This window comes from Lampetra planeri, chromosome 48 (genome assembly GCF_965212315.1).
Source record: "Lampetra planeri chromosome 48, kcLamPlan1.2.h2, whole genome shotgun sequence".
Taxonomy (NCBI): Eukaryota; Metazoa; Chordata; class Hyperoartia; order Petromyzontiformes; family Petromyzontidae; genus Lampetra; species Lampetra planeri.
The window spans coordinates 4,948,509-5,186,943 of record NC_136154.1 but is presented as its reverse complement, the minus strand read 5'-3'; the positions used below and the strand labels follow the sequence as shown (position 1 = coordinate 5,186,943).

At 47.3% G+C, this 238,435-nt stretch overlaps 3 protein-coding genes and 1 long non-coding RNA gene across 5 annotated transcripts; all 4 read right to left on the bottom strand.

The window, feature by feature from the left end:
- Positions 1–3,388: 3,388 nt before the first annotated feature.
- Positions 3,389–24,930, bottom strand: LOC144733879 (uncharacterized). The gene is made up of 6 exons (XM_078615885.1): positions 24,734–24,930; positions 23,838–23,959; positions 14,573–14,669; positions 13,313–13,351; positions 11,896–12,024; positions 3,389–6,920 (listed from the first exon to the last, which is right to left on the bottom strand). The coding sequence occupies exons 1-6, from the start codon at positions 24,898–24,900 to the stop codon at positions 6,797–6,799; spliced, it is 678 nt and encodes a 225-aa protein (XP_078472011.1). The 5' UTR covers positions 24,901–24,930; the 3' UTR covers positions 3,389–6,796.
- A 2,009-nt stretch (positions 24,931–26,939) lies between these two features.
- LOC144733724 (receptor-type tyrosine-protein phosphatase beta-like) lies at positions 26,940–143,882 on the bottom strand. Its single transcript, XM_078615748.1, has 7 exons — positions 143,837–143,882; positions 138,934–139,182; positions 62,074–62,334; positions 48,475–48,735; positions 28,836–29,096; positions 28,135–28,248; positions 26,940–27,151 (listed from the first exon to the last, which is right to left on the bottom strand). The coding sequence occupies exons 2-7, from the start codon at positions 139,121–139,123 to the stop codon at positions 26,940–26,942; spliced, it is 1,299 nt and encodes a 432-aa protein (XP_078471874.1). The 5' UTR covers positions 139,124–139,182; positions 143,837–143,882.
- A 35,950-nt stretch (positions 143,883–179,832) lies between these two features.
- LOC144733876 (receptor-type tyrosine-protein phosphatase beta-like) lies at positions 179,833–207,786 on the bottom strand. Of its 2 annotated transcripts, XM_078615883.1 has the most exons (9): positions 207,522–207,785; positions 199,831–200,175; positions 198,293–198,442; positions 196,021–196,222; positions 195,124–195,245; positions 187,074–187,170; positions 185,831–185,869; positions 184,206–184,334; positions 179,833–180,361 (listed from the first exon to the last, which is right to left on the bottom strand). In XM_078615883.1, the coding sequence occupies exons 1-9, from the start codon at positions 207,733–207,735 to the stop codon at positions 180,238–180,240; spliced, it is 1,422 nt and encodes a 473-aa protein (XP_078472009.1). In that variant the 5' UTR covers positions 207,736–207,785; the 3' UTR covers positions 179,833–180,237. The 2 variants fall into 2 exon arrangements, with proteins under 2 accessions (XP_078472009.1, XP_078472010.1); XM_078615884.1 differs by lacking the exon at positions 198,293–198,442 and having other exon boundaries at positions 207,522–207,786.
- A 4,138-nt stretch (positions 207,787–211,924) lies between these two features.
- Positions 211,925–225,627, bottom strand: LOC144733878 (uncharacterized). Its single transcript, XR_013588448.1, has 4 exons — positions 225,341–225,627; positions 223,705–223,968; positions 214,086–214,358; positions 211,925–212,029 (listed from the first exon to the last, which is right to left on the bottom strand). It is a non-coding gene; the product is annotated as an uncharacterized LOC144733878 (long non-coding RNA).
- Between the last annotated feature and the right edge of the window lie 12,808 nt (positions 225,628–238,435).

Below are 238,435 nucleotides of genomic sequence, written 5' to 3'. Positions count from 1 at the left end.
TATTGACACCGTTTCTCATGAACAGCAGCACCGGCACTAATAGCAGTAGCAGCACCCCTAGCAGCAACACTACCAATAGCATCAACATTAACAGTAGCACTAGCAGTATCGTTAACAAGGGTACATTTTACAAACAGTCATAGCATCAGCTATTAACATTGGTGGTGAAACAAGGCAATAAAGAAGGCTGTCTCTGGTGTAGACGAATCGGTTTCAAATGCATACATAATTATAAGAGCACCTTTATTCGCATGTTTTGCCACGTGTAATGACCGAAATTAACAACAACTCACCCCAAGGCAATGTGCAGTATCGAGACTGTTAAAATACAAACACGGTCTCCGATTGGTAGAAAGAGGCCTCCACGGTGATTGGTCGGGAAGCAGATTTTTAAAGGGATTTGAGGATTAATATGTGAACGGGATTAAGCAAAAAACAGAAAGGATCCGCTAGAATGGTAAGGAGAGGGATTGGATAATTGAAAAACAGTGACAGAAGGTTCCAGAAAGGGGGCTCGAGGAATATTAAAGGGGAGAGCACGAGGAGTGGGGACGTTCAAGGGGGCCGTCCATAAATGACGTCACTCACCTAGGGGGGGGGAGGGGGTCAGACATATGTGACGATGTGTGACGGGGGGGGCGGGGGGTGTTTGAGAAATGTGACGTCACATCAAAATCGCAACTTTAAATTAATATTAATTAAATAGAATTGTTATCACAACACTAATTTAGATTATTTTTCATTATTAACTATTTGTTTTTTTTAAATTTACTAAGGTCACCTTTGATTTATTCCATGAAAGAGCATTTTGCTTCTGCATGGGAGAATGATTGTTATTAAACATTTTGATTCTAATGATTCTACCAGGGCTTTTCATTCTATGAAATCATATTTCACGAATTACTTTTAATATTTTATAATTATAAGAGAATTTCAATATAATATTCTGAACATCTGCAGTTTTAGTTAGACGTTCAATATTTCCAAGTGAATTTTATGTTAAATTTCAGCTTTCCAACGCCTCCTTTTTAATACATGTTTCTCCTACAACATCAGAGTGCAGCGCCACATTAAATATGCACTACAATGACAATAGTTTAAAGTGATTTGAAGTATGTTTTTTTTTCAAACTGGAAATGTTTTTTTGGGGGGGGCAGAGCTTTGTGACGTCATATTTGAGGGGGATTTGAGTTTTTGTGACGCCCTGTTACAAGGGGGGGAGAGGGGGTCAAAAATCGGCCAAAATCGCGTGACGTCATTTATGGACCGCCCCAAAAGAGATTACAAGCTGAACACAAGAACGAAGCCTAGGGTCCCGTATTGTGGCTGTGTCCCAATAAGGTGGCTCTTATTATACAGTCGTCAGTCGTTGCACATGTGTAGTGGGCTCAATTTGGCACTCACACTTCTTGGGAGGCAACACTGTTTATTTACTCAACACTGGTTGGTACATAGGGTGGTAACTACCGTCCTATTCTAACTCACACACGTCGTCTCTCTCTACATATACACGCCGTCTCTCTCTCTCTCTGACTCTCGGATATTCTAGCGTGACCCTGCCAGGTGGACTACTGGGTGGTCCGCTGACAGGAGGCTTGACTCTTCTTGGTGTCTTCGTGACGCCTCTTCATTCTTGACACGGGCAGCCCCGCACATAGAGATGGGGCCGCTTATATGGGCCTCGGCGTGTCCGGGCTCCACCCTGGTCACGCCTTCCTTCGAGAACCCTCTCTGAAACCCCCACAGGTGCCCCCCCCCGGGCCCCCGGCCCCCACCCGCCTCCAGCCGGGATGACGTCATGTGTGTTATGTCCGTGTGTGTGTGAGGACCCGCGGGGTAGTGACGCTCCCCCGCATATTGACGTCACACCTGTGCGTGTGTGTGTGTGCACACAGTAGTGACACTACCAGTCACTACACATGTATGTGTGGTTAATCCAGACTTGATGGCTTGCAATAGGTATCTTGCGTGTTGTTTTGAACATCTTAACACACCTGTTTTATTTCCATAAAGGATAAAGCCTATTGTTCACCATAGGTCTCAACCCACCATGTTTATATTGTACCGTTTGTACATGTGTAGGGTACTGCACATGGCAGGGGTTATAGTGGGGCAAGTGGAGATGGGTGGAAATAGAAGCAGGGTTCGAGAAGGGAAGTAGAAGACGGTAGAGTCTGATGAAAGAATTTCCCGGCAGAAGTGCTGGAAGTTACCAGGGCGTGGCAGAGCAGGTATTTAAGGGGGAGTGAGGCCCACGTCGGGGTGGAGGTTCGGGGACTGAAGGAAGCGCGCAGGACGACATCAGGGCCGACTGTTGGAAATCGACATCGTGGAAATCATCAAGGACTGTTTGAGATTAATCTAGTGGGAACCACCGGGGCTGCAGATAGTCATAGCCTTGTCAACGTGTTAGTCATACTCTTGCCTTGTAAATACGTTACTGTAAAACAAATCGTCTAGACTCTAGACAATGGAAACTGTGAAGTAGCTTCTTTACACATGTGTAGTGACATCCTGGATGTCACTGTGTGGTGCCGGCCCTAGAGGGGCACGGCGTGAGATGTACTCCCATCGCGGACATCACGTAAGTAGCGACATCGTGAATGTTGCTGTGTAATGCCGGCTCTAGCGAGGCACGGCGTGCAATGCATTTTTATCGCGGACACCCCGTAGAGAGGGCTCGGTGAGCACTGGGATAGCCCAGTGGCACCACGCGTGGCATGCAGTGCTGACTCTTACAGGAGGGAGTGTGAGAGTGTCAGCCACGGGATGAGGTTACCCTAGCCCTAGGCCATGGCACTCTGATTGACCCTGCAAGGCACGTGACCAGTAAGATCTACACAAGGGCCCCAGGTTGGGGCTTGGGGGTGGTCACGTGTCAGGGTGAGATCCAACGGGAAGTGTCGAGAAACGACAAGAGGTTTCTCGAAGGTGGTCGTGGCCAAGGTCGGGGCCAGCCACGACCCAGCAGCATATAAACCGGGTCTGCACAGGGACCGGGGTTGAGCGTTCATGTTGTCATCTGAAGATCTACGATCTACATTCTACGTCCAAGAAGAAGTAATCAGCACGTGGACGAGGACCCAAGCTAGGGTCCTGTCCATTGTAGCTACTCCCAGTAACTAGCGTAGTTAGCCTGGTGGTCCAGCACCATAGGTTATCTGGTAAAGGGGAAGTAACCCCTTTGTGTTACGTGTTGGTGTTAATAAATATGTGTTGCCTCCAAGAAGTACGTCTGCGACTCAGTTCAATCCACTACACATGCACATGTGTTTTGATGTATCAGTGTGTACGTAGCCAACTGCTAATCGGAGATGTGGGGGGGGGGGGCAACAAACTAAACGCAACGAAATTGAATAAATAAAAAAACACAACTTTCTTACCATAGTTTGTGGTAGGTTATACACTTTATTTAAAGGTGTTTATTCCATGGAGGTAATCTTAAAGAAAATGACAACGGATTGCTGCTAAGATTGCGATAGATGAGTTGTACCATGTGGAAACTCGTGCGTCGAATTACACCGCCTGATGAGAAAATCCGTCCGAGTACAGAAAATCCTTTGCCCATCGTGGCAGAAGGGGGCGGGGGTTACTTTCTTGAAAAGAACGGCAATCGGAAAATCCACGATCTGCTAACTCCAAAGGCTTATGGGAAAACGAGGGTTTGGTTCGCAGTTCTGTTTATTGTGTTTGTTGTTGTAACGTTCTGAACCCTTGCCCCCTACTGGGACATCTGTGAAAAGGAGCCTTATAGGTCATCAGATTCCTCTGGAGTGTAAATATTCTGATTTTGTAATACGACACCCACCGTTAATCTTATGTTACCCTACATTCATCGAAGCATTACACAGGAAGTATTTTTAACGTAAAATATTAATATTGTCGAGTGTTTAAATATACCTTGCACGGTTACTGTATAGAATGAAAAAAAATGGTGCTTTACAATACTCTACACGTATCAACGCGCAGTACTGAGCACGTATCGGCGTACGGTACTGCACACTACAGGGCAAAATATTGCGGGTGGCTGAATCCTTGCTTTCTCCTCACTGGAAACTGGCTGGGAACACCGCCACGTGGCCTGGGAGATGAGACGGAGACGAGATGGCCGCTGTGCTACAGCAGAAACATCATTACGAGCAGTGTAGTGCCGAAGCTGTACAGCAGCAATCTCGCGGGGTAAACCGCAAATGGTCAAGCTGTCAGAGGAGGGCGTAATTGGCGAACTCTACACCTCGATACATTTGCCGAAAAACCGAGATGGCTAAAACCGCGAGAGGGAAGGATTTGCTGTATGGCATCAAACTGCGTGTCATGTTCTCTTGATAGCGACCTCTTGTAGTCAACTTTCTGATGAACACTTTTATAGCAGCTGAAACTTACAGAAAATTAGCTCGACAATTCGTCCTTTCATGTCTCATGTTGAAGTGTTTGTGAAAAATATGAGTAAATTGATGCGGGTGTCGGTAAAGTTTGAGGATTATGAAAGCAGATGCTCCTGATAAAGCTAAGTACCTGTCATAACGAATGATAAAGTTTCGTCATTAAGTCACATTTTAATGGAACAAATGGGTATGAAAATGTAAGATGTTTAATTTATTTCCCTTTACTTTCATATATGATAACTAAACCTGCAGGTTAACTTTAAACTAGTTGTATTATGTAGTGGATATATATATATATCGATTACATTGTATTATAAAGTGGATACATATACATTACATAGTAAATAGAAATCAAGAATAATTATAAATGCAGATATGGTGGCGCACCATCCATGTTACAAGAGTAACTTTACCCATCCAATTGGTAAAATGAATATATTTTAACGCGAAATTTGCAGAGGTTCAGGTTTGGCATTTACCCTGCTTGTGAAAATATTATTTCATGCACGTTTGATTAATATCTCAGTCTTCCATCCTGCGTGTCTGTGACTCGGTCGTCACCATGTGACCACAAATGAGTCCCGACAGTCAACCGATTATCTTAAATAATAACAAATTAACACATTTGATTGATTCACCCTTATATAGTCTATATGTAGGTAAATAATACGTCTTTTTTATCACCCAATATTTAATATTTTGCATTATCCATGGCTTTGTTTTGTCCAGGCCAGCCATCTCTACCTTTCCCCAAAATGTGAATGTGGACTCGATGCAGACAATCCATGGCTTTGATCGATCTTCCACGGAAATTATGTGCACAACCCAAAATCTAATCCACACAAAATATGGCAGATGCTGTTACTTGAAGTGTAAATTAAAACAAACATAAAAATTATCTGGTAGTATTGTGTCTGTGGTTACCCAGTGTGGACCATATATGGTATGACGTCTCAATGCCCAATTCACAAATATGAAGGAGGGAGGCATCATCAGAGAAGTACAATCGACTACATATGACGCAGTCATATGGATCGACCACTTCATTGTAAAATTATAGTTTTGAAGTTTTCGTGACTGCAGGGATCCATACTCTTTGGTTCTTTCGGCAAAGTCACGTAGGTATAAAATAAAATAAATTAAATCACGACGTTTTGGGCGCAACACAAGCGTCCGTCATCAGGTGGGACAACCACAGCAAGAAACAATTGCTGAAATGGGCAAAACGGCTGCTGCAACAAGAGACCATATAGGCAAGATAAGGGGGGGGAGGAGCCAGGGAGGAGAGACAGGGAGGGTGGGGGTGTGGGGTAAGGGAGTGGAGGCTACAAGTTAAGACACAAGCATGGCAAAAATTAACCCGTAAAAACAAAGTTTTTCACTATAAATCCTTTATATGCGTGGCATCGGGGCGGCTAGAGTCCTCTCGTCCTCTGGCTTGAGATGGCTGGCACCTATGGGTCAGATGATTGTCTGGCAGCATTAAACAATTGGTAATTAAATATTTATTTATTTCCCCCTAAACAGTGTAAAATGTTGGAATAATTTTTTCACGAAAATGCATTGTCACGCACAACGAGTCTGTGTGCAAAATGTCAGCTCGATTGGATCACGGGAAGTGGGTTAAAAAACGACCGAAAGATTTGCACGGTCCTAAGCAAGCAAGCGAACTTAATATAAAGGATTTTTAAAAATGCTGTGGTGGGGAAGGGAGGTGGGCAGGGCTGGACTGTGATGGTCAGGTGCCAGGGAGGAGAGACAGGTTTGTTCATGAAGCCATCCAGATATATAGACATAGACGTAACTTCAACCGGGAAGATGGATACAGATTGAGAAATAATTGGAAGGATGTTATTAACCAGTTAAAACCATAACTGCTTTGGCCTGCCTTCAAATCCGCATCTCCAGTTTCCTAACCCTCCCACTCTCAGCCCCGCCCACGTCCCCTCCCCACTCCGCATTTTTTGCCGTGCTTGTGTCCTCCACTCCCCCTACCCCACACTCCCCGTCTCTCCTCCCTGGCTCTTGCCTATATGGCCTCTTGTTACAGCAGCCCTTTTGCCCACTTCAGCAATTGTTTCTTGCTGTGGTTGTCCCACATGATGACGGACGCTTGTGTTGCGCCCAAAATATCATGATTTTATTTGTTTAATTGTATACCTACGTGACTTTACCGAAAGAACCAAAGAGTAAAAAAATTATAGTTGTTACTCTTCACCTACATCAGCCAATCGAAGACTTATTTATAGATTTCCACTGAGACCATTACACTTGCATAGGTACCCTTAGACTCGTGCAGAGACCTATAATAATTAACATTTTATAAAGAGCCCTTAAACAGACGTTCTCAGGGCTCCCCAGTAGAGGAGCCGTTTTTTACATCGACCAGAAGGAAGTGGTGACTTGAATGGCTATTTCACAATGAGGTATGGATTGTCGGGGGCGAGATAGGTGGGATCGGAACTGCCCACAGTCTTGGCATCATCTTCTTCTGTCTTCGATGGTGTATCTGAGTGGTGGTCCACTTGGGGTGTACTTGAATAAGATAAAAAGAAAACGTTTGAGTACGATGATCCAACACACATGTAACATAATAATAATCTCTATTTTTACAAAGCGCCACTCACAAGTATAGATACAATCTAAGCGACATAGCTGATAATAATTCTAGATTTGAAGCTTTCGTGACTGCAATGATTCATTTTCTTAGGTTTTTTCGGTAAAGTCACGTAGGTAAAAACATTAAAAAGTAAAATAAAATAAAAATCACGACGTTTCGGAGGAAACACAAGCTTCCGTCTTCAGGTGGTACCGTCACAGCCACGACAGCTGTATCAAGTAAATGAGAGATTTCAGGAGTTACCACTGCGTTTATATAATGGTTGGAGAAGGTGGTGGGGCAAGGGCCGCATACTTATTATTAATATGGTAAGGTGAGGCTTGAGACTAAGAATAGACTGCATAACAAAGGCTGAGCCTCTCCATAACAAAGGCTGAGCCTTTGTTATGGAGAGGTGCGGTTTGTGACTCAACCTGTAACAGGGAGACCACCACTAAACATGGTAAAACAGTAATGGTTGTCTGTCAAATAAGATTGGCAAATAAGTGTAGTTAAATCTTTTTTGCATGGTTAATCACATCTTTCCAATGATTACTCAGTTTGTAACCGTCATCTCGGTTGAAATTATGTCTGTGTTTGTATATTTGTATGGCTTCGTGTACAAACCTTTGATGGTAGCCAGGAGGTTTGCAGAGAATCTGGTCTCGGAAAATACAATTTCATGAGATCCCACCGAGTTGTAGGAATGATCGGCAACGACTGAAGAATCAGTTCTGCCGTTATTCAGATCTGACTTGTGCTCGCGGACACGATCAGAAACATGACGTTTCGTTTCTCCAATGTAGCAATCACCACAAATGCAACTCAATTTGTAGACTCCAGGATACTGTAAGTCAGGAACGACATCCTTCACAGACGGAATCAAATCACGGATGTTATGCACTGTACTGATTCGGACTTGGATCTTATGTTTGTTTAGAATTTTGGAGATCTTTTTGGTCACGCCTGCTATGTACGGCAACGTGATAGTTTTGGTCGGAGTTTCATGTGGCTGTTTCTGTATGGTGGGAGAGACAGCTTGGCGGATAGTGTGGTCAGAGTATCCGTTCATCCTGAGGGCCCGATATACATGTCTTAATTCACCGGCCAGGTGGTGTTGGTCAGCAATGCCATGGAAAAGTTTGAATCAGACGCCATCCAGACATCCACCCTGCGTCCTTCCTTGTGGAAGAGGTATGTGGACGACACTTTCGTCATCTGGCCACATGGCCTCCCAGCATTGAACCACTTCTTGGACCACATCAATTCTAGACACCCATCCATCAGATTCACCATGGAAGTGGAGAAAGACGGTAAACTACCATTCTTGGATATTCTGTTTGAGAGGAGACCTGACGGATCCTTGGGACATTCTGTCTACAGGAAAGCCACCCACACAGATTCCTACTTGAAACCGGATTCCCACCACCAGCCATCTCAAAATAATTCTCTCATCAAAACGCTATACCACAGAGCCCATGGCATTGCTGACCAACACCACCTGGCCGGTGAATTAAGACATGTATATCGGGCCCTTAGGATTAACGGATACTCTGACCGCACTATCCGCCAAGCTGTCTCTCCCACCATACAGAAACAACCACATGAAACTCCAACCAAAACTATCACGTTGCCATACATAGCAGGCGTGACCAAAAATATCTCCAAAATTCTAAACAAACATAAGATCCAAGTCCGATTCAGTGCAGTGCATAAAATCCGTGATTTGATTCCATCTGTGAAGGATGTCGTTCCTGACTTACAGTATCCTGGAGTCTACAAATTGAGTTGCATTTGTGGTGATTGCTACATTGGAGAAACGAAACGTCATGTTTCTGATCGTGTCCGCGAGCACAAGTCAGATCTGAAAAACGGCAGAACTGATTCTTCGGCCGTTGCCGATCACTGCTACAACTCGGTGGGCTCTCATGAAATTGTATTTTCCGAGACCAAGGTTCTCTGCAAACCTCCTGGCTACCATCACAGGTTTGTACACGAAGCCATACAAATATACAAACACAGACATTATTTCAACCGTGATGACGGTTACAAACTGAGTAATCATTGGAAAGATGTGATTAACCATGCAAAAAAGATTTAACTACACTTATTTGCCAATCTTATTTGACAGACAACCATTACTGTTTTACCATGTTTAGTGGTGGTCTCCCTGTTACAGGTTGAGTCACAAACCGCACCTCTCCATAACAAAGGCTCAGCCTTTGTTATGCAGTCTATTCTTAGTCTCAAGCCTCACCTTACCATATTAATAATAAGTATGCGGCCCTTGCCCCACCACCTTCTCCAACCAATATATAAACGCAGTGGTAACTCCTGCAATCTCTCATTTACTTGATACAGCTGTCGTGGCTGTGACGGTAACCCCTGAAGACGGAAGCTTGTGTTGCTTCCGAAACGTCGTGATTTTTATTTTATTTTACTTTTTAATGTTTTTACCTACGTGACTTTACCGAAAAAACCTAAGAAGCTGATAATAACTTTCTACGCCCGAAACTCGAATAAAATGAAGAACTATGATGAAAGTTAATAATAATAACATGCATAAAAAAGTCTAAACCGTCGTAAACATTACATTTTTATGCGAGTTCTTTTAACAAGTGTCAGTGATTTTGACCAAGGCAGTGACCTGACGTAAATAATTGTGTTGTTTTTGATAAGGAATACAGAGATAATGAAACCCGATACAAATATAGTTGAACCAATGCCAGTAAATCACAATTCAGAAAATCATAATTGGGATTTTCTTTATCTCGGCCTAAATTCTGATCGTGGGTCACAATAAATGACATGCTTAAATATATCTTTAGAGTTCAAATTCTAACTTAGCAATCTTTGAAATACGTAATCAACCAGGCTATGCGTTAATTGTGTGTTGACCGACCCTCTGTGTTGTATTACATTACATTTCGATATTTTACTAGGTTATTTAATTTTAGTGTTTCTTTCTCCTGATTTTCAGGCTTACTTGCCGTGTAATCGTTCTTGCAGCACCAATTGATATGCTAATTTTTTCTCTAACCCCCCTCCCTCTCTGCCTCTGCCCCCCTCTGTCTATTTAAGGCCACCACACAGAGACGATCACCCCTCTCTGTTACTTGTGTTGCTCTCGCTATGTATCTTGGTAATATCTGTCTGCTAATATGTCTGTCTATAGTTTTCTGGTTAAATTTGATGTCGCTATTTCATTATACCTGATGATGATTGCTTGTGTTGCAATCTAAACGTCGTATTCTATTATTTAATTTAATTTATTATTTTGTCTTTCGACGTGACTTAACCGAAAGAATCAAATAATAATTCCTGCAGTCACGAAAGTTCTAAAATTAAGATTGAACCACTTCTACGGGGAAGTTTTAAGCTTATCTTTTTTTTTCTCTCTCTCTGGCGACTTGTTTTCTCTGCCTGTGTCCTCTTTAGAATGTTCACACTCAAATTCTAACTTAGCAATCTTTGAAATACGTAATCAACCAGGCTATGCGTTAATTGTGTGTTGACCGACCCTCTGTGTTGTATTACATTACATTTCGATATTTTACTAGGTTATTTAATTTTAGTGTGTCTTTCTCCTGATTTTCAGGCTTGCTTGCCGTGTAATCGTTCTTGCAGCACCAATTGATATGCTAATTTTTTCTCTAACCCCCCTCCCTCTCTGCCTCCGCCCCCCCTCTATCTATTTAAGGCCACCACACAGAGACGATCACCCCTCTCTGTTACTTGTGTTGCTCTCGCTATGTATCTTGGTAATATCTGTCTGCTAATATGTCTGTCTATAGTTTTCTGGTTAAATTTTATGTCGCTATTTCATTATACCTGATGATGATTGCTTGTGTTGCAATCGAAACGTCGTATTCTATTATTTAATTTAATTTATTATTTTGTCTTTGGACGTGACTTAACCGAAAGAACCAAATAATATCTTTAGAGTATCCAATAGGAAACAAAACTTTCGATTATAGTTCAGTTTGTTGAGCCAACTTTACACAATTAGGCTAAACTTAACCCACTTTTCACCTAAGAAACTAGAGAGCAGCACAGACTGTTACTAACATAACGTTAAAACAATAAACACATTTAAGAATTACACTGATCTACATTTTTTTTGAAGTCTGCTTCAGAGATTAAATGTGCTGTTTGTTATGGATTTTGATATGCTGAATTCAAATATGACAATCAAAACAATTGATTGTCGACTGTTCCCAAGATATTTACGTTTTAACATTTTACGTCTATGTATATTGTGTAGATAGAGTTTTACTCATAAATTGTAAACCTAGGTCTTTGCATGTGTTTATGGTTGTTTTACATGATAACATGTCAATAAATCAGCAAAAGGGTTATATTAATAAAATGTGCTATGAAACAAAAGGCAAAAGCTATTAAGTATATATAAGTACATAGTTTAATCCTTATTCAGTGTCTGCTCTGCACTTCTTGGCTTGTATCTTGTATGCATTAAATGGATCTCTTGTCACTGTCCAGCAATAGTCTGCAAGAATTGATGGGCTCCATTTGCCCAGATAGCGTTTATCCATTGTTGCAATATCCTGCAATGTCCGGACGTTTTGAAGGTGTATTCACTTAAAAAGTAACGTCATATTTTAATTAGTGTTTTTTGTTTTCATTTTGGAAGAGTGAGATATAAAAGGACTGCTACTAAATCGAGTTGAATTCGATTTTTATTTTTAAATGGACGAAGCCTGGATCAGAATGTGATACATTTTAAATGTAAAGTGTAAATGTTTCTAACTTGTATAAAGTATTACCCATATAATTGTCCATTGCATGAACTAGGCGCTTACATTTAGTATGATTATAACTCGTGTAAAATTGGATTACCAATACTAATAGCAAATTGTGTCACTTTTATGTAATTGTGACTTGCCCACGTACCGATTATCCAGATCTTCATAAACGGAGTCGTCAGGAATCACGTATTCATTGCCGGCCTCATGACTTGCATCACAAACATCCTTTTTCATGTCACTTGGTATAGCTGGTAGATCGTCCCATTTTCTTGTGCTTTAAAAATAAAATAGCATTACATTATATTGCTGAGCATTTTTTTATTTCAACATGCTGGCAAATTGCAAAAAGTAGTACTGTTATCGGAAAGGTAGCTAAAACTTAAAGCTAAAACTGATGTTGTCGGCCTCAAACCGCAACAACACCATCCACTGCGCTGCCACTCCATGCCTGTTGAATTTTAATGTTTGTACTTTTTTTCCTTAGGAATATACTGACTTAATTATTCACATGATAAATAAATACTTGAATCGTGTTCTTCCTTGTCGAAACGTGTCTACAAATAGACAGTTTACATCAATGGAAGCTCCTCCCCTCCAACTTGTAACTTACGGAATCTACATTAGTAGTGTTTCCAATATTGCTATAAAAAATTTCCATTTAATGCAGAAGCCACGGGAGCCATGTACTTTTAAAAAAATAGATTTAAAACTCATATCTTGAGAACTGCGTTTTATGTTTCGTTTGTGCTTCCCGCCCCTCGCACCTCGATGAGCACTGTTGAATACATACGGTAACTGCCTAAGTGACATCAAACCATGCTGAGCATTATTGATATTCAGTGTACTGTGTATGCTCACGACTCAAACAGAATTAGTTGTGTACCGTATCGCACTGGTTGTTATTATTATAACATATGTCGATGATCTCAAATGCTGTACAAGACACAGAAGCAAGCACTCATTAAAATAACTCTTGAAAAAATGCTTAAAGCCATGTTATAAATCAACTAATAATAATTGAACAAATGGAAGCGTATACACTTTTTTATTTTAACTGAGCAATGTAGTTATTTTTCAGAAGTGACCTGGCCACGAATGATAACTCAACAAAGTGGCGTATCACAGGGGAATGTATAGCAGCTAAATATTCAAGTGCAAACGCTTGTTTCCAAATTTGGAGGGGAAAACCACTGGGCCTGGAGAAAATCCACGCCACCATAGGCAGAACATATCAACTTCAAATATACAGGTGTCAGGGCCTGGATCGAACTCATGACCTACCACATACCAGGCAAGGTGGTTCACATCTCGCCACCGTGGCGTCGTAAAACATAAATATGTTTTATGTCCATATTTATGTAAATCATTATATATGTTTTACGACATCTTTTAACAATGTTCACTGATCCTGATATTTTTTAGAAGAGAGTTCAATAGTCTGAGGGCTACAGGAGAAAATGCGTGGTCACTCGTCAACCAAAGCATCTCCAGATTGTCTGAAGGGGACTCGTAATGGGGAGCTAGATAAGTGGATGAGACAAGCGGATAAGAGGAATTCTTACCTAGTTTGATGTGTGGAATCGGGTCTCTTGAAACAGTTCCTGTAGAAAGAGGGACATGTTGGGAACATTTTACCAATAGCCAGACTACTAGGTGGACAGACACACAGATTAATGGACTGAAAGAAGCACTGATAGATCTAGGAACGGACTGAGTTCCTGGCGTTTAATCTGGGCAGATGCCTGTATTTAAAACTGGGCTCAACCCAGTTGGCAATGAATGCACAAAAACCTGACAACATAAATTTGCTTCCTCACTTTTTAGAAATTCCAGCTCTGACAATTACAAACTCAGTCATAAACTTTCCTGAAAGTAAATATATATTAGATGATATTTCAGGCAATGGCGTTTCTTTATAACACATAGATAAAGAAGGACCATTATCCAAAACGTCATCTATTGTATTTCCTTTTGGAGCAGTGGTATTAACAAATGCGTTTAGTTTTTGTTATCTATGCTCATGAACTATTGCCAATGCAGTATCACAAAAAAATATTTAAACAATAGGTTTGAAAGTCACGTGGTGAATATTGCTTATTCCGTAGCTGGGTGAGTAGGAATATGCTGCCCCCTACTGTATGACTATGTATACAGTAGGGGCAGCCACGCTAATCGGAGGTGCAGGGGAAGGACAAGCAACTAAACACAAAAATAATTTCAACAAATTGGTTTGCCCATCGAGATAATTTTCAAGTGCAAAGCTCCAGTGGCTTCCTAATATCGGATGGAAGAGCATTCTAGACGGGCACAGAAATGCATCCGAAAGCGCGCGATGCAGTGACCGTCTTTGTTTGATGGCCAGCCAAAAGCCGCTGCTGCTGCAAGGATGACTGACTCAGACGTAACATTAAGGAATATTGGACGTGGTTGCGTGATATCTGTTTCCCGCAGACCGTTGTCTAACACGGGATGATGCACTACTCTGCGAGATAACCGAACAGATAATTTGTCTCATGATGAACGTCGATAGCACTATCAAAATAGCACTGTAGGGAAAGATATAATTACCAAAACGTAATTAATCATTTAATTTAGGATAGCAGAGTTGGCTTTTTACAATGAGGCTGCGTGAGTTAAGAGAGACACTGATCAGGGTCTCGAAGCATTGGCAAATAACCCCACAACCCGTGGGATGTGGACAGGCCTTCATCCAACAGTGCATTGACGAAGGATGGTTCATGTAAACCTGTGACAAGAGTTGATATCGCAGTGAAAGTGAGGTTGGCAGCTGTGCTGTGTGTGTGTTTGCGCTCAGAACGTACAGCTGCTCCCGGCGTATGTAGAGTAAGACCCCTCCAACAATGATCACCAACGCTCCCAGCAAACCTCCCACCACAGGGCCAACGATGCTTCCCGAGCCTGAGAGGGAAGAGAAAGGGGAGACGGGCGGCATCAGTGATGTGTCGAGACCGAAAATACTTGAGATATTTCTCGAAAATAAACATGCCAATCAGTTTCTAGTTCAGAACTAACCGGTTATGTGTTGGAGAGTAAACCTACAACATTTGCAATCCGAGTACGATGTTTCACGAGTAATTACAACCAGCCTCATCAGGCGACGGCCAGATTCGACGAACCTTACTAATTGGCTGTGTCGGGTGGTGGTTGGTTTAACGACACATTCATATTTACGTGATCTAACAAACAAAAAAACCCTTTATTAATAATATTGGTCTGCAAAGTACTATTAATCCTGACTTCCCCCTCCCCCAGCGTGCGGTGCCACCACCTCGGGTCCCTATAAACCCGAACCCTGCTCCTGATTCACCTAACGACTTTCCTTGGTCCTGAATCACCCACCATCTCTACCTGCTCCTGACTCGTCCATATAATATACTCTTAGTTCTTTCGCTAAAGTCATGTAGGTAAAAAATGAAATAAAAATTAATAAAATAAAACAATAAAATCACGACGTTTCGGAGGCAACACAAGTCTCCGTCATCAGGTGGGACCGTCACAGCCAGATGTGCTGCATCAAGTGAGGGAGGGATTCAAGATGCAAGCTCTTAAGTACCAGTTAAGGGGGGGGGGAGGAGAGGGGTGGAGGGGCTTATCAGAATGTGGTAGCCAATGAATGGAACGTATCTGGAGGGGGGGGCAGGGCTAAAAGAGGGACGGGGTACTCGTGATCGTGGACGTGTTTGTGCGCAAGTCACTGTGGATGTACATAATAGAAAAGGAACGAAAATGCCCATGTTTATACCAGTGTTGGCTGACAATAAAGATAATTCTGTTAAACGCTAGGGATGTTAACACTTGGTCCTGACTCACTCACCTACTCTACCTGGTCATGACTCACCCACCTACTCTACCTGGTCGTGATTCTCCCACCTACCATCTTCTCTCCCGCCCAGCCCCTTCACTGGAACAAATGTACCCCTCCACATTAAGCAGTCATCTTTTCTCATTAATTTCCTCTCCTCCCTCTACCTCTGTCAGCACCCACTTGTATATGGCTTCACGTAACCATGTTCGTGGCCCACGCAGTAAGTGGCGCTCTGCTCTCTCAGACACTGGCCCTGCTGCTTACCCCTCATTGTCCGGCATCCCTGCCCGCTGCTCAGTTTTCTCAGTTTTTTCAAAATGCTTCGGAACACTGGCAACAGCCTTTCTGGAACCGGGATCGTGCCGGCCAACGCAATAAATAATAGTTTCGATGAAATAATTTCATATAACAATGCACATTGTAAATGGTCAATATTTGACATGAACTTTTATTGTGCGTACCGATGAGTGCAATGCTCAATGAACCTGGTTACTAGAGTTGAATTCCCGATTACAGTTCATGTCAGGGGTGACGACCAATGTCTAAACCGGTCCTGTCCTCTACCCCCGTTCCCCAATGCGCATTGACCAGTTTTATGAAACGTGATCACGCAACTCCCATGTGTTGTGAAACATGGTCATGCCAGCGTTGGCAGGCCTTCAGACATGAGCATAATAAGCTTGATCCAATGTCATTTGGTTAGCTGGAGACTTTACAATTGTGACTGGTTTGTAGTAGAGATGTAAGATGGTCTAAACTGAGTTAAAGTGTTTTTCTAGCAACATTGACTTCTCGTCTAAATTTCACACAAAGCTATTCTCATCAAGGAGCATAAACCATCACGTGAACTCCAGTCATCCTAACAGCAGCAGCAGCAGCAGCAGCTTTGGCCAACTGTCTAACAAAGATGGTTACCGCATCACACAGTGCTTTCAGATGCACTTCTGCAAGCGTCTGGAACGCTTTTCTGATATTAGGAAGCCACTGGGGCTTTGCACGTTAAAATCTAAATTGAAACTAATTTCTTCACAACTTTGTGTTCAGTTTACTGTCGTTCCCCTGGACCTCCAATCAGCATGGTTGGCTATGTTCCGTGCAAAAGACATTCAACATAATACATATGTAGTGGCAAAGCACTGGCTGCTGGCAGAAAAGGGGATCGGCGGCATATTGCAGTCGTAACATCAACAGGCAAGGATATACACGAGAGGGGGACCTAGGGGAAACGTCACAGAAGGGGCACAGCAGGAACACGCTAGTCAGTTCCAGAAAGGGGGCGTTGCATGGGGCGGAGCGAGGCCATGCTCAGAGTAATAAAGGGGCCCTGTAGGGGACCTCGGGGCTGTTGTTGGAGTGGGATCCCCGTTGTGCTACTGAAGTCCTTTGTTACCATTCGTCTCGTCATCTTCACCATTCTTCTCGTCATCTTCACCATTCGTCTTGTCATGGTCTCCGTCTTTACCATCTCGGGGTGCCGCTAGTCAGGCAGCGTACCAACTGTCCTGGCTGAGTAGCGTCGCCGAAAATAGATGGACTAATTATTAACCGTGTTAAGCCCGATGGTGTTTGATAATAAAAAAGTGCCTCCAGGACTTATCGTCTCCGAGTTAGTCACTACATTTGGTGTCAGAAGTGCGAAAGAAAAATAAATTCGTCATGTCAAAGCGACAAAGAGGAAGAACCCACCGATAGTGTCCTCTGGAGACAAGGACGACGGGGATGTGATCCCCTCAACAGCCCCGAAATCCAGGACTCCGGTGATGTATCCCGAGGTGGCGATACCAGTGGAACAGCAGGAGGACGTCAGCCCCTTGCAGCCGTCAGTCAGAGAAGGGTGGTGCGACCTCACCGGGCGCCTTGCAAACCTGCTCTTCTCCACAGCGCAGTTTGTCATCCAACTGGGGTCCGAGGCGCCTGCCAGAGATGCTGCAGCACGAGAGCAGCAGGTGGACGGCTCACCTTCTGCTGCCGCACCAGCATGGGAAACGCCAGTGTTCCCGCCTGCACAAGCGGCCGTCATTTTGCCCACCATGGGCACGGCGGAGCAAGTGACTGTCATTTTGTCGTCAGAGTGGGGAAGTTTTCCCGAATAAATCGAGTCGCCATCAGTGGCTTCTGCGGGGACACTGTTGCTATGAAAGTGCGTGCCTACCATCCGTGAGTTCGTGACCATGGGGGGCGACTGGACGGCATTTGAACACCACTTCAAAGTGGCTTGCACCCTTTTCGGGTGGTCCGACGGGGAGGCTCTGCGGGCACTGCCCACAGCACTGAATGACGACTCACTGGTGGCGTTTGAGGCCATCCCTGAGGCTAACCGGGCAACTCTACCTCGAGCATGCACTCAGAAGGCTGCCATTTTTGAACCACCGTCCAACACTCATCAAAGGTTCATGCTGCGGAGGCGAGGGGAGGCCAAGAAGCCTCTCGCCTTCCACAGCACGCTTCTGGCCTTGGGCCATGTGGCATACCCGCATATAGAGCAGACTGCGCTGGATTCCCTGGTGCTGGAGAGACTGCTGTCACTGGCCCAAAAGTTGGGCATCTTTCGTCCCGCCACGGAGGAGGATGACCTGTCGTCACTAAAGGTAGCCCGCTGCATCCAAGTGCACGTCAACTTGCAGCGGTGGCCCAGGGTGGCTGCCTGTGCTGGACTCCAGGAGGACGCAGAGGAGCCTGCGCCGTGGAAGCCGTAGCAGTCCTGCGCGTCGTTCGTCCAAGGTCCACGCGGGAGGAAAATCGAGGGGTGACGACTGGAGCAGGAACGGCGGGAGAGGGCCCCCATCCCAGCATGGAGGTCCACGATCACCTGCTTAAAATGTGGCCAGCCAGGCCACATCGCCAGGGGATGTCGCAACAGCACCAAATTGCCCTCCTCGCCTTCGACGTCCTCCGCCCCGCCAACATCCGCTTCCTCGGGCCCGCAGGCAAATCTCGATGCATCAGACACCCGGCCACAAATGTCACATCATGCATCCCCATTGTTGAGCGTATCGGGTTCGCACATCATCATCCCTCATCATGTCATGGCGCACGAGTGACGGAATTCGACGTCGAACGGGTGGCCACGGGGCGTGGGGCAGTGGAACGTGTTGGCGCACCGTGTTGTGATGGCGGCGGCTCGGTCATCCACGGTAATTGGGTTTGTCGAGTTGATAGAGGTGAGGGTGCTGTTCGACACAGGAGTGTCGGTTACCATAATTTCGGAGCTCATTTCTTTATTATTGCCGCCGATGTCCTGTTGTCTTAGCCCGGTCGCTAGTACTTGTGTTGCCACGAATGATGGGAGTCTGGGCATTATAGGCCAAATATTGGTGAAAGTCCATGTTGGGGACGTTGAGTTGACATGGCCGGTGTTGTTTTCTAGGACATTGGCTGTGCCCTGTCTTTTGAGCACCGATTTTCTCGGGAGGATGCCCGTTAAGATCCTTGTTGGTCAAGGTTGTATTGAATTGCTGTCGGGATGGGAGTTGGTCTTCCTGAGGTCTCCGACCCGGTTGGAAAGGGCCAACGCCATGGTTCAGGCCCTGGCAAAGGAAACTGTTATGGTTCCTCCAGGTGCTCAGATGTCGGTGCCCTCCCTTGCGATTGTGAAAGCAACTGGATTTGACGGATCCCATTGAAGTGTAACCCCTTCGAACAAGGCAATTTGGGGTCTCGTGTTGGTGGGTGCTCAAAGTAAGGGGGAGACCAGTAGCCCTTTTTGCAAGTGTTAAACGTCGGGCTTGGGGCTGCGGTGGTCCAAGCTGGTACAGTTTTGGCCCACGCAACAGCCGTGTGCTGTGAGGAGGCCTGTTCGGAGGCTGCAGAGGCCGTTGCTGTGGTGGAGCGGGGAGGTGAGTTGGATGGGGCTTGGATAGATGCGTTGTGTGGGCAAAATTCTAAATTGTCTGGGGAACAGCGGGGCAAGTTGCGTGCCTTTCTCTGAGAATGAGGATATATTTAGCCAAGGGAAATTTTATATTGGTCACACGTCACTATTGCAACATCGCATCGACATGGGTAACGCTGCTCCAATACGGCAGAATTCGTGCAGGCTCAGTCCCAAGGAGAAGTACCACATTCGTCAGACAGTTGACAAAATGTTGGCCGCGGACATCATCTCCCCTTCCACTAGTTTGTGGGGGGCTCCCATTGTTTTGGTAAAAAAACGGGATAGGAGTCTGCGCTTTTGCGTCAACTTCCATAAATTGAATAAAATATCTGTGGCAGACACGTATCCACTCCCCCAGATGGATGACTCCATAGACGCCTTGTCGGGTGCGTGATTTTTCTCGTCCCTCGACTTGTCAGGATTTTGGCAGCTGCCCTTGGATGAAGGATCCAGGCCTTAAACTGCGTTCTGGACACCACAAGGGTTGTTCCAATTTAACTGCCTCCCAATGGGTCTTTACTCTACTCTGGCCACGTTTCAGTGGCTTATGGAATTGGTCTTGGCAGGTCTTCATTGGGGCTCGTGCCTCATTTACTTGGATGACGTTATTGTATTCGGGCGCACGTTTCAGGAGCATCTGCAGCGGTTGCGGTCAGTGTTTAATCAGGGTGCATGGCGACCAATCTCAAATTGAACCCGCAAAAGTGCTATATTTTGCAAAAATCGGTATGGTATTTCGGTCACATTGTTAGTGAGTCCGGGATAGACATGGATCCCGACAAAACTGCATGCGTGTGTAGTGACTGGGAATGTCACTATGTGGTGCCGGGCCTGCGAGGCCACGGCAAGAGGTATACTGTTGTGTGGACACCCAGGACACGGGGTGTAGTACCAGCCCTAGCGGGGGCTTGTGTGAGCGCTGGTTAAGCATGGTGGCACCACGCACAACATGCGATGCGGGCTCCCGTTGAGAGAGCAAGAGAGTGTCAGCCAGCTAGGGTTACATTGGGGGCATGATACTCTGGCTGACCTGGTGATACGTGACCAGCTGATACTGGAGGGGGGCCACGGGTGGAGGGGGGCAATGGGTGGTCACATGGTCCAGGAAAAACTCTCGAGAGCCTTCGGGAAAGGGCGAGAGAGATCGAGAGGTGGAGCCAGCCCCAGCCCGACCCGATATAAGGGGGCCCTGAGAGGGGCTCAGGGTTCTTACTGTTAGAGAGGCAGGAGATCCACGTCAGATTAAAGAAGCCTCCAGCTCGTTGTCCGGACCAGGATCGTGAACCCATCGAGGGGATTCATGGTTAGTTGGGTGGTCACCACCCTAGAGTATGTTGTGTTAATAGTTAATAATATTGTTGCTCCCAAAGACAACGTCTGCGACTTCAGTTGGACTCACTACAAGTGCACACATGGCCAACCCACACGTCGGTGGGTGAAGTCCGCAGTTTTGTCGGGTTTGCATCGAATTATTGCCGGTTCATCCCCGAGTTTGCAATGATCGCCTAGCTGCTCCACGCGCTCACTGCCAAGGGCCAGAGATTTTGGTGTGGGGAGGAGGAGGCCGCGTTTGTCATGCTGCGCGATGACTTCACCAATGCACCTCCCCCTTGGATACCCTGGATACGGACGCCAGCGACACCGAAATCCAGGTCGTGAATGGTGCGGAGAGGGTAGTGGCCTATGGGAGCCGTGTGCTGTCCCCCGTAGAGCAGCGGCACTGCGTGATGCGCAGATAATATTTGGCCATTGTGCACTGTGCAGCAATATAGGCCGCACTTTTACGGACGGAACTTTGTCGTGCACACGGACCACGTAGCTCTTCAAAATGCCTTATGGGTTGACCAGCCAACTTTCTAGCTGGTTAGAAATTTTGCAGGACTATTCCTTTATAGTCACCTACAGGAAGGGTGTATGGCATGGCACTGCAATGCGGATGCGCTCTCCCGGTTACCACCAAGGGACCAGTGTGCAAGTCGAATGGGTGCTGGCCGATGTAATCAATTGCCTCCGGAATTGCCGTATGTTGGAGTGGCATCCGTCAATGCAACACCACCCGCGACAACTGCTCATTGTGACAGCACAATTGGTCTCATGCACGCTGAATAGGGACGCTTCCAGGAGGACGCCTCTTTGTTAAAGTTGCTGCTTCGCGTTGGGGTGAGAGGTAGTAAAAATGTGCCAGCGGGAATGTCCCTTATAGTCCTACATTAGGACTTTTGATGAGGTGGGATGACCGGCTGCAACGTTATTGCATGGTGGTGCTGACTGCACTGCAGGGTAAACTTACACGGGCTGTCCACGATAAATTAATGCACCTTGGGGTTTGTAAAACCTTGCTGACACTGAAGCGTTACTTATTTTGGCCCAGGATGACGGACGACGTGTACCACATAGTCAGAGGGTGTACTGACTGCGCTCGCCACAAGCCGCCACCAAGGCAGGTCCAGCCGCTGTTATAATTCATGATGGTGTCTCGTATTAATGAACTAGTTGCTCTGAATATCCTCAGGCCATTTCCTGCCGCTCAGAGGGAAAAAGATTCCTCCTTGTCAGGGTGGAATATCTGTCCCAGTGGCCGGTGGCGTGGCCTCTGCCAGACCAGTTGGCCGCATCCATTGCGGACGCATTCCTGCACGGGTATGTTTTGGACAAAGGGGCTCCGGAACAACTTCTTATGGATCAGGGGGGAAATTTTTCTTCTAAATTGTTAGGGGAGGTACATTGCCCTACCATCCCCAGACGGACGGGTTGGTGGAGCACTTGCACAGGATCCTTACATCCATGTTGGGCCAACAGGTTAATGAGGCACAATCGGACTGCGACTTATACATTCCCGGTGTCCTGGCTGTGTATAAGATGGCCCCTCACGCCTCAACAAGATTCTCCCCGTTTAACCTCATGTATGGGAGGGAAAGTGACCCCCCATGGAGGCTCAGTTTGGCATGAACATGGGCAAAAAAGCCGTTATGCCCATGCAGGTCACGATTAGGCGGCTGATGGAGGCATCTCGAGGGAATTCGACTAAACGACAGGCCGCGAATAAAAAACCTGTAGGACAACGGGAGTACGGGACCCCTTGGACCGCTGGGGACAAGACGTGGTTGCATTGTCCCCAGATGCCCCTGGGCACATCCTCTAAATTGCACTGGCCGTGGCAGGACCCTGTTGACGTGATTGAGGTCAAGAGGCCGCAGTGCATGCGTATACAAGTCGGTCGCTGTCGCTGGTTTGTGCACCCGTCACGGTTGAAACCATATATTCCACCCTATGTTGACAGTTCATCTCCACTTTCTGAGAACCGGGTGTCTGACGTGTTTGACGAGCCGGGGTGGGCGAGCCCGGAAGTTACGGCTCAGAAGGATTCCATTGTATCGCCCACAGGATTCCAGCGCCTGACGCCCGCAAACCATCCAGCAGCACCACCAAAGGACGGACCGGGTGTGAGGGACTGGTTGCCATCTTCTTCTTCCCAGGAGGGGCCATACCATTAGGCCGTTTGTGTAGTGTCCCGGGGGTCCCCAGCACGCCAATTCCCATCCCAGCTGCGGGTCTGGCGGTGGGGACATGTTCAAAGAGTGCTTCGATTCGATGAACCACTCCCTTTCTGTTGTTCAATTTAGTTCCGACGCCATCTGGTGGGTGGCCACAAACGCGATCCGGGGGCTGTGGCCACTGGTTGCGGTTCGGGTTCATAGATAAAAAATGTATCATCTAAAGTTCGTTATCCCTCCATGTTAGCTTAATTGCGTTAGCACATTCTTGTGAGTTCCCATCTTCATATGTGATTGGTGTCAGCCGAGACAACTGTGTTTTTTTACGGGGAGGGGTGGGGGAGGTGATGTCGTGGCATAGCACTGGCTGCTGGCCGAAAAGGGGATCTGTGGCACACAGCATTCCACACCGTCAGCAGGCCAGGATATACACGAGAGGGGGATCTAGGTGAAAGGTCACAGAAGGGGCACACCAGGAACGCGCTAGTAGGTTCCAGAAAGGGGGCGTGGACGGGGGCGGAGCGAGGCCACACTAACAGTATAAGAGGGGGCCCTGTAGGGGACCTCGGGGCTGTTGTTGGAGTGGGATCCCCGTCGTGCTGAAGTCCTTCGTCACCATTCTTCTCGTCGTCTTCACCATCCTTCTCGTCGTCTTCATCATTCGTCTAGTCGTTTTCTCCGTCTGTACCATCTCGGGGCACTGCTAGTCAGGCAACCTACCAACTGTCCTGGCTGAGTAGCGTCGCCGACAATAGACAGACTAATTATTAAGTGTTTTAACCCTTTGTTAATGAAGAAGTGCCTCCAAGTCTCATTGTCTGTCAGTTAGTCACTACACAAACACAAACTGATTGGATGTTTTCATGCGGAATGGCAGTAGTTGGGATACTTACTCTCGATGCCACCTGCTAAGGTCCTGAGCGGTGGAGAGAAGAGTGTGTCCGTGTAGATGGCTACCCCTCCAGCGCGGATGGAGCGTGCATTTGGGAGGTACGTGTAGACGCGGAAACTGAGCCTGAATAGTCATAATGGACAAGGTGGAAGAACACGAGAATGGGCGCAGGAATTTAGACACCTGATGAGTGGGGAATTAGGAAAAGACAATAATATAGAAGGTGTTAAGATGTTCAAACACAAAAGACACCTATTGCAAGGCAGCAAGTCTGCATTAACCACATGCATGAGGTCAAACATGAATCGAGTAATCACATTGGTTAGTTCAGCTTGCCGCGGAATGTGTATTTACGACAGACTGGTTAATCTGGTGAGTACATAAATTATTTATTTTTTATGTCACCATTAAGTTATTTTTATTTATATTATGCTTTAATATATTTATCAGATGTAAAAGTAGAATTATTAAGGCTATTAAATATTATACCGATACCCCAAAGAAACCCTCGTATATCGCTTTTTAATAAAAATATATAGTGCTACCGGTAACAAGTCTCCATTGGAACCATGTTATAATGACCTATAGCTCTATTTATATAGTATTTCGTTTACCACGAGTGCATCCTGATAACCAAGGATATTAGCAGCAGATCAGCATGGCAGATTCTCTCAGGCAACTGTCGGTCAAGGGAAACTGCACAAGTTTAATGTCTCAGAATCAGAAGTTTATTTTCTGAGTAAATTGCCCATTTAATTTATAAACGTGTTCTATATAGGTCTGGTCAAGGCACCTGCTCATGTGATTACGTGATGTCACACTGCTTATTGGAACATCACATCAACATTCTAGTGGGATATCATTTATCGAATAAGCTAATGCACGGCCAGGACATACCTGTACGAAGTGTTTTGCTTCAAGGGTGCATCATAGAAGTTTCCGTTCGATCTACCGGTGCCAATTTGGACGTTGGCGGTGGAGTTGGAGTTGGAGCACTCAGACGGGTAGACGCGATCCTCCACCTGGTACGCGTCCGTGCTGCCATTATCATAGTACCTGCTCATTGGCCACCTCTTCTCTGGACTTTCTACTTGGTTTCCTGTGTGATTGGATTTAGTGATCCATGAGTGGATTCCGCCGTATACATGGCACAAAATTGCACAGGAAAAGTTGCACTTTAGATTTAAAATGTGTATAAACAGTAATCCCTTGGCAACCGCAAATGTATCCACTGCGAGATTTAAGTATACGCGGATTTACTTCTATATACCTGTTTACCAACCATGAGATGTAAGTGTACATGGATTTACTTGTTTTCGTACCACGAGCATCTCAGTTTGAGTATACACAAATTGCGAGTCACGCTGAGTAGTGAAATCAAAATTGGCGCTACCGCATAGTATACGCCATATTGTCTCGCACACTTCTGTGAGACGCGAGGCAACCCTCTTGGCCAGTAGTTGCCCAATATTCTCCATGTTGCTACCTCCTCCGTCGGTCAGATTCACACACAGTATACCAATTTAGCAACCGCGGCCTAGAAATTTGAGTATCCACAGGTAAGCACGGTGTTCAGGAAATGACATGATGTACAGAATGACATTGTGTACCGTGACATCATTCTTACACTTTTCATGGGACCGTGGCACTGCTTAGCTGATCAGCTGACTATCTGTTTTATTGTACATATTGTATAGTACACATTAATATTATCCTTAATAATGGATCCGAAGCATGCAGCAAGTGGTGATAGTATTGTGTCTGTGGCCCAGACGAAGAGGGGGAGGGTGGGTTGAGCCACTCCTTCTAACCAGCCCTTCCCCCATCATTATTATCGTCATCATCTGTTCATATTGAAGGTATGTAAAGGTAATGTTTTATTATGTTATTGTGTAATGTATTGCATTTTATTCAGTGTTTAGTTAATGAACAGGAAACTTAGTTAAGCTGTGACGTGTCTGACTGCGGCGATGTTTCGCCAAACCCACTTTCTCATAGGCCCTGCACTTTACCAACCCCGAGGGATTTCAGGAACCTAACCCTTCGCGGTTGACAAGGGATTACTGTACTACGGTTATTAATAACCATAACAATTCCCCCCCACCCCCACTTCTCTCGATGTATACCCTCTCCACTCCTCGAGGTTCCCTACTGAATGGAACAGCAGGCCCCCTCTACCAATAAGTTACCCCCCCCAAATGCATTGGGAATATCCCGCGCAATCAGGCTACATTGAGTCATACGAGTCTCATCATGTGCTGTAACGGACCAGTGTTTTGCTTAAAGTAAAGAAAAAAAACTTAACAATTTCAACTCGTAATTCGCCACCCACCATTTGCTCGCTCACGCAGATGGAGAAGGACTCAGAAGTGCAAGAAGGAACCACCGACAAGATGGAAATGCAGCAGCCAGGAAGTGAGCTGGCAGCAAATTCAGACCCAGAAACCCCCCCACCCCAGGCTAGCTCTGCAGTTCTCTCGATTAAAGTGTTATCGGTCAATTATGGGTGTTTACATATAGGGGGTAACCGGTGTATTCAGAGAAAATGCACGGAGGGCAAGACCGTTCCATACAGATGCCTTCTCCTGGCGAGTGAGAGTACGTGACCAGGACCTTACTGGATAGGGCGTTTCACTATACTTGTGTAATCCGCCAACCCTGGCCTCCAATGTTGTGAATTACAGGTCTGCATAGCCACCACTACCTGGATAAACATGTTTTCATAACGAGAATTGGATATAAACGCGAATGTATTAGGAAACAAATTTTTTATTAACCGGATGCGAACTGGATATAACACAATTGAGCAGAACGACGCTACGTGAGTAGGAATTAACGGTTCTGCGGCTGACTCGACATAGCATCGCGTAAGGCAGGATGCTGCTGGATGCTACCCACGCACATGTTATCGAAGACTGTGTTTTACCCTACATATATTATTTCTTTAAACACGATTTTCCCTTAATGCAGTGTCCTTCAGGAACGAAACTACCACCGCGGTATAGAACAGATTGGAAGATGTGGACATTGATCCCACTACCTCTCGCATACTCAGCAAGTGCTCTAACGTATCATCTCATTCCCCCTGGTAGAAAGTTAAATCTCATTTTAGTCGTGCATGAATGAAGTGACCGAGCCATATTTCTGGCACGTCCATTGCATTACCCTCAGACTGCTTGACGATGACCGTGTAATACTTGAGGTCGCCGTTTGTGTTCTGGAACCAGCTGCAGCTGAAGTAGACGGTCAGGCTGCTCAGTGTCACCTGGTTCTGCACCGTTGTGATGGTCACCGTGTTCGGAACAGGTGGAGGAGCTGCCCACATGAGCACGGGAGGTTTGGACATAAGCAGTTACACAGATTGTAGTCACTGAGAGCAATTTGTTAATCCACTGCTGGATGAAGGAATGGAAATTGCTTGACCTTACTTCGACATGCTGCTCAGTGTGGGATAGTGAAGGGGGGGGGACCTCAGACCGGTGTCGGTTATCACTCGCCACTGTGTCAAATAATGAACACTGGTCACCAGGTTCGTAGTGCAGTGTCCTAAACAATCACTGCACCTCACAAAACAAAATCCCTGATATGCATTTTTAAAGCCTGTCCAGGGAAGGGCTCTTAACGAGCAGCTAACTGAAGTGAGAACGGGCGCACGAGAGAGTTTGATGAGGCCAGTTCCAAAAGGGTCACTAGTGCTGACGTTTAATACTTCACCAGATAGTCAAAAATGCTTAGTCGAGCACGGAGAGGCCCAGAACTGTACATTTGTTAGCTATTGACGGAAACTCAAGTTGTTGGGTTTATATCATGATGACAACTTACAAACTACAGGATCACACAAATGTGGTGAGGTGTAATTTTAGGCACAGGTTAGAAAGTAAAAATGTGGTGATATAGCTCAGAGGGGCTGGAAAGAGGTGCCTGGACAGTGGACCCTTGCCATTAGACCGCCTGGCCACCTGTAAAGTGCATTGCACCCATTTATTATGGTGTGACAGATGGATGCGTTCGTATATTGGCACAAGCCACACGGGCACTCAAATATCAATACAAATCAATGAACCCACCGCCTACGTAGGTATTTGCGTTTCCTTGTAGAGTTTCACTGTACAGATCTCCTGAGTAAGTGGTAATATTGACTTGATATTCAGTGTTCGGATTCAGACGTCCAAGCATGGCAAATGTTCTATTGGTAGTTCCATATCCTTGTTGCTCTACAATTGGATCGCCCACAGGATATGTGGTTATGAACAAGGGTTCTTCATTTGAAATGCTAACGTTCTGCAATATAGTTTTGCCATTAATCACTTCCAGGTACAGCAAGCTCCATACGCCAATGGGGAGAGACCAACTGCAGGAAATATTCTCCGTGGAATACTTGAAGCAATAAAAGCCTCTGACAGTTGCTGGATCTGGGGAAAGAACAATGTCCATGAAATCTTGACTATCACATTTTGCACAGTCATAAAACAATCATAAAAATTAACGTCAGGAAATATCTGGGTAGTTAATACCATGACAGAGCACTAAGTCATTACCGCATCCTGCTATGTTTATACAGTGCAACACCTGTGGGAAATGACACCACAGTTTGTTGCCCAGTGCATACCTGTCAACCCATATGATTTACCCGTATTCTTATACAGAGAAATTGAGTGAAGGTCCAAACGGCGTACAGCCGTTTCAATACGCGAAACATTTATGTTTATATTTTTGTCTGTTTATATTTCTCCCTTGTGATGGGACTTTGTAGCATGAACGTTGGTATTTATAAGGGCACAGGGTGAACAATAAGATCTGAATTGGTCTGCAATAAGGTAGGCATAGATAAGGCGTTGACATGTATGACAGTGGGGCTTTTAAGCATAGTATTTTCCCTCGTTGAAACAGTTTCTAATGGGGCATCTTACCACTCACAGTCAGGTAATGGCATCGATTATGTGTAACATATCAGAAATGTAATGGAATCAATAATGGATGAGCCAATTTAAGTACTTACATGTTCTGTCTGAGATTTTGTCTGATGGTGTGGCATTTCTCCCACTGTGAGATACTACAGATGCACTGTAATTGCTGCCAGGTACCAGATACGTAAATGTTGCAGGGCTAGATGATACATTGAGGGTGTGAGTTACGGAAGTATTAGTTGTTTCGTTTAAGATGACAATGAAGTAGTCCACATCCCAAGGATTGGTGGGCCATGAGATGGTCATGGTTGTCGTGGTCTTCACAAGCACTGAGGCATTCACTTTAGGTGGCACTGTAAAACAGCAACAGAGAATGAGGAAAACACAACACTTTTGGGCTTTGGTTCTGTAATGTTTTCCAATGTGAGTTTGTACTCAAAAGTAAACGTAAAAGTATTATGTCCCGAGGCCACAGTAAGAGCATGGCGCAAAGAGATTGTGGCTTTGCCAGGGAGGGCACGTGCAGTGAAAGACTTTAAATTCCATTTACAGATTCCTTTGCTATATGAAGTAGATGCATTCGAAAAACGGGACACAAAGCAAAACTGCAGAGCATAAGCCACAGTCACCCAACCTACAATGAACCACACAAGACAGATGCATGCCAAGTAGCGCAAAGAGTACACACACAATGTTGTATCACTTCCGACCGCATAGCTGCATATCATTGAATTTAAACCACGTGGCGAATTGTGGGTAGAAAAAGGTGAGGCAAATTTATGCAAAATCGCACAAACAACCAAAAAGCGAGGCAAACCCATTCTATGCACAAACGCAACTTCGATATAACCCTGAAGCTAGAGAGCACTAAGACATATCTGTGTACACTGAATGAATAGCTACTCTACTGCTAAATGTACATAATTACCATGTCATGCACAATTAAAAATAAACTCAATATATATAATAAGCAACAATTCTGGCAAAGGCCTTTCTTTAAAGCACATCAATAGAGAGGCCAGTTAGAGTTAATGAGGGCTAGAAACTTGGGAGAGAAGTGAGGAATAGACTCGGTTGGTACTGGGGGAGTATTCAAAGGAAATGCTATCTTACCTGCAGATGAGGCACTTCGTTGCAAATTTTTTAAATACAGCCCATATTTACTGTCATATCCCACAGACCAGCCTGCTTGTCTTGACCTATGCTGTCTAAATGGGCAAGTTCAATTGTGCCAAATGTGAAATAATAATTTGGGCTACGAATGGCAAAAAAAGGGTTCGTCATTATACAATGAGGGAAAAAAAGTATTGGATCCCCTGCTGATTTTGTACGTTTGCCCACTGACAAAGAAATGATCAGTCTATAATTTTAATGGTAGGTTTATTTGAACAGTGAGAGACAGAGTAACAACAACAAAATCCAGAAAAACGCATGTCACAAATGTTATAAATTGATTTGCATTTTAATGAGGGAAATAAGTATTTGACCCCCTCTCAATCAGAAAGATTTATGGCTCCCAAGTGTCTTTTATACAGGTAACGAGCTGAGATTAGGAGCACACTCTTAATTGGAGTGCTCCTAATCTCAGCTTGTTACCTGTATAAAAGACACCTCTTCACAGAAGCAATCAATCAATCAGATTCCAAACTCTCCACCATGGCCAAGATCAAAGAGCTCTCCAAGGATGTCAGGGACAAGATTGTAGACCTACACAAGGCTGGAATGGGCTACAAGACCATCGCCAAGCAGCTTGGTGAGAAGGTGACAACAGTTGGTGCGATTATTCGCAAATGGAAGAAACACAAAAGAACTGTCAATCTCTCTCGGCCTGGGGCTCCATGCAAGATCTCACCTCGTGGAGTTGCAATGATCATGAGAAAGGTGAGGAATCAGCCCAGAACTACACGGGAGGATCTTGTCAATGATCTCAAGGCAGCTGGGACCAAAGTTACCAAGGAAACAGTTGGTAACACACTACGCCGTGAAGGACTGAAATCCTGCAGCACCCGCAAGGTCTCCCTGCTCAAGAAAGCACATATACATGCCCGTCTGAAGTTTGCCAATGAACATCTGAATGATTCAGAGGACAACTGGGTGAAAGTGTTGTGGTCAGATGAGACCAAAATGGAGCTCTTTGGCATCAACTCAACTCGTGTTGTTTGGAGGAGGAATGATGCCTATGACCCCAAGAACACCATCCCCACCGTCAAACATGGAGGTGGAAACATTATGCTTTGGGGGTGTTTTTCTGCTAAGGGGACAGGACAACTTCACCGCATCAAAGGGACGATGGACGGAGCCATGTACCATCAAATCTTGGGTGAGAACCTCCTTCCTTCAGCCAGGGCATTGAAAATGGGTCGTGGATGGGTATTCCAGCATGACAATGACCCAAAACACACGGCCAAGGCAACAAAGGAGTGGCTCAAGAAGAAGCACATTAAGGTCCTGGAGTGGCCGAGCCAGTCTCCAGACCTTAATCCCATTGACAATCTGTGGAGGGAGCTGAAGGTTCGAGTTGCCAAAGTCAGCCTCGAAACCTTAATGACTTGGAGAAGATCTGCAAAGAGAAGTGGGACAAAATCCCTCCTGAGATGTGTGCAAACCTGGTGGCCAACTACAAGAAACGTCTGACCACTGTGATTGCCAACAAGGGGTTTGCCACCAAGTACAAAGTCATGTTTTGCAGAGGGGTCAAATACTTGTTTCCCTCATTAAAATGCAAATCAATTTATAACATTTTTGACATGCGTTTTTCTGGATTTTTTGTTCGTTATTCTGTCTCTCACTGTTCAAAAATACCTACCATTAAAATTATAGACTGATCATTTCTTTGTCAGTGGGAAAACGTACAAAATCATCAGGGGATGAAATACTTTTTTCCCTCACTGTACCTTGTCAATTAAAGATGCAGTACAATTATTGACAGTAGAGCATATAAATACGTACAGGTTCTGTCCATGACGACATCTGATCTTTGGGAGGAGGACGCGTTGTTAGCCGTCACAGACACGGAGTAGTTCCTTCCAGGAACCAGGTCCGTCAATGTGAGCATGTTTAAATATTGATTTTCTATGGGATTCTGTCTTCCACTTATAGTCTCTGCCACGTAGATCACGTAGTAGTACGCGTTAGGGAGAGAAGTCATCCAAGAGAATGTAATGGACGTCATGGACTTGTTGGTGATGGTTACAATGGTATAAAGTGGCACTGAAACGACATTTGGCATGGGCGATATTTAGTCAACAAAGTAAAGAAAATACAAAACTTACTGCACATTGAAAAAAAAATCCTGACAACATTCTGTTTTCTTTCATAATTCAATGACGTTGACAAATACATGAATACATTTGTTGTTGATGTAAGGGTTCATGGAAATTAATTATGAATATTGAACACCATATGCTTGGCTACTTTTATATGTAGTTTTCACTTCTCAGTAACCAAAATTATGTACACATTGGGTTGATTCTTTTTCTGATCATGGGTTGCAGATCAGTGATAATTTACAGGCCTTTGCAAATCCACTGGTCGACGAAAGTCTCCTCATGCCTTCTTACTCAGGGATTACTTGACCAAACTTCATCACCATTACTAGTGTGAGCGAGTGAAGTGGGCCTAAGACTGATTCAGATGTAACTTGCTATTGATGTTGCCATTGGCTGGATTCGCACAGATCACCGGGTTCATAACACAGTGCATAAACTATTTCAGCACTGCTCCAGCAAATTATTTACATCTGACATGAGAATTTATAAACATGGCTATTACATTCAGAAAGATATTGCAATATTGGAGGAATGTTTGGATGTTTTGTTGCTGGTCCTGTCCAACATAACTCCTTTTGACATGCGGCAACAATTCACCTTCCCGACTCGTAAGGTGCAAGACATGCCGCATGTAGCTTTGATTAAACATGTGTTCAATCAACAGTTACCGTTTTATCACAAGATACCCTGTTTGCAGAATGTAACAAATAAACCGAAATGTTACCTCCAGATTGCACAGATTGTGGTAACAAGCTGATAATACTTACCAGCCTGCTATGCTGGCTAATGGATACAGTTCAATTGTGCCAGATGTTAAATAATCAGCTGGGCTGCAAATGGCTAAAATAAGGTTTGTCATTATTAGTGGTCAATTGAAGATGCAGTAGAATTATTGATAGGAGATCGTATAAGTACTTACAGGTTGTGTCCATGACGACATCTGATATTTGGGAGGAGGACCCGTTGTAAGCCGTCACAAACACGGAGTAGTTCCTTCCAGCAACCAGGTTAGTGAATGTGTACGTGCTTAAATATGGATAGTCATAGTAATTCTCTCTTTCACTTATAGTGTCTGTCATGTGGATCCGGTAGTTGGATACGTTCACGAGAGAAGTTATCCAAGAGACTGTAATGGACGTCATAGTCTTGTTGCTGATTGTTACAATGGTGTAACTTAGCACTGAAACGGCATCTAGAATGGATGATATTGTAATAACAAGATGTCTCACTTTAACAAAACAATGCAAATGGAAATAAATTAATGAAAATTGTGAAACATTCTGTATTCTTTCATAATACAATAACATATGTAAATTACCATTTGGTGTCGATTTAAGAGTGAACAAGAATTACCATTGAATGTTGAACACCACATGCTTGGGCAAGTTTTGTCTTGATAATTTTCACTTCTCAGTAACCAAATTTTATTACACATTGGGCTGTGTAGCCAGTGTGAGGTCAGCTTTGATTAATCACACATATAATTGTGCACTGTGCTAATTGATATGGTTAGCCAGATTAGTTTTTTTTTCATAATTAAAGATAATGTAATGGTGGTCAGAGATTGGACCCAGAGCCCTATGCGTACTGCAGGGTACGAGGCACGCCCCCAATTTACATTTGAGCTGATCAATTGCTGGAAAGCAGCATATTACATTAGCTCCAATAATATATGATCCTTAAATCAGGTGGGTAGACAGACGCACTAACATCAGCGTCCTCTCGCAAACAAACACGAGCATTGAGGCCATTATCATTCAAAATCGGCTTCGTTGGGCCGGCCATATCAATTTGCCCAACTCCAGATTCTCGAAGGAAGTCTTCTGCTCTCAGCTTAAGTCAGGGTGTACGTTTAAGAGGAGGGCAGAGAAAGCGCTTCAAGGATATCCTCAAGGCCAACATGAAGCGCTCCCTCTTGATTGCAGGAATCCATACTTTTTTGTTATTTCGGTAAAGTCACGTAGGCATAAAATAAAATAAATCACGACGTTTCGATCGCAACACAAACAGTCGTCCAGCATTTTAACTGCTGAACTAGCTCAGCAGTTCCACTGCTGGATTATATTTTTCCGCCTGATGACGACCACTTGTGTTGCGATCGAAACGTCGTGAATTATTTTATTTTATACCTACGTGACTTTACCGAAATAACCAAAGAGTATGAAGTGCTCATTTGACACCAAATCAAGGGAGACTCTCCCAGGGTCACCTCAGATGGACACAGAGTCGATTTTAATGAAACTCAATGGCGGAAATAGAAAAAGTGGGACTGGCAGAGACAGCAACGCTGCAGCCCGACTTTCTAATGCAGTTCCACACCACCACCACTTTTTCTGGACATGGATCCCAGAGCTGCGGCAGAATCTATCGATCCCCAATTGGTATTTTCAGCCATATTCGGACCCACTGATAATTAAATCCAACTTTTCTGTGGAAAACAATCATCCTTAATTGCGAGGGATTGCCTATACTGATGATTTGAATGTCAATTGAATTGCAGGAACTCGGTAATGTTGATTGACTGTTGAGTTATTGGTGGTAATGAAGATATGCACAGTTAAGACTTCCACATTAACGTTGATTTCAATATAAAAATACTTATAATAATTAGGTCTAGAATATTAACAATGGTGCTTAATCCCATTAACAGACAATCAGCCGTGGCGTTATGACGTGGAGGGTGTTTTTGATCGCTATTGCAGGTGTGAAATGTTAACTTATTTAGTTGTATTTTGTTTGCCTGGTTTTGCACTTGCAATCTAATAAGATGGTTTCTGCATCGTAGCTCATTATTTACTTATTTTACAAATCTTATTAACTATTTTGATTAATCCAACTCGAATCAAATATATAACGGAGTAGAAATATGAGTATAGTGTGTGAAAATACAAGTTTTGTAATCATTGATAGCATTTGGTGTTATTGTGTTGTGCTGTTCGTGAGGAAGTCAAAAAATGGCTGAATTAGAGGTTCATTTTAAGATTGGGCGAATGGGGAAAGCAGAATAGGTGTTTTTGCAGATATCCCATGATATAAAAAATTATATTTGTTTATATGTTTATTGTCATTGAAATATGATTTCCCTAATTTACAAGTATGTTGTTTTTATAGCCAACCTGTCTTCACTCGGATTAACAGCAAGCAGAGAGGGACAGGGCGGACAGGCTATAATTACGGATCGGTAATGATTTACAACTCTTTGTAAATCCATATTGGTACTTACAGGTACGGTCTATGACGACATCTGATATTTGGTAGGAGGACCCATTGTAAGCCGTCACATACACGGAGTAGTTCCTTGCAGCAACCAGGTTAGTCAATGTGAAAGTGTTTGAATTTGACGATGAATTGTAAATCTGTCTTCCACTCATAGTCTCTGTCACGTAGATCAAGTAGTAGTACGCGTTAGGGAGAGAAGTTATCCAGGATACTGTAATGGACGTCATAGTCTTGTTGGTGATGGTTACAATGGTGTAACTTGGCACTGGAACGGCATCTGGCATTGGCGACATTTAAAAAACAAATTTTTTAACTTTTTTGACAAAACAAAGCAAATGAGGAAAAAATAATTAAAATCACAATAAAACGTTCAATAACATGCAAATGACCATTTCCTGTTTAGAGTTAATTAATTATGAATAAAACTAGATTCGAAGCTTTCGTGACTGCAGGAATTACTCTTTGGTTATTTCGGTAAAGTCACGTAGAAAATAAAATCCCATAATAATAGAATACGACGTTTCGATTGCAACACCATCAACCATCATCAGGTAAGAATGAATGATAAAACACATACATGGAAACAACATAGGCAGATACACATGCAGAGAGAGACACACAAAAACACACCGAGCGAGATACACACCAAGACAAGCAGAAGGACAACGAATCTGTGCCGAGGCCTTGTGAATATTTAATACCACATCCTTGGGCTAGTTTTATTTTAATAATATTAATTTCTTGGTAACGTACGTTTAATACACATTGGGTTGCAACTTATTCTGGTCATTGGTTGCTGATCAGTAATAATTTATATCCCTGCCAATCCACTCATGGGGGTTGCTTGAGCGAGTGAACTGTGACAGACTGCTTCAGATGTTGTCTATCACTGGAACTGGAACCACACTCATATCACCGGGCTCATAACACAGTGCATAAAACATTGCAACACTGCTCCAATGTTTAACATCTAACATGTAGATTTATAAACATGGTGAATACATTCTGGAAGATAGAGAATGTTTGAGGTCTGGTTGCCAATCCTGTCCAACATCACCCCTTCTGACATGAGGCGACAATTCCGAGCAAGAATTGTCCATCTTACCTCCCAGTTTTTTTTTTTGCATTGCTCGCAGGTGAAATGAGGTGCCTAGGGTGTGTCTTGATCCCCGACAGGCATACCGAAATATGCCTTGTAGGTCTCACACATCTTAGCAGATGCTTCCACAGAGTACTTTTTCACTCTTGTTTGATACTTTGGCCACAGACATAGCAAAATGAGTCTGCCAGATGCTTGCAGCCTCTTGATGCCAACTCAGAAAAATACGGATATTATCCACTTGGGCAGCTGGAACTAAACTGAACTGGTGGGCTTAAGGCCCCTGTATTTATACTACTATTTATATTACTGGACGGTTCTAGAAGGTTCTAGAAGTTACTCCAAGTTTACTCAGCACTGAACCTATCTGGAATGATCTGGAAAATAGGCAAATTTAAAAATATTACTGTCCTGGTCACAAAAGCAAAGTTTGTGGGGAATAATAGTTATTTTCTGTACATTTCAGACATAAGCAATTAGGAAATAAGACTACCCAGGGACAAAAAAAAGAATTGTTACAGTTATGTGACACTCCTCGTTCCCTCCCCTCACACCTTTCCCACATCTCCACGCCTCCACCGCAACCCATGTTCTCTTGACCATTGAGCACTTATTTCCTTGGTTTCCTAATTTCTTCCCCCTATCTTTGATTTCTCCTCACTGCACCCCAACACTGCTTATTCTGTCATAAATGTATTACTTTCTTCCCCTTTGGACGCGCTTGCACCTCTACTCCTCTTCCACCCTACGCAACGCCCCCCCCCCATGTCCTTAGTTATCACCAATGCTCAAGTCATAGCATCGGCTCATGCACAAAACGGAGCACATCTGAAGGACCTCACCAAGTCATGATTCATGTTCCTCATCTACTTCCCTACTATCAAATTATACTTTGGCTGTGGAGGCTTTTTGCCAATCATACTTTCCCTCATTTCCTCCCCATCTCCACACCCTGCTGTACGCTTCAATACTCTAAACTCTGCTCCGTCCGTCTTCTACCGCTCCTGTAATTTCCTCTTACGCCCCCACTTCTGTGGTTTTCTCCAACTACTTTATGACCAAGATCGACCATATACGCTCCTCCTTGGTGACTGTGCAACCACCTGACATCCCTGTACCTACTGACCTCTCCACACTACATCCTACTGTAGTGACTGACTTGGAGACGTAAATTCTTGGAGGCAATTCTTTAAACACGGAGCACACTTACACACAACACTCTGTCTCTCGCTTAACTGGTTGCTAGCCTACAACACAACGCTAGCCATGTGACACTGACGGCGCTGAACTAAGACAGCCAACTACTGCTTGCAGCTCAATTATCAAGTGGACAACGACAGCAACGAAGCCACGAGACGACATCGGCAAAGGCAACAGCAGGGGATCTCACTCCAAAGGACGTCCCCGAGCTCCCGCTTGGTGTCCCCTTTTATCCTGTTAGCGTGGCTTCGCTCCGCCCTCGCCACGCCCCTTCTAGAACCTACTAGTGGGCCCTCATTGTCCCTTCCATAACTTTTACCCTAGATCCCTTTCGGGTCTATTACGTGGACTGATGTCAATCAGGGCTGCTACAAGCTGCAGATCCCCTTCCCTGTCAGCAGCTAGTGCTATGCTACTTAGTGACCAATTCTATGTCACTACAGTACGTATATTCCCTTAATTGCTGTCTGCCATATTTCTATTCTGGAACTGTCTATCATAACCTCCAAAACCTGCATTACCTTTTCCTCCCTCGTTCCCCTTCTGCCTTTCCTTCCTCCATACATTCTCCCCACTATACATCCATTTCTCTTTGCTCTCTTTAACTCTTCCCTCTCTTCTGACATTTTCCCCAACCCTTACAAAATCATCATCATCATACCGCTTCTCAAAAAACCTTCTCTATATCCTTCTGTCCCTGCATACTATCACCCCTTTTCCTTGCTTTCTAATTTCTCCAAACTCCTTGAATGCTTAGTGCAATCCCACCTCTCATTCTACATCTTTTCCCACTGACTGTATATCCCCTCCATCGGTCTGGGTTTCGCCCTCTCCATTCCACTGAAACTGCCCTCTTTCACATCCACAACCACCTGGCTAACTCACTTCACTCCGGTCTATCCTCCGTCCTTATCTCTCTCAGCCTGTCTTCTGCCTTCGACATCTTTGACCACTCCATCCTCTTATCCACTCTCTCCAACGTCAGCATCTCTGACACCCCTCTTTCTTGGATCCATTCCTACACAACTTCCCATTCATCGACTGTCTCTTTCAACCACTGCTCTTCTTCAATCACCTCTGTCATGGTTGGTATCCCCCAGGGGGCTTGGTATCTGGTCCCCTTCTGTTCTCCGTATACACATCGGCCCTTGAGTCTATTCTTTGTTCCTTTGATATTTCCTATCACATGTTTGCAAATGACATTCAAATTTTCTTCTTCAAATCATTCATCCCCGATCGTTCCCTCTGCATATAATCCTGTCTAACAGCCATACAAACATGTATTTCCCAAAACCTCCTTTCAATTCCACTCTTTCCTTCAATTTCCACATTGCCAAGATCACTCAAATGCTGTTACGATTTGTACAACACCAGGGAAATCTGCCCCCTCATCACTACCACTGCTGCCAAACTCCTCGTACACTCCCTTGTCTTCACTTGTCTTGATTACTGCAACTCACTCCTGGTAGTTCTCCCTGCTTACGCCTTTAACCCTCTCTAACACTTCCATAATGCAGCGGCATGCACTGTACTCAACCTTCCCAACACATCTCACTGCTCTCCTCTCCAACAACTTCACTGGCTTCCTGTTTTATCACCGCTGTCTTTTTAAATTCCTCACCCTAGTATTTAAAGCTTTGCACGGTCTTGCCCTTCTCCCCCACCTCTCTTCTCTCGTTTCCCAATACGTCCCTTCACGCGCTCTTCGATCTCAATATTCCCTTTTTTTCACTGTTCCTTCACCTCCTCATGCCCAGTCTTGCTTTCTTTATTTCTCTCTTCTTGCCCAATTGCACTGGACCAAACTTCCTCTCTAAATTACTCTCCCCCTTGCTTTCCTTGTTTCACTCTGTCCATAGGTCTTTTCTTTTTTTATATTGTTTTTTCTCTTCTACTGCCTTCATCGGTTCCTTCTTCCACCTCTGACCGACTCCCCCGGTCCTCTTCCTACAAAAACCTTAATTATTGACCCGGCTCCAATGTCTCGCTTTCTCTATGTGCACCTAACCACATCTCTCCCCCATCCCTCCACTGTACACTTCAATCAGCTCAACTATGCGGCCACCAGAACTCTGCCCCTACCACCCTACACCTACCCTCAACCATGCCCAGCAAAAGCACATATCTTACCACTTCATGCTTGTGTCCCATACCCCGCTGCCTTTCATCCACATTGCACCTATCTGTCCCCTCATTCACTATCACTCTCCACCGAATTCCTCCTTCCCCATCCCGAAAACATCAGCTCCATTCCCAGCCTCTGTCCCTCCATCCCTTCCGTCATCTCCCTCACTGACAGCCGCTCCACCCCACCCATTGCTCCCCTTTAGCCCCTTGTGTACTGCCGTCAGCTTATGTTGTAAAGTGCCCTGAAAAGGGCACGATATAAATCCTAAATAAAATAGAATATCGTTTTACATCTTTATTGACCCGAGACCAGTAAAAATTTTAAGAGATTAATCCTATCAAGAGTAATTCGCACAACCATATGTCCCTCAAGCAAGGAATCATGTTCCAATCCCATCACTGTGTTCTCAACTCACTTTGTATCACCTGTGGTGAAAACATCTCCCCATTATCTATGTGAGCAGACGAAAACTCTTGATACAACAATCTTTGCCACTGCTTTTCTGCTGGAATTTATTTTACCAGTATACCCGATTTTGTTTTGCCTTGCTTGCCCACAATGTCTTTAGAGAAAACTCCTGCTCCTTGGCACTTTTCAAGTCCTCTATAGGCATTCCGTAATTACTTGATGGGTTTTTCGTCACATGCTCTGTCTGCTCTCTTAACGGCTTGAGATATTTCCTCTCCCTGCACGAACTCCTGTGATTCATCCCTTACTCCGTCATGCCTTTGTACCCTTTCTAGTTATGTCGCACCTGGGATATTACCCGCCACAAATGCAGAGGTTCATCCACGCACATAACATTAACCAACTCATGAAAGGTAAGGGAACGTCAATTAAATATTGGCCATTGGACATGTTCGTGCTATACCATCTATTAAGTATTTTCCTGTTAATTGAGAGTCGGCCACAACAACTCGTTTTACCCTGACTCCACTGCATCCAGTGTCCCTTCACACTCTTGCTTGTCTAGGTCTGTGGGCTATTCACTACTCCTGGTTGTACTTGGTTTTCAGAAAAATCCACCCACATACCCAACACCGGAATTTTTCCGCCATCTCTTAAGACTACCAATTTATTTTATCCCATCAACAGTTTTGCATGCATAGGTCATGTGAGCTTCTGTCCTGGTTGACACAGCCTCAGTTGACCAAGGACTGATTTTCCTCTCAGTCTGTCTCCCAGTTATGTTATGGTTTTGCCTACAATTTGTTTGCGATGTGGCCCAACCTGCCACGTAAATAGCACCCCAAAGTAACACACCAGCGGGTTGGTCGTTTTGACACACTTTTATCGATGATACTTTCATGCACTTTATAGGCAGAACCCCCATGAAAATTATCTGACTTGTGTGCTGTATGTGACTTAATAAAAAAGGAACCCATTTGTACACGCAACAAAACCGCCTAACTCCATCACCCTTATACACCCACCGGCACACCTGTTTACAGGACTCACGGTCCTGCATGTCCCAGACCTTAATAGTCAGCATGTGGCAATATGCAGCACTTAAGTGCTTTCTTTGGTGTGGTGTCTCTACAGTGTAACAGTAGGTAGAGCACTGGTGGCTCCATTGGTGTGGTGTCTCAATACTAGCGGTAAATAGAGGCATCCTGCTCCTGGCTGCTGTTTTCTGACACCATCCTCTTCTCCTCACGTGACATCCCCCTTCTTTGTTGACCATTTTATAGCAGTTAAATTTGCATAATAGGGCTTCTCCACAGCCATACTCCTATAACCGGTACACCAGCTATAATTGTTATAGAGGGAAGCCAGGGCTGTGACCCTCAATTTTCACCTCGTGATTAAAAATGTGTTCAATCCACAGAGCTTCCGTTTTATCACAGGACACCTCTTTTTCAGAATTCCTCAAAGGAACCGCAACATTGACTTCAGATGGCTCGGCTGGTGGCAACAAGCTGATACCATAGCCAAGGTTATCTTGGTAAAGCCCACCAGTCCCCCTGGTTTTGGCCTTCCATGTTATCTCATGCGTTCAGTTCATTTGGCTAAGATGTGAAATAATTAGCTGGGATATGAACAGCAGTAATAGGGGTTCTTCATTACTCTCCCTGTTGTGTAATTTGCAAGCCACATTTTCAAGCTGCACACATCGCCAAGTTTTGCGTAGTCTGCAATTTTATGTTATCAACTATTGAATCGCTGACTTACTTAAACATGTTTGATTTGACTGTTTGTAAAGGAAATCCCAATACATTTTTACAATTCCTGGAGAGTGTGCACACTGCACAAAATGAGACAAAAGAACTGCAGTAAGGTGAAGTGGTGGTGACTAAAGAATGAGAAAGAAAACTTCTGCTGGCAAGCTATGAAATGTGGGAACAACTGGTGAGTGGAATACTGAAAGCAGCAGGTAGTACAGTGGGAGTGAGCAAAGGCAGATGAAACAGAAGGAAACATGGTGGTGGAGTGATGAAGAGCAAAAGGCAACAAAGAGAAAAAGGTCAAGTTTAAGGACTGGCAGAATACGAGAGAGAAGGACTATCTGGATGAATACCTGGCAGTGAGAAGAGAGGCAAAGCGAGTGGTGGCAATGGCAAAGAAAACTACATTTGCACAACTCTACCAGAAGCTTGACAGCAAAAAAGGCGAGAAGATGGTATACTTTTTGGCAAGAGCCGGAGAAAGAGAAAGACCAGTGACATCGACCATCTGAATCTCGTTAAGAGCAGTGAAGAACGAACAATATTGGTTTGAGTGAGATGGAAAGAGTACTTTGAGAAGTTGCTGAATGTAAAAGCCCCATGACGCAAAATGGTTGAGGAGCATCAAAGAAATGAGGTAGTTGCAGATACAATAACGACAGAAGAGGTAGTGGAAGCTCTAGGCAGCATGAACCATCAAAGGTAGTGTGACCAAATCAGATTCCAATTGCTGTGTTTAAATTAATGGGAGAAAATGGTGTTGAAATACTGATGGGGCTGTTTGGGAAAATCTGGATGGATAAGAAAATGTCGGATGTGTGGAGAGTACATTGGTTCCCATCTTTAAAAGGAACGGTGATGTACAAGAGTTTGAGAACTACAGAGGAATAGCATTGATGAGTCACACCATGAAACTCTGGGAAAGGATTATAGAAAGGAGACTGAGGAAGCTGGTGGATAGTGGCGAGGGCCAGTTTGGATTCAGACAGAAAATGTCAACAATGTGTAATGCGAGCGTAAATGGGCAGGCCGGATGTGACGATCCGAGAGGGAGGAGTCAGGGTCACGTGGGAGAGGGAGGAGTCAGGGTCACGTGGGAGAGAGGTTATAGGAAGGAGACCAGAAGACATCTGGAGCAGTCGAGGGAGTGAAGAGGCGAGACCACGTTGGGTGGCCACCGTGCCCTCAGCCGCGAGGCTGATAGGGCTCGACAAACGGCGCCAGCTAGCGGGGTGCGGAGAGAGCAGAGTGCGCGGGGCGCACAGGGCGTGCGAGGTTGCACGGGGCTAGCAGAGTGGCTAGCAGGACCGTGCAGGTTGCACAGGGCTAGCGGAGGCTAGCAGAGGGTGCGAGGTTGCACAGGCAGCAGAGTAGCTGCAGAGTGTGCGGGAGCACACGGAGCAGCAGGGTAGCTGCAGAGTGCGCGGGCGCGAGGAGAGACGACGCTGGGCTGAGGAGGAGGCCAGCAGAGTGCGGAGGAGAAGAACATCAATAAAGGACCAACGGAGACCAACATCGTGTGAAGGAGTCCTTTATTACAAATGGATGAAATCTTTGCACTGAGAGTATTGATGGAGAAGTTCAGAGAGAAGAAACTGGACCTGCATATGGTGTTTGTTGATCTTGAGAAAGTGTACGACAGGGTGATTAGAGAGCTCCTCTGGTGGTGTATGAGATGTATTCCTGAGGTATATGCCCAGCTGATCCTGGATATGTATGAAGGAGAGAAAAGCAGGAGTAAAGCAAGGATCCACCCTGAGCCCTTTTCTATTCATCCTGGTGCTGGACACGCGAGATATTTTCAGAGGGAGCCCTCATGGTGTATGCTGTTTGCAGATAACATTGTGTTATGCGGTGAAATCAGAGGGGTAGTGGAAATTATTTGAAGATCTGGGTGCAATAGATTGAAGGGAATGGGTTGAGGATCAGTCGGACAAAGACCGATTATATGGTTGCAAATTTCAGTGGAAATAATGGATTGCAAATTGGAAGTGACCAGTTAATAAAGACGAATGAGTTTAAGTACCTGGGTGCAACGATGTGTGCTGATGGGTCACTAGAAGGAGAGATGAGAACAAGAGCAAGGGCTGGATGGCTGAAATGACAAAAGATGACTGGTGGGGTGTGCAATAAGAGGGTCCCAGTTTGGTTGAAGGGAAAAGTGTACACGACAGTGGTGAGGCAGGTGCTGTTGTATGAGGCTGAGTGCTGGGGCACAAGAAAGAGGGAGGACCAGGCCACAGAGATGAGGATGTTCTGGTGGATGGTGGGTTTAACAAGGAAGGACAGGGTGAGCAATGAAGAAGTGATATGAAGACTCAAGGTGGTGTGGTTCGGTCATGTTGAGAGACAGCAGGAAAATTATGTGGGTCAGAAGTTGCAAGTGATGCAAGTGGAAGGAAAGAGATCAAGAGGAAGGCAGAAAAAGAGGTGGGGGCGATGTGGTGCGATCGGACATGGTGGCCTGAGGGGCGGAAAGAGAGATGGCGCAGGACAGGGCAGTGTGGAGAAGGTTGATAAGGACAGCGGACCCCACATGAGTGGGACAAACACGTGGAAAAAGAAGCGGCAAGCCATCGTTGGCTTAGCACAACAATTGTGCCAGTACAAACAAGTTAAAGTTATAGGCTTTACTCGTTTAATGAGCGTTTTTTTAAACGAGAATCCCCTACAACGAGCAATTCGAATGTGGACCCATTTGTTATCAAAACAAGCAAAATGTTCGTTTATCAGAGACTGATGAATATGCATCCTGTGATGGCACGGGGCACACGGCGGCTCGCAGCTGTTTGTTTACCAGTTATGTTGTGCTGAGTGAACTTGCGTACTTAGTCATGGGGGGGCGGGCCTTTGCTGACACCATAAATGGGTGGCGACCCTAATTAATTGCAGACGTGGAGGAAAGGAAGTGGCGCTGTGAACAGGATAAAATTCAACCGCAAAATAATTAATTATACACTATTTTAATGAAGAAGGCCCATATATGAAATAATGGGGCATGGTTTTGCCCATATAAGGAATACTGGAATGGGAATCGATGTGTTTTTTTACGATTCGATGTTCGCTTTAATGGGAATCGACCTGGATCAAGCATTGATCAAGCATGGCGATTTCTGTTACGTGATTCATTTCATCCCGTTACAGCGCCCCATTTCGCAATGTGGCTATAAATCCAGCAATCCTGGTTCGATTCCAAGCCACGGCTAACATCAGCGGCAAGTGATATTTGAACCAGCTTCCTGCATGGCCCCTGCTGCTCCCTCCACACACGTAACTTCTACCATGGAAACTAAATAAATACCAAGCACTGTTGTTTTTAATGTATGTATGTTGAAATTATTTCGCACCATACTTCTTTCATGTGTGGTATTACATTTGATATGAATTGCATTATTTATTAATTTAAGTTAGTATTTTTTTTTTCAAAAGTTGTTAAAGAGTGGAAGATAGTGGAGCTAAAACGTAACTCATATTTGAACATGGAAAAGTTGTGGGGGGCGCTGGCCCCCAGGGCCTCTCCCTGCTGGGGGCCGGCCAGAGGGGGTCCGCCGTCTCCGGATCCCTCACTCGTGTGAGAGTTGCTGCGCTCCTCGTTTGCGGGGGAAGGGCTGCCGCCAGCCGGCTCTCCTCCCTGGGCCAAACCCCCGCGAGTCCGCGAGTCTTGCTTGTGGGGCATTGCTCGGGCTGCCTCACGGCCGCGGTTCGGCCGTTGGAGAGCCGGGGTGAAGGCGAGGATGCACGGAGCTCTCGCTGGGAGCGGGCCTGTCTGCGCTGATGATCGTCTCACGGATGGTCCAATAGCCGGCAAGCTTCCTGTCCTGAGGCGGACTTGAGCAGAAAGAGAGCTTCTTGCCCTTTCTGCGGCCCTTTTATTGTTACCTACATCAAAGATAACCCGGCTCCGACCCACTGGCCAATCAGCTCGCTTGGACTTCCCGCCGCGGGTCGTTGCTTTCCAGCTACGTACTTCTCCCTGTTTGTGCCGAGCGCCCGACCAATCAGAGAGACGACCCCGCTTTCCCGCCGTTCGTGGCTCCGCCCCCTACCTGCCTACCGACCCGTGTGTGTGGTGTGCATCTTAACCGTGGTGGCTGGGCAGCCCCGTCGTGACCATGTAATTTCAACCCAAGTCACGGCGCCACAATGTGAGTTAGCATCGTGGGAGATCGCCCAATTCCCTGGCCGCAGGAAACCGTCAAGATTATCCCCATGAAAGGGCTTCTGGGTGAAAACCTGTCGGCCAGGTGACCTCCCCTCGGGGCTCTATGGTGGGGGGGGGGTGGGTGTTTATGTGGGGGGTGGTGCGGGGAAAGCAGCGTCGGCCCTGACGCTTTGCGGTGGGGATATCGTAGGTGGGGTGCCCGCAGAGCGGCTTCGCGGCTGCGGCATCACAAAACGGAACTCAATGGGAAAACGACTAGCTTACCGAGCGATTTTCGCGGAAAAAACCTCGCTCGTTAAGCCAGACACGCCTGTATTCGTTTAATAGTGTGAAAAGTCAAGAGACCAGAATCGTCTCATTCGCAAGAGTGCAAAGATGTGTGCCTGTGTGAGAGGGATGGAGCCTAATTTGTCAGCTCAGCCCTGATTCACCTTGTCTCTCACCTTCAGTTGCTGATTCGATGTGAGATTGTTTGGGATAATTGGAGCTTCACTTATTTAACCCAGAAAAAGTGTAATAATAGTGGCACGATAATTGAACACAATCACGTTTGTGAAAAATACAACTACCAGGCAATAATAATTGCCAAAAATAAATAAATTAATTGCGAGTTTTACTTACGTTTATTCGGGACCCTAGGGTCCCGCCATTAGGGTCTTATTGCACAATAGCGTAAACACTCTACAGGAATCGTGTGCTTTGTTTAAATTTGCAATTATATACTTTATATGCCAGAAAAATAGGCAGCGCATTTTCAAAATGAGTATCAAACGATAGTCAATTGTGCTTACGATCACAAAGAACAATGGAAGTTATAAGTTTTTAAGACTTTCAGGAACGTACCGGTTTTTCCTGTGACCACATCTGACAATTGTGAATTGGCCCCACTATGAGCCTCTACATACACAGAGTAGTTTCTGTTCGCAACCAAATCCCAAAATGTTCTTGTAGTTGGAAAGCTATAGTTTTCGTTTCCGATCAGATTCCAAGTTGCAGTGTCTCTTAAGTAAGCTGAGTAGTAGTCTATGTCAGAAAATGGAGCCGTCCATGAGATAGTCATGGTTGTTTCAGTCTTGCCACTGATGATCACAATAACTTTGGGTGGCACTGTGAAACAGCATCAGCAGTAGATTAATCATATGAGCAACATGTTAACGTTTTCATAAACACCGTTATTCTAAACAATTAAATTTCGCAGTTTAAACATCATTTACATTGAAATTCCTTCATTTTGAACACGGTATTACTATTGTTTTGGAACATAAAATGTTTAAGGATGTCTAATAATCTTGGCATTTATGGTCTGTGCTATCCAGTGCAGTCAAGGCCACTCTACGGAGACAGCACTGTTACGAGTGCTAAGTGGCCTCCTCGGCGATGCCGATTGTGGGTTTCTTGCCCATCTGGTTCTCCTTGATCTCACAGATGTATATGACAACACAGACCACCTAATTTTTCAGCAGCGCTTTCAGAAATATGTATGCACTGTCGGCACTTACTGACTTGGTTCTGTTCTTATCTATCAAATCATGTTTTTACGAAACATCTTAGGATAAACATGTTCTAAATTGTTAAATTACGGGGTGCCACATGGCTCCTTTCTTAACAGACTGCTTTATTTAACTACTTTTACGTAGTAAAATCACATCCAGTTTCAAGGTGATACATCATCTATATGTTCTTTTTTGAGTACATCTGGTCAAATGTATGTCATAAAAGCTTGATTCCCAAACAGAATAAATTGTCACTCATGTAAGTATTTAACATAACAATTATAATTGTTTAACCTCACTGAGAAGTTGAGGAACAATTCTCACAACCAAGGTAAGCTTCGGCAAATCGCATGAGACTATGCAATACTTCACCAGTACTAGTTCCAAGATGTCCGAATTTAAATTCAGGAAGTCAACATTTTACATATGCCCCTGGTTTAACTCGGTGAGCAAAGATCTTAACCCAAGGCACCCCATTTTAGGAGAGTACTCTAAGGAAATGCTATGTTATCTGCAGATGATACACCTGGTGGAAAAACTTTGAATACAGCCCATGTTTACATTTTCATAGATCCCACAGTCCAGCCCGCTGGTCTTGACATTGCTTGCCGTCTCATGGATAAAGTTTAAGTGTGCCAGATGTGAAATAATGAGTTGGGCTGCAAATGGCTAAAATAGGGTTCGTCATTACTCGTGTGGACAATTGACATACCTGTCAAACCCATACGGTTTATCCGTGTTCTTGTGCAAGGAAATTGAGTTTTCCGGTCCATATATGGTGTACAACCGTTTCGATACGGGCAAAAAAATCGTCTGTTTGTTTGTGTTTCTCCCATGTGATGGAACTTCTTAGGATGAACGTTGAGATTGATAAAGGCACGGGGTGACCGATAAGGTGTGAATTGGTATGTAATAAGGTATGCAATAATAAGGGGTTGACAGGTATGAATTGAGGGTGTAGTACAATTATTGACAGTAGACCGTAGAGATACTTACAGGTTCTGTCCATGACGACATCTGATATTTGGGAGGAGGACCCGTGGTAAGCCGTCACAGACACGGAGTAGTTCCTTCCAGGAACCAGGTTAGTGAATGTGTATGTGTTTGAATATGAATATAAATAGTAATTCACGTATCCACTCATAGTCTCTGTCATGTAGTTCCAGTAGAAGTATGCGTTCGGGAGAGAAGTCATACAAGAGATTGTAATGGACGTCATCGTCTTGTTGGTGATGGTTACAAGGGTGTAACTTGACACTGAAACGGCATTTGGCATGGGCGACATTTTGTCAACGTTATTTTTTTTACGTAACGTATCTGAAAAAAACCCTAATTGAAATCATGACACATTCTGTATTTCATAATTCGATAACTTTGACAAATACTTAAATAAACATTTGTTGTTAATGTAAAGGGTTGACGGGAATTAATAATGAATATTGAACACCATATGCTTTTGGTTCTTTCGGTAAAGTCACGTAGTTAGAAATAAATTACCAAAAGAACCAAAGAGTATGGATTCCTGCAGTCACGGAAGATTCAAATCAAGATTGAACACCATATGCTTCGCTGGTTTTTTATGGTTTTCACTTCTCAGTCACCAAAAATCATTACACACTGGGTTGATTATTTTTTCTGACGATGGGTTGCTGATTAGTGATTATTAACAGGCCTTTACAAATCAATTGGTAGACGAAAGCCTCCTCATGCCTTATTACTCATAGGGGTTGCTCTGAGTAATAAGGTTGCATTGAATTAAACTTCCTAATTTTACTAAATTTGCTTTCTCCGTGCTTGTTTGTTTAGAAGTGCAGTGTCTCGCTCGTTCATCCGCTATGGGCAGGACGAATTTGTTTGTTTAGAAGTCCAGTGTTTGGCTCGTCTGTCTGCTATGGGCTTGGTTGTTTAGAAGTGCAGTGTCGAGCTCTCCCGTCCGCTATGGGAAAGTCGTGCTTGTTTGTTCAATGTTCTCTAACCCCCACCCTCTCTTCCCCAGCACCTCTCTCTATTTAAAGCCTCGACACATAGGCGTTGTGTTTCTGTGTGCCTATGTGTGTGTTTGTCTCTGTGTGAGTCTCTCTCTGCTTGTGTGTGTGTGTGTCTCCGTTTCTGTGTTTTGTCTTTCTCTCAAATTTAGCAATCTTTGGAAGAACGTAATCAACCAGATAGGGTGTTTACTGTTATGTTAGCCGACTCTCTGCGTTGTATTGCATTTTATTTCTAAGTTTACTAGGTTCGTTTTTTTCTTCTTGGTTCTTTCGGTAAAGTCACGTAGAAGGGAAGTATCTCAAAGTTATGTGGAATCCCTCCTCGTACCTGACGACGATTGCTTGCGCTGCAATCAAAACGTCGTATTCTATTATTATTTAATTACAATTTTTTCTACGTGGAACGCGAGGGGTCAGTAGGTGCCGGGATATCAGGAGGTTTCGCAGTGATCATTGAGCGGATACGGTCGATCTTGGTCATAAAGTAATTGAAGAAGACCACATGAGTGGGGGCGGCAGAAGAAGTTGCAGGTAGAGTAAAAGTTTAGGGTATTGAAGAGTAAAGCAGGGTGTGGAGATAGGGAGGAAATGAAAAAATAAGTATGAATGGTGAGAAGCCTCCAGTGACGAAGCGTCATTTGATAATATGGAATAGTAGGGAATAATATTAGGAACGTGAGTCATCGGTTGGTTAAGTCCTCCAGATGCGCTCTGCTCTGAGCACGAGCCGAAGTTGTGATTTGAGCGTTGATGATAACCAAATACATGGGCGGCGTTGTGGAGGGTGGAAGGGGAGCATTGGTGCAAGCACATCCAAATTTGAAGAAAGTACTAAATTTAGGACAAAATAAGTAGTACCAGGGTGCATGGAGGAGAAATCAAAGTTCGGTGGAAGCGATGAGGAAAGAACGAAGTTGGCAGTTGTCAAAGGAGCGTAGGTTGTGGCGGAGGTGTGGGGGTGCGGGGAAGTTGGGGGGGAGGGAACTACGAGTGGTTAATCCACAGAGATGCCGTTTATCACAAAGCTCCTCGTTTGCAGAATTACTCAAAGGAACTGAAACGTAATCTCCAGATTGCACAGCCGGTGGCAACAAGCTGATAACATAGCCGTTGTCTTTGTTTAGCCCAACAGTCCTGTCCCCAGTTGCTAACGCACCTGGTGATACAGAGCTTTAAATATATATCCCGTATTTACTTCGTGATACATTCCATAGTCCAGCCCGCTGGTCTTGACCATCTATGCTTTCTCAAGGGGAATGTTCAATTGTGCCAGATGTGAAATGATCATTTGGGCTGCAAATTGATAAACTATGGTTCGTTGTTACTTTTGTGGTCCAATGAATATGCAGGACAATTATTGATAGAAGACCGTATAAGTACTTACAAGTATCTTCTTGGTTCTTTCGGTAAAGTCACGTAGAAGGGAAATAATAAAATAATAAAAATAAAACATAATAAAACAATTCTCACGACGTTTCGGCCACAACGCAAGCAGCTGTCCTCAGGTGAAGACCAGGTCTGTCGGGGAGACAGCGTCTGAATGAAACACCACCACGCTTGGAGTGTATATTTAAGCTGGAGTTGGAAGGGGGAGAGCGCCTTGACAAAAGAATTTGCATATCAAGAGTAATTTAGCATATTTATGGGAAATGCAGATATGTGATTAGTACCACTTGTGAAATGCGTAGGAGGTGGGTGGGGGGTTTCAAAGTCATATTATGCCTGTGCATTATGCAGGATTAGCAGCATCAAAGGGAGGGGATAGGGGTAGCATTAATAAAGGGAAGGAATGATAATAGTATGTAGCTGCAGTAACTAAACAACCACGTAAAAAAAACTAAGGTATAAACTACATAGTATCATCAGTATACTAAATATACTCTCCAATAAGCTGATTATTCTATCCACCTTACTGTATATCACAGTGCTGTATATTCACTATACAATTACGATACTATATATTGCCTTATACATTGTATTAAACATTACAATTTTATACTATTTATTATTATACAATCTGCTAAACACTATACCATTGAATGTCGAGTGAAAGATACTAAGAGGAAGCAACGAAATATGTCAATGGGAGAGTGGTAGTAGGAGACTTGCAGCGGAGCAAAGAATACATTCACTGCGGAGAAAACAAGATATATACTTAATGCCAGTAAATGTGTAATAAAGGACTCGATCACTGGGTCTGTCTCCGTTGTCCTTTATTTGGGTTCTTACACTTGTCCCACACGGCCCTCGCTCAGAGCCCTCCGCTTGGCAACTCCACAGCTGCCTTCGCTCACGTAGCCTCCTCTCTCCTGCAGCTCCGCTGCAGACTCCCTTGTGCAGCCTCCCGGCTGCCCTCACAGCAGCTCCACCGCTGCTCCTCGTTCCTCCACGCTCGGTCACCGCTGGCCGACGGTGCCGAGTCTTACTCTGCGTGTGTGGCGATCTCGCCACTCTCCAACCTCCGCCATGCGTGGCCTCACTCTAACTCTATCTCCCACACTCTCTCGTCTCTTCCGGTATCTCTCCCTTAAGACCTCACCCCTCTCTCACACGTGACCTAACTCCTCCCCCCCATGACGTCATATCCGCGAAGCCGTTTACGCCCGCATTACACCACCCTCCCCCGTAGAGAAAATCCAGCCGACCTCGGCTGAACAATAACGAGACAAGTAATGCGAGCGAACACAACCATCACACATTCAAGGACAACGAAGCATACAATAAATATAACAACAACAACAAAACACAACAGTAAAATTCAACGAAATGTAAGGGACTTTGAGCGCGTTCGGGTCGCCGGTCCGTCCCGGACGGGCGGCGGCCCTCCTGCAGACCGGGAACGTGACGGGGTTTTAGGAGCGACAGGATGAAGTCCTCCTGTCGCTATTGGAGGCCTGTCAACGTCCCGGACCCGTGTCCCTGAAGGCCCAGCCTCGGGGGTGTGTCGTGATCGCATCTGCGATGGGGTCGGAATGGCGGCGGGGCTCGGAGTCTCCGCAGCCGTGGTAGGCACACCCCGAGCAGAGTCTCCTGTCTCCAGCAATGTCACGGCCGGCTTGTCTGTAAAAGGCACGACAGGCGCTCTTGCAAGGTCAACAGGCACAGGCAAGGATGAGTCGGTAGCAACAGACCCCGGCAAGGCAACATCAGGAGATGACGCATCATTTCGAGGGTCCACATATGGTTTCAAGCGCGACGTGTGAACGAACCAACGCTGATATCCAAACCGAACACGCGCGGACTGTGGGTTTGGAACCTCGATGAGGCGAACCGGCCCTTGCCATGGTTTGTGTAATTTAGGAGAGGTACCTGGCCGCACCTGCGGGCAATGGAGCCAGGCCATGTCCCCCACCTTCCAGGGGCACTCCCCCTTTGAGCGTCGAGCACACCGCTCGTTCCGGGCCTGGGCTTTGGCAGTAGCCATGCGGGCCCCTTCCCGCGCCTCAGTAACCCGGCGAACGGTATCCTGAATGTAATCAGGAAGAGGCTTAGCAGGTCCCTTCACTCCAGTTCCCAACTGCACATCCATTGGCGGCACGTTTTCGCGACCGTACATAAGGAAAAACGGCGAATATCCTGTAGCCGCATGCGGCGTCATCCGGTATGCCGAAAGTACCCCAGGGATATGCAAATCCCAATCCGATTGTTTTTCGCTCATGGTGTGACACAACATGGCAGACAGAGTCCGATTCAGCCGTTCGACCATACCCTCCGTTTGTGGGTGGTAGGGAGATGTCCGTATCTTTTTAGTTCCAAGAGCCGCACACACCTCCCCCAACAATTTAGAAGAAAAATTCCGGCCTTGGTCTGTAAGGAGCCTCTCCGACGCCCCCTTGTCCATAACATACCCAAATAGAAAGGCGTCTGTGATAGACGCAGCTGACTGGTCAGGCAAAGGCCAGGCCATCGGCCAGCGGGAGAGGTACTCCACCCCAACTAGCAAGGATTTATTACCCTTAGCGGATGGCGGGAAGGGTCCCAAAATGTCCAACGCCACCAATTCGTTAACTCTAGACACCTGAATAGACTGGATGGGCGGCACATATGGTCGTTTAGGTGGTTTTCGCCAGGCACAATCGGGACACGCGCGAACGTGACCGACGACATCCGTTGTCATGCCGTGCCAAAAGTAGTCTCGCTGCAACGTCAATAGGGTCTTCTGCACCCCCAGATGTAAAAGCGTGTCCCCATGCAGAGTCCTAATCAATTCGTACCGCAAGGATGCCGGTACAACCAGACGCCAGCGTTCCTGTAACCCTTCCCTCCACATCAGCAGACCATCGTGGAGAGCGGTTTCCGGCATACCCCCCGTACCCAGTCCCCCACTCTTCTTCGCAGTTCGATTTCGTAACGTGACCAATGAATCATCCAACATTTGTTCCCGAATCCACAAAGCCCTTGGAAGATTCAAAATCCCATCAGCCGGTCCCGGCTCCTTTGGAGCTTCAGGCACCTCGACCGCCAACGCAACAGGCTGAGGGGGTTGCTGAATCGGCGCACATCTATGCGTCCCAGACACGCACGCGCAAGGGGATCACTGCGGCAACCTAGAAAGCGCATCCGCATTCGCGTGACGCACCCCCTTCCGATGGTGAATTTGGAAGGAAAATTCTTGCAGCGTGTCCAACCACCGCGCCAACTGGCCGGATGGTTGGTCCATCTTAAGAGCATACTGCAAGGCCGCATGATCCGTGCGTACAATAAACGAACGACCGTAGAGATACGGTCGAAATTGGCGGAGAAAGAAAACAATTGCCAAAAGTTCCCTGCGTGTGATGCAGTAGCGGGTTTCTGCGGGAGACAAAACCCGGCTACCATAGGCCACCACGCGCTCCACACCACCTTTTGACTGAGACAACACGGCCCCAATGCCCGTGTCACTCGCGTCCGTATCCAGAATGAAGGGGTGATCGAAATCAGGATAATCCAACGTCGGTGCCGTAGCCAGTCGATCGCGCAGGCCCTGAAACGCCGCCTCTTCTGGCGGTCCCCAAGCAAATTTCCGTCCTTTACCCGTAAGGAGGTGCAAGGGCCTCGCAATCGTTGCAAAATCCGGAACAAACCTCCGATAATATGAGGCAAACCCCAAAAACCGACGTACATCCCCCACCGTGGCCGGGGTTGGCCAGTCACGGATGCATGCTGTCTTGTCCGGATCCGTGGCCACCCCGTCCACACTGACGATGTGCCCCAAATAGCGCACGGAGCGTTGCAGTAGGTGACATTTCTTAGGCTTAAATTTCAAATTTGCGGAACGCATCCTGGCGAACACCGCCTCCAACCGCAATAAATGCTCATCAAATGTGCGGCTGAAGACGATAATATCGTCTAAATATATCAGACATGTCTCCCACTGCAACCCCGTTAACACCAACTCCATCAACCTTTGAAATGTGGCAGGGGCAGCATTCAACCCCATTGGAAGACACTTAAATTGGAATAACCCCTGCGGCGTACGGAAAGCAGTCTTCTCCCACGAGGGCTCGTCAAGGGGAAGCTGCCAGAATCCCGTAGAGAGATCTAGCGTTGAAAAGAACTTCGCCCCCGACAAGGCATCAAGGGAGTCGTCCATACGCGGCAGGGGGTACGCATCTGCCACAGACACTTTATTCAATTTTCGAAAGTCGACACAAAATCTCAATTTGCCATCCTTCTTTTTAACCAAAACAACAGGCGCGCCCCATGGGCTGTTAGATGGAGAAATTATGTCCGCAGCCAACATGTCATCCACTGCCCCTCGAACCTGATCCCGCTCCGCCGGACTCATCCGATGCGAGTTTAGCCGAATAGGGGCAGCGTCCCCTGTGTCAATATGATGGTAAAGCAACGAGGTGCGTCCCAAGTCCAAATCGTCGGAGCTGAACACATCCGAATAATTCAATAATAATTTACGAAGCGCGCAACGTTGTTCACCTGAAAGGGAATAATTTTCAACACACAATTCGGCGATCCAGCGATCATCTGCGGCAACAGGACCTGAAACACCACCAACCATGACCTGGCTGCCCAGATGATCTTGTGCCATAAACGCCATAGTGGCATGTGCCACAACAGTACCAGCCGGCACACACACATTTTCGGTACTTGCATTAAGCACCTGCAGAAACGGATGCTGGTCTGGCCGGACAATAGTTTGCGCCCCAACGAGAGCCGCACCGCCCGTTATGGTGGCGGACGGTGACAACAAAACCCCAATTGCACCTTTACGACCAGGTACAGGCTTCCGATATCGCAAGGGGATAAGCATTTGTGAGCCAGGTGGAATATCAACAGATACCTCGGACAGCGCCTGCACCTGAGCGACCGGAGCAGGTCGCCCCCAGGGCGACGGTAGAAATGTAATTTTTCGCCCACCCGGTAATTCAATGCAGTTTTGATTAATTCGAATTAGAATGGGCATCTTGGCCAGGAAGTCAGTTCCCAACAAACAAGGGACCGCGAGGGACCTCGAAATTAACAGAATTCCCGAGGCCGACATTCCCCGATCGATATTTTAGCGTCCACCTGGCCCACAATGCCCATGCTACCCCCGATGGCAGCGAAGCAGGAATCGTAAACCGGACGCACGGCCTCAGGTGGGATGTCCAACAGATGGAAAATTACATCCGATATAATGGTCGCGGACGCCCCGGAATCCACTAAAATACGCACGTCCACCCCTTGTATAGAACCAGGTACAGTGGACGAACCAGTAGCGGCCGCGACGACCCGCCGTGCCAATTTACGCCACTGCGTTACCGAGCGACGTGGCCCAGTCGATGGCCTCCCCCCGTTATTAACAACACCCGGATCGTACGACAACGGTGATGAGTGAGGTGTCAAGCCTTGCCGAGTGTCTGGTGCGCACCGACTTGCCTGTCCTGGAGGATCCTTCCGTGGCACGTCCGCTGTCGAGGCCTCCTGCTGGGGCGGACCAGGGACCCGGGCCCAGCAGTCCCTGGCGTAATGGCCTTTACGGCCGCAGCGGAAGCAGTCGATGTCGTTGCGCCGCGCCGCAGGCCCCCCGTCCCGACGCTCCCGTGGCGGCGGCGCAGATCGGGGCCCCGGCCTACTGCGGGCCGACCACTGAGTAGAGGCGGCTGTCAGCTCCTGCGGGCCCCCCCCCGTCAGGAACGTACACCGCCTTCTTGGGATCCCAGCCCGCGGCACCTCCCTCGATGATGGGCCCCCCCGTCCACGCCGTGACTTGCTTCCAACGGCGCAGGTTGAACTGGGCATCAAGACATTTAGCAGCCGCCCGGGATGTGAGCTTTTCGTGGCCACACACCGGCATAGGAATCCCCAAATCCCGGGACAGCTCGAGCATCTTACCCAAGATGAGAGGTTCGAGTAGGTCAGGCTCCGTCTCCGGGTATGCAGCCATGGCCAACTCCAATACCGCACCCCTGTATGCCACCGGCAACTCCTCGGGTGCTTGCTGACGTTGAACAATCCGGCGATGAGCATCATCCGGTGGCTCATATGCATCTGCCATCTCGTCGAAAACTCTTCTCAATGTTTTCTTCTTCTCGGCCTTTATAGAACAGAAGAATCTCACTGACTCATCATCGAGAAGAGTCGGTAAAACCTCCAATGCCTCAGCGTCTGTCCACCTTGCTGAGCGTACCGCCGCCAAGAATCTGCAGGCGAAAGCACTCCAATCGCCCCCGATGGAGAATTCTTTAACGGTCGTGAGATGACGACTGCGACTCCTTGTTGCACCGTCCGCAGCCGATGACTCGCCAGGCGGCATATTCAAAATGGCGTCGCATCGCAACGTGTTCAAGATGGCTGCCTCTCGCCGCGGAGAGCGCAAGATGGCGGCTTCCCGCCGTTCTTCTCCTGCCACGCCCAAGATGGCGTCTTCTCGCCGCGTGGCCGATGGCGCCGACAGCGGAGGCAAGGCAGCAACCTGCGGACCTCCATCGGCTCTCCCCAACGCTGTCCTCGGCGTGACGAGCTCGCACAATTGCGCAAGCATGATTTTCAGCGTCTCCAGCTGCGCCGCCATCTGCCTCCATCGCCAATCCGCGTCCTCTGGTGCAGACGGGTCCACCGACGCGGCGACATCTTGGACTCCCTGTCCCGTACTCGTTCCAGCACAGATCTCCTCTTCCTTCGCAGGCAGGTCCACCGCCTGAGGAAGGTCGTCGTCGTCGGATGATGTAGCAGATGATGGCGCAGGAATATTCTTTCTTCCGAGCTGTTTTGACATGCCGTTTCACTTCTGACACCAGTGTAATAAAGGACTCAATCACAGGGTCTGTCTCCGTTGTCCTTTATTTGGGTTCTTACACTTGTCCCACAGGGCCCTCGCTCAGAGCCCTCCGCTTGGCAACTCCACAGCTGCCTTCGCTCACGTAGCCTCCTCTCTCCTGCAGCTCTGCTGCAGACTCCCTTGTGCAGCCTCCCGGCTGCCCTCACAGCAGCTCCACCGCTGCTCATTGTTCCTCCACGCTCGATCACCGCTGGCCGACGGTGCCGAGTCTTACTCTGCGTGTGTGGCGATCTCGCCACTCTCCAACCTCCGCCCTGCGTGGCCTCACTCTAACTCTATCTCCCACACTCTCTCGTCTCTTCCGGTATCTCTCCCTTAAGACCTCACCCCTCTCTCACACTTGACCTAACTCCTCCCCCCCATGACGTCATATCCGCGAAGCCGTTTACGCCCGCATTACAAATGGACTGCGGTCTGAAACTCACCGTAAACGTGAACACAATCAGTTAATATCCGAAATGGTTTATTACGTCCTTCCAATGATTGCTGAGCCAGAATCCATCTTCTCGGTTGAAATTGTCTCCGTGTTTGTATATGTGGATCGCCTCATGAACGAATCTATCATGGTAGCCAGATGGCTTGCAGAGAACCTCTGTTTTGGAGAAGTCAATGTCATGTTAGCCCACTGAATTGTAACAGTGATCTGCCACGGCTGAGGTGTTTGTCCTACCGTGTTTCAGGTCTGCTTTATGTTCATGGATGCGGTCTGAGACATGTCGTTTGGTTTCTCCAATGTAACTGCTACCACAGAGGCAACTTAGTTTGTAGACGACAGGGTACTGTATGTCTGGAACCACATTTTTTACAGACGGGACCAGATCACGGATTTTATGTACTGTGTTGAATCGGACCTGGATCTTGTGTTTAATCAGGATTTTAGAGATATTTTTTGTGACCCCAGCAAAGTACGGCAAGGTGATGGTTTTGAAAGGCTCCTCAACAGGATCCTTCTTGATGGTTGGAGTGATAGCTTTGCAGATTGTGTAGTCAGAGTAACCATTAGCCTTAAGAGCTTGGCATACAGGTTTTAGTTCACTGGCAATGAGTTCCTGGTCGGAGATGCATTGGGCTCTATGGTATAGAGTCTTGATGAGGGAATTCTTCTGGAATGGATGGTGGTGGGAATACGGTTTTAGGTAAGCATCCGTATGGGTAGCTTTCCTGTAGACAGAGTGACTCATTGAACCATCAGGTGTTCTTTTAATTAGGACATCCAAAAAGGGTAGCTGGCCATCTGTTTCGACTTCCATCGTTAATCTGATGGCTGGGTGTATGGAATTGACGTGGTCGAGGAATTGGTCTAGAGCAGGGCGGCCATGTGGCCAGATGACAAAAGTGTCATCTACGTACCTCTTAGAATACAACAACAAAATTCAAGAACTACTCAACGATGGCAGCTATACAAAAATAAAAAGAGACCCCACCAACAGCCTCGTCATTAAAACCAACAAATTCATGTCTGATTCAACCGCATTTCTTGATCAAACCAAACAGTTCTCGTTGAAACCTTCTGCAGCCAGACCACCAAGATTATATGGCTTGCCAAAGATACGTTAAGAAGATACACCTCTTCGTCCCATTGTCTCTACTATCAACTCCCCCACCTACAAACTGGCTCGTTTTTTGTCTGAAATCCTGCGACCTTTCACTAGAGAAACCAACTCTGCGGCACTAAACTCTACTGACCTGGTATCGACAATCAAGGGAATTTCCCTGTCCCCAGACGACCTGCTTGTCAGTTTTGATGTGGTTTCCTTATTCACCAAAGTTCCTGTACCTGACACCATCGCAATCATTGAAGACTTGGTTCATCAAGGACTGAATACTGGGGTACCCCCCTCCCCTGGTGAGACACTGCTTAACCAATACATACGTCACCTGGAATGGAACTTTCTACAAACAAACTGAGGGCACCACAATGGGCTCCCCCCTATCTCCTGTTGTAGCCAACGTGTTCATGGAGAAATTTGAGACTGACGCCATCCAGACTGCCACTCTACGCTTGACCTTATGGAAGAGGTATGTAGATGACACTTTTGTCATCTAGCCACATGGCCGGCCTGCTCTAGACCAATTCTTCGACCACATCAATTTAATACACCCAGCCATCAGATTCACCATGGAAGTCGAAAAAGATGGCAAGCTACCCTTTTTGGATGTCCCAATTAAAAGGAGACCTGATGGTTCAATGAGTCACTCGGTCAACAGGAAGGCCACCCATACGGATGCTTACCTAAAACCGGATTCCCACCACCATCCATCCCAGAAGAATTCCCTCATCATAGAGCCCAATGCATCTCCGACCAGAAACACATTGCCAGTGAACTCAAACACGTACGCCAAGCTCTTAAGGTTAATGGTTACTCCGACTACACAATCCGCAAAGCTATCACTCCAACCATCAAGAAGGATCATGTTGAGGAGCCTTTCAAAACCATCACCTTACCTTACATTGCTGGGGTCGCAAAAAAGATCTCCAAAATCCTGATTAAACACAGGATCTAGGTCAGATGCAACACAGTACATAAAATCCGTGATCTGGTCCCGTCTGTAAAAGATGTGGTTCGTTCATGAGGCGATCCACATATACAAACACAGAGACAATTTCAACAGAGAAGATGGATTCTGGCTCAGCAATCATTGGAAGGACGTAATAAACCATTTCGGATCTTAACTGATTGTGTTCACGTTCACGGTGACTTTCAGACCGCAGTCCATTCACTGGCATTGACTATATATCTTGTTTTCTCCTCAGGGAATGGATTATTTTCTCCGCTGCAAGTCTCCTACTACCACTCTCCCATTGATATATTTCGTTGCTTCCTCTTAGTATCTTTCACTCGACGTTCAATGGTATAGTGTAAAGCAGATTGTATAATAATAAATAGTATAAAATTGTAATGTTTAATACAATGTATAAGGCAATATATAGTATCGTAATTGTATAGTGAATATACACCACTGTGATATACAGTAGGGTGGATAGAATAATCAGCTTATTGGAGAGTATATTTAGTATACTGATGATCCTATGTAGTTTATACCTTCGTTTTTTTTTACGTGGTTGTTTAGTTACTGCAGCTACATACTATTAACATTCCTTCCCTTTATTAATGCTACCCCTATCCCCTCCCTTTGATGCTGCTAATCCTGCATAATGCACAGGCATAATATGACTTTGAAACCCCCCACCCACCTCCTACGCATTTCACAAGTGGTACTAATCACATATCTGCATTTCCCATAAATATGCTAAATTCCTCTTGATATGCAAATTCCTTTGTCAAGGCGCTCTCCCCCTTTCAACCCAGCTTAAATATACGCTCCAAGCGTGGTGGTGTTTCATTCAGACGCTGTCACCCCGACAGACCTGGTCTTCACCTGAGAACGGCTGCTTGCGTTGTGGCCGAAACGTCGTGAGAATGATTTTATTATGTTTTATTTTTATTATTTTATTATTTCCCTTCTACGTGACTTTACCGAAAGAACCAAGAAGATGAATCCCTGCAGTCACGAAAGCTTTAAATCGAAATTTATACTTACAAGTACTGTCCATGACGACAGCTGATATTTGGGAGGACCCGTTGTATGCCGTCACAGACACGGAGTAGTTCTTTCCAGGATTCAGGTTAGTAAATGTGTATATGACTGAATTTGAATATGAATACAAATAGTAAACCGTTCTTCCACTTGCAGTCTCTGTCATATAGATCGAGTGGTATACGTTCGGGAAAGAAGTCATCCAAGAGACTGTAATGGACGTCATTGTCTTGTTGGTGATGGTTACAATGATGTCACTTGGCACTGAAATCACATATGGAATGGGCGACATTTTACAAAGATGTTTCACGTTTTTAACAAAAAATAATGCAAGTGAAAAAAATAATTTAAATCATAACAAGACATTCCATATTCTTTCATAGTTCAATAACTTTGACACATACATAAATATGTTTTTGTTTATGTAAGGTTTTGCAGGAGTTATTAATGAATATTTAACTCCATATTCTTGGCTAATTTATATAGCTTTTACTTCTCACTAACCAAAATTCATTATACACTGGGTTGATAATTTTCCTGACCATGGGTAGCTGATCAGTGATAATTTACAGCCGTTTGCACATCCACTGGTAAACGAAAGCCGCGTCATGCCTTATTATTCATAATTATTTCTTGACCAAATGTAACCACCACTATCAGGGTGAGCGAGTGAAGTGTGACAGACTGCTTAAGATGTAACTTGACATTTATGTTGTCTAAATGGATAAAATAAGGTTATTTGTTACTCTTTTGGTTAATGGAATTAGCAGAACAAGTATTGATAGTAGACCGAATACTGTAAGTACTTACAGGTACTGTCCATGACGACATCTGATATTTGGGATGAGGTCCCATTGTAAGCCGTCACATACACGGAGTAATTCATTCCAGGAACCAGGTTAGTCAATGTGTATGTGTTTGAAAATGAAAACAAATAGTAAATCTGTCTTCCACTTATAGTCTCTGTCATGTAGATCCAGTAGTAATATGCGTTCGGGAGAGAAGTCATCCAAGATACTGTAATGGACGTCATCGTCTTGTTGATGATGGTTACAATGGTGTAACTTGTCACTGAAATGACATATGGAATGGGCGAAATTTTATGTTTCTGCGTTAACCACAATACTTGTGGTAAAAAGCAAACAAAAACACACTATATACTCTTAGTTATTTCGGTAAAGTCACGTAGGTAAAAAAAATGAAATTAAAATTAATAAAATAAAACAATAAAATCACGACGTTTCGGAGACAACACAAACCTCCGTCATCAGGAGCGATAAGCACTACGAACCAAGTTAATGATGTTGGGAGATTGCATGAAAGAGTCAAGGGTTACTCTAAAATATCTGGCCATGAGAATATGGTTAATGGACAGGAAAAGGCTATGGACGAACCAAGTCTGAAGGACAGGGCAAGAGCAGCATTGCCACCTAAAATTAAAAGTGGCAAACCAGATGATAATAACTTGGTAAAAAGATTGCAAGGAGGCAACAGGAGGAAAATAACGCAGAAATGCGTCCGAAACCGCTACCTAGCGTTTCCCAGGATTTAACAAAAAAAAAAAAATATCCGCCGTAGTTATGATGGATTAGTACCGATGTTTAACGTGTTGTTTTATTTTCTCCGCTTATATCAAATATAACCATGTTAAGATTGTGATACGCACGCGCGCGTTGTAAGGAAAAACCGCCGAGAGTGAGGGCGGCTTATGGATTCATAACAGAAAAAAAAGGCATTTACTTTGTTTGAAAATTCGCCAGTGGCCAAATCGACCCCAGATAATTTTCAAAAGGGCGGATTGTTGTGTCTATATCCTTTTTTTTTATTAAGAACAATTAAAAAAAAAAATTATGTATTTTTTTTTTATATGTTTCAATTAAATAATGAAAACAACCCACTTCTCCACCGGCTATACCAGGAATCTATGAAACATGGAGGGCCATTAAAACGATAAGAATTCGGTCAGAGAGGTCAGAGACATCCAGATGGACAAAGATCGATGGCCTGACCTCCCAAGACATCTTGAGATGCACGGATGGGGTGCAAAGCAGAGAAAAACAACTTTTGCAACTCGCGTTTTCCTTAAACGTTTTCCGTACCGAAAAGTAGAAACTTAACAAAAGGAATTAACCAACAAACAATAAGGGCTTTTTATTAGTAATTCCCTTGTATTCCTCGCATTCGCCGTATATATATATTATTTAGTATTGTACGTTTCTATCTACCTGACCAAAAAATAATAATAAATACGAATTCCAACAGTTAAGGAAGCGTAAGTGGAAACTTAGTTGCACTTAACCTCAGGACATTAAAATATAACTCAAGAATAAATGTAACACACAGGACCACATAAATGTATTGCATACATCTCCTCGACCACCTTTGTCTTCCAGCGGGGTCTGGCCTAGGGATGACCCATGCGGGGCAAGCAAGGAGGGAGCACAAAGGTCACAAGGGGGGGAGTCGGTGCCTGACATTCCAAAGACATCTGCTTTTTTTCTGTTTGTTTGCTCTCACAAGAGATGCACAGATAGGGGAGTCACGTTTTGAGTTAAGCACAAGCGCATATCACGAATGAGCAGTCTGTCCGAGTCGCGCTCACTCTCGCAACTCGGCTTGCGACGCGGCGTTGCGACGGGGCTCGCAAGGGAGCTGTGGCAGTCGTGCCTCGAGGAGAGATGGGACGACGAGACATCGTTAAGGTGACAACCTGAGTGCAGTCTGGTTCGAGTCGTGCTCAGTCTCGCAACTCGGCTTGCGACGCGGCGTTGCGACGGGGCTCGCAAGGGAGCTGTGGCAGTCGTGCCTCGAGGAGAGATGGGACGACGAGGGGTCGTTAAAGTGGCAGCCTGAGTGCAATCGGGTTCGAGTCGTGCTCAGTCTCGCAACTTGGCTTGCGACGCAGCGTTGCGACGGGGCTCGCAAGAGAGCTGGGGCAGATCGTGCCTCGAGGAGAGATGGAACGAGGAGGGGTCGTTCGAGTCGCAGAAGTCTGAGTTCAACCTGGTTCGAGGCTGGGTTTCAGCCGTGCTCCGGCTGGCGGAGCGTCGTGAGGGAGCAAACACCGATGCCGATAGCAGTTGTCACTTCTCGCAGAACGAAGTTAAGTGCGAGTGAAGCTGGCAGCTGCACGAACAAAGGAAGCACGGAAAAGAGAGAGTGATGAGTGACGACAGGCAATCAACCTGTAAAAGGGCGGAAATCGCCAAGCGTCGACCAAGCTAGCATCGAAAAGGACGAGCAGCAGCGGATGAGCAACAAAGCCATCGTTCATCACCAGAGCGCTCCAAGCCGGTGAGCGCGCACAACCGCGTCGTCCAGAGCCTGAGCCAACACAGCCTGAAGTAAGGGCGAGTGTCCGTGTGAAGTTGGCAGCGATCAAGAAGAGAGCGACAGCAGCAGCAGCACGACCCGGGCGTCACCGAGCGTCGTGCCGACCCAACAATCATCCAGCAGTGGAAAAGCCTGGAGCTGCCACCAAGAGAGAGAAAGTGCCATCGAATGCGCAGTGTGCTTGATACCCACACCGACCAACACCCAGTGAGAACAGACAAGACGTCACAGCGACGACGGAATCATCGCGCACCACGCCGGCGAGCATCGTGCCAACTCGTCATCTAGCAGTAGAGGGAGAGAGAGCGCAAGAGCAGCACGACTCGGACGTCACCGAGCGTTGTGCCGACTCGTGGAGGAGCTGCGCACTATCCGACGACGGAATCATCGCGCACCACGACGGCGAGCGTCGTGCAAACTCAATCGAGCAGTGGAGAGAGGAAGGCAGCACGGCTCGCTGCGGCCACGCCCAACCCAAAGAGGAACTTCGCTGGCGGCGGGTTGTATCCTCCCACACCACGCAAGCTAACGACACAACTCCCGGCTCTAAGAAAAATGTAATTAATATTACGAGGGGACAATGCACACACAGCACGCACACGAATAAGACTTTCAAAAAAAATTATCTTTGCGTTTCAAAAAGGATTGCCAATTCAAGGTGGTGCGTTCAATATCAACTGATCGTGCAAAGCAGTTGCTGCCGTCGAGTTACATGAATAAGAAATGTTTTAGTCATTCATTTTCGTTAGTTGCATAATCTTGCCCATGAATTTATTGACGTATACTTGCTTTTGCATACTAGAGTGTCATGTGTTTGTTTAGAATTAAAATTGCTTAACACCAAGTCTCGAGTGTTTCTTCCAAGTCCATGCAAAACTGTCTTATTCATAAGAACTGTATCCTGTGATGAGATATGAAAATGGAGACCTAAAATAACATAACACACACTAAGATAATCGGTAAATGTTTAATCAATGATAATCGTGTTATCCTGATTGATATAACTCTGGATAAACGAAAATGAGCTTAATTATCATAACTGCACACATTAACATAATCGCAAGCATCCGCATAAATTACTACGATTATCTCCGTGATTATCATAATTTACGCATATAATTACACACAGATTATCATAATTTATGCATATCAATACACATGTTAACATAATTTATGCGATTTGCGATTTTTTTGGAAAATTATAAATTTTTATTATTTTTATCAAAATTTCAAATACCAACACATATGAAGTATTGGAATGACGGCAGGAAACCACTTGACGGGTAGCACACTTTTTATTAAACCTTGACTTGTCACGATACAACGTGTGGTCTCTATTCCTCTGACTACACACACTTCACTTGACACGTGTAGTTACTATTCCTCTGACTACACACACTTAACTTGACACGTGTAGTTACTATTCCTCTGACTACACACACTTCACTTGACACGTGTAGTTACTATGGCTCACACTTCATGCTCACACTGCACTCCGCCCCGTAACGTCCGTGGAGCCTACAGGCCCACCCCAGCTTGGGCGTGGGCCACAACCTCTGAGTCCCGAGAGCCGGCCCTCTCACGGACGTTCGGCCCCGGGTCCCAGGGTTCCGCCTCTGGGTCACACAGAGCCCCGGCCCCCACAGGACAGCGGGACTAGGTACCGCAGGGCCCTATCTCTTCCTCCTCCGTCTTCAGTCTTCGCTGGTTACTCGCTCCCCGTGCGCCTGTGCGCACCACCTTATATAGCCCCCGCTCACGGGAGACGGAGCGTATGCGGACCTCGACGTGAGCATCCCCCTTAGTTGACCAATCCCCGCGCGCTTGCCCCAGGATCCCATCGCTGTCAGCGCGCGTCACTGATACCCAACCAATCACTGCCTCATAACCCCCCGACCCCGCGCTGACCCCTGATCCTTCACCGTCAGCGCGCGTCACCAACACACACAGCCAATCACTACGCGCTGGCACACGATCCCTACCCCAGCGCGTATCACCACTACACATACAACAGAGGATGATTGGTGAGGGTGAGTGGAGAGGGAGAGGGTGAGTGCTGAGGGTGAGTGGTGATGGTGAGTGGTGAGGGGTGAGTGGTGATGGTGAGTGTTGAGTGGTAAGGGTGAGTGGTGATGGTGAGGGTTGATGGTGAGGGTGAGTGGTGAGGAAGAGTGGTGAGGTTGAGTGGTGAGGTTGAGTGGTGAGTAGTAAGGGTGAGTGGTGAGGGTGAGGGTTAGTGGTGAGGGTGAGTGGTAAGGGTGAGTGGTTAGGGTTAGTGGCGAGGGTGAGTGGTTAGGGTTTGTGGTGATGCTGAGTGGTGAGGGTGAGTGGTCAGGGTGAGTGGTGAGGGTGAGTGGTGAATGGTGAGAGTAAGTGGTGATGGTGAGTAGTGAGGGTGAGTGGTTAGGGGTGGGTGGTGGGGATGAGTGGTGAGTGGTGAGGGTGAGTGGTGAGGGTCAGTGGTGAATGAGTTGTGAAGGTGAGTAGTGAGTAGTGAGGGTGAGTAGTGAGGGTGAGTGGTGAGGGTGATTAGTGAGTAGTGAGGGTGAGTGGTGAGGGTGAGTGGAGAGGGAGAGGGAGAGGGAGAGTGCTGAGGGTGAGTGGTGAGGGTGAGTGGTGAGGGTGAGTGGTGAGGGTGAGTGGTGAGGGTGAGTGGTAAGCGTGAGTGGTGACGGAGAGGGTGAGTGGTGAGGGTGAGTGGTGAGCGTGAATGGTGAGTATTGTCAAAGCCCACCGGGCTTTTACAATACCTTAGTATCTGTGTATATATGTAAGGTTATTAAGAAATATATTTTTCACCCGGGCAACGCCGGGTACTTCTGCTAGTACCTAATAAATGAATTTGAACTTGAACTAGTATTAGTATGCGTTCGGGAGAGAAGTCATCCAAGAGACTGTAATGGACGTCATAGTCTTGTTGGCGATTGTTACAATGGTGTAACTTGGCACTGAAATTACATATGGAATGGGCGACATTATTTGAAGATAAGAATAAGTTTTTCCCCTTTTTTCTGGCAACAAAACTTAAATATTTGTACGTGGAATTACGTCTGCATTAACCACAATATTTGTGGTTGGAATGCAAACAAAAAACACTGATAACACTGGTCAACAAAAAAATGATTTTGGCCTGGACTTTTGCAGCTGTTTTAGACTAATTCCAAATCTTATCTCAGATTTGCTCTATCACATCTCATTTTATGCTATCGGCATACCCAATTTTCATTGATTTTACCGGAAATTAACTCTGTCACTTATGGTTGCAAGTTGTTGCGAGTCAGTGACTGCTTTAGTGTTAAAAATGGTGCTGTATTTTTAGGATAGTGTGTTTATAATATAATTTTTATGTAGATATATACATTTACTTAATATTTTTCTTCTGCAGGGCGTGATCTAACAATGTCTAAAACATCAGAAAGAAGGAAATGCAGTAATGACCCAGATATATTCTGCTACATCTGTGACAGCTTCACTTTGCAGGATCAAAGGTCCAACATCAATACCTTTGTCAAGAAGGTTTATTTTGCCTACTTTAAAGTACGACTTGGAGACCAAGACAAAAATTGGGCTCCTCACAAAGTGTGTAATACCTGTGTTGAAACTTTGTGATCATGGTCTAAAGGAAAGAATGCTAAGCTGATGTTTGGTGTGCCAATGGTTTGGAGAGAAACTACAAACCATTTGGATAACTGCTACTTCTGCCTTATCAATGTAAAAAGTTTCAATAAGAAAAACAAACAACACTTACAATATATCCCATCTGCCAGACGACCAGTTAAGCACTGTGAGGAAATACCTGTGCCTGTATTACCTGAGCTACCAGAGATTGATGTTGAATCCCTCAGTTTACATGCTTCTACAGATGACGATGATGCTCAGATCGAATATACGCCATCTGATGCAGATTGTAACAAAACATAATCCCAATGTAAAAAATAATTGAAATCATGACAACACATTCCGTATTCTTTCATAATTCAATAACTTTAAAAATATGTAATTTTGTTTTGTTTATGTAAGGTTTGACGGGAATTAATTATGAATATTGAACACCATATTCTTGGCTAGTTTGTATCGCTTTTTTCTTCTCACTAACCAAAATTCATTATACAGTGGATTGATTATTTTCTGACCATGGGATGCTGATCAGTGATCATTTACAGCCGTTTGCAAATCCACTGGGAAACGAATCCTTCCTCATGCCTTATTACTCATAGGGATTTATTGACCAAATATAACCACCACTATCAGTGTGAGCAAGTGAAGTGTGACAGACTGCTTCAGATGTAGCTTGCCATTTATGTTGTCTATGGTTGGAATCACATTCAGATGACGGACCTCAACCCTCACGAGTCGCCGGGCAGGTGATGGTTGATCCCCCCGCCCGGGACAGACGAGTAAGTGGGACTGAGGGAGCATAGGTGGTGGAGTGTGAGAAGCTGCTGTGTGCTGAGGCGCTGTGTGCGAAGTCTCTGTATGGTGTTGTATCTATGCCCTGTTTTCCGTTATTAATATTAAGAATAATTAAGAGGAAAAAAACCATTTCTCTTTTTACTATATCTATATATACCTTTTAATTAAATAATGAAAACAACCCACTACAAACACACCAGGAATCTGTGAAATGGCCATTAAACTGGTAAGAAGTCGGTGACAGAGAGGTCATAGACATCCAGATGGACAAAGATGTATGGACTAACCTCCCAAAGACATCTGGAGATGTCCAGATAAGGTGCAGACCAAACAACGGTTGAAACTCGCGTTTTCTTAACGTTTTCCTTACCGAAAAGTAGAAACTTAACATAGATAATTAACCAACAAACAATAATTTTTATTATTAGTAATTCCCTTATATTCACCGCATACATATTATTTAGAAGTATATGTTTCCTATCTACACGACCTTCCGAAAAACTAAAAAGTACGAATTCCAGAAAGCTTAAGTGCATAGTGCACTTAACCTCCGGACATAAAAAAAAATTAACTCAGAATAAACACCAATCTCTGGAGAACTAAACTTGGCAAAACCCAAAATAATAATGTGACGAGGATCATGACGAATATTCATTAAACATAGACGAATGATAACCCCGATACCAAGACCAAAGAAACTCATAAAATATAATTCAAGAATAAATGTAATACACAGGACCACATAAATGTATTGCAAACATCTCCTCAGCCACCCTTGTCTCCCAGCGGGGTCTGGCCTCGGAATGACCCGCGCGGGGCGGGCAAGAAGGGAGCAGAGAGGTCGCAAAGGGGCGGGGGGGGGGGGTGTTTGTGCTGACATGGTTTGTTTTCTCTCGCAAGAGATGCGGAGAAAGGGAGGGTGCTCGCGTGTTTGAGTTAAGCACGGCCGCCTTTGTCTCCCCGCAGCACAAACAGATGGCCCATGAATGCTTGGAGGGTTAGGAAGGTCGCGAGGAGTGATTGCGAGGGTGTCGGCTTATTCTCGCTCTGTTTTAGTTTGTTTTCTCTCGCAAAAGAGAGAAGAGGGTGATCACGTTTTGAGCACAAACAGCAAGATTTGCACACGCAAGCAAATAATATTCCACACCCCTCCTCCCAGAAGGGTCACACAACTGTGTCTTCACTAATTAACACACGAAACACGGACGAGATGTGTTCAACCCACAGAAAGATATATGACGGCCTTCAAGCAACTCGGGAAGATTGAGTGGATATTCTCAATATAAGCCGGGGAAAAATCCATTCAACTCAGATCGTCAGGGCCTCTGGCCCCACCACAGATCTCCAGGGCTTCGGCTCCATCTCTTCTCGTCCGCCAACGAAGAAGCTTTTCGTCATCCAGAAGGACGAGGCATCGCCTGACCCAAACGAGTACACGAGCTCAGCTCCCTTGCCGTGTCACCACGCCGAGGTGCATCGCCTGACCCAAACGAGTACACGAGCTCAGCTCCCGTGCCGTGTCACCACGCCGAGGTGCATCGCCTGCCGCACACGAGGGTACGAGCCCAGCTCCCGTGCCGTGTCACCACGCCGAGGTGCATCGCCTGCCGCACACGAGGGTACGAGCCCAGCTCCCGTGCCGTGTCGCCACGCCGAGGTGCATCACCTGCCGCACACGAGGGTACGAGCCCAGCTCCCGTGCCGTGTCACCACGCCGAGGTGCATCGCCTGCCGCACACGAGGGTACGAGCCCAGCTCCCGTGCCGTGTCGCCACACCGAGGTGCATCGCCTGACCGCGCCGACAATCATCGTACGGGGTCAGCCGAGGGCGGAGTCTGCAGCAGCTGATCACCGCAACCGCGACAAGGAGGGCCCTTCTCCGAAAGTCGTTCGTACCCACAACTTCCCCCACCAATAGACCCACACACACGCACGCATCGACGCCCCACTCACCTGTGAGACTATCCTATCTAGTTCACCCTTACTGTCGTATCAACCCTACACAATTATTGGAAGACTGATTAAGAGTCCGTCGGTTATAAGAGTGAGGTTGGTTTCCGTGCCTTTCCCTTGTTCCGCTCATCACATAGGCGATCAATAGACTCGTCGAGGCAAACTCAACCTCCCGAAATTCTCATTACAAATCGACCGTGCACAGAGAGAGAAAATCTTGTCAAACCAGTTCCCCTTTGTCAGAGAATCTCGCCGAAGAATTAATTAAAAAAAAATCAGACTCGCTCTCCCCACACCCGCCCTCACATACACCTTCGCCTCTGGGATACAATAAGTGCTGTTTATTACCGCAAAATGAAGTGTGTCATGCTTGTTTTCAAACTCGGCCAGTCGCCGATGGTGATCGATACAAAAACGAACTAATGAGATGCCTGGTGGAGAGGTAGAGGTTACGATTGCATAGGAATTTTAATTATCCATATTAGTCGAATGCCCAATATCGAAAATGCATAAGAGTTTTGAGTTATTCAATTTAGTAAATGCATAAGTGTTTATTCATTCATATTAGTCAATGCTTAATCTCATAATTGCATAAGAATTTTAGTTATCCATATTAGTCGAATGCACAATATCGAAAATGCATAAGAGTTTTGAGTTATTCAATTTAGTAAATGCATAAGTGTTTATTCATTCATTTTTAGTCAATGCTTAATCTCGTAATTGCATAAGAATTTTAGTTATCCATATTAGTCGAATGCCCAATATCGAAAATGCATAAGAGTTTTGAGTTATTCAATTTAGTAAATGCATAAGTGTTTATTCATTCATTTTTAGTCAATGCTTAATCTCGTAATTGCATAAGAATTTTAGTTATCCATATTAGTCGAATGCACAATATCAAAAATGCATAAGAGTTTGGTTATTCATGAATTATTGACGCATGTTTGACCTGCATGATAGAATGTCACATGCTTGTTAGAATAAAATTGCTTAACACCAACTGTTCGAGTGCTTCTTTCCAAGTCCATGCAAAACTGTCTTATTCATAAGAGCTGTATCCTGATGAGATCTGAACTGGTGACCTTAAATATCATAACACACACTAGGATAATCGGTAAACGTTTAATCGATGATAATCGTGTTATCCTGATTGACAACTCTGGATAAACGAAGCTGAGCCTAATTATCACAACTGCACACATTAACATCGTCGCAAGCATCCGCATAAATTACTAAGATTATCTCAGCGATTATCATAATTTATGCATATAATTACACGCATCATCATAATTTATGCATATTAATACACACATTAACATAATTAATGCGATTTGCGCATTTTTTGGAAAATTATTAATTTTTATTAGTTTCATCAAAATTTCATAACTCCGACACATACAACATAATGGGTGGCTCGCCTGGGATCTCTCACAGACAGTGTTTTGCATGGATGATGGAATGAATCACTACTGTTAACCATAATATCGTGACCAAACATTGCATTGTGATTGTAAACGGGCGTAAAACAAAAAAAAAAACGCCCTCTAAGGTTAAAACCCAGAATAGCAGGTTGAAACAGAGACAGTGGAATTAAGATAATATCGTATCAAACCGATTGCATCCTGTGATAAATGGTGTTAGAGGTACACACTCTGAATCGGAAAATTACAGAATAGCTCGAGTCAAACTGACTACACTCTGTGAGATAATTGTTTATAAGTACTCTGAAAAGGAAGGTCAGGGCAGCTGACGCCACACGAGAAATGTTAAGGCTGAGATAAATTCTCGAGTCCACGAAGACGGAATCCGACTCACAAGGTCCTAAGACTGGCACCCAAATGAGTGACCCCAATAACGGGGATCAGCCCTCCCGAGGGACGATGGACTCACTAGAGGAAGATTATCGGGAAATTGTGCTGCAACGCACAGGCCGGACTGCCACAGAGCAGGATAGGCATAGAGACGTATGGGAAGGGAGCTGTATCGACGACATTAAGATACACCGGGCAATACTTCAGAAGGATTTGATAAAATGTGCCAAAAGTGAACATGATGTGAAAATTGCGGAAATAGCAAGATTAGGCTCGTATCTCCTCCGACAAACAGACCGAGAAAGAGCCTGGAATGAGGAAAGATATGAAAGGGAAAAAATTGAAAGACGGAGCGTGCAAAACGAGGTAGAACACCTCCAAGCCCTCCTGGATGAGCAGGCACACTACCTAGAGACATTGGCAAAAACCACAAATGTTGACACACAGCACACAAGCGGGATCACCAGCCTGTCGCACTCCGACCCACGGGGGTGCAATCCTGGGACAGATCACACAAAATGTATGGGTATCGATCAAAATATCCGTCACAAAGAATACCCCTCACAATTCGAGAGAAGGGAGGGAGAGACACAGACAAAACAAATTGAGACTGATGACCCCGAAGCTGGAGGGAAAGGAAAAATAAATAAAAAATTGGCAGGATATGCAGTACAAATAAAAACAGAAAAAAAGGAACACGAGCAACACAAAGACAGGGATCACTCACCACAAAGACGCACACTGCGCAAATATGACCAACCGGGTAGTGCAGACAGCTCGCCAGAAACACACGCGACGCGCAAACACGACCGACGTAGAACCACCAACAGGGATCACTCGCGAGAGGGACGCGCACAACGCAAGCATGACCAACCGGGTAATACAAACAGCTCGCCAGAAACACACGCGACGCGCACACACGACCGACGTAGAACCAACCACAGAGATCACTCACCACAAAGACGCACACTGCGCAAATATGACCAACCGGGTAGTACAGACAGCTCGCCAGAAACACACGCGACGCGCACACACGACCGACGTAGAACCACCAACAGGGATCACTCGCGAGAGGGACGCGCACAACGCAAGCATGACCAACCAGATAGTGCAGACAGCTCACCAGAGAGACACATGCCACGCAAAACCCACAAAAAAAAACCGACCCGCACCACAGATGACAGCTACAGTGATTACGACAGTCACGACGCACGACACCAACATAAATCAAATACCAGGCTAGGACATCGGAATATAAGCGCCTCGCCGAACAGACACCACACCCATGGTGGACGGCGTGAAGGCCGAGCTCAAAAACGCTCACCCCACAGGCATGAATCAAGAAGACCACGCACGCCAACACAGAGACACGGGTCACGAGACCAACATAAGAAACACAGGAACAAGCCAAGAGACAGACACGACTCGTCAGATAAAGCGAAACCACGACACAGACAAAGGAAACGCGATAGCAGTGATAGCAGAGACGACTCGAGTGAGCACTCCTCGGAAACCGACGCCACCGATGATGACCAACACTCTTTCAACAGTAAAACCCTCAAGCTAATGGACAAAGCGCTCGTGAGAATTCCCTATTTTGATCCACAGAACAAGAATCGAGATATACACATTCACATCGCTATTGTAAGACAGGAGGCTAAGATCCGGGGTCTGGGTAAGTCAGAGGAGAAAGCATGCTTATTGTCAAGAAGCTTACATGAACATGCCAGGCCATGGGTAGCCTCCTTGCCACACAGAGTCAAGAACGATTTCAAACAATTAAGCCAGGCAGTCATTAAAATATTTGGGGAATATTCCACTCTATCTGAAGGGTTGAACGCGGCAAAACTAATGACACAACGTGCAGACGAAGACCCACGAGATTATCTCCTCCGACTCAAGAGAGCATATTACGCAGGCGATGTAGACAACGCCCAGGAAGAAGGGAAAATATTAAAAGTGATGTTCTTCCAATCACTGAGGCCAGAAATCATGAGAATAGTAGGAATGATGTTAGACCCCGAAACGGCCTCCCTACGCCAGATAGAAAGCAAGGCCCACACGGCCTGGGTGAACGGCCGGAGGACAACCAACATAGTCAAAACACATATCGTCACCAAGGATGAAAAACGCCTCGACCTAGAAGGAAGCGAACCCCCTGAAAACAACTGCAGCATCACACGAGACGAACATGGAAAACCCCAGGAGAGGGCGCCAAACCAACAAGGACCAACACCCACCGGCCAACCACTGAACAATGGATCTAGGGACGAGGCAAGAGTAAGCTGGCACCCGCGACAACCACCATCAGGGAATGCCGACATAAGCGAATCCTGGAACAACCACGGGGGGTGGAGAGCGAACGATGGACCGCCCACACCCCGGGGAGGCCGACGCCCACCAAACCAATTACCATACCGCCTCCCACTGCCGTCTCCACTAGCCATAGAGCATAGACCACCACCAACCAACTGGAATCGATATGCTCACCACATCCGGATGGAAAGGGAACCCCTAGCGAATAAGAAGACTCCCATGCAAACAGCAAAGGCAAGGACATCAACAGAACACACACAGGAAGAGGACGCATTCAACGCAAATATAGCCCAAGTGAATATCAGAAGCTCAAGAAACCCCGAAGCAGTCACTGAGGTGATACCCGAGGGTAGAGGCCACCATCTGGGAGAACTAATTCCTGTAGGACCGGGCGGACGAGTCCACCTGGAAGTAAGACTGCAAGACACTCTGACCAGCCAGGGCCTGTGTGATACCGGAGCAGAAATATCAATGATTTCCGATCACTTATTTGGTGAACTCCAGACTGCCCTCCAGCGGAAAAATGAAGCACTACAGATGATGCCAAGTAAACTGACCTACTCAGGATGCGAAGGGACCCACATGCGACCTTTGGGCAAAGTCATGATGAAGCTCACGTTCAACGGGATAAACATGAACCATCCACTATATGTCGTACAATACCCAGGAAAAGAGCTGATTATCGGGATCGAACTACTGAATCGGCTAAAACCCATTGTGAACCTTGGGTCCCGACAAATCTGGGCACAATCAATACCGGAATGGCATAGAGATCCAGAGGACGAAGAAGAAGAACGAAGCCCCACGAAAACCCAAGTGCTAGCACAAGAACTCAACGACCTACCACCGACAATCAAAGACAAAAACAGAATTCCGGCTGAAATACGTACCACTCAACTGATAACCAACGAACGGGGAAAGAACCTTGAGGAAGCCAACCTACGGCCGGTTTTTCCAAAGGACCATCACTCCAGAGAGTATCGACAGCCCACTAGTGGCCATACGGGTGAACAGGAAACAAAGGGAGAGCCCAAGGGCAAGAGCTCATTCCCTTCGAGTGAAGCAACGGTGATCCAACCACCACTAATGCAAGGAAAACACTAAACTGAGCCGCCCGAAACCATGAAGGCCCTGGATCCAAACCAAGAGAAAAGAGTCCTCACAATAGAAGAACAAATAGAACAACAAATTGAAGCAGCAGACGCCCTAGAGAACGACACTCAACGAGACGAGCTACGACAACTGCTCCAAAGATACAACTCCCTGTTCTCCGAAGACTCCTATGATTGTGGCAAAACCGACCTACATGTGGTATCCATTCCCACACTGGAGGGAGCAACAGCGGTATACGTGAAACAATACAAGATTCCACTGGCCGCCTATGAATCGATCCAAGAAACCCTGGAGAACCTACTCAAAAGGAACATAATCCGGGAATGCAACTCGACCTACAACTCGCCCATTTGGCCAGTACTAAAACCCACGGGAAAATGGAGACTCACCATCGACTACCGGCAACTCAATAAAACAGTTCCCCTATCTCGATGGCCAATGGCAGAAATCGACCACGGTCTCAACCAAATAAAAGGCGCAAAGGTACTCACCACAATGGACCTAGCAAATGGCTTCTGGACCATGCCAGTAAAAGAAACCGATCAATACAAGTTGGCCTTCACCTTCGACGGAATACAGTATACTTGGAATCGCTGCCCGTTCGGATACTCGAACTCACCTGCAGACTTCAACATATTCCTACACAAGGCGATGGGCGACGCAAAAGAGCGAGGCACCATCGTCTACGTCGACGACATACTAGTCAAGGACTCCTCATGGCAAGAACATCTCAAGAGCCTCCAACATACCCTTGAACAATTAAAAGAAGCAGGAGCAAAGATCTCGATACAAAAAGGGCAGTGGGCACGGAAAAGGGTGGACTATCTTGGATTTCAGATTGGCACTGAGGGATTGCTACCCCAAACCAACAGAATTGAAGCCCTCCTCGCACTCAAGTCGCCCAACACAGTCACGACCCTCCGGAGTTTCTGGGGAATCTGCAACTACCTCCGACAGTTCGTGGACGACTATGCAGGGATCACTCGACCCTTAGTCAAACTACTACAAAAGGACGAGCCATGGGAGTGGGGACCAGAACAGGAAGCTGCAGAAAAAGAATTGAAACAACAGATCACAAGAGCATCCTGCCTAGCCTATCCCGAGAAAGGAAAGGAATACTACCTCGAGACTGCCTACTCAGACCACAGTATCAGCTCAGTACTGTACCAGAGACCAGAGGCAGAGAAACAAATTATTGCCTATGCCAGTAAAGCACTCCGGGGAGTAGAGACAAAGTTATCCGAATGTGAGAAGGCAATATTCGGAAACATCTGGGCTATACAACATTTTCGGAACTTGTTGAATGGGGAAAAGATCATCTTGGAAACAAATCATGAATCCTTGGCGTATCTCAACAGCAAGAAGATTCGGGAGGGGCGTGTGACCAGCAGCCGAATAGCCAATTGGGCACTGACCCTCCAAGGTTTACCAATCACAGTAAAATACGCGAAAAATAAGAAAAGCCCAGTAGCCCAAGGACTTGCGGATCTACATGATTGCACCCTAGAGACAGTAGGAGCACATGACGTAGGGATACCTCCCGAGGACAGCCAGCACCTCCCCTTTAATAAAGAAACATGTGCCAACATACCAAGGGTGTACATCGATGGATGTGCCAAAATGAAAGAAAACAAACTCCACGCGGGAGCAGGAATCATGTGGGAATCCGGACCACTCACAGGTATCCAAGAGGGGTTCCAGCTGGGACCGAAGTCAAACCAGTATGCAAAACTGGCTGGGGTACACATTGCCCTCCAAATGGCAGCCGATAACAAGATACAGACCATGGTGGTGTGCACCGATTCTGACTACGTACAATACAGCTTCCTAAACCACCTACCCATATGGAGGAGAAATGGCATGAAGAACCATAGGAATAGACCGATCCACCATCGGGAACTGTTCGAGTCCATAGACACTATGATCCAGCAGAACGACATGAAGATATTTTGGAGGAAAGTAAAAGGGCACTCTAAGATACCAGGACAGGAGAAGGCGGGGAACGACAGAGCAGACGCCCTAGCAAAATTAGGAAGCCTGGAAGGCACCCCATGGAAGCTAGAAGACCAACCCAAACCTAACAGACTAGAAGAGGCGACGAACTCGGACTCTGTCGTTATAGGGTTGGTCACAAGAAGCGGAAAGAACTCAGCAGAAACCGGGACCAGAGCTCACTTGAGCAATACACAACCTCCAGAAGACCTGATCAGGATGCAACAAGAGGACGAAACACTAAAGACACTAGCCGACCATATCCAGGATCCGACAGGAAAACCAATCACGAAAGACAACCTGGACAACAACAAGGAACTCGAGACCATGCATAACCAAGTCAGAAGATTTTCAATGCGGAAAGGGCTACTGGTATACACAAACGAAAAAGACGGAAACACCAGATGGGTAGTTCCTTCGCAATATCGGGACACAATGCTACAACACGCCCACGATGAACCATGTAGCGGACATCGGTGCGAGATGAACACAGGACAGATGTTGCGACAGGTGGCCTACTGGCCCCGAATGGGTGAAGACGTACACAAGCATGTGTCCAACTGCCTCGTGTGTTGCAAATACCAGCCAACGAACTCACAACACCGAGCACCCCTACAGAAAAGGGGAACAGACTTCCCTTGGTCTAACCTACAGATTGACTGGATAGGACCTGTCAACAGATCCACCAAAGGAAACAAATACATGCTGACTGTAACCTGTGCCTTTTCCAAGTGGGTGGAGTGCTTACCAGCCCCCAACAACACCGCGGAGACGACAGCTACCCTACTGGTCAACCAGATATTCAGTAGATGGGGCCTACCGTCAACCATCGATTCCGACAAAGGAAGCCACTTCACTGCCGATGTAATTGCAGAAGTGTGGAAGACATTGGGAGTAAAAAGACAACTACATGTCGCATACCACCCACAATCCTCAGGACAGGTGGAAAGAGCCAACAGGACCATTGTGAGCCTCCTAAAAAAATATGTGTCCACTACCGGACGCGACTGGGACACAAAACTACCCCTAGTATTGATGGCCATTAGAGCCACCCCCAACCGGGCGACAGGCAGGACACCCTTCGAGATCATGACCGGAAGACAGATGACCCTTCCAGTACACCTGCTATACGTTCCAGCGGAGGACGAGGCCACGACGGCAATGACACCGACGGAATACCTAACCGGATTGAACAGCCACCTACAGAACACGTTCGCGATGGTCAGAGACAAATTGCAAGCCGAGGCTCAAGGGAGCAAAGCATACTACGACCGAAAAGCTAGCCATGCAGAATATCAGCTAGGAGATCAGGTGTTGTACCTCAATTACGAGAAAAGAAAACAAAAATGCAGGAAATTCCTCCCTTCCTGGACAGGACCATATGAGATTGTTGACAAAATATCCCCAGTCGTGTACCAATTGAAAATTACAAAGACAGGGAGGGAGCAGCAATACAAGTGGGTACACATCAACCAAATCAAGTTGTACCCTGTGCAGATGGAACCAGGGAAGTAAATGTAACGGTACAAAAAAAAGGGGGGGGAAGAAACTAAGGAGTGGGGATATCACCTTAAAACAACGTATAAATGTTTTCCAGGAAATGGCAGCCCTCCTACTCACGCTCCTGCTAACGTGCATCACCAAGCTAGAAGGCAGCCAAGACCTACTCAAGCCAGGACCAGAATCCGGGGTGATGCTGAGAGATTCTCCCGGTTTCCTAGTAACTGAAACGAAAACAGTAACCCAACAAGTCTATGTTACATTAGACCCTGCCATGGCAGTAGAGAGACATTTCGGGAAGTTACCATCCTCGGCCACCGCAGAAACCCGAGAGTGGTACCATGGCTTCCTAAAATACAGCAAACTGAATATCAGAATGATCCTGGAGCAATTACAGAGAACCATGATACTTCCCCCCGCCACGTTCAACACCACACGGACCAAGAGATCGATCGGCCTGGGAGTGGCCTTCGGAGTCCTGTCCGGCTTTAGCTCCTTAATCACATTAGGAGTATCTATATCCAACGCCGTGAAAATTGGACACCTCACGCAAGGCATCGAAAACCTACAACTCGATATGCTGCAAATCCGCCGACAAATCCGTCACCAAGAAAAAAACTTAATCGAAATGGGTTCCACCCTTAGAGACACCATAGTTCTGGTCAACCTACACTCAGCCATGTTGAACTTAACCATCCAAGAACTGGGGCGTACACTCCGAGACCTATATGACGACGAAAATCTTCGAAAACCAATCCAATGGGTAATCCAAGACTTGTTGCGTAGCATCAGCGGAAGCATCAGTGATCTAATCCAAGGTCAAATTCCCTCGTATCTGGTAACTCCAACGCTGATACAAAACGTGCTACAAACAGCCTCCCTAGAAAGAATCAGTCCAACACAAGTACAAATTGCATTTAACATGGGTACAGCCACACCTATATATGTGAACCCCCAAACCAGACAACTGGCGTTCCTGTTAAACTTGCCACTAGTCAAACCCGAACAGGTATACCGATTACGAACAGTATTAAACGTGGGTACATGGAGAAATGACATTTACTCCAAAATGGAGACACCCTCCGTAATAGCCTACCAAGAAGAAAGCCCCCTTAAATACCTAGTACCCGACCTAACCATGTGCCAAATAATGAAAGACGTCCATTGGCTCTGTCCAGGCAAACCCTTCCTAATCAATACAGCTGAAATAATGTGCGGCCTGGCGACCCAAAGCCTCAGAGAGACCTGCAAGTTCGAACTAAGTAAACCTAAAGAAAGAACCGAAACAGTGGCCATGATAGCTGATGCCCAGTGGCTAGTCAGCACGCCTCTGGATACAGCAACCATTTCCACCGATCGACATTCCGTTACCATGAAAGTTCCGATACCAAGCCCTGTCGTGCTAGTCACGGCACCAAAAGGAACATTCGTACACATAGGGGATAAAGAATGATATAATTTAGACAAAGGCCTACATCAAGCAGACGTAGAAACAGTAAACGTATTCAGGTGCCACAAGTTTGAAATAAGCAACGCCCTGTCGAACCTATTAAACAGCAAAAAATTCCACACCGTGAGACTAGCCATCAGTGATTCAGAAATGAACGTAACTGACCTCACCTGGGCAACCGATGAATTCGGACACCAGTGGAATCAACAGATGGGACTGGGGATCACCGGAGCAACTGGAATGATCATACTAGCCATGGCAATCCTAACCCTAGCATACCACGTGTCCAAGATGAATGCCAAGCTTAAAAGACTAATCGCCGGCACAAAGCACATACCGTTCGAGCCCAGGAACAAAGGAGGAATCAAGACCTAAAAAAAAACAGGAAAGGTGGGAGGGCATGTCAACTGACAGAAGCCACAGTAACTGCAACCCCTGGGAAACATAACCAGTAGAATGTACCGTTGTTTTTTTTTTCTTTCTCCCTCTTCCTTACTTTTCTAAGCTTAATTCAAATATAACCATGTTAAGACTGCGATACGTGCGCGCGCGTTGTAAGAATAACCGCCGAGAGTGAGGGCGGCTGATGGATTTATAACAAAAAACAGGGCATTTACTTTGTTTAAAAATTCGCCAGTGGCCGAATCAACCACTGATAATTTTTAAAAGGGCGGATTGTTGTATCTATGCCCTGTTTTCCGTTATTAATATTAAGAATAATTAAGAGAAAAAAACCATTTCTCTTTTTACTATATCTATATATACCTTTTAATTAAATAATGAAAACAACCCACTACAAACACACCAGGAATCTGTGAAACGGCCATTAAACTGGTAAGAAGTCGGTGACAGAGAGGTCATAGACATCCAGATGGACAAAGATGTATGGACTAACCTCCCAAAGACATCTGGAGATGTCCAGATAAGGTGCAGACCAAACAACGGTTGAAACTCGCGTTTTCTTAACGTTTTCCTTACCGAAAAGTAGAAACTTAACATAGATAATTAACCAACAAACAATAATTTTTATTATTAGTAATTCCCTTATATTCACCGCATACATATTATTTAGAAGTATATGTTTCCTATCTACACGACCTTCCGAAAAACTAAAAAGTACGAATTCCAGAAAGCTTAAGTGCATAGTACACTTAACCTCCGGACATAAAAAAAAATTAACTCAGAATAAACACCAATCTCTGGAGAACTAAACTTGGCAAAACCCAAAATAATAATGTGACGAGGATCATGACGAATATTCATTAAACATAGACGAATGATAACCCCGATACCAAGACCAAAGAAACTCATAAAATATAATTCAAGAATAAATGTAATACACAGGACCACATAAATGTATTGCAAACATCTCCTCAGCCACCCTTGTCTCCCAGCGGGGTCTGGCCTCGGAATGACCCGCGCGGGGCGGGCAAGAAGGGAGCAGAGAGGTCGCAAAGGGGCGGGGGGGGGGGGGTTTGTGCTGACATGGTTTGTTTTCTCTCGCAAGAGATGCGGAGAGAGGGAGGGTGCTCGCGTGTTTGAGTTAAGCACGGCCGCCTTTGTCTCCCCGCAGCACAAACAGATGGCCCATGAATGCTTGGAGGGTTAGGAAGGTCGCGAGGAGTGATTGCGAGGGTGTCTGCTTATTCTCGCTCTGTTTTAGTTTGTTTTCTCTCGCAAAAGAGAGAAGAGGGTGATCACGTTTTGAGCACAAACAGCAAGATTTGCACACGCAAGCAAATAATATTCCACACCCCTCCTCCCAGAAGGGTCACACAACTGTGTCTTCACTAATAAACACACGAAACACGGACGAGATGTGTTCAACCCACAGAAAGATATATGACGGCCTTCAAACAACTCGGGAAGATTGAGTGGATATTCTCAATATAAGCCGGGGAAAAATCCATTCAACTCAGATCGTCAGGGCCTCTGGCCCCACCACAGATCTCCAGGGCTTCGGCTCCATCTCTTCTCGTCCGCCAACGAAGAAGCTTTTCGTCATCCAGAAGGACGAGGCATCGCCTGACCCAAACGAGTACACGAGCTCAGCTCCCGTGCCGTGTCACCACGCCGAGGTGCATCGCCTGCCGCACACGAGGGTACGAGCCCAGCTCCCGTGCCGTGTCACCACGCCGAGGTGCATCGCCTGCCGCACACGAGGGTACGAGCCCAGCTCCCGTGCCGTGTCGCCACGCCGAGGTGCATCACCTGCCGCACACGAGGGTACGAGCCCAGCTCCCGTGCCGTGTCACCACGCCGAGGTGCATCGCCTGCCGCACACGAGGGTACGAGCCCAGCTCCCGTGCCGTGTCGCCACGCCGAGGTGCATCACCTGCCGCACACGAGGGTACGAGCCCAGCTCCCGTGCCGTGTCACCACGCCGAGGTGCATCACCTGCCGCACACGAGGGTACGAGCCCAGCTCCCGTGCCGTGTCGCCACGCCGAGGTGCATCGCCTGACAGCGCCGACAATCATCGTACGGGGTCAGCCGAGGGCGGAGTCTGCAGCAGCTGATCACCGCAACCGCGACAAGGAGGGCCCTTCTCCGAAAGTCGTTCGTACCCAAAACTTCCCCCACCAATAGACCCACACACACGCACGCATCGACGCCCCACTCACCTGTGAGACTATCCTATCTAGTTCACCCTTACTGTCGTATCAACCCTACACAATTATTGGAAGACTGATTATCAACTACATGAACCATCAGCTGGCCATGAGGAATCGTGGCCCATCGAGTGATTAAGAGTCCGTCGGTTATAAGAGTGAGGTTGGTTTCCGTGCCTTTCCCTTGTTCCGCTCATCACATAGGCGATCAATAGACTCGTCGAGGCAAACTCAACCTCCCGAAATTCTCATTACAAATCGACCGTGCACAGAGAGAGAAAATCTTGTCAAACTAGTTCCCCTTTGTCAGAGAATCTCGCCGAAGAATTAATAAAAAAAATCAGACTCGCTCTCCCCACACCCGCCCTCACATACACCTTCGCCTCTGGGATACAATAAGTGCTGTTTATTACTGCAAAATGAAGTGTGTCATGCTTGTTTTCAAACTCGGCCAGTCGCCGATGGTGATCGATACAAAAACGAACTAATGAGATGCCTGGTGGAGAGGTAGAGGTTACGATTGCATAGGAATTTTAGTTATCCATATTAGTCGAATGCCCAATATCGAAAATGCATAAGAGTTTTGAGTTATTCAATTTAGTAAATGCATAAGTGTTTATTCATTCATTTTTAGTCAATGCTTAATCTCGTAATTGCATAAGAATTTTAGTTATCCATATTAGTCGAATGCCCAATATCGAAAATGCATAAGAGTTTTGAGTTATTCAATTTAGTAAATGCATAAGTGTTTATTCATTCATTTTTAGTCAATGCTTAATCTCGTAATTGCATAAGAATTTTAGTTATCCATATTAGTCGAATGCACAATATCAAAAATGCATAAGAGTTTGGTTATTCATGAATTATTGACGCATGTTTGACCTGCATGATAGAATGTCACATGCTTGTTAGAATAAAATTGCTTAACACCAACTGTTCGAGTGCTTCTTTCCAAGTCCATGCAAAACTGTCTTATTCATAAGAGCTGTATCCTGATGAGATCTGAACTGGTGACCTTAAATATCATAACACACACTAGGATAATCGGTAAACGTTGAATCGATGATAATCGTGTTATCCTGATTGACAACTCTGGATAAACGAAGCTGAGCCTAATTATCACAACTGCACACATTAACATCGTCGCAAGCATCCGCATAAATTACTACGATTATCTCAGCGATTATCATAATTTATGCATATAATTACACGCATCATCATAATTTATGCATATTAATACACACATTAACATAATTAATGCGATTTGCGCATTTTTCGGAAATTTATTAATTTTTATTAGTTTCATCAAAATTTCATAACTCCGACACATACAACAATGGTAAGATGCTGAGTACGACTAAGTTGTGTGCAGAGTCACTGGGAGCAGAGCTGCCGAGGGCAGGATAGGCGAGGTGTAACGTAGAAACGAATTGAAGAAGTTAGATCTAAGTGACTGTGTAGATAACTCTAGGAGTGCCTACAACTGGTGCAAAAATAGGTTAATAAAGTTATTTACAATACACTACACTGGTATGGCAGGGAGAGGGATGGTGTCAGATGGACTGGACCTTCGGTACCAACTAGATATAGTTGGTCTCACCTCCACACACAGCATTGGCACTGGAACCAAACTTCTCTATCGTGGGTGGTCTTTCTCCTATTCCAGATTAACCCCTGGTTAGAGGCCCCGATCGGGTGTGGAGATGCTCAAAAGCACCCGGGTGGGTGCTGTTCAGTTGGAGTCTGTCCCAGTGGATAACAGGGTTGCCTCAAAGAGCTTCGGGTCTCAGAAAGGAAAACTCTGACTACTGTTAGTGCTTATTATGCACCAATCATCAGTTCAGAGTATTCAGCATTCCTGGAGACAGTAGGTTCAGTGTTCGACAGAGTGCCGCCTACCGACTCCGTAATCTTACTGAACGACTTCGATACTCACGTGAGAAAGATGGAGACACATGGAGAGGCATGATTGGGAGGAATGGCACCCCTGATCAGAACCCCAATGTTGAGATGTTGTTGGAATTCTGCGCTAGTCATGAAATGTCAATAACAAGCACCATGTTCAAACACAAGGATGTTCATAAGTATACTTGGTACAAGAGCACATTGGGCCAAATGTCAATGATTCACTTTATAGTTGTACCATAGGCCGCATGTTCTGGACACTCGTGTGAAGAGAGGGGGCAGAGCTGTCAACTTTTGCCATTCTCTGGTCTGACGCTGGTGAGACTAGGCTGTAAAGAAGGCTGTCTGTGGTGTAGGACAATCGTTTTCAAAGACAATGCATATATTATCAGAGCATGTGTATTTACATGTTCACCACAAGTTGGTATGGTGAATGCAGACTTGATTCCTTGGAAGAGCTAAAGTCTGTCGCCACATCTAGACCACCCTACACAACCTGCTGCCGCAGCGACCCTCTCAAGGTAAAGTGGATTGAGAAACGAACAAACGACCGTATATATAAATGTTACATTTATAATACTTGAATGTTAATCGACTGACAGGAACTCGGTAATGTTGATTGACTGTTGATTGAGTTATTGGTGGTAATGAAGATATGTACAGTTAAGACTTTGATATTAAAGTTGATTTAAATAACTGGCACTTATCCCCATTAAAAGAGGAATTCAGCTGCGGTGGTATGACATGAAGGTTGTTACTGATCACTATTGCAGGTATGAGATGCTCACTTATTTGTTTGTTGTATTATGTTAGTTTGCTCGTTTTCTGCTGCAAATCTAATAATAAGATCAATGCAATATTGGAATATAATCGATACTATAACACAACAATTGGCTGCTAATGTTTTTAATCTAACAAAAACTAGCCAAATTAATACAGTCTCTATACTTCATAATAAAGAATTCCCTACTAAAAACGAACAATTTAAAAACAAACCCGTAATGAACTTAACTAACACTTTTGATTTAAAGCTTTCGTGACTGCAGGGATTCATATTTTTGGTTCTTTCGGTAAAGTCACGTAGAAGGGAAATAATAAAATAATAAAAATATAAAACAATAAAATTCTCACGACGTTTCGACTGCAAGAAATGTTCTTGCTGTGGATTTCACACCTGATGATGAATGCTTGTGTTGCAGTCGAAACGTGAGAATTTTATTGTTTTATATTTTTATTATTTTATTATTTCCCTTCTACGTGACTTTACCGTATGAACCAAAACTATTAACTAACACTGTTTTAACCAGTGACATGATTTATGTCCTTTCTAAAGGCCTTAACTTTGCCGTTACCCCACGCACAATTCCAGTGGACTAGATAATTGCTGAGGTAGAATCAGCAGTAAGACTACTTCCATATAATGAGGCAGAGATGACTAGACACGAGGTTGCCAAAATAATTGAGAATAGCAAAGTACCAAAAGTAAATATTAGCTCGAACGAAGCAAAAAACCTTATGAGAGCTTCGATTATTAAAGACATTCAAATCCTGGCAGCTGATAAAGGCCACACTACTGTAGTGATGTCTCGAGCCGATTATGATAATAACATTTAATATTTACTAGCCGAAAGTACCTACATTAAAATTAAACGAGATCCAACTAATGCTTTAGAACGTAAGACTACTGCAACCATTGCAAATTCATTAATCCCTAAGAATGAGCAAACCAAATTAAGCCAAGGGCCTCAAAACCACCGAGATTGTATGGGTTCATAAAATCCCATTACGACCCAAAGTCAGTACAATTGGCTCTGCCACGTATAAATTAGTAAAATATATAACTAAACAAATACAGCCCTACATCGGTAGGACATCTTCATTAATTGAAAATTCAAAACATCTTGTGAATGTGATTAAAGATATAAAACTTAACCCTAATGATATGCTGGTGAGGTTTGATGTGATTTCTCTACTCACAAAGGTTGCAGTGAACGAGTTACTTAAATTACTTGATACACTAGTAAAGAATACAGATTATTGGTTCTTTCGGTAAAGTAACGTAGAAGGGAAATAATAAAATAAAACAATAAAATTCTCATGGCGAAATTTAAAGAATAAAATCGAAAATTAAAGAATGCAGGTTTACCAAAGGATATCCTGAAGCTAGCTGATCATTGTTTAAATAACACTCACTGTACTTCTTATGGAAAGGTGATTTCTTTAAACAAAAGGAAGGTGCAGCAATGGGCTGTCCTTTATCTCCTGCTATAGCAAATCTGTTCATGGAAAACTTTGAAACAAGAGCACTTAACTCGAGTACATTAAAACCATGTTTTTGGTTTAGATATGTTGATGACACTTTGTTTTTTTTTCTTCTTGGTTCTTTCGGTAAAGTCACGTAGAAGGGAAGTAATAAAATAATACAAATAAAACATAATAAATAATTCTCACGACGTTTCGGCCACAACGCAAGCAGCCGTCCTCAGGTGAAACCAGGTCTGTCGAGGCGACAGCGTCTGAATGAAACAGCACACGTGCTTGGAGCATATATATAAGCTGGGTTGGAAGGGGGGGGGGGGGGGAAGGGCGCCTTGACAAAATAATTTGCATATCAAGAGGAATTTAGCATATTTATGGGAAATGCAGGTATGTGATTAGTACTACTTATGTCCGTGCATTATGCAGGATTAGAAGCATCCAAGGGAGGGGATATGGGAAATGCAGGTATGTGATTAGTGCTACTTTGCCCGTGCATTATGCAGGATTAGCAGCATCACAGGGAGGGGATAGGGGTAGCATTAATAAAGGGAAGAAGTGTTAATAGTATGTAGCTGCAGTAACTAAAACCACCACGTAAACAACTAAAGTATAAACTACATAGTATCATCATTATACTAAATATACTCTACAATAAGCTTAGTTACTAACAGTATGTAATACATTACAATTCTACGTCGTAAAAATATAATATGCTTCCATCTAAACTTTATTCTCTTACATCACACGAGTCTACACCGTACTATATACTGCCATAGACAATCCCAACATTAAATTATATACTGTATTGCTATAAACCACCCTAAACCTTATACATGGGGATTTCCCTGTCCCCAGACGACCTGCTTTTAAGTTTTGATGTGGTTTCCTCATTCACCAAAGTTCCTGTACCTGACACCATCGCAATCATTGAGGACTTGGTTCATCAAGGACTGAATACTGGGGTACCCCCCCCTGGTGAGACACTGCTTAACCAATACATACTTCACCTGGAATGGAACTTTCTACAAGCAAACTGAGGGCACCCCAATGGGCTCCCCCCTATCTCTGGTTGTAGCCAACATTTTCATGGATAAATTTGAGACTGACGCCATCCAGACTGCCACTCTACGCCCGACCTTATGGAAGAGGTACGTAGATGACACTTTTGTCATCTGGCCACATGGCCGGCCTGCTCCAACCATCAAGAAGGATCCTGTTGAGGAGCCTTTCAAGACCATCACCTTACCCTACATTGCTGGGGTCACAAAAAAGATCTCCAAAATCCTGATAAAACACAGTACTAATCACACAGTATATAAAATCCGTGATCTGGTCCCGTCTGTAAAAGATGTGGTTCCAGACATACAGTACCCTGGCGTCTACAAACTAAGTTGCCTCTGTGGTAGCAGTTACATTGGATAAACCAAACAACATGTATCGGACCGCATCCGTGAACATAAACAGACTTGAAACACGGTAGGACAAACACCTCAGCCGTGGCAGATCACTGTTACAATTCAGTGGGCTCACATAATATTGACTTCTCCAAGACAGAGGTTCTCTGCAAGCCATCTGGATACCATGAGAGATTCGTCCATGAGGCGATCCACATATACAAACACAGAGACAATTTCAACCGAGAAGATGGATTATGGCTTAGCAATCATTGGAAGGACGTAATAAACCATTTCGGATCTTAACTGATTGTGTTCACGTTTACGGTGACTTTCAGACTGCCTTCCACTCACTGGCATTGTATTCTCCGCAGGGAATGGATTCTTTGCTCCGCTGCATTGACATATCTTGTTTCTTCCTCTTAGTATCTTTCACACGCCGGTCAACGGTACAATGTATAAAAACAAATAGTATAAAAATGTATATGCTTAATACAATGTACAAAGTAATATATTATATCGTAATTGTATAGTGAATATACAGCAATGTGATATACATTAGGGTGGGTAGAATATTACATAGTGTAATATTACAATGGATAAGGTGGTTTATCGCAATACAGTATGTAATTTAATGTTGGGTTTGTCTATGGCAATATATAGTACGGTGTAGACTCATGTGATGTAAGAGAATAAAGTTTAGATGGAAGCATATTATATTTTTTACGACGTAGAACTGTAATGTATTACTTACTGTTAGTAACTCAGCTTATTGTAGAGTATATTTAGTATAATGATGATACTATGTAGTTTATACTTTAGTTGTTTACGTGGTGGTTTTAGTTACTGCAGCTACATACTATTAACACTTCTTCCCTTTATTAATGCTACCCCTATCCCCTCCCTGTGATGCTGCTAATCCTGCATAATGCACGGGCAAAGTAGCACTAATCACATACCTGCATTTCCCATATCCCCTCCCTTGGATGCTGCTAATCCTGCATAATGCACGGACATAAGTAGTACTAATCACATACCTGCATTTCCCATAAATATGCTAAATTCCTCTTGATATGCAAATTCTTTTGTCAAGGCGCCCTTCCCCACTCCCGTTCCAACCCAGCTTATATATATGCTCCAAGCACGTGTGCTGTTTCATTCAGACGCTGTCGCCTCGACAGACCTGGTTTCACCTGAGGACGGCTGCATGCGTTGTGGCCGAAACGTCGTGAGAATTATTTTATTATGTTTTATTTTAATTATTTTATTACTTCCCTTCTACGTGACTTTTCCGAAAGAACCAAGAAGATGAATCCCTGCAGTCACGAAAGCTTTAAATCGACACTTTGGTTGTCTGGCCACATGGTAAAGATGCACTTAATGATTTTCTGAATCATCTCTATGCACAAAACCTGGCCATCCAGTTCAATATGGAAATGGAGGTGAATAACAGACTCCCGTTCCCAGATATTATGCTTGGACATGGTCTAAATGGCAAAATAACTCACAGCGTTTGCCGAAAGCAAACGCACACTGGTGCCTATCTGAATGCAGATCCACATCATCACCCAGCTCAGAAATCCTCTCTTCTCAAGACACTCATACATCGGGCTAAAACAGTATCAGATAGTGAAAGTCTACTGAGATAGATTAAACATGTTAAAGAAGCACTACAACAGGATTGCTACAATAATGCTCAAATTAACAGAGCATTGAATGCCAAATCACGAACGCAAAGCAACACTGCTGCAAGCGATCAGATTGTTCAAACAATTAAAATACTATATATCTCAGGAGTAACTGACAAATTAGTCCGTGTTATGCAAAAGCAAAACATTAAAGTACAGAACAGAAAAGTACAGTACAGAAAATTCAAAACCTGGTATCTGGCACTAAAGACGAATTGCCTAAATTACTAACAGAAGGTGTATATCGAATTAATTGTTTATGTGGCAGATGCTATATTGGTCAGACGAGACGTAACATCAGCATAAGACTAAAAGAACACCAAAGAAATATTAAATGATCTCAAATACAACTGTCGGCAGTGGCAGAGCATGCTTGTCAACAAGGACACTAAATTGATTTTTATAACGTTGAAGTGCTGTGTACAACTAATTATTGCTGGCGAAGACTAATTAGATAATCCATTAAAATTGAGAAAAATACAAGTAACTTTAATCGCTCTGACAGCTACAGGCTTAGTGCGGCCTTTATTATATTAAATAAAATATATATATATTCCAATTACAATCTAACCTATATAATTCATTTTTTGTCTATCTGTCTGTCTATCTGTCTGTCTGTCCGTCCGTCTGTGTACGCTCCCTTGCGGGGGACGTAACTCTCGGACCGTGGGGTTCGGCGAGATTAAATTTTGCAGGTGGGCACGCCCCCGGCCCCGCGGTAAACTTAGGCATTTCCGATTTTTCGTCTCTAAACTTTAAATCGGACCGATTATCGATTGAGTGCGATTTCTCATTATTTATGTATTTAACGCTTTATTTATTTATTTACTATTGCCGACCGGCGCGGACCACGGCGGTTGCCCCTGGCAACGGGTAGCGACGCATTCGCTGCGGGGTGGACGCCATTTTTAATTCCCGTTATAAATATGCGCACGCATTAACACGCGACTCTGAGGTAAATTCATCAAAGTTTCACGTCCTCTTCACTCCCCCCCACCCCAATGTGTGCAATTACTATTATAGGGTCGGTAGATAATAAAATTATAGCGATTAGACAGTATTATTGTAGCGGGGGGGGGGGGGGGGGGGGTTAACGGCCCCAGTACCCAGCCTCAGCCGGGTGGGCAATCTAGGCGAGGCCGGAGGCTCTGCACGGTACTAGGCCTCGACACGCAACTCTGTCAGGCGACGACTTTGTGGTATAAACTCGATATACCCAGCGTTGCCCGGGGGAAACATACATTTAAAATCTTCTGAAAACTTTAAAACATAACATCCCAATGAAAATACAACTGTGTAATTAAAACTCTAAACCCGACCGCGCCAAGAATCGATTCTCTGAATCGCGAAAAGGAATCGAAGGTTGTAGATTCATTTAGAATCGCCTTATTTCCGTTTAATATAAGTTGGTTATAGAGTTGATATAAACTGCTACGAATGGGAAATATCCGGCGTTGACCGGGGCTAAAATATAATTAAAAACTCCTGAAAACTTTAAAACATAACATAAGAATGAAAATAAAACTCTGTAATTAAAAATGGAAACCTCCTATGCGCCAGGAATCGATTCTTTGAATCGCTCAAAGGAATCATCGAAGGTTGTAGATTCCTTTAGGATCGCCCTTAACGAGTGGTGAGGGAGAGTGGTGAGGGGTGAGTGGTGAGGGGTGAGTGGTGAGGGGTGAGTGAGTGGTGAGGGGTGAGTGAGTGGTGAGGGGTGAGTGAGTGGTGAGTGGTGAGGGGTGAGTGAGTGGTGAGGGGTGAGTGAGTGGTGAGTGAGTGGTGAGGGGTGAGTGAGTGGTGAGGGGTGAGTGAGTGGTGAGGGGTGAGTGAGTGGTGAGGGGTGAGTGAGTGGTGAGGGGTGAGTGAGTGGTGAGGGGTGAGTGAGTGGTGAGTGAGTGGTGAGGGGTGAGTGAGTGGTGAGGGGTGAGTGAGTGGTGAGGGGTGAGTGAGTGGTGAGGGGTGAGTGAGTGGTGAGGGGTGAGTGAGTGGTGAGGGGTGAGTGAGTGGTGAGGGGTGAGTGAGTGGTGAGGGGTGAGTGAGTGGTGAGGGGTGAGTGAGTGGTGAGGGGTGAGTGAGTGGTGAGGGGTGAGTGAGTGGTGAGTGAGTGGTGAGGGGTGAGTGAGTGGTGAGGGGTGAGTGAGTGGTGAGGGGTGAGTGAGTGGTGAGGGGTGAGTGAGTGGTGAGGGGTGAGTGAGTGGTGAGGGGTGAGTGAGTGGTGAGGGGTGAGTGAGTGGTGAGGGGTGAGTGAGTGGTGAGGGGTGAGTGAGTGGTGAGGGGTGAGTGAGTGGTGAGGGGTGAGTGAGTGGTGAGGGGTGAGTGAGTGGTGAGGGGTGAGTGAGTGGTGAGGGGTGAGTGAGTGGTGAGGGGTGAGTGAGTGGTGAGGGGTGAGTGAGTGGTGAGGGGGAGAGTGGTGGTGGTGTGGGTGAGTGGTGAGGGTGAGGTTGAGTGGTGAGGGTGAGTGGTGATTGGTGATGGTGAGTGGGGAGGGTGAGTGGCGGTTGTTAGTGGTGATTAGTGAGGGGTGAGTGGTGAGGGTTAGTGGTGAGCATGAGTGGTGAGGGTGAGTGTTGAGCGTGAGTGTTGAGGGTGAGTGGTGATTGTTGAGGGTGTGATTGGTGAGGATGAGTGGTGAGTAGTGAGGGTGAGTGGTGAGGGTGAGTGGTGAGTGGTGAGGGTGAGTGGCGGTTGTGAGTGGTGATTAGTGAGGGGTGAGTGGTGAGGGTGAGCGTGAGTGGTGAGGTTGAGTGATGAGCAGTGAGGGTGAGTGGTGATTGGTGAGGGTGTGATTGGTGAGGATGAGTGGTGAGGGTGAGTAGTGAGGGTGAGTGGTTGTTGCGAGGGTGAGTGGTTGTTGTGAGGGTGCGTGGTGAGGGTGAGTGGTAAGAGTGAGTGGTGAGGGTGAGTGACGGTTGTGAGAGGTGATTAGTGAGTGGTGAGGGTGAGTGTTGAGGGTTAGTGGTGAGGGTGAGTGGCGGTTGTGAGTGGTGATTAGTGAGGGGTGAGTGGTGAGGGTGAGCAATAGTGGTGAGGGTGAGTGGTGAGGGTGAGCGGTGAGGGTGAGCAGTGAGGGTGAGTGGTGATTGGTGAGGATGTGATTGGTGAGGATGAGTGGTGAGTGGTCAGGGTGAGTGGTGAGCGGTGAGGGTGAGTGTTGAGGGTGAGTGGTGAGCGGTGAGGGTGAGTGTTGAGGGTGAGTGGTGAGTAGTGAGGGTGAGTGGTGAGCGTGACTGGTGAGTGGTGAGGGTGAATGGTGAGGGAGAGTGGTGAGGGAAAGTGGTGAGGGTGAATGGTGAGGGTGAGTGGTGAGGGTGAATGGTGAGGGTGAGTGGTGAGGGTGAGTGGTGATTGGTGAGGGTGAGTGGTGAGAGTGAGTGGTGAGGGGTGAGTGAGTGGTGAGGGGTGAGTGAGTGGTGAGGGGTGAGTGAGTGGTGAGGGGTGAGTGAGTGGTGAGGGGTGAGTGAGTGGTGAGGGGTGAGTGAGTGGTGAGGGGTGAGTGAGTGGTGAGTGAGTGGTGAGGGGTGAGTGAGTGGTGAGGGGTGAGTGAGTGGTGAGGGGTGAGTGAGTGGTGAGGGGTGAGTGAGTGGTGAGGGGTGAGTGAGTGGTGAGGGGTGAGTGAGTGGTGAGGGGTGAGTGAGTGGTGAGGGGTGAGTGAGTGGTGAGGGGTGAGTGAGTGGTGAGGGGTGAGTGAGTGGTGAGTGAGTGGTGAGGGGTGAGTGAGTGGTGAGGGGTGAGTGAGTGGTGAGGGGTGAGTGAGTGGTGAGGGGTGAGTGAGTGGTGAGGGGTGAGTGAGTGGTGAGGGGTGAGTGAGTGGTGAGGGGTGAGTGAGTGGTGAGGGGTGAGTGAGTGGTGAGGGGTGAGTGAGTGGTGAGGGGTGAGTGAGTGGTGAGGGGTGAGTGAGTGGTGAGGGGTGAGTGAGTGGTGAGGGGTGAGTGAGTGGTGAGGGGGAGAGTGGTGGTGGTGTGGGTGAGTGGTGAGGGTGAGGTTGAGTGGTGAGGGTGAGTGGTGATTGGTGATGGTGAGTGGGGAGGGTGAGTGGCGGTTGTTAGTGGTGATTAGTGAGGGGTGAGTGGTGAGGGTTAGTGGTGAGCATGAGTGGTGAGGGTGAGTGTTGAGCGTGAGTGGTGAGGGTGAGTGGTGATTGTTGAGGGTGTGATTGGTGAGGATGAGTGGTGAGTAGTGAGGGTGAGTGGTGAGGGTGAGTGGTGAGTGGTGAGGGTGAGTGGCGGTTGTGAGTGGTGATTAGTGAGGGGTGAGTGGTGAGGGTGAGCGTGAGTGGTGAGGTTGAGTGATGAGCAGTGAGGGTGAGTGGTGATTGGTGAGGGTGTGATTGGTGAGGATGAGTGGTGAGGGTGAGTAGTGAGGGTGAGTGGTTGTTGCGAGGGTGAGTGGTTGTTGTGAGGGTGCGTGGTGAGGGTGAGTGGTAAGAGTGAGTGGTGAGGGTGAGTGACGGTTGTGAGAGGTGATTAGTGAGTGGTGAGGGTGAGTGTTGAGGGTTAGTGGTGAGGGTGAGTGGCGGTTGTGAGTGGTGATTAGTGAGGGGTGAGTGGTGAGGGTGAGCAATAGTGGTGAGGGTGAGTGGTGAGGGTGAGCGGTGAGGGTGAGCAGTGAGGGTGAGTGGTGATTGGTGAGGATGTGATTGGTGAGGATGAGTGGTGAGTGGTCAGGGTGAGTGGTGAGCGGTGAGGGTGAGTGTTGAGGGTGAGTGGTGAGCGGTGAGGGTGAGTGTTGAGGGTGAGTGGTGAGTAGTGAGGGTGAGTGGTGAGCGTGACTGGTGAGTGGTGAGGGTGAATGGTGAGGGAGAGTGGTGAGGGAAAGTGGTGAGGGTGAATGGTGAGGGTGAGTGGTGAGGGTGAATGGTGAGGGTGAGTGGTGAGGGTGAGTGGTGATTGGTGAGGGTGAGTGGTGAGGGTGAGTGGGGAGGGTGAGTGGCAGTTGTGAGTGGTGATTAGTGAGAGGTGAGTGGTGAGGGTGAGCGTGAGTGGTGAGGGTGAGGTTGAGTGGTGAGCGGTGAGGGTGAGCAGTGAGGGTGAGTGGTGATTGGTGAGGGTGCGATTGGTGAGGATGAGTAGTGAGGGTGAGTGGTTGTTGTGAGGGTGAGTGGTGAGGGTGAGTGATGAGGGTGAGTGGTAAGAGTGAGTGTTGAGGGTGAGTGACGGTTGTGAGAGGTGATTAGTGAGTGGTGAGGGTGAGTGGTGAGGGTTAGTGGTGAGCATGAGTGGTGAGGGTGAGTGTTGAGCGTGAGTGGTGAGGGTCAGTGGTGATTGTTGAGGGTGTGATTGGTGAGGATGAGTGGTGAGTGGTCAGGGTGAGTGGTGAGGGTGAGTGGTGAGGGTGAGTGGTGAGAGGTGAGGGTGAGTGTTGAGGGTGAGTGGTGAGTAGTGAGGGTGAGTGGTGAGCGTGACTGGTGAGTGGTAAGGGAGAGTGGTGAGGGAGAGTGGTGAGGGTGAATGGTGAGGGTGAGTGGTGAGGGTGAGTGGCAAGTGGTGAGGGTGAGTGGTGATTGGTGAGGGTGTGATTGGTGAGGATTAGTGGTGAGTGGTGAGGGTGAGTAGTGAGGGTGAGTGCTGAGCGGTGAGGGTGAGTGGTTGTTGTGAGGGTGAGTGGTGAGTGGTGAGAGTGAGTGGTGAGGGTGAGTTGTGAGGGTGAGTGGTGATTGTTGAGGGTGTGATTGGTGAGGATGAGTGGTGAGTAGTGAGGGTGAGTGGTGACGGTGAGTGGTGAGGGTGAGTGTTGAGGTTTAGTGGTGAGTGGTGAGGGTGAGTGGCGGTTATGAGTGGTGATTAGTGAGGGGTGAGTGGTGAGGGTGAGCGTGAGTGGTGAGGGTGAGCAGTGCGGGTGAGTGGTGATTGGTGAGGGTGTGATTGGTGAGGATGAGTGGTGAGTGGTCAGGGTGAGTGGTGAGGGTGAGTGGTTGTTGTGAGGGTGAGTGGTGAGGATGAGTGGTGAGGGTGAGTGGCGGTTGTGAGTGGTGATGGGTGAGTGGTGAGCGGTGAGGGGTGAGTGGTGAGGGTGAGTGGTGAGGGTGAGTGGTGAGGGTGAGTGCTGAGTGGTGAGGGTGAGTGGTGAGAGAGTGGTTAGTTTTGAGGGTGAGTGGTGAGGTTGAGTGGTGAGGGTTAGTGGAGAGTGGTGAGTGGTGATTGGTCAGTGGTGATTGGTGAGGATGAATGGTGAGTAGTGAGGGTGAAGTTGAGTGGTGAGGGTGAGTGGTGGTTGTGACGGTGAGTGGTGAGGGTGAGTGGTGAGGGTGAGTGGTGAGGCTGAATGGTGAGGGTGAATGGTGAGAGTTAGTGGTGAGTGGTGAGGGAGAGTGGTGAGTGAGAGTGGTGAGGGTTAGTGGTGAGGGTTAGTGGTGAGAGTGAGTGGTGAGGGTGAGTGGTGATTGGTGAGTGGTGAGGGTGAGTGGTGAGGGTGAGTGGTGAGGGAGATTGGTGAGGGAGGTTGGTGAGTGGTGAGTTGTGAGGGTGAATGGTGAATAGTGAGTGGGAGTGGTGAGTGGTGAGGATGAGTGGTAAGGGTGAGTTGTGAGTGGTGAATGGTAAGGGTGAATGATGAGTACAGTCAATATGCACTGCTGTTATCATACCAGGTACCACCACCACAATATGTACTCCTCTCATCATAGCAGATACCACCACAGCAGTATGCACTGCTGTAATCATAGCAGGTTCCACCACAATATGCACTGCTGTCATCATAACAGGTACCAACACAGCAGTATGCACTGCTGTAGTGATAGCAGGTACGACCTCAGTCGGTATACACTGCTGTAGCGATAGTAGATACTGCTATCGAGTTGGTAGATACCGCTATAGTAAATACTAAAACAGTCAGTATATACCGCTACAGTCAGTCAATACTGCTACAGTCAGTATATACTACTATACAGTCAGTACATACTACCACGGTGAGTAGCTACTAGAGTCAGTAGATACTATTATAGAGTGAGTAGATACTGCTATAGATTTTGTAGTTACTAATATAGTCAGTGGATACAACTATAGAGTCAGCAGATACTATACAGTTAGTCGTTACGAGTATATAGTCGGTAGATACTACTGTAGGCCCAGTAAATACTACTATGGTCAGTAGTTATTACAGTCACTAAATACTACTACACAGTCAGTAGCTACTACTGGCTCAGTAGATACTACGGTACAGTCAGTAGATACTACTACAGAGTCAATAGATACCACTTCCTCTGTTGTATGTAAGGTGTTGTTAGTATATATACCTACGAGCGGTAAAGATATTTTTTGAGGGGGGGGGGAGACCGCAATTTTCGGAAACCTTTTGACATCAACTATTTACCCCACACTTTCTACAACTTTTTGGACTTGTGAAAGCCTCTTATATATTTGTTGGTGGAGAAATGTACAAACAGCCCACCGGGCTTTGACAATACCTTAGTATCTGTGTATATATATGTAAGGTTTTTAAAAAAATATATTTTTCACCCGGCAAAGCCGGGTACTTCCGCTAGTTATATATAAAAGTCTCCGCGTGCTCGCGCTTGCGGGGGATTTGGCTCTTGGACGGTGGGGTTTAAGACCGAAATTATTTGCCAGCCGGCACGCCCTAAGCCCCGTGGTGGGAATATGCTATTCCGTTTTCATATCCGTAAAATTTAAAGTCGTTTAATTAACGAATTAGTGGCATTCTTATTTAAATTATTTACTTATTGCACGACATCGACCGTACCAACTCACGACAATTGCCTGGGGGGGGGGGGGGGGCGGACCCTGCCAAGTGATGCGCATTGCCTCCAGCTCACTTTGGGATATTTAAGTTTACGCGTTTAACATGGAATAGATATACACATCACGCTGCCGATTTCTCTTCACAGTGTGATGTCCTCTTCCCCCCCATCCCAATGCGTGCAGTTACTGATATAAAGTCCTTAGATATTAATTTAATATTATTTAAGCGCTTACATAGTATTATTATGCCTCGGGCAGGGGGATGGTGGGGGGGGGGGTAGCGGCCCAGCTCGCAGCCTGGCAACGTCTCACCTCTTCCGGCTTACCAATCTAGGCGAGGCCGCGGGCTCTGCACGGGACGAGGCGTCACCACGCCAATGTAAAGTACAATTTTATTGAATCTTTCGCTAACAACTCTGGTTTATTGTTTACTATTATTAAACAAATAAGTTTACAAATATTACAATGATAATGTTTGTGTGCACAAAACTCTGCTTCATTCTTTACTATTATGAAACTAATAAGTTGCCTAATACTGTATTACTATTATAATGTTCGTGGGCAGAAACTACATGCGTGTGCCTAAAGTCGATGTCTGTCTGTGTGAGTCCATATGTGTTTGTGTGCGTGTAAGTCGATGGGTTTCTATGTGTGAGGGTCCATGTCTGTGTGTAAGTCCATGTGTGTGTCTGTCTTTTTCAAATGGACAACGCCCCGTGTGTGTTTGTACTTACAAGTGTTTGTGTGTGTGTGTCAGTCCATTTGTGTGCGTATCAGTCGCAGTGTGTGTGTTAGTTCACATGTGTGTGTAAGTCCATACGTGTGTGTTTCACTCGATGCGTGTGTATGTAAGTCAATGCGTGTGTGTGAGTCAATGTGTGTGCATGGCTCCATCTGAGTGTGTAAGTCAATGTGCGTTTGTGTGTCTATGTGTGTCAGTAGATGTGTATGTGTGTACGTCGATGTGTATGTGTGTGTCAGTCCATACGTGTGTGTTAGTCCACATGTGTAAGTCCATACATGTGTAATAAAAGACTTGACCACGATCTCTGGCTTAGTGTCCTTTATTCGGTCCGTACTGCGTTCCCACACGGCTGTCTCTCTTATTCTCTCAGTGCTGGTTCCGATGTCACTCCAGTCACCATCAGCAGCCCCGCTGCTGTTCTTGTCGCTCTTGCAGCCCCACAGCAGCTCCGCTGCTGTACTCTCACACAGCTCCCTTGGCTGTTCCTGCTGCAGCTCTGACAGCCTCGTGCTGTCTCGCCTTCTCGTCGCTCCTGCGACTCTTGGCAGCCACCCCGCTGCCACTCTCACACAGCCTTACTGCCTATCTCTATCTGCAGCTTTACACCTCCCAGTAGTTCCCTACTGTTCCCGGGGTTGGCCCCCGCTTCGACGGTGCCCCCTCGGCTCGTACGCCCGCGTGGCCCCACACCTTTCCATTCACACCCCGACTGCCTTCTCCTTCCGGTTTACCCGCTTAAGGACCCCCTACCTTTCACCCACGTCACCTGGCTCCGCCTCCTCGTGACGTCACATCCGGAAGGTCGCTTTCGCCCGCATTACACCACCCTCCCCCATAGAAAAAACCCAGCCGACCTCGGCTGAACAACACCAAAGCGTAATGCGGTGAACCGACCTTCCCCCTTAAAGGACACTAAGCATGCAATATAACAACAAGAACAACAACACAAGTAACATCGACGAACGTACGAAAGCATGCGATAAATACGACGGCAAGAACGAGAACAATAACAACATACAATCAACGAAACGTAAGCGATTTGGAACGAGTGCGGGTCGCCGGCCCGTCCCGGACGGTCGGCGGCCCACTTATAGAACGGGGACGCGATGGAACACGAGAAATGACAGGGGGTAATTCCCCTGCTGCGATTGGAAGTCGACCGACGTCTCGTGTCCCTGACGAATCAGTCTTGGTCGTATTCCGCGAATGCGCCTGCAGCGGGGTCGGAAGGGTCGCCGGGCTTGAAAGGTCCCGCAGCCCTGGCAGGCGCCCTCCGAACAGGCCCACTCCTCCCCCGCGGTGTCACGGTCGGCCTGTCTGGAACAGGTACGACAGGCGCTCTAGCAAGATCAATGGACGCAGGCGGGGAAGAGTCAGAGTCAGCAGCAACAGACCCCGGCAAGGCAACATTGGGAGATGACGCATCACGTAGGGGAGCAACATATGGTTTTAACCGCGACGTATGAACAAACCAACGGCGAGACCCAATCTGAACGCGCGCCGACTGTGGATTGGGAACCTCAATGAGGCGCACAGGACCATGCCAAGGTTTGTGCAATTTAGGAGAGGTCCCCGGCCGCATCTGCGGGCAATGGAGCCAGGCCAGGTCTCCCACCTTCCAGGGGCACTCCCCCTCAGACCGCCGAGCATACCGCTCGTTCCGGGCCTGGGCTTTGGCCGTAGCCACGCGGGCGTTTTCCCGCGCCTCCGTAACCCGGCGAACCGTGTCCTGAATGTATTCAGGGAGTGGTTTACGAGGTCCCTTCACCCCAGTACCCAATTGCACATCCACCGGAGGCACGTTTTCCCGACCATACATAAGGTAAAACGGCGAATACCCTGTAGCCGCATGGGGCGTCATCCTGTACGCCGAAAGCACTCCGGGGATGTGCAGATCCCAATCTGATTGCTGTTCACTCACAGTATGGCAAAGCATGGCAGACAATGTCCTGTTCAACCGCTCAACCATACCATCCGTCTGCGGATGGTATGGAGATGTCCGTATCTTCTTAGTCCCAAGGCCTGCGCACACTTCAGCCAATAATTTAGAAGAGAAATTTCGGCCCTGGTCCGTGAGGAGTCTCTCCGGCGCCCCCTTGTCCATAATATACCCAAACAAAAAGGCATCGGTGATGGCCGCGGCCGACTGATCGGGCAACGGCCAGGCCATCGGCCAACGGGAGAGATACTCAACCCCTACCAGCAAATATTTATTTCCCCTCGCCGATGGTGGGAAGGGTCCCAATATGTCCAGTGCCACCAATTCATTGACTCGAGACACCTGAATCGACTGGAGAGGCGGCACGTAAGGATGTTTAGGCGGCTTACGCCGGGCGCATTCAGGGCACGCGCGCACGTGCCCTACGACATCTGTCGCCATGCCGTGCCAAAAATAATGACGTTGTAACGTCAACAAGGTCTTCTGCACCCCTAAATGTAATAGTGTGTCACAATGGAGAGTTCTAATCAACTCAAATCGCAAGAACGTTGGTACCACCACACGCCAGCTTTCCTGGAACCTTTCTTGCCACATAAGCAGACCATCTCGGAGAGCGGTTCGCGGCCCCACAGCCGAACTCGGACTCCCATTGTCCCTCATAGACCGCTTCCGCATGGACAACAACGACTCGTCCATCATCTGTTCCCGAATCCAGACAGACCGCGGCAGATTCAAAACCCCATCAGTCGGTCCCGGTTCCATCGGAGTATCCGACTTCCCGACGGCCAACGTAAGCGGCTGAGGGGGGTTCAGAATCGGCGAACACCTATGCGTCCCCGACGCACATTTACAAGGGGCGCGCCCTGGTAATCTGGAAAGTGCGTCAGCGTTCGCATGGCGCACTCCCTTCCAATGTTGAATTTGGAAGGAAAATTCCTGCAGCGTGTCCAACCAACGTGCCCACTGTCCCGATGGCTGGTCCATTTTAAGTGCATATTGCAAGGCCGCATGATCCGTACGCACAATAAAAGAACGACCGTAAAGGTACGGTCGAAATTGCCGTAGGAAAAAAACAACCGCCAAAAGTTCTCTACGAGTGACACAGTAGCGTGTTTCCACAGGCGACAAGACTCGGCTACCATACGCCACGACGCGCTCTACGCCCCCTTTAGACTGTGATAATACCGCCCCAATACCTGTGTCACTCGCGTCCGTATCAAGAATGAAAGGGCGATCAAAATCGGGATAATCCAATGTCGGGGCCGTAGCCAATAGATCACGCAGACTCCGAAAGGCCGCCTCTTCCGGCTCTCCCCAAACAAATTTCCGTCCTTTACCCGTAAGGAGATGCAAGGGCCTCGCAATCGTCGCAAATTCCGGCACAAATCTTCGGTAATACGAGGCAAATCCCAAAAACCGCCGAACATCCGCCACGGAGGCCGGAGTCGGCCAATCCCGGACACACGCCGTCTTTTCCGGATCCGTGGACACCCCCTCTGCACTCACAATGTGCCCCAAATAACGGACGGACCGTTGCAGTAGGTGGCATTTCTTTGGTTTGAATTTCAAATTGGCAGAGCGCATCCTCGTGAACACTGTCTCCAGCCGCGTTAAATGTTCCTCAAATGTGCGGCTGAACACAATAATATCGTCCAAATATATAAGACACGTCTCCCACTGCAACCCCGTCAAAACGAGCTCCATCAATCTTTGAAATGTAGCAGGGGCCGCATTCAATCCCATCGGGAGGCAGTTGAATTGAAATAACCCCTGCGGCGTACGGAATGCGGTTTTCTCCCGTGAGGACTCGTCAAGGGGAAGCTGCCAAAATCCCGAAGAGAGGTCCAGTGTGGAAAAGAACTTAGCCCCCGACAATGCGTCAAGGGAGTCGTCCATACGCGGCAGGGGATACGCATCTGCCACCGATATCTTATTCAATTTCCGGAAATCAACACAAAATCGCAAGTTGCCATCCTTTTTCTTAACCAAGACCACAGGAGCGCCCCATGGGCTGTTAGATGGCGATATAATGTCCGCAGCCAACATGTCTTCCACCGCCCCCCGAACGTGTTCTCGCTCCGCTGGACTCATCCGATGCGAATTTAATCGAATAGGGGCAGCGTCGCCCGTCTCAATGTGATGGGAAAGCAACGATGTGCGTCCCAAATCCAAATCATCGGAGCTGAACACATCCGAATACGTCAGCAACAATTTACGCAGCGCATCACGTTGCCCCACGGACAAGGAAGAATTTTCGTCACATAAGGTAGCGATCCAACGATTATCCGAACCCCTTGGCTCGGAAACACCAGCGACCACTCCTCGGCGATGCGGACAATCGCGCGTCGCAAACGCCGTAGTGGCATGTGCCACAACCGTACCGGCCGGAACACGGATGTTTTCCACCCCCGCATTAAGCACCTGTAAAAACGGTAATTGATCCGGCCGGACGATGGTCTGTGCCCCAACTAACGCCAACCCTGTTGTTATCGTGGCGGATGGCGACAACAAGACCCCTACTGCTCCTAGCCGATTGGGCAGGGGCTTCCGATACCGCAAGGGTATAAGCATCTGTGAACCAGGTGGGATGTCCACAGATGCGACGGACAGCGCCTGCACCTGTACGGCCGAAGCAGGTCGCCCCCAGGGCGACGGCAGAAACGAGATTCGACGGCCCCCCGGCAATTCAATACAATTTTCATTGATTTTAATCAAAATGGGCATCTTAGCCAAAAAATCCGTGCCTAGTAAGCAAGGAACCGCCAAAGATCTCGATATTAACACAACGCCCGAAGCCGACACATCCCCAATAGATATCTTAGCATCCACCTGGCCCACGATACCCATACTACCCCCGTTCGCAGCGACGCAAGACCCATAAACCGGACGCACAGCCCCCGGCGGAATGCCCAACAGATGGAAAATGACATCCGATATAATAGTCGCAGACGCTCCCGAGTCGACCAAAATGCGCACGTCCACACCTTGTATAGACCCCGGTACAGTGGACGAACCCGTAGCGGCCGCGACAACTCTCCGTGTCAATTTGCGCCACTGCGTAACTGAATGACAAGGCCCCGTCGATGGCCTTTCTTTAACAACAACAATAGGATCGCGCAACAAAGGTGGTGGGTGAGGTGTAAAGCCTTGCCGAGTGTCTGGTGCGTGCCGACATGCCTGTTTCGGAGGTTCCTTGGTCGGCTTGTCCGGTGTTGTGGGCTCCTGCTGCGGCGGACCCGGGAAGCGGGCCCAGCAATCTTTGGCGTAATGGCCCCTACGGCCGCAGCGGAAGCAATCGGCCTCGTTGCGCCGAAGCGCAGGTCTTGCATCCCGGCGGCCCCGTCCCGATGGCGTAGCGCGCGGCCCCGGCCTTCCGCGTCCCGACCATGGAGAGGAGGCGGCCGTCAGCTCCCGAGGAGCCCGCTCATCCGGCACATAGATCGCCCTTGTGGGGTCCCACCCCATCGCGCCTCCTTCCTTGACGGGCCCACCCGTCCATGCCGCCACTTGCTTCCAGCGACGGAGATTAAACTGCGCATCCAGACACTTTGCTGCCGCCCGGGACGTGAGCTTCTCATGCCCACACACAGGCATGGGGATCCCCAGATCCCGAGACAGCTCCAGCATTTTTCCCAATATGAGAGGCTCGAGCAGATCCTGTGGCGTGTCAGGATATGCTGCCATGGCCAGCTCCAACACCGCACCCCTGAACGCCACGGGCGATTCTTCGGGTGCTCGTTGTCGTTGAGCGAATCGCCGATGCGCGTCGTCAGGTGGCTCATAGGCGTCGGCCATTTCCTCAAAAACTCCACATAAAGTCTTCTTCTTATCGGCCGTTATGGAACGGAAAAATCGAACAGATTCGTCGTCCAGTAGAGTCGGCAACACTTCCAAGGCCTCCGCATCGGTCCATCTTGCTGAACGAACCGCCGCCAAAAATCGGCAGGCGAAAGCGCTCCAATCGCCCCCGATAGAGAATTCCTTAACTGTAGTAAGGTGGCGACTCCGACTCCTCTTTACGCCGTCTTCCAATGATGGTTGTTCTGGAGGCAAATTCAAAATGGCGTCGGCCCGCGGCGTGGCCAAGATGGCGGTTTGGCGCCGCGGAGCGCGCAAGATGGCGTCTTCTTGCCGCGTGGCCAATGGCGGCGGCAGGGCAGGCAACGTGGCGGCCCGTGGAGCACCTTCTCGTCCCATCGTCGTCCTTGGCGTAACGAGGTGACATAGATGCGCCAGGACGTCCTTGAGTGTCTCCAGTTGTTCTGCCACCTGTTGCCATCTTTGCTCAGCGTCCGATGTTGTTGACGGACCCGCCATCGCGCCGACATCTTCCACGCCCGTCCCCGTGCTCGCCTCAGCAGGGCTCTCCTCCACCACCCCAGCAGAATCCGTGGTCGGAGGGAATTCGTCATCGTCGGACGAAGATGCCGATGCTGGCGCCGGGGGAATTTTCTTCCTTACTTGCTTAGACATGCCGTTCCACTTCTGACCCCAGTGTAATAAAAGACTTGACCACGATCTCTGGCTTAGTGTCCTTTATTCGGTCCGTACTGCGTTCCCACACGGCTGTCTCTCTTATTCTCTCAGTGCTGGTTCCGATGTCACTCCAGTCACCATCAGCAGCCCCGCTGCTGTTCTTGTCGCTCTTGCAGCCCCACAGCAGCTCCGCTGCTGTACTCTCACACAGCTCCCTTGGCTGTTCCTGCTGCAGCTCTGACAGCCTCGTGCTGTCTCGCCTTCTCGTCGCTCCTGCGACTCTTGGCAGCCACCCCGCTGCCACTCTCACACAGCCTTACTGCCTATCTCTATCTGCAGCTTTACACCTCCCAGTAGCTCCCTACTGTTCCCGGGGTTGGCCCCCGCTTCGACGGTGCCCCCTCGGCTCGTACGCCCGCGTGGCCCCACACCTTTCCATTCACACCCCGACTGCCTTCTCCTTCCGGTTTACCCGCTTAAGGACCCCCTACCTTTCACCCACGTCACCTGGCTCCGCCTCCTCGTGACGTCACATCCGGAAGGTCGCTTTCGCCCGCATTACACATGTGTGTGTCACTCAATGTGTGTGTGTAAGTCAATGCGTGTGTGTGAGTCAATGTGTGTTCATCCATGTGTCTCTATCTAGAGTAGATGTCTGTGTGTCACAGTCCATATGTGTATGTGTGTGTAGGGCAATGTGCGTGCAAGTCTATGTATGTGTGTAAGTCCATGTGTGTGTGTATTAGTCGATATGGATGTGTGTAAGTACATGTGTGTTTAAGTCAATGTGTGTGTGAGTGCACGTATGTCTGTGTGTGAGTCGATGTGTATGTGAGAATCGCTGTATGTGTGTACGTCGATATATGTGTGTGTAACTCCATGTGTGTGTATCTAAAGTGCATGTCTATGCGTGTGTGAGTCCATATGTGTGTGTGTCAGTCCATGGGCGTCTGTGTTAGTCGCTTTGTGTGCATGGCTCCATGTCAGTCAGTGTAAGTCCATTTCTTTGCGTGTCTGTAGGTCCATGTGTGCGTGTGAGTGAATGTATGTGCTTTATTGACCTGCTCAAGGCCTATGATATCATCAGTAGGCCTGGCCTCTGGTTTCTTCTTCATGCTTTCCGAGTCCCGCAAACTTAGCTCATGATCCTTAAGGACCTTCATGATGGTGAGTGGCCCTGCGTCAAACTACGTGGCCGTCAGTCAGAGCCATTCCCTCTACACCTTTCGGTGTGACAGGGATGTCCTCTGGCTACACATTATTTAACATATCTTTTGACCACTTAGTTCGTGAAGCCTTCAATGGCTGTACCCGAGGAATTACCATAAGGTACAGATACAATGGGAGGCTGATCGATGCCCATGTGCGGTCAAGGGATGCCTCCCTATTGCTCAACCATGTTATGTATGCCCATGCTCTGATGATTGCTGCTCACTGCTGCTGAACCTGGAGCATGCCACTAAGAGGTGGGGCCTTACCATCAGCCCCACCAAAACTAAGCACCTGCCTGGGTATTTTGTACCATCGGACAATCCACCCCCACAACTCACAATTGTTGATGCGGCAGTTGTGGAGAGATCGGAGAGCTTCCCATACCTGGCCAGTGTGCTCATGACTGGCTCCGGTTTAACAGCAGAGGTCTCACTCCAAATCAGTCGAGCGCTATTCTCTTTTCATCGGCTGCGTTACGCTGTGTGGAAGCTACCTGGTCTCTCGCTGCGCATGAAGCTCCAGGTCTTCTCGGCCACGGTAATTCCCTCCCTTCTCTACGCTTGCGAAGCGTGCACCCCCCTAATGGAACATCTTCGCCGGTTACAAACATTTAGGCTGGCCTGCTAACGACCTATCCTGGGTTTAACCATATGTGTGTGTGTGTGCGTCTAAGTCGATGTGTTTCTATGTGTGTGGGTCGATGTCTGTGTGTAAGTCCATGTGTGTGTCTGCCTTTTTCGCCCGAGCAACGCCGGGTACTTACCGCTAGTCTTATATATAAAAGTCTCCCCGCGCTCGCGCTTGCGGGGGATTTGGCTCTCAGACGGTGGCCTTCACGTAGAAAAAAATTTGCCGGGCGGCACGCCCTAAGCCCCGCAGTGGGAATAGGCTATTCTATTTTCCCATCCGTAAACGTTAAAGTAGTTTAATTAACACATTTGTGCCGTTTTATTATTAATAATTATTTACTTATTGCGCGCAGTCGACCGTACCAACTGACGCCAATTGCGTGGGGGGAGTGGACCCTGCCAAGGGATGCGCGTTCGCTCCACCTCACGGGGGACAATTTATTTTACGCATTTAACATGGAATAAATATATACATCACGCTGTCGATTTCTCTTCACAGTGTGATGTCCTCTTCCCCCCTCCTCACCCCAATGCGTGCAGTTACTGATATACAATCCTTAGATATTAATTTAACTTTCTAAAAGCACTTACGTAGTATTATTCTGGCGAGGGCAGGAGGATGGTGGGGGGGGCGGGGGTAGCGGCCCAGCACGCAGCCTGGCAATGTCTCACCTCCTCCGGCTTGCCAATCTAGGTGAGGTCGCGGGCTCTGCACGGGACGAGGAGTCACCACGCCAATGTAAAGTACAATTTTATTAAATCTTTCGCTAACAACTCAGGTTTATTGTTTACTATTATTAAACAAATACTTTACAAATATTACAATGATAATGTTTGTGTGCACATAACAACTCTGCTTCATTCTGTACTATTGTAATAAACGACTGGACCACGATGTCTGGCTCAGTGTCCTTTATTCGGTTCGTGCTGTACACCCACACGGCTGTCTTTACTCTGTAGCTTCTCCACGGTGCTGACTCCAATGTCGGCCCGATCCACAACAGCAGCTCCGCTGCTGTTTCTCTCACACAGCCCCCCCTTGGCTGTACTCGCTGCAACTCCTCTCCCTCCGCAGCTCTGACAGCCTCTTGCTGTCTCTCTCTCTCTCCGCAGCTCCTCCTGGCAGCCACACCGCTGCCTCTAACACGCAGCCCTCTCTCTCTCTCCGCAGCTCCTCCTGGCAGCCACACCGCTGCCTCTAACACGCAGCCCTTCTGGCTGTCTCCTCTGCAGCTGCACACCACTCCGCAGCTTCCTCTTATCTTCGGGGTTGGCTCCCGATGGCCGTCGGCGCCCCCCCCCTCTCCACACTCGCCCGCGTGGCCTCACTCTTTTCCGCTCACACCCCGACTGCCTTCCCCTTCCGGTTTACCCGCTTAAGGACCCGAACCTTCCCCCCACGTCACATGACTCCACCCCCCGTGACGTCACATCCGGAAGGTCGCTTACGCCCGCATTACACCACCCTCCCCCGTAGAAAAATCCCAGCCGACCTCGGCTGACCAATAGCAAATCGTAATGCGGCGAACCGAGCTTCCCCCCCTAAAGGACACTAAGCATACAATGTAACAGCAAGAACAACAACAACGACGCAATTAACATCAACGAACGTACAAAAAGCATGCAATAAATACAACTGTAAGAAAAAAATAACAAGACAACAACAATCAACGAAACGTAAGCGATTTGGAACGTGTGCGGGTCGCCGGCCCGTCCCGGACGGTCGGCGGCCCACTCGCAGAACGGGAACGCGATGAAAGTCGAGGAATGACAGGGGGTAATCCCCCTGTCGCAGCTGGAAGTCCACCGCCGTCCCGTGTCTCTAAAGAGTTAGTCTTGGGCTTGTCCTGTGACCGTGCCCGCAGCTGGGTCGGAAGGGCTGCAGGGCTCGAAGGTCCCGCAGACCTGGCAGGCGTCCTCCGAGCAGGGCCCCTCGTCCCCCGCAATGTCACGGCCGGCCTGTCTGGAACAGGTACGACAGGCGCTCTAGCAAGATCAATGGACGCAGGCAAGGGAGAGTCAGCAGCAACAGACCCCGGCAAGGCAACATTGGGGGATGACGCATCATGTAAGGGAGCAACATATGGTTTCAAGCGCGACGTATGCACAACCCAGCGACGAGACCCAATCTGGACGCGTGCTGACTGTGGGTTGGGAACCGCAATGAGGCGTACGGGACCATGCCAGGGTTTGTGCAATTTCGGCGAGGTCCCCGGACGTACCTGTGGACAATGAAGCCAGGCTAGGTCCCCAACCTTCCAAGGGCACTCCCCCTCAGACCGTCGCGCATATCGCTCGTTCCAGGCCTGGGCTTTGGCCGTAGCCACGCGGGCATTCTCCCGCGCCTCCGTGACTCGGCGAACCGTGTCCTGAATGTATTCAGGAAGTGGTTTACGAGGTCCCTTCACCCCAGTTCCCAATTGCACATCCACCGGCGGCACGTTTTCCCGACCATACATAAGGTAAAACGGCGAATATCCTGTAGCCGCATGAGGCGTCATCCTGTACGCCGAAAGCACCCCGGGGATGTGCAGATCCCAATCTGATTGTTGTTCACTCACGGTATGGCAAAGCATGGCAGACAATGTCCTGTTCAGCCGTTCAACCATACCATCCGTCTGCGGATGGTATGGGGATGTCCGTACTTTCCTAGTCCCAAGGCCCGCGCACACTTCCGCCAATAATTTAGAAGAGAAATTCCTGCCCTGGTCCGTGAGGAGTCTCTCAGGCGCCCCCTTATCCATAATATACCCAAACAAAAAGGCGTCGGTAATGGCCGCGGCCGACTGATCGGGCAACGGCCAGGCCATCGGCCAACGGGAGAGGTACTCAACCCCTACCAGCAAATATTTATTACCCCTCGCCGATGGTGGAAAAGGTCCCAATATGTCCAGTGCCACCAATTCATTGACTCGAGACACCTGAATCGACTGGAGAGGCGGCACGTAAGGATGTTTCGGCGGCTTACGTCGTGCACACGCAGGGCACGCGCGCACGTGCCCTACGACATCTGTCGCCATGCCGTGCCAAAAATAATGACGTTGCAACGTCAACAAGGTCTTCTGCACCCCTAAATGTAAGAGAGTGTCACAATGGAGGGTTCTAATCAACTCGAATCGCAAGGACGTTGGTACCACCAGGCGCCAACGTTCCTGGAACCCCTCCCGCCACATAAGCAGACCATCTCGGAGAGTGGTTTGCGGCCCCACAGCCGTACTCGGACTCCCATTGTCCTTAGCAGACCGCTTCCGCAAGGACACCAATGACTCATCCATCATCTGTTCCCGGATCCAGACAGACCGCGGCAGATTCAAAACCCCGTCAGCCGGTCCCGGTTCCATCGGAGTGTCCGACTTCTCGACGGCCAACGTAAGCGGCTGAGGGGGGTTTGGAATCGGCGAACACCTATGCGTCCCCGACTCACATTTACAAGGGGCGCGCCGCGGTAATCTGGAAAGTGCGTCAGCGTTCGCATGGCGCACTCCCTTCCGATGTTGAATTTGGAAGGAAAATTCCTGTAGCGTGTCCAACCAACGTGCCAACTGTCTGGATGGCTGGTCAATTTTAAGGGCATATTGCAAGGCCGCATGATCCGTACGCACAATAAAAGAACGACCGTAGAGGTATGGTCGAAATTGCCGTAGGAAAAAAACAACCGCCAATAGTTCTCTGCGAGTGACACAGTAGCGGGTTTCCGCAGGAGACAAGACTCGGCTACCATACGCCACGACACGCTCTACACCCCCTTTAGACTGTGATAACACCGCCCCAATACCTGTGTCACTCGCGTCCGTATCAAGAATGAATGGGTGATCGAAATCGGGATAATCCAATGTTGGGGCCGTGGCCAATAGATCACGCAGACTCCGAAAGGCCGCCTCCTCCGGCTGTCCCCAAACAAACTTCCGTCCTTTACCCGTAAGGAGATGCAAGGGCCTCGCAATCGTCGCAAAACCCGGCACAAATCTTCGGTAATACGAGGCAAATCCCAAAAACCGCCGAACATCCCCCACGGTGGCCGGAGTCGGCCAATCCCGGACGCACGCCGTCTTTTCCGGATCCGTGGACACTCCCTCAGCACTCACAATGTGCCCCAAATAGCGGACGGACCGTTGCAGTAGGTGACATTTCTTTGGTTTGAATTTCAATTTGGCAGAACGCATCCTCGTGAACACTGTCTCCAGCCGCGTCAAATGTTCATCAAATGTGCGGCTGAAGACAATGATATCGTCCAAATATATAAGACATGTCTCCCACTGCAACCCCGTCAAAACGAGCTCCATCAATCTTTGAAATGTAGCAGGGGCCGCATTCAATCCCATCGGGAGACAGTTGAATTGAAATAACCCCTGCGGCGTACGGAATGCGGTTTTCTCCCGTGAGGACTCGTCAAGGGGAAGCTGCCAAAATCCCGAAGAGAGGTCCAGTGTGGAAAAGAACTTAGCCCCCGACAATGCGTCGAGGGAGTCATCCATACGCGGCAGGGGGTACGCATCTGCCACCGATATCTTATTCAATTTGCGGAAATCAACACAAAATCGCAATTTGCCATCCTTCTTCTTAACCAAGACGACTGGAGCGCCCCATGGGCTGTTAGATGGCGATATAATGTCCGCAGCCAACATGTCTTCCACTGCCCCCCGTACGTGTTCTCGCTCCGCAGGACTCATCCGATGCGAATTTAATCGAATAGGGGCAGCATCGCCCGTCTCAATGTGATGGTAAAGCAACGAAGTGCGGCCCAAATCCAAATCATCGGAGCTGAACACATTGGAATATGTCAACAACAATTTACGCAGCGCACCACGTTGCTCCATGGACAGGGAAGAATTTTCGTCACATAAATGAGCAACCCAACGATCATCCGAACTCCTTGGCTCGGAAACCCCAGCAACAACTCCCCGGCTATGTGGACAATCATGGGTCGCAAACGCCGTAGTGGCATGTGCCACAACCGTACCGGCCGGGACACGGACGTTTTCTCCCCCCGCATTAAGCACCTGTAAAAACGGTAATTGATCCGGCCGGACGATGGTCTGTGCCCCCACTAACGCCAACCCGGTTGTTATCGCGGCGGACGGTGACAACAAGACCCCTACTGCTCCTAGCCGATCAGGCAGGGGCTTCCGATACCGCAAGGGTATAAGCATCTGTGTACCAGGTGGGATGTCCACAGATGCGACGGACAGCGCCTGCACTTGTACGGCCGAAGCAGGTCGCCCCCAGGGCGACGGCAGAAACGAGATTTGACGGCCCCCCGGCAGTTCAATACAATTCTCATTGATTTTGATCAAAATGGGCATCTTAGCCAAAAAATCGGTGCCTAACAAACAAGGAACCGCCAAAGATCTCGATATCAACACAACACCCGAGGCCGACACATCCCCAATAGATATCTTAGCATCCACCTGACCCACGATATCCATGCTACCCCCGTTCGCAGCGACGCACGACCCATAAACCGGACGCACAGCCCCCGGCGGGATGCCCAACAGATGAAAAATGACATCCGAAATAATAGTCGCAGACGCGCCGGAGTCGACCAAAATGCGTACGTCCACCCCTTGTATAGACCCCGGTACAGTGGACGAGCCCGTAGCGGCCGCGACGACTCTCCGTGCCAACTTGCGCCATTGCGTGACCGAGCGACAAGGCCCCGTCGAAGGGCATGCTTTAACCACAACGTTAGGATGGCGCAACGACGGTGATGGGTGAGGTGTAAAGCCTTGCCGAGTGTCTGGTGCGTGCCGACATGCCTGTTTCGGAGGATCTTTAGCCGACTTGACCGGTGCCGAGGCCTCCTGCTGCGGCGGAGCCGGGAAGCGGGCCCAGCAGTCTCTGGCGTAGTGGCCCCTACGCCCGCAGCGGAAACATTCGGCCTCGTTGCGCCGAAGCGCAGGCCTCGCCTCCTGACGGCCCCGTTCTGGTAGCGCCGCGCGCGGTCTCGGCCCGCCGCGTCCCGTCCATGGAGCGGAGGCGGCCGTCAGTTGTTGAGGGCCCCGGTCATCCGGAACATAGACAGCCTGCGCAGGGTTCCACCCCAGCGCATCCCCTTCTTTGACGGGCCCCCCCGTCCACGCCGTCACTTGTTTCCAGCGACGGAGGTTGAATTGCGCATCGAGACACTTAGCAGCCGTCCGGGAAGTTAGCTTCTCATGCCCACACACAGGCATGGGGATCCCTAGATCCCGAGACAGCTCCAACATTTTCCCTAATATGAGAGGCTCGAGCAGGTCCTGTGGCGTCTCAGGATAAGCTGCCATGGCCAGCTCCAGCACCGCACCCCTGAACGCCACGGGCGACTCCTCTGGTGCTCGTTGTCGTTGAGCGAATCGCCGATGCGCATCATCTGGTGGCTCATAAGCATCGGCCATTTCTTGAAAAACACCACATAAAGTTGCCTTCTTATCGGTCGTTATGGAACGGAAGAATCGGACAGATTCGTCGTCCAGGAGAGTCGGCAACACCTCCAAAGCCTCCGCATCGGTCCATCTTGCTGTGCGTACCGCCGCCAAGAAGCGGCAGGCGAACGCGCTCCAGTCCCCACCGACGGAAAATTCTTTAACCGTTGTAAGGTGGCGACTCCGACTCCTCTTCCCGCCGTCTTCCAATGGTGGTGGTTGTGATGGCAAATTCAAAATGGCGTCGGCCCGCGGCGTGGCCAAGATGGCGGTTTGGCGCCACGGAGCGCGCAAAATGGCGGCCTCTTGCCGCGTGGGCAATGGCGGCGGCAGGACAGGCAACGTGGCGGCCCGCGGAGCACCAATTGCATCATCTATCGTCCCTGGCGCGACGAGATGGCATAGATGCGCCAGGACGTCCTTAAGTGCCTCCAGTTGTACCGCCATCGCTTGCCATCGTTGATCCGCGTCTGATGATGTCGACGGACCCGCCACCGCGCCAACATCCTCCACTCCCGTTCCCGTGGTCGCCTCAGCCGGGCTCTCCTCCACCACCCCAACAGGATCCGTGGTTGGAGGGAGTTCGTCGTCGTCGGACGAAGAAGCCGATGCAGGCGCCGGATTAACTTTCTTCCTCACTTGTTTCGACATGCCGTTGCACTTCCGACACCAGTGTAATAAACGACTGGACCACGATGTCTGGCTCAGTGTCCTTTATTCGGTTCGTGCTGTACACCCACACGGCTGTCTTTACTCTGTAGCTTCTCCACGGTGCTGACTCCAATGTCGGCCCGATCCACAACAGCAGCTCCGCTGCTGTTTCTCTCACACAGCCCCCCCTTGGCTGTACTCGCTGCAACTCCTCTCCCTCCGCAGCTCTGACAGCCTCTTGCTGTCTCTCTCTCTCTCCGCAGCTCCTCCTGGCAGCCACACCGCTGCCTCTAACACGCAGCCCTCTCTCTCTCTCCGCAGCTCCTCCTGGCAGCCACACCGCTGCCTCTAACACGCAGCCCTTCTGGCTGTCTCCTCTGCAGCTGCACACCACTCCGCAGCTTCCTCTTATCTTCGGGGTTGGCTCCCGATGGCCGTCGGCGCCCCCCCCTCTCCACACTCGCCCGCGTGGCCTCACTCTTTTCCGCTCACACCCCGACTGCCTTCCCCTTCCGGTTTACCCGCTTAAGGACCCGAACCTTCCCCCCACGTCACATGACTCCACCCCCCGTGACGTCACATCCGGAAGGTCGCTTACGCCCGCATTACACTATTATGAAACTAATAAGTTGCCTAATACTCTATTAATATTATTTTTGTGTGCAGAAACTACATGCGTGTGCCTAAAGTCGATGTCTGTGTGTGTGAGTCCATATGTGTTTGTGTGCGTGTAAGTCGATGGGTTTCTATGTGTGTGGTTCCATGTCTGTGTGTAAGTCCATGTGTGTGTCTGTCTTTTTCAAACGGACAACGCCCCGTGTGTGTGTACGTATGTGATGCCACCGCCACGAAGCCGTTCGGCAGGCGCCCCATCTGCGACCTCGCCACCACCAAGCGACGGAGCCAACCCCGCGTCCCCCTCACCTCACCTCACATGAACACACCCGCACGCATTTCCCCCCACCCATAGAGCTGGAAGGGGAGATCACCTGATCGACCGTTTTTTATCCGAGAAGCCCTTATCGGGATTGACTTTCACGGTTTCCGGCGACCAGGGAATTGGACGACCTCCCCTCCGACGCTACTTTGCACCACGGCGCTGCGACCGGCCTTAAGATGGTATGGTCGCAGCGAAGGGCATTCGGCCACACACCCCCACGGGTCGACGAGACAGGCAGAGGAGGGACGGGGCGGCATAGTTTAGGGTGCGCAATTGATAGGGCAGGTGGTGGGGACATGCGGAGGCTCCGCGCTTAACTTCCGCAGCGGGCCGTGGTGATGGACGCCGCTGCATGGTGCGCAAGAGCACGGCGCCATGCATGAGAGGGAGATTAATTGGAATCGGCGCCGCAGCACATCCGATAAGCATATCAAAGGCGCCCGGAGCCGCCGTGTGCGTGCCAGTAGGCGCGAGCCCATTGTTAAGGAAAAACTGAGAGCCGCATCCCTTTGATGTAGGGAGGATTAAAAGGGGGCGCAAAGGGGAAATCGCTCTCTTACTCCAGCGCCAGGCGACAAGACGCAGCTCCAGCCCAGCGACCCGAACGTCCGTGAGACGCATCGAGGTATGCTGCGAGTACGGGATCAACGAACCGCCGTGGGCACCTAACAGTAAGTAAGGAGGGGAAGGAGGATCATAGCCGATAAATAGGGAATAGGTACAGGGGTAGTGGAATAGGCCAGCCTCGTCGACTCACTGATTTAACATCAATTCGCAGGTAGCAGACAATAAATTATTAAAAGCTGACCGTGTCTCCGTGTGATCTTGCGGAGAAGTGGGAACGCGTGTGGTGTGGTGTGCACAGCGGCTCGTCACGTGGGAGCGCGGCATAGAGCGGCGCACGAGTGGGTGTCGCGTGTGTGCAGGTGTGTGCGCTTGTAGTGTGGGGGAAGGGGTCGGTGCGTCCGCAGGTCCCCGCTCCGTCTATCGCCGCAGGGACTCGCGCAATGTGAGGGCAGCGTCATTCGCCCTCCGACCCCTGACCCCCGTTTAATAGCGCGTGATTCGTGGAGAGACAACGCAGCGTTTGCAGGTGAACGAGAACGTACGACGAGCTATGCCTCTCACACGAGCTCGCGGAGGGACGGATCTGGGAGGGGAGCCGTCGGGCGATGAGCCCAGTGACGGCAGCAGCTGCTCGCAGAGTAGCGAGGGGTCGGCGAACGGCGGAGCCCCTGCCATGGGAAAGGAGCAGGGAGGGACTTCGGGGACCAGCGGACCCAACAATGTGGTGTCAGAAGTCGTACAAACCCTCACATCTTCACGGGAAGGTGGCGCGCTACTCCACGCAAAGGTAAGGCATGTGTTCACCGGCCAGGGGACCCCTACATGGAAAGAGTTTTCCCGCAATATCATAGGGGCTAAAAAGCTTAATGGCTGGTCGGACGCGCAGCCGACTTTGTAGAGGCACTACCCAAAAGCGCGCAAACCCAACTAGAAGAACTAATGCGTAGATTAGACCTGCGTTTCGGCACGCGCAACGCGATACGGGCAAAGATGGCCTTAGAGACGCGCCGACGCCAACCTGGCAAAGACTTCCGAGACTACGCCGAGGACGTGCGATCACTAACCCGGATCGCCCGTCCAGAGTTCGCGAAGGAGGTCATTGACGCGCTAGCTGCAGACAAGCTACTCAGGTACCTAGCTTGCACCGCGTGGTGGCAGCCCAAAAAGAGTAGCGCAGGCCTCCCTTTCGATACCCTAGTCGAGCAAGCACTGGAGTGTGAGGAGCTCTCCAGCGAACGCGCGCAGCTCCGAGGGTCGGGACAGGAGTACACCGTGGCGAGCCTGATCCCTGACGAGGAGGAGGATGAGGAGGAGCCTGCCAGCCCCATAGGGAGACGGGCAAGAGAGCCCCCGAGACCCCGCGAGACAACCCCGGGGTGGGTAGCCGGGTTACAGACCGGCATGGGAGATATTGCTGGCCGGGTAGACCGAATGGACGGTAAGGTATCCCAGGTACGCGAGGAAACGAATAAAAATATGACCAAACTGCAATCCTCCGTTGAGACCATCCGATCCGAAATGGGGGACCTACGCGCCACGGTGGGTTTTCTGGAAGGGTAGCCCGACTAGAGGCGGAGGGTGGACAGCGGCGTAATGGGGGGGGAGGGAGTGGGCAGGGGGCCCACTACGTAGCCGCCCCCCCTCCCCGGGCATGTTATATGTGCGATCGCCGAGGGCACCTAGTGAGAGACTGTCCTGAAATCACCCGAGCTAGGCAGACGCGGGGGTTAAACTCCAACGCCTCCTAGTGAGCGGACCAACTAGGGGTGCAATGGACGCGGTCCCGATACAAATAGACGATAATGAGAATAATGGCGAGTGAGTGATCTCTACACAGGTTCCAGCAACAACGCCCACGGAAACAGTGACTCCTGGCGACTGGCTACGGGAGCTGGTGGCGGGGATCACGGGGGCCACGTCGCTGGTGGAAGGGGAGGTAAATGGAGTGCGTACCCGAATCCTGCTGGACACGGGGGCGGTGGCCTCGCTCGTGAGTGCAGCGCACTGCAGCGCGATCGGGGTCGACGTGCGTCACCTGCAGGCCCCGGACCGCGCGCTGCACACGGCGAGTGGAGCCGGAATGGGGTTGCTGGGGAGAGCCACCCTAGAGGTCCACATAGGCAGCCAGGTGTGCACCCAGGAGTTCTACGTGTCGAGTGCGTTGTGTCACGAGTGTATCGCAGGTACCGACCTCTTAGAACAACGTGCAATCCCGCCAGCGATGCGCCACCATGGAGAGCAACGGCGAGCGGATACCGTTCCTGGGACGAGAACCAACGTGCCCCCGCTTCGCACCTGTGACCACTATCCTGGCGACGGAAGTCACCATCGGCCCACTCACCGAGATGCTGGTGCCGGTGGCAACATCCCCCACCGACCCCGCGCTCCGACCATCAGGGGAGGTAATGCTAACTCCTCACCCGGAGTTGGCAAAACGGTATTGGGTCGTGGGATCCACCACGTTGGTAAACGCAGATGGGGACCGATTGTTTATGCGGATGTTTAACCCCCACAGTACCCCAGCGATACTGCGATGGCGCACCCCGATAGCCACCATACACCCCCTGCACGCATGCCACTCTAACGACTCGGTGTTCGCACTCTGGGCTGAGGACCCCGGTCGTCCTGAGGGTGACCAGGACCTGGCCTGGCGAGTCGACCCGACTCCCCGAGCCGAGGTCGTTCCCCTGCTCGACGCGTTACATGTACCATGGGCGGATTTACCTAAGGGAGAGGCCGATCGGCTGCGCGAGTTACTGCGGGAGTATGCCGACGTGTTCAGCGAACACGACTCGGATGTGGGTCGGACCGACCTCGTTAAGCACCAAATTGACACCGGTGCAGCCCGACCCATCAAACTCCCTGCGTACCGAGTGGGCGCACCCGAACGCACCCAGATCAAAGAGGCGGTTGGGGACATGCTTCGCGATAACATAATTCAGCCCTCGGCTAGCCCCTGGTCAGCCCCGGTGGTACTAGTAACGAAAAAGGATGGGTCAACCCGGTTCTGCGTCGATTACCGTAAATTGAACGCAGTCACGCTCGGCGACGCCTTCCCCATACCCCGCATCGACGACACTTTTGACAGCCTCGCCGGAGCGCGATATTTTTCCACCCACGATCTCGCGTCCGGGTACTGGCAGGTGGAGATGGCGGAGGAAGATCGGCCGAAAACCGCCTTCACCACCCCGATGGGACTATTCGAGTTTCGAGTACTCCCGTTCGGACTCACCAATGCGCCCGCAACGTTCCAGTGGCTGATGTAGTTGGTGATGCGGGGTTTGCAATGGGAACAGTGCCTGATTTACCTGGACGACATGATAGTGTTCAGTAGATCTTTGTCTGAGCATTGGTCCAGGTTACGAGAGGTGTTCCAGCGACTGCGAGTGGCTCATCTCAAGCTCAAGCCACGTAAGTGTTACATCACACAACGCGAGGTGGGGTACCTCGGGCATCGCGTCAGCGAAGCAGGCGTGCGCACCGATCCGGAGAAGGTACGCGCCGTAGTGGAGTGGCCACGGCCAAGGAATCTGACGGAGATCAGATCATTTTTGGGGCTCGCCACCTATTATCGTCGATTTGTAAAGGGATTCAGCGAGATTGCACGCCCCCTCACCCAACTCACCTCCCCTAAGCACCCCTATCAGTGGACGGGGGCCTGCCAGACGGCCTTCACCACTCTCAAAGACCACCTCACCCACACCCCCCACCCTCGCTTTCCCCGATTTTACCACCGATTTTATTTTGGACACCGACGCCTGCAGCAGCGGGCTGGGCGCGGTGTTGTCACAGGTACAGGATGGGACAGAACGAGTCATCGCGTACGTCAGCCGGACCTTGAGTGGGGCCAAGCTGAACTATTGCGTGACCCGCAAAGAGTTGTACGCCGTGATTTTCGCATGTAAGCAGTTCTGGCCGTATTTATATGGCAGGAAATGTCGCGTACGCACTGACCATTATGCTCTGCAGTTTCTTCTTACATTCAAGGAGCCGCGGGGGCAGATGGCCCGGTGGTTGGCGCAGTTGCAGGAGTACAACCTGCAAATCGAGTATCGGGCTGGCCGGACGCATGCAAACGCGGACGCCTTGTCGAGGCGGCCCACGGTGTACGCCGAGACAAGAGCGGTGGAGGCCTGCCCGTGTTTCACGGGGGGACGCTGCTGGCAGGCAACGGACCCCCGAGAGGTCGCGGCCACTGACCCCCCCCCCCCAGCGAGAGAGAATGCAGTGTGCGCCACAGAGACCCTCACAGGTGGCACCGAGGATCCCGTCGACTGCCCGGCAAGCGCGGGACCCACGGCTCGGGACCCGGCGGATCACCCCGCCCCGATCGGACGAATCCAGGAGGACGTCGGCTGCGCCTTCCCGGGCCTGAACGACGAGCAGCTGAGACAGACCCAGCAGCGGGATCCCGATCTGGCGGCAATGGAGGCGGCACTGCGGGAGGAAAAGAGCGCCCTACCAGGACCCTGGAGCAGTTTGTACGCCCGGTTGTGTGTGCAGAACGGAGTGGTACGGGAGTTAACCGAGGCCGGCCAGCCGGGGTGCATCTGTGTTCCTGCCCAGGTGCGACCCCAGCTGCTACGGCTGGTGCATGACCACCCACTCGGGGGCCACGATGGGGAACGACGCACTCGAGAGACCCTGCGTCGCCAGTATCTCTGGCCCAAATAGGCACAAGACGTGGCGGCCTGGGTACAGGGCTGCCGCGCCTGTCAGCAGTGCGGGCCGAAACCGGCACGATACCAGGTACCCCTAAGGCCGTTCCACGTCAGCCGCACGAATCAGCTTGTCGGGATCGACCTACAGGGGCCATTCCCGCGATCCCATCGAGGCAACCGGTATATCCTAGTCGCAGTAGAATATTTCACCCACTACCCCGTGGCAGTGGCCATCCCTGATAAAACGGCCTTGGTGGTGGCCCGGGCATTCGTGGAACATTACGTACTTAAGCACGGGATCCCAGAACGAGTCCTCACCGACCAGGGTAGCGAGTTCGTGGCCGAGCTGTTCCAGGCACTGTGCCGAGAAATCGGAATCCAGAAGGACCGAACCACAGCGTACCACCCCCAAGCGAACGGTATGGTCGAGCGCATGAATCAGACCCTAGCGGGGAAACTCAAACGTATGGCGGCCGCAAATCAACGGGATTGGGACGAACACCTCCCCTACACCCTTTTCGCCTACGCCACCACTGTACACACGTCGACGGGACAAACCCCATTTTTAATGATGTTCGGCCGTGAGTCTCGTTTACCCGCAGATATGCTATTCGGCGTTCCTTCCCCCCAGCCGGAGGAGGGAAGCCGCCCCGTGGAACACCTGTTGGAGACTCTGCGAGAAGCCCGAGGCCGAGCATGCCCGCAAGGGGAAGCCACGCATCGGCGGCAGGAACAGGGCACCCGACCCCGCATGGAACCCCCCTTATTCCTGACAGGCGCTAAGGTATGGCTACACACCCCTCGCGTCGGGGCCGGGCAGGTGGGGAAACTGACGACCTACTGGCGGGGACCCTGGACCGTGGTGCGGCAGATATCCCCCTGGACGGTACTAATTTATGGCGGGGAGAGGGGTCGAGAGACGGTGGTCAACGTCCGCCGCTTAAAACGGTGGAAAGCGGCCCCGGCGAGAGATAACCCCGTCACCCGAAGGCCCCGAAATCCCGGAGTACCCGCACCCCTCGTGTTGGGGGGCCTCGCACACTACATGGGCCCCACCGGGCCCCCGAGACGCCCCGATCCAGTCAGGAGACGGCGCGGACGATGGCCCCTAAACCCTTCTGCTGCTGAGTTTGTGCCCCAGCCCACAGGTGCCGGAGGACGGGGAGAGCCGCTGGAGTGGAGGAGGAGGCCGCCGCAGGAGCTACAGAGGACGGAACCACCCGCCCCGAGACCAGCCACAAGGTCCGGACGGATCCCCCGGACCCCGCAACGTTTCCTCGTGGGCGCGGCCCAAGCAAGGTGCTCCAGTCAACCCGGGACGGGGACTGGCACCTCGGGGGGCTGTGTGATGCCACCGCCACGAAGCCGTTCGGCAGGCGCCCCATCTGCGACCTCGCCACCACCAAGCGACGGAGCCAACCCCGCGTCCCCCTCACCTCACCTCACATGAACACACCCGCACGCATTTCCCCCCACCCATAGAGCTGGAAGGGGAGATCACCTGATCGACCGGTTTTTATCTGAGAAGCCCTTATCGGGATTGACTTTCACGGTTTCCGGCGACCATGGAATTGGACGACCTCCCCTCCGACGCTACTTTGCACCACGGCGCTGCGACCGGCCTTAAGATGGTATGGTCGCGGCGAAGGGCACTCGGCCACCGCGGTTGAAACGCATCCCCCCACACACACCCCCACGGGTCGACGAGACAGGCAGGGGAGGGACGGGACGGCATGATTAGCAGGACTGCGGGGGCTCTTGCGCGTAGTCGCGGATGGTTAGGATGGTTGCGCTTGAGCGCGCAGGCACCATTGTTAGGGAAGGTAAAGGACTAAGCTGAAAGTAGGAATAATCAGGAGAACGGAGGCACGCGGGTAGCCCGTGCACAAATTCCCACGGTGAGCCTTTGTGAGGGACGCCTCCGCATAATCTGCAATAACAAAGGCATGCGTGAGAAAAGGATTAATTAGAATTTACGCCGCGCACGCAGCACATTGATTAGCATATGCGCCGCTCATGAGCGGAGAGTATTCGGGGGAGTCCGGGAGAGAGGATAAAAGGGATCATAGCAAGGTAGAGGATCTCACTTCTCTTCAAGAGGCCCGCGTGCAAGTCGGCTCCCAGCTCTGCCCTCCGGACGTCCGCGTGAGTGTCCAGACGAGCATCGAGGAAAAGCCACAGGACGCCGAATACTTCGAACCGTGAGTAGCAAGGTGAAAGGGTATCGTAAGCCGATAAATAGGGAATAGGTCCAGGGGTAGGAGAATAGGCCAGCCTCGTCGATTCATACTGACTCAACCAGTTCCAGGTAGCAAACAATAAATCATTAATAGCCAATCGTGGCCTCTCGTGATCTCGGTGAGCAGTGTAAACGCGTGAGGTGCTGTGCACACAGCGGCTCGCCTCGTGGGAGCGCTGCGCAGTGCGGCGCGAGAGTGGGTGTCGCGTCTGTGCAGGTGTGTGCACTCGTAGTGTGGGGGAAGGGGTCGGTGCGTCCACAGGTCCCCGCTCCGTCTATCGCCGCAGGGACTCTCGCAGTGTGAGGGCAGCGTTATTCGCCCTCCGACCCCTGACCCCCGTTTAATAGTGCGTGATTCGTGGAGAGACAACACAGCGTTTACAGGTGAACGAGAGCGTGCGGCGAGCTATGCCTCTCACACGGACTCGCGGAGGGACGGACCAGGGAGGGGAGCCGTCAGGCGATGAGCCCAGCGACGGCAGCAGCTGCTCGCAGAGTAGCGAGGGGTCGGTGAACGGCAGAGCCCCGGCCATAGGCACAGAGCAGGGAGGGACTTCGGGGACCAGCGGCCCCAACAAGATAATGGCGCTCGACTGATTTGGAGTGAGACCTCTGCTGTTAAACCGGAGCTGGTCATGAGCACACTGGCCAGGTATGGAAATCTTGGCAATCTCTCCACAACTGCCGCTTCACCAATTGTGAGTTGTGGGGGTGGATTGTTCCATGGTACAAAATACCCAGGTAGGTGCTTAGTTTTGGTGGGGCTGATGGTAAGACCCCACCTCTTAGTGGCAAGCTCCAGGTTCAGCAGCCGTGAGAGGCCATCACCAAAGCATCAGCATACATAACATGGTTGAGCAATAGAGAGCCATCTCTTGACCGCACCCGGGCATCGATCAGACTCCCACTGTATCAGTACCATATGTTAATTCCTCCGGTACAGCCATCGAAGGCTTCACGAAGTACGTGGTCAAAAGATATGTTAAATAATGTGGGAGCCAGAGGACATCCCTGTGATACCCCAAGGTGTAGAGGGAATGGCTCTGACTGACGGCCACGTAGTTTGACGTGGGGCCGCTCACCAGCAGGAAGATATTTAAGGATCTTCTTCTTCTTGGTTCTTTCGGTAAAGTCACGTAGAAGGGAAGTAGTAAAATAATAAAAATAAAACATAATAAAATAATTCTCACGACGTTTCGGCCACAACGCAAGCAGCCGTCTTCAGTTGGAGAACAGGTCTGTCAAGTAGACAGAGTCTGAATGGCACGTTCCAGGCTTGGAGCGACTATTTATGCTGGGTTGGAGGGGCGAAGAGCGTCTTGACAAAATAATTTGCATATCAATAGGAATTTAGCATATTTATGGGAAATGCAGATATGCGATTAGTACTACTTGTGAAATGCGTAGGAGGTTTGGCGATGGGTTTAAAGTCATTATGACCATGCATTATGCAGAATTAGCAGTATCAACGGGAGGGAGTAAGGTTAGAATTAATAAAGGGAAGGAATGTTAATAATATGGCGCCACAGCAACTAATATGCTTATTGACTATACCTTGTCATATTACACTGTTTTATTCTACCCACTCAACTGTATAGCACACTGCTATATATTCACTATAAAATTACGATACTATATATTACCTCATACATTGTATTAAACATTACACTTTAATACTATTCATTATTATATAATATGCTATACAATATACCATAAACCGTCGCGTGAAAGGTACTAAGAGGAAGCAACGAAATATGTCAATGGTAGAATGGTGGTAGGAAGCTTGCAGCGGAGCAAAGAATCCATTCCCCGCGGAGTGCATATCAAGAGGAATTTAGAATATTTATGGGAAATGCAGATATGCGATTAGTACTACTTGTGAGATACGTAGGAGGATTGGCGAGGGGTTTAAAGTAATTATGCCCATGCATAATGCAGGATTAGCAGTATCAAAGGGACGGAGTAAGGTTAGAATTAATAAAGGGAAAGAATGTTAATAATATGGCGCCGCAGCAACTAATATGTTTTTATACTATACATTGTAATATTACACTATGTATTATTTTGCCCACCCAACTGTATACCACACTGCTGTATATTCACTATACAATTACGATACTATATATTACCTTATACATTGTATTAAACATTACACTTTAATACTATTTATTATTATACAATATGCTATAAACTATACCATTGACCGTTGCGTGAAAGGTACTAAGAGGAAGCAACGAAATATGTCAGTGGGAGAGTGGTGATAGAAAGCTTGCAGCGGAGCAAAGAATCCATTCCCTGCGGAGAATACAGGATATATAGTCAATGTCAGTGAGTGGAACGCGGTCTGAAAGTCACCGTAAACGTGGACACAATCAATTAAGATCCGAAATGGTTTATTACGTCCTTCCTTAAGGATCGTGAGCAAAGGGTATTGGACCGCGAAAGCACGAAGAACAACCTAGAGCCCAGGCCTACTGATGGTGTCATAGGCCTTGAGAAGGTATATAAAGCACACGGATGGACTAAGACGCACACATGGACCTACAGACACGCAAAAAAATTGACTTACACTGACTAACATGGACGCATGCACACACAGCGACTAACACACATTCACATATCGACTCACACACACATATGGACTCACACACACATAGACATCCACTGAGATACACACACATGGAGTTACACGCATATCGACGTACACACATACAGCGACTCACACATACATCAGCTCACACACAGACATACGTGAACTCACAAACATTGACGTAAACACACATGTACTTACACACACATTGACTAAGACACACACATGGACTTACACATACATAGATTGACCCACACATTGCCCTACACACACATACACAAATGGACTGTGACACACAGACATGTACTTTAGATACACATGGATTAAGAGGCACGTAGACTCACACTTACACACACACATCGAGTGGCACACACACATGTATGGACTTACATACACATGTGGACTAACACACACACAGCGACTGATACGCACACAAATGGACTGACACACACACACTTGTACGTACACACACACATGGGGCATTGTCCGTTTGAAAAAGACAGACACACACATGGACTTACACACAGACATGGACCCACACACGTAGAAAGCCATCGACTTACACGCACGCAAACACATATGGACTCACAGACATCGACTTTAGGGACACACATGTAGTTTCTGCGCACGAACATTATAATTGTAATATTAGGCAACTTATTAGTTTCATAATAGTAAACGAAGCATAATTGTTATGTGCACACAAATATTATCATTGTAATATTTGTAAACTTATTTGTTTAATAATAGTAAACAATAAACCTCAGTTTTTAGCGAAAGATGCAATAAAATTGTACTTTACATTGGCGTGGTGACGCCTTGTCCCGTGCAGAGCCCGCGGCCTCGCCTAGATTGGCAAGCCTGGAGGAGGTGAGACATTGCCAGGCTGCTGGCTGGGCCGCTACCCCCCCCCACCATCCCCTCGCCCGAGGCAGAATAATACTATGTAAGCTTTAATAATATTAAGTTAATATCTAAGAACTTTATAGCAGTAACTGCATGCATTGGGGTGGTGGGGGGGGGGACATCACACTGTGAAGAGAAATCGGCGGCGTGATGTATATAGTTCTTCCATGTTAAACGCGTGAAAGAAAATGTCCCCGTGAGCTGGAGCGAACGTGCAGTACTTGGTAGGGTCCGCCCCCCCCCCCCCCACGCAATTGGCGTCACTTGGAACGGTCGACGGCGCGCAATAAGTAAATAATTAATAATAGAAATGGCACAAATTTGTTAATTAAAGTACTTTAACTTTTATATATAAGAAGATTAGCTGACTTGGGCAGACTGACTATAGCTGCTGGTGAGTAATCATTTACAGCCCTGCAAATTCACCAGTAGATGAAAGCCTCCTCATGCCTTATTGCTCATGGGGGTTGCTCGACCAAACTTCACCACCACAGTCAGTTTGAGCAAGTGATGTGTGCCTAGGTTTGGCATTGACGTTGGCCATGGCTGGAATTACTCTCATCACTGGGTTCATACCACAGTGGTCAAACCATTGCAGTACTGCCTTACTAAAGTTTAAACATCTGGTTATAACATGTAAATTTATAAATACTGGATTTCATTTCGTGTGTTGTCCTTCTCCCACACCTGATTAAATGGTCGGCTACATACTGAGTGAAAGAAGTTCAACCTACAAACAGATCGTAATATGGGGGTAATGTTTAGATGTTCAGTTACGGGTCCTGCCCAACCTTACCCTATTTATTTTTTATTTTATCTTACCAGGTAAGGCCCACTGAGTAATATAGCTTTTTAAGAAGCGACCTATAAACACATTTCAACAAAGCGGCTTATCGCGTGGAAATTTGTAGCAGCCAAATACTCTGCATGCATGTTTCTAAATGTGGAGGGGAAAACCGGAGGACCTGGAGAAAAATCCAAGCAACCGTGGGGTGAATATGCAAACTCCAAATAGGTGTCAGGGTCGGGATCGAACCTACGACCTCCCATATACCAGACAAGATAATTAACATCTCACCACCGTGGATGCCATGGAGGCGAGATGCGGCAACAAATCACTGACATAATGTGACAGTTCACCTTCCTGTATCGATTTTTTTTGTAAATGATTTCTACTGATCTTACCACTTGGGGGGTTGTACAACTTCTGTGACAGGTGAGTGGTGCATTGGAGGATAGACGGCTTGGGCAGACAACAAAGGCAGACGGGTATGACGTAGCTTTATGTGGTATGTGCGTCAGATCTAGTTTCTTAGGGGAAGGAATGGGGACAGAGGGGGAGGTGGAGTCAGTCTTATTTCAAGTCCAATCAAGTAAACTCAGGGTCTCTGGAGTGCCATTCACGATGGTGCCCCAGATCTGGGTGAACTCCACTTCCCTATTCAGTTTCAGACGCGGGTGTTCTAAAGCTGCTAGGGTGAATAGAGAGTTATGCTAGAGGGTGAATGAGGGGGCCCCATGATTATTCCAGGAGCTCAGGATAGTCTTTCTAACCGAAATTTTACATTGTTGGAGAAGGATGTGTTGGTGCCTGGTGATACCTTGGGGTTAAAGGCCCAGGAGGGAGGATTCGATGCTAGCTAGTATCTTGGTGCCAGACATAACTTTGTACAGATCGGCTATTTTATCATAAAATATCCTGATCGTGGGAAAGTCCCAGAAGGTGTGGATGTACATTTGGATGCTGTTCAGGGGGCACCTAGGGTAGTCTGTGGATATGGTCTGGGAGAATGTATCCCTCCGTTGGTTAGTGAGATGTGCCATGAAGGAACTTAAATTGAATAGTTCTGAGAGGTAGACCTGGCTGGGGGTTGTGACAAATTAGTTTCTAAGAGTCCTATGGGATTGGGTGGACCAAGCACCCCTTCCCAAAGCAGCGCCCCGGTCTTTGGTCTCCCCCGGTAGGTTCCGGGAGTAGAAGTTGGTATGCCTCAGATATTTTATAGTGGGCTCTCTCCTCTGTCAGCCATACCTATATCGGGGAAGGGATTTTTTTAAAGTCAACTTCCCTTGCTTGTTAATAGTCCCTCATCTGATAAATTGGAAAAAAACACTATTAGGGATGTCATCTTCTTAGGTTTTTTTCGGTAAAGTCACGTAGAAAGTAAAATAAAATAAAAACAAAAATCACGACGTTTCGGAGGCAACACAAGTCTCCGTCATCAGGTGGGACCGTCACAGCCAGATTAGCTGTATCAAGTGAGGCAATGATTCAAGATGTAATCCCTTAAAAGCGAGTTGAGGGGGGAGGGAGAGGGAGGGGGGAGCTCATCAGACTATGGTAGCCAATGAAAGGAACGTATCGGGAGGGAGGGGGGGGCGAGGCCAAAAGGGTGGGCGATGGACGTGGAAGCGCTTGTGCGCAAGCGGCCAATTACTGCACACGCCAACACAATGGAGCGATTGTGCGCAAGCGGCCAGCCACTGCACCCGCCAACACAATGGGCAGAGAGGAGGAGGGGAGGTCTAATACACATGATAGACAAAAGAACGAAAATGATGATGGGTACAAACTTAGGGGGAGCTCATCAGACTATGGTAGCCAATGAATGGAACGTATAGGGAGGGAGGGGGGGGCGGGGGGGGGGCGAGGCCAAAAGGGTGGGCGGCGGACGTGGAAGCGCTTGTGCGCAAGCGGCCAATTACTGCACACGCCAACACAATGGAGAGAGAGGGGGAGGGGGGGTCTGATACACATGATAGACAAAAGAACGAAAATGCCCATGTTTATACCAATGCTGGCTGAACAATGAAGAGAGTACTGTTAAAATAACTGGGGATGTTAACACTCGGTAAAGTACAGTAAATAGTGCCTGTCAGATAAGATGGTCCAAAAAATTTGTGATTAAGTCTTTTTTGCGTGGTTGATAACATCTTTCCAATGATTACTAAGTTTGTACCCATCATCACGGTTGAAATTATGTCTGTGTTTGTATATTTGTATGGCTTCGTGTACAAACCTTTGATGGTAGCCGGGAGGTTTGCAGAGAACCTTGGTCTCGGAAAAGACAATTTCATGAGAGCCCACCGAGTTGTAGCAATGATCGGCCACGGCAGAAGAATCAGTTCTGCCGTGTTTCAGATCTGACTTGTGCTCGCGGACACGATCAGAAACATGACGTTTCGTTTCTCCAATGTAGTAATCACCACAAATGCAACTCAATTTGTAGACTCCAGGATACTGTAAGTCAGGAACGACATCCTTCACAGATGGAATCAGATCACGGATTTTATGCACTGTACTGAATCGGACTTGGATCTTATGTTTGTTTAGAATTTTGGAGATCTTTTTGGTCACGCCAGCTATGTATGGTAACGTGATGGTTTTGGTCGGAGTTTCATGTGGCTGTTTCTGTGTGGTGGGAGAGACAGCTTGGCGGATAGTACGGTCAGAGTATCCGTTCATCCTGAGGGCCCGATGTACATGTCTTAATTCACCGGTCAGGTGGTGTTTGTCAGAAATGCCATGTGCTCTGTGGTATAGCGTTTTGATGAGAGAGTTCTTTTGAGATGGGTGGTGGTGGGAATCCGGTTTCAAGTAGGAGTCTGTGTGGGTGGCTTTTCTGTAGACAGAATGTCCCAAGGAACCGTCAGGACTCCTCTCAAACAGAATATCCAAGAATGGTAGTTTACCGTCTTTCACCACTTCCATGGTGAATCTGATGGATGGGTGTCTAGAATTGATGTGGTCCAAGAAGTGGTTCAATGCTGGGAGGCCATGTGGCCAGATGACGAAAGTGTCATCCACATATCTCTTCCACAGGGAAGGAGGCAGGGTGGATGTCTGGATGGCGTCTGATTCAAACTTTTCCATGAATATGTTGGCTATAACTGGTGACAAAGGGGAGCCCATAGGGGTACCCTCATTCTGTTTGTAGAAGGTGCCATTCCAGGTAAAATAGGTGTTGGTGAGGCAATGCCTAACCAGCGCAGGTGCATCAGAATTCAATCCATGTTGGACTAAGTCCTCAATTTTTGTTAGGGTGTCCGGTACTGGGACTTTGGTAAACAAAGATACTACATCAAAGCTGACGAGGATGTCATCAGGAGATAGTACCATGTCCTTAACCATAGAGACTAATTGGGTTGAGTTGAGTACTGCTGAAGAGTTCTTGCCTGTGAAAGGGAGCAGAGTATCTGATAGAAAACGGGCTAGTTTGTACGTAGGAGAGTTTATTGTCGACACAATGGGTCGTAGCGGGGTGCCTTCCTTATGGATTTTGGGAAGACCATAGAGTCTGGGAGGTCTTGCCGCCGATGGTTTAAGAGAGGGACGTTTGCTTGGTTCGATTAAGGAAGTCGAACTCGTGATGATACTGTTGGTTTTCGTCGTTAGGCTTTTAGTGGGATCGTTTTTAATTTTGGAGTAACTCCCATCATTAAGAAGGTCCAGGATTTTGTTGTTGTATGAATCTTTATCCATGATGACCGTGGCATTGCCCTTGTCTGCCGAGAGGATGACTATATCATCTCTCTTTTTTAGGTCCGCGAGTTACTCCCAAATTAAAAACGATCCCACTAAAAGCCTAACGACGAAAACCAACAGTATCATCACGAGTTCGACTTCCCTAATCGAACCAAGCAAACGTCCCTCTCTTAAACCATCGGCGGCAAGACCTCCCAGACTCTATGGTCTTCCCAAAATCCATAAGGAAGGCACCCCGCTACGACCCATTGTGTCGACGATAAACTCTCCTACGTACAAACTAGCCCGTTTTCTATCAGATACTCTGCTCCCTTTCACAGGCAAGACCTCTTCAGCAGTACTCAACTCAACCCAATTAGTCTCTATGGTTAAGGACATGGTACTATCTCCTGATGACATCCTCGTCAGCTTTGATGTAGTATCTTTGTTTACCAAAGTCCCAGTACCGGACACCCTAACAATAATTGAGGACTTAGTCCAACATGGATTGAATTATGATGCACCTGCGCTGGTTAGGCATTGCCTCACCAACACCTATTTTACCTGGAATGGCACCTTCTACAAACAGAATGAGGGTACCCCTATGGGCTCCCCTTTGTCACCAGTTATAGCCAACATATTCATGGAAAAGTTTGAATCAGACGCCATCCAGACATCCACCCTGCGTCCTTCCCTGTGGAAGAGATATGTGGATGACACTTTCGTCATCTGGCCACATGGCCTCCCAGCATTGAACCACTTCTTGGACCACATCAATTCTAGACACCCATCCATCAGATTCACCATGGAAGTGGAGAAAGACGGTAAACTACCATTCTTGGATATTCTGTTTGAGAGGAGTCCTGACGGTTCCTTGGGACATTCTGTCTACAGAAAAGCCACCCACACAGACTCCTACTTGAAACCGGATTCCCACCACCACCCATCTCAAAAGAACTCTCTCATCAAAACGCTATACCACAGAGCACATGGCATTTCTGACAAACACCACCTGACCGGTGAATTAAGACATGTACATCGGGCCCTCAGGATGAACGGATACTCTGACCGTACTATCCGCCAAGCTGTCTTTCCCACCACACAGAAACAGCCACATGAAACTCCGACCAAAACCATCACGTTACCATACATAGCTGGCGTGACCAAAAAGATCTCCAAAATTCTAAACAAACATAAGATCCAAGTCCGATTCAGTACAGTGCATAAAATCCGTGATCTGATTCCATCTGTGAAGGATGTCGTTCCTGACTTACAGTATCCTGGAGTCTACAAATTGAGTTGCATTTGTGGTGATTGCTACATTGGAGAAACGAAACGTCATGTTTCTGATCGTGTCCGCGAGCACAAGTCAGATCTGAAACACGGCAGAACTGATTCTTCTGCCGTGGCCGATCATTGCTACAACTCGGTGGGCTCTCATGAAATTGTCTTTTCCGAGACCAAGGTTCTCTGCAAACCTCCCGGCTACCATCAAAGGTTTGTACACGAAGCCATACAAATATACAAACACAGACATAATTTCAACCGTGATGATGGGTACAAACTTAGTAATCATTGGAAAGATGTTATCAACCACGCAAAAAAGACTTAATCACAAATTTTTTGGACCATCTTATCTGACAGGCACTATTTTTTACTGTACTTTACCGAGTGTTAACATCCCCAGTTATTTTAACAGTACTCTCTTCATTGTTCAGCCAGCATTGGTATAAACATGGGCATTTTCGTTCTTTTGTCTATCATGTGTATCAGACCCCCCCTCCCCCTCTCTCTCCATTGTGTTGGCGTGTGCAGTAATTGGCCGCTTGCGCACAAGCGCTTCCACGTCCGCCGCCCACCCTTTTGGCCTCGCCCCCCCCCGCCCCTCCCTCCCTCCCTATACGTTCCATTCATTGGCTACCATAGTCTGATGAGCTCCCCCTAAGTTTGTACCCATCATCATTTTCGTTCTTTTGTCTATCATGTGTATTAGACCTCCCCTCCTCCTCTCTGCCCATTGTGTTGGCGGGTGCAGTGGCTGGCCGCTTGCGCACAATCGCTCCATTGTGTTGGCGTGTGCAGTAATTGGCCGCTTGCGCACAAGCGCTTCCACGTCCATCGCCCACCCTTTTGGCCTCGCCCCCCCCCTCCCTCCCGATACGTTCCTTTCATTGGCTACCATAGTCTGATGAGCTCCCCCCTCCCTCTCCCTCCCCCCTCAACTCGCTTTTAAGGGATTACATCTTGAATCATTGCCTCACTTGATACAGCTAATCTGGCTGTGACGGTCCCACCTGATGACGGAGACTTGTGTTGCCTCCGAAACGTCGTGATTTTTATTTTTATTTTTTTTATTTTATTTTACTTTCTACGTGACTTTACCGAAAAAACCTAAGAAGATGATCCCTTGCAGTCATGAAAGCTTCAAATCTAGAATTAGGGATGTCGTATAGCTTTTTAATGTTTTGGAGATTGTCCGCCACTGCTAAGTAAGAAATAGATCACCCACCCTCCTGATTCCCGCTCTTTTCTAAGCCGACCAGCTGACCAACTCATCCGCAATTCTGATGGATGGATTATCCCACATAAGAGAGTCGCTGGAGGCCAAATGTGATAGGGATCAGTCTATTTCTCAGGATTTAGAGGGTTGTGTTAACTGAGGATAGTGGTTTAAAATCCGAGGTCTTATCGCTAGGGTGCGAGTAGACTATTCCCTCAATGCTCCAGGGGAAGACAGAGCCCTGTCTGTTCTTGTTGAGCCAATGCTTGACCGTAAGGAGGCCTCCCAATAAGTAGTACATAACAAAATCAGGTAGCACCAGCCCACCGCATTTCTTACCCTGAGTTAAGGTATGCTTGTCGGCCCTGGACACATTGTGGCCCCCGATAAAGGAGGATACGAGGATGGAGAGCTTACTTAGGAATTTCTGAGGTATCTTTGTAGGGATCATCCTGAGATGGTAGGGGCCTTTGGAATGGTCATTATTTTGACCAAGTGGACCCAACTGGTAAAGTGATGTTGTCCCAAACGGCAGGAGACCTCAATCTCCAGAAGAAGGAAGGGGAGGTTCTGTTTGAAGAGGTCCACTAGGTTGGACTTGATATTAACCCCGAGGTACTTGATTTGGGGGGGGGGGGGGGGCACCACCTGAAGGGGGAGACGTTCAGCGGAGGTGTTCCCGAAATAAATGACAAAGCCATTATTTATGACTTTGTGATATTGAGTTCATAGCCTGAGACTGCACCGTACTCCGCAGTAAGCTTCAGGAGGGCAGGTATTGAGGTGTCCAATTTTGTTATCGTAAGCACAACATCATCCGCGTAAAAATTTACTTTATTTTCGACTTGCCAGTAGCATATACCTAATATCTCCTGGCTGCCAGAGGCTCAATTGCAATTGCAAAGAGGAGGGAGGATAGGGGGCATCCCTGGCTCGTGCCTCTAGCGAGGAGGAACCTCTTTGAGACAAACCCATTTGTAGTAACTGTCACAGTCGGATGAGCATGAAGGAGTCTGCACCTTTCAATGAACCGGAGGGGGAAGGCTAGCCTCTATGGTGCAAAAAATAAAACCCCACTTAACCCAATCGACAGCCTTCTCCCCATCTAGTAAATGGGGTATGCTTTTGTGCTTGACCTGGAGGGAATATCAACCTAGTTGACCAAGGTTTGGATGTTGCCTGAGGAATCCCTGCCTTTGACAAATCTCGTCTGGGCAGAGCCAATGACCTCCGGAAGGACTTTCTTAAGGCGCCGTCCCCGGGTTTCAGCATACAGCTTATAGTCTGCATCCAAATAAGAGATGGGCTTGTAGCTCTTGATCTATCTATGGGGGGATCCTGGCATATATATGACAATCACTATCGCCTCTTCCATGGATTTCAGGATTTGCCCTTGTCTAACAGACTCGTTTAAAATGTTAAGGAGGTGTGTTAGGATCGGGGGGCCCAGGCTTCTGTAGAACTCCAATGGGAAGCCGTCGGGGCCTGGTGCCTTCCCTGCGAGAAAGAAAGCCAGGGCCTCCAGGATATGGGGTTGCAGAGTATCAAGTAGGAATTTATCTATGTAGGGGCTCGATGGAAGGTCCGACTGGTACATATCCATGTAGAAGCTGCAGAACTTCTCATTAACCTCCATTTCCTTCGTTTTGAGGTGCCCATTGGCATCCTTGATCCCAGCAATGTGGTAACGAGTTTGCTTCCACTTGACCAGCCGGGCTAAGAGCTTGGTCGTGGAGGGAGAGGGGTCGTGAAACGGAATATTGGCCCTCATAAAGAGGAGGGTGGTTTGTTCATTAAACAACTTGTTTAGTTCCAACCTAAGTCTATTGTCCTCCCCTTGGAATGCATGAGATTGGGTTGTCTTGAATAGGCGATGTTTCTCAGTTTCTTATCCAGCTCTATGATGGTTCTGGCCCTTTATTTCCTCCTCCACGGCCCTTCTGAGAGTAAAATGCCCCTGAGAATAGCTTTAAAGCTTTAAAGGCATCCCAGACCACCAGGGGGGAAGTAGAGGGGCATGATCTCGAATTATTTTTTTATGGATATGGTGTCCTTGGACCATATACTATGGCATTCTTCAGTGGTGTCCAGAATAAACTGCGTAAGAACAGTGTAATGGTCAAACAGCTGTTGGTCAAGTATCCTTGCATTTGAGACTGAAGGGAGAAGGGTCTTGGAGATTAAGAATTGATTGATTCTAGACATGGTCCTGTGGGCCCGAGATACATTAGTATACTCCCTTTTCAGGGATTAAGGGTCCGTTAGGGTTCAAGGAGGTGGTAGATATCAATTATTTCCCTGGTAACCAGTCATGATAATGCTATGCCATTCCTCTTGGGGAAGATAGACCTGTCTAGAGCTGGGCAAAGTGTGATATTCCAGTCCCCTCCCACAATTATCTCATGCTCTCTCTACTCTAACAGTGCTGCTAATGAGGAGATGGTCCTAGAGTTTACCGGGGTGGGGTTGTAAATTTTCAGCAAGGTAAGATCCCTCTAAGCAAAGGAGCCATCTACAAGGCAGGGTGGGGGAAGGGAGCTGTGGGGGGCAGCGGGGTGGGGAGAGGGTGGGGGGGCATGGGCGGCAATGCAAATTAATCAAAATGACCGAGCTGACTGATGAGGTTACAATCCCATACGATAAATTTAAACCCCCTTCCATTCCCCTGATGCGTGGGGTAAGAGAGGCAGTGATATGGGGGGTGGGGGGGTTGGTGAATATCAGGGTGGTCCCAAGGATCCAGCGAGGCCGCTGGGATGACAGCTCCGATGTCGAGGTCTCGGGCAACAGAGTGAGAAGTGCAGAGGAAGGAGAACAAACTAAACACTAAAATAAGTTCTAAACAAATTAGTTTTCAACCTAGATTATTTAAAAGTGCATACAATTGCAGGCACTCACGCCCTCGTGTGTCATGCTGGCCTTCATTTGTGCTACTACTCACTAACAGCACTCTCCCCAACAGTCTGTTCAGGTTATATGAGGGCATCTTTTTCTTTGGTGATGAATTAAGCGGCATCCCGTAGTCTCGACCTACATGCCTCACTGCATGGAACCCACAGCCCTCGATACCGCCGCTTCCCACTTTCATCTGCCTGGTGGTGTCACTCGATGACAATTGGAGGACTCATCTTCTTGGTTCTTTCGGTAAAGTCACGTAGAAGGGAAGTAATAAAATAATAAAAATAAAACATAATAAAACAATTATCACGACGTTTCGGCCACAACGCAAGCAGCCGTCCTCAGGCGAAGAATGAGACATTATCAAGCTAGGAGCTTATATAGGTGTAGCGAGGAGGAGCGCCTTAACAAAAGAATGTGCATATGAAGAGGAATTTAGCATACCAATGGGCAATGCGTAGGAGGTGGGCGGAGGGGTTTCAAAGTCCCATTATGCCCATGCATTATGCAGGATCAACAGCACCACGGGGGGGCGCAAGGAACAGCGTTAATAAAGGAAAGGAATGTTAATGATATGTAGCTGCATTTACCAAACAACCATGTAGAAAACCAAAGTAAAAAACTACATAAAAAACTAAAATATAAACTGATACTTACTATACTCTACAATAAGCTGAGTTACTAACAACAAATAATAAATTACAATTCTACGTCGTAAGAAGTATATAATATACTTCCATCTAAACTTTATTCTCTTAGCATATACAGTACTATATACTGCCATAGATAAACCCAACATTAAATTATATACTGTATTGCTGTAAACCACTATGTATTATTCAACTCACCCTAATGTGTATCGAAATGGTTTATTACGTCCTTCCAATGATTGCTACCTCCTACGCATTGCCCATTGGTATGCTAAATTCCTCTTCATATGCACATTCTTTTGTTAAGGCGCTCCTCCTCGCTACACCTATATAAGCTCCTAGCTTGATAATGTCTCATTCTTCGCCTGAGGACGGCTGCTTGCGTTGTGGCCGAAACGTCGTGAGAATTGTTTTATTATGTTTTATTTTTATTATTTTATTACTTCCCTTCTACGTGACTTTACCGAAAGAACCAAGAAGATGAATCCCTGCAGTCACGAAAGCTTTACATCGAAATTGGAGGACTTCTGTGGTGCTACGGCCGCGGAGCAACTCTGCAAGCCCCGCCAGTCCCCCCTGGCCCCCACACTGAGCACACACACACACGCAGCGCACACACGTCGTGTCCTGGCGAGGGGATTGCCTGGCACAACGGGTTTTAATTCGAAGGATCCCTGAGAGGAAAGTCCCACGGTTTCCCGGTGCCAGGAGATTGGCAGACCCTTGCAGTGCAGGTCACATTGTGTTGCCCCTGAGTTGGCATTCAATTGTATGGGCGCAAAACAAGGGTCACTGGGCCAGCCGCAATGAGTCATGCACGACATTGGGAGTGGCGGGGCTGGAATATTAAGTGAGGAGAGCAGACCAGAGGTCAGGGGATCGCAGCACCACGACCTCCCCCGGCCCCAGACCGAATATACACTAGCAGGGTGTGCTTTCACCAACCGAACGTCCTTCCAGATTAACCAGGATGAGTCAGAAATTAATGAGTACAGATGAATAGACAATGGGTTGCAGAAGTAACTATCATAGTGTTCCATGTAAGGGAAGAAAAACGAGCGATAATCACAGGTAGGCGCACGATTGGCCACAAGGGATAAGGTGCCGTCCATAAATGACGTCACGCGATTTTGGACGATTTTTGAAGCCCCCCCCCCCCCCCCTTCGTCACACGGCGTCACAAAATGTCAGACCCCCCTCAAATATGACGTCACAAAGCTCTGCTCACAGAATATTCCCTCCGGGCAGTGCGGGGATTGTGCCGACAATAAAAGTTGGCACAGCATAGGCGTGGTGTCTGTGATTAGTATAGAGCATAGGCGTGGTGTCTGTGATGTGTGCCGGTGTGTGGGTTAACTCCGTGCGGCAGTGAGCCAGCAGTACAGCTATGTCCCTCAGAAAGGGTGCTAGCGTGGGGGCCCCGATTACTCGGTCGGTGGGGGCCCGGCAGGAGCCGACCGACGCAGTGGAGGAGAGAGCAGAATGGGCGGACGTCGTGCCTCACCTGCCTAACGAGGGCGGTGGGTGGACGTCGGGCCCCACACTTCAAAGGGCCACTCGATTACTAAATGCCATTTATGGTAATATTTTTTTCATATAAATAGCAACCAGCACGTCCTTGGTACGTCACCATTTATATATCCCCCCAAACCTGCCAGACAAACCAGCCAGGCAGGAAGTCAGCCAGAGCAAAACTTTTAAAAAACAAATTGTAATAAAAAAAATACTCCATTGTGTTTCCATCTCACAGCAGGTCACTCACATGTGCTGTCGTACACGGTGTCAGAGACGTAGCTTCCGCCAGTGCAGTTGACAGTTACGCTGATGCTGTAGTATCTGCCCGGCACCAGCCCCGTGAATGTGAAGTTGGAGGCACTCCCATAGACGGTGAAGGACGAAATTGAGAATGTGACCCAGTCGCTCAATTCTAAGACGTAGCTGGTGGCGTCCATGCTGACCTCAGTCCACGTTACTGTGATCGTTGTATCACTCCTGGCACTCACCTGCACTCCTTCAGTTATAATTAATCCACACGTATATTAATAAACACAGTAATAACACGATTAAATAACAATCTTTCGTCAGTTCTCCGCTGCTCAAAGACCACCCATGCGATGTCGATCATAGGCTTCTGCAAAAGAGCTCCATAGGTCATCGGATTCCACCAGTATAAATAAATATTATTATGATTCTGGATTGGTGAATGGGGTAGGAGAGAGAGCTCGGAAGGGGAAGCTTCGACAGAAACAGTTCAGATATCACTGTCAAACGGATGCTATCCATGGTCAAAATTGTAATTCGGATCGCCCGGTTCATAGCCCAGTGCACTAACCACTATGCCATCTCTACCCTCCTTCATGTCAAGGAGATGTAGGAAAACAAACTCAATATAACCAATTTTCTCACAAGTTCTGGCCAGCTTTGCCTCCACTGCTGTGTCCTCAGCCAGCGGTGGATATCAGGGTTCGTAATTGACATATCGCCGCATGAGTAAAATGTTGCGTCCGTAAAACCTCCTCCACCCAACACGGCCAATTAATAAAGTTGTCACGTGATGATCAAATGTGGCCAATTTATCACTTGGCTTCTGCAGCACCACCGGTGCGCTGGAGAGCAATGTCGCAATATTAAACTTTTGAACATAGTTCGCCAGTTACAACCAGCAGATTATGCTGGTTACATCAGATAACCAGCGAAGTATTCAATCGTTTAATGCCTGTAGAACACGCGACAATACATTTTTATTGGGCCGTGTTGGGTGTTGGATGGCTTTTACCCCATAGATTTTGTTAGATTATTGCGTGGCCTACCCTTAAAATATATTATCAATCGTAATAACTGCGAAAACCTACATGCTAGTTTAATATTATTTTTTTGTTGCCCACATATATTTAATTAAATGTGCATAATTTTTGTGATACCATTTAAAGTTCAACTGCGGTTCGACGTTATCCATGAGGAGTATAACCTTTGATCTTTACAATCGATGACGCAGATGCTGTCAGTTACACAATTGATAGTCAAGTTAATTAATTATCACATTAAACCGCAAACATTTTGGAAAACATCCCCCCCCCCCAACGGTTCACAGCTTTAGTTTGAACTCTAGGACCATCCTTGCCGCTCTCCTCCAGCCCACGCCCCGCCCCTACACTCACCCTGGCTCCTCCCCCCCAACGATTCACAGCTTTAGTTTGAACTCTAGGACCATCCTTGCCGCTCTCCCCCAACCCACGCCCCGCCCCCACACTCACCCTGGCTCCTCCCCCCCCCCCCCAGCTATATAATCACTCGTCACAGCCATCTCTAAGGCATACTTCAGCAATTGTTTTTTCGCTGTGATTGTCCCCACCTGAGGACGGACGCTTATATTGCACCTGAAACGTCGTGATTTTATTTAGTTATTTTCATTTTTATTTTTTATTTTATTTTCACCTACGTGACTTTACCTAAAGAACCAAAGAGTATGAATAGGCTCTGCTAGTCCCTAACAGCACTTGCCCCAATAGTTTGTTAAGCCTATATAGGGAATGTTTGTCTCTGCGACTATGTGAACATCGCCTTTGCCTCTCTCTTTGTCTCTGTGTCAGTGGCATAGTAGCTACATCATTAGCTCAGGGGTACTGAAATGCGTCAGGTGGGGGCCCCAATATTGTGATTTGTCTCTTCGCAGGGTGGAACATAGAGGCTGCTCTATATCGTGGCTCCTATTGCCCTAACCACATCGTCATTACGCTCACGCCGTCTCGAATAATGTAGTAACTATATTATCAGCGGCGCAGTAGATTCATTATCAGTGGTGTTGCAGCTACATTATCAGTGGCATAGTTACTACATTATACTATTTTAAACATTTTTTTGTTCCTGGGTAGTAAGTGTTATTTCGTAATTGCGTATGCCTCAAAAGTATAGAAAATAGCTATTATTCCCAACTAACTTTGCGTTTGTGAATCAACATATGAATACAAATGTATATGTATTTATACTAAAGTAATACAGAAATTACTACAAAAGATTTAGAAGTGAGTAGTTTTTCGAGATTTACGAATATATTGTAAATCACTTTCACGAATCAGCCCCCAAATGTAGTCTACCATTATGTGTTCGTTATACTGTCCTTAGTAGTGGCGTTCAAAGTCCAGTATATCCTGGTGGAAGCACTCGCCTTGCTCCTCCAAGTACACTCCCATGTTCTCCTTGAATTTTTCAAGATGAGCATCAAGGATATTGACTTTGAGGGACATCCTACAGCCCATTGTGCCGTAGCCCTTCACCAGAGTCTCAACCAGCTCCACATAGTTTTTGACATTTGATTGCCAGGGAAGCCACGAAACACTGCGACAAAGCTATTCCAATCCACTTTCTCCTTACTAGTGAGCTTCTTGGGGAATTCATTGCACTACAGGATATTTCTTATCTGTGGTCCGATAATGACCCCGGCTTTGACCTTTGCCTCAGACAGCTTCGGGAAGAAGTGTTGAAGGTACTTGAAAGCTGCCGACTCCTTATTTACAGCTCTGACAAATTGTTTCATAAGGCCCAATTTGATGTGCAGTGGTGGCATCAGCACCTTCCAGGGGTCCACCAGTGGCTCCCACTTGACGTTGTTCCTCCCCACAGAGAACTCGGTCCGCTGTGGCCAGTCCCGGCTGTGGTAGTGCGCCTTGGTGTCTCAATCTTTTGTAGTCATTTTTGTATTACTTTAGTATAAATACATGTACATTTAGATTAATATGTTGTTGTTCTGGCTTTATTTGAACTGAAAGACACAAATTTGCCTGTATTCTCATTGAAAATAGATGCATTTCAAAATAGGACTGTACTGGTCACAAAAGCAAAGTTTGTGGGCAATAATAATAACACTTACCCAGGAACAAAAAAAAATTGTTACACAGTGTTATCAGTGGTGTAGTAGCGTGACATCATTAGCTGTGGGGGTGTGGCAATGGGTCAGGTGGGGCCCCAATATTGCGATTTGTGTCTTTGCACAATGCCACCCAGGCTATAATACATTGTGGCTACATTTGCCCAAACCACATCGTCATCAAGCTCATGGTCTCGAACATTTAACATCATAGGGGCGTACTCTTTGGTTCTTTCGGTAAAGTAACGTAGGTATAAAATAACATAAAATAATTCACGACATTTCGGGCGCAACACAAGCATCCGTCATCAGGTGAGAAAGCATGGTCTGCTGCTGAGGCACACTGTTTTAGAAGGTTTGAAATGGGTGTAGCCCAAGGGTCATAAAGAAGTGGCCGGGGCTAGTGATGTTAATGTGATACATTAGCATGTAACTGTAGAAAATAAGGAAGGCGGACTCCTCGACGAGGGCACGGAAGTGACTATGTTAATGTAAGAGATTAGCATGATGTTAATGTGTGAAATTAGTATGTAACTTTAGAAAAGAAGGAGAACGGCCTCCTGGACGAGGGAGTGCAACCCAACGGGTGTAATCCAAAGGGCCTATGAGTATGAATGCAATCCAAAAGACATGTGAGCATGAGAGTGCAATCTAAAGGCATGCGAGTGCAATGCAATGGACATGTGAGCATGAGAGATCTAAGAGAGAGGCATAGAGCGAGAGACACAGAGAGCTGAAATAACAGCTGACATAGGCAGGTGGATGGAAACATTACAGTCAGTTAAGACTTTACCTGGTTAATAATGTCCTTCCAACGATTGCTCAGTTTGTACCCATCCTCTAGGCGCACTACGTTTTTGTAAAATCGTGCCACTACATCTCCGTAATGCCTATTGTAGTACAGTTGACACGTATCTAATTAAATAAATATCCCTGTAATGGAGTTCTATGTGATTTTTTTTATTAAAATACATTTTAACCGCATTTTACACTGTTGTTTAAAACAAATGTCATCGTGGTTGTCAAGGGGCCCCAACTCGTAGCGTTGGTCAACAATCGGGGCCAAAGCGCCCCCTGCCCTGACGATAGGAGGTGTTAACTACCGTGTCTGGTATTCAGTAGGTAGTGGGTCCATTCCGACCCTAACGCCTGTATATTTGGAGTTTGTTTGTCTCTCTCCCCATAGTAGCGTGGATTTTTCAATCGGGCTTTCTGGGTTTTCCCTCCACATTTAGAATCAACATCATGCGTTGAAAAGTATTTGGTTGCTGCTATACATATCCACGTGATGAAAAGCTACATCGTTGAGATTTAATTTGCGATATCCAGGACACTTCTGAAAAAGAGCTACAGTATATAGCTCAATGGACCTTATCTGGTAAAATAAAATAAAAGTTTTTATTTTGTGGTTACACTACTGCATGCCCTGTGTGTGTCCTATCTGTTTAGCTCATCTAATTGGTTGTCCGTGTGTGTGCGTGTGTGCGTCCTATCTGTTTGCCTTGCATCTTCTCTGTGTGTGTGTAGTCTCTCTATTTGGCTCACATCTTGTCTCGATGTGTGACCTATCTCTTTTGCTTGCATCTTGTCACTGTGTGCCCTATCTGTTTGGCTCACATCCTGTCTGTGCGTGTGTCCTGTCTGTTTGGCTTACATCTTGTCTGAGTGTGTCTCTCTTTGTATCACTATCTTTAGGATCCTCCTTCTCCGCGTTTGCGTTTGTACCAACATTTTTTTTGTTGACCGTGAACACAGGAAATGATGAGGCTATGTTTTACAGAGCAATGGTTGAAGGGCTTACCTGATATCTGACAACCATTTGCAACTCTTGCGACCTAGGGCAACAAAAAACATCGCACGGTTTTTATTTACCTGCACCATTTCAACATCAGCTATATACTAACCAATACTGTCTTATTAATAATAAAGGGGTTAGATTGCGTAGGCATAAATCTGTCGTTAACCAGCCAACACCTGACACATCCACTATGTAAGGTTTACCAGAACAATTCTGGCAAAATCGCCCGATGATGCTGGATGTAATTTGCGGAAAAACGTCGTGTTCAAATAGTAATGTTGTGAGTTTACTATTCAACACACCAGTGTGCTTAAGTAGTAACTAAATGGCACGTTTTGTTTACGTGACAAACTTTACGAATTGGCTGTGTCTGGTGATGGTAGGTTAATAACACATAATTCCGTGATCTACTCAAAAATAAACCATTTATTACGAACAATGCTGTCCTTTCCATCGAATGTATTATGATTGTTTGTCATTGACGCCATGTCACAACACTAAGTATCTAATTAGAACTTCACAGTCCAGTGCAACTCTTAGTGTCAAAAAGTAGCACACGGAAGAGGATACTACCGACATACTTCCGATGCCCCTTCAAGCGATCTCTCTTTTACACAGCAGGTGGCAGCAATTTCACACCTACCTTACAACAGAGCACCATTTTGTGTTTGGAGTAGTGTAGAATGTCAGGTTTGGACCTATCTAAGGCTGACTATTATGGTTTAAATGTTAGCCTTCCGGATCTTGTTGCAGACATTTGAGGCCAGGTTTATTCCAATTCTACAATGCATTTAATTTCATGTCTTTTTCTTAGTGAGTGTGCTTTTGTTCTAGGAGGGCTAAGGAGGTTCTGAAGGTGGTGAGAGTCTTCGGAGGGGTAAGATTATTACCATGGATAGTGTGATATTGTAGCGCAGTCTATGATCACTGTTGAATATATGTCATTTCCCAAAAAAAATATTAATGAGTGATATTGCCAATTTTTAACACAATAGTTATTTTTTTTATACCATTTGCCTGGATTTAGTTAGTAAAAAAAACGCAGTAATGGAGGGATGTGAACTCCTCCCTCGAAACAACAAAGGCCAAAGGAGCACCCCCCCCCCCCGCTGCCCCACTCAGCCCCACCCTCCCCACCCAGCCCCTCCCCACCCTCCTCAACCAGCCCCTCCCCACCCTCCCCTCCCCACCCAGCCCCACCCTCCCCACCCAGCCCCTCCCCACCCTCCCCTCTCCACCCAGCCCCACCCCTCCCACCCCCAACTGAATCACCTGAAGGCTGGGAATGTTGAAAGAAACACGAGGCAAAAAGATATTTTTTTCTTTTCAAGGCTTCCATTTTTGAATGGAGCCACCCTCCCCCAGTTCCATTTTGTGAATGAAACATCGCCCGTCTCCTCATTGGCCCGAGTCGTGGCGGTGCCCCCCCCCCACCACTAATCCCCCCCCCCCTCTACCAACCCCAGCCTACCTCTCCCATTGGTCGGTGCCCCCGAGCCAATGGGAGGGCTCTGGTGGGGCGGGGCCATGCACGACAGACAGACAAATAATTCCTGGTGGGCAATGTGGAACTGTTGTTCCTACCTGTATAAGGTCACTGTCGCTGATGCGTACCCTTTACCTCGAATGGATTACTCATTGGATGCCCTGGCCGGGTCGCAGTTCTTTTCCACTCTTCATCTCCTATCCGGGTTCTGGAAGTTGCCACTAGACGATGCCTCTAAGCCAATGACAGCCTTTCGTACACCACAATACTTGGTTGAATTCAATTGGCTTCCGATGGGTCTTCATTCCGTGCCGCCCATGTTCCAGCGATTAATGGAACTAGTCCTAGCCGGTCTCCAGTGGGACTCTTGATAGACCTCAATGATATCATCATTTTTTATCCGCACGTTTGACGGATATCTGAAATGGCTACGCGCTGTCTTTCTCAAAATGCGTGCTGCCAACCTGAAATTTAAACCGCAGAAATGTCACTTCCTCCAAAAATCGGTTCGGTATCTTGGCGACATAGTGAGCTAATCGGTTATTGCAACTCACCCGGACAAAACCGCGTGTGTTAGAACTTGGCCGACCCCCACATCTGTGGGAGAGGTACGCAGTTTCATAGGATTCGCGTCCTATTACCGCTGTTTTGTCCCCGGATTTGCTACCATCGCTAAGCCTTTCCAAGCCTTGACAGCTAAGGGTCATACATTCCACTGGGGAGGAGAAGGAGGAGGCCACATTTGTTGCACTCCAGGGTGGCTTGGTGAATGCCCCTCCCCTCCGCTACCCAATTATTTTTTGCCGTTCGTCCTTGATACGGATGCTAATAACACCGGAATTGGAGCTGTTTTGTCCCAAGTTGTCTATGGTGCCGAGAGCGTTGTCGCATACGGCAGCAAGTTGCTGTCTCCGGCTGAACAACAGTATTGCGTAACGTGCCTGGAACTGTTAGCCATTGCGTTTTTTGTGCTACAGTATCGTCCCTATTTGTTTGGTAGGCACTTTCAAGTGCCCTCGGACCACATAGCGCTGTAATACGCGTTGCGTGTTGACCAGCCATCTGGCCAACTTTCAAGTTGGTTTGAGGTCTTCCAGGATTACTCCTTTAAGGTCACCTATCGCATGGGCTCCTGTCACATTAATTCTGACGCTCTGTCGCGCTTACCAATGAGCGGCAGGTGAGCCTGCTTTTCCGGCTCCGAGTGCTGTAAGCCGGTTGCCAAGCTATCGTCTCCTCCCCTCATTGTGTCGGCCGACGTGGTAACATCTGAGTTGGCTGAGGGCCAGGCGGCGTGTGACACTGTCATTGGGCTGGACCATGCAAAGTGGGGGCGCCTCCAGGTAGAGGACGCTTCCCTGCTTAAATTGCGACGCCGTGTCAGAGACACTGCGGGGGGCGAAAATAGACGGGGTATCACCTCTGTCATTCTTAAGGGCGTATTGTTCATGCATTGGGACGCGGAGGGTTGTGCCGATACAACATCGTGGTGCCCACTGCCCTGTGGGGCAAGGTCATTTGGACGGTGCACGAGCGCCTGTTGTGCCTAGGTGTGCATAAGATGCTGGCCACACTCAAGTTGGACTTCTTCTGGCCTGGCATGGCCGAGGATGTCGCTAATTTGTTGAAGAGGTGTGTGCAGTGCGCTCAGCAGAAGCCACCGGCAAAACCCTGTTGTCCACCATTACAATGGATTCGGGTTTCCCACGTGAACGAATTAGTAGCCCTGGACATTCTTGTTCCGTTTCCCACTACCCCTCATAAGAATAAGTACTTGCTGGTGGGAGTGGAGTATTTTTCATGCTGGCTTGTCGCCTGGCCTCTCCCTAACCAGTCAGCGGCGATGATCATTGACGCATTCCTTAATGGCTATGTTATGGATAAGGGTGCTCCCGAACGTCTTCTGACTGATCAAGGCAAAAAGTTTTCCTCAAAGATGTTGTGGGAGGTGTGCGATTTGTTGTGAGCTAAGAAGGTACGCACGTTACCGTACCACCTGCAGACAGATGGCATGCTTGAGCGCCTACATAGAACTCTGACATCCATGTTTAGCCACCAGGTCAGCGAGTCCCAACTCGACTGGGATTTGCACATCCCCGGAGTCCTATCTGCATATGCCATATAGGATGGCCCCTCATGCATCCACTGGCTACTCACCGTTTTTGTTTAATGTAATGAAGAGAACACGACCCCCCGATTGACAATCAATTGCAAGCCATCCCCAGCAAGGCTTCATATAAAATTTCTGTGCTTCACCCTTCAGAAGCTTTCCAAAGCGTTGGAAGCCTCTAGGGTACATTCTGATTTTCGCCAAATGGCCAATGAACGGCTGAGGGGTTCCCGTGTTTCTACGCATGAGTGGGCATCTGGGGGTCAGACCCTGGTAGCACTGTTCACAGGTTCCGGTGGGTATGTCGCCCAAATTGTTCAAACCTTGGAGAGGGCCGGTTGATGTGATTCGATTCGTTCGGCCGCAGCGTATCCAGATCCGCTTGGGATGGTGCATTTGGTTTGTGCATCCCTCACACCTCAAGCCTCTTAGTGCACTGCACAAGGTCAATCCATCTCCACACCCCTCAGGGGCCGAGTGTCACATGTGCCAGCGAGCTGGGGTGTGTGCCCGCTGAGGGTGCTCTTCAAAGGAGTCATGTGATCTTGTCCCCAGGTGTCATGCGCTTGACGTCCCCAGAGACGCCGCATGCGCCGTCTCCACCGGAGTCAGGAAAGGAGGACCCGTCGACCTGTCCTACTGCTCTTCGTGGGTAGCCAGGCTCGACGGGACAATTGCATGTCCCCCCCAGGACCTCCAGGGAGAGCGAACCCACCTCCATTGGAGGCCTGGCCACGAGAACTCGTTCTAAAACTCTCTGGATTTCGTGATCCCCACGCACACACACACTCCCACTCCCTCATTTGGTTGTCACACTCGGTAAGCCGTGTCAGTTATTGGCTGAACCTAACCCTTAGTGTGCTTACGGGTGTTGTTACACAGTGAGGAAGGGAGAAAACTATAGACAGACATTCCGAGCGTCGCGGTTCACTGCATTGTTGTTTACTCTCTCGCGTTGTTCTGTACTCACACTCTTCTCCCGTTGTTAATGATAATTTGTGGATAGTGTACATATTGTATAGGTGGCTTTGGGTATTTAATTGGTAAATGTTATTTTTACTTGTTGAGGCACACATAACGTTTTTTTACTACTTTTATACTCATTTCTATTACCTTACTCACTTTGTTCGTTTTAAAGGGGAGTTGACAGCCGGGACGGCTGTGTGCAACATGGGGGGGGGGGGGTTGGGGTTGATGTAGGGACATTGCGGATGTCACTGTGTGGTGCCGGCCCTAGAGGGGCACGGCGTTCGATGTACTCACATCATGGACATCACGTATGTGATAACATTGTGCATGTCGCTGAGTAATGCAAGACAAACTAGTCTTGCAATGGCAAACTCCGGGAAGCACCCATAACCAGGCAAGTGTCAAGAGTCTTGCTCCAGGGTATGGTCGTCAAAATCAACCATAAGTGTCGAGTCTTGCAGAGGCAAAGGGCTTTGTGTTGCTAAGTGTGGAGTTCTGCACTGACAGACTCTGAGTATCACTGAAAGTTTTTTTTCTACGGTTTTCCTTGTTTGGAGTGGCTGCAGAATCAAGAACTGTGAGAAGTTGTACTGTACTAAGATAAAAGTTGTGAGAAGCTAAGAAGTGTGCGAAGGCATTTTTTTTATATAATACTGTGATCAACTAAGACGTGTGAGAAGTTAAGTGGAGATTGGAGTTATACACTAATATCGAGAATGCATTAAATGTTGTCCAAGTCATAGGCTTGAAAAGTTATGTTGTCCAAGTGACTCATATTCTGATGATAAGAGTTTTTTTTATGAGTTTTAGAGAGTTAGCGAGAAGCAGTGATCAGCGACACACAGCAGCTGGCCTCCTGAGGGTGCTCGCGCGAAACAAGCTGTTGCTGACAAATAATCGGGAGCAACGTGGCCACAGACAATTCTGACTGCTGATCGACCCGGGCATGCAGATAATCTGCTAACGTGCAGTGCAGCAGCAAACAGCTAACCACGATCGTGCTGACTCGGAAGCCCTGAGCACCTTCCAGATTGGGTCGAGCATGATGCACAAATAACCGTGCCTGGCGCCAAGAGGAGTGACACGCTGCCACCCGACGGATGGGCTCCGAGCACTATCTGGTATCGATCTTCGTGTTTGTATCTTTCAAATTTCACACTTAACTTCTAACTTAGCAATCTTTGAAATACGTAATCAACCAGGCTATGCGTTAATTGTGTGTTGACCGACTCTCTGTGTTGCATTACATTACATTTCGATATTTTGCTAGGTTATTTAATTTAGTGTGTCTCTCTCCCGCTCTCCTAATTTTCAAGCTTGCGTACCTTGCCACCTGTCGTCCTACTCATTGACATGCTAATTTTTTCTCTAACCCCTCCCTCTCTCCGCCCCCACCCCCTATCTCTATTTAAGGCCTCGTCACAGAGACGTTCTCTCTCTCTGTGTGCCGATGTGTGTTCTCTCTCTATGTATCTTTGTGATATCTGTCTGCTTATATGTCTGTCTAGTTTTCTGGTTAGATTTTTGTTGCTATTTATTTTATACCTGATGATGATTGCTTGTGTTGCAATCGAAACGTCGTATGCTATTATTTAATTTATTATTTTATCTTTATACGTGACTTTACCGAAAGAACCAAAGAGTAATTCCTGCAGTCACGAAAGTTACAAATTAAGATAGTGACAGAAACTGTCATTACACTGTACTGAAGGGACACGTGACCGGGGGGTGGGGACACGTGACCGGGGGCCGAGAGCCCCGTCTGCATACAGTAGGGTGCGGGGCCGAGGGCGTGGTGGAGCCCCGGCCAGGGAGATAAAGGTAAAGTCCCGACAGGGATCGGGGTTCATCTGGGGGATCGACCTGGGGTCGCCCATCTCTTCGATCTTTGGTTTTCAGCTCGGCATCGTCGGTCAGCAGTATGTGTGCTGGCTGCCCCAGTCGAAATTGTTAATCTGCACTCACATAGCGATAGGGTAGCCACACTTTACTATAGATCTCGAGGCTGTTAGAGTTACCCCGTGGGGAATTTGTTTAATACAAGTGTTTCCTCAAGCATTGTGTGCGTGTGCCACTCTACATCACACTACACATAATTTCAAGAAGGTCTGGGATAAGCATGTGAATCATGATTTTTTAATGGAATTATGGATGTTCGTGTTGAGGCATTGAACCAAAGGATCATTCAGGACAATAGCTATTTCAGAGATATGTGTAGAGTAGTAATTAAATGACGTTACGTCACGCTCACCCTCCGGTGCAGTGACGTCAGAGAGTGACGTCATGTCCCCCTGATGTATTTAGGTTGGGACTCGTGCCGTGTTCCAGGTCGTCCAGGGAGTCCGGGAACATGTTAGGATGCAAGTTGGGACCCGGGGTAGGGGGAAATTAGCTCCAGGCTAGAGTAGCCTGTGAGTGCTAGCCCCAGTACCCTTTCCCTTGGGTGTGGAATGAGGATGGAAGTCGGGACCCAGGGTAGGGGGAAATTAGCACCAGGCTAGAGTAGCCTGTGTGAGTGCTAGCCCCAGTACCCTTCCCCTGAGTAGAGATGGGAACGTCTGCCTGCAGTGGGAACAGCCCAGCTGCCGCCAAATGAAGGCTAGAGTGTTAGAGCCCCACCCCGTCACTGGGCGGTGATGGCGTGCCCCTGCCCAGGGCAGGCGAAGGGAAGCCGTGCCGGGGGTTTAGAATAATGGGAGACAGTTCCAGTTGCAGGTCAGAGTTCTGACGCGCACCATAACGGGTACAGGTGTCGGGTGTGGAGTGTAAGCAGAGAATGTGCAGTGCACAGAGTCGTGTGTGAAGAAGAGGGTTTAATAAACAACTGGCGCAAGCCCTTACATGAAGCTCCGTCTCCGTGTGGATCTACAAGTCTCCAGTGGTGTCAAGATTAACCACACAACATATGTATTATAATTTTTAATTCTATGCAACCAAAATAATGTATACAAGGGGTACAACCAAAGCTGTGCCTGGCCGACTTTGTCTCCCCAGCGGATATCATTGCATGCTTCAGCAGGTATTCATATTAAGGTTGAGTCGGGTGGGGGGGTAACCAAGGCTGTTTCACTCTTAAAACAAATGTGCTACATATGTAGTGCCTGTACTTGTCACTGTATGGTGCCGGGACGTGCGAATTCACAGCTGGCGATGTTGTCATTGCGGGCTGCCCGGGTTGCGGGCTGCAGTACCAACACTAGCGGTGGTTGAGTGAGCTCTGATTAGCATGAAGGCACCACGAGCAGAGTGTGGGGCAGCCTCTCAGTGAGAGAGCGAGCGTCAGCCAGCCAGGGTTACTCTGGGGCATGATACTCTGGCTGACTTGTTGTCACGTGACTGGACGATACTGGAGGGAGGCCACCGGTGGATGGGGGCCGAGGGGCGTTCACGTGGTCCCGGAGAGCTCTCAGGAACATTCGAGAAGGAGATCGAGGAGCCTGGAAGGTGGGCTGGGCTATGGGCGAAACCAGCCCCAGCCCAGGATCATATAACGACATCTCCGTGAGAAGCTCGGGGTTCTTTAAGTGTTGGTGTTCGAAGATCCACATCGGAGAGAAGAAGCCTCTAGCCACGCGGTCCGGGACCCAGCTTGTGGTCCGGGCCCGGCTTGTGGTCCGGGCCGGGGTAGCGACCCGTGCCCATCTAGCCACGCCGTAGCGTGGCTAGATTGGCATTCGAGAACCGAGCGTAGGTTGTGTTATGTTGGTGCTGTTGTGTTAAATAAATAATGTTGCTCCCGAAGTTAGCGTATGCGGCTCAGTTGGACTCACTACACATATACACACCACACCAAAGTAAAATTAAGTGGGTCTGTGTTTGCACCAGCTGTATGAGCTCGGGAGGAAGGGAGGAAGTAGGGCAGTATATACGTTTAGGTTTTTTCGGTAAAGTCACGTAGGTAAAAAATAAATAATAATAAAAATAATAACAAATAATAGAAAAAATAATAGAAATTAAGTAATAAATCACGACGTTTCGGAGGCAACACAAGCTTCCGTCTTTAGGTGGAACCGTCACAGTACAATTACTGTATCAAGTAAAGAGAAGTCCCAAGAGACCCGACCTTATATACTGGTTAATGGGGGAGGAGCCAGGATGGGCCGCGGGAGAGGAGTTGTGAGATGGTCAGTACGGCTGCTGGGACTGAGCCTTTGTAATGTAGATGGCAGAAGCAGATAAGCAAGCCAGGACCAAGACAGCCCTTGCTATGCTGCTGGGTGGGTAAAACTAAAAGCAGGCCACCAGCGTGTAAAAAAAGAAGCTAAACATGATAAACGTATGGCAGAGCTGATAACCTTGGTGCCAGGGTATCCAGGGAGCCAGAACAAAATGTTAATTAAGACCGGATGAATGCTCTAAGGAGAAAAAGTGGGAGGAACTTCTGGGCTTTTGTTTTGTCTTAGGAATTTCATTAAAAAGCTAGAAATTCCGATAAAATCACACACAAAATTATACAAACCAGTCCTGCATTGGCAGACTCCGGGGATAGCACTTGTAATTTCGCTAAGAGTGAGCTCTACAAAGGCAGGCTCTGAGTAGTTGTTCTTGCTAAGGCAGACTCTTAAGTATTGCTGAAAGTTGTAACTTAAGTTGTTCTTTATATTTTGAGTCAATTGCAGAGGCAAGGACTTTGAGAAGTTGTACTGTACTCAGCTTAGCGTTGTGATTAGCTAAGATTAAGTGTGCATGAAATATTGCCCAAGCTATAGGTTGGAAGAGTTCTGTTGGTCGAGTCGAGTTGACATTGTTTGAAGGAGCCTAGAATGTGTTAGTGTGTATAGACACAGACACAATTTCAACCGAGAAGACGGTTATCAACTCAGCAATTATTGGAAAGATGTCATAAACCACTTTCGGTCATGACTTGATTTGTAATTTCTTGTCAACCTCCATCGTCAGCAGTGTGGCTGTGTGGAGCAATGTGCAATGCCCCCCATCTAAAACCCCCATATCTACCCCCCTCTCTCCCCCTATCGCTGCCCCCTCTCTCTGCCCCGTCAATGCTGCTTACACACTTGGATTGTGCCACTCGCCGCTCAGCACCAGCTTTCGTTCGCCGCTTAACACTAGCTTTTCGTTCGTTCATGCTGCACCGCGGCTCTTGTGCCCCGCCAACTCACAACTTCAGCTCGTCCATTCATGCTGCCCCACAACACTTGTCCCCACTCCTTCTGACCCTTGGCCTATGCCCATTTCATGCCTTTATAAACAGTTGCAGTTGGAGGCTTTCCCCCCTTTTCTCTCCGCCTGATGACGAGTGCTTGTGTTGCGATCGAAACTTTGTGAGTTTTTTTTATTTTGCTGTTTTCTATTCACGTGACTTTACTGAAATAAATAAAAATATGAATTCCTGCAGTCACGAAAGTTTTAAATCAAATTTAATTGCTATTATAGTTACTTAGATCAAGCATGTTTCTGAGTGTGTCTTTACTAACTCATGCATCATTGTCTTAAATACAAGAACTAAATCTTGCAGTGAAATCTGAAACCGGTCATAATTACACATAATTGATAAAGCGAAAATCAGTGAATCTTAAAGCGAGAATTATTGATATCACGAAATAATAATACATACCGATAGATGAGAGATAATAATAACTTGTGATAACTTTGCGCATAATCGCTTCCTAATCATAATCACATACATGTTCATATTTTTAAAGCACAATCATTATTAATGACACTTAACACATACTTAATTACATTAACAGCACACAAGCAATATATATTAACATCATTTGCATTTATTTTGCATTCTATTATTTTAATTATTTTATTCCTATTTATAATTTTTATCATCACAATATATACAACAGGGTTACGTAAAAATAAAACTACACGACGACCGACCTAAACCCAAAATAAACCAATTATGACTCATCACAATATTGGTCGTGGAAGATTTAGGGATGTAGTGGTGTTCACGGAGGCACACACTTGAATTCGGAGACACTATGTTTATTACAACCTCAACATGGTCACTACATAACGCATAACACAGTTAGATAACTCTGTCTGGGTAACTACATAACCGGGTCAGGGCAGCAACGTCTGCCTCCCCCATAATGCCGAGCGCGAAAACCGAAGACCAAAGACCAAGGGCGACGTGACGAGATGAGGAGACGTCGCGCCGAGGGTTGATTCCACAAAGGAGCCAATAACACTCTCGAGACTGCCCCTTTATGTACTTGAGCATGGCCTCGATCCGTCGTCGGCCACGCCCCCTTCGATACCTTTCCCAAAGGATCTCGACCAAGCATCACGTGCCCCTCAAGCCCCCCTCGGGCCCCCCTCACTAGCCTTTCCCGGTCACGTGCCCTCTCGGGTTCACTCAAGCTACCACGTCCTCACTTGCCCTCCCTTAGGCCATCACCAGGACTAAGCCCCCTAGAGCTGGGTGACATGCCATACTTACTCTGGTGCTATAGAGAGGCTCCAGACGCACAGTTGCACTCCTGTAACAGTAGCTGGCACGAACACCCTAGTGACACCATTTACGTCACTACACGCATATCAGAATCTGTATTTATACTGGAGGAATCTGATGAGCTATAACGCTCTCTTCACAGATGTCCAGTAGGGGTACGGCATCAGAACATTACAACAACAACCACACAAAAACACGATAGGAGTGCAAAGTACAGGAAAGGCAAACAAATCTCCTTGAAAAATATATACAAATACAACAACTATGTTTTTCATCTTGCCAGGTAAAGCCCATTGGCCTATATTTTTCAGTAGCGACCTGGTTATCACAAATGATAGCTCAACGAATTGGTTTATTATATGGACATTTACGGCAGTACAATTGCATGTTTCCAAATGTGTGAGGAATAACTGGAAAAAATAGAGAAAAAATCCAACGGGGGGAGAGAGACGCAGACTCTAAATATGGATCAGGTGTCAGGGTCGGGATCGAACTTCTGACCTCCTGCATACCATGCGAGGTAGATAACATCATACCACCGTGGCACCCTTTAAATACGTAAGAATTTAAGTTCAAATACATACATTTCCAAGCTTGAGCTAGGCAGTAAAACAACAGCAAAAGCTGTCACAGACCACACCAAAACAAAATGCAGTCCAATTTTTCGATTTAAAGCTTCGCAGGTATTCATCTTCTTGGTTCTTTCGGTAAAGTCACGTAGAAGGGAATTAATAAAATGATGAAAATAAAACATAATAAAATCATTCTCACGACGTTTCGACCACAACGCAAGCAGCCTTCCTCAGGTGAAGAATGAAACACCACCAAGCTTGGAGCGTATATTTAAACTCCGTGATTAGAAAGCTCAGCTAATCGAGTCTGTCACCTTTCTGAATAGATGCCGCGACTCTAAGCTTAACTATACGCTCCAAGCTTGGTGGTGTTTCATTTTTCATCTGAGGGCGGCTGCTTGCGTTGTGGCCGAAACGTCGTGAGAATTATTTTATTATGTTTTATTTTAATTATTTTATTACTTCCCTTCTACGTGACTTTACCGAAATAACCAAGAAGATGAACATGCAGTCCCTCGATACAATTGTACGTTAAAATTGCATTTTCGATCATTTTTAAGAATTTTATTTCCAAATCGCATTAGCAAATGTGGCCAAATCCAGCACTAATCTTCTGCTTCAGTAATGCTTTTGAAGGAAGATGTAAGCTGGTAATTAAACATAAGTCGTTATACACGTGGGGAGGATGAAACCAGAGCACGCAGAAAAACACCACGCCTTTGCAAGGGGGCAATGCTCTATCCCCCCATACAGATGGAACAGATGGGGATTTGTCCACACGCTTTTCTGCGATACTGCCTTCTCCTGGCAGAACAGGAGCATAAGCACCTAGTTGACGCCCACAGTTGCGAGAAAAGTTCAACGTACAACAAACGACTAAAAGAGATTCCACTTTATTAGTCGAAACAACTAGAGCCCATTAACCCTCAAACTATCACCCAAACTTTGGCATCCGAACCTGAACCTTAATGTCCCTAATTCAAATCCCGTTTCAGTCCCCCCCCCCCCCACCCCCAACTCAGCCTCAAACCTATGAGACGAATCTCATTCCAGGACCTTCCTTCCCCCCAGTGCCCCACAAGCAGTGTCCACCTTACCGTGCCAAACGTCAGTACCATCAGCAGCAGCTGCGATGATCCGGACAGAAGCCGGGACGGCGGGGCCAAGCGGCCCATGTCCACGCTTTCCCAGTGCTGGAAGAGAAGAAGGACCACTGGATAATTGGCTGTGGTATGTTTCTCCTTGGTCTAGGACTTTTATACTACTCAGACTTCATTTTTACCTTCCAGTGTCTCCTTCTCATATTTATTTACACAAAAACTAAAAAAGAAAACTGTTCAACAATGTGGACTCACTGCAGACGCCCATTTCTGACTCTGTCCAACTTCAGGTCTTTTAAGTGGATCGACACATGGAGTTAAAATAAAAACAATGAAAAAGATTGCATACAACAGTTATGGAATTGAGTGCCTTACATGCGTATATGCTCGCCTGTTACTGCTTGGTCACCTGTCCGATGTCACCACGTATGTTGTGAGACCGCGTTTTTGCTCAATGATACATTTCATCGGGCAGACACGGGTTAAGTGTGGTGGTGGAGGCATGCATTGTAGCGAGTAATGGTGAGATTGGTCCGGACACAATCTACAAGTGAGGAATGCACCGTCAAGCATCGGTGAACCTCCAGCATCCAAAAGAGGGAATGCGGGCTGCAGATGTCCTTGTTGGTGGCCCTGATCTGGTTGTGATCTAGCACCAACTGAGACGAGGCTAAAAAAAAGCCGTCTCTGGTGTGGACCAATAAGTTTCAAGGACAATGCATATATTATCAGTGTTTTTGGTTGCATGTCGACTACAAGTATTGTGGTTAATGCACACATGATTCCTTGTAAAACGGGTTCAGTTTTGTTGCCATAAAAAATGGGAAAAACCCTATTTTATTTTGGTACTGGCAATGGAGGTATAATGATGTAGATACTTACCCGAGCCCTCATTACTTTGATAGTGCATTGTCTTTGAGCTGTACGCCTTTTGGCGTCCTCTGGTCTAGCACGAATTGAGACGAGGCTCAAAACAAAGCCGTCTCTGGTGTGGACCAATCCGTTTTTTTACATTTTGACCACAAATATTGTGGTTAATGCACACATGATTCCTTGTAAAAAGGTTTCAGTTTTGTTGCCAGAAAAAGGGGAAAAACCCTATTGTTATATTTTAGTACTGGCAAAATAGGTCTAATGATGATGATGGCTTGAAATCAGTAGGTCTCTGGTGTTTGAACATCTTAACACCGCCTTTATACTTACCAGAAAGGCTGAAAAGACAATTCTTGCTTACATCATGTCTACAGCTTTTGTAACGTTCTCCAATTCCGGTCATTCCTCTTGCCGTTCTCTCTCGTTATCATCTCTTCTGCCTCCTCAACAATCACCACGTGTTATGCAAAGTAAACAACCGGATCAGGGCCACCAACAAAGAAATATGCTACCCGTGTTGGCTCCCTTGGATACTGGCAGCTCACCGATGCTTAACGGTGCATTCCTCACGTGTGGGTTGTGTCCAGACCAATCTCATCGTTACCTGCTTCAAAGTAAGCCTCTACTTCCCCACTTCCTCCTTGTCTGGCCAACAAAATGTATCAGTCAGTAAAATCACGGTCTGACATGCTACGTGGTGACGTCAGACAGGTGAACAAGCAGCACAAGCGAGCATATCCAAACTAAGCTACACAATGTATTTTATTTTATCAGGTAAGGCCAACTGAGCTATGTAACTCTTTTTCAGACGTGACCTGGCTGCAAGTGGCTTATAATGTGGCATTTTATAGCAGCAGCCAAATGCTCTAAACATATGTTGATTATAAATATGGAGGGAAAACCCGGAGGACCCGGAGAAAAATCCATGCGACCACAGGGAGATAGATATAAACTCTCCAAATATACAGCAGACATGAGGGTCGGAATCGAACTCGCGAGCTCCTGCATACCAGGCTAAGAAGTTAACATCTCTTAGCCACCATGTCTCTCATATACGCATGGAATGCTTTCAATTCCCTACCTGTAGTATAGTTTTTTTTTATTTTAAACTTTTTTATTCCATGTGTTGCTCCCATACCTGTCAACCCCTTATCAGTGCCTTTTCACAGACCAATTCAGACCTTATTGGTCAACCCGTGCCCTTACAAATCTCAACGTTCATTCTACAAAGTCCCATCACAAGGGAGAACCAAAAGCAGACATTTTTTTGCCCGTATTGAAATGGCTGTATGCCGTATGGACCTGAAAACTCAATTTCCCTGTACATTGATATGGGTAAACCGTATGGGTTGACAGGTATGCGCTCCACTTAAAATAGCTGAAGTTGGACAGATTCAGAACTGGGCTTCTGAGTCCATATTGCTGAAAAGTTTTTTTTATGTTTTTGTTAAACAAAGATAGAGGAGACACTAGAAGGTAAAAAGGCAGGCAGAGTTTATAAAATTCCTAGACCTAGGAGAAACATTCCATAGATAATTATCAACCGGTCCCTATTCACTTCCAGCAATGAGAAAGTGTGGACGTGGGCCTCGCCTCATCCCGGCTTCTGTCCAGGATCAACGCAAGAAGGGGTCCCCATAGACATAGACACGTGATGTTGACTACAAGAATGCCTTGCACTTTCGTCTGGTTAGTGGCCAGAGCATGGACGAATGTAAAAAAATAGATGAATGTCAAACCAGAGCCTTTATTTAGCTTGCAAATTTATTTTGGCAGGCGAAAAACGTACATGAAAATAACTACAATAAATATAAAAATGTATATGCTAATAACTACCGTAACTATATAACACATATGTGTGAAACCTTAATAAACAGAAATAAAAAAAGAACTTCACTTAAGAATAAATAAATAACTAAGTGAATAAGCACAAAATAAGGACATTGGGGAAACGAAACGACATGTCTTGGACCGTGTTTGCGAACATAATGCAGATCTGAAGCACGGTAGTACCAATACCTGATCATTGTTTTAACCCTGTGGGCACACAGGAAATTGATTTTTCCAAGACGAAGGAACTCTGCAAACCCACTGGCTATCATCAAAGATGTATTCATGAAGCCATCCAGATATATAAACACAGACACAACTTTAAGATGGGTACAAATTAAACAATCATTGGAAGGATGTGATTAACCAGGTAAAGTCTTAACCTGCTGTGATGTTTACATCCTTCCTGCGATCTTAGCTGACTCTCTGAGTTGCATTATTAGTTTGGATGTCTTTGTATTGACGGGCTGGATGTCCTTCTCGCTCAGTCACCAATGCTGCGACATACTAGGCAAGTCAACGATGCTGTGACATACTAAGCTCATACATTTACATGCTAATCTCTCACAATACAATATCCACTTTGCGCAGCCTCAGGGAGACCATATCTAGCCCCGCCCTCTTATCCTGAGGCTGCACCCATCCCAGGCCTATATAATACCTAATTTCAGTAGCTTTCTCTTTCTCTCACCTGAAGACGAATGCTTGAGTTGCGATCGAAACGTCGTAATCTATTAATTTTCTATCTACGTGACTTTACCGAAAGATCCAAAAATATGGATCCCTGCAGTCACAAAAGCTTTAAATCGATATTTTACAGTAAAGACGAAAATAAGCACAGTATGAATACTGTACATGTGTAGAGGTATTATTGTGCATTCCCATGCTGTCAGTTGGTAGTATCCCACACGTGTCTATAGGGGGCGGAAGAGTGACTGAGCCCAGTGTCAAAGGACTATGGCCCAAGTGGCCAACGGTAACCCCTATGGGATAGCAGATCCAGGGATGTGGACCCCAGACCCCAGGAAGGTGCTGGTGGATGACGTCACCCTTCCAGGACCTGCTGAAAGGTTCTGGAAGGAAGGTGTCCCTGTGGCGGAGCAAGCCACGGACCTGTATAAAAGCCGGACCTCTGAACGGTTCCGACAGTCATCATCCACCCGATGATCAAGAGCCTCCTAAAGAGAAGAGCCCGAGGGGCAGAGCCGTACCCCTGGCAAGGGTCGGCTCCAGCTTATGTACCAGTGAAGACCAAGCTTCACTCAAGAAGGGTTAGAATAGCCAGTGAGAGGCGTATTAGTGTATCGGACGTAAGGGGCCGTTACCCTTTTGTGTTAGGGATTATTTGTTAATAAAAATACGTGTTTCCTCAAAGAGACTCTTCTCTAGTTATTTATCTACTACATATGTGTTGTATAATCACGAAAATAACTATGAACACTGTAGTATTATATTGTTATCATAAATATAACTATGAATTGTTTACAGCATAATCACAGAAATAAGTAAAGTATTAAACAAATATAAATAAACACAAATATGAGATATGCTCACTGAACGACTTCTAATCAAAGACTGAACGAAAAAGATGGCACATGGCGCGAACGTCCTGGAAGGATGGATGAAATCTGACGAAAGAGGAAAGCACGTGGACGAAATTTGAAATGTGGTTATAATTGATAATGGTTGAAAGAGCGAAGCGACGAAAGTAACGAAAGTCAAGATATCGCTGTATTACAAAAAAGTGAGTGGGCTTGAGCAGGAAACGTCACATGGCCAAACACTGAGGACGAACCGGCACGAATACTACTCCATGTTAATGGTGTGTGGGATAGGGACCGTAAGAGCGTAAATATTGCTTATGCGATGCAAAGAGGCGGAATTTCTCCATAAGAAACAATGGAACAAGGTTGGGGATATCGACCATAATTTAATGGAATGTTGTCTTCCATACCTAGCAACCAACATACTTTATGTACAGAAAACCAGGTACTGTAATGAGCGTGTACAGTACCTGTAATATGCTGAGCAACACAATGTACACATGTGTAGTGGTGATACGCGCTGGGGTAGGGATCGTGTGTCAGCGCGTAGTGATTGGGTGTGTGTGTTGGTGACGCGCGCTGACGGTGAAGGATCAGGGGTCAGCGCGGGGTCATGGGTTATGTGGTAGTGATTGGCTGTGTGCCGGTGACGCGCTTGAGAGGGAGTGATCGTGTGGCAGCGCGGCGTGATTGGTTGTGTAGTGGTAACACGCGCTGGGGAAAACGGATCGTAGGAACAGCGCGTCGTGATTGGTCAACTAAGGAGGGATGCTCACATCGAGGTCCGCATACATTCCGTCTCCCGTGAGCGGGGACTATATAAGGGGATGCGCACAGGCGCACGGGGAGAGAGTACCAGCGAAGACTGAAGACGGAGGAGGAGGCGGAACCCTGGGACCCGGGGCCGAACGTCCGTGAGAGGGCCGGCTCGTGGGACTCAGAGGTTGTGGCCCACGCCCAAGCTGGGGTGGGCCTGTAGGCTCCACGGACGTTACGGGGTCAAGTGAAGTGTGTGTAGCCGGAGGAATAGAAGCTACACGAGTCAAGTGAAGTGTGTGTAGCCGGAGGAATAGAAGCTACACGAGTCAAGTGAAGTGTGTGTAGCCGGAGGAATAGTAACTACACGTGTCGAGTGAAGTGTGTGTAGTCCGAGGAATAGAGACCACTCGTTGTATAGTGACAAGTCAAGATTTAATAAAAAGTGTGTTACCCGTCAAGGAGTTTCCTGCCGTCATTCAAATACTTCAACTGGCGTCAGAAGTGAAACAGTCTTCCAAGCATGGATACAAGGAAGACCCGTCGGACTCACGAGATTGACCGCGAGGATAACCTTGACGACTCGGGCCAGCTGGCATCGGGGGGTGAGGAAGAAGAAATGCCGACGCCGCAGGATCCGCCGAGGGCGCCAGACGAGCGATTGGGGACCGAAGCCATGCTCCGCGAGGCGCACTCCCGTCTGGCGGAGCTGCTGCTCGCCGCCGCGTCCATCCTGGCGGAGATCAGCACGTCGGGAGGAGCGGGGACGTCGGCGGACATTCAACAGGGTCGCCCCGCAGATTCCCGCCAAAATGACTGGGGGATTCCCGCCCTTTCTGCTGAGCGGCCATCCTTTGGCGGGAACGGCGAGCACCACATGGCGGCGGTTCTCCAAGCGCGCCCGCTTACGTCATCAACGCGCGCTGCGGACCGCCATCAGACACCCGCCATTGGGGCCGCCATCTCGCACACCGACGGAGCGGAGAGGAACCACGAGGCAGAGGACGACTTCATCTTTCAACAGCGCCTTCCAACATTGTCAGCCTTCAAGGCGGATGGCGGGGACTGGGGCCAATTCCAGCGCAGATTTCTGGCGCATCAGGAAATGTCCGCCTGGTCCGACGCTACGGCGCTGCGGGCACTGCCTGCCATGTTGGACGACAACGCGCTCGCGGCCTTCACGTCAGCACGGAGGTCGGACCGCTCCACGCTTAAGGCCGCGTTGGGTCTCATGGCCAAGGTCTACGGACCTCCCTCGGCGTGTCGCCATCATTTTTACGCAAGGCGGACACGGAGACCGTGCTCGCCTACCGGACGGCGTTGCTGGCTCTCGCCGACGCCGCGTTCCCTCGTATGGACGAGGAGGGCCAGGACGCGATGGTCTTGGAGCAACTGCTCAAGTTGACGCAGGACCTGGGGTTCCCCATCAACACGGCCGACGAGATCGATATTTCTTCCTTGCGGGTCGCAACAAGTATACAGGCGCACGAGGTCCTTCAACGTAAACAGGGGGTCGTCTGCAACGCTGCCGTGGCCTCAGCTCCGGGCCCGGTGGTCACCGAACCCCAAGTTGTCAGCCCACGAGAGGAGGCGTTCACCACGGGACGACCGGGGGACTGGAGGTCGGGGGGTCGTTCGCCTCTGCGATCGGCCCGCAAGCTGGAGCAACCGAGATCTCCGACGACCCTCATCACGTGTTATAACTGCGGCCTCCGGGGCCACGTGGCGTCCGGTTGCCGCGCTCCACGTCAGCGCGCCATGGGACCTTGGCTGGACGACGACCAAGGCCCCAAGTCGTCCCTACTAACCCCGGCAAGTCGCGGCACCTCACATGCTCGGCCTACATGCACGACACACATGGGCCGTCGCGTTGCGGCGGAGGAGAGCCGGTTAGGGTTCGGGGATTCGGTTTGGCGAGGGGGGTTCGGCCGGGACCGGGGGGACATTAAATGGTCGGAGTTGGGGCACAGAATAGTGGCTGCCTCGGCGGGATCATCCGTCGTTACGGGATTCATTGATGGGGTCGAGGTCAGGGTGTTAGTGGACACGGGGGCGTCGGCGACTATTATATCGGACCTCATTTACAACATTCTCCCCATCCAATGTCGACCGCTGCTCTCAGTGGACGTGCCATTTTACGCCGCTAATGGGGGATCGTTGGGCATTATCGGTCAGATTAGGGCGTCCATTTGCATTGGAGATATAAAATTGTCGGGACCCGTTTTCGTTTCTTCTTCCTTGGCGGTTCCTTGTCTATTGGGCACAGCTTTTTTGGCTAAAATGCCCATTAAAATTCTCATCGATCAGCGTTGCATTGAACTACTATCGGGTCGCCGTATTTCATTTTTGACGAACCCTACTGAAATTCGGACGGCGTGCGCTACGATACAAGCGTTGGCGACACAGACCGTGCACGTGCCCCCGAGTTCACAGATGTTAATTCCCCTCCGGTTGCGGAAACCGTGGGTGGGGGAGACCTCGGAACAAGGCATGCTTTTGGGTCCTTCAAATAGGGCTGTCGGAGGTCTCGATTTGTCGGTGGCTCACACTTTGGTTCGGGCTGACAAGGACCCGTTTGTGATGGTTTTAAACGCTGGGTCGCGGCCGGCCGTTATTCAGCAGGGCACCGTGCTAGCTCACGCGGCACGGGTCCCTGCGGAAGAGCGGCTGGTTGCGCAGGTTGATCCGAGCCCCACGCGGAACATTACAGCGAGGGAGGACCTTGGATGGGTCGATTCGCTGTGCGCGGACTCCAACGATTTGTCAACGGTACAGTTGGGTGCGCTGCGTGCGTTGCTGATAGAGTTTTCTGATGTGTTCAGTAAGCATAAGTATGACATTGGGTGCACGAACCTGTTACGCCACCATATTGAAACGGGCGATGCGGCACCGGTCAGGCAAAATCCCTTCCGACTGAGTCCTGCTGAGAAGGAACATGTTCAGTCGGCCGTCAACGATATGCTGGAAGCCGACATTATTTCGCCTTCCAGTCCTTGGGGAGCACCTATTGTGCTGGTTAAAAAGCAGGACGGGTCCTTGCGATTTTGCGTAGATTTCCGTCGCCTGAATAAAATCTCTGTTGCTGATGCGTATCCGCTCCCCAGAATGGACGAGTCCCTCGATGCATTGTCTGGTGCGCGATATTTTTCGACTCTTGATTTATTATCGGGATTCTGGCAGTTGCCACTCGACGACGAGTCTAAACCTAAGACAGCATTTCGGACTCCAGGGGGCCTGTTCCAGTTTAACCGGTTACCCATGGGACTTCACTCCGCTCCCGCGACGTTTCAGCGCCTTATGGAGTTGGTTTTGTCGGGCTTGCAATGGGATACGTGCTTGATTTACCTTGACGATGTCATTGTTTTCAGTAAGACGTTTGAGGAACACATCCAGCGATTGAGAGGGGTGTTCTTGAGAATGCGATCGACTAATTTAAAGTTTAAACCGGCCAAATGCCACCTTCTTCGTAAGTCCGTTAGATACTTGGGCCACATTGTCGACTCTTCGGGGATCTCTACCGATCCCGCGAAGACGGACTGTGTCAGTTCATGGCCGACGCCCACGTCAGTTTCGGACGTGCGCAGTTTCATCGGTTTTGCTTCTTATTACCGCCGATTCGTTGAGCATTTCGCCACCATTGCAAAACCCTTGCACGCTCTAACAGCAAAAGGAGTCAAGTTCCGATGGGGACCGGAGGAGTAGGCCGCGTTCTGCTCCCTCCGGGATGCCTTGGTGGGTGCCCCACCCTTGCGTTATCCTGACTTTGCGAGTCCCTTCTTGCTAGACACGGATGCTAGCAACACGGGCATTGGGGGGGTGCTCTCGCAAGTCGTTGGGGGAGTCGAAAGGGTGGTCGCCTATGGTAGCAGGGTATTGTCACCGGCGGAGCAGCGCTACTGCGTCACCCGTCGCGAGCTGCTTGCTATTGTTTTTTTTGTACAACAATTTAGACCGTCTTCTTGGTTCTTTCGGTAAAGTCACGTAGAAGGGAAGTAATAAAATAATAAAAATAAAACATAATAAAACAATTCTCACGACGTTTCGGCCACAACGCAAGCAGCCGTCCTCAGGCGAAGAATGAGAACATTATCAAGCTAGGAGCTTATATAGGTGTAGCGGGGAGGAGCGCCTTAACAAAAGAATGTGCATATGAAGAGGAATTTAGCATACCAATGGGCAATGCATAGGAGGTGGGCGGAGGGGTTTCAAAGTCCCATTATGCCCATGCATTATGCAGGATCAACAGCACCACGGGGGGGCGCAAGGAACAGCGTTAATAAAGGAAAGGAATGTTAGTGATATGTAGCTGCATTTGCCAAACAACCACGTAGAAAACCAAAGTGAAAACTACATAAAAAACTAAAATATAAACTGATACTTACTATACTCTACAATAAGCTGAGTTACTAACAACAAATAATAAATTACAATTCTACGTCGTAAGAAGTATATAATATACTTCCATCTAAACTTTATTCTCTTAGCATATACAGTACTATATACTGCCATAGATAAACCCAACATTAAATTATATACTGTATTGCTGTAAACCACCCTATACTTTATACATTTTAATATAACACTATGTATTATTCAACTCACCCTAATGTGTATCGAAATGGTTTATTGCGTCCTTCCAATGATTGCTAAGCCTGAATCCATCTTCTCGGTTAAAATTGTCTCTGTGTTTGTATATGTGGATCGCCTCATGAACGAATCTCTCATGATAGCCAGATGGCTTGCAGAGAACCTCCGTCTTGGAGAAGTCAATGTCATGTGAGCCCACTGAGTTGTAACAGTGGTCTGCCACGGCTGAGGTGTTTGTCCTACCGTGTTTTAGATCAGCTTTATGTTCACGAATGCGGTCTGAGACGTGTCGTTTGGTTTCCCCAATGTAACTGCTACCACAGAGGCAACTTAGTTTGTAGACGCCAGGGTACTGTATGTCTGGAATCACATCTTTTACAGACGGTACCAGATCACGGATTTTATGTACTGTGTTGAATCGGACCTGGATCTTGTGTTTAATCAGGATTTTGGAGATCTTTTTTGTGACCCCAGCAATGTAGGGTAAGGTGATGGTCTTGAAAGGCTCCTCAACAGGATCTTTCTTGATGGTTGGAGTGATGGCTTTGCGGATTGTGTAGTCGGAGTAACCATTAGCTTTAAGAGCTTGGCGTACGTGTTTGAGTTCACTGGAAATGTGTTCATGGTCGGAGATGCATTGGGCTCTATGATATAGAGTCTTGATGAGGGAATTCTTTTGGGATGGATGGTGGTGGGAATCCGGTTTTAGATAAGCATCCGTGTGGGTGGCTTTCCTGTAGACAGAGTGGCTCATTGAACCATCAGGTCTCCTTTTGATTAGGACATCCAAAAAGGGTAGCTTGCCATCATTTTCGACTTCCATGGTGAATCTGATGGCTGGGTGTATGGAATTGATGTGGTCGAGAAATTGGTCTAGAGCAGGCCGGCCATGTGGCCAGATGACAAAAGTGTCGTCTACGTATCTCTTCCATAAGGTCGGGCGTAGAGTGGCAGTCTGGATGGCGTCCGTCTCAAATTTCTCCATGAAGATGTTGGCTACAACCGGAGATAGGGGGGAGCCCATTGGGGTGCCCTCAATTTGCTTGTAGAAGGTTCCATTCCAGGTGAAGTATGTATTGGTTAAGCAGTGTCTCACCAGGGGGGGTACCCCAGCATTTAGTCCTTGATGAACCAAGTCTTCAATGATTGCGATGGTGTCAGGCACAGGCACCTTGGTGAACAAGGAAACCACATCAAAACTGACAAGCAGGTCGTCTGGGGACAGGGCAATCCCCTTGATTGTCGATACCAGGTCAGTAGAGTTTAGTACTGCAGAGGTGGTTTTTCCAGTGAAAGGCCGTAGGATTTCGGACAAAAAACGAGCCAGTTTGTAAGTGGGGGAGTTGATAGTAGAGACAATGGGACGAAGAGGTGTATCTTCTTTATGTATCTTTGGCAAGCCGTACAATCTTGGTGGCCTGGCTGCAGAAGGTTTCAACGAGAACTGTTTGGTCTGATCAATTAATGCGGTTGAAGCAGAAATGATGTTGTTGGTTTTGGAGACGAGGCTGTTGGTGGGGTCTCTTTTTATTTTTGTATAGCTGCCATCGTTGAGTAGTTCTTGAATTTTGTTGTTGTATTCTATTTTGTCCATGATGACAGTGGCATTGCCTTTGTCGGCTGAGAGGATGACAATGTCATCCCTCTTTTTTAATTGAGCTAAAAATTCAAGAACTACTCAACGATGGCAGCTATACAAAAATAAAAAGAGACCCCACCAACAGCCTCGTCTCCAAAACCAACAACATCATTTCTGCTTCAACCGCATTAATTGATCAGACCAAACAGTTCTCGTTGAAACCTTCTGCAGCCAGGCCACCAAGATTGTACGGCTTGCCAAAGATACATAAAGAAGATACACCTCTTCGTCCCATTGTCTCTACTATCAACTCCCCCACTTACAAACTGGCTCGTTTTTTGTCCGAAATCCTACGGCCTTTCACTGGAAAAACCACCTCTGCAGTACTAAACTCTACTGACCTGGTATCGACAATCAAGGGGATTGCCCTGTCCCCAGACGACCTGCTTGTCAGTTTTGATGTGGTTTCCTTGTTCACCAAGGTGCCTGTGCCTGACACCATCGCAATCATTGAAGACTTGGTTCATCAAGGACTAAATGCTGGGGTACCCCCCCTGGTGAGACACTGCTTAACCAATACATACTTCACCTGGAATGGAACCTTCTACAAGCAAATTGAGGGCACCCCAATGGGCTCCCCCCTATCTCCGGTTGTAGCCAACATCTTCATGGAGAAATTTGAGACGGACGCCATCCAGACTGCCACTCTACGCCCGACCTTATGGAAGAGATACGTAGACGACACTTTTGTCATCTGGCCACATGGCCGGCCTGCTCTAGACCAATTTCTCGACCACATCAATTCCATACACCCAGCCATCAGATTCACCATGGAAGTCGAAAATGATGGCAAGCTACCCTTTTTGGATGTCCTAATCAAAAGGAGACCTGATGGTTCAATGAGCCACTCTGTCTACAGGAAAGCCACCCACACGGATGCTTATCTAAAACCGGATTCCCACCACCATCCATCCCAAAAGAATTCCCTCATCAAGACTCTATATCATAGAGCCCAATGCATCTCCGACCATGAACACATTTCCAGTGAACTCAAACACGTACGCCAAGCTCTTAAAGCTAATGGTTACTCCGACTACACAATCCGCAAAGCCATCACTCCAACCATCAAGAAAGATCCTGTTGAGGAGCCTTTCAAGACCATCACCTTACCCTACATTGCTGGGGTCACAAAAAAGATCTCCAAAATCCTGATTAAACACAAGATCCAGGTCCGATTCAACACAGTACATAAAATCCGTGATCTGGTACCGTCTGTAAAAGATGTGATTCCAGACATACAGTACCCTGGCGTCTACAAACTAAGTTGCCTCTGTGGTAGCAGTTACATTGGGGAAACCAAACGACACGTCTCAGACCGCATTCGTGAACATAAAGCTGATCTAAAACACGGTAGGACAAACACCTCAGCCGTGGCAGACCACTGTTACAACTCAGTGGGCTCACATGACATTGACTTCTCCAAGACGGAGGTTCTCTGCAAGCCATCTGGCTATCATGAGAGATTCGTTCATGAGGCGATCCACATATACAAACACAGAGACAATTTTAACCGAGAAGATGGATTCAGGCTTAGCAATCATTGGAAGGACGCAATAAACCATTTCGATACACATTAGGGTGAGTTGAATAATACATAGTGTTATATTAAAATGTATAAAGTATAGGGTGGTTTACAGCAATACAGTATATAATTTAATGTTGGGTTTATCTATGGCAGTATATAGTACTGTATATGCTAAGAGAATAAAGTTTAGATGGAAGTATATTATATACTTCTTACGACGTAGAATTGTAATTTATTATTTGTTGTTAGTAACTCAGCTTATTGTAGAGTATAGTAAGTATCAGTTTATATTTTAGTTTTTTATGTAGTTTTCACTTTGGTTTTCTACGTGGTTGTTTGGCAAATGCAGCTACATATCACTAACATTCCTTTCCTTTATTAACGCTGTTCCTTGCGCCCCCCCGTGGTGCTGTTGATCCTGCATAATGCATGGGCATAATGGGACTTTGAAACCCCTCCGCCCACCTCCTATGCATTGCCCATTGGTATGCTAAATTCCTCTTCATATGCACATTCTTTTGTTAAGGCGCTCCTCCCCGCTACACCTATATAAGCTCCTAGCTTGATAATGTTCTCATTCTTCGCCTGAGGACGGCTGCTTGCGTTGTGGCCGAAACGTCGTGAGAATTGTTTTATTATGTTTTATTTTTATTATTTTATTACTTCCCTTCTACGTGACTTTACCGAAAGAACCAAGAAGATGAATCCCTGCAGTCACGAAAGCTTTAAATCGAAATTTAGACCGTATCTCTATGGCCGTCACTTTACGGTCCGGACGGACCACGCGGCGCTTCAGTATTCATTGAGGGTCGCCCAACCCTCGGGCCAATTGTCACGGTGGTTGGAAGTCCTCCAGGACTATCAGTTCACGACTACATACCGTAAGGGGTTGCGCCACTCAAACGCCGATGCCCTGTCGCGATTGTCGCCTTGTCACAAATGTGCGTGCTTATCGGGATCGGCGCGCTGTAAACCGACAGTTGGGGAAGGTATGGGGGCGTTGGCTGCGCCAATCGGGGATGTTCCCGCTACCCCTGAGGGAGAGGACTCGCTACTCTCACTGTCGCTGATTGAGTGGGGCCGTCTCCAAATGGAAGACAGCTCCCTGCTAGCATTGCGCCGCAGGGTGGGGGGTCCCGAGGAGGGGCGGGAGCGAACTGGCTCCTGGGTACTTAAGCAAGGCCTATTAATGAGATGGGATAGTTTGTCCCGGCGGCACGCACTTGTGTTGCCTTCCGCTGTGAGGGGGAAAGTTGTCCTGGCCGCACATGAACGCCTCTTGCATTTGGGAGTAAACAAAACGCTTGCTCTGCTTCAGCGTGACTATTATTGGCCGGGGATGGGGAGTGACGTGGTGAATATTCTAAAGGGATGTGTTGATTGCGCCAGACGGAAACCACCGCCTGTGGCATCTAATCCACCGCTGCAATCTATTCAGGTCTCGCGCACTAACGAGCTCGTTGCACTCGATATTTTGGGGCCTTTTCCAGTCACGCCTAGGGGTAATAAGTACCTGTTGGTGGGTGTCGGATATTTTACCCGGTGGCCTATGGCGTGGCCACTCGCCAACCAGTCGGCGGCGGCTGTGACGGACGCCTTTGTCCAGGGCTGCGTCCTGGACAAGGGGGCTCCCGAACGCTTGCTGACCGACCAAGGGAAACATTTTTCAAGTAAATTGCTGCAAGAGGTGTGCGACCTATTGGATACTAAGAAGGTGCGTACCTCCCCGTACCACCCACAGACGGACGGGATGGTGGAGAGACTCCACAGGACTTTGACTTCTATGCTGTGCCAGCAGGTGTGTGAGGCACATGTTGATTGGGACCTGCAGGTCCCGGGGGTCCTCGCCGCGTATAGAATGGCCCCCCATTCAGCAACGGGATTTTCCCCATTCTATCTGATGTACGGTCGGGAAGCCGACCCGCCCATGGAAATGCAGCTGGGCCTGTCCGCACCACGAACAAATTCGAAATTGGCAGAACATATTAAATTTAATATCCATAAGCTGACAGAGGCAAGGGAGGCCTCACGGCTTAATTCGCGGGCTCGCCAAATTGCAAACGAGCGGTTGCGTGCACGGAAGGTGTCCGTGCACGACTGGAAACCAGGTGATAGGGCCTGGCTGCATTGCCCTCAGGCACCTTTGGCTACGTCGCCTAAATTGTTGAAGCCATGGCGGGGACCCGTGGAGGTCGTGCGGGTTGCACGCCCCCAGTGCGTTCAAATAAAATGGGGAAAGCGCCGTTGGTACGTCCACCCCTCCCGACTGAAACCGTTCTCGCCTCCATATGGCCTCCCTTTGTGTCGTGAGGGCCGAGCATGTGACGTGACCGACGACCCAAGGGGGGAAATGTCTCTGCCTGATCCTCACATGTCTCCGCCTGATCCGCTCCCAGGTGTCTCGGAACTGACAGCTGCCGACCACCGGCGGCCGGATTTTCGCGGCGCGGCCGGTCCTTCCAGGCCCGATCCGCGCTGTCCAGAGCAGCCGGAGCCACCGGACGGTCGTCAGCGTCCCGTCCCATACGACGGACCGGCCAGGCGGACTCGCGCTAGGTCGCGCTACTTGTTATGATCTACCGATTGAGGAGTCGAGGCGGCCGGAGCGCCTCGTCACTGCATGTAGTCGCAGAGACACTGGACGCGTTCATTTTCTGGAATTCGCTTTTATTGTGTTGTTCGTCGGGCTGTACATAGCTTCTTATCTAGGTGTTTTGTGTGTTGTTGTTGACTTTTATTGTGTTGGTTGTCGATTTGTACATAGGTTGTTGTTGTTGTTGTGTTGTTGTTGTTGCGTTACAGGGCACACTGGGGGGTGGGGTTTTTCTTGTGTTGACGTTGTGTTGTGTTGTTGTTTAGCAGCCGGGCCGGCTGCGAGCTATGTGGGAGGGGGTGATGTAGTGGTGATACGCGCTGGGGTAGGGATCGTGTGTCAGCGCGTAGTGATTGGCTGTGTGTGTTGGTGACGCGCGCTGACGGTGAAGGATCAGGGGTCAGCGCGGGGTCATGGGTTATGTGGTAGTGATTGGCTGTGTGCCGGTGACGCGCTTGAGAGGGAGTGATCGTGTGGCAGCGCGGCGTGATTGGTTGTGTAGCGGTAACACGCGCTGGGGAAAACGGATCGTAGGAACAGCGCGTCGTGATTGGTCAACTAAGGAGCGATGCTCACGTCGAGGTCCGCATACACTCCGTCTCCCGTGAGCGGGGACTATATAAGGGGATGCGCACAGGCGCACGGGGAGAGAGTACCAGCGAAGACTGAAGACGGAGGAGGAGGCGGAACCCTGGGACCCGGGGCCGAACGTCCGTGAGAGGGCCGGCTCGTGGGACTCAGAGGTTGTGGCCCACGCCCAAGCTGGGGTGGGCCTGTAGGCTCCACGGACGTTACGGGGTCAAGTGAAGTGTGTAGCCGGAGGAATAGAAGCTACACGAGTCAAGTGAAGTGTGTGTAGCCGGAGGAATAGAAGCTACACGTGTCGAGTGAAGTGTGTGTAGTCCGAGGAATAGAGACCACTCGTTGTATAGTGACAAGTCAAGATTTAATAAAAAGTGTGTTACCCGTCAAGGAGTTTCCTGCAGTCATTCAAATACTTCACATGTATAACCAATAACCTTCAAACAACATTTACACTTACCAAACACTTAATTGAAAACCATTTTTATAAGCATTTCATGTCAGTCCTGTGCACTTTAAATTGTTTCCTTTAATAGAAATCGTACTTGTGACATTTTAAAGCAATAACTCAAACAGAAAACCATTTATGGTCAAAAGAGGACAGCATCTTAAACAGCATTAATAAGTATAACCCGTAAAAACAAAGTTTTTCACTATAAATCCTTTATATGCGTGGCAGCGAACTTAATATAAAGGATTTAAAAATATATTCGCCTGTGGAGGACGCGGGGATCGATCCCGCGACCTTTGGCATGGGAAGCGAGGGCGCTACCAACTGCGCTACTCCGCCACGGCCTGTGGAGGGGTTACGCTCTGGGCTCTTATACTGTGAATGAGTTATATTTGAATATATGTAAAATAAAAATGTTTTGCCTAAAAGTGTAAAATTTTGGGAATTTTTTTTCACGAACATTAATTGTCTCGCACAACGAGTCTGTGTGGAAAATGTCAGCTCGATTGGATCACGGGAAGTGGGTTAAAAAACGACCGAAAGATTTGCACGGTCGTAAGCAAGCACGCAAGCAAACAAGCAAGCACGCAAGCAAGCAAGCGAACTTAATATAAAGGATTTAAAAACAAAACATTTTACCTTAACCTGTATTTTTTATGATCTTACCTTGAGCAGTGGATGAGTTGTGTTGAAGGTTTGCGACAATATTTTGCCAGAAAAGACCGCGCCTATTACAACAAGCACTTGTGAGTTGTACAGTGCCTCTACACACCCCCACCATTATCACCCCATCGCAAGATCCGAGTTCAGCTGAGCCTAGTCGAAGACGCTAATCGAAAACGATAGTCACAAGTGCTTAACAGCAGAAATCAAAGTCGGGTCGCCAGGCTCGTAGCATAGCAATAACCGCTGTGCATGCACGCAGGTGTAATGTTTTCGACTCGGCTCTGCTGAAATGAGTCAAAAACGACATTTTACGTTGTGTTCCTCAAAAAATGTCGGCAGCGTGTGTGAAACAACGTATATCAAGAAGTGATTGCATATCGTGGACGCCCTACACCATACGGGCTATGGAAAGGCTGTGAAAAACATTGGAGCTGACTACCCAAGTAGAATCCAGTATGGAACGGTTTCTCTTCAAGGTTCGTGTTGAAAGAGACAAATATAACATTGCATCTTCTTATGGCGTGAGAGACAACGAGATGAGGTGAAAGAGAATTTCATCCCCCGACATTGAGTTTATGGGCTTTGTGTGTGTCCCGTAGATGGGTATTACTGGTTTTGCTTGTTTATGAGCGCGAGAGTTGGAGCGTGCCTTTTGCATGTGTAGTGGGTACAGACTCGCAACACGTTTATTCAGAAATAAACACAAACACGTTCCTTAGGAGTGGGCAGGGATGAACTTGGTTGGACAGCGAATTCGTGCACGACAGACAGACAAATAATCCCTGGTGGGCAGTGTGGAACCTGTTGTTCCTACCTGTATGTGTAAAAGATAACTTGACTTTAGGTAGCCAGACAGCCCCCCTTAACTATCGCCCCCCCTCCCCTTAGGCCCCTCCCCTGACCCCCCTTCCCTTAGGCCCCTCCCCTGAGCACCCCCCCCCCCATATCCTTAGGCCCCTCCCCTGACCCGCCCCTTAGGCCCCACCCCTGACCCCCCTTTCCTTAGGCCCTTCCCCTGAGCACTCCCCCCCCCCCCATATCCTTAGGCCCCTCCCCTGCCCCCTCCCCCTTAGGCCCCTCCCCTGACCCCCCCTCCCTCAGGCCCCTCTCCTGACTCCCCCCTTCCTTAGGCCCCTCCCCTGACCCTCCTCCCTTAGGCACCTCCCCTCTCCGTACCCGGCAGTAAGTCTCCACCATCAAAGAACTGTATATGTTATATATGTATTTATGCACGACAGACAGTCAGACAGACAGACAAATAATCCCTGGTGGGCAGTGTGGAACATTGTTCCTACCTGTATAATATTTGTCCCTGACACGAAGGGGTACTGCCCCTTCGTGTCAGGGATGTACAGCCTCCGGGCTAGCGTGTCCTACCCAACTCGGGACTACACTCTCTATCGGGTCTCCAGGTATCACCACTGGCCCACTACAACACGGCTCCGACAAGAGCCTCGGTTGAGGGCTCTCAGGGTCCTAGGCTTGGGATGTCTTCAGTTCTTCGAGGGGACGACCACCCCGGGTCTCGTTCAGAGTACTGGCTTTTATACACATGTCAGGGCTCACTCCGCCCCTAGCTACTCCTCCCTTCTCGAACCCCATGTTGACCAATTGGCATAGTAGTAGACTAGCATGCACGTAGCGCCTTAACAATGTCGCTACATCACTCCCCCCCTCTCGTAGCAAACAGCCGTCTCGGCTGTCAACAATCCCCTTAACAAGTGTAATAACGAACATGCAATGTACGTGAGACTCTGAACAATCAACATGAACGAAACCAAAAATATATATAATTAAACTACCCGTCATAAATACCCAAGCCCGACTGTACAAATATATAGTATTTACATAAATACAACGAGTCATGTCAGCCGCGCGTGAGTCCATGACCCCCCCCCCCTCCCCACGTTAGACGTACCCTAAACAATGCAATCAAAGGCAACAAGAAATGACCAACAGTGTGCGGTACTCATTGGGAGCTTGTGCAGAAGTGTATGTTTTGGAAGGGTCAAAAAAATCGTTGGGTTTTGGACCGAGTTCTCGTGGCCGGACGCGACGGGAGCACATACCAGCAGCGACGACCCCAACGAATTTGCACGCATTGCGGGTAAACGATGTGCACCACAACAACAGGCCCCCTCCTTGGTTTAAATAATTTGGGTGATGTCCCCACTTGGGACCTGCGGGCAGTGGAGCCACACTTTGTTACCCGAATTCCACCTGTGGTCAGAGGTGCGCGAGCCCTGAAGACGCTCATTATCCATTTGCCGTGACTCTGAATTCATCCTTGAAGCCTCCCGTGCCTCAGTCAGCTTCTCGCTCTTAAAACGAAGTGAATCTGCAATTTTGGAAGTGGTTTTAGGCGGAATTATACAGAATTGAACGTCAATAGGGGGGTCGTGGTCCCCGCTGTACATAAGGTAAAAAGATGAGTAGCCGTTTGAAGCGTGAGGGGCCATGCGGTACGTGGCTAACACACGTGGGATGCGCAAATCCCAATCTTGCTGGGATTCGCTCACCTGGTGGCTGAGCATCGCTGCGGATATCTGATTTAACCGCTCAACCATTCCATCAGTTTATGGGTGGTATGGTGATGTACGCACTTTCTGAGTGCCAAGCAGGTAGCACACCTCACGCAACAATTTAGAAGATACATGTTTCCCCTGGTCTGTAAGTAGCCTTTCCGGCACCCCCTTATCCATAACGTACACGTTGAGGAATGCTTCCGTGATGGCCGCCGCGGATTGGTTAGGGAAAGGCCAGGCCATGGGCCATCGTGTAAAGTATTCTGCCCCAACCAATAAATACTTATTCCCGCGAGGGGTGGCGGGAAAAGGCCCCAAGATGTCAAAAGCGACAAGCTCATTGATCCGTGAAACTGATAGATTGTAATGGTGGGCAGCAGAGCTTTGCCAGGCGATTCCGCCATGCACACTGGACACATCCCTTTAGCAAGTCAGCAACGTCAGCAGACATGCCCGGCCAGAAAAGAAGTCCTTATGGATCATATCGAGCGTTTTGTGCACACCTAGGTGCATCAGCCGCTCGTGGACGGCCCACACAATATTCCCACACAGGGCTGTGGGCACCACGACAACATGTCGGCGGGCAGCTTCATCCCGGCACATCAGTAGGCCATCTTTCAGAATTATTGTGGCTAAGCACCCTCGACTATCAACCTTATCTGGTCACCCACTACTCCTCTACACATGTGAAGAAATGTGATATGTGCATATCTCATTCAACACAGCATCCAGGTCAGATCCCCTCCAGATTATACAAATGAGGGTCGTATAAAAGGCAAATAAAAACACGGAGGAGAAATAAAGACAGGTCGCACCAGCGAGGGCTGATCCACCGCTGGAGTGTGGGGCAACCACACCGAGTGCTCCTGGAGGGCCTGATCCACTGCTGGAGTGTGAAGGTCTGACAGTGTAGCAAGTGTGGAGCAGTGGTTCTCAACCTTGTTTGGCTACGACCGTACTGTTGCCCCCTTGTTGAATTTAATTTCAACCGAGTAACCCACTCCCCTTCCCTGACTCAACGTGGTTCAGAGAAATAAATATCACGAATAACAAACGTTGATATTTTAACCATTCGTTAGTACGTAGCCAACTGCTAATCGGAGGTGTGAGGGGGGGGGGCGACAAACTAAACGCAACGAAATTTAATTAAAAAAAGATAAAAACACAACTTTCTTACGATAGTTTGTGGCAGGTTATACACTTTATTTGAAGGTGTTTATTCCATGGAGGTAATCGTAAAAAAAATGATAAAGATTTGCTGCTAAGATTGCGCGCGATGAGTTGTACCATGTGGAAACTCGTGCGTCGAATTACATCGCCTGATGAGAAAATTCGTCCGAGTACAGAAAATCATTTGTCCATCGTGGGGGTAGAGCGGCAATCTGATAATCCACGATCTGCTAACTCCAAAGGCTTATGGGAAAACGAGGGTTTGGTTTGCAGTTCTGTTAACCATCATCATGTTTGTGTTTATTGAGTTTGTATTTGTGACGTTCTGAACCCGTGCCCCCTACTGGGACATCTGTGAAAAGGAGCATTATAGGTCATCAGATTCCTCCTGAAGTATAAATATTCAGATTTTGTAATACGACACCCTCCGTTTATCTTATGTGACCCTACATCAATCGAAGCATTACACAGGATGTATTTTTAATGTAAAATATTAATATTGTCGAGTGTTTAAATATACCTTGCACGATTAATGTATATAATGAAAAAAATTGTGCTTTACATTACTGTACACGTATCGACGCGCGGTACTGAGCACGTATCGGCGTACGTGTACTTCACACTACAGGGCGAAAGATTGCGGGTGGCTGAATCCTTGCTTTCTCCTCACTGGAAGCTGGCTGGGAGCACCACCACGTGGCCTGGGAAATGAGACGGAGACGAGATGGCCGCTGTGCTACAGCAGCAACATCATTACGAGCAATGTAGTGCCGAAGCTGTACAGCAGCAATCTCGCGGGGTAAACCGCGAATGATCAAGCTGTCAGAGGAGCGCGCAATTGGCGAACTCTACACCTCAATACATTTGCCGAAAAACCGAGATGGCTAATCCCGCGAGAGCGAAGGATTTGCTGTATGGCATCAAACTGCGTGTCATGTTCTCTTGATAACGACCTCTTGGAGTAAACTTTCTGATGAACACTTTAATAGCAGCTGAAACTTACAGAAAATTAGCTCGATAATCCGTCCTTGCATGTCTCATGCTGAAGTGTTTGTGAAAAATATGAGTAAATTGATGCGGGTGTCGGTCGGTAAAGTTTGAAGATTATGAAAGCAGATGCTCCTGATAAAGCTAAGTACCTGTCATAACGATCGATAAAGTTTCGTCATTAAGTAACATTTTTAATTGAACAAATGGGTATGAAAATGTAAGATGTTTCATTTATTTCCCTTTACTTTCATGTATGATAACTAAACCTGCAGGTTAACTTTAAACCAGTTGTATTATGTAGTGGATACATATCGATTACATTGTCTTATCAAGTGGATACATATACATTATATATAGTAAATAGAAATCGAAAATAATTATACATGCAGATATGGTGGCGCACCATCCATGTTACAAGAGTACCTTTACCCATACAATTGGAATACATTTTAACGCGGAATTTGCAAAGGAGTCAGGTTTGGCATTTACCGTGCTTGTGAAAATTATATTATTTAATGCACGTTTGATTAGTATCTCAGTCTTCCATCCTGCGTGTCCGTGACTCGGTCGTCACCATGTGACCACAAATGAGTCCCGACAGTCAACCGATTATCTTAAAGAATAACAACAAATAAACACATTTGATTGATTCACCCCTATATAGTCTATGTAGGTAAATAATACATATATTCATATCACCTAATATGTTGTATTTGGCATCCATGGCTTTGTATTGTCCGGGCCAGCTGTCTCTACCTTTACCCATAATGTGGACCCGATGCAGACAACCCATGGCTTTGATCGAACTTCCACGGAAATTATGTGCACAACCCAAAATTTAATCCACACAAAATATGGCATATGCGGTTACTTGAAGCGTAAATTAAAATAAACATAACAATTATCTGCTAGTATTGTGCCTGTGGTTACCCAGTGTAGACCATATATGGTATGACGTCTCAATGCCCAATTCACAAATATGAAGGAGGGAGGCATCATCAGAGAAGTGCAATCGACTACATATGACGCAGTCATCTGGATCGACCACCTTAATGTAAAATGTAAAATTATAGTTTTGAAGTTTTCATGACTGCAGGGATTCATACTCTTTAGTTCTTTCGGTAAAGTCACGTATGTATACAATTAAATAAATGAAATCACGATGTTTCAGGTGCAACACAAGCGTCCATCATTAGGTGGGACAACCATTGCTGGAGTGGGCAAAAGTGCTGCTGCAACAAGAGACCATCTAGGCAAGAGGAGGGGAGAAGCCAGGGGGGAGAGACAGGTAGGGTGGGAGTGTGGGGTAGGGGGAGTTGAGGACACAAGCACGGCAAAAAAATTAAGCTATCCAGATTAATACACATAGACATAAGTTCAACCGGGAAGATGGATACAGATTGAGCAATCATTGGAAGGATGTTATTAACCAGTTAAAATCATCCATAACTGCTTTTGGCCTGCCTTTATATCCGCATCTCCAGTTTCCTAACCCTCACACTCTCAGCCCGCCCACGTCCCCTCCCCACCCGGGCATTTTTTGCCGAGCTTGTGTCCTCCACTCCCCCTACCCTACACTCCCAACCTCCCTGTCTCTGCTCCCTGGCTCCTCCCCCCCTTCTCTTGCCTATATGGCCTCTTGTTACAGCAGCCCTTTTGCCCACTTCAGCAATTGTTTCTTGCTGTGGTTGTCCCACCTGATGACGGACGCTCGTGTTGCGCCCAAAATATCATGATTTTATTTATTTAATTTTATACCTACGTGACTTTACCGAAAGAACCAAAGAGTAAAAAAATTATAGTTGTTACTCTTCACCTACATCAGCCAATCGAAGACTTATTTATAGATTTCCACTGAGACCATTACACTTGCATAGGTACCCTTAGACTCGTGCAGAGACCTATAATAATTAACATTTTATAAAGAGCCCTTAAACAGACGTTCTCAGGGCTCCCCAGTAGAGGAGCCGTTTTTTACATCGACCAGAAGGAAGTGGTGACTTGAATGGCTATTTCACAATGAGGTATGGATTGTCGGGGGCGAGATAGGTGGGATCGGAACTGCCCACAGTCTTGGCATCATCTTCTTCTGTCTTCGATGGTGTATCTGAGTGGTGGTCCACTTGGGGTGTACTTGAATAAGATAAAAAGAAAACGTTTGAGTACGATGATCCAACACACATGTAACGTAATAATAATCTCTATTTTTACAAAGCGCCACTCACAAGTATAGATACAATCTAAGCGACATAGATAGCTGATAATAATTCTAGATTTGAAGCTTTCGTGACTGCAATGATTCATATTCTTAGGTTTTTTCGGTAAAGTCACGTAGGTAAAAACATAAAAAAGTAAAATAAAATAAAAATCACGACGTTTCGGAGGCAACACAAGCTTCCGTCTTCAGGTGGTACCGTCACAGCCACGACAGCTGTATCAAGTAAATGAGAGATTTCAGGAGTTACCACTGCGTTTATATAATGGTTGGAGAAGGTGGTGGGGCAAGGGCCGCATACTTATTATTAATATGGTAAGGTGAGGCTTGAGACTAAGAATAGACTGCATAACAAAGGCTGAGCCTTTGTTATGGAGAGGTGCGGTTTGCGACTCAACCTGTAACAGGGAGACCACCACTAAACATGGTAAAACAGTAATGATTGTCTGTCAAATAAGATTGGCAAATAAGTGTAGTTAAATCTTTTTTGCATGGTTAATCACATCTTTCCAATGATTACTCAGTTTGTAACCGTCATCACGGTTGAAATTATGTCTGTGTTTGTATATTTGTATGGCTTCGTGTACAAACCTTTGATGGTAGCCAGGAGGTTTGCAGAGAACCTTGGTCTCGGAAAATACAATTTCATGAGAGCCCACCGAGTTGTAGCAATGATCGGCAACGACCGAAGAATCAGTTCTGCCGTTTTTCAGATCTGACTTGTGCTCGCGGACACGATCAGAAACATGACGTTTCGTTTCTCCAATGTAGCAATCACCACAAATGCAACTCAATTTGTAGACTCCAGGATACTGTAAGTCAGGAACGACATCCTTCACAGATGGAATCAAATCACGGATTTTATGCACTGTACTGAATCGGACTTGGATCTTATGTTTGATTAGAATTTTGGAGATATTTTTGGTCACGCCTGCTATGTATGGCAACGTGATAGTTTTGGTCGGAGTTTCATGTGGCTGTTTCTGTATGGTGGGAGAGACAGCTTGGCGGATAGTGTGGTCAGAGTATCCGTTCATCCTGAGGGCCCGATATACATGTCTTAATTCACCGGCCAGGTGGTGTTGGTCAGCAATGCCATGGAAAAGTTTGAATCAGACGCCATCCAGACATCCACCCTGCGTCCTTCCTTGTGGAAGAGGTATGTGGACGACACTTTCGTCATCTGGCCACATGACCTCCCAGCAATGAACCACTTCTTGGACCACATCAATTCTAGACACCCATCCATCAGATTCACCATGGAAGTGGAGAAAGACGGTAAACTACCATTCTTGGATATTCTGTTTGAGAGGAGACCTGACGGATCCTTGGGACATTCTGTCTACAGGAAAGCCACCCACACAGATTCCTACTTGAAACCGGATTCCCACCACCAGCCATCTCAAAATAATTCTCTCATCAATACGCTATACCACAGAGCCCATGGCATTGCTGACCAACACCACCTGGCCGGTGAATTAAGACATGTATATCGGGCCCTTAGGATTAACGGATACTCTGACCGCACTATCCGCCAAGCTGTCTCTCCCACCATACAGAAACAGCCACATGAAACTCCAACCAAAACTATCACGTTGCCATACATAGCAGGCGTGACCAAAAAGATCTCCAAAATTCTAAACAAACATAAGATCCAAGTCCGATTCAGTACAGTGCATAAAATCCGTGATTTGATTCCATCTGTGAAGGATGTCGTTCCTGACTTACAGTATCCTGGAGTCTACAAATTGAGTTGCATTTGTGGTGATTGCTACATTGGAGAAACGAAACGTCATGTTTCTGATCGTGTCCGCGAGCTCAAGTCAGATCTGAAAAACGGCAGAACTGATTCTTCGGCCGTTGCCGATCATTGCTACAACTCGGTGGGCTCTCATGAAATTGTATTTTCCGAGACCAAGGTTCTCTGCAAACCTCCTGGCTACCATCAAAGGTTTGTACACGAAGCCATACAAATATACAAACACAGACATAATTTCAACCGTGATGACGGTTACAAATTGAGTAATCATTGGAAAGATGTGATTAACCATGCAAAAAAGATTTAACTACACTTATTTGCCAATCTTATTTGACAGACAACCATTACTGTTTTACCATGTTTAGTGGTGGTCTCCCTGTTACAGGTTGAGTCACAAACCGCACCTCTCCATAACAAAGGCTCAGCCTTTGTTATGCAGTCTATTCTTAGTCTCAAGCCTCACCTTACTATATTAATAATAAGTATGCGGCCCTTGCCCCACCACCTTCTCCAACCATTATATAAACGCAGTGGTAACTCCTGCAATCTCTCATTTACTTGATACAGCTGTCGTGGCTGTGACGGTAACCCCTGAAGACGGAAGCTTGTGTTGCTTCCGAAACGTCGTGATTTTTATTTTATTTTACTTTTTAATGTTTTTACCTACGTGACTTTACCGAAAAAAACCTAAGAAGCTGATAATAACTTTCTACGCCCGAAACTCGAATAAAATGAAGAACTACGATGAAAGTGAATAATAATAACATGCATAAAACAGTCTAAACCGTCGTAAACATTACATTTTTATGCGAGTTCTTTTAACAAGTGTCAGTGATTTTGACCAAGGCAGTGACCTGACGTAAATAATTTTGTTGTTTTTTATAAGGAATACAGCGATAATGAAACCCGATACAAATATAGTTGAACCAATGCCAGTAACTCACGATTCAGAAAATCATAATTGGGATTTTTTTTTATCTCGGCCTAAATTCTGATGGTGGGTCACAATAAATGACATGCTTAAATATATCTTTAGAGTATCCAATATGAAACAAAACTTTCGATTATAGTTCAGTTTGTTGAGCCAACTTTACACAATTAGGCTAAACTTAACCCACTTTTCACACAATAAACTGGAGAGCAGCACAGACTGATACTAATAACGTTAAAACAATAAACACATTTAAGAATTACACTGATCTACATTTTTTTTGAAGTCTGCTTCAGAGATTAAATGTGCTGTTTGTTATGGATTTTGATATGCTGAATTCAAATATGACAATCAAAACAATTGATTGTCGACTGTTCCCAAGATATTTACGTTTTAACATTTTACGTCTATGTATATTGTGTAGATAGAGTTTTACTCATAAATTGTAAACCTAGGTCTTTGCATGTGTTTATGGTTGCTTTACATGATAACATGTCAATACATCAGCAAAAGGGTTATATTTATAAAATGTGCTATGAAACAAAAGGCAAAAAGCTATTAAGTATATATAAGTACATAGTTTAATCCTTATTCAGTGTCTGATCTGCGCTTCTTGGCTTGTATCTTATATGCGTTAAATGGATCTCTTGTCACTGTCCAGCAATAGTCTGCAAGAATTGATGGGCTCCATTTGCCCAGATAGCGTTTATCCATTGTTGCAATATCCTGCAATGTCTGGACGTTTTGAAGGTGTATTCACTTAAAAAGTAACGTCATATTTTAATTAGTGTTTTTTGTTTTAATTTTGGAAGAGTGAGATATAAAAGGACTGCTACTAAATCGAGTTGAATTCGATTTTTATTTTTAAATGGACGAAGCCTGGATCAGAATGTGATACATTTTAAATGTAAAGTGTAAATGTTTCTAACTTGTATAAAGTATTACCCATATAATTGTCCATTGCATGAACTAGGCGCTTACATTCAGCATGATTATAACTCGTGTAAAATTGGATTACCAATACTAATAGCAAATTGTGTCACTTTTATGTAATTGTGACTTGCCCACGTACCGATTATCCAGATCTTCATAAACGGAGTCGTCAGGAATCACGTATTCATTGCCGGCCTCATGACTTGCATCACAAACATCCTTTTTCATGTCACTTGGTATAGCCGGGAGATCGTCCCATTTTCTTGTGCTTAAAAAATAAAATGGCATTACATTATATTGCTGAGCATTTTTTTTTATTTCAACATGCTGGCAAATTGCAAAAAGTAGTACTGTTATCGGAAAGGTAGCTAAAACTAAAAGCTAAAACTGATGTTGTCGGCCTCAAACCGCAACAACACCATCCACTGCGCTGCCACTCCATGCCCGTTGAATTTTAATGTTTGTACTTTTTTTCCTTAGGAATATACTGACTTAATTATTCACGTGATAAATAAGTACTTGAATCGTGTTCTTCCTTGTCGAAACGTGTCTATAAATAGACAGTTTACATCAATGGAAGCTCCTCCCCTCCAACTTGTAACTTACGGAATCTACATTGTAGTGTTTCCAATATTGCTATAAAAAAAAATTGCCATTTAATGCGTAAGCCACGGGAGCCATGTACTTTTTAAAAACTAGATTTAAAACTCATATCTTGAGAACTCCGTTTTATGTTTCGTTTGTGCTTCCCGCCCCTCGCACCTCGATGAGCACTGTTGAATACATACGGTATATGAAAGAGGTTCAACATGAGTACGTACATACAAAAGGGGGAGATTCTCAGTGGTGAGCACATACGATTCGTCGAAGAGACAACCAGAGCATGCAGGTACTAAGACACCAACACATTAATAATGCCACCGCTAATGCTAGAAATAGTAAAAAAAAAGATAAATCTAATTTCACCACCATTTTTGAATGACTGCAGGTCACTGCGAACTGCTTAAGTGACATCAAACTATGCTGAGCATTCTTGATATTCAGTGTACTGTGTATGCTCACGACTCAAACAGAATTAGTTGTGTACCGTATCGCACTGGTTATTATTATAACATATGTCGATGATCTCAAATGCTGTACAAGACACAGAAGCAAGCACTCATTAAAAATTACTATTGAAAAAATGCTTAAAACCATGTTATAAATTAACTAATAATAATTGAACAAATGGAAGCGTATACACTTTTTTTATTTTAACTGAGCAATGTAGTTATTTTTCAGAAGTGACCTGGCCACGAATGATAACTCAACAAAGTGGCGTATCACAGGGGAATGTATAGCAGCCAAATATTCAAGTGCAAAAGCATGTTTCCAAATTTGGAGGGGAAAACCACTGGGCCTGGAGAAAATCCACGTCACCATAGGCAGAACATATCAACTTCAAATATACAGGTGTCAGGGCCTGGATCGAACTCATGACCTACCGCATACCAGGCAAGGTGGTTCACATCTCGCCACCGTGGCATCGTAAAACATAAATATGTTTTATGACCATATTTATGTAAATAATTATAAATGTTTTACGACATCTTTAACAATGTTCACAGATCCTGATATTTTGTAGAAGAGAGTTCAATAGTCTGAGGGCTACAGGAGAAAACGCGTGGTCACTCGTCAACCAAAGCATCACCAGATTGTCTGAAGGGGACTCGTAATGGGGAGCTAGATAAGTGGATGAGACAAGCGGATAAGATCAATTCTTACCTAGTTTGATGTGTGGAATCGGGTCTCTTGAAACAGTTCCTGTAGAAAGAGGGACATGTTGGGAACATTTTACCAATAGCCAGACTACTAGGTGGACAGACACACAGATTAATGGACTGACAGAAGCACTGATAGGTCTAGGAACGAACTGAGTTCCTGGCGTTTAATCTGGGCAGATGTCTGTATTTAAAACTGGGCTCAACCCAGTTGGCAATGAATGCACAAAAACCTGACAACATAAATTTGCTTCTGCACTTTTTAGAAATTCCAGCTCTGACAATTACAAACTCGGTCATAAACTTTCCTGAAAGTAAATATATATTAGATGATATTTCAGGCAATGGCGTTTCTTTATAACACATAGATAAAGAAGGACCATTATCCAAAACGTCATCTATTGTATTTCCTTTTGGAGCAGTGGTATTAACAAATGCGTTTAGTTTTTGTTATCTATGCTCATGAACTACTGCCAATGCAGTATCACAAAAAATATTAAAACAATAGGTTTGAAGGTCATGTGGTGAATATTGCTTATTCCGTATATGCTGCCCCCTACTGTATGACTATGTATACAGTAGGGGCAGCCACGCTAATCGGAGGTGCAGGGGAAGGACAAGAAACTAAACACAAAAATAATTTAAACAAATTGGTTTGCCCATCGAGATGATTTGAAAGTGCAACGCTCCAGTGGCTTCCTAATATCGGATGGAAGAACGTTCTAGAAGGGCACAGAAATGCATCCGAAAGCACGCGATGCAGTGACCGTCTTTGTTTGATGGCCAGCCAAAAGCCGCTGCTGTTGCAAGGATGACTGACTCAGACGTAACATTAAGGAATAATGGACTGGTTGTGTGATATCTGTTTCCCGCAGACCGTTGTCTAACACAGGGTGATGCACTACTCTGCGAGATAACAGAACGGATAATTTGTCTCATGATGAAACGTCGATAGCACTATCAAAATAGCACTGTAGGGAAAGACATAATTACCAAAACTTAATGAATCACTTCATTTAGGAAAGCAGAGTTGGCTCTTTACAATGAGGCTGCGTGAGTTAAGAGAGACACTGATCAGGTTCTCGAAGGATTGGCAAATAACCCCACAACCCGTGGGATGTGGACAGGCCTTCATCCAACAGTGCATTGACGAAGGATTGTTCATGTATACCTGTGACAAAAGTTGATATCGCAGTGAAAGTGAGGTTGGCAGCTGTGCTGTGTGTGTGTTTGTGCTCAGAACGTACAACTGCTCCCGGCGTATGTAGAGTAAGACCCCTCCAACAATGATCACCAACGCTCCCAGCAAACCTCCCACCACAGGGCCAACGATGCTTACCGAGCCTGAGAGGGAAGAGAAAGGGGAGACGGGCGGCATCAGTGCAGTGTCGAGACCGAAAATACTTGAGATATTTCTCAAAAATAAACGTGCCAATCAGTTACCAGTTCAGCACTAAGCGGTTATGTGTTGGAGAGTAAACCTACAACATTTGCAATCCGAGTACGATTTTTCGCGAGTAATTACAACCAGCCTCATCAGGCGACGGCCAGATTCTACGAACCTTACTAATTGGCTGTGTCGGGTGGTGGTTGGTTTAACGACACATTCATATTTACGTGATCTAACAAAAAAAATAACCCTTCATGAACAATATTGGTCTGCAAAGTACTATTATTCCTGAAACCCCCACCCCCCAGCGTGCAGTGCCACCACCTCGGGTCCCTGTAAACCCGAACCCTGCTCCTGATTCACCCAACGACTTTCCTTGGTCCTGAATCACCCACCTTCTCTACCTGCTCCTGACTCGTCCATATAATGTACTTGGTCCTGACTCACTCACCTCGTCTACCTGGTCATGACTCACCCAGTTACTCTACCTGGTCGTGACTCACCAACCTACTCTACCTGGTCCTCACTCACCCACCTATTCTATCTGGTCGTGATTCTCCCACCTACCATTTTCTCTCCCGCCCAGCCCCTTCACTGGAACAAATGTACCCCTCCACATTAAGCAGTCATCTTTTCTCATTAATTTCCTCTCCTCCCTCTACCTCTGTCAGCACCCACTTGTATATGGCTTCACGTAACCATGTTCGTGGCCCACGCAGTAAGTGGCGCTCTGCTCTCTCAGACACTGGCCCTGCTGCTTACCCCTCATTGTCCGGCATCCCTGCCCGCTGCTCAGTTTTCTCAGTTTTTTCAAAATGCTTCGGAACACTGGCAACAGCCTTTCTGGAACCGGGATCGTGCCGGCCAACACAATAAATAATAGTTTCGATGAAATAATTTCATATAGCAATGCACATTGTAAATTCTAGATTTGAAGCTTTCGTGACTGCAAGGAATCATATTCTTAGGTTTTTTCGGTAAAGTCACGTAGGTAAAACATCAAAATTAATGAAAATAAAATAAAACAAAAATCACGACGTTTCGGAGGCAACACAAGTCTCCGTCATCAGGTGGGACCGTCAAAGCCGAATTAGCTGCATCAAGTGAGGCAATGATTCAAGAAGTAATCCCTTATAAGCAAGTTGAAGGAGGGAGGAGAGGGGAGGGAGCTCATCAGAATGTGGTAGCCAATGAAAAACAATGGACTACGGCTTGGACGAGGTTGCTGCTGTACACGCCAACACAATGGACAGAGAGAGGGGGAGGGGAGGTCTGATACACATGATAGACAAAAGAACGAAAATGCCCATGTTTATACCAATGCTGGCTGAACAATAAAGAGAGCACTGCCAAAAAATAACTGGGGATGTTAACACTCGGTAAAGTAAAGTAAAATAGTGCCTGTCAGATAAGATGGTCCAAAAAAGTGTAATTAAGTCTTTTTTGCGTGGTTGATAACATCTTTCCAATGATTACTAAGTTTGTACCCATCATCACGGTTGAAATTATGTTTGTGTTTGTATATTTGTATGGCTTCGTGTACAAACCTTTGATGGTAGCCGGGAGGTTTGCAGAGAACCTTGGTCTCGGAAAAGACAATTTCATGAGAGCCCACCGAGTTGTAGCAATGATCGGCAACGGCAGAAGAATCAGTTCTGCCGTGTTTCAGATCTGACTTGTGCTCGCGGACACGATCAGAAACATGACGTTTCGTTTCTCCAATGTAGCAATCACCACAAATGCAACTCAATTTGTAGACTCCAGGATACTGTAAGTCAGGAACGACATCCTTCACAGATGGAATCAGATCACGGATTTTATGTACTGTACTGAATCGGACTTGGATCTTATGTTTGTTTAGAATTTTGGAGATCTTTTTGGTCACGCCTGCTATGTATGGTAACGTGATGGTTTTGGTCGGAGTTTCAAGTGGCTGTTTCTGTGTGGTGGGAGAGACAGCTTGGCGGATAGTATGGTCAGAGTATCCGTTCATCCTGAGGGCCCGATGTACATGTCTTAATTCACCGGTCAGGTGGTGTTTGTCAGAAATGCCATGGGCTCTGTGGTATAGCGTTTTGATGAGAGAATTCTTTTGAGATGGGTGGTGGTGGGAATCCGGTTTCAAGTAGGAATCTGTGTGGGTGGTTTTCCTGTAGACAGAATGTCCCAAGGATCCGTCAGGCCTCCTCTCAAACAGAATATCCAAGAATGGTAGTTTACCGTCTTTCTCCACTTCCATGGTGAATCTGATGGATGGGTGTCTAGAATTGATGTGGTCCAAGAAGTGGTTCAATGCTGGGAGGCCATGTGGCCAGATGACGAAAGTGTCATCCACATACCTCTTCCACAGGGAAGGACGCAGGGTGGATGTCTGGATGGCGTCTGATTCAAACTTTTCCATGAACATGTTGGCTATAACTGGTGACAAAGGGGAGCCCATAGGGGTACCCTCATTCTGTTTGTAGAAGGTGCCATTCCAGGTAAAATGGGTGTTGGTGAGGCAATGCCTAACCAGCGCAAGTGCATCAGAATTCAATCCATGTTGGACTAAGTCCTCAATTATTGTTAGGGTGTCCGGTACTGGGACTTTGGTAAACAAAGATACTACATCAAAGCTGACGAGGATGTCATCAGGAGATAGTACCATGTCCTTAACCATAGATACTAATTGGGTTGAGTTGAGTACTGCCGAAGAGGTCTTGCCTGTGAAAGGGAGCAGAGTATCTGATAGAAAATGGGCTAGTTTGTACGTAGGAGAGTTTATCGTCGACACAATGGGTCGTAGCGGGGTGCCTTCCTTATGGATTTTGGGAAGACCATAGAGTCTGGGAGGTCTTGCCGCCGATGGTTTAAGAGAGGGACGTTTGCTTGGTTCGATTAGGGAAGTCGAACTCGTGATGATACTGTTGGTTTTCGTCGTTAGGCTTTTAGTGGGATCGTTTTTAATTTTGGAGTAACTCCCATCATTAAGAAGGTCCAGGATTTTGTTGTTGTATGAATCTTTATCCATGATGACCGTGGCATTGCCCTTGTCTGCCGAGAGGATGACTATATCATCTCTCTTTTTTAGGTCTGCGAGTTCAGAGCGTTCGTTTTTGCTGATGTTACTAGTGGGTTTCTTAGCATTCTTAAGAATAGTAGCTATTTCAGCTCTTGCTACATCCGCATGGATGTGTCCTATGCCTCTGAGGGCTACATCAATCTGAGAAATCATATCCTCTACTGGTATATATTTAGGGGTGACGGCGAAATTTAGTCCTTTGGCCAGTACCGTTTTTAGAGTGTCAGAAATTGGGATGTTACTCTGATTAATCACGGTCTTGTTAACATCCAGCTTTGCGATGTGTGGCTCTGGTTTCTTCTTAGATAGGAGGTTGAATTTAGAAATCAGGTTAGCTTTGCATTTGGCTGACATTGAGTCAGCAGAAGCAGAAGTCATGTTATCAACGTGGTTCCAATCAGAAGGTGACATTTTTTGTGTTAACATTAAATGTGTTTGTAGGAGAGTCTTGTCTAAATTATCGAGTTCAGATCGGAGTAACCTTATTCTCTCCGAGATTAGTGATAGGCTAGCTTTAAATAAGATCTGTTTAGAGTTCGGTGAGGACACAGCAGCGGATGTGAGTATGAAAGCGATGGGTATTACCTTGTTATCTCGGCATCTCTTGAGGAAGGCCAGCGTCTCGAGAAGCTGTGACTTCTTGTCTCGTTGTCTGTTAAAAACTCTAACAGATAGGTGGAATTCCTCCCCGTAGAGTGCATTAATTCTAGATTTGAAGCTTTCGTGACTGCAACGAATCATATTCTTAGGTTTTTTCGGTAAAGTCACGTAGGTAAAACATCAAAATTAATGAAAATAAAATAAAACAAAAATCACGACGTTTCGGAGGCAACACAAGTCTCCCTTGGGATTACTTCTTGAATCATTGCCTCACTTGATGCAGCTAATTCGGCTGTGACGGTCCCACCTGATGACGGAGACTTGTGTTGCCTCCGAAACGTCGTGATTTTTGTTTTATTTTATTTTCATTAATTTTGATGTTTTACCTACGTGACTTTACCGAAAAAACCTAAGAATATGATTCCTTGCAGTCACGAAAGCTTCAAATCTAGAATTAATGTCCTCTACGGGGAGGAATTCCACCTATCTCTTAGAGTTTTTAACAGACAACGAGACAAGAAGTCACAGCTTCTCGAGACACTGGCCTTCCTCAAGAGATGCCGAGATAACAAGGTAATACCCATCGCTTTCACACTCACATCCGCTGCTGTGTCCTCACCGAACTCTAAACAGATCTTATTTAAAGCTAGCCTATCACTAATCTCGGAGAGAATAAGGTTACTCCGATCTGAACTCGATAATTTAGACAAGACTCTCCTACAAACACATTTAATGTTAACACAACAAAATGTCACCTTCTGATTGGAACCACGTTGATAACATGACTTCTGCTTCTGCTGACTCAATGTCAGCCAAATGCAAAGCTAACCTGATTTCTAAATTCAACCTCCTATCTAAGAAGAAACCAGAGCCACACATCGCAAAGCTGGATGTTAACAAGACCGTGATTAATCAGAGTAACATCCCAATTTCTGACACTCTAAAAACGGTACTGGCCAAAGGACTAAATTTCGCCGTCACCCCTAAATATATACCAGTAGAGGATATGATTTCTCAGATTGATGTAGCCCTCAGAGGCATAGGACACATCCATGCGGATGTAGCAAGAGCTGAAATAGCTACTATTCTTAAGAATGCTAAGAAACCCACTAGTAGCATCAGCAAAAACGAACGCTCTGAACTCGCGGACCTAAAAAAGAGAGATGATATAGTCATCCTCTCGGCAGACAAGGGCAATGCCACGGTCATCATGGATAAAGATTCATACAACAACAAAATCCTGGACCTTCTTAATGATGGGAGTTACTCCAAAATTAAAAACGATCCCACTAAAAGCCTAACGACGAAAACCAACAGTATCATCACGAGTTCGACTTCCCTAATCGAACCAAGCAAACGTCCCTCTCTTAAACCATCGGCGGCAAGACCTCCCAGACTCTATGGTCTTCCCAAAATCCATAAGGAAGGCACCCCGCTACGACCCATTGTGTCGACGATAAACTCTCCTACGTACAAACTAGGCCGTTTTCTATCAGATACTCTGCTCCCTTTCACAGGCAAGACCTCTTCGGCAGTACTCAACTCAACCCAATTAGTATCTATGGTTAAGGACATGGTACTATCTCCTGATGACATCCTCGTCAGCTTTGATGTAGTATCTTTGTTTACCAAAGTCCCAGTACCGGACACCCTAACAATAATTGAGGACTTAGTCCAACATGGATTGAATTCTGATGCACCTGCGCTGGTTAGGCATTGCCTCACCAACACCTATTTTACCTGGAATGGCACCTTCTACAAACAGAATGAGGGTACCCCTATGGGCTCCCCTTTGTCACCAGTTATAGCCAACATGTTCATGGAAAAGTTTGAATCAGACGCCATCCAGACATCCACCCTGCGTCCTTCCCTGTGGAAGAGGTATGTGGATGACACTTTCGTCATCTGGCCACATGGCCTCCCAGCATTGAACCACTTCTTGGACCACATCAATTCTAGACACCCATCCATCAGATTCACCATGGAAGTGGAGAAAGACGGTAAACTACCATTCTTGGATATTCTGTTTGAGAGGAGGCCTGACGGATCCTTGGGACATTCTGTCTACAGGAAAACCACCCACACAGATTCCTACTTGAAACCGGATTCCCACCACCACCCATCTCAAAAGAATTCTCTCATCAAAACGCTATACCACAGAGCCCATGGCATTTCTGACAAACACCACCTGATCGGTGAATTAAGACATGTACATCGGGCCCTCAGGATGAACGGATACTCTGACCGTACTATCCGCCAAGCTGTCTCTCCCACCACACAGAAACAGCCACTTGAAACTCCGACCAAAACCATCACGTTACCATACATAGCAGGCGTGACCAAAAAGATCTCCAAAATTCTAAACAAACGTAAGATCCAAGTCCGATTCAGTACAGTACATAAAATCTGTAATCTGATTCCATCTGTGGAGGATGTCGTTCCTGACTTACAGTATCCTGGAGTCTACAAATTGAGTTGTATTTGTGGTGATTGCTACATTGGAGAAACGAAACGTCATGTTCCTGATCGTGTCCGCGAGCACAAGTCAGATCTGAAACACGGCAGAACTGATTCTTCTGCCGTTGCCGATCATTGCTACAACTCGGTGGGCACTCATGAAATTGTCTTTTCCGAGACCAAGGTTCTCTGCAAACCTCCCGGCTACCATCAAAGGTTTGTACACGAAGCCATACAAATATACAAACACAGACATAATTTCAACCGTGATGATGGGTACAAACTTAGTAATCATTGGAAAGATGTTATCAACCACGCAAAAAAGACTTAATTACACTTTTTTGGACCATCTTATCTGACAGGCACTATTTTACTTTACTTTACCGAGTGTTAACATCCCCAGTTATTTTTTGGCAGTGCTCTCTTCATTGTTCAGCCAGCATTGGTATAAACATGGGCATTTTCGTTCTTTTGTCTATCATGTGTATCAGACCTCCCCTCCCCCTCTCTCTGTCCATTGTGTTGGCGTGTACAGCAGCAACCTCGTCCAAGCCGTAGTCCATTGTTTTTCATTGGCTACCACATTCTGATGAGCTCCCCCCCCCCTCTCTTCCCTCCTTCAACTTGCTTATAAGGGATTACTTCTTGAATCATTGCCTCACTTGATGCGGCTAATTCGGCTGTGACGGTCCCACCTGATGACGGAGACTTGTGTTGCCTCCGAAACGTCGTGATTTTTGTTTTATTTTATTTTCATTAATTTTGATGTTTTACCTACGTGACTTTACCGAAAAAACCTAAGAACACATTGTAAATGGTCAATATTTGATATGAACTTATATTGTGCGTACCGATGAGTGCAATGCTCAATGAACCTGGTTACTAGAGTTGAATTCCCGATTACAGTTCATGTCAGGGGTGACGACCAATGTCTAAACCGGTCCTGTCCTCTACCCCCGTTCCCCAATGCGCACTGACCAGTTTTATGAAACATGATCACGCAACTCCCATGTGTTGTGAAACATGGTCATGCCAGCGTTGGCAGGCCTTCAGACATGAGCATAATAAGCTTGATCCAATGTCATTTGGTTAGCTGGAGACTTTACAATTGTGACTGGTTTGTAGTAGAGATGTAAGATGGTCTAAACTGAGTTAAAGTGTTTTTCTAGCAACATTGACTTCTCGTCTAAATTTCACACAAAGCTCTTCTCATCAAGGAGCATAAACCATCACGTGAACTCCAGTCATCCTAACAGCAGCAGCAGCAGCAGCAGCTTTGGCCAACTGTCTAACAAAGATGGTTACCGCATCACACAGTGCTTTCAGATGCACTTCTGCAAGCGTCTGGAACGCTTTTCTGATATTAGGAAGCCACTGGGGCTTTGCACGTTAAAATCTAAATTGAAACTAATTTCTTCACAACTTTGTGTTCAGTTTACTGTCGTTCCCCTGGACCTCCAATCAGCATGGTTGGCTATGTTCCGTGCAAAAGACATTCAACATAATACATATGTAGTGGCAAAGTACTGGCTGCTGGCAGAAAAGGGGATCGGCGGCATATTGTAGTCCTAACATCAGCAGGCAAGGATATACACGAGAGGGGGATCTAGGGGAAACGTCACAGAAGGGGCACAGCAGGAACCCGCAATAGACAGACTAATTATTAAGTGTTTTAACCCTTTGTTAATGAAGAAGTGCCTCCAAGTCTTATCGTCTGTGAGTTAGTCACTACACATACACAAACTGATTGGATGTTTTCATGCGGAATGGCAGTAGTTGGGATACTTACTCTCGATGCCACCTGCTAAGGTCCTGAGCGGTGGAGAGTAGAGTGTGTCCGTGTAGATGGCTACCCCTCCAGCGCGGATGGAGCGTGCATTTGGGAGGTACGTGTAGACGCGGAAACTGAGCCTGAATAGTCATAATGGACAAGGTGGAAGAACACGAGAATGGGCGCAGAAATTTAGACACCTGATGAGTGGGGAAATAGGAAAAGGCAATAATATAGAAGGTGTTAAGATGTTCAAACACAAAAGACACCTATTGCAAGGCAGCAAGTCTGCATTAACCACATGCATGAGGTCAAACATGGATCAAGTAATCACATTGGTTAGTTCAGCTTGCCGCGGAATGTGTATTTACGACAGACTGGTTAATCTGGTGAGTACATAACTTATTTAATTTTTATGTCACCATTAAGTTATTTTTATTTATATTATGCTTTAATATATTTATCCGATGTAAAAGTAGAATTATTAAGGCTATTAAATATTATACCGATACCCCAAAGAAACCCTCGTATATCGCTTATTAATAAAACATATATAGTGCTATCGGTAACAAGTCTCCATTGGAACCATGTTATAATGACCTATAGCTCTATTCATATAGTATTTCGTTTACCACGAGTGCATCCTGATAACCAAGGATATTAGCAGCAGATCAGCATGGCAGATTCTCTCAGGCAACTGTCGGTCAAGGAAAACTGCACAAGTTTAATGTCTCAGAATCAGAAGTTTATTTTCTGAGTAAATTGCCCATTTAATTTATAAACGTGTTCTATTTAGGTCTGGTCACTGCACCTGCTCATGTGATTACGTGATGTCACACTGCTTATTGGAACATCACATCAACATTCTAGTGGGATATCATTTATCGAATAAGCTAATGCACGGCCAGGACATACCTGTACGAAGTGTTTTGCTTCAAGGGTGCATCATAGAAGTTGCCGTTCGATCTACCGGTGCCAATTTGGACGTTGGCGGTGGAGTTGGAGTTGGAGCACTCAGACGGGTAGACGCGATCCTCCACCTGGTATGCGTCCGTGCTGCCATTATCATAGTACGTGCTCATTGGCCACCTCTTCTCTGGACTCTCGACTTGGGTTCCTGTGTGATTGGATTTAGTGATTCATGAGTGGATTCCGCCGTATACATGGCACAAAATTGCACAGGAAAAGTTGCACTTTAGATTTAAAATGTGTATAAACAGTAATCCCTTGGCAACCGCAAATGTATCCACTGCGAGATTTAAGTATACGCGGATTTACTTCTATATACCTGTTTACCAACCATGAGATGTAAGTGTACATGGATTTACTTGTTTTCGTACCACGAGCATCTCAGTTTGAGTATACACAAATAGCGAGTCACGCTGAGTAGTGAAATCAAAATTGGCGCTACCGCATAGTATCCGCCATATTGTCTCGCAGACTCCTGTGAGACGCGAGGCAACCCTCTTGGCCAGTAGTTGCCCAATATTCTCCATGTTGCTACCTCCTCCGTCGGTCAGATTCACACACAGTATACCAATTTAGCAACCGCGGCCTAGAAATTTGAGTATCCACAGGTAAGCACGGTGTTCAGGAAATGACATGATGTACAGAATGACATTGTGTACCGTGACATCATTCTTACACTTTTCATGGGACCGTGGCACTGCTTAGCTGATCAGCTGACCATCTGTTTTATTGTACATATTGTATAGTACACATTAATATTATCCTTAATAATGGATCCGAAGCATGCAGCAAGTGGTGATAGTATTGTGTCTGTGGCCCAGACGAAGAGGGGGAGGGTGGGTTGAGCCACTCCTTCTAACCAGCCCTTCCCCCATCATTATTATCGTCATCATCTGTTCATATTGAAGGTATGTAAAGGTAATGTTTTATTATGTTATTGTGTAATGTATTGCATTTTATTCAGTGTTTAGTTAATGAACAGGAAACTTAGTTAAGCTGTGACGTGTCTGACTGCGGCGATGTTTCGCCAAACCCACTTTCTCATAGGCCCTGCACTTTACCAACCCCGAGGGATTTCAGGAACCTAACCCTTCGCGGTTGACAAGGGATTACTGTACTACGGTTATTCATAACCATAACAATTCCCCCCCACCCCCACTTCTCTCGATGTATACCCTCTCCCCTCCTCGAGGTTCCCTACTGAATGGAACAGCAGGCCCCCTCTATCAATAAGTTACCCCCCCCCCCCAAATGCATTGGGAATATCCCGCGCAATCAGGCTACATTGAGTCATACGAGTCTCATCATGTGCTGTAACGGACCAGTGTTTTGCTTAAAGTAAAGAAAAAACACTTAACAATTTCAACTCGTAATTCGCCACCCACCATTTGCTCGCTCACGCAGATGGAGAAGGACTCAGAGGTGCAAGAAGGAACCACCGACAAGATGGAAATGCAGCAGCCAGGAAGTGAGCTGGCAGCAAATTCAGACCCAGAAACCCCCCCACACCAGGCTAGCTCTGCAGTTCTCTCGATTAAAGTGTTATCGGTCAATTATGGGTGTTTACATATAGGGGGTAACCGGTGTACTCAGAGAAAATACACGGAGGGCAAGACCGTTCCATACAGATGCCTTCTCCTGGCGAGTGAGAGTACGTGACCAGGACCTTACTGGATAGGGCGTTTCACTATACTTGTGTAATCCGCCAACCCTGGCCTCCAATGTTGTGAATTACAGGTCTGAATAGCCACCACTACCTGGATAAACGTGTTTTCATAACGGGAATTGGATATAAACGCGAATGTATTAGGAAACACATTTTTTATTAACCGGATGCGAACTGGATATAACACAATTGAGCAGAACGACGCTACGTGAGTAGGAATTAGCGGTTCTGCAGCTGACTCGACGTAGCATTGCGTAAGGCGGGATGCTGCTGGATGCTACCCACGCACATGTTATCGGAGATTGTGTTTTACCCTATATATATTATTTCTTTAAACGCGATTTTCCCATAATACAGTGTCCTTCAGGAACGAAACTACCACCGCGTTATAGAACAGATTGGAAGATGCGAACATTGATCCCACTACCTCTCACATACTCAGCAAGTGCTCTAACGTCTCATCTCATTCCCCCTGGTAGAAAGTTAAATCTCATTTTAGTCGTGCATGAATGAAGTGACCGAGCCATATTCCTGGCACGTCCATTGCATTACCCTCAGACTGCTTGACGATGACCGTGTAATACTTGAGGTCGCCGTTTGTGTTCTGGAACCAGCTGCAGCTGAAGGAGACGGTCAGGCTGCTCAGTGTCACCTGGTTCTGCACCGTTGTGATGACCACCGTGTTCGGATCAAGTGGAGGAGCTGGCCACATGAGCACGGGAGGTTTGGACATAAGTACAGTTACACAAACTGTAGTCATTGAGAGAAATTTGTTCATCCACTGCTGGATGAAGGAATGGACATTGCTTGACCGTACTTCGACATGCTGCTCAGTGCGGGGTAGTGAAGGGGGGGGGGGGGTCCTCAGGCCGGTGTCGGTTATCACTCGCCACTGTGTCAGATAATGAACTCTGGTCCCCAGGTTCATAGTGCAGTGCCCAAAACAATCACTGCACCTCACAAAACAAAATCCCTGATATGTATTTTAAAGCCTGTCCAGGGAAGGGCTCTTAACGAGCAGCTAACTGAAGTGAGAATGGGCGCACGAGAGAGTTTGACGAGGCCAGTTCCACAAGCGTCACCAGTGCTGACGTTTAATACTTCACCAGGCAGTCATATAAGGCTTAGTCGAGCACGGGGAGGCCCAGAACTATACCTCTGTTAGCTATTGACAGGATCTCAAGTTGTTGGGTTTAGACTTTTTGGATCTTTCGGTAAAGTCACGTAGGTAAAAAATATATATTTTATCTATGTGACTTTTTCTTCTTGGTTCTTTCGGTAAAGTCACGTCTACGTGACTTTACCGAAAGAACCAAGAAGATGAATCCCTGCAGTCACGAAAGCTTTAAATCGAAACTATGTGACTTTATTGTGAAAATTCGGTCACAGTTCCTATGATCACTGTTACATTGCTTTTATGTCTTTATTTTGGTGATTTTGAAAGCGTTTTTTGGTGTGGCCATGTTTGTTTGTTGTACTACGGAGTTAGACTGATGACCTAAATCTAAGTTGTCTTGTGGTTGTTGTTTGACTTGCATCCCACTGGGATTTTTGCACACAGTGTTGGTGTCCGGTGCTTTTTCTGTAATATGTGTACGGTTTTTTCCTGGATTTTCTGTTTGCACATTGTCACGTAGTCACTTTAAGATGTTTTCTTGTTCATGTGTTTTGTTTGTTGCAGTTGCACCTGATTCAAGAGCCGAATGGCTCACAGGGCTATACCAAAAAAATGAAGCTGAAACTGAATCCGAAAGAACCAAAGAATATGGATCCCTGTAGTCACGAAAACTTCAAATCTAGATTGTTGGGTTTATATCATGATGATAACTTAGAAACTACAGTATTCACACAAATGTGGTGAGGTGTCATTTTAGGGATAGCCACAGATTAGAAAGTAAAAATGTGGTGATATAGCTCAGAGGGGCTGGAGGGAGGTGCCTGGACAGTGGACCCTTGCCATTAGACCACCTGGTCAACTATAAAGTACATTTCACCCATTTATAATGGTGTGACAGATGGATGCGTTCGTATATTGGCACAAGCCACACAAATCACGGGCACTCAAATATCAATAAAATCAACGAACCTACCGCCTACGTAGGTATTTGCGTTTCCTTGTACAGTTTCACTGTACAGATCTCCTGAGTGGGTGGTAATATTGACTTGATATTCAGTGTTCGAATTCAGACGTCCAAGCATGGCAAATGTTCTATTGGTAGTTCCTAATCCTTGTTGCTCTACAATCGGATCGCCCGCAGGATATATGGTTATGAAAAAGGGCTCTTCATTTGAAATGCTCACAGTCTGCATTAGAGTATTGCCATTAATCACTTCCAGGTACATCAAGCTCCACACACCAATGGGGAGAGACCAACTGCAGGAAATATTCTCCGTGGAATACTTGAAGCAATAAAAGTCTCTGACAGTTGCTGGATCTGGGGAAAGAAGAATGTCCATTAAATGTTGACTGTCACCATCTTCACAGTCATAAAACAATCAAACATTAACATCAGGAAATATCTGGGTAGTTAATACCATGACAGAGCACTAAGTCATTACCGCATCATGCTATGTTTATACAGTGCAACACCTGTGGGAAATAAACACCACAGTTTGTTGCACAGTGCATACCTGTGTAATGCGGGCGTAAGCGACCTTCCGGATGTGACGTCACGGGGGGTGGAGTCATGTGACGTGGGTGGAAGGTTCGGGTCCTTAAGCGGGTAAACCGGAAGGGGAAGTCAGTCGGGGTGTGAGCGGAAAAGAGTGAGGCCACGCGGGCGAGTGAGAAGAGGGGGGGGCACCGACGGCCATCGGGAGCCAACCACGAAGAGAAGAGGAAGCTGCGGAGTGGTGTGCAGCTGCAGAGGAGACAGCCAGAAGGGCTGCGTGTTAGAGGCAGCGGTGTGGCTGCCAGGAGGAGCTGCGGAGAGAGAGAGAGAGAGACAGCACGAGGCTGTCAGAGCTGCGGAGGGAGAGAGGGAGACAGCACGAGGCTGTCAGAGCTGCGGAGAGAGAGAGGAGTTGCAGCGAGTACAGCCAAGGGGGGCTGTGTGAGAGAAACAGCAGCGGGGCTGCTGTTGTGGATCGGGCCGACATTGGAGTCAGCACCGTGGAGAAGCTACAGAGTAAAGACAGCCGTGTGGGTGTACAGCACGAACCGAATAAAGGACACTGAGCCAGACATCGTGGTCCAGTCGTTTATTACACTGGTGTCGGAAGTGCAACGGCATGTCGAAACAAGTGAGGAAGAAAGTTAATCCGGCGCCTGCATCGGCTTCTTCGTCCGACGACGACGAACTCCCTCCAACCACGGATCCTGTTGGGGTGGTGGAGGAGAGCCCGGCTGAGGCAACCACGGGAACGGGAGTGGAGGATGTTGGCGCGGTGGCGGGTCCGTCGACATCATCAGACGCGGATCAACGATGGCAAGCGATGGCGGTACAACTGGAGGCACTTAAGGACGTCCTGGCGCATCTATGCCATCTCGTCGCGCCAGGGACGATGGATGATGCAATTGGTGCTCCGCGGGCCGCCACGTTGCCTGTCCTGCCGCCGCCATTGCCCACGCGGCAAGAGGCCGCCATTTTGCGCGCTCCGTGGCGCCAAACCGCCATCTTGGCCACGCCGCGGGCCGACGCCATTTTGAATTTGCCATCACAACCACCACCATTGGAAGACGGCGGGAAGAGGAGTCGGAGTCGCCACCTTACAACGGTTAAAGAATTTTCCGTCGGTGGGGACTGGAGCGCGTTCGCCTGCCGCTTCTTGGCGGCGGTACGCACAGCAAGATGGACCGATGCGGAGGCTTTGGAGGTGTTGCCGACTCTCCTGGACGACGAATCTGTCCGATTCTTCCGTTCCATAACGACCGATAAGAAGGCAACTTTACGTGGTGTTTTTCAAGAAATGGCCGATGCTTATGAGCCACCAGATGATGCGCATCGGCGATTCGCTCAACGACAACGAGCACCAGAGGAGTCGCCCGTGGCGTTCAGGGGTGCGGTGCTGGAGCTGGCCATGGCAGCTTATCCTGAGACGCCACAGGACCTGCTCGAGCCTCTCATATTAGGGAAAATGTTGGAGCTATCTCGGGATCTAGGGATCCCCATGCCTGTGTGTGGGCATGAGAAGCTAACTTCCCGGACAGCTGCTAAGTGTCTCGATGCGCAATTCAACCTCCGTCGCTGGAAACAAGTGACGGCGTGGACGGGGGGGCCCGTCAAAGAAGGGGATGCGCTGGGGTGGAACCCTGCGCAGGCTGTCTATGTTCCGGATGACCGGGGCCCTCAACAACTGACGGCCGCCTCCGCTCCATGGACGGGACGCGGCGGGCCGAGACCGCGCGCGGCGCTACCAGAACGGGGCCGTCAGGAGGCGAGGCCTGCGCTTCGGCGCAACGAGGCCGAATGTTTCCGCTGCGGGCGTAGGGGCCACTACGCCAGAGACTGCTGGGCCCGCTTCCCGGCTCCGCCGCAGCAGGAGGCCTCGGCACCGGTCAAGTCGGCTAAAGATCCTCCGAAACAGGCATGTCGGCACGCACCAGACACTCGGCAAGGCTTTACACCTCACCCATCACCGTCGTTGCGCCATCCTAACGTTGTGGTTAAAGCATGCCCTTCGACGGGGCCTTGTCGCTCGGTCACGCAGTGGCGCAAGTTGGCACGGAGAGTCGTCGCGGCCGCTACGGGCTCGTCCACTGTACCGGGGTCTATACAAGGGGTGGACGTACGCATTTTGGTCGACTCCGGCGCGTCTGCGACTATTATTTCGGATGTCATTTTCCATCTGTTGGGCATCCCGCCGGGGGCTGTGCGTCCGGTTTATGGGTCGTGCGTCGCTGCGAACGGGGGTAGCATGGGTATCGTGGGTCAGGTGGATGCTAAGATATCTATTGGGGATGTGTCGGCCTCGGGTGTTGTGTTGATATCGAGATCTTTGGCGGTTCCTTGTTTGTTAGGCACCGATTTTTTTGGCTAAGATGCCCATTTTGATCAAAATCAATGAGAATTGTATTGAACTGCCGGGGGTCCGTCAAATCTCGTTTCTGCCATCGCCCTGGGGGCGACCTGCTTCGGCCGTACAAGTGCAGGCGCTGTCCGTCGCATCTGTGGACATCCCACCTGGTACACAGATGCTTATACCCTTGCGGTATCGGAAGCCCCTGCCTGATCGGCTAGGAGCAGTAGGGGTCTTGTTGTCACCGTCCGCCACGATAACAACCGGGTTGGCGTTAGTGGGGGCACAGACCATCGTCCGGCCGGATCAATTACCGTTTTTACAGGTGCTTAATGCGGGGGGAGAAAACGTCCGTGTCCCGGCCGGTACGGTTGTGGCACATGCCACTACGGCGTTTGCGACCCATGATTGTCCACATAGCCGGGGAGTTGTTGCTGGGGTTTCCGAGCCAAGGAGTTCGGATGATCGTTGGGTTGCTCATTTATGTGACGGAAATTCTTCCCTGTCCATGGAGCAACGTGGTGCGCTGCGTAAATTGTTGTTGACATATTCCGATGTGTTCAGCTCCGATGATTTGGATTTGGGCCGCACTTCGTTGCTTTACCATCACATTGAGACGGGCGATGCTGCCCCTATTCGATTAAATTCGCATCGGATGAGTCCTGCGGAGCGAGAACACGTACGGGGGGCAGTGGAAGACATGTTGGCTGCGGACATTATATCGCCATCTAACAGCCCATGGGGCGCTCCAGTCGTCTTGGTTAAGAAGAAGGATGGCAAATTGCGATTTTGTGTTGATTTCCGCAAATTGAATAAGATATCGGTGGCAGATGCGTACCCCCTGCCGCGTATGGATGACTCCCTCGACGCATTGTCGGGGGCTAAGTTCTTTTCCACACTGGACCTCTCTTCGGGATTTTGGCAGCTTCCCCTTGACGAGTCCTCACGGGAGAAAACCGCATTCCGTACGCCGCAGGGGTTATTTCAATTCAACTGTCTCCCGATGGGATTGAATGCGGCCCCTGCTACATTTCAAAGATTGATGGAGCTCGTTTTGACGGGGTTGCAGTGGGAGACGTGTCTTATATATTTGGACGATATTATTGTCTTCAGCCGCACATTTGATGAACATTTGACGCGGCTGGAGACAGTGTTCACGAGGATGCGTTCTGCCAAATTGAAATTCAAACCAAAGAAATGTCACCTACTGCAACGGTCCGTCCGCTATTTGGGGCACATTGTGAGTGCTGAGGGAGTGTCCACGGATCCGGAAAAGACGGCGTGCGTCCGGGATTGGCCGACTCCGGCCACCGTGGGGGATGTTCGGCGGTTTTTGGGATTTGCCTCGTATTACCAAAGATTTGTGCCGGGTTTTGCGACGATTGCGAGGCCCTTGCATCTCCTTACGGGTAAAGGACGGAAGTTTGTTTGGGGACAGCCGGAGGAGGCGGCCTTTCGGAGTCTGCGTGATCTATTGGCCACGGCCCCAACATTGGATTATCCCGATTTCGATCACCCATTCATTCTTGATACGGACGCGAGTGACACAGGTATTGGGGCGGTGTTATCACAGTCTAAAGGGGGTGTAGAGCGTGTCGTGGCGTATGGTAGCCGAGTCTTGTCTCCTGCGGAAACCCGCTACTGTGTCACTCGCAGAGAACTATTGGCGGTTGTTTTTTTCCTACGGCAATTTCGACCATACCTCTACGGTCGTTCTTTTATTGTGCGTACGGATCATGCGGCCTTGCAATATGCCCTTAAAATTGACCAGCCATCCGGACAGTTGGCACGTTGGTTGGACACGCTACAGGAATTTTCCTTCCAAATTCAACATCGGAAGGGAGTGCGCCATGTGAACGCTGACGCACTTTCCAGATTACCGCGGCGCGCCCCTTGTAAATGTGAGTCGGGGACGCATAGGTGTTCGCCGATTCCAAACCCCCCTCAGCCGCTTACGTTGGCCGTCGAGAAGTCGGACACTCCGATGGAACCGGGACCGGCTGACGGGGTTTTGAATCTGCCGCGGTCTGTCTGGATCCGGGAACAGATGATGGATGAGTCATTGGTGTCCTTGCGGAAGCGGTCTGCTAGGGACAATGGGAGTCCGAGTACGGCTATGGGGCCGCAAACCGCTCTCCGAGATGGTCTGCTTATGTGGCGGGAGGGGTTCCAGGAACGTTGGCGCCTGGTGGTACCAACGTCCTTGCGATTCGAGTTGATTAGAACCCTCCATTGTGACACTCTCTTACATTTAGGGGTGCAGAAGACCTTGTTGACGTTGCAACGTCATTATTTTTGGCACAGCATGGCGACAGATGTCGTAGGGCACGTGCGCGCGTGCCCTGCGTGTGCACGACGTAAGCCGCCGAAACATCCTTACGTGCCGCCTCTCCAGTCGATTCAGGTGTCTCGAGTCAATGAATTGGTGGCACTGGACATATTGGGACCTTTTCCACCATCGGCGAGGGGTAATAAATATTTGCTGGTAGGGGTTGAGTACCTCTCCCGTTGGCCGATGGCCTGGCCGTTGCCCGATCAGTCGGCCGCGGCCATTACCGACGCCTTTTTGTTTGGGTATATTATGGATAAGGGGGCGCCTGAGAGACTCCTCACGGACCAGGGCAGGAATTTCTCTTCTAAATTATTGGCGGAAGTGTGCGCGGGCCTTGGGACTAAGAAAGTACGGACATCCCCATACCATCCGCAGACGGATGGTATGGTTGAACGTCTGAACAGGACATTGTCTGCCATGCTTTGCCATACCGTGAGTGAACAACAATCAGATTGGGATCTGCACATCCCCGGGGTGCTTTCGGCGTACAGGATGACGCCTCATGCGGCTACAGGATATTCGCCGTTTTACCTTATGTATGGTCGGGAAAACGTGCCGCCGGTGGAAGTGCAATTGGGAACTGGGGTGAAGGGACCTCGTAAACCACTTCCTGAATACATTCAGGACACGGTTCGCCGAGTCACGGAGGCGCGGGAGAATGCCCGCGTGGCTACGGCCAAAGCCCAGGCCCGGAACGAGCGATATGCGCGACGGTCTGAGGGGGAGTGCCCTTGGAAGGTTGGGGACCTAGCCTGGCTTCATTGTCCACAGGTACGTCCGGGGACCTCGCCGAAATTGCACAAACCCTGGCATGGTCCCGTACGCCTCATTGCGGTTCCCAACCCACAGTCAGCACGCGTCCAGATTGGGTCTCGTCGCTGGGTTGTGCATACGTCGCGCTTGAAACCATATGTTGCTCCCTTACATGATGCGTCATCCCCCAATGTTGCCTTGCCGGGGTCTGTTGCTGCTGACTCTCCCCTGCCTGCGTCCATTGATCTTGCTAGAGCGCCTGTCGTACCTGTTCCAGACAGGCCGGCCGTGACATTGCGGGGGACGAGGGGCCCTGCTCGGAGGTACCTGCCAGGTCTGCGGGACCTTCGAGCCCTGCAGCCCTTCCGACCCAGCTGCGGGCACGGTCACAGGACAAGCCCAAGACTAACTCTTTAGGGACACGGGACGTCGGTGGACTTCCAGCTGCGACAGGGGGATTACCCCCTGTCATTCCTCGACTTTCATCGCGTTCCCGTTCTGCGAGTGGGCCGCCGACCGTCCGGGACGGGCCGGCGACCCGCACACGTTCCAAATCGCTTACGTTCGTTGATTGTTGCTGTCTTGTTATTTTTTTTTTTCTTACAGTTGTATTTATTGCATGCTTTTTGTACGTTCGTTGATGTTAATTGCGTTGTTGTTGTTGTTCTTGCTGTTACATTGTATGCTTAGTGTCCTTTAGGGGGGGAAGCTCGGTTCGCCGCATTACGATTTGCTATTGGTCAGCCGAGGTCGGCTGGGATTTTTCTACGGGGGAGGGTGGTGTAATGCGGGCGTAAGCGACCTTCCGGATGTGACGTCACGGGGGGTGGAGTCATGTGACGTGGGTGGAAGGTTCGGGTCCTTAAGCGGGTAAACCGGAAGGGGAAGTCAGTCGGGGTGTGAGCGGAAAAGAGTGAGGCCACGCGGGCGAGTGAGAAGAGGGGGGGGCACCAACGGCCATCGGGAGCCAACCCCGAAGAGAAGAGGAAGCTGCGGAGTGGTGTGCAGCTGCAGAGGAGACAGCCAGAAGGGCTGCGTGTTAGAGGCAGCGGTGTGGCTGCCAGGAGGAGCTGCGGAGAGAGAGAGAGAGAGACAGCACGAGGCTGTCAGAGCTGCGGAGGGAGAGAGGGAGACAGCACGAGGCTGTCAGAGCTGCGGAGAGAGAGAGGAGTTGCAGCGAGTACAGCCAAGGGGGGCTGTGTGAGAGAAACAGCAGCAGGGCTGCTGTTGTGGATCGGGCCGACATTGGAGTCAGCACCGTGGAGAAGCTACAGAGTAAAGACAGCCGTGTGGGTGTACAGCACGAACCGAATAAAGGACACTGAGCCAGACATCGTGGTCCAGTCGTTTATTACACCTGTAAACCCTTATGGTTTACTCGTATTCTTGTACAGAGACATTGAGTTAAGGTCCAAACGGCGTACAGCCGTTTCAATACGGGCAACATTTATTTTTATATTTTTGTCTGTTTATCTTTCTCCCTTGTGATGGGACTTTGGAGCATGAACGTTGATATTTATAAGGGCACAGGGTGACCAATACGATCTGAATTGGTCTGCAATAAGGTAGGCATAGATAAGGCGTTGACAGTGGGGCTTTTAAGCATAGTATTTCCCCTCGTTAAAACAGTTTCTAATGGTGCATCTTACCACTCACAGTCAGGTAATGGCATCGATTATGTCTAACATATCAGAAATGTAATAAAATCAATAATAGATGAGCTAATTATGTACTTACATGTTCTGTCTGAGATTATGTCTGATGGTGTGGCATTTCTCCCGCTGTGAGATACTACAGATGCACTGTAATTGCTGCCAGGTACCAGATACGTCAATGTCGCAGGGCTAGATGATACATTGAGGGTGTGAGTTACGGAAGTATTAGTTGTTTCATTTAAGATGACAGTGAAGTAGTCCACATCCCAAGTATTGGTGGGCCATGAGATGGTCATGGTTGTCGTGGTCTTCGAAAGCACGGAGGCATTCACTTTAGGTGGCACTGTAAAACAGCAACAGAGAATGAGGAAAACACAACATTCTTGGGCTTTGGTTCTGTAATGTTTTCTAATGTGAGTTTGTACTCAAAAGTAAACGTAAAAGTAGTATGTCCCGAGGCCACAGTAAGATAATGGGGCAAAGAGATGGTGACTTTGCCAGGGAGGGCACGTGCAGTGAAAGGCTTTAAATTCCATTTACAGATTCCTTTGCTTTATGCAGTAGATGTATTCGAAAAACGGGACACAAAGCAAAACTACAGAGCATAAGCCACAGTCACCCAACCTACAATGAACCACACAAGACAGATGCATGCCAAGTAGCGCAAACAGTACACACACAATGTTGTACCACTTCCGACCGCATAGCTGCATATCAAGGCAAATTTATGCAAAATCACACAAACAGAACCAAAAAGTGAGGCAAACCCATTCTATGCACAAACGCAACTTCGATATAACCCTGAAGCTCGAGAGCACTAAGACGTATTTGTGTACGCTGAATGAATAGCTACTCTACTGCTAAATGTACATAAATACCATGTCATGCACAATTAAAAATAAACTCAATATATATAATAAGCAACAATTCTGGCAAAGGCCTTTCTTTAAAGCACATCAATAGAGAGGCCAATTAGAGTTAATGAGGGCTAGAAATTTGGGAGATAATTGAGGAACAGACTCGGTTGGTACTGGGGGAGTATTCAAAGGAAATGCTATCTTACCTGCAGATGAGGCACTTCGTTGCAAACATTTTAAATACAGCCCATATTTACTGTCATATCCCACAGTCCAGCCTGCTTGTCTATGCTGTCTAAATGGGCAAGTTCAATTGTGCCAAATGTGAAATAATAATTTGGGCTACGAATGGCAAAGAAAACGGTTCGTCATTATACAGTGAGGGAAAAAAGTATTGGATCCCCTGCTGATTTTGTACGTTTGCCCAGTGACAAAGAAATGATCAGTCTATAATTTTAATGGTAGGTTTATTTGAACAGTGAGAGACAGACTAACAACAGCAAAATCCAGAAAAACGCATGTCAAAAATGTTATAAATTGATTATCATTTTAATGAGGGAAATAAGTATTTGACCCCCTCTCAATCAGAAAAATGTCTGGCTCCCAGGTGTCTTTTATACAGGTAACGAGCTGAGATTAGGAGCACACTCTTAAAGGGAGTGCTCCTAATCTCAGCTTGTTACCTGTATAAAAGACACCTGTTCACAGAAGCAATCAATCAATCAGATTCCAAACTCTCCACCATGGCCAAGATCAAAGAGCTCTCCAAGGATGTCAGGGACAAGATTGTAGACCTACACAAGGCTGAAATGGGCTACAAGACCATCGCCAAGCAGCTTGGTGAGAAGGTGACAACAGTTGGTGCGATTATTCGCAAATGGAAGAAACACAAAAGAACTGTCAATCTCCCTCGGCCTGGGGTTCCATGCAATATCTCACCTCGTGGAATTGTAATGATCATGAGAACGGTGAGAAATCAGCCCAGAACTATACGGGAGGATTTTGTCAATGATCTCAAGGCAGCTGGGACCATAGTTACCAAGAAAACAGTTGGTAACACACTAAGCCGTGAAGGACTGAAATCCTGCAGCGCCCACAAGGTTCCCCTGCTCAAGAAAGCACATATACATGCCCGTCTGAAGTTTGCCAATGAACATCTGAATGATTCAGAGGACAACTGGGTGAAAGTGTTGTGGTCAGATGATACCAAAATGGAGCTCTTTGGCATCAACTCAACTCGCCGTGTTGGGGGGAGGAATGATGCCTATGACCCCAAGAACACCATCCCCACCGTCAAACATGGAGGTGGAAACATTATGCTTTGGGGGTGTTTTTCTGCTAAGGGGACAGGACAACTTCACCGCATCAAAGGAACGATGGACGGGGCCATGTACCATCAAATCTTGGGTGAGAACCTCCTTCCCTTAGTCAGGGCATTGAAAATGGGTCGTTGGATGGGTATTCCAGCATGACAATGACCCAAAACACACGGCCAAGGCAACACAGGAGTAGCTCAAGAAGAAGCACATTAAGGTCCTGGAGTGGCCTAGCCAGTCTCCAGACCTTAATCCCATAGAAAATATGTGGAGGGTGCTGAAGGTTCGAGTTGCCAATTGTCAGCCTCGAAACCTTAATGACTTGGAGAAGATCTGCAAAGAGGAGTGGGACAAAATCCCTCCTGAGATGTGTGCAAACCTGGTGGCCAACTACAAGAAACGCCTGACCTCTGTGATTGCCAACAAGGGTTTTGCCACCAAGTACTAAGTCATGTTTTGCAGAGGGGTCAAATACTTATTTCCCTCATTAAAATGCAAATCAATTTGTAAAATTTTTGACATGCGTTTTTCTGGATTTTTTGTTTGTTATTCTGTCTCTCATTGTTCAAATAAACCTACCATTAAAATTATAGACTGATCATTTCTTTGTTAGTGGGCAAACGTACAAAATCATCAGGGGATCAAATACTTTTGTCCCTCACTGTACCTTGTCAATTAAAGATGCAGTACAATAATTGACAGTAGAGCATATAAGTACGTACAGGTTCTGTCCATGACGATATCTGATATTTGGGAGTAGGACCCGTTGTTAGCCGTCACAGACACGGAGTAGTTTCTTCCAGGAACCAGGTCCGTCAATGTGAGCATGTTTAAATATGCATTTTTTACGGGAATCTGGCTTCCACTTATAGTCTCTGCCACGTAGATCACGTAGTAGTACGCGTTAGGGAGAGAAGTCATCCAAGAGAATGTAATTGACGTCATGGTCTTGTTGGTGATAGTTACAATGGTATAAAGTGGCACTGAAACGACATTTGGCATGGGCGATATTTAGTCAACAAAGTAAAGAAAATACAAAACTTACTGCAAATTGAAAAAAAAAATCCTGACAACATTCTGTTTTCTTTCATAATTCAATGACGTTGACAAATACATGAATACATTTGTTTGTTGATGTAAGGGTTCATGGAAATTAATTATGAATATTGAACACCATATGCTTGGCTAGTTTTATATGTAGTTTTCACTTCTCAGTAACCAAAATTCATTACACATTGGGTTGATTTTTTTCTGATCATGAGTTGCAGATCAGTGATAATTTACAGGCCTTTGCAAATCCACTGGTCGACGAAAGTCTCCTCATGCCTTCTTACTCAGGGATTACTTGACCAAACTTGATCACCATTACGAGTGTGAGCGAGTGAAGTGGGCCAAAGACTGATTCAGATGTAACTTGCTATTGATGTTGCCATTGGCTGGATTCGCACAGATCACCGGGTTCATAACACAGTGCATAAACTATTTCAGCACTGCTCCAGCAAATTATTTACATCTGACATGAGAATTTATAAACATGGCTATTACATTCAGAAAGATATTGCAATATTGGGGGAATGTTTGGGAATGGGACGCAAGCGTAGGATTGATCACCCTGTCGCTGGCCGCCTTTGGGGAGGGTGTATAGTATGAAAGGCCGAAACACCCTAGGAACCAAAGGGTCACTTCTGACGATGCGCTCCCCAAATTTCACCAGGCTCACTGTTCATGAACTCTTGGAAGTGCTTGCACAAAGGATAGTAACATCTCATCCTGTGTTCTTTGGAATCAACATAACTCCTTCTGACATGCGGCAACAATTCACCTTCCCGACTCGTAAGGTGCAAGACATGCCGCATGTAGCTTTGATTAAACATGTGTTCAATCAACAGTTACCGTTTTATCACAAGATACCCTGTTTGCAGAATTCAACAAATAAACCGAAATGTTACCTCCAGATTGCACAGATTGTGGTAACAAGCTGATAATACGTACCAGCCTGTTATGCTGGTTAATGGATAAAGTTCAATTGTGCCAGATGTTAAATAATCAGTTGGGCTACAAATGGCTAAAATAAGGTTTGTCATTATTAGTGGTCAATTGAAGATGCAGTAGGATTATTGATAATAGACCGTATAAGTACTTACAGGTTGTGTCCATGACGACATCTGATTTTTGGGAGGAGGACCCGTTGTAAGCCGTCACAAACATGGAGTAGTTCCTTCCAGGAACCAGGTTAGTGAATGTGTGCGCGCTTAAATATGGATAGGCATTGTAATCCTCTCTTCCACTTATAGTGTCTGTCATGTGGATCCAGTAGTCGTATACGTTCACAAGAGAAGTTATCCAAGAGACTGTAATGGACGTCATAGTCTTGTTGGTGATTGTTACAATGGTGTAACTTAGCACTGAAACGGCATCTAAAATGGATGATATTGTAATAACAAGATATCTCACTTTAACAAAACAATGTAAATGGAAACAAATTAATGAAAATTGTGAAACATTCTGTATTCTTTCATAATACAATAACATATGTAAATTACCATTTGGTGTCGATTTAAGAGTGAACAAGAATTACCATTGAATATTGAACACCACATGCTTGGGCAAGTTTTGTCTTAATAATTTTCACTTCTCAGTAACCAAATTTTATTACACATTGGGCTGATACTTCTTCTGACCATTGGTTGTGTAGCCAGTGTGAGGTCAGCTTTGATTTATCACACATATAATTGTGCACTGTGCTAATTGATATGGTTAGCCAGATTAGTTTTTTTTTTCATAATTAAAGATAATGTAATGGTGGTCAGAGATTGGACCCAGAGCCCTATGCGTACTGCAGGGTACGAGGCACGCCCCCAATTTACATTTGAGCTGATCAATTGCTGGAAAGCAGCATATTACATTAGCTCCAATAATATATGATCCTTAAATTAGGTGGGTAGACAGACACACTAACATCAGCGTCCTCTCGCAAACAAACACGAGCATTGAGGCCATTATCATTCAAAATCAGCTTCGTTGGGCCGGCCATATCAATTTGCCCAACTCCAGATTCTCGAAGGAAGTCTTCTGCTCTCAGCTTAAGTCAGGGTGTACGTTTAAGAGGAGGGCAGAGAAAGCGCTTCAAGGATGTCCTCAAGGCCAACATGAAGCGCTCCCTCTTGATTGCAGGAATCCATACTCTTTTGTTCTTTCGGTAAAGTCACGTAGGCATAAAATTAAATAAATCACGACGTTTCGATCGCAACACAAGCAGTCGTCCAGCATTTTAACTGCTGAACTAGCTCAGCAGTTCCACTGCTGGATTATATTTTTTCCGCCTTAGGCCGACTACTTGTGTTGCGATCGAAACGTCGTGATTTATTTTATTTTATACCTACGTGACTTTACCGAAATAACCAAAGAGTATGAAGTGCTCATTTGACACCAAATAAAGAGAGACTCTCCCAGGGTCACCTCAGATGGACACAGAGTCGATTTCAATGAAACTCAATGGCGGAAATAGAAAAAGTAGGACTGGCAGAGACAGCAACGCTGCAGCCCGACTTTCTGATGCAGTTCCACACCACCACCACTTTTTCTGGACACGGATCCCAGAGCTGCGGCAGAATCTATCGATCCCCAATTGGTATTTTCAGCCATATTCGGACCCACAGATAATTAAATCCAACTTTTCTGTGGAAAACAATCATCCTTAATTGCGAGGGATTGCCTATACTGATGATTTGAATGTCAATTGAATTGCAGGAACTCGGTAATGTTGATTGACTGTTGAATTATTGGTAGTAATGAAGATATGCACAGTTAAGACTTCGACATTAACGTTGATTTCAATATAAAAATACGTATAATAATTAGGTCTAGAATATAAAAAATGATGCGTAATCCCATTAACAGACAATAAGCCGTGGCGTTATGACGTGAAGGGTGTTTTTGATCGCTATTGCAGGTGTGAAATGTTAACTTATTTAGTTTTATTTTGTTTGCCTGGTTTTGCGCGGGGAATCTAATAAGATGGTTTCTGCATCGTAGCTCATTATTTACTTATTTTACAAATCTTATTAACTATTTTGATTAATCCAACTCGAATCAAATATATAACGGAGTAGAAATATGAGTATAGTGTGTGAAAATACAAGTTTTGTAATCATTGATAGCATTTGGTGTTATTGTGTTGTGCTGTTCATGAGGAAGTCAAAAAGTGGCTGAATTAGAGGTTCATTTTAAGATTGGGCGAATGGGGAAAGCAGAATAGGTGTTTTTGCAGATATTCCATGATATAAAAAATAATATTTGTTTGTATGTTTATTGTCATTGAAATATGATTTCACTAATTTACAAGTATATTGTTTTTATAGCCAACCTGTCTTCACTCGGATTAACAGAAGGCAGAGAGGGACAGGGCGGACAGGCTATAATTACGGATCGGTAATGATTTACAACTCTTTGCAAATCCATATTGGTACTTACAGGTACGGTCCATGACGACATCTGATATTTGGTAGGAGGACCCATTGTAAGCCGTCACAGACACGGAGTAGTTCCTTGCAGGAACCAGGTTAGTCAATGTGGAAGTGTTTGAATTTGACGATGAATTGTAAATCTGTCTTCCACTCATAGTCTCTGTCACGTAGATCAAGTAGTAGTACGCATTAGGGAGAGAAGTTATCCAGGATACTGTAATGGACGTCATAGTCTTGTTGGTGATGGTTACAATGGTGTAACTTGGCACTGGAACGGCATCTGGCATTGGCGACATTTAAATAACAATTTTTTAAACTTTTTTTGACAAAACAAAGCCAATGAGGAAAAAAATAATTTAAATCACAATGAAACGTTCAATAACATGCAAATGACCATTTCCTGTTTAGAGTTAATTAATTATTAATAAAACTAGATTCGAAGCTTTCGTGACTGCAGGAATTACTCTTTGGTTATTTCGGTAAAGTAACGTAGAAAATAAAATCCCATAATAATAGAATACGACGTTTCGATTGCAACACCATCAACCATCATCAGGTAAGAATGAATGATAAAACACATACATGGAAACAACATAGGCAGATACACATGCAGAGAGAGACACACAAAAACACACCGAGCGAGACACACACCAAGACAAGCAGAAGGACAACGAATCTGTGCCGAGGCCTTGTGAATATTTAATACCACATCCTTGGGCTGCTTTTGTTTTAATAATATTGATTTCTTGGTAACGTACGTTTAATACACATTGGGTTGCAACTTATTCTGGTCATTGGTTGCTGATCAGTAATAATTTATATCCCTGCCAATGCACTCATGGGGGTTGCTTGAGCGAGTGAACTGTGACAGACTGCTTCAGATGTAACATGCCATTGATGTTGTCTATCACTGGAACCACACTCATATCACCGGGCTCATAACACAGTGCATAAAACATTGCAACACTGCTCCAATGTTTAACATCTAACATGTAGATTTATAAACATGGTGAATACATTCTGGAAGATAGAGAATGTTTGAGGTCTGGTTGCCAATCCTGTCCAACATCACCCCTTCTGACATGAGGCGACAATTCCGAGCAAGAATTGTCCATCTTACCTCCCAGTTTTTTTTGCATTGCTCGCAGGTGAAATGAGGTGCCCAGGGTGTGTCTTGATCCCCGACAGGCATGCCGAAATATGCCTTGTAGGTCTCACACATCTTAGCAGATGCTTCCACAGAGTACTTTTCACTCTTGTTTGATACATTGGCCACAGACATAGCAAAATGCGTCTGCCGGATGCTTGCAGCCTCTTGATGCCAACTCAGAAAAATACGGATATTATCCACTTAGGCAGCTGGAACTAAACTGAACTGGTGGGCTTAAGCCCTCCCTGTATTTATACTACTATTTATATTACTGGAAAGTTCTAGAAGGTTCTAGAAGTTACTCCAAGTTTACTCAGCACTGAACCTATCTGGAATGATCTGGAAAATAGGTAAATTTAAAAATATTACTGTCCTGGTCACAAAAGCAAAGTTTGTGGGGAATAATAGTTATTTTCTGTACATTTCAGACATAAGCAATTAGGAAATAAGACTACCCAGGGACAAAAAAAAAAGAATTGTTACAGTTATGTGACACTCCTCGTTCCCTCCCCTCACACCTTTCCCGCATCTCCACGCCTCCACCGCAACCCATGTTCTCTTGACCATTGAGCACTTATTTCCTTGGTTTCCTCATTTCTTCCCCTTATCTTTGATTTCTCCTCACTGCACCCCAACACTGCTTATTTTGTCATGAATGTGTAATAAAGGACTCTTGCACTGGGTCTGTCTCTGTTGTCCTTTATTGGTTCTTACAACTTGCCCGCACGGCGTCTCGCTCAGAGTCTCCTCCGTCTCCCGCTCGGTAGCCCCACTGCTGCCGTCGCTCCTGCAGCCCTGTTGCTGGCTCACTATGCAGCCCTGCTGCTGGCTCGTTATACCGCCTCTACGCTTCCCGACCTTCAACCCCACGGCTGCTCACTATGCAGCCCCGCTGCTGGCACTCTGTCGCCTCCGTGCCCGGACACCGCTGGCCGCCGGTGCCGAGTCCCAACTCTGTGGCGATCACACCACTTTCCTTCTCCAGCCCCGCGTGGCCTCCTTCTGTCTCTATTCTCACACTCTCCCCCTAGCCCTTCCGGTTCCTGTCCTCAAAAGCTCTCTCTCTCTCCACGTGACCCTAACTCCTCCCACCTGTTGCGTCACATCCCGCGAGCCCGTTAACGCTCACATTACAAATGTATTACTTTCTTCCTCTTTGGACGCGCTTGCACCTCTGCTCCTCTTCCAACCTACGCAACGCCCCACCCCCCCCATGTCCTTAGTTATCACCAATCCTCAAGTCATAGCACCGGCTCATGCGCAAAATGGAGCACATCTGAAGGACCTCACCAAGTCATGATTCATGTTCCTCATCTACTTCCCTACTATCAAATTACACTTTGGCTGTGGAGGCTTTATGCCAATCATACTTTCCCTCATTTCCTCCCCAATTGCACTGGAAAAAACTTCCTCTCTAAATTACTCTCCCCCTTGCTTTCCTTGTTTCACTCTGTCCTGAGGTCTTTTTTTATATTGTTTTTTCTCTTCTACTGCCTTCATCGGTTCCTTCTCCCACCTCTGACCGACTCCCCCGGTCCTCTTCCTACAAAAACCTTAATTCCTGACCCGGCTCCCATGTCTCGCTTTCTCTATGTGCACCTAACCACATCTCTCCCCCATCCCTCCACTGTACACTTCAATCAGCTCAACTATGCGGCCACCAGAACTCTGCCCCTACCACCCTACACCTACCCTCAACCATGCCCAGCAAAAGCACATATCTTACCACTTCACGCTTGTGTCCCATACCCCGCTGCCTTTCATCCACATTGCACCTATCTGTCCCCTCATTCACCATCACTCTCCACCGTATTCCTCCTTCCCCATCCCATCAGCTCCATTCCCAGCCTCTGTCCCTCCGTCCCTTCCGTCACCTCCCTCACTGACAGCCGCTCCACCCCACCCATTGCTCCCCTTTTGCCCCTTGTGTACCGCCGTCAGCTTATGTTGTAAAGTGCCCTGAAAAGGGCACGATATAAATCCTAAATAAAATAGAATATCGTTTTACATCTTTATTGACCCGAGACCAGTAAAAATTTAAAGAGATTATCCTATCAAGAGTAATTCGCACACCCATATGTCCCTCAAGCAAGGAATCATGTTCCAATCCCATCACTGTGTTCTCAACTCACTCTGAATCACCTGTGGTGAAAACATCTCCCCATTATCTATGTGAGCAGACGAAAACTCTTGATACAACAATCTTTGCCACTGCTTTTCTGCTGGAATTTATTTTACCAGTTTACCCGATTTTGTTTTGCCTTGCTTGCCCACAATGTCTTTAGAGAAAAGTCCTGCTCCTTGGCACTTTTCAAGTCCTCTATAGGCATTCCGTAATTACTTGACGGGTTTTTCGTCACATGCTCTGTCTGCTCTCTTAACGGCTTAAGATATTTCCTCTCCCTGCACGAACTCCTGTGATTCATCCCTTACTCCGTCATGCCTTTGTACCCTTTCTAGTTTTGTCGCACCTGGGATTTTACCCACCACAAATGCAGATTTTCATCCACGCACATAGCATTAACAACTCATGAAAGGTAAGGGAACGTCAATTAAATATTGGCCATTGGACATGTTCGTGCTATATCATCTATTAAGTATTTTCCTATTAATTGAGAGTCGGCCACAATAACTCGTTTTACCCTGACTCCACTGCATCCAGTGTCCCTTCACACTCTTGCTTGTCTAGGTCTGTGGGCTATTCACTACTCCTGGTTGTACTTGGTTTTCAGAAAAATCCACCCACATACCCAACACTGGAATTTTCCCACCATCTCTTAAGACTACCAATTTAATTGATCCCATCAACAGTTTTGCATGCATAGATCATGTGAGCTTCTGTCCTGGTTGACACAGCCTCAGTTGACCAAGGACTGATTTTCCTCTCAGTCTGTCTCCCAGTTATGTTATGGTTTTGCCTACAATTTGTTTGCGATGTGGCCCAACCTGCCACGTAAATAGCACCCCGAAGTAACACGCCCAGCGGGTTGGTCGTTTTGCCACACTTTCATCGACGATACTTTCATGCACACTTTACAGGCAGAACCCCCATAAGAATTATCTGACTTGTGTGCTGTATGTGACTTAATAAAAAAAGGAACCCATTTGTACACGCAACACAACCGCCCAGCTCCATCACCCTTACACACCCTCTGGCACGCCTGTTTACAGGACTCACGGTCCTGCATGTCCCAGATCTTAATAGTCAGCAAGGGGCAATTTGCAGCACTTAAGTGCTTTCTTTGGTGTGGTGTCTCTACAGTGTAGCAGTAGGTAGAGCACTGGTGGCTCCATTGGTGTGGTGTCTCAATACTAGTGGTAAATAGAGGCATCCTGCTCCTGGCTGCTGTTTTCTGACACCATGCTCTTCTCCTCACGTGACATCCCCCTTCTTTGTTGCCCATTTTATAGCAGTTACATTTGCATAATAGGGCTTCCCCACAGCCATACTCCTAAAACCGGTACACCAGCTATAATTGTTACAGAGAGAAGCCAGGGCTGTGACCCTCAATTTTCACCTCGTGATTAAAAATGTGTTCAATCCACAGAGCTTCCGTTTTATCACAGGACACCTCTTTTTCAGAATTCCTCAAAGGAACCGCAACATTGACTTCAGATGGCACGGCTGGTGGCAACAAGCTGATACCATAGCCAAGGTTATCTTTATAAAGTTCAACAGTCCAGCCCCCTGGATTGGCCTTCCATGTTATCTCATGCGTTCAGTTCATTTAGCTAAGATGTGAAATAATTAGCTGGGATACGAACAGCAGTAATAGGGGTTCTTCATTACTCTCCCCGTTGTGTAATTTGCAGGCCACATTTTCAAGCCGCACACATCGACAAGTTTTGCGTAGTCTGCAATTTTATGTTATCAACTATTGAATCGCTGACTTATATAAACATGTTTGATTTGACTGTTTGTAAAGGAAATCCCAATACATTTTTACAATTCCTGGAGAGTGTGTAAACTGCACAACTTGAGACAAAAGAACTGCAGTAAGGTGAAGTGGTGATGACTAAACAATGAGAAAGAAAACTTCTGCTGGCAAGCTATGAATAACTTAAAAAGCCTAATGCATAGAAGGAGCGTGAATGAATGTGGGAACAACTAGTGAGTGGAATACTGAAAGCAGCAGGTAGTACAGTGGGAGTGAGCAAAGGAAGGCCGATGAAACAGAAGGAAACATGGTGGTGGAGCGATGAAGTGCAAAAGGCAACAAAAGATAAAAAGGTCAAGTTTAAGGACTGGCAGAATACGAGAGAGAAGGACCATCTGTATGAATACCTGGCAGTGAGAAGAGAGGCAAAGCGAGTGGTAGCAATGGCAAAGAATAACACATTTGCACAACTCTACCAGAAGCTTGACAGCAAAAAAGGCGAGAAGATGGTATACTTTTTGGCAAGAGCCGGAGAGAGAGAAAGACCAGTGACATCGACCATCTGAATCTCGTTAAGAGCAGTGAAGGACGAACAATATTGGTTTGAGTGAGATGGAAAGAGTACTTTGAGAAATTGCTGAATGTGAAAGCCCCAAGACGCGAAATGGTTGAGGAACATCAAAGAAATGAGGTAGTTGCAGATACAATAACGAGAGAAGAGGTAGTGGAAGCTCTAGGCAGCATGACACATCAAAAGGTAGTGTGGCCAGATGAGATTCCAATTGCTGTGTTTAAATTAATGGGAGAAAATGGTGTTGAAATACTGATGGGGCTGTTTGGGAAAATCTGGATGGAGAAGAAAATTCTAGATTTGAAGCTTTCGTGACTGCAAGGATTCATACTCTTAGTTCTTTCGGTAAAGTCACGTAGGTAAAAAATGAAATTAAAATTAATAAAGAAGAAACGGGACCTGCATATGGTGTTTGTTGATCTTAAGAAAGTGTACGACAGGGTAATTAGAGAGCTCATCTGGTAGTGTATGAGAAGAAGATATATTCCTGAGGTATATGTCCAGCTGATCCTGGATATGTATGAAGGAGGGTAAAGCAGGAGTAAAGCAAGGATCCACCCTGAGCCCTTTTCTTTTCATCCTGGTGCTGGACACGCAAGATATATTCAGAGGGAGCCCCCATGGTGTATGCTGTTTGCAAATAACATTGTGTTATGCGGTGAAAGCAGAGGGGTAGTGGAAATGATTTGAAGATCTGGGTGCAATAGATTGAAGGGAATGGGTTGAGGATCCGTCGGACAAAGACTGAATATATGGTGGCAAATTTCAGTGGAAATAATGGATTACAAATTGGAAGTGACCAGTTAATAAAGACGAATGAGTTTAAGTACCTGGGTGCAACGATGTGTGCTGATGGGTCACTAGAAGGAGAGATGAGAACAAGAACAAGGGCTGGATGGCTGAAATGACAAAAGATGACTGGTGTGGTGTGCAATAAGAGGGTCCCAGTTTGGTTGAAGGGAAAAGTGTACACGACAGTGGTGAGGCCGGTGCTGTTGTATGGGGCCGAGTGCTTGGGCACAAGAAAGAGGGAGGACCAGGCCACAGAGATGAGGATGTTCTGGTGGATAGTGGGTTTAACAAGGAAGGACAGGGTGAGCAATAAAGAAGTGATATGAAGACTCAAGGTGGTGTGGTTCGGTCATGTGGAGAGACAACAGGAAAATTATGTGGGTCAGAAGTTGCAAGTGATGCAAGTGGAAGGAAAGAGATCAAGAGGAAGGCAGAAAAAGAGGCGGGGCGATGTGGTGCGATCGGACATGGTGGTCTGAGGGGCGGAAAGAGAGATGGCGCAGGACAGGGCAGTGTGGAGAAGGTTGGTAAGGACAGCGCACCCCATATGAGTGGGACAAACACGTGGAAAAAGAAGAAGCGGCAAGCCATCGTTGGCTTAGCACAACAATTGTGCCAGTACAAACAAGTTAAAGTTATAGGCTTTACTCATTTAATGAGCGGTTTTTTTCTACGAGAATCCCCTACAACGAGCAATTCTAATTTGAACCCATTTATTATCAAAACAAGCAAAATGTTCGTTTATCAGAGACCGATTGATGAATATGTATCCTGTGATGGCGCGGGGCACACGGCGGCTCGCAGCTGTTTCTTTACCAGTTATGTTGTGCTGACTGAACTTGCTTACTTAGTCATGGGGGGGTGCGGGCCTTTGCTGACACCGTAAATGGGTGGCGACCCTAATAAATTGCAGACGTGGAGGAAAGGAAGTGGCGCTGTGAATAGGATGAAATGAAACCGCTAAATAATTAATTATAAATTATTTTAATGAAGAAGGCCCATATATGGAATAATGGGGCGTGGTTTTGCCCATATAAGGAATACTGGAACGGGAATCGACGTATTTTTTACGATTCAATGTTCGCTTTAACGGGAATCGACCTGGATCAAGCATTGATCAAGCATGGCCATTTCTGTTACGTGATCCATTTCATCCCGTTACAGCGCCCCATATCGCATTGTGGCTATAATCCCAGCAATCCTGCTTCGATTCCAAGCCACGGCTAACATCAGTGGCAAGTGATATTTGAACCAGCTGTCCTGCATGGCCCCTGCTGCTCCCTCCACACACGTAACTTCTACCATGGAAACTAAATAAATACCAAGCACTGTTGTTTTTAATGTATGTTGAAATTATTTCTCACCATACTTCTTTCATGTGTGGTGTTACATTTGATATGTATAGCATTATTTATTAATTTAAGTCAGTATTTTTTACTTTTCAAAAGTTGTTAAAGAGTGGAAGATTGTGGGGCTGAAACGTAACTCATATTTGAACATGGGAAGGTTGTGGGGGGCGCTGGCCCCCGGGGCTTCTCCCTGCTGGGGGCCGGCCAGAGGGGGTCCGCCATCTCCAGGTCCCTCACGCGTGTGAGAGCTGCTGCTGCGCTCCTCGTTCGCGGGGGAAGGGCTGCCGCCCGCCGGCTCCCCTCCCTGGGCCAAACCCCCGCGAGTCCGCGAGTCTTGCTTGTGGGGCATTGCTCGGGGCTGTCTCACGGCCGCGGTTCGGCCGCGTGGAGAGCCGGGGGGAAGGCGAGGATGCACTGAGCTCTCGCTGGGAGCGGGCCTGGCTGCGCTGATGATCGTCTCACGGACGGTCCCAGTGGCCGGCAAGCTTCCTGTTCCGAGGCGGACTTGAGCAGAAAGAGAGCTTCTTGCCCTTTCTACGGCCCTTTTATTTTTATATTCTTAGGTTTTTTCGGTAAAGTCACATAGGTAAAAAATTTTAATTAATAAAAGTAAAATAAAATAAAATTCACGACGTTTCGGAGGCAACACAAGCCTCCGTCTTCAGGTGGAACCGTCACAGCACGATAGCTGTATCAAGTGAGAGAGATTCCAAGAAACAGCACCTGTATATATAGTGGTTGAGGGTGGGAGGAGCCAAGCTAGGCTCTTTTATTGTTACCTACATCAAAGATAACCCGGCGCCGACCCACTGGCCAATCAGCTCGCTCGGACTTCCCGCCGCGGGTCGTTGCTTTCCAGCTACGTACTTCTCCCTGTTTGTGCCGAGCGCCCAAGCAATCAGAGAGACCCACCCTGCTTTCCCGCCGTTCGTGGCTCCGCCCCCTACCTGCCTACCGACCCGTGTGTGTGGTGTGCGTCTTAACCGCGGTGGCTGGACAGCCCCGTCGTGACCATGTAATTTCAACCCAAGTCACGGCGCCGCGGTGTGAGTTAGCATCGGGGGAGATCGCCCAATTCCCTGACTTGTTGGCCAGGTGACCTCCCCTCGGGGCTCTATGTGGGGGGGGGGGTGTTTATGTGGGGGGTGGTCCGGGGAAAGCAGTGTCGGCCCCGACGCTTTGTGGTGGGGAGATCGTAGGTGGGGTGCCCACAGAGCGGCTTCACGGCTGTGGCATCACAAAACGGAACTCATATTTGAACATGGGAGGGATCAATGGGAAAACGACTAGTTTCACGAGTTTCTGCTTACCGAGCGATTTTCGCGGAAAAAACCTCGCTCATTAAGCCAGACACGCCTGTATTCGTTTAATAGTGTGAGAAGTCAATAGACCAGAATCGTCTCATTCACGAGAGTGCAAAGGTGTATGCCTGTGTGAGAGGGATGGAACCTAATTTGTCAGCTCAGCCCTGATTCACCTTGTCTCTCCCCTTCAGTTGCTGATTCGATGTGAGATTGTTTGTGATAATTGAAGCTTCACTTATTTAACCCAGAAAAAGTGTAATAAAAGTTGCACGATAATTAAACACAATCACGTTTGTGAAAAATACAACTACCAGGCAACAATAATTGCCAAAAATAAATAAATTAATTACGAGTTTTACTTATGTTTATTCTGGACCCTGGGGTCCCGCCATTAGGGTCTTATTGCACAATAGCGTAAACACTCTACAGGAATCGTGTGCTTTGTTTAAATTTGCAATTATATACTGTATATGCCAGAAAAATAGGCAGCGCATTTTCAAAATGAGTATGAAACGGTAGTCAATTGTGCTTACGATCACAAATAATGGAAGTTATACTTTTTTAAGACTTTCAAGAACGTACCGGTTTTTCCTGTGACCACATCTGACAATTGTGAATTGGCCCCACTATGAGCCTCTACATACACAGAGTAGTTTCTGTTCACAACCAAATCCGAAAATGTTCTTGTAGTTGGAAAGCTATAGTTTTCGTTTCCGATCAGATTCCAAGTTGCAGTGTCTCTTAAGTAAGCTGAGTAGTAGTCTATGTCAGCAAATGGAGCCGTCCATGAGATAGTCATGGTTGTTTCAGTCTTGCCACTGATGATCACAATGACTTTGGGTGGCACTGTGAAACAGCATCAGCAGTAGATTAATCATATGAGCAACATGTTCACGTTTTCATAAACACCATTATTCTAAACAATTAAATTTCGCAGTTTAAACTTCGTTTGCATTCAAATACCTTCATTTCGAACACGGTATTACTATTGTTTTGGAACATAAAATGTTTAAGGATGTCTAATAATCTTGGCATGTATGGTCTGTGCTATCCAGTGCAGTCAAGGCCACTCTACGGAGACAGCACTGTTACGAGTGCTAAGTGGCCTCCTCGGCGATGCCGATTGTGGGTTTCTTGCCCATCTGGTTCTCCTTGATCTCACAGATGTATTTGACAACACAGACCACCTAATTTTTTAGCAGCGCTTTCAGAAATATGTATGCACTGTAGGCACTTACTGACTTGATTCTGTTCTTATCTATTAAATCATGTTTTTACGAAACATTTTAGGATAAACATGTTCTAATTTGTTAAATAACGGGGTGCCACATGGCTCCTTTCTTAACAGACTGCTTTATTTAACTACTTTTTCGTAGTAAAATCACATCCAGTTTCAAAGTGAAACATCATTTATATGTTCTTTTTTGAGTACATCTGGCCAAATGTATGTCATAAAAGCTTGATCCCCAAACAGAATAAATTGTCACTCATGTAAGTATTTAACATAACAATTATAATTGTTTAACCTCACTGAGAAGATGAGGAACAATTCTCACAACCAATGTTAGCTTCGGCAAATCGCATGAGACTACGCTATACTTCACCAGGACTAGTTCCAAGATGTCCGAATTTAAATTCAGGAAGTCAACATTTTACATATGCCCCTGGTTTAACTCGTGAGCAAAGATCTTAACCCAAGGCACCCCATTTTAGGAGAGTACTCTAAGGAAATGCTATGTTATCTGCAGATGATACACCTGGTGGAAAAGCTTTGAATACAGCCCATGTTTACATTTTCATAGATCCCACAGTCCAGCCCGCTGGTCTTGACATTGTTTGCCGTCTCATGGATAAAGTTTAAGATGTGAAATAATGAGTTGGGCAGCAAATGGCTAAAATATGGTTCTTCATTACTCGTGTGGACAATTGACATACCTGTCAAACCTATACGGGTTACCCGTGTTCTCGTACAGGGAAATTGAGTTTTCCGGTCCATATATGGTGTACAACCGTTTCGATACGGGCAAAAAATTGTCTATTTGTTTGTGTTTCTCCCATGTGATGGAACTTCTTAGGATGAACGTTGAGATTGATAAAGGCACGGGGTGACCGATAAGGTGTGAATTGGTATGTAATGAGGTATGCAATTATAAAGGGTTGACAGGTATGAATTGAGGGTGTAGTACAATTATTGACAGTAGACCGTAGAGATACTTACAGGTTCTGTCCATGACGACATCTGATATTTGGGAGGAGGACCCGTGGTAAGCCGTCACAGACACGGAGTAGTTCCTTCCAGGAACCAGGTTAGTGAATGTGTATGTGTTTGAATATAAATATAAATAGTAATTCACGTATCCACTTATAGTTTCTGTCATGTAGTTCCAGTAGAAGTATGCGTTCGGGAGAGAAGTCATACAAGAGATTGTAATGGACGTCATAGTCTTGTTGGTGATGGTTACAAGGGTGTAACTTGACACTGAAACGGCATTTGGCATGGGCGACATTTTGTCAACGTTATTTTTTACGTAACGTATCTGAAAAAAAAAACCTAATTGAAATCATGACACATTCTATATTTCATAATTCAATAACTTTGACAAATACTTAAATAAACATTTGTTGTTGATGTGAGGGTTGACGGGAATTAATAATGAATATTGAACACCATATGCTTTTGGTTATTTTGGTAAAGTCACGTAGTTATAAATAAATTACCAAAAGAACCAAAGAGTATGGATTCCTGCAGTCACGGAAGCTTCAAATCAAGATTGAACACCATATGCTTCGCTGGTTTTTTATGGTTTTCACTTCTCAGTAACCAACATTCATTAAACACTGGGTTGATTATTTTTCTGACGATGGGTTGCTGATTAGTGATTATTAACAGGCCTTTACAAATCAATTGGTAGACGAAAGCCTCCTCATGCCTTATTACTCATAGGGGTTGCTATGAGTAATAAAGCTGCATTGAATTAAACTTCCTAATTTTACTAAATTAGCTTTCTCCGTGCTTGTTTTTTAGAAGTGTAGTGTCTCGCTCGTTCGTCCGCTATGGGCAGGACGAACTTGTTTGTTTAAAAGTGCAGTGTCGAGCTCTCCCGTCCGCTATGGGCAAGCCGTGCTTGTTTGTTCAATGTTCTCTACCCCCCCCTCTCTGCGCAAGCACCCCTCTCACTCTATTTAAAGCCTCGACACATAGGCGTTGTGTTTCTGTGTGCCTATGTGTGCGTTGCTCTCTGTTTGTCTCTGTGTGAGTCTCTCTCTGCTTGTGTGTGTCTGTGTCTTCGTGTCTGTGTTTTGTCTCTCTCTCAAATTTAGCAATCTTTGGAAGAACGTAATCAACCAGATAGTGTGTTGACTGTAATGTTAGCCGACTCTCTGCGTTGTATTGCATTATATGTCTAAGTTTACTAGGTTCGTTTTCTCATTCACTCGTACCTGATGACGATTGCTTGCGCTGCAATCAAAACGTCGTATTCTATTATTATTTAATTTCAGTTTTTTCTACGTGACTTTACCGAAAGAACCAAAGAGTAGTACGGTGGAACGCGGAGGGGTCAGTAGGTGCAGGGATATCAGGAGGTTTCACAGTGATCATTGAGCGGATACGGCCGATCTTGGTCATAAAATAATTGAAGAAGACCACAGGAGTCGGGGCGGCAGAAGAAGTTGCAGGTAGAGTAAACGTTTAGGGTATTGAAGAGTAGAGCAGGGTGTGGAGATAGGGAGCAAATGAAAAAAATAAGTATGAGTGGTGAGAAGCCTCCAGGGACGAAGTGTCATTTGATAGTATGGAATAGTAGGGAATAATATTAGGAACGTGAGTCATCGGTTGGTTTAGTCCTCCAGATGCGATCTGCTCTGAGCACGAGCCGAAGTTGTGACTTGAGCGTTGATGATAACCAAAGACATGGGCGGCGTTGTGGAGGATGTAAGGTGCAAGCACATCCAAATTTGAAGAAAGTACTAAATTTAGGACAAAATAAGTAGTACCAGGGTGCATGGAGGAGAAATCAAAGTTCGGTGGAAGCGATGAGGAAACTAAGGAAAGAAGTGGGCAGTTGTCAAAGGAGCGTAGGTTGTGGCGGAGGTGTGGGGTGCGGGGGAAGTTGGTGGGGAGGAAACTAGGAGTGGTTATTCCACAGAGATGCCGTTTATCACAAAGCTCCTCGTTTGCAGAATTACTCAAAGGAACTGAAAAGTAATCTCCAGATTGCACAGCTGGTGGCAACAAGCTGATAAGATAGCCGTTGTCCTTGTTTAGCCCAGCAGTATTGTCCCTAGTTGCTAACGCACCTGGTGATACAGAGCTTTCAATATATCCCGTATTTACTTCGTGATATAGTCCATAGTCCATCCCGCTGGTCTTGACCATCTATGCTTTCTCAAGGGGAATGTTCAATTGTGCCAGATGTGAAATGATCATTTGGGCTGCAAATTGATAAACTATGGTTCGTTGTTATTTTCGTGGTAAAATGAATATGCAGGACAATAATTGATATAAGACCGTATAAGTACTTACGAGTACTGTCCATGACGACGGGTGATATTTGGGTGGAGGACCCGTTGTATGCCATCACAGACACGGAGTAGTTCCTTCCAGGATTCAGGTTAGTGAATGTGTATATCTTTGAATATGATAAGAAAGAGTAAACCGTTCTTCCACTTGCAGTCTCTGTCACGTCGATCCAGTAGTAGTTTGCGTTCGGGAGATAAGTCATCCAAGAGACTGTAATGGACGTCATCGTCTTGTTGGTGATGGTTACAATGGTGTAACTTGGCACTGAAATTACATATGGAATGGGCGACATTTTCTGAAGATGTTTCACGTTTTTAACAAAAAATAATGCAAGTGAAAAAAATCATTCAAATCATAACAAAACATTCCATATTTTCATAATTCAATAACTTTGACACATACATACATCTTTTTTTTTGTTTATGTAAGGATTGGCGGGAGTTATTTATGAATTTTTAACTCCATTTTCATGGCTGATTTATATGGCTTTTACTTCTCACTAGCCAAAATTCATTATACACTGGGTTGATAATTTTCCTGACCATGGGTAGCTGATCAGTGATAATTTACAGCCGATTGCACATCCACTGGTAAACGAAAGCCTCGTCATGCCTTATTATTCATAATGATTTCTTGACCAAATGTAACTGTGATGCCGCCGCCACGAAGCCGCTCGACGGGCGCCCCATCTACGACCTCGCCACCACCAAGCGATGGAGCCAACCCCGCTTCCCCCTCACCTCACCTCACATAGACACACCCGCACGCATTCCCCCCCCCCAACCCCCCCCCCCCCCCATAGAGATCCGAGGGGAGGTCACCTGGCTGACCGGTTTTTATCCGAGAAGCCCTTACCGGAATAATCTTCACGGTTTCCTGCGACCAGGGAATTGGACGACCTCCCCCGACGCTTATTCGCACCGCGGTGCTGCGACCGGCATTAAGATTGCATGGTCGCGGCGAGGGGCCACTCGGCCACCGCGGTTGAAACGCACCCCACACACACGCGTATCGACGGGGCAGGCAGAAGAGGAGCGAGACGGCTAATTGGCATGACAAAGGCGCCGTGCACCGGCGCGGTAAAACCGACCACCCATTATTATGGAGGGGCATAAGAATAGGACTAATTTGAATAAGCGCCGCACATAAAGCATTGTTACGGAGGAGCATAATTTGAATAAGCGCCGCGCATAGAAAGCGGAGGTAGGGAGATAGACACCTGATCGTGAGTAAGTGGAAAGGGGGTATTGGGAAAGGGACTAGAGAGTCCAAAGCCGCCTAGAACATATCCCGTCCGATAGATCGGGTACAGACCCAGGGACGATAACGTGGGCATGCCACGCCGATCGATACTGACCCAACAGTAAAGGGCAGTCGCCGAGAATAAACCATTAATAACCCAGCGCAGCCTCGAGTGGTCTTACTAGTGAGTGAAGTGCGTGGTGCTGTGTGCAGGGGTGTGCGCTCATAGCGTGGGGCGGAGTCGGTGCGTCCGAAGGTACCTGCTCCATCTATCGCCGCAGGGACTTACGCGGTGTGAGGACAGCGTCGTTCGCCCTCCGACCCCTGACCCCGTTCAGAGCATGTGCTTGGCGGAGAGACACCGCGGCGTTTACAGGTGAATGAGACCGGGCGACAAGCTATGCCTCTCACGCGAGCTCGCGGAGGGGCGGACCAGGGAAGGGAGCCGTCGGGCGATGAGCCCAGCGACGGCCGCAGCTGATCGCAGATCAGCGAGGGGTCGGCAAACGACGGAACCCCTGCCGTCGGCGAGCAGCAAGGAGGGACCGCGGGGGCCAGCGGCCCCAACAACATGGTATCAGAAGTGGGATGAACCCTCACATCTTCACGGGAAGGAGGTGTGCTACCCCACGCAAAGGTAAGGCATGTGTTCACCGGCCAGGGGACCCCTACATGGAAAGCGTTTTCCCGCAATATCATAGGGGCTAAAGAGCTTAATGGTTGGTCGGACGCGCAGGCGTTGCGACAACTTACGTTGAACTTGGATGGGCGGGCAGCCGACTTTGTAGAGGCACTACCCGAAAGCGTGCAAACCCAACTAGAGGAACTAATGCGTAGATTAGACCTGCGTTTCGGCACGCGCAACGCAATACGGTCAAAGACGGCCTTAGAGGCGCGCCGACGCCAACCCAGCGAGGACTTCCGAGACTACGCCGAGGACGTGCGATCACTAACCCGGATCGCCCGTCCAGAGTTCGCTAGCTGCAGAAAAGCTGCTCAGGTACCTAGCTCGCACCGAGTGGTGGCAGCCCAAAAGGGGTAGTGCAGGCCTGCCCTTCGATACCCTAGTCGAGCACGCACTTGAGTGTGAGGAGCTCTCCAGCGAACGCGCGCAGCTCCGAGGGTCGGGACAGGAGTGCACCGTGGCGAGCCTGATCCCAGACGAGGAGGAGGAGGATGAGGAGGAGCCCGCCAACCCAATAAGGAGACGGGCAAGAGAGCCCCAGAGACCCCGCGAGACAACCCCGGGGTGGGTTGCCGGGTTGCAGACCGGCATGGGAGTTATTGCTGGCCGGGTAAACCAAATGGACGGTAAGATAACCCAAGTAGGTGAGAGGGTAACCCAAGTATGTGAGAGGGTAACCCAAGTAGGTGAGAGGGTAACCCAAGTAGACGACAAAATGAGCCGGGGTATGACCAAGCTGCAGTCCTCCTTTGAGACCATCCAGTCCGAGGTGGGGGAGTTAACTGGAAGGGTAGCCCGACTAGAAGCAGGGTCTGGGCAGCGACATACTGGGGGGAGAGGAAGCGGGCGGGGGGCCCACTACGGAGCCGCCATCCTTTCCCAGACGTGTTATGTGTGTGATCATCGAGGGCATCTCATGAGGAACTGTCCTCAGGTCGCCCGTGCGAGGCAGATGCATAGGTCAAACACTAAGGCCCCCCTAGAGAGGGGACCCCCGGGGGATGAAATCGATGTAACCCCGACCCAAACAAGCTGTAATGATAATGGCGAGCGAGTGATCTCCACGCAGATTCCAGCAACGACACCAAGGAACGCGGCGACTCCTGGCGACTGGCTGCGGGAGCTAGTGGCGGTAATCACGGGGGCCACGTCGCTGGTGGAGGGGCAGGTCAACGGACGCCATACCCAGATCCTGCTGGACACAGGGGCGATGGCCTCGCTCGTGAGCGCGGCGCACTGCAGCATGATCGGGGTCGATGTGAGCCGCCTGCAGGCCCCGGACTGCGCACTGCACTCGGCGAGCGGATCCGGAATGGGGCTGCTGGGGAGAGCCACCCTAGAGGTCCGCATAGGCAGCCAGGTGTGCACCCAGGAGTTCTACGTATCGAGTGTGCTGTGCCACGAGTGTATTGCAGGTACCGACCTCCTAGAAAAGCTGGGGCTCAACGTGCAGCCCCGCCAGCGGTGCACCACCATGGAGAGCAGTGGGGAGCGGATACCCTTCCTGGGACGAGAGCTGAGTCGAGCCCTCTTCGCACCCGTGGCCACAACCCTGGTGACGACCGTCACCATTGGACTGCTCGCTGAGATGCTGGTACCGGTGACAACACTCTCCACTGTTGTATTTGTTGGTTATCAAAATTTGTTATGTTGTATGCATGCGTGGGTGAAATTATTATGTTGTATATGTGGGTTATGAATATTCAGTGAAAATAATAATAATTAAATGAAATTTGGCCAAATGTGTAATTATCCGGAAATATGTTAATTATGTAATTATGCACATTTAATTATGCCAATTCGAGAGGTAATCGTATTAATTATGCGAGTGGGTGTAATTATGATAATGCAAGTCGTTATGATAACCAGACCCCGCCTCGGTGACGAGGGTGGGTTATCGATCGGAATAAGGCAATTAATCGTATGCAGTTATGCAGGTGTGGTGTAAGTATGCAAGATTAACTTAGATTAACTCGGCATCGTTGTCTAGGTTCGTCTCATTCTCGCTTTAACATTCCCAGAGTGGGTATTCGTGGTTATATTTTAGGTCCCCGGTTCACCCCGTTATCGCTTTAACATTTACTGAGTATGTATTAGTGTGTTTATTAAGGTCACCAAGTTCAGATCTCAACGCAGAAGCAGATCTTATGCATAGATTTCAGGAAAGAATCACACAACCACTTCTGTATTAATCAATTTATTACTAATTCAACCTTAACTATGATATCGTATGCGAACTCTCAATCCCGGAACGTCAACACGGCATCAATACAGTATCATCAACGATTGTCTGATTTCACTTTGACAACGGCACATGGATCCCGCATAACGCGATGGTTGTTAGTGAGAGAGAGAGTCGTTAAAATATGCAAATACTATGCTAAGAAAACCTTAACGTTAATGAATGATTATACTCAATATTGTTCACGCAGTACCGCACTCCTTATTGTTCATACGCAACCCTTATCACGTTGTTAACACCTTGGGTCACGGGACAGTTGAATATTCTGTAGAGGATGCGAGTACGTGCGGCGATTATGACTGAAAGATACTTGAAAGATTATACGGCGAGAAAAAAACACAATCAAAAACAGTTATTATTCTTAAAGGCACCAATCTCAACAGATACATCGGCAGGTTATCTGACAACAGAACGGCTCGGAGTAAGGGCCTGCGACGGAGCTCCTTTTCCGAAGATCGTTATCTTATACTAAGTTTACTAATTGGGGACCAGATCACCTGATAAGGATCTGGTGGGCCACCACTCCCCACGTGAGCGTGGCTCGGCGGAAGGAGGTGCCAAGAATCAATTCGTATTGATGGATCTGTTGGGAATTTATGCGATTAAGAGTACAGCCCACTAAATATTAAAGATAAAAATTACGAATACACTTATAAACGACGGATGGCCATCACTCAGTCTCGTTGTGATGCCTTCACAGCCACGGATGGCTTATGGGTTCGAGTGTGTTGAGTGGTAAGAGTTGTCTTGAATAGTCAGTGTTCGGAGTCGATTCTTTATGTCAAACAGACGCCTGGTGGTCGTGTGGTGAGGAGGCGGTGCGCGTCATACGTATCAGTCGCTCCCCTGTCACCAAGTTCAGATGCCCGTTGATACGCTGTCGCAGTTCGGAACCCGGTCGGTAGGTGGCGCCCACAGCTCGCTCGCAGCGTGCAGTGTAGACCCACGCCACTCCGGCGGCAGCAGAGACCTCCGACTCGGCAGAGGTTGAGCTGAAGATGAGTCGAGCCGACGCGCTGGTCGCAGCTCGCTCCTGAGTCGACCCTCCCGGTCGAGCTGAAGATGAGCCGAGCCGACCCGCTGGTCGCAGCTCGCTCCTGAGTCGACCCTCCCGGTCGAGCTGGTGATGAGTCGAGCCGACCCGCTGGTCGCAGCTCGCTCCTGAGCCGACCCGCTGGTCGCACTGAAGATGAGCCGAGCCGACCCGCTGGTCGCAGCTCGCTCCTGAGCCGACCCGCTTTTATGCCGAAAAATCCCTTTGGATCCCGCCCACAAGACGGGGTTTCTTTCGATTTTTGCTGTGTCAGGATCTGTCCGTAGGTAGGTGTGTCCATGTGTGTGTCCGTACGTCCGTATGTCCTTGTGTGCATCACCCACGGTATATTCCGTGGTCATACTCCCTCCATAAAATCCACGAGCAAATAATCAGATGTTACAAATTGCCTCATAGGCGTCTTTGTCTGGGTGCGATATTATCTCTTGTCTGGCCTTCTTCATGAACCAAAACACAGACGTTACAAATCGTCTCATAGGCGTCTTTGTCCGTGTTGCACAACCTGGAGGGAGGGGCAACACTCCCTCCGACCCTCACCGACGCACAAAGAAATGGTTAAAAGTTTTAAGTTAACATTTGTCCCTTACCATTTCACAGTTATGATTCTGTATGTAACCTAAGGTCTGTCGTTTCCCATCGTTGTGCTTGACTCAAGTGGGGGTGTTTCCCCGAGCGTATACACACTCCTATCCCGCGCTGCGGGGATACAAAGACGGCCGGGATCTCCCTTTCTCTCCGACCCTGGGTTTAACATCGCTCTTTTATTATGTATTTTATATTTGACCTGGTGGTGATTCATCCCGTTATCCTGGCTTTTTGCTTACGTTTGCAGTTCGCCGTGCTCTTAATTTCCTTCTTCAACCTTATATCGACTATTCGCTCCTGTCTGGGTGCGATTCAATTTTGACTTAGGAAGGTTCTGATTGTCATATGCTTCGGGTCGAGTTGTATAGAAAGTATTACAGTATGGAAATAACATTTCATATTGACTTAATGATGGTGATGGTTCAGTAGGCGTAACTTGTGGCCTGGTTTAATTGGAGTGGGTGTGAATATCAATAACTTTAGCCTACCCTGTTGTTAAATTCCGACTTTAACGTTACTTTAATAGAAATACAGAATAATTGAGCTTTTTGTCTTAACTAGGCGAACGCGAGCTTCTGGTGACCCCCGCAGCCTTGTTGTTCAGCTGGGTCTGCATCCTTGAGAGATATACAACACTCTTATTCTCGTCTCACTGTGGCAATTCAACCTTCTGCTCTGGGAATGTTATTCTTAATTTCAGGTCCAAGGCCCCCTCACGTTCAGACGTGCAGGGTTGTTTAAATCAGCTCCCTCCCCTGTTCACACAGCCTTGAGCTGACCAGCTGCAGGAGGACAAGGCGTATTTCTACCTCCTCTCTGTGTGCACGTGTTCCAATTAGCTCGGAATCCCTAAACACACAATCAGTGATGATTCCTGGCTTTCTGTGGTTGCGATTTAGACAAAGGCGCCTCTGCTTTCCTCCATTGCCTGAGTCGACACTGCCCTATTATTCGCCCATGTGCTGAGGTCATAGAATTCGTTTTGACTTCAGTAATATTAACATTCAGTATTGGATTAGCAAATGGGCAATGGTTCATTGATGTAGCTCGCAGCCTGGTCTCCAATTTGAGCGAGCGCGAGGATCGATAATTTAGCCTACTCTGTTGTTGAATTTCGAATTTTGACGTTACTTTAATAGCAATGCAGGATGGTTGGGCTTTTTGCCTTACGTTGTCTGGCTGACTCTCCCACTGTCTCTGCCACCTGCACGGGTGACATGTGCCCGTTCATCAGGCCTTATCTTTCCTTGAAGCAAGGTTGCAAGTTCTGCCATCCTAGCCCTCCTCCAGTTCATTACTTATAAACACCTGGTGTTTTGCAGTTTGCTGCGCTTTGGTGTATTTTCATTCATTATATAAAAAGTAAAAAGATAATATATTATTAATATCAATTTTGGAAGAAGGGTTAGTATACAACATTCCGCCCTTTTAAAAATGACCAGTGGTCAAATGGCCACGGGTTATTTTTAAAAAAAATATGTATACCCTTCTTCCATCATGAACCATCGATTGTCCTCAAGTTTTGCTGCTATTTCCTTACAACGCGCGCGTACGTGTCACAACTTAACATGGTTATATGTGACAAGAGAGAGGAAAAAAAAATATTCTAAAGGAAGGTAAAACGATAAGGGAGGGAGAAATTATTCTATTGACTACGTGTTAGTGTGACATCGTTAAAAAGATCGTTTCTACGGTTATTCTTGGGTGGCATCATCAGGCCTTGGCTCTATCCCTGTTCCTGGGCTTGAATGGTAGGTGGCTTGTGCCTGCGATTAGTCTTTTAAGTTCGGCATTCATTTTGGCCACATGGTATGTTAAGGTTAGAATAGCCAGGACTAGTATGATCATCCCTGTTGCCCCTGTGATTCCCATCCCCATCTGTTGATTTCGCTGATATCCAGCCTCTTCGGTCGCCCAAGTAAGATCTGTTATGTTAATCTCTGATTCGCTGAGGGATAATTTCACCATATGGAATTCTTTACTGTTCAACAAGTTGGACAGAGTGCTGCTTATCTCAAACTTGTGGCCTCGGAATGTGTCTACTATTTCTACCTCCGCTTGGTGTAGGCTTTTGTCTAGGTTATATAATACCTTGTCCCCTATGCGTACGAATGTTCCTCTTGGTATTGTGACCAGGTCTTCGGAAGGCTGGGCATTGTTCAATTGGGCTCTGGTTCCAGCTTCTTCCGGGTTCTTCCCACTTCTTGTGACCAGTCTTATCACGGCGATGTCTTGGTTCGTCGACTCTTGTTGTCCGTCTCTGTCGGTTTGGTCTTCTAGCTTCCACGGGGTGCCTTCCAGGCTTCCCACTTTTGCTATGGCATCTGCTTGGTCGTTCCCAGTTTTCTCTTGACCAGGTATCTTGGAGTGCCCTTTGACTTTCTTCCAAAATATCTTCATATCCTTGTTCTGAACCATCTTATCTATGGCCTCGAATAGTTCTCGATGGTGAATTGGTTTATTCCTATGGTTCTTCATCTCGTTTTTTTTCCATATGGGTAGGTGGTGCAGGAAGCTGTGCTGTACGTAGTTGGAATCAGTGCACACCACCATGGTCCGTATTTGGTTATCGGATGCCATTTGGACAGTGATGTGTACCCCGACCAACTCTGCATACTGGTTTGACTTTGGTCCCAGCTGAAATCCCTCTTGAATCCCTGTGAGTGGGCCAGTTTCCCAAATGACTCCTGACCCAGCATGAAGCTTGTTCTCCTTCATCTGGGAGCATCCATCGATGTATACCACTGGTAGGTCGGCACATGTCTCCTTCCTGAAGGGCAGGTACCTGTTGTCCTCCGGAGGTATCTTTTCGTCCTCTGCTTCTACGCTGTCAAAGGTACAATCATGTAAATCGGCAAGACCTTGGGCCATTGGACTTTTCTTGTTTTTTGCGTATTTCACTGTGATTGGTAGGCCTTGGAGTGTCAGTGCCCAGCTGGCTATTCGGCTGCTGGTTACGCGGCCCTTTCGAATCTTCTTACTGTTGAGGTATGCCAAGGATTCATGATTCGTTTCCAGGATGATCTTCTCTCCGTTCAACAAGTTCCGAAAATGTTGTATGGCCCAGATGTTTCCAAATATCGCCTTCTCACACTCGGAGAACTTCATCTCCACTCCCCGGAGGGCTTTGCTGGCATAGGCAATAACTCGTTTCTCTGCTTCCTGTCTCTGGTACAGTACCGAGCTGATACTATGATCTGAGTATGCGGTCTCCAGGTAGTATTCTTTCCCTTTCTCTGGGTATGCTAGGCAGGATGCCTCTGTGATCTGTCGTTTTAATTCTTTTTCTGCGGCTTCCTGTTCCTGTCCCCACTCCCATGGTTCGTCTTTTTGCAGTAGTTTGACTAAGGGTCGAACGATTCCTGTGTACTATGGGAACCTCATTTGCCAGTAAAAATATGATAATTGGTTCTTTACCCTTCTATCTGGCAACAAAACTGACACCTTTTTTACAAGGAGTCATGTTTGCATAGACCGCAATACCTGCAGTCATAATACAAACAAAAGAACATAACTCTGATAATGTGCACTGTCCTTAAAGTTGATTGATCCACACCCGAGACAGCTTTCCTTAGAGCCTAGTCTCATATGGGTTGGACCAGATGACGCCAAAAGGCGCACAACTCAAAGACAATGCACCATCAGAGTATGAGAGCTCGGGGCAAGCATCTACACTATGGGAACCTCATTTGCCAGTAAAAATATGATAATTGGTTCTTTACCCTTCTATCTGGCAACAAAACTGACACCTTTTTTACAAGGAGTCATGTTTGCATAGACCACAATACCTGCAGTCATAATACAAACCTGTGTAGTCGTCCACGAACTGTCGAAGGTAGTTGCAAATCCCTAAGAAGCTCCGAAGGGTCGTGACTGTGGTGGGCGATTTGAGTGCGAGGAGGGCTTCAAGTCTTTTGGTTTGGGGTAACATTCCCTCAGTGCCGACCTGGAGCCCGAGGTAGTCCACCCTTTTGCGTGCCCACTGTCCTTTTTGTATTGAAATCTTTGCGCCTGCTTCCTTTAACTGCTCGAGGGTATGCTGGAGGCTCTCGAGGTGTTCTTCCCATGAGGAGTCCTTGACCAGTATATCGTCGACATAGACGATGGTACCTCGCTCTTTTGCGTCGTCCATTGCCTTGTGTAGGAATATGTTAAAGTCCGCAGGTGAATTTGAGTATCCAAATTGACATCGGTTCCAAGTATACTGTATTCCATTGAATGTAAATGCCAACTTGTATTGATCCGCTTCTTTCACGGGCATGGTCCAGAAGCCATTTGATAGATCCATGGTGGTGAGAATTTTTGCGCCTTTTATTTGGTTGAGATTCTGGTCGATTTCTGCCATTGGCCATCGAGATAGGGGAACCGTTTTGTTGAGTTGCCTATAGTCGATGGTGAGTCGCCACTTGCCTGTGGGTTTCAATACAGGCCAAATCGGTGAGTTGTAGGTTGAGTTGCATTCTCGAATTATATTCTTCTTGAGTAGGTTCTCCAAGGTTTCTTGGATTGATTCGTAGGCAGCCAGTGGAATCTTGTATTGTTTCACATATACCGCTGGCGCTCCTTCCAGTGTGGGAATAGATACCACGTGTAGGTCGGTTTTGCCGCAATCATAGGGGTCTTCTGAGAACAGGAAGTGGTATTTGTGGAGCAGTTGACGAAGCTCATTTCGTTGAGTGTCGTTCTCGAGGGCGTCTGCTGCTTCAATTTGTTGTTCGATTTGTTCTTCTATTATGGAGACTCCTTGTCCTGGGTCTGGGTCCAAGGCCTTCGTGGTTTCGGGCAGCTCGGTTGAAAGTTCCTTTTGCGTTACTATCGGTTGAGTTGCCTTGGCTTCATCCGAGGGTAATACGCTCTTGCCCTTGTGTTCTCCTTCATCAGTTTGCAGTTCGTCGGTTCGGCCTCCAGGGGGCGGTATATACTCCATGAGGGGACGGTCATTTGGTGATACTGACTCTAAGTCGGCTTCCTTTCGGTCTTCTC

Bases quoted from the DNA above. Each gene is read 5' to 3' on its own strand.
- LOC144733879 (XM_078615885.1), bottom strand. From the start codon at position 24,900: ATGAGCAGGTACTATGATAATGGCAGCACGGACGCGTACCAGGTGGAG. The intron at 23,960-24,733 runs GTATGTCCTGGC...ATGACTATTCAG, and splicing joins AAGCAAAACACTTCGTACAG to GCTCAGTTTCCGCGTCTACA. The intron at 6,921-11,895 runs GTACGTGGGCAA...ATCTTATTCAAG, and splicing joins TATGAAGATCTGGATAATCG to TACACCCCAAGTGGACCACC.
- LOC144733724 (XM_078615748.1), bottom strand. From the start codon at position 139,123: ATGGACGCCACCAGCTACGTCTTAGAATTGAGCGACTGGGTCACATTC. The intron at 48,736-62,073 runs GTAAGTACTTAC...ATGCCGTTTCAG, and splicing joins TGTCGTCATGGACAGTACCT to TGTCAAGTTACACCCTTGTA. The intron at 27,152-28,134 runs GCAAAACTATAT...TCATGTGGGCAG, and splicing joins GTACCTGGAAGTGATTAATG to CTCCTCCACCTGTTCCGAAC.
- LOC144733876 (XM_078615883.1), bottom strand. From the start codon at position 207,735: ATGACCATCTCATGGCCCACCAATACTTGGGATGTGGACTACTTCACT. The intron at 196,223-198,292 runs GTAATGCAATGG...CCAATCACACAG, and splicing joins CATCGTCAAGCAGTCTGAGG to GAACCCAAGTCGAGAGTCCA. The intron at 180,362-184,205 runs GTACGTGGGCAA...ATCTTATTCAAG, and splicing joins TATGAAGATCTGGATAATCG to TACACCCCAAGTGGACCACC.